General features: G+C 49.9%; 1 protein-coding gene across 1 annotated transcript; it reads left to right on the forward strand.

The window, feature by feature from the left end:
• Positions 1 to 69998: 69998 nt before the first annotated feature.
• On the forward strand, positions 69999 to 182113 carry rspo4 (R-spondin 4). Its single transcript, XM_086004300.1, has 4 exons — positions 69999 to 70083; positions 166788 to 166979; positions 174448 to 174591; positions 181640 to 182113. Exons 1-4 carry the CDS (start codon positions 69999 to 70001, stop codon positions 181897 to 181899), a joined length of 681 nt encoding a protein of 226 aa, XP_085860426.1. The 3' UTR covers positions 181900 to 182113.
• Positions 182114 to 204425: the final 22312 nt, after the last annotated feature.

A 204425-nucleotide genomic window follows, 5' to 3' on the forward strand; every position in this document is an offset into this window, starting at 1 on the left:
AAAAGTGGGGGGGGGATACCAAAACAAAGGTGTGGATAAAAAATAAGTAAAAATGTAATGGGGGCCGAGGTTATGATCTGAAATTGTTGAACTCGATACTGAGTCCGGAAGGCTGTAAAGTGTCTCATCGGACGGTGAGGTCTGAGTGGGAATGGAACGGTGAGTTGAAATGACAGGTGACCGGAAGCTCGGGGTCACCCTTACGGTTCCGAGGGACTGCCTAAGAAGAAGAAGAACAATATCGTAAAAAAAAACATGTTGTAACAAGAGGATATCAATCTTCCAGGCAGCTGAAAATGATTGTGGTGCTCTTCCCTGTAGGTGGAGTAGAATCAGAAACAGCAGAGAACTTACAAGTGCGCCTATTGTGATGTTTCTGTAACCGCGGAGATTTGCATTAAGCAGATAATGTGTCTGCAATGCTTCTGCTACTGTTTTTCCTCCCACATATCCCTCCAGGCCAGTGCAGTCCATGTGGCTGATTCATTTGTTGGTCCCATGCTGTCTCTGCCCTCCCCTACTGTACATCCAGCCTTCCCCTTACCAGCTCACTTTCATCTTCTGTTGTTTCCATTTTATTCACTGTGAGCAGACTAGCACATGGAGTGGGAGTGGATGAGTAACAGAGAGGGGGCAGAGGGAGGGAGGAGGGAACAACCAATACACAAGATTAGAGGGAACAAAACAGTCAGAGAGCAAAGTTAAAGCAGAAAGATCAGATGTAAGGAGAAGGGAAGTACATTGGATGATGGGACGATTTCACTTCCACGCTGCAATATTCCTTTCCTCTTTATAAACTGGGCAATGCTACGCTTTACCTGAGAGAAAAGAAAAAGAAAGACTTTCATAGAAACATAGAAACATAGAAGATAGGAGCAGGAGTAGGCCATTCGGTCCCTCGAGCCTGCTCCGCCATTCAATGAGATCATGGCTGATCATCCAAATTCATGAACCTGTCCCTGCCTTCTCCCCATATCCCTTGATCCCTTTAGCCTCAGGAAATATATCCAATTCTTTCTTGAATATATTTAATGAACTGGCCTCCACCGCCCTCTGTGGCAGAGAATTCCACAGGTTCACCACTCTCTGGGTGAAGAAATTCCTCCTCATTTCAGTCCTAAATGGCTTACCCCTTATTCTTAGACTATGACCCCTGGTTCTGGACTCCCCGGCCATCAGAAACATCCTTCCTGCATCTAGTCCGTCCAGACCTGACAGAATTTTATAGGTTTCGATGAGATCCCCTCTCAATCTTCTAAACTCCAGTGAGTATAAGCCCAATCGACCCAATCACTCCTCATACGTCATTCCTGCCATCCCAGGTATCAGCCTGGTGAATCTTCGCTGCACTCCCTCCATGGCAAGAACGTCCTTCCTCAGGTAAGGTGACCAAAACAGCACACAATTTTCTATAGCGCCTTTCATGACCACCGGATGTCCCCAAGCGCTTTACAGCCAATGAAGTACTTTTTGAAGTGGAGTCACTGTTGTAATGAAGGAAACGCGGCAGCCAATTTGCGCACAGCAAGCTCCCACAAACAGCAATGTGATAATGACCAGATCATCTGTTTTAGTGATGTTGATTGAGGAATAAATATTGGCCCCAGGACACCGGGGAGAACTCCCCCTGCTCTTCTTCAAAATAGTGCCACGGGATCTTTTACGTCCACCTGAGAGGTTGGTTTAACATCTCATCCGAAAGACGGCACCTCTGACAGAGCAGCACTCCCCCTGACGTGTTAGCCTAGATTTTTAATCTCAAGTCTCCTGGAGTGGGACTTGAATCCATGACCTTCTGACTCGGGCAATGGTGCTACCCACTGAGCCAGAGCTGGCAATAAGGAATTCTGAGAATGGGCAATCAATACTTGAGCATCTCAAGGCCTTAACTTCAGAACTGATTTTATCAGGTTCTCACACTTCTCTAAGAGTGTGATGACTGTAGTACTGTAACCTCCTCCATCCCTACAACTCTCCCAGATCTCTGCGCTCCTCCAATTCATGCCTTTTGCGCATCCCTGATTTTAATTACTCCAACATTGGTGGCCGTGCCTTCAGCTGCCTAGCCCCATAGCTCTGGAATTCCCTCCCTCAACCTCTCCGCCTCTCTCTCCTCCTTAAAGATGCTCTCTAAAACCTACCTCTTTGATCAAGTTTTTGTGTTTAACTAACTTGATCGAGTCTTTTGATGAGGTAACAGAGAGTTGATGAGGGCAATGCGGTTGACGTGGTGTACATGGACTTCCAAAATGTGTTTGATAAAGTGCCACATAATAGGCTTGCCAGCAAAGTTGAAGCCCATGGAATAAAAGGGACAGTGGCAGCATGGACACAGGCTAAGTGACAGGAAACAGAGAGTAGTGGTGAACGGTTGTTTTTCGGACTGGAGGAAGGTATACAGTGGTGTTCCCCAGGGGTCGGTACTAGGACCACTGCTTTTCTTGATATATATTAATGACTTGGACTTGGATGTACAGGGCACAATTTCAAAATTTTCAGATGACACAAAACTTGGAAGTATAGTGAACAGTGAGGAGGAGAGTGATAGACTTCAAGAGGACATAGACAGGCTGGTTAAATGGGCGGACACGTGGCAGATGCAATTTAACACAGAAAAGTGCGAAGTGATACATTTTGGTAGAAAGAATGAAGAGAGGAAATATAAACTAAAGGGTACAATCCTAAAGCGGGTGCATGAACAGAGAGACCTGGGGCTATATGTACACAAATCGTTGAAGGTGGCAGGGCAGGTTGAGAAAGTGGTTAAAAAAGCATACAGGATACTGGGCTTCATAAATTGAGGCAAAAATACAGTGCAAAAGCAAGGAAGTTATGATGAGCCTTTATAAAACACTGGTTTGGCCTCAACTGGAGTATTGTGTCCAATTCTGGGCACCGCACTTTAGGAAGGATGTGAAGGCCTTAGAGAGGGTGCAGAAAAGATTTTCAAGAATGATTCCAAGGATGAGGGACTTCAGTTACGTGGATAGACTGGAGAAGCTTGGATTGTTCTCCTTAGAGCAGTGAAGATTGAGAGGAGATTTGATGGAGGTGTTCAAAATCATGAGGGGTCTAGACAGAATAGATAGAGAGAAACTGTTCCCATTGGCGGAAGGGTCGAGAACCAGGGGACAGATTTAAGGTGATTGGCAGAAGAACCAAAGGCGACATGAGGAAAAACTTTGTTACGCAGCGAGTGGTTAGGATCTGGAATGCACTGCCTGAGAGGGTGGTGGAGGCAGATTCAATCGTGGCTTTCAAAAAGGAATTGGATAAGTATCTGAAGGAAAAAAATTTGCAGGGCTACAGGGAAAGGGCGGGGGAGTGGGACTAGCTGAAGTGCTCTTGCAGAGAGCCGGCACGGGCTCGACGGGCTGAATGGCCTCCTTCTGTGCTGTAACCATTCTATGATTCTATGATTTTGGTCACCTGCCGTAATATCTCCTTATGTGGCTCGGTGTCAAAGTTTGTTTGATAATCGCTCCTGTGAAGCACCTTGGGATGTTTTACTACGTTAAAGGCGCTGTATAAATGCAAGTTGTTGTTGTTGAATAACGTAAAACATTGCCCATTTTGGGTTTTTTTTAAGCCACAAGTCCTGAAAATAAAACAGACCCAGCGACCTTTGTTTAACTCTTTCCTATCTCAATAAAATTAAAAGTATTAAATAAAGACAGAGACTATCTGTCGTGTGTGCCATGTTGCTGAATATAGCAACGTATCTTATTTTTCTGAATATTTTATTAATGATAATAAATAATAAATTAATAAATGCTGATTGTTGTCAGATGTGACTCCAGCCTTTCCCCACAAATGCCCTCAGACCCATTCCTCCCCAACATTGCTGCAACCCCTCCATAGAATTCCTATTCAGAATATACAGCTGGAAGCACCACGATATCCATGATATATAACATGTACCCCGCAAACATATAGACACAATCACACAATCACACACTCACACACTTATACAAACACTAACACTCACAATCTTGCACACTCTCACACACACACTCACTCACACATACACAAACACTGACACTCACAATCTCTCACACACACACATACTTGCACACTCTCGCACACATACACAAACACTGACACTCACAATCTCTCACACACACACATACTTACACACACACTCACACCCATTCACAATATTGCACACACATACTCACACAGATACACAAACACTGACACGCACAATCTCGCACGCACGCACACTCACACACACATACTCACACATACACAAACACTGACAATCACAATCTCTCACACACACACACACATACTTACACACTAACTCACACATACACAAACACTGGCATATACAATCTCACACACACACATACTTACACACACACTCACACCCATTCACAATATTGCACACACATACTCACACAGATACACAAACACTGACACTCACAATCTCGCACGCACGCACACTCACACACACATACTCACACACATACTTATACATACACATTTACGTACACAGTCACTCACACACTTACACATACTCCCAAACATGCACACTTAAATACAGTCACACTCAGACATACATACATGCACATTCACACACACAAACACATTAACACAAACACACGCACGCACATACAGTTGTGCACACACGCTCACTCACACACACACGCACTCACAATGTAGCTGGAGGCTCTGGCCACTAGGTGGTCCTGTGGCGCTATTTTACTGAAGTCTCCCAACCCTGGCGTCATCTTGGATATAAAATAACTTCTGTTTAACAACTGACCATGGGTCATACCACTGGCAATTTATTTGTCCTAATCTGCGTAAAAGACATTCCATCCAACCACTCTGTTTGTGCATCTAGAATTAGTCCATTGTTTATCACCCCTTGTTCCCAATTCACCAACCTTCACTATTTGACTTCTCAAACTCTTTCGTAATTTTCAAAACTAGACGCTCCTGCCATGGACTGTTTCAACGCACAAAAAGATTTTTATTGTTTCTAATGTTTTATTGCAGGAATGCATGGCTTGGCAGAATTGAGACAAGTTTGTGTCTGTGCCCCTGCCCTGGGTGAAAATCACACCATTTCCAGCTTGTGCGCTGAAGTCCTTTTGAAGGGGGAAGGAGTCACCCTGATTGGTTGAAGTGTTTAAAAAGTTTCAACAGACAGCTGCCATTAATGGGGATGGTGAGACCGCGGGGCATGGGGGATAGTGTTCACTGTTTGTACCAGCGTTGTCCATTTCACATCCTATCTGTCACTTGCTGTGTATTTGAAATAAAAGCAGAAAATGCTGGGAACACTCAGCGGGTCAGGCGGCATCTGCGGAGAGAGAAACAGAGTTAACGTTTCAGCTCGACGGGCCTTTCGTCAGCACTGGAAAACGTTAGAGCTAGTGTTTGTGCTGTGTATTTGAGCTGTAGTTTTGATTGACAGCTTTACTTGATTGTATAAGTATTCTTTTGATGTGTCTTTGTCTCAGTCGAGATTCCAAAGCAGAGATAGTGTAGAACTCTTGGCTGTCTGGAGGCATTTGAGTGAATTTCTGCTTTGCCAGGCAGTTAAAAAACTTGCGTCAATAGAACACTCTGTGAAGTATCAGATTCCCTGTAAAAATTAGATTCGCAACAGGAGTCTAAAATAAGAGAGTGAGAATTTCAAGATGTTTTATTGTCTGCAAGCAAGGACTGTAAGTATAACATAAAGATTTTGCAGTACGGTTCATAGATGCAATGTCATTTTGATTCACAATATTCCCATTATTGTAATGACTATCTCTGAATAAATTTATCTGTTATGTGGCAGACTGAAATTAATTTTGAAGTGAAATGGGGCCACCTGGCAAGTCCTATATAGAAATCCAGAAACAAATGGGTCTATTGACGTTTAGGCACGCTATCCCTGCATCAGTGTATCTGTCCCACTAGATCAGTGTATCTGGCCCCCAAGATCAGACTATCTATCTCCCTGGATCAGTGTGTCTATCTCCCTGGATCAGTGTATCTGTCTCCCTGGATCAGCGTATCTGTCCCACTAGATCAGTGTATCTGTCCCCTAGATCAGTGTATCTGTCCCCCTAGATCAGAGTATCTGTCCCACTAGATCAGTGTATCTGTCCCCCTAGATCAGAGTATCTGTCCCACTAGATCAGTGTATCTGTCCCTCAGATCAGTGTATCTGTCCCCTAGATCAGTGTATCTGTCCCACTAGATCAGTGTGTCTGTCCCCTAGATCAGTGTGTCTGTCCCCTAGATCAGTGTATCTGTCCCACTAGATCAGACTATCTGTCCCCTAGATCAGTGTATCTGTCCCCCTAGATCAGTGTATCTGTCCCCTAGATCAGTGTATCTGTCTCCCTGGATCAGTGTATCTGCCCCCTAGATCAGTGTATCTGTCCCCCTAGATCAGTGTATCTGTCTCCCTGGATCAGCGTATCTGTCTCCCTGGATCAGTGTATCTGTCCCCCTAGATCAGTGTATCTGTCCCCTAGATCAGTGTATCTGTCCCCCTAGATCAGTGTATCTGTCCCCTAGATCAGTGTATCTGTCCCCCTAGATCAGTGTATCTGTCCCCTAGATCAGTGTATCTGTCCCCCTAGATCAGTGTATCTGTCCCCTAGATCAGTGTATCTGTCTCCCTGGATCAGTGTATCTGCCCCCTAGATCAGTGTATCTGTCCCCCTAGATCAGTGTATCTCTCCCTGGATCAGTGTATCTGTCTCCCTGGATCAGTGTATCTGTCCCCCTAGATCAGTGTATCTGTCCCCTAGATCAGTGTATCTGTCCCCCTAGATCAGTGTATCTGTCCCCTAGATCAGTGTATCTGTCCCCCTAGATCAGTGTATCTGTCCCCGAGATCAGTGTATCTGTCGCCTAGATCAGTGTATCTGTCCCCTAGATCAGTGTATCTGTCCCCCTAGATCAGTGTATCTATCCCCTAGATCAGTGTATCTCTCCCCCTAGATCAGTGTATCTGTCCCCTAGATCAGTGTATCTGTCCCCCTAGATCAGTGTATCTGTCCCCCTAGATCAGTGTATCTGTCCCCTAGATCAGGTGTGGAGATGCCGGAGTTGGACTGGGGTGGACAAATGTAAGAAGTCACACAACACCAGGTTATAGTCCAACAGCTTTATTTGAAATCACAAGCTTTCGGAGCTCTGCTCCTTCGTCAGGTGAAGTGGAGAAATGCATAAAGACACAGCTTATATAGTCAGAGAATCATGTCAGATGTTTACAGGTAACCTTTCCAACTGCCATTTATCACACCTCGGCAGAGAGATAATCACAGCAGTCAAAGGTGTGAATGGTGTCCAAACAGGTCAGTCAGGGAAACATTACATCAAAGAACAATGTGGTGGGGTCACAAGGGGTCAAATATTGCAGATGCTGGGGTCTGTATGAAAAACAAAAAAACAGGCAAAAAACATTTTTTTTGGCTGGAAATCACAGCAGGTCCGGCCGCATCTGTGTAGAGAGAACAAGCCAATGTCGACTCGAGTCTGGATGACCCTGCATCAGGTGGGGTTACATGTAGCATGACATGAACCCAAGATCTCGGTTGAGGCCATCCTCATGGGTGCGGAACTTGGCTATCAGTTTCTGCTCGACGATTTTGCGTTGTCGTGTGTCTCGAAGGCCACCTTGGATCAGTGTATCTGTCTCCCTGGATCAGTGTATCTGACCCCCTAGATCAGTGTATCTGTCCCCTAGATCAGTGTATCTGTCCCCCTAGATCAGTGTATCTGTCCACTAGATCAGTGTATCTGTCCCCTAGATCAGTGTATCTGTCTCCCTGGATCAGTGTATCTGTCCAGTAGATCAGTGTATCTGTCCCCTAGATCAGTGCATCTGTCCCCCTAGATCAGTGTATCTGTCCCCTAGATCAGTGTATCTGTCTCCCTGGATCAGTGTATCTGTCCAGTAGATCAGTGTATCTGTCCCCCTAGATCAGTGTATCTGTCCCCCTAAATCAGTGTATCTGTCCAGTAGATCAGTGTATCTGTCCCCTAGATCAGTGTACCTGTCTCCCTAGATCAGTGTATCTGTCCCCCTAGATCAGCGTATCTGTCCCCCGAGATCAGTGTATCTGTCCCCCTAGATCAGTGCATCAGTCTCCTAAATCAGTGTATCTGTCCCCCTCGATCAGTGTATCTGTCCCCTAGATCAGTGTATCTGTCCCCCTAGATCAGTGTATCTGTCCCCCTAGATCAGTGTATCTATCCCCTAGATCAGTGTATCTATCCCCTAGATCAGTGTATCTGTCCCCTTGATCAGTGTATCTGTCTCTCTGGATCAGTGTCTCTGTCTCCCTTGATCAGTGTATCTGTCCCCTAGATCAGTGTATCTGTCCCCTAGATCAGTGTATCTGTCTCCCTAGATCAGTGTATCTGTCTCCCTAGATCAGTGTATCTGTCCCCTAGATCAGTGAATCTGTCTCTCTGGATCAGTGTCTCTGTCTCCCTTGATCAGTGTATCTGTCTCCCTGGATCAGTGTATCTGTCCAGTAGATCAGTGTATCTGTCTCCCTGGATCAGTGTATCTGTCCAGTAGATCAGTGTATCTGTCTCCCTGGATCAGTGTATCTGTCCAGTAGATCAGTGTATCTGTCTCCCTGGATCAGTGTATCTGTCCAGTAGATCAGTGTATCTGTCTCCCTAGATCAGTGTATCTGTCCAGTAGATCAGTGTATCTGTCTCCCTGGATCAGTGTATCTGTCCAGTAGATCAGTGTATCTGTCCAGTAGATCAGTGTATCTGTCCAGTAGATCAGTGTATCTGTCTCCCTAGATCAGTGAATCTGTCTCTCTGGATCAGTGTCTCTGTCTCCCTTGATCAGTGTATCTGTCCCCTAGATCAGTGTATCTGTCCCCTAGATCAGTGTATCTGTCCCCTAGATCAGTGAATCTGTCTCTCTGGATCAGTGTCTCTGTCTCCCTTGATCAGTGTATCTGTCCCCTAGATCAGTGTATCTGTCCCCTAGATCAGTGTATCTGTCCCCTAGATCAGTGTATCTGTCCCCTAGATCAGTGTATCTGTCCAGTAGATCAGTGTATCTGTCCAGTAGATCAGTGTATCTGTCTCCCTGGATCAGTGTATCTGTCCAGTAGATCAGTGTATCTGTCTCCCTGGATCAGTGTATCTGTCCAGTAGATCAGTGTATCTGTCCAGTAGATCAGTGTATCTGTCCAGTAGATCAGTGTATCTGTCCAGTAGATCAGTGTATCTGTCCAGTAGATCAGTGTATCTGTCCCCTAGAATAATGCCAGATGATTACAGGTAATCTTTCTAATGGCCATTCATCACACCTGTGCTGAGTTTCTGTAAGAAGTCTGTAGTGTCACGACCGAAGCTGGGGGTTTCCTGTACGATGGGTTTCACGATGCCCTCGACACGGGACACAACCAACCAACAGAGTACCCTTCGTCGTCCAGTACTTTCCCGGAGCGGAGAAACTACGCCATGTTCTTCGCAGCCTTCAACATGTCATCGATGACGATGAACACCTCGCGAAGGCCATCCCCACGCCTCCACTACTCGCCTTCAAACAGCAGCCTAACCTCAAACAGACCATCGTTCGCAGCAAATTACCCAGCTTTCAGGAGAACAGCGACCACGACACCACACAACCCTGCCACGGCAACCTCTTCAAGACATGCCAGATCATCAACACAGATACCATCATCACACGTGAAGACACCACCCACCAGGTACATGGTACATACTCATGTGACTCAGCCAACGTTGTCTACCTCATACGTTGCAGGAAAGGATGCCCCGGAGCATGGTACATCAGCGAGACCATGCAGACACTGCGACAACGGATGAATGGACACCGCGCAACAATTGCCAGGCATGAGTGTTCCCTCCCAGTCGGGGAACACTTCAGCAGTCAAGGACATTCAGCCTCCGATCTTCGGGTAAGCATTCTCCAAGGCAGCCTTCGAGACACACGACAACGCAAAATCGTAGAGCAGAAACTGATAGCCAAGTTCCGCACTCATGAGGACGGCCTCAACTGGGATCTTGGGGTCATGTCACGCTACATGTAACCCCACCTGACATAGGGTCATCCAGACTCGAGTCGTCGTTGGCTTGTTCTCTCTACACAGATGCGGCCGGACCTGCTGTGATTTCCAGCAAAAAAAAATGTTTTTTTGTCTGTTTTTTGTTTTTCATACAGACCCCAGCATCTGCAACATTTGACCCCTTGTGACCCCACCTCATTATTCTTTGATGTAATGTTTTCCTGACTGACCTGTTTGGACACCATTCACACCTTTGATTGCTGAGATTATCTCTCTGCTGAGGTGTGATAAATGGCAGTTAGAAAGATTACCTGTAAACATCTGGCATTATTCTCTGACTATATAAGCTGTGTCTTTATGCATCTCTCCACTTCACCTGACGAAGGAGCAGAGCTCCGAAAGCTTGTGATTTCAAATAAAACTGTTGGACTATAACCTGGTGTTGTGTGACTTCTTACATTTGTCCACCCCAGTCCAACACCGGCATCTCCACACCATCCCTAGATCAGGGTATCTGTCCCCTAGATCAGACTATCTGTCCCCCTAGATCAGTGTATCTGTCTCCCTAGATCAGTGTATCTGTGTCCCTAGATCAGTGTATCTGTCTCCCTGGATCAGTGTATCTGTCCACCTAGATCAGTGTATCTGTCCCCCTCGATCAGTGTATCTGTCCCCCTAGATTAGTGTATCTGTCTCCCTAGATCAGTGTATCTGTCCCCCTAGATCAGTGTATCTGTCCCCCTAGATCAGTGTATCTGTCCCCTAGGTACGTGTATCTGACGCTCTAGATCAGTGTATCTGTCCCCTTGGTCAGTGTATCTGACACTCTAGATCAGTGTATCTGTCCCCTAGATCAGTGTATCTCTCCTCTAGATCAGTGTATCTCTCCCCTAGATCAGAGTGTCTGCCCCCTAGATCAGTGTATCTGCCCCCTAGATCGGTGTATCTGTCCCCTAGATCAGTGTATCTGTCCCCCTAGATCAGAGTATCTCTCCCCTAGATCAGAGTATCTGTCCCCTAGATCAGTGTATCTGCCCCCTAGATCAGTGTATCTGTCCCACTAGATCAGTGTATCTGTCCCCTAGATCAGTACATCTGTGTAATGATATCAGCAAATAGAGATGGTATTTGCCTGTTCGATTATGATGCCTTAATAGCATGATTGCAGGTATTGATTGCTTGTGCCTGACCAGCAGAGGGCATGTGACCGAGAGAAGCAAGGCAGTTTGTTTTAGTTTCAGTTTCGTTCTAGATGCTTCACAAGCATCGTGTCTCCTGTAAATGCTGTTATAAAGAGTTGAACAGACTTTAGATTAAAAGTCATTCTCTTTCATAAATGTCTCGTCATTGAACCCACAAAGAAATCAATACATGGTGTCAGAAGTGATTGAAAGAGATGAAGAGAAAAAATCTGAAGTTAAATCAGCTCTCCACAGATTAGCAAGCCAAAAGAGAACATCGTTACTTACCATTAGAGAATAGCTAACGAAGTGAAAAATGGAAGGTTTACTCCCACCGGCGACGCTTCAGTTGACAGGTAATGTGGCTGAAAATTGGAGAAGGTTCAAACAACGTGTGGGGTTGTATTTATCAGCAATCGGAGCTGACGAGAAAAGTAATAAAAGGAAATCGTCACTGTTCTTACATGTCGTGGGTGATGAAGCGCTGGAGGTGTATAATAACTTCACATTCGCTGCTGATGGAGACAAAATGAAGCTAGATAAAATAATGGAACAGTTTGAGGCCTACTGCATACCTAAATGTAACGTGACGTTTGAGAGGCACAGATTTTTCACGTTTACAGAAAACGGGTGAGACTATTGATCAGTATGTGACTGAACTGAGAAACCGAAGCAAAACATGTGAATTTGGGGGACTGACAGACTCGCTGATAAAAGACAGACTGGTGTGTGGTATTCCAGATAATGGTCTAAGGGAAAGACTGCTAAGAGAGCAAGATCTAGACCTGGGAAAAGCCATAGCACTGTGTAGGGCTACAGAGACTGTGAAGCTGCAGGCAAAGGAGCTGTTCAGTGACAATAGCTGCAACGTGGATGCTGTGAGAAAGAACGGACCCCAGTTTTACAATGCAAGTTTCCGACACTTTGCCAAAGAGTGGGACTTTGTCCACACAACGTCAAGTCCTCACTTTCCACAGTCCAATGGTCTAGTGGAAAAATTGGTCCAGACAGTGAAAAGACTGATGTACAAGGCAAAAGACAGTGGAACTGACTTCTACCAGAGCATGCTTGCATACCGCACAACGTTGCTCGAGTGTGGTATGTCACCAGCCCAACTCCTGATGGGACGTCGGCTAAGGTCAAACCTACCCATCCCGGAGAACCTCCTGAAAACAAAAGAGGGGGAGAAAGTGAGGAAGTTCAAAGAGCAACAGAAAGAAAAGCAAAAGTACTACTATGACAGAGGAACACAAAACCTACCTGAACTCCACACTGGTGACCAAGTAAAGTTCAAAGACAAAACAAACACATGGACTCAGAAGGGAACTGTCCTGAGTGAAGTTCAACCAAGATCATACACCATTCAGACAGATGAGGGTGCTGTTCTGAGAAGAAATCGTCGAGATCTTCTCATGGGACCAGCCAGAGCAGGTCAAGAGACTGATACTGTTGAACAACCTGATCACACAGCTGAGAACCAATCATCTGAGGCAACAACTCAGATTCAAGGACAATCAATCAGAAAATCCTCAAGACATGTGAAGCCTCCTGAGAGACTCATTGAGCAAATTTAAGGACTATTGTTATAGAAGGAAGTAATGTTATCTTATTCTTCCTTCAAGTTCTAGTGTATTGACATATTTCATGTGAACACACAAAGCAAGGTTAAAAAACCTTGATCATGATAATGATAATGTAAGTTCATTAAGTGTTACAGTTAAAATGCAGATTAATACAAAGAAAACATGTTGTTAGTTAAAAGTAAAATACTTTTGTTTTAAGAAAAGGAGATGTAATGATATCAGCAAATAGAGATGGTATTTGCCTGTTCGATTATGATGCCTTAATAGCATGATTGCAGGTATTGATTGCTTGTGCCTGACCAGCAGAGGGCATGTGACCGAGAGAAGCAAGGCAGTTTCTTTTAGTTTCAGTTTCGTTCTAGATGCTTCACAAGCATCGTGTCTCCTGTAAATGCTGTTATAAAGAGTTGAACATACTTTAGATTAAAAGACATTCTCTTCATAAATGTCTCGTCATTGAACTCACAAAGAAATCAATACAATCTGACCCCTAGATCAATGTATCTGTCCCTCTGGATCAGAGTACCTGTTCCCTAGATCAATGTACCTGGCTCCCTAGATCAGTGTATCTGCCCACTAGATCAGAGTATCTGTCCCCCTAGATCAGTGTATATGTCCCCTAGGTCAGTGTATCTGACCCTCTAGATCAGTGTATCTGTCCCCTTGGATCTGAGTATCTGTCCCCCAGATCAGTGTATCTGTCCCCTAGATCGGTGTATCTGTCCCACTAGATCAGTGTCTCTGTCCCCTAGATCAGTACATCTGTCCCCTAGATCAATGTATCTGGTTCCCGAGATCAGTGTATCTCTCCTCTAGATCAGTGTATCTGCTCCCCAGATCAGAGTATCTGTCCCATAGATCAGGGTATCTGTCCCCTAGATCAGAGTATCTGTCTACCTAGATAAGAGTATCTGTCCCCTAGATCAGTGTATCTCTCCTCTAGATCAGTGTATCTGCCCCCTAGATCAGAGTATCAGTCCCTTAGATCAGTGTATCTCTCCCCTAGATCAGTGTAGCTGTCCCTCTAGATCAGAGTATCCGTCCCCTAGATCAGTGTACCTGTCCCTCTAGATCAGTGTACCTGTTCCCTAGATCAGTGTACCTGTCCCTCTCGATCAGTGTATCTGTCCCCTAGATCAGTGTCTCTGTCCCCTAGATCAGTGTATCTGTCTATCTAGATCGGTGTATCTGTCTCCTAGATCAGCGTATCTGTCGCCTAGATCAGAGTATCTATCCCCCTAGATCAGAGTATCTGTCCCTCTAGATCAGAGTATCTGTCACCTAGGTCAGTGTATATGACCCCCTAGATCAGAGTATCTGTCCCCTAGATCAGTGTATCTGTCCCTTAGATCAGTGTATCTGTCCCCTACATCAGACTATCTGACCCTTAGATCAGAGTATCTGTGACCTACATCAGTGTATCTGTCCCCTAGATCAGTGTCTCTGTCCCCTAGATCAGTACATCTGTCCCATAGATCAATGTATCTGGCTCCCTAGATCAGTGTATCTCTCCTCTAGAACAGTGTATCTCTCCTCTAGATCAGTGTATCTGCACCCTAGATCAGAGTATCTGTCCCCTAGATCAGAGTATCTGTCCTCTAGATCAGTGTATCTGTCCCCTTGGATCTGAGTATCTGTCCCCTAGATCAGTGTATCTCTCCCCTGGATCAGTGCATCTGTCCCTCTTGATCAGTGTATCTGTTCCCTAGATCAGTGTATCTGTCCCCTAGATCAGTGCATCTCTCCCCTAGATCAGTGTATATGACCCCCTAGATCATAGTATCTGTCCGCTAGATCAGTGTATCTGACACCTAGATCAGTGCATGTAACCCCCTAGATCAGTGTATCTGTCCCCTCTAGATCAGTGTATCTGTCCCTTAGATCAGTGTATCTGTCCCCTAGATCAGACTATCTGACCCTTAGATCAGAGTATCTGTGCCCTAGATTAGTGTATCTGTCCCCTAGATCAGTGTATCTGTCCACTAGATCAGTGTATCTGTCCCCTTGGATCTGAGAATCTGTCCCCTAGATCGGTGTATCTGTCCCACTAGATCAGTGTCTCTGTCCCCTGGATCAGTACATCTGTCCCCTAGATCAATGTATCTGGTTCCCTAGATCAGTGTATCTCTCCTCTAGATCAGTGTATCTGCCCCCTAGATCAGAGTATCTGTCCCCTAGATCAGGGTATCTGTCCCCTAGATCAGAGTATCTGTCTACCTAGATCAGTGTATCTGTCCCCTAGATCAGTGTATCTCTCCTCTAGATCAGTGTATCTGCCCCCTAGATCAGAGTATCAGTCCCTTAGATCAGTGTATCTCTCCCCTAGATCAGTGTAGCTGTCCCTCTAGATCAGAGTATCCGTCCCCTAGATCAGTGTACCTGTCCCTCTCGATCAGTGTACCTGTTCCCTAGATCAGTGTACCTGTCCCTCTAGATCAGTGTATCTGTCCCCTAGATCAGTGTCTCTGTCCCCTAGATCAGTGTATCTGTCCCCTAGATCAGTGTAAATGACCCCCTAGATCAGAGTATCTGTCCCCTAGATCAGTGTATCTGAAACCTAGATCAGTGTATGTAACCCCCTAGATGAGTGTATCTGTCCCCCTAGATCAGAGTCTCTCTCCCCTAGATCTGTGTATCTGTCCCCTAGATCAGAGTATCTGTCCCTTAGATCAGAGTATCTGTCCCCTAGATCAGAGTATCTGTCCCTTAGATCAGAGTATCTGTCCCCTAGATCAGAGTATCTGTCCCCTAGATCAGTGTATCTCTCCCTAGATCAGAATATCTCTCCCCTAGATCAGAGTATCTGTCTCCTAGATCAATGTATCTGTCGCCTAGATCAGAGTATCTATCCCCCTAGATCAGAGTATCTGTCCCTCTACATCAGAGTATCTGTTCCCTAGATCAGTGTATCTGTCCCCTAGATCAGTGTATCTGTCCCCCCAGGTCAGTGTATCACACCTCTAGATCAGTGTATCTGCCCCCTAGATCAGAGTATCTGCCCCCCTAGATCAGTGTATCTCTCCTCTAGTTCAGTGTATCTGCCCCCTAGATCAGAGCATCTGTCCCGCGACATCAGTGTATCTGTCACCCTAGATCAGTGTATCTGTCCCCTAGGTCAGTTTATCTGACCCTCTAGACCAGTGTATCTGTCCCCTTGGATCTGAATATCTGTCCCCTAGATCAGAGCATCTGTCCCCCTAGATCAGTGTATCTGTCACCTAGATCTGAGTACCTGTTCCCTAGATCAGTGTACCTGTCCACTAGATCAGTGTATCTGTCCCCTTGGATCTGAGTATCTGTCCCCTAGATCGGTGTATCTGTCCTACTAGATCAGTGTCTCTGTCCCCTAGATCAGTACATCTGTCCCCTAGATCAATGTATCTGGCTCCCTAGATCAGTGTATCTCTCCTCTAGATCAGTGTATCTGCCCCCTAGATCAGAGTATCTGTCCCCTAGATCAGGGTATCTGTCCCCTAGATCAGAGTATCTGTCCCCCTATATCAGAGTATCTGTCCCCTTGGATCAGAGTATCTGTCCCCTAGATCAGTGTATCTCTCCCCTAGATCAGTGTATCTGTCCCTCTAGATAAGTGTATCTGTTCCCTAGATCAGTGTATCTGTCCCCTAGATCAGTGTACCTGTCCCTCTAGATCAATGTATCTGGTCCCTAGATCAGTGTACCTGTCCCTCTAGATCAGTGTATCTGTCCCCTAGATCAGTGTATCTGTCCCCGAGATCAGTGTATCTCTCCACTAGGTCAGTGTATATGGCCCACTAGATCAGAGTACCTGTCCCCTAGATAGTGTATCTGACACCGAGATCAGTGTATGTAACCCCCTAGATCAGTGTATCTGTCCCCCTAGATCAGAGTATCTGTCACCTAGATCAGTGTATATGACCCCCTAGATCAGAGTATCTGCCCCCTAGATCAGTGTATCTGTCCCTTAGATCAGTGTATCTGTCCCCTAGATCAGACTATCTGACCCTTAGATCAAAGTATCTGTGACCTACATCAGTGTATCTGTCCCCTAGATCAGTGTCTCTGTCCCCTAGATCAGTACATCTGTCCCATAGATCAATGTATCTGGCTCCCTAGATCAGTGTATCTCTCCTCTAGAACAGTGTATCTCTCCTCTAGATCAGTGTATCTGCACCCTAGATCAGAGTATCTGTCCACTAGATCAGAGTATCTGTCCCCTAGATTAGTGTATCTGTCCCCTTGGATCTGAGTATCTGTCCCCTAGATCAGTGTATCTCTCCCCTGGATCAGTGTATCTGTCCCTCTAGATCAGTGTATCTGTTCCCTAGATCAGTGTATCTGTCCCCTAGATCAGTGCATCTCTCCCCTAGATCAGTGTATATGACCCCCTAGATCAGAGTATCTGTCCCCTAGATCAGTGTATCTGACACCTAGATCAGTGCATGTAACCCCCTAGATCAGTGTATCTGTCCCCTCTAGATCAGTGTATCTGTCCCTTAGATCAGTGTATCTGTCCCCTAGATCAGACTATCTGACCCTTAGATCAGAGTATCTGTGCCCTAGATCAGTGTATCTGCCCTCTAGATCAGTGTATCTGTCCCTTAGATCAGTGTATCTGTCCCCTTGGATCTGAGAATCTGTCCCCTAGATCGGTGTATCTGTCCCACTAGATCAGTGTCTCTGTCCCCTAGATCAGTACATCTGTCCCCTAGATCAATGTATCTGGTTCCCTAGATCAGTGTATCTCTCCTCTAGATCAGTGTATCTGCCCCCTAGATCAGTGTATCTGTCCCCTAGATCAGGGTATCTGTCCCCTAGATCAGAGTATCTGTCGACCGAGATCAGAGTATCTGTCCCCTAGATCAGTGTATCTCTCCTCTAGATCAGTGTATCTGCCCCCTAGATCAGAGTATCAGTCCCTTAGATCACTGTATCTCTCCCCTAGATCAGTGTAGCTGTCCCTCTAGATCAGAGTATCCGTCCCTTAGATCAGTGTACCTGTCCCTCTAGATCAGTGTACCTGTTCCCTAGATCAGTGTATCTGTCCCTCTAGATCAGTGTATCTGTCCCCTAGATCAGTGTCTCTGTCCCCTAGATCAGTGTATCTGCCCCCTAGATCAGAGTATCAGTCCCTTAGATCAGTGTATCTCTCTCCTAGATCAGTGTAGCTGTCCCTCTAGATCAGAGTATATGTCCCCTAGATCAGTGTACCTGTCCCTCCAGATCAGTGTACCTGTTCCCTAGATCAGTGTACCTGTCCCTCTAGATCAGTGTATCTGTCCCCTAGATCAGTGTCTCTGTCCCCTAGATCAGTGTATCTGTCCCCTAGATCAGTGTAAATGACCCCTAGATCAGAGTATCTGTCCCCTAGATCAGTGTATCTGACACCTAGATCAGTGTATGTAACCCCCTAGATGAGTGTATCTGTCCCCCTAGATCAGAGTATCTCTCCCCTAGATCTGTGTATCTGTCCCCTAGATCAGAGTATCTGTCCCTTAGATCAGAGTATCTGTCCCCTAGATCAGAGTATCTGTCCCTTAGATCAGAGTATCTGTCCCCTAGATCAGTGTATCTCTCCCGAGATCAGAATATCTCTCCGCTAGATCAGTATATCTGTCTATCTAGATCGGTGTATCTGTCTCCTAGATCAGCGTATCTGTCGCCTAGATCAGAGTATCTATCCCCCTAGATCAGAGTATCTGTCCCTCTAGATCAGAGTATCTGTTCCCTAGGTCAGTGTATCTGTCCCCTAGATCAGTGTATCTGTCCCCCCAGATCATTGTATCACTCCTCTAGATCAGTGTATCTGCCCCCTAGATCAGAGTATCTGCCCCCCTAGATCAGTGTATCTCTCCTCTAGTTCAGTGTATCTGCCCCCTAGATCAGAGCATCTGTCCCGCGACATCAGTGTATCTGCCCCCTAGATCTTTGTATCTCTCCCTAGATCAGAATATCTCTCCCCTAGATCAGTGTATCTGTCTATCTAGATCGGTGTATCTGTCTCCTAGATCAGCGTATCTGTCGCCTAGATCAGAGTATCTATCCCCCTAGATCAGAGTATCTGTCCCTCTAGATCAGAGTATCTGTTCCCTAGATCAGTGTATCTGTCCCCTAGATCAGTGTATCTGTCCCCCCAGATCAGTGTATCACTCCTCTAGATCAGTGTATCTGCCCCCTAGATCAGAGTATCTGCCCCCCTAGATCAGTGTATCTCTCCTCTAGTTCAGTGTATCTGCCCCCTAGATCAGAGCATCTGTCCCGCGACATCAGCGTATCTGTCCCCCTAGATCAGTGTATCTGTCCCCTAGGTCAGTTTATCTGACCCTCTAGACCAGTGTATCTGTCCCCTTGGATCTGTGTATCTGTCCCCTAGATCAGAGCATCTGTCACCCTAGATCAGTGTATCTGTCTCCTAGATCTGAGTACATGTTCCCTAGATCAGTGTATCTGTCCCCTAGATCAGTGTATCTGTCCCCTTGGATCTGAGTATCTGTCCCCTAGATCGGTGTATCTGTCCTACTAGATCAGTGTCTCTGTCCCCTAGATCAGTACATCTGTCCCCTAGATCAATGTATCTGGCTCCCTAGATCAGTGTATCTCTCCTCTAGATCAGTATATCTGCCTCCTAGATCTGAGTATCTGTCCCCTAGATCAGGGTATCTGTCCCCTAGATCAGAGTATCTGTCCCCCTATATCAGAGTATCTGTCCCCTTGGATCAGAGTATCTGTCCCCTAGATCAGTGTATCTCTCCCCTAGATCAGTGTATCTGTCCCTCTAGATAAGTGTATCTGTTCCCTAGATCAGTGTATCTGTCCCCTAGATCAGTGTACCTGTCCCTCTAGATCAGTGTATCTGTCCCCTAGATCAGTGTATCTGTCCCCTAGATCAGTGTATCTCTCCACTAGGTCAGTGTATATGGCCCCCTAGATCAGAGTACCTGTCCCCTAGGTCAGTGTATCTGATACCTAGATCAGTGTATGTAACCCCCTAGATCAGTGTATCTGTCCCCCTAGATCAGAGTATCTGTCACCTAGAGCAGTGTATATGGCCTCCTAGATCAGAGTATCTGTCCCCTAGATCAGTGTATCTGTCCCTTAGATCAGTGTATCTGTCCCCTAGATCAGACTATCTGACCCTTAGATCAGAGTATCTGTGCCCTACATCAGTGTATCTGTCCCCTAGATCAGTGTCTCTGTCCCCTAGATCAGTACATCTGTCCCCTAGATCAAAGTATCTGGCTCCTAGATCAGTGTATCTCTCCTCTAGAACAGTGTATCTCTCCTCTAGATCAGTGTATCTGCACCCTAGATCAGAGTATCTGTCCCCTAGATCAGAGTATCTGTCCCCTAGATCAGTGTATCTGTCCCCTTGGATCTGAGTATCTGTCCCCTAGTTCAGTGTATCTCTCCCCTGGATCAATGTATCTGTCCCTCTAGATCAGTGTATCTGTTCCCTAGATCAGTGTATCTGTCCCCTAGATCAGTGTATCTGTCCCCCCAGATCAGTGTATCACTCCTCTAGATCAGTGTATCTGCCCCCTAGATCAGAGTATCTGCCCCCCTAGATCAGTGTATCTCTCCTCTAGTTCAGTGTATCTGCCCCCTAGATCAGAGCATCTGTCCCGCGACATCAGCGTATCTGTCCCCCTAGATCAGTGTATCTGTCCCCTAGGTCAGTTTATCTGACCCTCTAGACCAGTGTATCTGTCCCCTTGGATCTGTGTATCTGTCCCCTAGATCAGAGCATCTGTCACCCTAGATCAGTGTATCTGTCTCCTAGATCTGAGTACCTGTTCCCTAGATCAGTGTATCTGTCCCCTAGATCAGTGTATCTGTCCCCTTGGATCTGAGTATCTGTCCCCTAGATCGGTGTATCTGTCCTACTACATCAGTGTCTCTGTCCCCTAGATCAGTACATCTGTCCCCTAGATCAATGTATCTGGCTCCCTAGATCAGTGTATCTCTCCTCTAGATCAGTATATCTGCCTCCTAGATCTGAGTATCTGTCCCCAAGATCAGGGTATCTGTCCCCTAGATCAGAGTATCTGTCCCCCTATATCAGAGTATCTGTCCACTTGGATCAGAGTATCTGTCCCCTAGATCAGTGTATCTCTCCCCTAGATCAGTGTATCTGTCCCTCTAGATAAGTGTATCTGTTCCCTAGATCAGTGTATCTGTCCCCTAGATCAGTGTACCTGTCCCTCTAGATCAGTGTATCTGTCCCCTAGATCAGTGTATCTGTCCCCTAGATCAGTGTATCTCTCCACTAGGTCAGTGTATATGGCCCCCTAGATCAGAGTACCTGTCCCCTAGGTCAGTGTATCTGATACCTAGATCAGTGTATGTATCCCCCTAGATCAGTGTATCTGTCCCCCTAGATCAGAGTATCTGTCACCTAGAGCAGTGTATATGGCCTCCTAGATCAGAGTATCTGTCCCCTAGATCAGTGTATCTGTCCCTTAGATCAGTGTATCTGTCCCCTAGATCAGACTATCTGACCCTTAGATCAGAGTATCTGTGCCCTACATCAGTGTATCTGTCCCCTAGATCAGTGTCTCTGTCCCCTAGATCAGTACATCTGTCCCCTAGATCAAAGTATCTGGCTCCTAGATCAGTGTATCTCTCCTCTAGAACAGTGTATCTCTCCTCTAGATCAGTGTATCTGCACCCTAGATCAGGGTATCTGTCCCCTAGATCAGAGTATCTGTCCCCTAGATCAGTGTATCTGTCCCCTTGGATCTGAGTATCTGTCCCCTAGTTCAGTGTATCTCTCCCCTGGATCAGTGTATCTGTCCCTCTAGATCAGTGTATCTGTTCCCTAGATCAGTGTATCTGTCCCCTAGATCAGTGTATCTGTCCCCTCTAGATCAGTGAATCTGTCCCTTAGATCAGTGTATCTGTCCCCTAGATCAGACTATCTGACCCTTAGATCAGAGTATCTGTGCCCTAGATCAGTGTATCTGTCCCCTAGATCAGTGTATCTGTCCCTTAGATCAGTGTATCTGTCCCCTAGATCAGATTATCTGACCCTTAGATCAGAGTATCTGTGCCCTAGATCAGTGCATCTGTCCCCTAGATCAGTGTCTCTGTCCCCTAGATCAGTACATCTGTCCCCTAGATCAATGTATCTGGCTCCCTAGATCAGTGTATCTCTCCTCTAGAACAGTGTATCTCTCCTCTAGATCAGTGTAGCTGCCCCCTAGATCAGAGTATATGTCCCCTAGATCAGAGTATCTGTCCCCTAGATCAGTGTATCTGTCCCCTTGGATCTGAGTATCTGACCCCTAGATCAGTGTATCTCTCCCCTAGATCAGTGTACCTGTCCCTCCACAGCAGTGTATCTGTTCCCTAGATCAGTGTATCTGTCCCCTAGATCAGTGTATCTCTCCACTAGATCAGTGTATATGACCCCCTAGATCAGAGTGTCTGTCCCCTAGATCAGTGTATCTGACACCTAGATCAGTGCATGTAACCCCCTAGACCAGTGTATCTGTCCCCTCTAGATCAGTGTATCTGTCCCTTAGATCCGTGTATCTGCCCCCTAGATAAGAGTATCTGTCCCCTAGGTCAGTGTATCTGTCCCCTCTAGATCAGTGTATCTGTCCCCTAGATCAGTGTATCTGTCCCTTAGATCAGAGTATCTTTCCCCAAGATCAGTGTATCTCTCCTCTAGATCTGTGTATCTGCCCCCTAGATAAGAGTATCTGTCCCCTAGGTCAGTGTATCTGACCCTCTAGATCAGTGTATCTGTGCCCTTGGTCAGTGTATCTGACCCTCTAGATCAGAGCATCTCTCCCCTAGATCAGTGTATCTGTCACCTTGGATCTGAGCATCTGTCCGCTAGATCGGTGTATCTCTCCTCTAGATCAGTGTATCTCTCCCCTAGATCAGAGTATCTGTGCCCTAGATCAGTGTATCTGTCCCCTAGATCAGTGTATCTGTCCCTTAGATCAGTGTATCTGTCCCCTAGATCAGACTATCTGACCCTTAAATCAGAGTATCTGTGCCCTAGATCAGTGTATCTGTCCCCTAGATCAGTGTCTCTGTCCCCTAGATCTGTACATCTGTCCCCTAGATCAATGTATCTGGCTCCCTAGATCAGTGTATCTCTCCTCTAGAACAGTGTATCTCTCCTCTAGATCAGTGTATCTGCCCCCTAGATCAGAGTATCTGTCCCCTAGATCAGAGTATCTGTCCCCTAGATCAGTGTATCTGTCCCCTTGGATCTGAGTATCTGACCCCTAGATCAGTGTATCTCTCCCCTAGATCAGTGTGTCTGTCCCCTAGATCAGTGTATCTGTCTCTTAGATCAGAGTATCTTTCCCCAAGATCAGTGTATCTCTCCTCTAGATCCGTGTATCTGCCCCCTAGATAAGAGTATCTGTCCCCTAGGTCAGTGTATGTGACCCTCTAGGTCAGTGTATCTGTGCCCTTGGTCAGTGTATCTGACCCTCTAGATCAGAGCATCTCTCCCCTAGATCAGTGTATCTGTCACCTTGGATCTGAATATCTGTCCGCTAATATCGGTGTATCTCTCCTCTAAATCAGTGTATCTCTCCCCTAGATCAGAGTATCTGTCCCCTAGATCAGTGTATCTGCCCCATAGATCGGTGTATCTGTCCCCTAGATCAGTGTATCTGTCCCCCTAGAACAGAAGAACATAAGAACATAAGAAATAGGAGCAGGAGTAGGCCAATTGGCCCCTCGAGCCTGCTCCGCCATTCAATAAGATCATGGCTGATCTGATCCTAACCGCCAATCCACTATCACAGAACCATCCCCTGAATCTAACAGAATTAGACACATGAAGTAGGAGCAGGATCAGGCTACACGGCCCCTGGGCCCGCTCCGCTACCCACAGGGCCATGACCGATCCGAACCTAGACTCATGTCCAAATTCCTGCCCGCTCCCCATAACCCTTAATTCCCTTTACTTCTAGGAAACTGTCTATTTCTGTTCTAAATTTATGTAATGATGTAGCTTCTACAGCTTTTTGGGGCAGCATATTCCATGGACCTACCACCCTCTGAGTGAAGTAGTTCCTCCTCATCTCAGTTTTGAAAGAGCAGCCCCTTATTCTAAGACTATGCCCCCTAGTTCTAGTTTCACCCATCATCGGGAACATCCTCCCCGCATCCACCCGATCCAACCCCTTCACAATCTTATATGTTTCAATAAGATCGCCTCTCATTCTTCTGAACTCCAACGAGTAGAGTCCCAATCTACTCAACCTCTCTTCATATGTCCATCCCCTCATCCCCGGGATTAACCGAGTGAACCTTCTTTGTACTGACTCGAGAGCAAGTATGTCCTTTCTTAAGTATGGACACCAAAACTGTACGCAGTATTCCAGGTGCGGTCTCACCAATACCTTGCACAACTGAAGCAATACCTCCCTATTTTTATATTCTATCCCCCTAGCAATGAAAGCCAACATTCCATTGGCCTTCTTAATCACTTGCTGCACCTGCATACTAACCTTTTGAGTTTCGTGCACCAGGACCCCCAGATCCCTTTGTACTTCAGTACTTTCCAGTTTCTTGCCATTAAGATAATAACTTGCTCTACGATTTTTCCTGCCAAAGTGCATAACCTCACACTTTCCAGTATTGTATTCCATCTGCCAAATCTCTGCCCACTTACTTAGCCTGCCTATGTCCCCTTGCAGGTTTTTTATGTCCTCCTCACTCACTACTTTCCCTCCCATCTTAGTATCATCTGCAAACTTTGATATGTTACACTCGGTCCCCTCCTCCAAATCGTTAATATAGATTGTAAAGAGTTGGGGACCCAGCACTGACCCCTGCGGAACACCACTAGTTACTGATTGCCAGTCTGAGAATGAACCATTTATCCCAACTCTCTGCCTTCTGTTAGATAACCAATCCTCTATCCATGCCAGAGTATTACCCCCAATCCCGTGATTTTTTATCTTAAGCAATAATCTTTTGTGTGGCACCTTGTCAAATGCCTTTTGGAAGTCTAAATACACTATGCCACTGGTTCCCCTTTATCCACCCTATACGTTACTTCCTCAAAGAACTCCAACAAATTTGTCAAACATGACTTCCCCTTCATAAAACCATGCTGACTTTGTCCTATTAAATTATGATTATCCAAATGTCCTGTTACTGTCTCCTTAATAATGGACTCCAAAATTTTACCTACCACAGATGTTAGGCTAACCGGTCTATAGTTTCCAGCCTTCTGTCTACTGCCCTTTTTAAATAAGAGTGTTACATTAGCAGTTTTCCAGTCTGCCGGGACCTTTGCCGAGTCCAGGGAGTTTTGGAAAATTATTACCAATGCATCCACAATCCCTACCGTCACTTCCCTCAAGACCCTAGGATGTAACCCATCAGGTCCAGGTGATTTATCCGCCTTGAGTCCCATTATTTTACCGAGTACCACTTCCTTAGTGATTTTGATCATGTTTAGCTCCTCCCCCCCTTTAGCCCCCTGTTTGTCCAGTGTTGGGATATTCTTAGTGTCTTCTATTGTAAAGACTGATACAAAATATTCATTCAGTGTTTTTGCCATCTCCATATTTCCCACCATTAATTTCCCGGCCTCATCCTCTAAGGGACCAACATTTACTTTAGCCACCCTTTTTCTTTTTATATAACTATAAAAACTCTTGCTATCTGTTTTTATATTTTTTGCTAATTTACTTTCATAATCTATCTTCCCTTTCTTAATCAATCTTTTTGTTATTTTTTGCTGTCTTTTAAAGTTTTCCCAATCCTCTATCCTCCCACTAGATTTGGCTACCTTATATGCCCTTGTTTTTAGTCGAATACTATCCTTAATTTCTTTACTTAGCCACGGATGGCTGTCTTTTCTTTTACACCCTTTTCTTCTCAGTGGAATATATTTTTTTTGGAAGTTGTAAAATAACTCCTTAAATGTACACCACTGATCATGTATCGTCTTACACTTTAATCTATTTTCCCAAACCACTCTACTCAATTCCACTCTCATACCTTCATAGTCTCCTTTATTCAAGCTTAGCACGCTTGTTTGAGATCCAACCTTCTCACCCTTGAATTGAATATGGAATTCAACCATGTTATGGTCACTCATTCCAAGGGGATCCTTTACTAGGACATTTTTAATTAATCCTGTCTCGTTACACAGGACCAGATCTAAAGTTGCTTGCCCCCTGGTCGGTTCAGTTACATACTGCTCAAGAAACCCATCCCTAATACACTCAATGAACTCATACTCAAGGCAGCCCTGCCCAATTTGATTTGTCCAATTAATATGATAGTTAAAATCCCCCATAATTATAGATGTTCCCTTATTACAAGCCTCAACTATTTCCTGATTGATACTCCGTCCAACAGAGTTGCCACTGTTCGGAGGCCTATAGACTATGCCCACTAGTGTTTTTTTCCCCTTATTATTCCTTACCTCCACCCAAACTGTTTCATTATCCTGATCTTTTGACCCAATATCATTTCTCTGTATTACAGTGATTCCTTCCTTTATTAACATAGCCACCCCACCACCCCTTCCTTCCTGCCTGTCCTTCCTGATCGTTAAATAACCTGGTATGTTTAATTCCCAGACATTGTCACCCTGCAGCCATGTTTCTGTAATGGCCACAAGATCATACCCATATGTAGTTATTTGTGGCATTAACTTGTCTATTTTGTTACGAATGCTACGTGCATTCAGATAGAGAACTTTCAAAGATGTTTTGTGACACTTAGTTCCTGCTTTTGCCCTTTTTAATACTTTACCTTTTACTCCATACCTTCTGCCCCTTCCTGACACGCTCTGGTTTTCAATTTCCTCACTGCTACCTAAGTCTATGACCTTCTCTGTTGTCATTTTTATTATTTGCTCTCTAGGAACCTCCCCCCCACTAGTTAGTTTAAAGCCCTCTCTACAGCCCTAGTTATATGATCCACCAGGACTCTAGTCCCAGCACTGGCCAAGTGAAGCCCGTCCCAACGGAACAGCTCCCTCCTGCCCGAGTACTGGTGCCAGTGTCCCAGGAAGCAAAACCCATTTCTCTCACACCAGTCTTTGAGCCAGTGTATCGCTCCCCTAGATCAGAGTATCTGTCCCCTAGATCAGTGTATCTGCCCCCTAGATCAGTGTATCTGTCCCACTAGATCAGTGTATCTGTCCCCTAGATCAGTACATCTGTCCCCTAGATCAATGTATCTGTCCCTCTGGATCAGAGTACCTGTTCCCTAGATCAATGTATCTGGCTCCCTAGCTCAGCGTATCTCTCCTCTAGATCAGTGTATCTGCCCACTAGATCAGAGTATCTGTCCTCTAGATCAGTGTATCTGCCCCCTAGATCAGAGTATCTGTCCCGCTAGATCAGCGTATCTGTCTCCTAGGTCAGTGTATCTGACCCTCTAGATTAGTGTATCTGTCCCCTTGGATCTGAGTATCTGTTCCCCAGATCAGAGTATCTGTCCCCCTAGATCATTATATCTGTCCCCTAGATCTGAGTATCAGTCCCCTAGATCAGTGTATCTGTCCCCTAGGTCAGTGTACCTGCCCCTTGGATCTGAGTATCTGTCCCCTAGATCGGTGTATCTGTCCCACTACATCAGTGTCTCTGTCCCCTAGATCAGTACATCTGTCCCCTAGATCAATGTATCTGGTTCCCTAGATCAGTGTATCTCTCCTCTAGATCAGTGTATCTGCCCCCTAGATCAGAGGATCTCTCCCCTAGATCAGGGTATCTGTCCCCTAGATCAGAGTATCTGTCTACCTAGATCAGAGTATCTGCCCACTAGATCAGTGTATCTCTCCTCTAGATCAGGGTATCTGTCCCCTAGATCAGAGTATCTGTCCCCCTAGATCAGAGTAGCTGTCCCCAAGATCAGTGCATCTCTCCTCTAGATCAGTGTATCTGCCCCCTAGATTAGAGTATCTGTCCCCTAGACCAGGGTACCTGTCCCCTAGATCAGTGTATCTGTCCCCAGAGATCAGTATATCTGTCCCCTAGATCAGTGTATCTCTCCCCTAGATCAGTGTATCTGTCCCTCTAGATCAGTGTATCTATTCCCCAGATCAGTGTATCTGTCCCCTAGATCAGTGTACCTGCCCCTCTAGATCAGTGTACCTGTTCCCTAGATCAGTGTACCTGTCCCTCTAGATCAGCGTATCTGTCCCCTAGATCAGTGTATCTGTCCCCTAGATCAGTGTATCTCTCCCCTAGATCAGTGTATATGACCCCCTAGATCAGTGTATCTGTCCCCTAGATCAGTATATCTGACACCTAGATCAATGTATGTAACCCCCTAGATCAGTGTATCTGTCCCCCTAGATCAGAGTATCTGTCCCCTAGATTAGTGTATCTGTCCCTAGATCAGAGTATGTCTCCCCTAGATCAGTGTATCTGTCCCCTACATCAGAGTATCTGTCCCTTAGATCAGAGTATCTGTCCCCTAGATCAGAGTATCTGTCCCTTATATCAGAGTATCTGTCCCCTAGATCAGAGTATCTGTCCCCTAGATCAGTGTATCCCTCCATAGATCAGAGCATCTCTCCCCTAGATCAGTGTATCTGTCTATCTAGATCAGTGTATCTATCCCCTAGATCAGAGTATCTTTCGCCTTGATCAGAGTATCTATTCCCCTAGATCAGAGTATCTGTCCCCCTAGATCAGAGTATCTTTACCCTAGATCAGTCTATCAGTCTCCCTAGATCAGTGTATCTGTCCCCTAGATCAGTGTATCTGTCCCCCTAGATCAGTGTATCAGTCCCTTAGATCAGAGTATTTTTTCCCTAGATCAGTGTATCTGTCCCCCTAGATCAGTGTATCTGTCCCCCTAGATCAGAGTATCTTTTCCCTAGATCAGTCTATCAGTCTCTCTAGATTAGTGTATCTGTCCCCTAGATCAGTGTATCTGTCCCCCTAGAGCATTGTATCAGTCCCTTAGATCAGTGTATCTGTCCCCCTAGATCAGTGTATCTGTCTCCCTAGATCAGAGTATCTGGTCCCCTGGATCAGTGTATCTGTCCCCCTAGATCAGTGTACCTGTCTCCCTAGAACAGAGTATCTGTCCCCTGGATCAATGTATCTGTCCCCCTATATCAATGTATCTGTCCCCTAGATCAGTGTATCTGTCCGTTAGATCAGAGTATCTCTCCCCTAGATCAGTGTATCTGTCCCCTAGACCAGAGTATCTGTCCCCCTAGATCAATGTATCTGTCCCCTAGATCAGAGTATCTATCCCCCCAGATCAGAGTATCTGTCCCTCTAGATCAGCATATCTGTCCCCTAGATCAGAGTATCTGTCCCTCTAGATCAGTGTATCTGTCCCCCTAGATCAGTGTATCTGTCCCCTAGATCAGTGTATCTGTCCCCTAGATCAGTGTATCTGGCTCATGATCAGTGTATCTGTCCCTCTAGATCAGAGTATCTGGTCCCCTAGATCAGTGTATCTGTCCCCTAGATCAGTGTATCTGGCTCATGATCAGTGTATCTGTCCCTCTAGGTCAGAGTATCTGGTCCCCTAGATCAGTGTATCTGTCGCTAGATCAGTGTACCAGTCCCTTAGATCATAGTATCTTTTCCCAAATCAGTGTATCTGTCCCTCTAGATCAGTCTATCTGGCCCCCTAGATCAGTGTATCTGTCCCCCAGATCAGTTTATCTGTCCCCCTAGATCAGTGTATCTGTCTCCCTAGATCAGAGTATCTGTCCCCTGGATCAGTCTATCTGTCCCCTAGATCAGAGAATCTGTCCATTAGATCAGAGTATCTCTCCCCTAGATCAGTGTATCTGTCCCCTAGATCAGAGTATCTGTCCCCTAGATCAGTGTATCTGTCTCCCTAGATCAGAGTATCTGTCCCCTGGATCAGTCTATCTGTCCCCTAGATCAGAGAATCTGTCCATTAGATCAGAGTATCTCTCCCCTAGATCAGTGTATCTGTCCCCTGGATCAGTCTATCTGTCCCCTAGATCAGTGTATCTGTCCATTAGATCAGAGTATCTCTCCCCTAGATCAGTGTATCTGTCCCCTAGATCAGAGTATCTGTCCCCTCGATCAGTGTATGTAACCCCCTAGATCAGGGTATCTATCCTCCTAGATCAGAGTGTCTGTCCCTCTAGATCAGAGTATCTGTTCCTTAGATCAGTGTATCTGTCTTCCAGATCAGTGTACCTGGCTCATGATCAGTGTACCTATCCCTCTAGATCAGAGTATCTTTTCCCTCGATCAGTCTATCAGTCTCCCTAGATCAGTGTATCTGACACCCTAGATCAGAGTATCTATCCCCTAGATCAGAGTATATGTTCCCCTGGATCAGAGTATCTGTTCCTCTAGATCAGAGTATCTGTCTCCTAGATCAGTGAATCTGTTTCCCTAGATCAGTGTATCTGTCCCCTAGATCAGAGTATCTATCCCCTAGATCAGAGTATCTGTTCCCTTAGATCAGTGCATCTGTCCCCTAGATCAGAGTATCTATCTGTTGTATCCATGTGTTAATGGAGACACGGAATGCAGGAGTTGGTTTAACAGGTGTTTACTGAACAAAGTCTGGAGGTGAACTAAAAGATACAAGACACTATACAGGCTTATATAGCCCGAGTGGCCACTACCGGCATTACAGTACACAGGGGCTCTTAAAGGCACATACACCACAACTCCTCCCCTTTTAGACAACCAGTACATAACATTTTAAGTAATCATTAATTAACATGTTTACAAGAACAATAATCTACACATTTGCTGCAGTTAATCAATTATAAGTCAGTCTCTCTGGAGGCTTCCTGACTCGGTCCGGATAACGCCTCGGTGGTGTAGTAGTTTTCAGTGGTGTAGTAGGTTCTTTTGGCAAGGTCAATTCGGCTTGAATGCCAGTGTCGGGTTCATCTGGTTCCAGTATCACCGGATCGGAGGTAGATACTATGGGTATCTCTGCTTCATCATTAGGCGTATAGAGTTGTGGTGCAGGTTGTCCCTTTTCGGATGACTCTATGATCTGGTCAGCATGGCGCCTTATTATGCTTTCTCCAATGTCCACGGTATACATCAGCGGTCCTAGTCGTGTGCAAATAGTTCCAGGCTGCCATTTCTCGGTACGGTAGTCCCGGGCCAAAACTTGTTGACCTATCTGGAAGGTTCTAGTTGGCCTTTCATTCATTCCTTGAAATTGTCGGTTCTCTACGTCCCTTCTGATGTTTGGCTTGATCAAATCCAGCTGGCATCTTAGTCTTCTATTGAAAAACATCATGGCGGGAGTTTGGTTTGTAACCACATGTGTTGCATTCCTGTATGCAAACAAGAAGTTATCTACCTTATGCTGTAGATTTATGACTTCATTACCCATGGCCTTTATGGCCTTCTTGAAGGTCTGGACAAACCTTTCAGCCAATCCATTGGTGGCGGGATGGTATGGGGCGGACGTGTAGTGCTTAACCCCATTGTTTTTTAAGAACTTCCTGAATTCTTTGGACACAAATTGCGGTCCATTATCAGAACAGATCTGTTCAGGCAGCCCATTCCTGGCAAATATGGTCCTTAATACTGTGATGGTTTTTTCCGTGGTGGTGGAGGACATCTTTATTACCTCCGGCCACTTGGAGTGTGCATCAACCGCGCTTAAGAACATTGAGTCCATAAATGGACCAGCAAAGTCGATGTGTACCCTTTGCCATGGAGATGAGGGCCACTCCCATGGATGTAGAGGGGCTTGTGGTGGGGCGTTTTGGACCTTCTGGCATCCTAGACAGCCCTTGGTCATTTCTTCGATGTTTCCATCGATACCTGGCCACCACACAAATGCTCTGGCTAGGTTCTTCATTTTCACTCCACCCAGATGCCCCTCGTGAAGCTTCTTTAGCACTTTATCCTGGAGTTTGGGTGGAATCACCACTCTGGATCCACACATCAAGGTTCCTCGGCACACTGACAGCTGTTCTCTTCTTTGCGAGAATGCTGGCAACAGTGGTTCGCCATGTGCTGGCCATCCCTTCACCGTTAAATCGTAGACTCGTGAGAGAGTCAGGTCATTTCTCGTTTCCTTTTCAATGGTAGAATTTGTTACTAGTAGACATTCCACTATGGTTGAGTGGAACATCTCCACTGGGTCCACTGTAGGTGCCTCTTCTACCATTGACAACGGTAGACGCGATAAACCGTCAGCATTTCCATGCTGTTTTGATCCTTTGTATTCTATATCATATTGGTGTGCCCCTAGGAAAAGGGACCACCTCTGTAGCCTTTGCGCTGTCATAATGGGAACGCCCTTTTTAGGGTTGAATATGGAGACGAGGGGTTGATGGTCAGTCAACAAGGTAAATTTTTGTCCGTGTAGGTAATGGTTGAATTTCTTCACTCCCCATACCAGGCTGAGTGCTTCCCTGTCGATCTGGGCATAGTTACGCTCAGCTGAGTTCAATGAGCGTGACGCAAAAGCTATCGGCCGCTCCGAGCCATCAGGGAATCTATGCGATAATACCGCTCCTACGCCGTAAGGGGATGCATCGCACGCCAGTCTGATTGGCAGTGATGGGTTGTAATGAGCCAAAACTTCCTTGGACGTGATCAAGCCTTTGCATTTATGGAAGGCACGTTTACAGTCTTCGCTCCATTTCCAATTTACTCCCGTTTGTAGCAGTTCGTTAAGAGGGTGCAGAACAGTTGACAAGTTCGGTAAAAATTTATGATAGTAATTTATCAATCCCAGGAACGACCTTAATTGTGAGACATTTTCAGGTGCTGGGGCTTTTATGACCGCTTCAATTTTTTCAGGTGACTTATGCAACCCTTCTTCGTTAGGCCCCGTTCTCTCAGCCTAGTGAGCACCTGCTCCAAATTGGCAAGGTGCTCATTGTCGTTTTCTCCTGTTACAAGGATGTCGTCCAGGTAGCATTGAGTCCCCGGAATCCCTTTGCAGGACTTGTTCCATAGCTCTTTGCCAGATAGCTGGAGCTGATGCTACTCCGAAAACCAGTCGATTGTACTGGTACAGGCCTTTGTGTGTGTTTATCGTGAGATACTTTTTAGAGGCCTCCTCAACCTCCATCTGTAGATATGCCTGTGCCAAGTCAATTTTGGTGAAACATTTCCCTCCGGATAGTGAGGCGAAAATATCTTCTATCCTCGGAAGAGGATACTGTACCGTGTGAAGGACTGGGTTTACAGTCACCTTGAAGTCCCCACAGATGCGAATTTTTCTCTGTTCTTCAGCTTTATCATTATTCAACGTTTTCTTCATGACCGGGACGATGGGTGTTGCCCACTTGCTCCAATCTATCTTGGATAACACGCCTGCCTTTTCCAAATTCTCCAGCTCTGCCTCGACTGCTGGACGAATTGCGTATGGCACCGGCCTTGCCTTAAAAAACTTGGGAATTGCCGCATCTTCCACTTTTATTGAGGCGGTGGTGCCTTTCAGGTTTCCTAGTTCCTGTTGAAACACTTCTTTGGCGTTAGCCAAGATTTCTTTTAATCGTCCAGCATGACGTCATCATTGTTTTTTTTCTTACAGGTCACCGTCAGTGCCTGAATGGAGTGCCAGTCTAAACATATCTTTCTGATCCATTCACGTCCCAACAACGGTGGACCACCATCTTGCAGAACGTATAAATACAACTTCTGTATTTCCTTGCCGTTGTATACAACAGGCACCCTTATTTTCCCTCTGGGGTATACTTTCTGTCCCGTATATGTTTTCAAGATAATGGATGTGTCTTTCAAAGGTATATGCGGAAATAGCCGCTCGTAATCCTGTCGACTTATGACGGTCAGAGCTGATCCTGTATCTAGCTCCATTTTAACTGGGGACCCCGCTATCGTGAGGGTAACCCAAATGGTCTGGTAATCTTCTTTGGCAATTACATTATGTAATTTGAGACAGCTTAGTCTCTTGTTTCCAGAGTCGCTATCGCTCTTCTGGTCTTTGGAGCTACTGTCCGTCATCATTTGTACTTTTCTGTACTTTTCCTTATTGATTTTTTTTCTGTCAGTGGATTTTTTGTTTCCAGATCGGCATACACGTGCAATGTGTCCCATCTTTCTGCATTGCCTGCATGCTTTGTCCTTGAACCAGCAGTCTGTCTGGTCATGGGTGGATCTGCCGCAGCGATAACATCTCTCGAAACCCTGTGTCATTCCATGGGTGCCGAAGTCCTGTGGCTTTTGCTGTATCTCTGCAGCTCCTCTTGCTGCTGCTTCGTATGATACAGCCACACTGAAAGCCTTGTCCAGTGTTAAATCTTTCTCAGAAAATAGCCTTTTCTGTGTTCCTTCACTTAGGAGACCGCAGGCGAATTTGTCTTGAAGAGAATCTGCCAGTCCTGCCCCGAATTGGCAGTGCTTTGACAGCTTTCTTAATTCGGTGAGGTAATCAGCGTTACTTTCATTCTTGTGCTGATTCCTCCTGAAGAATTTGAATTGTTCCGCTATCAACAGCGGTGTTGGGTTTAAGTGCTCCTGTAGGGTATCAACAATCTCTTTAAAATTCTTGTCCATCGGTTTGGCTGGAGTGATTAAATTTCGTAACAGCCTGTGGCCTAGAAATTCAGTTGGCGCCGCGCCAGGGCTTTAGCGCCGGAAATTTAGCGCCGGCGCTAAGTCCCCCTGTGCGCGCCAAAAATTCAGTAGCGCCGCGCCCAAACGGCTGCCGGCGCTACAGGAGGGTGTCAGCGCCTCGAAATGGGCGCTGACTGCCGCATTGCGGCGCAATTCCGGCGCTGCGGCACCCGATGCGGTGCGGCAGGCTGGGGAAGTGCAGGCCTCCTCCTTCAGTTAAGGAGGAGCTGCCTGCACCCGCCCGCTGGCCGTTGAAATCTTGAAAAAAATGAGCCCGGCACCTCGGAGAAGTGCCGGGCTCGCAGGCCAGACGCATCTGTTCCGCGGGGGGTGGTGGAGGAGTCCGGGGAGGGAGGTGTGGGCAGGCGGCCGGAGGGAAAGCGGCCGGCCGCCGCGCGACCTTAATGCGCCGGCGCTAACTCGCGTAGGACTCTGCTGAAACATCGTTAGTTGCGGCTGCCACGGGCGAGGCGGCCGCAACTCAATTTCGGCGTTGGGGCCCGTCACCACGGCAACCGGGACGCTGCGCACACCGATGACGTCATCGGTGCCGGCGCAGCGCAACCGGTCTAACGCCGATGGCAGGGCCCCACTGAATTTACAAACCGGCCATAACTCCGGCGCTAGGCCCTCTAGCGCCTCAAATGGGGCGCTAACCCTACTGAATTTTCAGCCCTGTATGTCCTTGCGCCCATTAGATTTAGAAGTACCGATGCCTTTTTATCATCCTCTATTTCATTCGCTGTGCAATATACCTCCACTCTTTCCACATATGAGGTCCAATCCTCTACATCACTATCGAAAGCAGTAATATTGCCAGTCTTAGGCATCCTGAAAAAAAAATGGCGCCTCCCGCGCTTTCCTTTCTTCCCTGCCGAGAAAAAATGGCGCCTCCCGCGCTTTCCCGCCGCTGCCGGTGCTGACAATGCTGTTCTCCGTGGTTTTTATTTATACAGATATTTTTAATTGTTGGAGACTCGTTCCCGCTGGACTCTCTGGGACTTTTCCCTCCCTCTGCTTGGTCCGAACGCCGACCTGCTTTGCAGCGCTGGCCGTCTCCCGAGTGCTCCACCCTCCGTTTCTGTTTGCCTCCGCCTTCGCTGCTTGGCCCCGCTGCAGAGCCAGCCGATCGAGCCCCAGCCCGCCGCCCAGGAAGGATTATTGCAGTACCTGCCACCCGCCCGGCTAGCTGGTGAAACCACAGTTTTTTCTTTTTTTTTTCTTCGACCTTCGTCTGAGGAATCGAACTCCTTGAGGTGCTGCCGAATTGCAGGTAAGTCCGTTTCCAATTCATCGCCACTGTTGTATCCGTGTGTTAAAGGAGACACGGAATGCAGGAGTTGGTTTAACAGGTGTTTACTGAACAAAGTCTGGAGGTGAACTAAAAGATAAAAGACACTATACAGGCTTATATAGCCCGAGTGGCCACTACCGGCATTACAGTACACAGGGGCTCTTAAAGGCACATACACCACACTATCCCCTAGATCAGAGTATCTGTTCCCGTAGATCAGTGTGTCAGTCCTCCTAGGTCTGTGTATCTGTCCCCCTAGATCAGTGTATCTGTCCCCCTAGATCAGAGTATCGTTTCCCTAGATCAGTCTATCAGTCTCTCTAGATCAGTGTATCTGCCCCCTAGATCAGTGTATCTGTCCCCTAGATCAGTGTATCTGTCCCCCTAGATCAGTGTATCTGTCTCCCTAGATCAGTGTATCTGTCCCCTAGATCCGTGTATCTGTCCCTCTAGTTCAGTGTATCTGTCCCCTAGATCAGTGTATCTGTCCCCCTAGATCAAAGTATTTGTCCTGTAGATCACAGTGTTTGTCCTGTAGATCAGTGTATCTGTCACCCTAGATCAGTGTATCTAGCTCCCTAGATCAGTGTATCTGTCACCCTGGTTCAGTGTATCTGTCTCCCTGGATCAGTGTATCTGTCCTTTTAGATCAGTGTATCTGTCCCCTAGATCAGTGTATCTGTCCCTCTAGATCAGTGTATCTGTCCCTTAGATCAGTGTATCTGTCCCCTAGATCAGTGTATCTCTCCCCCTAGATCAGTGTATCTGTCCCCCTAGATCAGTGTATCTGTCTCCCTAGATCAGTGTATCTGTCGCCTAGATCAGTGTATCTGTCCCCCCAATCAGTGTATCTGACCTCCTAGATCAGAGTATCTGTCCCCCTAGACCAGAGTATCTGTCTCCTACATCAGTGTGTCTGTCCCCTAGATCAATGCATCTGTCACCCTAGATCAGAGTATCTGTCCCCCTAGATCAGAGTATCTGGCTCCCTAGATCAGTGTATCTGTCCCCTAGATCAGTGTATCTGTCCCCCTAGATCAGTGTATGTGTCCTCCTACATCACTGTATCTGTCCCCCTAGATCAGAGTATCTGGCTCTCTAGATCAGTGTATCTCTCTCCCTAGATCAGAGTATCTGTCCCCCTAGTTCAGAGTATCTGTCTCCCTAGATCAGAGTATTTGCCCCCAAGATCAGAGTATCTGCCCCTCGAGATCAGAATATCTGTTCCCTAGATCAGTGTATCTGTCCCCCTCGATCAGAGCATCTGTCACCCTAGATCAGAGTATCTGTCCCAGTAGATCAGTGTATCTGTCCCCCTAGATCAGTGTATCTGTCCCCCTAGGTCAGTGTATCTGTCCCCCTACATCAGTGTATCTGTCTCCCTAGATCAGTGTATCTGTCCCCTAGATCCGTGTATCTGTCCCTCTAGTTCAGTGTATCTGTCCCCTAGATCAGTGTATCTGTCCCCCTAGATCAAAGTATTTGTCCTGTAGATCACAGTATTTGTCCTGTAGATCAGTGTATCTGTCACCCTAGATCAGTGTATCTAGCTCCCTAGATCAGTGTATCTGTCACCCTGGTTCAGTGTATCTGTCTCCCTGGATCAGTGTATCTGTCCTTTTAGATCAGTGTATCTGTCCCCTAGATCAGTGTATCTGTCCCTCTAGATCAGTGTATCTGTCCCTTAGATCAGTGTACCTGTCCCCCAGATCAGTGTATCTGTCCCCCTAGATCAGTGTATCTGTCCCTCTAGATCAGTGTATCTGTCTCCCTAGATCAGTGTATCTGTCCCATAGATCAGTGTATCTGTCCCTGCAATCAGTGTCTCTGACCCCCTAGATCAGAGTATCTGTCCCCCTAGACCAGAGTATCTGTCTCCAACATCAGTGTATCTGTCCCCTAGATCAATGCATCTGTCACCCTAGATCAGAGTATCTGTACCCCTAGATCAGAGTATCTGGCTCCCTAGATCAGTGTATCTGTCCCCTAGATCAGTGTATCTGTCCCCCTAGATCAGTGTATCTGTCCTCCTAGATCACTGTATCTGTCCCCTAGATCAGAGTATCTGTCCCCCTAGATCAGAGTATCTGGTTCTCTAGATCAGTGTATCTCTCCCCCTAGATCAGAGTAGAATCCGGGTATAAAAGGGGAGGGGCTAGTGCAGTGCACGGAGTGCTTTGTGCATTGAGTGCTGTTGGAGTTTTGCTAAGTGGGAGAGTTCGGATAAGTGGGAGGTGAGGGTGTGTTTTTTGCTCTGTTTTATTCCCCACTCCCAGGCTTAGACAGCACTGTGGAGGCGGAGCAGCGAGACGAGTCAACCAAACAGGCTCCACAGACAGTATTCAAGGAGGAGGTTGGTGATCAGCTGGTTGGTTGGTTTTCTTCCTTCTCTTCTCTTTCATACCTTTAAGTTGGTAAGTCCTATTGAATAGTGGTGTGATATTATCATATATATCCGGGCAGGGTCTTCATAACTAATAATAAGAAATTTAATTAATTATATAGAATGGAGCAGGTGATGTGTTACTGTTGCGAGATGTGGGAGCCGGTGAACCCCATTGAGGCTAATGGTGATTACATCTGCGACAAGTGTTTGCTGCTAGAGGAACTCAAGTTCCATGTTATGGAGCTTGAGACCGAGCTTCGGACACTGCGACACATCAGGGAGGGGGAGAAGTTCCTGGACTCTATGTTTCAGGAGATGGTCACACCTATGAAGTTAATTACTGCAGATGTAGTCCGTGGTCAGGGACAGGACGGTGTGACTACGAGTGAGGAAGGTACAGGGATCCAGGATGTAGTGTTGAAGGAGACGCAGCCCTTGTTCTTGTCCAGCAGGATCGAGGTTCTTACTCCCTGTGAGGGCGGGAGCGGGGACTGCAGGGAGGATGAGCAACCTGGCCACAGCACCGTGGTACAGGGGGCCATTCAAGTGGAGGGAGTAAAAAGAAATGTTGTAGTGGTAGGGGATAATATCATTAGGGGGATAGATAGGGTTCTCTGCAGTCAAGAGCGGGAGTCCCGAAGGCTGTGTTGCCTGCCTGGTGCCAGGGTTAAGGACATCTCTTCTGGGCTGGAAAGAAACTTGGAGTGGGAGGGGGAGGATCCAGTTGTCGTGGTCCATGTTGGTACAAACGACGTAGGTAGGACAAGGAAGACGGTTCTGTTAAAGGAGTATGAGCAGCTAGGGGTCAAATTAAAAAACAGAACCTCAAGGGTAATAATCTCTGGGTTATTACCTGAGCCACGAGCGAATTTGGCTAGGATAAATAAAATTAAAGAGTTAAATGCGTGGCTCAAAGACTGGTGTGGGAGAAATGGGTTTTGCTTCTTGGGACACTGGCACCAGTACTGGGACAGGAGGGAGCTGTTCTGTTGGGACGGACTCCACTTGGCCAGTGCTGGGACTAGAGTCCTGGCGAATCATATAACTAGGGCTGTGGAGAGGGCTTTAAACTAATTAGTGGGGGGGAGGGTTTCTCGAGAGCAAATAATAGAAATGACAACAGAGAAGGTCATAGACTTAGGTAGCAGTGGGGGAATTAAAAAACAGAATGTGTCAGGAAGGGACAGAAGGTATGGAGTAAAAAGTAAAGTACTAAAAAGGGAAAAAACAGGAACTAAGTGTTACAAAACATATTTGAAAGTTCTTTATCTGAATGCACGTAGCATTCGTAACAAAATGAATGAGTTAACGGCACAAATAATGACATATGGGTATGATCTTGTGGCCATTACAGAAACATGGCTGCAGGGTGACCATGACTGGGAATTAAACATACCAGGTTATTTAACAATCAGGAAGGACAGGCAGGAAGGGAGAGGAGGTGGGGTGGCTATGTTAATAAAGGAAGGAATCACTATAATACTGAGAAATGATATTGGGTCAAAGGAGCAGGATAGTGAAACAGTTTGGGTGGAGGTAAGGAATAATAAGGGGAAAAAAACACTAGTGGGTGTAGTCTATAGGCCTCCGAACAGTTGCAACTCTGTTGGACGGAGTATTAATCAGGAAATAGTTGAGGCTTGTAATAAGGGAACAGCTATAATTATGGGGGATTTTAATTATCATATTAACTGGACAAATCAAATTGGGCAGAGCAGCCTTGAGGAAGAGTTCATTGAATGTATTAGGGATGGGTTTCTTGAGCAGTATGTAACTGAACCGACCAGGGGGCAAGCAACCTTAGATTTGGTCCTGTGTAATGAGACAGGATTAATTAAAAATGTCCTAGTAAAGGATCCCCTTGGAATGAGTGACCATAACATGGTTGAGTTCCATATTCAATTAGAGGGTGAGAAGGTTGGATCTCAAACAAGCGTGCTGAGCTTGAATAAAGGAGACTATGAAGGTATGAGAGCGGAATTAATTAGAGTGGACTGGGAAAATAGATTAAAGGGTAAGACGGTATATGACCAGTGGTGTACATTTAAGGAGTTATTTTACAACTTCCAAAAAAAATATATTCCACTGAGGAAAAAAGGGTGTAAAAGAAAAGATAGCCATCCGTGGCTAAGTAAAGTAATTAAGGATAGTATCCGACTAAAAACAAGGGCATATAAGGTAGCCAAATCTAGTGGGAGGATGGAAGATTGGGAAGTCTTTAAAAGACAGCAAAAAATAACAAAAAGATTGATTAAGAAAGGGAAGATAGATTATGAAAGTAAATTAGCAAAAAATATAAAAACAGACAGTAAAAGTTTCTATAGTTATATAAAAAGAAAAAGGGTGGCTAAAGTAAATGTTGGTCCCTTAGAGGATGAGACCGGGAAATTAATGGTGGGAAACATGGAGATGGCAAAAACACTGAACAATTATTTTGTATCAGTCTTTACAGTAGAGGACACTAAGAATATCCCAACACTGGACAAACAGGGGGCTCTAGGGGGGGAGGAACTAAATACAATTAAAATCACTAAGGAAGTGGTACTTGGTAAAATAATGGGACTCAAGGCGGATAAATCCCCTGGACCTGATGGCTTGCATCCTAGGGTCTTGAGGGAAGTAGCGGTAGGGATTGTGGATGCATTGGTAATAATTTTCCAAAACTCACTGGACTCAGCAAAGGTGCCGGCAGATTGGAAAACTGCTAATGTAACACCCTTATTTTAAAAGGGTAGTAGGCAGAAGGCTGGAAACTATAGACCTGTTAGCCTAAAATCTGTGGTTGGTAAAATGTTAGAGTCCATTATTAAGGAGACAGTAACGGGACATTTGGATAAACATAATTTAATAGGGCAAACTCAGCATGGTTTCATGAAGGGGAAGTCATGTTTAACAAATTGCTTGAGTTTTTTGAGGAAGTAACATACAGGGTGGATAAAGGGAAACCAGTGGACGTAGTGTATTTAGACTTCCAAAAGGCATTTGACAAGGTGCCACACAAAAGATTATTGCTCAAGATAAAAAATCACGGGATTGGGGGTAATATTCTGGCGTGGGTGGAGGATTGGCTCTCTAACAGAAAGCAGAGAGTTGGGATAAATGGTTCGTTCTCAGATTGGCAACCAGTAACTAGTGGTGTTCCGCAGGGGTCAGTGCTGGGTCCCCAACTCTTTACAATCTATATTAACGATTTGGAGGAGGGGACCGAGTGTAACATATCAAAGTTTGCAGATGATACAAAGATGGGACGGAAAGTAGTGAGTGAGGAGGACATAAAAAACCTGCAAAGGGACATAGACAGGCTAAGTAAGTGGGCAGAGATTTGGCAGATGGAATACAATACTGGAAAGTGTGAGGTTATGCACTTTGGCAGGAAAAATCATAGAGCAAGTTATTATCTTAATGGCAAGAAACTGGAAAGTACTGTAGTACAAAGGGATCTGGGGGTCCTGGTGCACGAAACTCAAAAAGTTAGTATGCAGGTGCAGCAAGTGATTAAGAAGGCCAATGGAATGTTGGCTTTTATTGCTAGGGGGTTGGAATATAAAAACAGGGAGGTATTGCTGCAGTTGTACAAGGTATTGGTGAGGCCGCACCTGGAATACTGCATACAGTTTTGGTGTCCATACTTAAGAAAAGACATACTTGCTCTCGAGTCAGTACAAAGAAGGTTCACTCGGTTAATCCCGGGGATGAGGGGGTGGTCATATGAGGAGAGGTTGAGTAGATTGGGACTCTACTCATTGGAGTTCAGAAGAATGAGAGGCGATCTTATTGAAACATTTAAGATTGTGAAGAGGCTTGATCGGGTGGATGCGGTGAGGATGTTCCCAATGATGGGTGAAACTAGAACTAGGGGGCATAATCTTAAAATAAGGGGCTGCTCATTCAAAACTGAGATGAGGAGAAACTTCTTCACTCAGAGGGTGGTAGGTTTGTGGAATTTGCTGCCCCAGAAAGCTGTGGAAGCTACATCATTAAATAAATTTAAAACAGAAATAGATAGTTTCCTAGAAGTAAAGGGGAGCGGGCAGGAAATTGGACATGAGTCTGGGTTCGGATTGGTCATGGCCCTGTGGGTAGTGGAGTGGGCCCAGGGGCCGTGTAGCCTTGTTCTGCTCCTACTGTGTTCTAATTCTGTTAGATTTCAGGAGATGGTTTTATTCCTGTTCCTGGCTGGGGTGGAGATCGCCTTTACAGAAGGTAAGTACTGTAGAAAATATAGGGACAGAGTGATCTCCTGGAAGAATTTCGATCGCCTAGATGGGTCGGAGAGGAATTTCCCAGATTTTTTTCTCCCAAATTGGCCATTGGGTCTTTATCTGGTTTTTCGCCTCTCCCGGGAGATCACATGGGTTCGGGTGGATGCAGAGTGATAGAAGATTTGAGGTTAGGATCAGATCAGCCATGATCTTATTGAATGGTGGAGCAGGCTCGAGGGGCCGATTGGCCTACTCCTGCTCCTATTTCTTATGTTCTTATGTTCTTAGTATCTGTCCCCCTCGATCAGAGTATCTGTCTCCCTGGATCAGAGTATCTGTCCCCCAAGATCAGAGTATCTGCCCCTCAAGATCAGAATATCTGTTCCCTAGATCAGTGTATCTGTCCCCCTAGATCAGAGCATCTGCCACCCTAGATCAGAGTATCTGTCCCAGTAGATCAGTGTATCTGTCCCCCTAGATCAGTGTATCTGTCCCCCTAGGTCAGTGTATCTGTCCTCCTAGCTCAGTGTATCTGCCCCCTAGATCAGAGTATCTGTCCCCCTAGATCAGTGTATCTATCCCCCTGGATCAGTGTATCTGTCCCCTAGATCAGTGTATCTGACCCCCTATATCAATGTATCTATCCCCTAGATCAGAGTATCTGTTCCCCACGATCAGAGCACCTGTTCCTCTAGATCAGTGTCTCTGTCCCCTAGATCAGAGTATCTGTTTCCCTAGATCAGTGTATCTGTCTGCTAGATCAGAGTATCTATCCCCTAGATCAGAGTATCTATCCCCTAGATCAGAGTATCTGTTCCCCTAGATCAGTGTACCTGTCCCCTAGATCAGTGTATCTCTCCCCTAGGTCAGAGTATCTATCCCCTAGATCAGAGTATCTTTTCCCTAGATCTGTCTATCAGTCTGCCTAGATCAGTGTATCTGTCCCCTAGATCAGTGTATCTGTACCCTAGATCAGTGTGTCTGTCCCCTTAGATCAGTGTATCTGTCTCCCTAGATCAGTGTGTCTGTCCCCTAGATCCATGTATCTGTCCCTCTAGATCAGTGTATCTGTCTCCCTAGATCAGTGTGTCTGTCCCCTAGATCCATGTATCTGTACCTCTAGATCAGAGTATCTGTTCCCCTTGATCAATGTATCCGTCCCCCCAATCAGTGTATCTGACCCCCTAGATCAGAGTATCTGTCCCCCTAGAACAGAGTATCTGTCTCCTACATCAGTGTGTCTGTCTCCCAGATCAATGCATCTATCACCCTAGATCAGAGTATCTGTCCCCCTAGATCAGAGTACCTGGCTCCCTAGATCAGTGTATCTGTCCCCTAGATCAGTGTATCTGTCTCCCTTGATCAGTGAATCTGTCCCCTAGATCCGTGTATCTATCCCTCTAGATCAGTGTATCTGTCCCCTAGATCAGTGTATCTGTCCCCCCAATCAGTGTATCTGACCCCCTAGATCAGAGTATCTGTCCCCCTAGGACAGAGTATCTGTCTCCTACATCAGTGAGTCTGTCCCCTAGATCAATGCATCTGTCACCCTAGATCAGAGTATCTGTCCCCCTAGATCAGAGTATCTGGCTCCCTAGATCAGTGTATTTGTCCCCTAGATCAGTGTATCTGTCCCCCTAGATCAGTGTATCTCTCCCCCTAGATCAGAGTATCTGTCCCCCTAGATCAGAGTATCTGTCTCCCTAGATCAGAGTATCTGTCCCTCAAGATCAGAGTATCTGTCGCTCGAGAACAGAATATCTGTTCCCGAGATCAGTGTACCTGTCCCCCTAGATCAGAGCATCTGTCACACTAGATCAGAGTATCTGTCCCCCTAGATCAGTGTATCTGTCCCCCTAGGTCAGTGTATCTGTCCCCCTAGGTCAGTGTATCTGCCCCGTAGATCAGAGTATCTGTCCCCCTAGATCAGTGTTTCTATCCCCCTGGATCAGTGTATCTGTCCCCCTAGATCGGAGTATCTGTCTCCTAGATCAGTGTATCTGTCCCCTAGATCAGAGTATTTGTTCCCCTAGATCAGAGCACCTGTTCCTCTAGATCAGTGTCTCTGTCCCCTAGATCAGAGTATCTGTTTCCCTCGATAAGTGTATCTGTCTGCTAGATCAGAGTATCTATCCCCTAGATCAGAGTATCTATCCCCTAGATCAGAGTATCTGCTCCCCGAGATCCGTGTATCTGTCCCCTAGATCAGTGTATCTGTACCCTAGATCAGTGTATCTGTCCCCTTAGATCAGTGTATCTGTCTCCCTAGATCAGTGTGTCTGTCCCCTAGATCCATGTATCTGTCCCTCTAGATCAGTGTATCTGTCTCCCTAGATCAGTGTGTCTCTCCCCTAGATCCATGTATCTGTACCTCTAGATCAGAGTATCTGTTCCCCTTGATCAATGTATCTGTCCCCCCAATCAGTGTATCTGACCCCCTAGATCAGAGTATCTGTCCCCCTAGAACAGAGTATCTGTCTCCTACATCAGTGTGTCTGTCTCCCAGATCAATGCATCTATCACCCTATATCAGAGTATCTGTCCCCCTAGATCAGAGTACCTGGCTCCCTAGATCAGTGTATCTGTCCCCTAGATCAGTGTATCTGTCTCCCTTGATCAGTGAATCTGTCCCCTAGATCCATGTATCTATCCCTCTAGATCAGTGTATCTGTCCCCTAGATCAGTGTATCTGTCCCCCCAATCAGTGTATCTGACCCCCTAGATCAGAGTATCTGTCCCCCTAGAACAGAGTATCTGTCTCCTACATCAGTGAGTCTGTCCCCTAGATCAATGCATCTGTCACCCTAGATCAGAGTATCTGTCCCCCTAGATCAGAGTATCTGGCTCCCTAGATCAGTGTATTTGTCCCCCAGATCAGTGTAGCTGTCCCCCTAGATCAGTGTATCTCTCCCCCTAGATCAGAGTATCTGTCCCCCTAGATCAGAGTATCTGTCTCCCTAGATCAGAGTATCTGTCCCTCAAGATCAGAGTATCTGTCGCTCGAGATCAGAATATCTGTTCCCTAGATCAGTGTACCTGTCCCCCTAGATCAGAGCATCTGTCACACTAGATCAGAGTATCTGTCCCCCTAGATCAGTGTATCTGTCCCCCTAGGTCAGTGTATCTGTCCCCCTAGGTCAGTGTATCTGCCCCGTAGATCAGAGTATCTGTCCCCCTAGATCAGTGTTTCTATCCCCCTGGATCAGTGTATCTGTCTGCTAGATCAGAGTAACTATACCTTAGATCAGGGTATCTATCCCTTAGATCAGAGTATCTGTTCCCCTAGATCCGTGTATCTGTCCCCTAGATCAGTGTATCTGTCCCCTAGATCAGAGTATCTATCCCCTAGATCAGAGTATCTATCCCCTAGATCAGAGTATCTGTTCCCCTAGATCAGTGTGTCTGTCCCCCTAGATCAGAGTATCTTTTCCCTAGATCTGTCTATCAGTCTGTCTAGATCAGTGTATCTGTCCCCTAGATCATTGTATCTGCCCCCTACATCAGTGTAGCTGTCCCCTAGATCAGTATATCTGTCCCTCTAGATCAGTGTATCTGTCCCTCTAGATCAGTGTATCTGTCCCCCTAGATCAGTGTATCTGTCCCCCTAGATGAAAGTATTTGTCCTGTAGATCAGTGTATCTGTCACCCTAGAACAGTGTATCTAGCTCCCTAGATCAGTGTATCTGTCCTTTTTGATCAGTGTATCTGTCCCCTAGATCAGTGCTTCCATCCCACTAGATCAGTGTATCTGTCGCCTAGATCAGAGTATCTGTCCCCTAGATCAGTGTATCTGTCCCCCTAGCACAGAGTATCTGTCCCCCTAGATCAGTGTATCTGTCCCCCAATCAGTGTATCTGACCCCCTAGATCAGTGTATCTGTTCCCCTAGAACAGAGTATCTGACCCACTAGATCAGAGTATCTGGCTCCCTAGATCAGTGTATCCGTCCCCTAAATCAGAGTACCTGTCCCCCTAGATCAGAGTATCTGTCCCCCTAGAACAGAGTATCTGACCTCCTAGGTCAGAGTATTTGGCTCTCTAGATCAGTGTATCTCTCCCAGTAGATCAGAGTATCTGTCCCCCTAGAACAGAGTATCTGTCCCCCTAGATCAGAGAATCTGGCTCCCTAGATCAGTCTGTCTGTCCCCTAAATCAATGCATCTGTCACCCTAGATCAGAGTATCTGTCCCCCTAGATCAGAATATATGGCTCCCTAGATCAGTGTATCTGTCCCCTAGATCAGAGTGTCTGTTCCCCTAGATCAGAGTATCTGGCTCTCTAGATCAATGTATCTCTCCCCCTAGATCAGAGTATCTGTCCCAGTCGATCAGTGTATCTGTCCCCCAAGATCAGAGTATCTGTCTCCCTAGATCAGTGTATCTGTCCCCCTAGATCAGAGTATCTGTCTCCCTAGATCAGTGTATCTGTCCGCTAGATCAGAGTATCTATGCCTTAGATCAGTGTATCTGTCCCCCTAGATCAGTGTAATTGTCCCCTTAGATCAGTGTATCTGCCCCCTAGATCAGTGTATCTGTCCCCTAGATCAGTGTATCTGACCCCCTAGATCAGTGTATCTGTTCCCCTAGATCAGAGCACCTGTTCCTCTAGATCAGTGTCTCTGTCCCCAGATCAGAGTATCTGTTTCCCTAGATCAGAGTATCTGTCTCCCTAGATCAGAATATCTGTCTCCCTGGATCAGTGTATCTGTCCGCTAGATCAGAGTATCTATCCCCTAGATCAGTGTATCTGTCCCCCTAGATCAGTGTAATTGTCCCCTTAGATCAGTGTATCTGTCCCCTAGATCAGTGTATCTATCCCCTAGATCAGTGTATCTGTCCCCCTAGGTCAGTGTATCTGTCCCCTAGATCATTGTATCTGTCCCCCTAGATCAGTGTATCTCTCCCCTAGATCAGTGTATCTGTCCCCTGAGATCAGTGTATCTGTCCCCCTAGATCAGAATATCTCTCCACTCGATCAGTTTATCATTCCCCCTAGATCAGTATATCTGTCCCCCTAGATCAGTGTATCTGTCCCCCCAGATCAGTGTATCTGTCCCCCTAGATCAGAGTATCTGTCCGCTAGATCAGAGTATCCGACCCCCTAGAACAGTGTATCAGTCCCCTAGAACAGAGTATCTGTCCCCCTAGATCAGAGTATCTGGCTCCCTAGATCATTGTATCTGTCCCCTAGATCAAAGTACCTGTCCCCCTAGATCAGAGTATCTGTCCCCCTAGAACAGAGTATCTGACCCCCTAGGTCAGAGTATTTGGCTCTCTAGATCAGTGTATCTCTCCCCCTAGATCAGAGTATCTCTCCCCCTAGAACAGAGTATCTGTCCCCCTAGATCAGAGAATCTGGCTCCCTAGGTCAGTGTGTCTGTCCCCTAAATCAATGCATCTGTCACCCTAGATCAGAGTATCTGTTCCCCTAGATGAGAGTATATGGCTCCCTAGATCAGTGTATCTGTCCCCTAGATCAGAATGTCTGTCCCCCTAGATCAGAGTAACTGGCTCTCTAGATCAATGTATCTCTCCCCCTAGATCAGAGTATCTGTCCCAGTCGATCAGTGTATCTGTCCCCCTAGATCAGAGTATCTGTCTCCCTAGATCAGTGTATTTGACCCCCTAGATCAGTGTATCTGTCTCCCTAGATCAGTGTATCTGTCCCCCTAGATCAGAGTATCTGTCCGCTAGATCAGTGTAACTATCCCCTAGATCAGTGTATGTCTCCCCCGAGATCAGAGTATCTGTCTCCCTAGATCAGTGTATCTGTCTGCTAGATCAGAGTATCTATCCACTAGATCAGTGCAATTGCCCCCCTAGATCAGTGTAATTGTCCTCTTAGATCAGTGTATCTGCCCCCTCGATCAGAGTATCTGTATCCCTAGATCAGTGTATCTGTCCCCCTAGATCAGAGTATCCGTCTCCCTAGATCAGTGTATCTGTCCACTAGATCAGAGTATCTATGCCCTAGATCAGTGTATCTGTACCCCTAGATCAGTTTAATTGTCCCCTTAGATCAGTGTATCTGCCCCCTAGGTCATTGTATCTGTCCCCTAGATCAGTGTAACTGACCCCCTAGATCAGTGTATCTGTTCCCCTAGATCAGAGCACCTGTTCCTCTAGATCAGTGTCTCTGTCCCCAGATCAGAGTATCTGTTTCCCTACATCAGAGTGTCTGTCTCCCTAGATCAGGATATCTTTTTCCCAAATCAGTGTATCTGTCCGCTAGATCAGAGTATCTATCCCCTAGATCAGTGTATCTGTCCCCCTAGATCAGAGTAATTGTCCCCTTAGATCAGTGCATCTGTCCCATAGATCAGCGTATCTATCCCCTAGATCAGTGTATCTGTCCCCTTAGATCAGTGTATCTGTCCCCTAGATCTTTGTATCTGTCCCCCTAGATCTTTGTACCTGTCCCCCGAGATCAGTGTATGTCTCCCCTAGATCAGTGTATCTGTCCCCTAAGATCAGTGTATCTGTCCCCCTAGATCAGAATATCTCTCCCCTCGATCAGTTTATCATTCCCCCTAGATCAGTATATCTGTCCCCCTAGATCAGTGTATCTGTCCCCCTAGATCAGAGTATCTGTCCGCTAGATCAGAGTATCCGACCCCCTAGATCAGTGTATCTGTTCCCCTAGAACAGAGTATCTGACCCACTAGATCAGAGTATCTGGCTCTCTAGATCAGTGTATCTCTCCCCCTAGATCAGAGTATCTGTCCCCTAGAACAGAGTATATGCCCCCCTAGATCAGAGTATCTGGCTCCCTAGATCAGTGTATCTGTCCCCTAGATCAGAGTACCTGTCCCCCTAGATCAGAGTATCTGTCCCCCTAGAACAGAGTATCTGACCCTCTAGGTCAGAGTATTTGGCTCTCTAGACCAGTGTATCTCTCCCCCTAGATCAGAGTATCTGTCCCCCTAGAACAGAGTATCTGTCCCCCTAGATCAGAGTATATGGCTCCCTAGATCAGTGTATCTGTCCCCTAGATCAGAATGTCTGTCCCCCTAGATCAGAGTATCTGGCTCTCTAGATCAATGTATCTCTCCCCCTAGATCAGAGTATCTGTCCCAGTCGATCAGTGTATCTGTCCCCCTAGATCAGAGTATCTGTCTCCCTAGATCAGTGTAATTGACCCCCTAGATCAGTGTATCTGTCTCCCTAGATCAGTGTATCTGTCCCCCAGATCAGAGTATCTGTCCGCTAGATCAGTGTAACTATCCCCTAGATCAGTGTATCTGTCCCCCTAGATCAGAGTAATTGTCCCCTTAGATCAGTGTATCTGTCCCATAGATCAGTGTATCTACCCCCTAGATCAGTGTATCTGTCCCCCTAGATCAGTGTATCTGGCCCCTAGATCTTTGTATCTGTCCCCCTAGATCAGTGTATCTCTGCCCTAGATCAGTGTATCTGTCCCCTGAGATCAGTGTATCTGTCCCCCTAGATCAGAATATCTCTCCCCTCGATCAGTTTATCATTCCCCCTAGATCAGTATATCTGTCCCCCTAGATCAGTGTATCTGTCCCCCTAGATCAGAGTATCTGTCCGCTAGATCAGAGTATCTGACCCCCTAGGTCAGTGCATCTGTTCCCCTAGAACAGAGTATCTGACCCACTAGATCAGAGTATCTGGCTCTCTAGATCAGTGTATCTCTCCCCCTAGATCAGAGTATCTGCCCCCTAGATCAGAGTATCTGTCCCCCTAGAACAGAGTATCTGTCCCCCTAGATCAGAGTATCTGGCTCCTTAGATCAGTGTATCTGTCCCCTAGATCAGAGTACCTGTCCCCCTAGATCAGAGTATCTGTCCCCCTAGAACAGAGTATCTGACCCCCTAGGTCAGAGTATTTGGCTCTCCAGATCAGTGTATCTCTCCCCATAGATCAGAGTATCTGTCCCAGTCGATCAGTGTATCTGTCCCCCTAGATCAGAGTATCTGTCTCCCTAGATCAGTGTATTTGACCCCCTAGTTCAGTGTATCTCTCTCCCTAGATCAGTGTATCTGTCCCCCTAGATCAGAGTATCTGTCCGCTAGATCAGTGTATCTATCCCCTAGATCAGTGTATCTGTCCCCCTAGATCAGAGTATCTGTCTCACTAGATCAGTGTATCTGTCCGCTAGATCAGAGTATCTATCCCCTAGATCAGTGTAATTGCCCCCCTAGATCAGTGTAATTGTCCCCTTAGATCAGTGTATCTGCCCCCTCGATCAGAGTATCTGTATCCCTAGATCAGTGTATCTGTCCCCCTAGATCAGAGTATCTGTCTCCCTAGATCAGTGTATCTGTCCACTACAATACAATACAATACAAATCGCTTTATTGGCATGATAAGGTACATCTTATGTTGCCAAAGCATCAAAATACATTTATGGTTGAACACATAAACGCGGTTCCATTCATACAGTGTATAAACAGGTATATCCCTGAGTTTATAAATATATTTTCACCTTGTTTATATATACTCTTGTCTTCGTTTACTGGTTGTCCCTCTGTTCATGGCAAGCTGTAACATAGTGTGCCGCCAGTGTTACACAGCTTCTCTCCTCCCCCACTAGATCAGAGTATCTATGCCCTAGATCAGTGTATCTGCCCCCTAGATCATTGTATCTGTCCCCTAGGTCAGTGTATCTGACCCCCTAGATCAGTGTATCTGTTCCCCTAGATCAGAGCACCTGTTCCTCTAGAGCAGTGTCTCTGTCCCCTAGATCAGAGTATCTATTTCCCTAAATCAGTGTATCTGTCTGCTAGATCAGAGTATCTATCCCCTAGATCAGACTATCTATCCCCTAGATCAGAGTATCTATTCCCCGAGACCAGTGCATCTGTCCCTTAGATCAGTGTATCTGTCCCCTAGATCAGAGTATCTATTCACTAGAACAGAGTATCTGTTACTCTAGATCAGTGTGTCTGTCCCCCTAGATCAGTGTATCTTTTCCCTAGATCTGTCTATCAGTCTGCCTAGATCAGTGTATCTGTCCTCTAGATCCGTGTATCTGTCCCCTAGATCAGTGTATCAGTCCCCCTAGATCAGTGTATCTGTCTCCCTAGATCAGTGTGTCTGTCATCTAGATCCGTGTATCTGTCCCTCTAGATCAGTGTATCTGTCCCCTTGATCAGTGTATCTGTCCCCCCAATCAGTGTATCTGACCCCCTAGATCAGAGTATCTGTCCCCCTAGAACAGAGTATCTGTCTCCTACATCAGTGTGTCTGTCCCCTAGATCAATGCATCTGTTACCCTAGATCAGAGTATCTGTCCCCCTAGATCAGAGTACCTGGCTCGCTAGATCAGTGTATCTGTCCCCTAGATCAGTGTATCTGTCTCCCTAGATCAGTGTATCTGTCCCCTATATCCGTGTATCTGTCCCTCTAGATCAGTGTATCTGTCACCTAGATCAGTGTATCTGTCCCCCCAATCAATGTATCTGACCCCCTAGATCAGAGTATCTGTCCCCCTACAACAGAGTATCTGTCTCCTACATCATTGTGTCTGTCCCCTAGATCAATGCATCTGTCACCCTAGATCAGAGTATCTGTCCCCCTAGATCAGAGTACCTGGCTCCCTAGATCAGTGTATTTGTCCCCTAGATCAGTGTATCTGTCCCCCTAGAGCAGTGTATCTGTCCACCTAGATCAGTGTATCTGTCCCCTATATCAGAGTATCTGTCCCCCTTGACCAGAGTATCTGGCTCTCTAGATCAGTGTATCTCTCCCCCTAGATCAGAGTATCTGTCCCCCTAGATCAGAGTATCTGTCTCCCTAGATCAGAGTATCTGTCCCTCAAGATCAGAGTATCTGCCACTCGAGATCAGAATATCTGTTCCCTAGATCAGTGCACCTGTCCCCCTAGATCAGAGCATCTGTCACCCTAGATCAGAGTATCTGTCCCAGTAGATCAGTGTATCTGTCCCCTTAGATCAGAGTATCTGTCTCCCTAGATCAGTGTATCTGTCCCGCTAGATCAGTGTATCTGCCCCGTAGATCAGAGTATCTGTCCCCCTAGATCAGTGTATCTATCCCCCTGGATCAGTGTATCTGCCCCCTAGATCAGAGTATCTGTCTCCTAGATCAGTGTATCTGTCCCCTAGATCAGTGTATCTATCTGCTAGATCAGTGTATCTGTCCCCCTAGATCAGAGTACCTGGCTCCCTAGATCAGTGTATCTGTCCCCCAGATCAGTGTATCTGTCTCCCTAGATCAGTGTATCTGTTCCCCCAATCAGTGTATCTGACCCCCTAGATCAGAGTATCTGTCCCCCTAGATCAGGGTATCGGTCTCCCTAGATCAGAGTATCTGTCCCTCAAGATCAGAGTATCTGCCACTCGAGATCAGAATATCTGTTCCCTAGATCAGTGCACCTGTCCCCCTAGATCAGAGCATCTGTCACCTTAGATCAGAGTATCTGTCCCAGTAGATCAGTGTATCTGTCCCCTTAGATCAGAGTATCTGTCTCCCTAGATCAGTGTATCTGTCCCCCTAGATCAGTGTATCTGTCCCCTAGATCTTTGTATCTGTCCCCCTAGATCAGTGTATCTGTCCCCCAGATCAGTGTGTCTGTCCCCTGAGAAAAGTGTATCTGTCCCCCTAGATCAGAATATCTCTCCCCTTGATCAGTTTATCATTCCCCCTAGATCAGTATATCTGTCCCCCTAGATCAGTGTATCTGTCCCCCTAGATCAGAGTATCTGTCCGCTAGATCAGAGTATCTGTCCCCTATATCCGTGTATCTGTCCCTCTAGATCAGTGTATCTGTCCCCTAGATCAGTGTTTCTGTCCCCCCAATCAGTGTATCTGACCCCCTAGATCAGAGTATCTGTCCCCCTACAACAGAGTATCTGTCTCCTGCATCATTGTGTCTGTCCCCTAGATCAATGCATCTGTCACCCTAGATCAGAGTATCTGTCCCCCTAGATCAGAGTATCTGGCTCCCTAGATCAGTGTATTTGTCCCCTAGATCAGTGTATCTGTCCCCCTAGATCAGTGTATCTGTCCACCTAGATCAGTGTATCTGCCCCCTATATCAGAGTATCTGTCCCCCTTGATCAGAGTATCTGGCTCTCTAGATCAGTGTATCTCTCCCCCTAGATCAGAGTATCTGTCCCCCTAGATCAGAGTCTCTGTCTCACTAGATCAGAGTATCTGTCCCTCAAGATCAGAGTATCTGCCACTCGAGATCAGAATATCTGTTCCCTAGATCAGTGCACCTGTCCCCCTAGATCAGAGCATCTGTCACCCTAGATCAGAGTATCTGTCCCAGTAGATCAGTGTATCTGTCCCCTTAGATCAGAGTATCTGTCTCCCTAGATCAGTGTATCTGTCCCCCTAGATCAGTGCATCTATCCCCCTGGATCAGTGTATCTGTCCCCCTAGATCAGAGTATCTGTCTCCTAGATCAGTGTATCTGTCCCCTAGATCAGTGTATCTGACGCCCTAGATCAGTCTATCTATCCCCTAGATCAGAGTATCTGTTCCCCTAGATCAGAGCACCTGTTCCTCTAGATCAGTGTCTCTGTCCCCTAGATCAGAGTATCTGTTTCCCTAGATAAGTGTATCTGTCTGCTAGGTCAGAGTATCTATCCCCTAGATCAGAGTATCTATCCCCTAGATCTGAGTATCTGTTCCCCTAGATGAGTGTATCTGTCCCCTAGATCAGTGTATCTGTCCCCTAGATCAGAGTATCTATCCCCTAGATCAGAGTATCTGTTCCCCTAGATCAGTGTATCTGTCCCCTAGATCAGAGTATCTATCCCCTAATTCAGAGTATCTGTTCCCCTCGATCAGTGTGTCTGTCCCCCTAGATCAGAGTATCTATCCCCTACATCAGAGTATCTATCCCCTAGATCAGAGTAACTGTTCCCGTAGATCGGTGTATCTGTCCCCTAGATCAGTGTAATTGTCCCCTTAGATCAGTGTATCTGCCCCCTAGATCAGAGCACCTGTTCCTCTAGATCAGTGTCTCTGTCCCCTAGATCAGAGTATCTGTTTCCCTAGATCAGGGTATCTGTCTCCCTAGATCAGAGTATCTGTCTCCCTAGATCAGAATATCTATCCCCTAGATCAGTGTATCTGTCCTCATAGATCAGTGTAATTGTCCCCTTAGATCAGTGTATCTGCCCCCTAGATCAGAGTATCTGTCCCCTAGATCAGTGTATCTGTCCCCCTACATCAGTGTATCTGCCCCCTAGATCAGAGTATCTGTCTCCCTAGATCAGTGTATCTGTCTGCTAGATCAGTGTAATTGTCCCCTTAGATCAGTGTATCTGTCCCCTAGATCAGTGTATCTATCCCCTAGATCAGTGTATCTGTCCCCCTAGATCAGTGTATCTGTCCCCTAGATCTTTGTATCTGTCCCCCTAGATCAGTGCATCTGTCCCCTCGATCAGTGTATCTGTCCCCTGAGATCAGTGTATCTGTCGCCCTAGATCAGTATATCTCTCCCCTCAACCAGTTTATCATTCCCCCTAGGTCAGTATATCTGTCCCCCTAGATCAGTGTATCTGTCCCCCTAGATCAGAGTATCTGTCCGCTAGATCAGAGTATCTGTCCCCTAGATCAGAGTATCTGTCCCCCAAGATCAGAGTGCCTGCCCCTCGAGATCAGAATATCTGTTCCCTAGGTCAGTGTATCTGTCCCCCTAGATCAGAGTATCTGTCCCCCTAGATCAGAGTATCTGTCTCCCTAGATCAGTGTATCTGTCCCCCCAGATCAGTGTATCTGTCCCCTAGGTCAGTGTATCTGTCCCCTAGGTCAGTGTATCTGTCCCCTAGATCAGTGTATCTGTCCCCCTAGATCAGAATATCTCTCCCCTCGATCAGTTTATCATTCCCCCTAGATCAGTATATCTGTCCCCCTAGGTCAGTGTATCTGTCCCCCTAGATCAGAGTATCTGTCCCCAAGATCAGAGTATCTGTCCCCTAGATCAGTGTATCAATCTCCCTAGATCAGAGTATCTGTCCCCCACGATCAGAACACCTGCCCCTCGAGATCAGAATATCTGTTTCCCAGATCAGTATATCTGTCCCCCTAGATCAGAATATCTGTCTCCCTAGTTCAGTGTATCTGTCCCCCTGGATCAGTGTATCTGTCCCCCAAGATCAGAGTATCTGTCCCCTAGATCAGTGCATCTGTCCCCTAGATCAGTGTATCTGACCCCCTAGATCAGTGTATCTATCCCCTAGATAAGAGTATCTGTTCCCCTAGATTAGAGCACCTGTTCCTCTAGATCAGTGTCTCTGTCCCCTAGATCAGAGTATCTGTTTCCCTAGATCAGTGTATCTGTCCGCTAGATCAGAGTATCTATCCCCTAGATCAGGGTATCTATCCCCGAGATCAGAGTAACTGTTCCCCTAGATCGGTGTATCTGTCCCCTAGATCAGTGTATCTGTCCCCTAGATCAGAGTATCTGTCCCCCTAGAAAAGAGTATCTGTCTCCTACATCAGTGTGTCTGTCCCCTGGATCAATGCATCTGTGACCCTAGATCAGAGTATCTGTCCCCCTAGATCAGTGTATCTGTCCCCTAGATCCGTGTATCTGACCCCCTAGATCAGAGTATTTGGCTCTCTAGATCAGTGTATCTCTCCCCCTAGATCAGAGTAGCTGTCCCCCTAGAACAGAGTATCTGGCTCTCTAGATCAGTGTATCTCTCCCCCTAGATCAGAGTATCTGTCCCCCTAGATCAGAGTGTCTGTCTCTCTAGATCAGAGTATCTGTCCCCCAAGATCAGAGTATCTGCCCCTCGAGATCAGAATATCTGTTCCCTAGATCAGTGTATCTGTCACCCTAGATCAGAGCATCTGTCACCCTAGATCAGAGTATCTGTCTCCCTAGTTCAGTGTATCTGTCCCCCTGGATCAGTGTATCTGTCCCCCAAGATCAGAGTATCTGTCCCCTAGATCAGTGCATCTGTCCCCTAGATCAGTGTATCTGACCCCCTAGATCAGTGTATCTATCCCCTAGATAAGAGTATCTGTTCCCCTAGATTAGAGCACCTGTTCCTCTAGATCAGTGTCTCTGTCCCCTAGATCAGAGTGTCTGTCTCTCTAGATCAGAGTATCTGTCCCCCAAGATCAGAGTATCTGCCCCTCGAGATCAGAATATCTGTTCCCTAGATCAGTGTATCTGTCCCCCTAGATCAGAGCATCTGTCACCCTAGATCAGAGTATCTGTCCCAGTAGATCAGTGTATCTGTCCCCCTAGATCAGAATATCTGTCTCCCTAGATCAGTGTATCTGTCCCCCTAGATCAGCGTATCTGTCCCCCTAGATCAGAGTATCTGTCCCCCTAGATCAGTGTATCTATCCCCCTGGATCAGTGTATCTGTCCCTCTAGATCAGATTATCTGTCCCCTAGATCAGTGTATATGTCCCCTATATCAGTGTATCTGACCCCCTAGATCAGTGTCTCTGTCCCCTAGATCAGTGTATCTGTCTGCTAGATCAGAGTATCTATCCCCTAGATCAGAGTATCTATCCCCAAGATCAGAGTATCTGTTCCCCTAGATCAGTGTATCTGTCCCCCTAGGTCAGTGTATCTATCTCCCTAGATCAGTGTATCTGTCTCCTTAGATCAGAGTAGCTGTCCCCGTAGATCAGAGTATGTGTCTCCCTAGATCAGAGTATCTGTCCCCCAAGATCAGAGTACCTGCCCCTCGAGATCAGAATATCTGTTCCCTAGATCAGTGTATCTATCCCCCTAGATCAGGGTATCTGTCTCCCTAGTTCAGTGTATCTGTCCCCCTAGATCAGTGTATCTGTCCCCCTAGGTCAGTGTATCTGTCCCCCTAGATCAGTGTATCTGCCCCCCAGATCAGGGTATCTGTCCCCCTAGATCAGTGTATCTATCCCCCTGGATCAGTGTATCTGTCCCCCAAGATCAGAGTATCTGTCCCCTAGATCAGTGTATCTATCCCCTAGATAAGAGTATCTGTTCCCCTAGATTAGAGCACCTGTTCCTCTAGATCAGTGTCTCTGTCCCCTAGATCAGAGTGTCTGTCTCTCTAGATCAGAGTATCTGTCCCCCAAGATCAGAGTATCTGCCCCTCGAGATCAGAATATCTGTTCCCTAGATCAGTGTATCTGTCCCCCTAGATCAGAGCATCTGTCACCCTAGATCAGAGTATCTGTCCCAGTAGATCAGTGTATCTGTCCCCCTAGATCAGAATATCTGTCTCCCTAGATCAGTGTATCTGTCCCCCTAGATCAGCGTATCTGTCCCCCTAGATCAGAGTATCTGTCCCCCTAGATCAGTGTATCTATCCCCCTGGATCAGTGTATCTGTCCCTCTAGATCAGATTATCTGTCCCCTAGATCAGTGTATATGTCCCCTATATCAGTGTATCTGACCCCCTAGATCAGTGTCTCTGTCCCCTAGATCAGTGTATCTGTCTGCTAGATCAGAGTATCTATCCCCTAGATCAGAGTATCTATCCCCAAGATCAGAGTATCTGTTCCCCTAGATCAGTGTATCTGTCCCCCTAGGTCAGTGTATCTATCTCCCTAGATCAGTGTATCTGTCTCCTTAGATCAGAGTAGCTGTCCCCGTAGATCAGAGTATGTGTCTCCCTAGATCAGAGTATCTGTCCCCCAAGATCAGAGTACCTGCCCCTCGAGATCAGAATATCTGTTCCCTAGATCAGTGTATCTATCCCCCTAGATCAGGGTATCTGTCTCCCTAGTTCAGTGTATCTGTCCCCCTAGATCAGTGTATCTGTCCCCCTAGGTCAGTGTATCTGTCCCCCTAGATCAGTGTATCTGCCCCCCAGATCAGGGTATCTGTCCCCCTAGATCAGTGTATCTATCCCCCTGGATCAGTGTATCTGTCCCCCAAGATCAGAGTATCTGTCCCCTAGATCAGTGTATCTGTCCCCTAGATCAGTGTATCTGACCCCCTAGATCAGTGTATCTATCCCCTAGATAAGAGTATCTTTTCCCCTAGATTAGAGCACCTGTTCCTCTAGATCAGTGTCTCTGTCCCCTAGATCAGAGTATCTGTTTCCCTAGATCAGTGTATCTGTCTGCTAGATCAGAGTATCTATCCCCTAGATCAAAGTATCTATCCCCTAGATCAGAGTAACTGTTCCCCTAGATCGATGTATCTGTCCCCTAGATCAGTGTATCTGTCCCTTAGATCACAGTATCTATCCCCTAGATCAGAGTATCTGTTCCCCTAGATCAGTGTGTCTGTCCCCCTAGGTCAGTGTATCTGTCCCCTAGATCAGAGTATCTGTCCCCCTAGAACAGAGTATCTGTCTCCTACATCAGTGTGTCTGTCCCCTGGATCAATGCATCTGTCACCCTAGATCATAGTATCTGTCCCCCTAGATCAGTGTATCTGTCCCCTAGATCCGTGTATCTGACCCCCGAGATCAGAGTATCTGGCTCTCTAGATCAGTGTATCTCTCCCCCTAGATCAGAGTAGCTGTCCCCCTAGAACAGAGTATCTGGCTCCCAAATCAGTGTATCTGTCCCCCTAGACCAGTGTATCTCTCCCCCTAGATCAGAGTATCTGTCCCCCAGGATCAGAGTATCTGCCCCTCGACATCAGAATATCTGTTCCCTAGATGTGTACCAGTCCTCTAGACCAGAATATCTGTCCCCCTAGATCAGAGTACCTGTCCCCTAGGTCAGTGTATCTGCCCCCTAGATCAGAGTGTCTGTCTTCCTAGATCAGAGTATCTGTCCCAGTAGATCAGTGTATCTGTCCCCCTCGATCAGTGTATTTGTCCCCCTCGATCAGTGTATTTGTCCCCCTAGATCAGTGTATCTGTCCCCCAGATCAGAGTATCTGTCTCCCTCGATCAGTGTATCTGTCCACTAGATCAGTGTATCTGTCTCCCTAGATCAGTGTATCTGTCCCCTAGATCAGTGTATCTATCCCCTAGATCAGTGTATCTGACCCCCTAGATCAGTGTATCTGTCCCCTAGATCATGGTATCTGTCCCCCTAGATCAGTGCATCTGTCCCCTAGATCAGTGTATCTGTCCCCTGAGATCAGTGTATCTGTCCCTCTAGATCAGAATATCTCTCCCCTCGATCAGTTTATCATTCCCCCTAGGTCAGTATATCTGTCCCCCTAGATCAGTGTATCTGTCCCCTAGTTGAGAGTATCTGTCCCCCTAGAACAGAGTGCCTGCTCCTCGAGATCAGAATATCTGTTCCCTAGATCAGTGTATCTGTCCCTCTAGATCAGAGCATCTGTCACCCTAGATCAGAGTATCTGTCCCAGTAGATCAGTGTATCTCTCCCCCTAGATCAGAGTATCTGTCTCCTTAGATCAGAGTATCTGTCCCCCTAGATCAGTGTATCTGTCCCCCTAGGTCAGTGTATCTGTCCCCCTAGATCAGTGTATCTGCCCCCTAGATTAGAGTATCTGTCCCCTAGATCAGTGTATCTATCCCCCTGGATCAGTGTATCTGTCCCCCAAGATCGGAGTATCTGTCCCCTAGATCAGTGTATCTGTCCCCTAGATCAGTGTATCTGACCCCCTAGATCAGTGTATCTGTCCCCTAGATCAGAGTATCTGTTCCCCTAGATCAGAGCACCTGTTCCTTTAGATCAGTGTCTCTGTCCCCTAGATCAGAGTATCTGTTTCCCTAGATCAGTGTATCTGTCCGCTAGATCAAAGTATATAACCCCTAGATCAGAGTATCTATCCCCTAGATCAGAGTATCTGTTCCCCTAGATGAGCGTATCTGTCCCCTAGATCAGTGTATCTATCCCCTAGATCAGAGTATCTATCCCCTAGATCGGAGTATCTGTTCCCCTAGATCAGTGTGTCTGTCCCCATAGGTCAATGTATCTGTCCACCTAGATCAGTGCATCTGTCCCCCTAGATCAGAGTATCTTTTCCCTAGATTAGTCTATCAGTCTCTCGAGATCAGTGTATCTGTCCCCTAGATCAGTGTATCTGTCCCCCTGGATCAGTGTATCTGTCCCCTAAATCAGTTTGTCTGTCCCCCTAGAACAGAGTATCTGGCCCCCTAGATCAGAATACCTGTCCCCCTAGAACAGTGTATCTGTCCCCTAGATCCGTGTATCTGACCCCCTAGATCAATCTGGCTCTCTAGATCAGTGTATCTCTCCCCCTAGATCAGATTATCTGTCCCCATAGAACAGAGTATCTGGCTCCCTAGATCAGTGTATCTGTCCCTGAGATCAGAGTATCTGTCCCCCTAGATCAGAGTATCTGCCTCTCTAGATCAGTGTATCTCTCCCCCTAGATCAGAGTATCTGTCCCCCAGGATCAGAGTATCTGCCCCTCGAGATCAGAATATCTGTTCCCTAGATCAGTGTATCTGTCCCCCTAGATCAGAGCATCTGTCACCCTAGATCAGTGAACTTGTCCCCCTAGATCAGATTATCTGTCCCCTAGATCAGTGTATCTGCCCCCTCGATCAGAGTATCTGTCCTCCTAGATCAGAGTATCTGCCCCAGTATATCAGTGTATCTGTCCCCCTAGATCAGAATATCTGTCTCCCTAGGTCAGTGTATCTGCCGCCCTAGATCAGTGTATCTGTCCCCCTAGATCAGAGTATCTGTCTCCCTAGTTCAGTGTATCTGTCCCCCTGGATCAGTGTATCTGTCCCCCAAGATCAGAGTATCTGTCCCCTAGATCAGTGCATCTGTCCCCTAGATCAGTGTATCTGACCCCCTAGATCAGTGTATCTATCCCCTAGATAAGAGTATCTGTTCCCCTAGATTAGAGCACCTGTTCCTCTAGATCAGTGTCTCTGTCCCCTAGATCAGAGTATCTGTTTCCCTAGATCAGTGTATCTGTCCGCTAGATCAGAGTATCTATCCCCTAGATCAGGGTATCTATCCCCGAGATCAGAGTAACTGTTCCCCTAGATCGGTGTATCTGTCCCCTAGATCAGTGTATCTGTCCCCTAGATCAGAGTATCTGTCCCCCTAGAAAAGAGTATCTGTCTCCTACATCAGTGTGTCTGTCCCCTGGATCAATGCATCTGTGACCCTAGATCAGAGTATCTGTCCCCCTAGATCAGTGTATCTGTCCCCTAGATCCGTGTATCTGACCCCCTAGATCAGAGTATCTGGCTCTCTAGATCAGTGTATCTCTCCCCCTAGATCAGAGTAGCTGTCCCCCTAGAACAGAGTATCTGGCTCTCTAGATCAGTGTATCTCTCCCCCTAGATCAGAGTATATGTCCCCCTAGATCAGAGTGTCTGTCTCTCTAGATCAGAGTATCTGTCCCCCAAGATCAGAGTATCTGCCCCTCGAGATCAGAATATCTGTTCCCTAGATCAGTGTATCTGTCCCCCTAGATCAGAGCATCTGTCACCCTAGATCAGAGTATCTGTCCCAGTAGATCAGTGTATCTGTCCCCCTAGATCAGAATATCTGTCTCCCTAGATCAGTGTATCTGTCCCCCTAGATCAGCGTATCTGTCCCCCTAGATCAGAGTATCTGTCCCCCTAGATCAGTGTATCTATCCCCCTGGATCAGTGTATCTGTCCCTCTAGATCAGATTATCTGTCCCCTAGATCAGTGTATATGTCCCCTATATCAGTGTATCTGACCCCCTAGATCAGTGTCTCTGTCCCCTAGATCAGTGTATCTGTCTGCTAGATCAGAGTATCTATCCCCTAGATCAGAGTATCTATCCCCAAGATCAGAGTATCTGTTCCCCTAGATCAGTGTATCTGTCCCCCTAGGTCAGTGTATCTATCTCCCTAGATCAGTGTATCTGTCTCCTTAGATCAGAGTAGCTGTCCCCGTAGATCAGAGTATGTGTCTCCCTAGATCAGAGTATCTGTCCCCCAAGATCAGAGTACCTGCCCCTCGAGATCAGAATATCTGTTCCCTAGATCAGTGTATCTATCCCCCTAGATCAGGGTATCTGTCTCCCTAGTTCAGTGTATCTGTCCCCCTAGATCAGTGTATCTGTCCCCCTAGGTCAGTGTATCTGTCCCCCTAGATCAGTGTATCTGCCCCCCAGATCAGGGTATCTGTCCCCCTAGATCAGTGTATCTATCCCCCTGGATCAGTGTATCTGTCCCCCAAGATCAGAGTATCTGTCCCCTAGATCAGTGTATCTGTCCCCTAGATCAGTGTATCTGACCCCCTAGATCAGTGTATCTATCCCCTAGATAAGAGTATCTTTTCCCCTAGATTAGAGCACCTGTTCCTCTAGATCAGTGTCTCTGTCCCCTAGATCAGAGTATCTGTTTCCCTAGATCAGTGTATCTGTCTGCTAGATCAGAGTATCTATCCCCTAGATCAAAGTATCTATCCCCTAGATCAGAGTAACTGTTCCCCTAGATCGATGTATCTGTCCCCTAGATCAGTGTATCTGTCCCTTAGATCACAGTATCTATCCCCTAGATCAGAGTATCTGTTCCCCTAGATCAGTGTGTCTGTCCCCCTAGGTCAGTGTATCTGTCCCCTAGATCAGAGTATCTGTCCCCCTAGAACAGAGTATCTGTCTCCTACATCAGTGTGTCTGTCCCCTGGATCAATGCATCTGTCACCCTAGATCATAGTATCTGTCCCCCTAGATCAGTGTATCTGTCCCCTAGATCCGTGTATCTGACCCCCGAGATCAGAGTATCTGGCTCTCTAGATCAGTGTATCTCTCCCCCTAGATCAGAGTAGCTGTCCCCCTAGAACAGAGTATCTGGCTCCCAAATCAGTGTATCTGTCCCCCTAGACCAGTGTATCTCTCCCCCTAGATCAGAGTATCTGTCCCCCAGGATCAGAGTATCTGCCCCTCGACATCAGAATATCTGTTCCCTAGATGTGTACCAGTCCTCTAGACCAGAATATCTGTCCCCCTAGATCAGAGTACCTGTCCCCTAGGTCAGTGTATCTGCCCCCTAGATCAGAGTGTCTGTCTTCCTAGATCAGAGTATCTGTCCCAGTAGATCAGTGTATCTGTCCCCCTCGATCAGTGTATTTGTCCCCCTCGATCAGTGTATTTGTCCCCCTAGATCAGTGTATCTGTCCCCCAGATCAGAGTATCTGTCTCCCTCGATCAGTGTATCTGTCCACTAGATCAGTGTATCTGTCTCCCTAGATCAGTGTATCTGTCCCCTAGATCAGTGTATCTATCCCCTAGATCAGTGTATCTGACCCCCTAGATCAGTGTATCTGTCCCCTAGATCATGGTATCTGTCCCCCTAGATCAGTGCATCTGTCCCCTAGATCAGTGTATCTGTCCCCTGAGATCAGTGTATCTGTCCCTCTAGATCAGAATATCTCTCCCCTCGATCAGTTTATCATTCCCCCTAGGTCAGTATATCTGTCCCCCTAGATCAGTGTATCTGTCCCCTAGTTGAGAGTATCTGTCCCCCTAGAACAGAGTGCCTGCTCCTCGAGATCAGAATATCTGTTCCCTAGATCAGTGTATCTGTCCCTCTAGATCAGAGCATCTGTCACCCTAGATCAGAGTATCTGTCCCAGTAGATCAGTGTATCTCTCCCCCTAGATCAGAGTATCTGTCTCCTTAGATCAGAGTATCTGTCCCCCTAGATCAGTGTATCTGTCCCCCTAGGTCAGTGTATCTGTCCCCCTAGATCAGTGTATCTGCCCCCTAGATTAGAGTATCTGTCCCCTAGATCAGTGTATCTATCCCCCTGGATCAGTGTATCTGTCCCCCAAGATCGGAGTATCTGTCCCCTAGATCAGTGTATCTGTCCCCTAGATCAGTGTATCTGACCCCCTAGATCAGTGTATCTGTCCCCTAGATCAGAGTATCTGTTCCCCTAGATCAGAGCACCTGTTCCTTTAGATCAGTGTCTCTGTCCCCTAGATCAGAGTATCTGTTTCCCTAGATCAGTGTATCTGTCCGCTAGATCAAAGTATATAACCCCTAGATCAGAGTATCTATCCCCTAGATCAGAGTATCTGTTCCCCTAGATGAGCGTATCTGTCCCCTAGATCAGTGTATCTATCCCCTAGATCAGAGTATCTATCCCCTAGATCGGAGTATCTGTTCCCCTAGATCAGTGTGTCTGTCCCCATAGGTCAATGTATCTGTCCACCTAGATCAGTGCATCTGTCCCCCTAGATCAGAGTATCTTTTCCCTAGATTAGTCTATCAGTCTCTCGAGATCAGTGTATCTGTCCCCTAGATCAGTGTATCTGTCCCCCTGGATCAGTGTATCTGTCCCCTAAATCAGTTTGTCTGTCCCCCTAGAACAGAGTATCTGGCCCCCTAGATCAGAATACCTGTCCCCCTAGAACAGTGTATCTGTCCCCTAGATCCGTGTATCTGACCCCCTAGATCAATCTGGCTCTCTAGATCAGTGTATCTCTCCCCCTAGATCAGATTATCTGTCCCCATAGAACAGAGTATCTGGCTCCCTAGATCAGTGTATCTGTCCCTGAGATCAGAGTATCTGTCCCCCTAGATCAGAGTATCTGCCTCTCTAGATCAGTGTATCTCTCCCCCTAGATCAGAGTATCTGTCCCCCAGGATCAGAGTATCTGCCCCTCGAGATCAGAATATCTGTTCCCTAGATCAGTGTATCTGTCCCCCTAGATCAGAGCATCTGTCACCCTAGATCAGTGAACTTGTCCCCCTAGATCAGATTATCTGTCCCCTAGATCAGTGTATCTGCCCCCTCGATCAGAGTATCTGTCCTCCTAGATCAGAGTATCTGCCCCAGTATATCAGTGTATCTGTCCCCCTAGATCAGAATATCTGTCTCCCTAGGTCAGTGTATCTGCCGCCCTAGATCAGTGTATCTGTCCCCCTAGATCAGTGTATCTGCCCCCTAGATCAGAGTATCTGTCTCCCTAGATCAGTGTATCTGTCCGCTAGGTCAGTGTACTTGTCCCCTTAGATCAGTGTATCGGTCTCCTAGATCAGTGTATCTGCCCCCTAGATCAGAGTATCTGTCCTCCTAGATCAGAGTATCTGCCCCAGTAGGTCAGTGTATCTGTCCCCATAGATCAGAGTATCTGTCTCCCTAGATCAGTGTATCTGCCCCCCTAGATCAGTGTATCTGTCCCCCTAGATCAGTGTATCTGCCCCCTAGATCAGAGTATCTGTCTCCCTAGATCAGTGTATCTGTCTGCTAGATCAGTGTAATTGTCCCCTTAGATCAGTGTATCTGTCCCCTAGATCAGTATATCTGTCCTCTAGATGAGTGTATCTATCCCCGAGATCACTGTATCTGTCCCCCTAGATCAGTGTATCTGTCCCCTAGATCATTTTATCTGCCCCCCTGGAACAGTTTATCTATTCCCGAGATCAGTGTATCTGTCCCCTGAGATCAGTGTATTTGTCCCCCAAGATCAGAATATCTCTCCTCTCGATCAGTTTATCATTCCCCCTAGATCAGTATATCTGTCCCCCTAGATCAGTGTATCTGTCCCCTAGATCAGTGTATCTGTCCCCCTAGAACAGAGTATCTGTCTCCTACATCAGTATGTCTGTCCCCAAGATCAATGCATCTGTCACCCTAGATCAGAGTATCTGTCCCCCTAGATCAGTGTGTCTGTCCCCTGGATCCGTATATCTGACCCCCTGGATCAGAGTATCTGGCTCTCTAGATCAGTGTATCTCTCCCCCTAGATCAGAGTATCTGTCCCCCTAGAACAGAGTATCTGTCTCCTACATCAGTGTGTCTGTCCCCTAGATCAATGCATCTGTCACCCTAGATCAGAGTATCTGTCCCCCTAGATCAGAGTATCTGGCTCCCTAGATCATTGTATCTGTCCCCTAGATCAGAGTATCTGTCCCCCTAGATCAGAGTATCTGGCTCCCTAGATCAGTGTATCTCTCCCCCTAGATCAGAGTATCTGTCCCCGAAAATCAGTGTATCTGCCCCTCCAGATCAGAATATCTGTTCCCTAGATCAGTGTATCTGTTCCCCTAGATCAGAGCATCTGTCACCCTAGATCAGTGTACCTGTCCCCCTGGATCAGACTATCTGTCACCCTCGATCAGTGTACCAGTCCTCCAGACCAGAGTATCTGTCCCCCTAGATCAGAGTATCTGTCCCCTAGATCAGTGTATCTGCCCCCTAGATCAGAGTATCTGTCTTCCTAGATCAGAGGATCTGTCCCAGTAGATCAGTGTATATGTCCCCCTAGATCAGAGTATCTGTCTCCCTAGATCAGTGTATCTGTCCCCCTAGATCAGTGTACCTGTCCCCCTAGATCAGTGTATCTGCCCCCTAGATCAGAGTATCTGTCTCCCTAGATCAGTGTATCTGTCCACTAGATCAGAGTATCTATCCCCTAGATCAGTGTATCGGTCCCCTAGATCAGTGTAATTGTCCCCTTAGATCAGTGTATCTGTCCCCTAGATCAGTGTAATTGTCCCCTTAGATCAGTGTATCTATCCCCTAGATCATTGTATCTGTCCCCCTAGATCAGTGTGTCTGTCCTCTGAGATCAGTGTATCTGTCCCCCTAGATCAGTATATCTGTCCCCCTAGATCAGTGTATCTGTCCCCCTAGATCAGAGTATCTGTCCCCTAGATCAGTGTATCTGTCCCCTAGATCAGAGTATCTGTCCCCAGATCAGAGTATCTGTCCCCTAGATCAGTGAATCTGTGTCCCTAGATCAGAGTATCTGTCCCTTAGATCAGTGTATCTGTCCCCTAGATCAGTGTATCTATCCCCTAGATCAGTGTATCTGTCCCCTAGATCAGTGTATCTGTGTCCCTAGATCAGTGTATCTGTCCCCTAGATCAGTGTATCTGTCCCCTGAGATCAGTGTATCTGTCCCCTAGATCAGTGTATCTGTCCCCCTAGACCAGTGTATCTGTCCCCTAGATCAGTGTATCTGTCCCCCTAGATCAGTGTATCTGTCCCCTAGATCAGTGCATCTGTCCCTTAGATCAGTGTATCTGTCCCCCTAGATCAGTGTATCTGTCACCTAGATCAGTGTATCTGTCCCCTGAGATCAGTGTATCTGTCCCCTAGATCAGTGTATCTGTCCCCTTGATCAGTGTATCTGTCCCCTAGATCAGTGTATCTGTCCCCCTAGATCAGTGTATCTGTCCCCTAGATCAGTGTATCTGTCCCCTGAGATCAGTGTATCTGTCCCCTAGATCAGTGTATCTGTCCCCCTAGATCAGTGTATCTGTCCCCTAGATCAGTGTATCTGTCCCCCTAGATCAGTGTATCTGTCCCCCTAGATCAGTGTATCTGTCCCCTAGATCAGTGTATCTATCCCCTAGATCAGAGTATCTGCCCCCTAGATCAGTGTATCTGTCCCCCTAGATCAGTGTATCTGTCCCAGAGATCAGTGTATCTGTCCCCCTAGATCAGTGTATCTGTCCCCTAGATCAGTGTATCTGTCCCCTGAGATCAGTGTATCTGTCTCACTGGGTCAGTGTATCTCTCCCCTAGATCAGTGTATCTGTCCCCTGAGATCAGTGTATCTGTCCCCTAGATCAGTGTATCTGTCCCACTAGATCAGTGTATCTGTCCCCTAGATCAGTGTATCTATCCCCCTTGATCAGTGTATCTGTCCCCTAGATCAGTGTATCTGTCCCCTAGATCAGTGTATCTGTCCCCTAGATCAGTGTATCTGTCCCCCTAGATCAGTGTATCTGTCCCCTAGATCAGTGTATCTGTCCCCCTAGATCAGTGTATCTGTCCCCTAGTTCAGTGTATCTGTCCCCTGAGATCAGTGTATCTGTCCCCTAGATCAGTGTATCTGTCCCCCTTGATCAGTGTATCTGTCCCCTAGATCAGTGTATCTGTCCCCCTAGATCAGTGTATCTGTCCCCTAGATCAGTGTATCTGTCCCCCTAGATCAGTGTATCTGTCCCCTAGATCAGTGTATCTGTCCCCTGAGATCAGTGTATCTGTCCCCTAGATCAGTGTATCTGTCCCCCTTGATCAGTGTATCTGTCCCCTAGATCAGTGTATCTGTCCCCTGAGATCAGTGTATCTGTCCCCTAGATCAGTGTATCTGTCCCACTAGATCAGTGTTTCTGTCCCCTAGATCAGTGTATCTGTCCCCCTAGATCAGTGTATCTGTCCCCTAGATCAGTGTATCTATCCCCTAGATCAGAGTATCTGCCCCCTAGATCAGTGTATCTGTCCCCCTAGATCAGTGTATCTGTCCCCTAGATCAGTGTATCTGTCCCCTAGATCATTGTATCTGTCTCTCTGAGATCAGTGTATCTGTCTCACTGGGTCAGTGTATCTGTCCCCTAGATCAGTGTATCTATCCCCTAGATCAGTGTATCTATCCCCTAGATCAGTGTATCTGTCCCCTGAGATCAGTGTATCTGTCCCCTAGATCAGTGTATCTGTCCCCCTAGATCAGTGTATCTGTCCCCTAGATCAGTGTATCTGTCCCCCTTGATCAGTGTATCTGTCCCCTAGATCAGTGTATCTGTCCCCTAGATCAGTGTATCTGTCCCCTAGATCAGTGTATCTGTCCCCCTAGATCAGTGTATCTGTCCCCCTAGATCAGTGTATCTGTCCCCTAGATCAGTGTATCTGTCCCCTGAGATCAGTGTATCTGTCCCCTAGATCAGTGTATCTGTCCCCTGAGATCAGTGTATCTGTCCCCTAGATCAGTGTATCTGTCCCCCTAGATCAGTGTATCTGTCCCCTAGATCAGTGTATCTGTCCCCTGAGATCAGTGTATCTGTCCCCCTAGATCAGTGTATCTGTCCCCTAGATCAGTGTATCTATCCCCTAGATCCGAGTATCTGCCCCCTAGATCAGTGTATCTGTCCCCCTAGATCAGTGTATCTGTCCCCTAGATCAGTGTATCTGTCCCCTAGATCAGTGTATCTGTCTCCCTGGGTCAGTGTATCTGTCCCCTAGATCAGTGTATCTGTCCCCTAGATCAGTGTATCTGTCCCCTGAGATCAGTGTATCTGTCTCACTGGGTCAGTGTATCTGTCCCCTAGATCAGTGTATCTATCCCCTAGATCAGTGTATCTGTCCCCTAGATCAGTGTATCTGTCCCCTAGATCAGAGTATCTGCCCCCTAGATCAGTGTATCTGCCCCCTAGATCAGTGTCTGTCCCCTAGATCAGTGTAGGATTGAACCCGTACCGTGTTGGACTACAATTTGCACTGAGCTAGACCTTACATTTATCTGTACTCGCATCACTCTGATTGTGCTGGTGGCACTTTGAACTGATCCTATTTCTAACTGAGTTGAACCCAATGCGAACTGAGCGAGACCCGTTCTGGGACCGAGTATCACGTGATGCAGCTGAAGAGATAGCTCCAGGTCAGAAGATGCCGAATCCAATGCCTCAAATAACGCGACCGTCCAGAAGGCGTGAGGAGCCGGTGTCGGCAGCAGTTTCGGGGTGTCCTAGGTGCTTGCGTTGGTGGCGGGTTGGGTTTGTGGGGGGCGGGGTGGAGTACGGAGGGGTCGTCAGTCGGCGTGGGTAGATCCCTGGGATCTTTCCTCCCTGACAATCCATCCAATAAAGTGAGCAGGGACATTTCTGTAAGGGCAAAGCTCCCAGAAGCTCAAAGAGTTCGCACCATCCTTGGGCAGGAGGCTAGACCCTGGCTGGACCCAGGGTGGTGCCAGAACCCGAGGGAGGGGGAGTGGGGAGGTGTGTGTGTGGGGGGGCGTTTATGGACCAAGTCTTCCCGGGTCCCAAAGGGTTAACCCAACCCCGTGACGCTCCTGGAAAGGTCTGGAGGAGAGTTTGGGGAATGTGCTTGTGTAGATGGGATGGGGCACTTCATGTGAGGCGCTGACTGCAAGAGGTTCAGCTCCAGACTGGTAGGACCTGCAAAACGTTAAGTTTGTCCAGCAGTCAAGCGGCCACCAGCTCATCTCCCCCCGCTCCCCGAGTCCAGGTTGTCTCGGGTCACCCATACCCTGAGTGGCAGTGGCTTCAACAGGAAGATTTAGCTCAGAGCTCGCCTTGGATTGTCCAGCTACACAGATGCATCTGAGGGCGCTGACGGTGGGACTCTTCATCCTGTACTGCTGGGACCGGTCGAGTGGGAAACACATCGCAGAGCAGAAAGGTAAATAAGTACCAGTGGGTGAGGGAACAGGACATCCCGGTCCGGCCCGAGGGCTGGGTTATGCGTTTACAGCACCAAAAGGACATGTAACTGACCAGAGGGTGAATATTCGGCTCCAATCTCACCCTGCCTTTCAAACTGGCTCTCTGTAGCGAGCTGGCCGGTGTATTCATTCGGGCTGATTTAAATCGGGATAGTTTTATGTTGCTTTGCGCTGCCTCTGGCGTCAGTTGTGTCTGGATTAATTTGGGATGTGCTGGGTGAGTTTGGAAGATGTATATATTGTATAGAATACACAAAGTGTTGGGAATAGGTACCAGCCATCGAATGGAAAAGCCTTACAGTAGCCACACACACACCAGGTCTCCCAGCATCTGTAAAGAGAAAAGTTAGGTGGGGATTGCTGGTGTAACCCGGAGCCTGAAACTACAACCCATCCAGTTCTCCTCACAGAGCTTGTGAATTCCCAACACTTGCTGTTACTGGTGTGGGACTCGGGTAGTTGCTGTTTCCAGGTATTTGTACTGAAGCTCGGTTTCGCCGCGTGTGAACCTTCACCCCCCGGGAGGTCAGTGTGGAGCTGACCCAGGCTCCCGGGAGAGGCTCGGGGACCGTGTGCAGGAATCGGTCCAACGGCTCTCCCACTGGGTGCTGACATCGACCCTACAGACCGCGACTCAGGACCTCAACACTGGGACTCACTGATGGACTGGCCAGAACACCATTCTGTGCAATTCGGTAAGATCCGCTCTCACATCTACCTATCTATCTACTGTCTGTCTGTCTGTCTGTCTATCTATCTATCTATCTACCTGTCTATCTACCTGTCTGTCTATCTGTCTACCTACCTGTCTGTCTGTCTACCTGTCTGTCTGTCTACCTATCTACCTACTTGTCTGTCTATCCGTCTATCTCTCTATCTATCTACTTACCTGTCTGTCTTTCTATCTTTCTATCTATCTGTCTGTCTGTCTGTCTGTCTATCTATGTCTACCGTTCATCGATGTCTACATCTATTTATCTGTCTATCCATCATCTATCTCTATCTCTTTATCTAAATATGTAATCAAGCGCTTAGCTATCAATCTGTTTCTCTCTGCGTATCTATAACTCTCTCTCTCTTACTCTGTCACCATCTTTCTGTTTCAATTTCTCTATCTATCTCTCTAGCTACCTCTCTCTCTCTATCTTTATCTGCAACGGTCGATTCCTCTACAGCTACCTATCAAAATATCTATGTTCTCTCTCGCTTTCTGTCTATCTCTCTCTCCATCCATTCATCCCTCCCTCCCTCCACATGGCACAGTTGCTGCCAGCCCCGTGAGACAGGGCCGAGGTGAGGAGAGGAAGGTGCCCTCGGTCTCTGGCCGGTTCGAGTGAGCGCGGAGCCGCCTCTCCGGGGGTTTGACCTGCCCGGTTCTGGAGGCTGTTCTCGGGGGGTCTGTCCTGGGGGAGCGGGGCCGGGCCACATCGCCAGTGCTGGGAGGGTTCGGGTCCTCAATCGGGAGCAGGTCTGGGATTAAAACAGGACTGTAGCCGAGAAGGGGATGGGAATCAGCTTAAAACAGGACAGGAAATCGGGAAGGGGACAGAGTTCGAGTCGGGAATGGGACTGGGATTGCATTAACACAGGACTGGAGTTGGGAATGGCTGGGATCAGGACGGGAGTCCGGAGTGGGACCGGGATCAGTGAAAACAACAGATAGACATTCCCGAACCGTAAACCGGCCCGGTCCGGTAACCGGGGTGTGAGCGGCTCCTGTGGAAATGGTATCAGTGATAACCGGCTACCCCCACCCCGTGCCCCTGTCTATGGGTGCCCCTGTCTGTGGTGCCCCTGTCTATGGGTGCCCCTGTCTATGGGTGCCCCTGTCTGTGGTGCCCCTGTCTATGGGTGCCCCTGTCTGTGGTGCCCCGTCTATGGGTGCCCCTGTCTGTGGTGCCCCTTTCTATGAGTGCCCCTGTGTGTGGGTGCCCCTGTGTGTGGGTGCCCCTGTGTGTGGGTGCCCCTGTCTATGGGTGCCCCTGTTTGTGGGTGCCCCTGTGTGTGGGTGCCCCTGTCTGTGGATGCCTCTTTCTATGGGTGTCCCTCTGTGGGTGCCCCTCTCTGTGGGTGCCCCTGTCTGTGGGTGCCTCTTTCTATGGGTGCCCCTCTGTGGGTGCCCCTCTCTGTAGGTGCCCCTGTCTATGTGTGCCCCTCTCTGTGGGTGCCCCTCTCTGTGGGTGCCCCTCTATATGGGTGCCCCTGTCTATGGGTGCCCCTCTCTGTGGGTGCTCCTGTCTGTGGGTGCCCCTCTCTGTGGGTGCCCCTCACTGTGGGTGCCCCTCACTGTGGGTGGCTCTGTCTATGGGTGCCCCTCTCTGTGGGTGCTCTTTGTGCTGGAACTGTCCTTGTGGCAATTTTCTTTCACCAGCTTTTGCCAGAGTCGAACCAGTTTTCAACACAAATTTTCAGAACCTCTCTGGCCACAGGGGATGTGCCAGAGGACTGGAGAACAGCTAACGTAGTACCATTATTCAAGAAGGGTAGTAGGGATAAACCAGGGAATTACAGACCAGTGAGCCTAACATCAGTGGTAGGGAAATTATTGGAAAAAATTCTGAGGGACAGAATTAGTCTCCACTTGGAGAGGCAAGGATTAATCAGGGATAGTCAGCATGGCTTTGTCAAGGGAAGATCATGTCTGACCAATTTGATTGAATTTTTCGAGGGGGTGACTAGGTGTGTGGATGAGGGTAGTGCAGTGGATGTCGTATACATGGATTTCAGTAAGGCTTTCGATAAAGTCCTGCATAGGAGACTGGTCAAGAAGGTAAGAGCCCATGGGATCCAGGTGCCTTGGCACATTGGATACAAAACTGGCTTAGTGGCAGAAGGCAGAGGGTGATGGTTGAAGGTTGTTTTTGTGACTGGAAGCCTGTGTCCAGTGGGGTACCGCAGGGATCGGTGCTGGGTCCCTTGCTGTTTGTGGTCTACATTAATGATTTGGATGTGAATGTAAAAGGTATGATCAGTAAGTTCGCAGATGACAGGAAAATTGGTGGGGTGGTAAATAGCGCGGAGGGTAGCCTCAGTCAGCAGGACGATATAGATGGGTTGGTCAGATGGGCGGAACAGTGGCTAATGGAATTTAACCCTGAAAAGTGTGAGGTGATGCATTTTGGAGGGACTAACAAGGCAAGGGAATACACAATGAATGGTAGGACCCTAGGAAAGACAGAGGATCAGAGGGACCTTGGTGTGCATGTACATAGATCCCTGAAGGCAGCAGAACAGGTGGATAAGGTGGTTAAAAAGGCATATGGGATACTTGCCTTCATTAGCCGAGGTATAGAATATAAGAGCAGGGAGGTTATGATGGAGCTGTACAAAACGCTGGTAAGGCCACAGCTGGAGTACTGTGTGCAGTTCTGGTCGCCACACTATAGGAAGGATGTGATTGCTTTGGAGAGGGTGCAGAGGAGATTCACCAGGATGTTACCTGGGCTGGAGCGCTTCAGCTATGAAGAAAGACTGGACAGGCTGGGGTTGTTTTCCTTGGAGCAGAGAAGGCTGAGGGGGGACCTGATTGAGGTGTACAAAATTATGAGGGGCATAGATAGGGTAGATAGAAAGGAACTTTTTCCCTTAGTAGAGGGGTCAATAACAAGGGGGCATAGATTCAAGGTAAGGGGCAGGAGGTTTAGAGGGGATTTGAGGAAAAACTTTTTCACCCAGAGGGTGGTTGGAATCTGGAACTCACTGCCTGAAAGGGTGGTAGAGGCAGGAACCCTCACAACATTCAAGAAGCATTTAGATGAGCGCTTGAAATGCCATAGCATACAAGGCTACGGACCAAATGCTGGAAAATGGGATTAGATTAGACAGGGCCTGATGGCTGGCGTGGACGCGATGGACTGAAGGGCCTCTTTCTGTGCTGTATAACTCTATGACTCTATGACTCTATGAGTTCTGACGCGTGGAGATCAGGTTTATCCCAGAATCGGAACGTTTAAATCAATTATACCAAAACTCTGGTTCAATCAGTCACAGTGCCTGAGATAAACTGATTGCCTTTGGTGCAGAATGGACCTGGCCCAGACACATAGTGACCTCACTTTGTGATAAAGTATGAACATATTAAAAAAGTAACTTTTATATTGTGTGGCGAGGGATGGTCTATTTTATACAATTAACTTTGGCTCCAGCTTTTATGTTCATTGCTGTCTGCAAATCCCAGCATGGACATAACAGTGTGTGTCAGCTCGTGAACCCTTAATACCATCGCATGACATTGTCAGCCATGACTCAGCGGGCAGTGCTCTCGCCTCTGAGTCAAAGTCCCACTCCAGAGACAGGAGCACAAGTTCTAGGCCGACACTCCAGTGCAGTGCTGAGGGAGCGCCGCACTGTCGGAGGGGCAGTACTGAGGGAGCGCCGTACTGTCGGAGGGGGCAGTACTGAGGGAGTGCCGCACTGTCGGAGGGGCAGTACTGAGGGAGAGCTGCACTGTCGGAGGGGCAGTACTGAGGGAGGGCCGCACTGTTGGAGGGGCAGTACTGAGGGAGCGCCGAACTGTCGGAAGGTCAGCACTGAGGGAGCGCCGCACTGTCGGAGGGGCAGTACTGAGGGATCGCTGCACTGTCGGAGGGGCAGTACTGAGGGAGCGCTGCACTGTCGGAGGGGCAGTACTGAGGAAGCACTGCACTGTCGGAGGGGCAGTACTGAGGGAGCGCTGCACTGTCGGAGGGGCAGTACTGAGGGAGGGCCGCACTGTTGGAAGGGCAGTACTGAGGGAGGGCCGCACTGTTGGAGGGGCAGTACTGAGGGAGCGCTGCACTGTCGGAAGGTCAGCACTGAGGGAGCGCCGCACTGTCGGAGGGGCAGTACTGAGGGATCGCCGCACTGTCGGAAGGTCAGTACTGAAGGAGCGCCGCACTGTCGGAGGGGCAGTACTGAGGGAGCGCCGCACTGTTGAAGGGGCAGCACTGAGGGAGCGCCGCACTGTCGGAGGGGCAGTGCTGAGGGAGTGCTGCACTGTCGGAGGGGCAGTACTGAGGGAGCACCGCACTGTTGAAGGGGCAGCACTGAGGGAGCGCCGCACTGTCGGAGGGGCAGTACTGAGGGAGCGCCGCACTGTCGGAGGGGCAGTACTAAGGGAACGCTGCACTGTCGGAGGGGCAGTACTGAGGGAGTGCCGCACTGTCGGAGGGGCAGTACTGAGGGAGCGCCGCACTGTCAGTGGGGCGGTACTGAGGAAGTGCTGCACTGTCGGAGGTACTGTCATTCAGATGTGACATTAAACCGAGTGCCCATCGGCCCTCTCAGGTAAATGTAAAAGAGCCCACAGCTACTATTTCGAAGAAGAGCAGTGGAGTTTCCCTCGGTGTCCTGGGGCCAATATTTATCCCTCAACCAGATCACTAAAACAGATTGTCTGGTCATTATCACATTGCTGTTTGTGGGAACTTGCTGTGCCCATATTGGATGCAGTGTTTCCTACATTACAACAGTGACCACACTTCAAGCAGTGCTTCACTGGCTGTAAAGCACTTTGGGATGTTGTGAAAGGCGCGATAGAAATGCAAGCTCTTTTTTTACTTTTATTATGCTGCCTGTTATTTAATGCAGATGTTCACTCGCTCACTTGAAATGTTTGATCACTAATATCATCAACGGGAATTTCTAGGCTAAAATGAAATGGGAAACTGTGTGTGCTAAAAATGCACAGCAGGTCACACAGCATCTGTAAAAAAACAAGGCAGGTTATGACATTTCGAGTATGTACGTTTCACAAACACTCTCATGAGCAGTACGTGTCTGAAACATCTGTCTTTTCTCTTTAGATGTTCAAAATTATGAGGGGTTTTAATAGAGTAAATAGAGAGAAAGTGTTTCCAGTGGCAGGAGGGTTGGTAACCAGAGGACACAGATTTAAGGTGATTGGCAAAAGAACCAGAGACGACAGGAGGGAAATGTTGGTACACGGCGAGTTGTTGTGATCTGGAACGCGCTGCCTGAAAGGGCGGTGGAAGCAGATTCAATAGTAACTTTCAAAAGGGGAAATACTTGAATGGGAGAACATTGTAATGTTATGGGGAATGTGAGGGGGAGTGGGACTATTGGAGAGCTCTTTCAAAGAGCCGGCACAGGCACGATGGGCCAAATGGCCTCCTTCTGTGCGGTATCTTTCTCTAATGTCTGACCTGCTGCGTATTTCCAGCGTTCTCTCTTTGCCCTCATTGTGAGAGATTCAATCATTTTCCCCAAATTTCACCTTATTTGTTAAATCCACGTATAAATGTTTCATTCCGCTGCACTTTCTAACTCAGTGCCAGTGTCTGCAAACAGCGGTCATGCCAACAGCAGGGCTCTGCCAGGAGCTCGAAGGCCCTGTTTCCTCTAAAACATGACTGTTGACGCAAAGTGAAAACTTGACTTGACTCCCACTGGAGGAGGACGTCTCAGCTGCTTCCACTTGACACGCAGGCGCTGAATTTCCTCAGAGTGGGTTGAGTGTCTCAGTCCCGCCTCTGAGTCAGGAGTTCGTGGGTTCGAGTCCAACTCCAGAGACGTCAGCACGTCATAAGAATTAGGAGCAGGAGTAGGCCATTCGGCCCTTCGATCCTGCTCTGTCATTCAATGGGATCATGGGTGATCTTCTACCTCAACTCACTCTCGCACCCTATCCCCATACCGCTTGATTCCCTCAGTGTTCAAAAATCTATCGATCTCACTCTTAAACTGAGGGAGCGCCGCACTGTCGGAGGGGCAGTAATGAGGGAGCGCTACACTGTCGGAGGGGCAGTAATGAGGGAGCGCTGCACTGTCGAAGGGGCAGTACTGAGGGAGCGCGCATTGTCGGAGGGGCAGTACTGAGGGAGCGCAGCACTGTCGGAGGGTCAGTACTGAGGGAGAGCTGAACAGTCAGAGGGGCAGTACTGAGGGAGCGCTGCACTGTCGGAGGGGCAGTACTGAGGGAGTGCTGCACTGTCAGAGGGTCAGTACTGAGGGAGAGCTGAACCGTCAGAGGGGCAGTACTGAGGGAGCGCTGCACTGTCCGAGGGTCAGTACTGAGGGAGAGTGGCACTGTCGGAAGTGCAGTTCTGAGGGAATGCTGCACATTCGGAGGGGCATTACTGAGGCAGCACCGCACTGTCAGAGGGGCAGTACTGAGGGAGTACTGCACAGTCGGAGGGGCAGTACTGAGGGAGCGCTGCACTGTCGGAGGGGCAGTATTGAGGGAGCGCTGCAATGTCGGAGGGGCATTACTGAGGGAGCACCGCACTGTCGAAGTGGCTGTACTGAGGGAGTGCTGCAGTGTCGGAGGGTCAGTACTGAGGGAGAGCTGAACTGTCAGAGGGGCAGTACTGAGGGAGTGCTGCACTGTCCGAGGGTCAGTATTGAGCGAGTGCTGCACTGTCGGAAGGGCAGTACTGAGGGAATGCTGCACATTCGGAGGGGCATTACTGAGGCAGCACCGCACTGTCGGAGGGGCAGTACTGAGGGAGCGCTGCACTGTCGGAGAAGCAGTAGTGAGGGAGCACTGCACTGTCGGAGAGGCAGTACTGAAGGAGCGCTGCACTGTCGGAGGGGCAGTACTGAGGGAGTGCTGCACTGTCGGAGGCTCAGTACTGAGGGAGCGCCGCACTGTTGGAGGGTCAGTACTGAGGGAGTGCCGCACTGTCGGAGGGGCATTACTGAGGGAATACCACACTGTCGGAGGGGCAGTACTGAGGGAGCGCGCATTGTTGGAGGGGCAGTACTGATGGAGCGCTGCACTGTCGGAGGGGTTGCACTGAGGGAGTGCTGCACTGTCGGAGGGGCAGTACTGAGGGAGTGCTGCAGTGTCGGTGGGTCAGTACTGAGGGAGTGCTGCACTGTCGGAGGGGCAGTACTGAGGGAGCGCTGCACGGTCAGAGTGGTAGTACTGAGGGAGCGCTGCACTGTCCGAGGGTCAGTACTGAGGGAGTGCTGCACTGTCGGAGAGGCAGTACTGAGGGAGCGCTGCACTATCGGAGAAGCAGTACTGAGGGAGCACCGCACTGTCGGAGAGGCAGTACTGAGGGAGTGCTGCACTGTCGGAGGGGCAGTACTGAGGAAGCGCTGCACTGTCGGAAGGGCAGTACTGAGGGAGTGCTGCACTGTCAGAGGGGCAGTACTGAGGGAGTGCCGCACAGTCGGAGGTGTAGTACTGAGTGAGCGCTGCACTGTCGGAGGGGCAGTACTGACGGAGCGCGCATTGTCGGAGGGGCAATACTGAGGGAGCGCTGCACTGTCGGAGGGGCAGTACTGAGGGAGCGCGCATAGTCGGAGGGGCAGTACTGAGGGAGCGCTGCACTGTTGGAGGGGTAGCACTGAGGCAGTGCTGCACTGTGGGAGGGGCAGAACTGAGGGAGCGCCGCACTGTCAGAGAGGCAGTACTGAGGAATCGTTGCACTGTCAGAGGGGCAGTTCTGAGGGAGTGCTGCAGTGCCGGAGGGTCAGTACTGAGGCAGTGCTGCACTGTCGGAGGGGCAGTACTGAGGGAGCGCTTCACTGTCGGAGGGGCATTACTGAGGGAACACCGCACTGTCGGAGTGGCAGTACTGAGGGAGTGCTGCACTGTCGGAGGGTCAGTACTGAGGGAGAGCTGAACTGTCAGAGGGGCAGTACTGAGGGAGTGCTGCACTGTCTGAGGGTCAGTACTGAGGGAGAGCGGCACTGTCGGAAGTGCAGTACTGAGGGAATGCTGCACATTCGGAGGGGCATTACTGAGGCAGCACCGCACTGTCAGAGGGGCAGTGCTGAGGGAGTGCTGCACAGTCGGAGGGGCAGTACTGAGGGAGCGCTGCACTGTCGGAGGGGTAGCACTGAGGGAGTGCTGCACTGTCGGAGGGGCAGTACTGAGGGAGCGCCGCACTGTCAGAGAGGCAGTACTGAGGAAGCGCAGCACTGTTGGAGGGGCAGTACTGAGCGAGTGCTGCAAGTCGGAGGGTCAGTACTGAGGGAGTGCTGCACTGTCGGAGGGGCAGTACTGAGGGAGCGCTGCACTGTCGGAGGGGCATTACTGAGGGAGCACCACACTGTCGGAGTGGCAGTACTGAGGGAGTGCTGCAGTGTCGGAGGGTCAGTACTGAGGGAGTGCCGCACTGTCGGAGGGGCATTACTGAGGGAATACCACACTGTCGGAGGGGCAGTACTGAGGGAGCACGCACTGTTGGAGTGTCAGTACTGAGGGAGTGCCGCACTGTCGGAGGGGCATTACTGAGGGAATACCACACTGCCGGAGCGGCAGTGCTGAGGGAGCGCGCATTGTCGGAGGGGCAGTACTGACGGAGCGCTGCACTGTCGGAGGGGTAGCACTGAGGAAGCGCTGCACTGTCGGAGGGGCAGTACTGAGGGAGTGCTGCAGTGTCGGTGGGTCAGTACTGAGGGAGTGCTGCACTGCCAGAGGGGCAGTACTGAGGGAGCACTGCACTGTCAGAGGGGTAGTACTGAGGGAGCGCTGCACTGTCCGAGGGTCAGTACTGAGGGAATGCTGCACTGTCGGAGAGGCAGTACTGAGGGAGTGCTGCACTGTCGGAGAAGCAGTACTGAGGGAGCACTGCACTGTCGGAGAGGCAGTACTGAGAGAGTGCTGCACTGTCGGAGTGGCAGTACTGAGGGAGCGCTGCACTGTCGGAGAGGCAGCACTGAGGGAGCACCACGCTGTTGGAGATGCAGTGCCGAGGGAGCGCCGCGCTGTCAGAGATGCAGTACTGAGGGAGCGCCGCGCTGTCGGAGAGGCAGTACTGAGGGAGCGCTGCACTGTCGGAGGGGCAGTACTGAGGGAGCGCCGCACTGTCAGAGGGGCAGTACTGAGGGAGTGCTGCACTGTTGGAGGGGCAGTACTGAGGAAGCGCTGCACTGTCGGACGGGCAGTACTGAGGGAGCACCGCACTGTCGGAGGGGCAGTACTGAGGGAGTGCTGCACTGTCAGAGGGGCAGTACTGAGGGAGTGCCGCACTGTCAGAGGTGTAGTACTGAATGAGCGCTGCACTGTCGGAGGGGCAGTACTGACGGAGCGTGCATTGTCGGAGGGGCAGCACTGAGGGAGCGCTGCACTGTCGGAGGGGCAGTACTGAGGGAGCACGCATAGTCGGAGGGGCAGTACTGAGGGAGCGCTGCACTGTTGGAGGGGTAGCACTGAGGCAGTGCTGCACTGTGGGAGGGGCAGAACTGAGGGAGCGCCGCACTGTCAGAGAGGCAGTACTGAGGAATCGCTGCACTGTCGGAGGGGCAGTTCTGAGGGAGTGCTGCACTGTCGGAGTGGCAGTACTGAGGGAGCGCCGCACTGTCGGAGGGGCAGTACTGAGGGAGCGCTGCACTGTCGGAGAGGCAGTACTGAGGGAGCACCATGCTGTCGGAGATGCAGTACCGAGGGAGCGCCGCGCTGTCAGTGATGCAATTCTGAGGGAGCGCCGCGCTGTCGGAGAGGCAGTACTGAGGGAGTGCTGCACTGTTGGAGGGGCAGTACTGAGGAAGCGCTGCACTGTCGGAAGGGCAGTACTGAGGGAGCACCGCACTGTCGGAGGGGCAGTACTGAGGGAGTACTGCACTGTCAGAGGGGCAGTACTGAGGGAGTGCCGCACTGTCGGAGGTGTAGTACTGAGTGAGCGCTGCACTTTCGGAGGGGCAGTACTGAGGGAGCGCGCATTGTCGGAGGGGCAGTACTGAGGGAGCACTGCACTGTCGGAGGGGTAGCACTGAGGGAGTGCTGCACTGTCGGAGGGGCAGTACTGAGGGAGCGCGCATTGTCGGAGGGGCAGTACTGAGGGAGCGCTGCACTGTCGGAGGGGCAGTACTGAGGGAGCGCGCATTGTCGGAGGGGCAGTACTAAGGGAGCACTGCACTATTGGAGGGGTAGCACTGAGGCAGTGCTGCACTGTCGGAGGGGCAGTACTGAGGGAGCGCCACACTGTCAGAGAGGCAGTACTGAGGAATCGCTGCACTGTCGGAGGGGCAGTTCTGAGGGAGTGCTGCAGTGTCGGCGGGTCAGTACTGAGGCAGTGCTGCACTGTCGGAGTGGCAGTACTGAGGGAGAGCTGAACCGTCAGAGGGGCAGTACTGAGGGAGCGCTGCAGTGTCCGAGGGTCAGTACTGAGGGAGAGCGGCACTGTCGGAAGTGCAGTACTGAGGGAATGCTGCACATTCAGAGGGGCATTACTGAGGCAGCACCGCACTGTCAGAGGGGCAGTACTGAGGGAGTACTGCACAGTCAGAGGGGCAGTACTGAGGGAGCGCTGCACTGTCGGAGGGGTAGCACTGAGGGAGTGCTGCACTGTCAGAGGGGCAGTACTGAGGGAGCGCCGCACTGTCAGAGAGGCAGTACTAAGGAAGCGCTGCACTGTTGGAGGGGCAGTACTGAGCGAGTGCTGCAAGTCGGAGGGTCAGTACTGAGGGAGTGCTGCACTGTCGGAGGGGCAGTACTGAGGGAGCGCTGCACTGTCGGAGGGGCATTACTGAGGGAGCACCACACTGTCGGAGTGGCAGTACTGAGGGAGTGCTGCAGTGTCGGATGGTCAGTACTGAGGGAGCGCTGCACTGTCGGAGGGTCACTACTGAGGCAGTGCTGCACTGTCGGAGGGGCAGTACTGAGGGAGCGCTTCACTGTCGGAGGGTCAGTACTGAGGGAGAGCGGCACTGTCGGAGTGGCAGTACTGAGGGAGTGCAGCACTGTCGGAGGGTCAGTACTGAGGGAGAGCTGAACCGTCAGAGGGGCAGTACTGAGGGAGCGCTGCACTGTCGGAGGGTCAGTACTGAGGGAGAGCGGCACTGTCGGAGTGGCAGTACTCAGGGAATGCTGCACATTCGGAGGGGCATTACTGAGGCAGCACCGCACTGTCAGAGGGGCAGTACTGAGGGAGTACTGCACAGTCGGAGGGGCAGTACTGAGGGAGTGCTGCACTGTCGGAGGGGTAGCACTGAGGGAGTGCTGCACTGTCGGAGGGGCAGTACTGAGGGAGCGCCACACTGTCAGAGAGGCAGTACTGAGGAATCGCTGCACTGTCGGAGGGGCAGTTCTGAGGGAGTGCTGCAGTGTCGGCGGGTCAGTACTGAGGCAGTGCTGCTCTGTCGGAGTGGCAGTACTGAGGGAGAGCTGAACCGTCAGAGGGGCAGTACTGAGGGAGCGCTGCACTGTCTGAGGGTCAGTACTGAGGGAGAGCGGCACTGTCGGAGTGGCAGTACTGAGGGAGCGCTGCACTGTCGGAGGGGCATTACTGAGGGAGCACCACACTGTCGGAGTGGCAGTACTGAGGGAGTGCTGCAGTGTCGGAGGGTCAGTACTGAGGGAGTGCTGTACTGTCAGAGGGGTAGTACTGAGGGAGCGCTGCACTGTCTGAGGGTCAGTACTGAGGGAGTGCTGCACTGTCAGAAGGGCAGTACTGAGGGAACGCTGCACATTCGGAGGGGCATTACTGAGGGAGCACCGCACTGTCGGAGGGGCAGTACTGAGGGATTGCTGCACTGTCAGAGGGGCAGTACTGAGGGAGCGCTGCACTGTCGGAGAAGCAGTACTGAGGGAGCACCGCACTGTCGGAGAGGCAGTACTGAGGGAGCGCAGCACTGTCGGAGTGGCAGTACTGAGGGAGCGCCGTGCTGTCGGAGATGCAGTACTGAGGGAGCGCCGCGCTGTCGGAGAGGCAGTACTGAGGGAGCGCTGCACTGTCGGAGGGGCAGTACTGAGGGAGTGCCGCACTGTCGAAGATGCCATCTTCCAGATGAGATGTTAAGCTGAGGCCCCGTCTGCCCTGTAGTCTCACACCTGATATTTATCAAATAGAAATCGTTGCACTCTGGAACCATCGCAAAGTCAGCTTTAGTAAAGGCGATGGAGAGGTCACAAAAGAGATGTCCAAGGATGATACCAGAACTGCGAGGTTATACCCATCAGGAAAGGATGAACAGGCTGAGTCTCTTTTCTCTTGAAAGGAGAAGGCTGAGGGGTGACCTAATAGAGGTCTTTAAAATTATGAAAGGTTTTGATAGAGTGGATACAGAGAGAATGTTTCCACTTGTGGGGAGGAGCAAAACTAAAGGCCATCAATATAAGATAGTCACCGAGAAATCAAATAGGGAATTCAGGAGAAACCTCTTTAGCCAGAGAGTGGTGAGAATGTGGAACTCGCTACCACAGGGAGTGGTTGAGGCGAATAGTATCGATGCATATGAGGGAGAAGGGAATAGAGAGTTATGCTGATAGATTTAGATGAGGAAAGACAGGAGGAGGCTCGAGTGGAGCATAAACGCCGGCATGGACTGGTTGGGCCGAATGGCCTGTTTCTGTGCCGTATATACGATGTAAGTCTGATGTTATTAAAAAGATTAGGAAACTCCGATAGATTGCAAACTCATTTAAATGGAGCTAATTTCAAATAATCACGCACACAAACTCCCCTTTCCTCCCACACCAAAAACTGGCTGAGCTAAACACACTGACCGGGAAGGTGCAATCGTAGATTAACACAGGGTTGTACGCAGCAAATTAAAAATCATTCACCCTCCTTTCAAAATGTTAGCCCCTGTGCCCAGTGAGCACATTTCTACAGTGGTCCCAGAAATTTTAGAACACTATTAAACTTCACAGATTTGTTTTACTTCACCAGATTTATAATTTCAAAAACACTGTTATGTGAGGTTGGCCATTTCAGAAGTTTGAATCAGACATTCAGGGTTAGAATGGGAAAGGAGGCTTTTCATTACCGGCAGGGACATAACCACCCTTGTCACAGTCATTTAAATGCAAATGTGACTGGTTACGTTGAATATATCGACTGTATAACTTGCTGTAAACTTATTCATATAACCATTGCTTGTGTCTTGATGTGCCTCAATAATTCCGAGACTCGAAGGTAGCAGAACAAAACAAGGCTTTTATTAACTTAGAACGAAACACGTAAGCGAGAGAGATGTCGTCCTTCTGGAGATTGGGGCTAGACTGAAGCTAGCTTACAAACGGGGCCAGGTATGGGCGGAGCCCTACACACAGCACATTCCAGCACATTCCAGTATACAATACAGCACATTCCAGTACACAATACAATGAGGTCTGGGGGAAGGAAAATGACACTGAAACCGATCTCAGTCGCAGGCAGTGATGAATGGAAATATTTCATCACATTCACCCCTTCTATAGATTTAGTCTGTTCGGGGGTTTGATAGTCCTCTGCGACCGACGTGGCTGTTGCGGTGCCGCGGGTGTCGGCTGGGTGTCCCCGGTAGCCTCCTGGGTCTCTGCCGGGGGTGCCGCCAGGGTTGTTGAAGGGGTAGTTGGTGGGGGTGCCGTTGGTCGGTGTTCTTCCGGGGGTGATGAAAGAGTAGTGGGTGGGTAAGAGTTGCTGTGATCGTCGTTGCCGCTATTGCCGTGGTTGTTGTCGATGCCGGCTGGGGCGACGTCTTTTATGGACACGGTGTCCTCCCTTCCGTCGACGTGCCGGACATATGCGTATTGGGGGTTGGCGTGGAGTAGGTGTACTGGCTCCACGAGAGGGTCCGTCTTGTGGCCCCTCACATGCCTTCGCACGAGTACCGGACCTGGGGTGGAGAGCCATGATGGCATGGATACGCCTGAGGTGGATTTCCGGGGAAAGACAAACATTCGTTCATGAGGCGTGGTATTAGTGGCCGTACACAATAGCGACCGTATCGAATGGAGCACATCCGAGAGGACTTCCTGCCAGCGGGAGATAGGGAGGCCCTTGGTCCTTAGAGCTAGAGTGACTGCTTTCCATACTGTCCTGTTCTCTCGCTCCACTTGGCCGTTACCCCGGGGGTTGTAGCTGGTGGTACGGCTCGTGGCGATCCCCCTGGACAGCATGTACTGGCGTAGCTCTTCACTCATGAAGGACACCCCCCTATCCGTATGGATGTAGCTCGGCATACCGAACAGGCAGAACAGGCTGTTGAGGCATTTAATGACCGTGGCGCTGGTCATGTCTGGACAGGGGAAGGCGAATGGGAACCGGGAGTATTCGTCCACAATGTTCAGGAAGTAAACATTGCGGTCGACGGACGGGAGGGGGCCCTTGAAATCTAAGCTGAGCCGCTCAAAGGGCCGTGTAGCTTTGATTAAGTGGGCTCTATCTGGGCGGTAGAACCGAGGCTTGCACTCAGCGCAAGTGCGGCAGTTCCTGGTCAGGGACCGAACTTCCTCAATCGAGTAGGGTAAGTTACGGGACTTTATGAAGTGGAACAGCCGCGTGACCCCTGGGTGGCAGAGGTCGTTGTGGAGGGTCTGTAGCCGATCCCCGGTGGCGCTGGCACACATCCCTCGTGAGAGGGCGTCAGGGGATTCGTTAAGGGCCCCTGGCCGGTAAATGGTGTCGTACTCGAAGGTGGAGAGCTCGATCCGCCACCTAAGAATCTTATCATTTTTAATCTTCCCCCTCTGTTTATTATTGAACATAAACGCTACCGACCGCTGGTCGGTAAGTAGGGTGAAGCGTTTGCCGGCTAGGTAGTGGCGCCAGTGGCGCACTGCCTCCACGATGGCTTGGGCCTCCTTTTCCACGGAGGAGTGTCTGATCTCGGGCCCTTGGAGGGTCCTCGAGAAGAAAGCTACGGGCCGCCCCGCCTGGTTGAGGGTGGCCGCCAAGGCGAAGTCAGACGCATCACTTTCCACTTGAAATGGAGTGTTCTCATCCACTGCCTGTAGCGTGGCCCGCTCAATATCCTGCTTAATGCTTTTGAAGGCGGCGTGGGCCTCAGCAGAGAGCGGGAAAGAGGATGCTTTCAAGAGGGGGCGGGCTTTGTCGGAGTAGTTGGGGACCCATTGGGAATAATAAGAAAATAACCCCAGGCACCTTTTCAGGGCTTTGGGAGTGTTGGGCAGGGGCAGCTCCCGTAGGGGGCGCAATCGGTCGGGGTCTGGTCCGATTTCCCCATTCTCCACCACGCTGCCTAGTATGCAGAGGCGCGTGGTGTTGTAAACGCACTTGTCCTCGTTGTAGGTGAGGTTGAGTTTTTGTGCGGTTTTCAGGAACCTCTCGAGGTTCGAGTCGTGATCCTGCTGGTTGTGACCGCAGATGGTGACGTTGTCGAGGTAGGGGAAGGTTGCCTGCAAGTGGTGGTCATCGACCATGCGGTCCATCTCCCTCTGGAAGACCGAGACCCCATTCGTCACCCCAAAGGGGACTCTGAGGAATTGGTAGAGGCGTCCGTTCGCCTCAAAGGCGGTGTACGGGCGGTCCTCTGGTCTGATAGGGAGCTGGTGGTACGCTGACTTGAGGTCGATGGTGGAGAACACCCGGTATTGGGCGATTTGGTTCACCATTTCTGATATGCGGGGTAGCGGGTAGGCGTCTAGTAGGGTGTACCTGTTGATCGTTTGACTACAGTCGATCACCATCCGTTTCTTCTCGCTACCCCTTACCACTACCACTTGGGGGCGCCACGGGCTGTTGCTGCGTTCAATAATGCGCTCTTTCAGGAGCCTGTCTACCTCGGTCATGATAAACCGCCTGTCCTCCCAGCTGTACCTCCTGCTTTTGGTCGCTATTGGCCGGCAGTTAGGGGTAAGGTTCGCGAATAGCGAAGGCGGCTTTACCTTCAGGGTAGCCAGACCGCACATTGTGAGGGGCGGCTGGGACCCACCGTACTTGAGCGTGATGCTTTGGTGGTTGCACTGGAAATCCAGGCCCAAGATCACGCTCGCACATAGGTTCTTCATGATTAATACTTTAAAATTATCATATACAGTTCCGTTAACGCACAATTGTACCGTGCAGTAACCCAGAATGGTCGATGTCTGGGTTTTGTCAGCCATAGAGATGGTACCCTGAGTAGGGACCACCTTTAGGGAGAGTTGTGCCAGTTCTGGGTGGATAAAGCTCTCCGTGCTTCCACTGTCAATTAAGCATTTAACCCGGCACCCGTTTACCTCGATGTCCACCATTGATCTGGATAGCGGGTGCGGCCTGGTCTGGTCCACTGTGACCGATGCCACTGTAGGGCCCTGATCGATACAAGATGGCGTCCACGCTGTCTGCTCACAAGATGGCGGACCCCACGAGGTCGGGCAAGATGGCGTCCAAGATGGCCGCTCCCACGGCGCACACGCGGCGGTGGCGGGTTTTCCGGCGGTTGGTTTTCCGGCGGGGCTCCCTCTGCACACCTTCCCGAAGTGCCCCTTCTTACCGCACTTAAAGCAGGTGGTGCCTTTCGCCGGGCACAGGTTTCTGGTGTGCTTTGGCTGCCCGCAGAAGTAGCAGTTGGGTCCCTGACGCGTCGCGGCTGTCGTAGGGCTTCTGGGGGGAGAGCGGGGCCCAGCCGGTGTCGGGCTGTCGGGCGGGGAAGATGCCTTCCAAGATGGCTGCGCCCTTGGTGCACACGTGGCGGTGTGGACGGCGCGGGCTGAAGAGTAGGCGTCCGAGTTTCTCTGGGCCACATCCAGGGATCGCGCGGTGTCCGCAGCCTGTTTCAGGTCCAACCCCGTTTTTTCCAGCAGTCTTTGCTGGATGTAAGTGGAGCTGAGGCCTGTGATGAAGGCATCGCGAACAAGCTCGTCAGTGTACACTGCGGCTTTTACATCTCGGCACTTGCAGTCTTTGCCAAGCATTTTCAGGGTGCTTAGGAACTCCTCCACCGATTCCCCAGGTCGCTGTGCGCGGGTGGCGAGCAGGTGCCTAGCATACACCTCATTCGTAGTCTGCTGGTAATGCGCCTTTAAGATGTCGCAGGCGGCCAGGTACGTCTCGGCGTCTTGGATGAGGGGGTAAACCCGGTGGCTTACCCAATTCCGCAGAATTCCGAGTCTCATCCTTGCAGCGTCCGTAGCGTCTTTGACGGCTGCGGAATTGTCCAGGAAGAATTCCATACACTCAAACCAGTGTCCGAAGCGTGCTGATGCGTCCGGAGCATGTTGATCCAAATCCAAACGTTCGGGTTTCAGGAGTTGATCCATAGTGTTGAAAAAATAAGTTAATAAAATTGATGTGCCTCAATAATTCCGAGACTCGAAGGTAGCAGAACAAAACAAGGCTTTTATTAACTTAGAACGAAACACGTAAGCGAGAGAGATGCCTTCCTTCTGGAGATTGGGGCTAGACTGAAGCTAGCTTACAAACGGGGCCAGGTATGGGCGGAGCCCTACACACAGCACATTCCAGCACATTCCAGTATACATTCCAGCACATTCCAGTACACAATACAATGAGGTCTGGGGGAAGGGAAATGACACTGAAACCGATCTCAGTCACAGGCAGTGATGAATGGAAATATTTCATCACATGTCTACAAAAGCTTGGTTTAACAGCGACATTTATTCTAGATGTCAGTTGTGGCTTAGTGGGTGGCACTTTTGCCTCTGAGTCAGAAGTTTGTGGGTTCAAGCCCCACTCCAGAGACTTGAGCACAAAACTTAGGCTGAGACTTCCAGTGCAGTACTGAGGGAGTGCTGCACTGTTGGGGCAGCACTGAGGGAGCGCCGCACTGTCGGAGGGGCAGTACTGAGGGAGTGCCGCACTGTCGGGGCAGTACTGAGGGAGCGCCGCACTGTCGGAGGGGCAGTACTGAGGGAGCGCCGCACTGTCGGAGGGGCGGTACTGAGGGAGCGCCGCACTGTCGGAGGGGCAGTACTGAGGGAGTGCTGCACTGTCGGGGCAGTACTGAGGGAGCGCCGCACTGTTGGAGGGGCAGTACTGAGGGAGTGCCGCACTGTCGGGGCAGTACTGAGGGAGCGCCGCACTGTCGGAGGGGCAGTACTGAGGGAGCGCCGCACTGTCGGAGGGGCGGTACTGAGGGAGCGCCGCACTGTCGGAGGGGCAGTACTGAGGGAGCGCTGCACTGTCGGAGGGGCAGTACTGAGGGAGCGCTGCACTGTCGGAGGGGCAGTACTGAGGGAGCGCCGCACTGTCGGAGGGGCAGTACTGAGGGAGCGCTGCACTGTCGGAGGGGCAGTACTGAGGGAGCGCTGCACTGTCGGAGGGGCAGTACTGAGGGAGCGCCGCACTGTCAGAGGGGCAGTACTGAGGGAGCGCCGCACTGTCGGAGGGGCAGTACTGAGGGAGCGCTGCACTGTCGGAGGGGCAGTACTGAGGGAGCGCCGCACTGTCGGAGGAGCAGTACTGAGGGAGCGCCGCACTGTCATAGGGGCAGTACTGAGGGAGCGCCGCACTGTCGGAGGGGCAGTACTGAGGGAGCGCTGCACTGTCGGAGGGTCAGTACTGAGGGAGCGCCGCACTGTCGGAGGGTCAGTACTGAGGGAGCGCCGCACTGTCGGAGGGGCAGTACTGAGGGAGCGCCGCACTGTCGGAGGGGCAGTACTGAGGGAGCACTGCACTGTCGGAGGGGCAGTACTGAGGGAGTGCCGCACTGTCGGGGCAGTACTGAGGGAGCGCCGCACTGTCGGAGGGGCAGTACTGAGGGAGTGCCGCACTGTCGGGGCAGTACTGAGGGAGCGCCGCACTGTCGGAGGGGCAGTACTGAGGGAGCGCCGCACTGTCGGAGGGGCGGTACTGAGGGAGCGCCGCACTGTCGGAGGGGCAGTACTGAGGGAGCGCTGCACTGTCGGAGGGGCAGTACTGAGGGAACGCTGCACTGTCGGAGGGGCAGTAGTGAGGGAGCGCCGCACTGTCGGAGGGGCAGTACTGAGGGAGCGCTGCACTGTCGGAGGGGCAGTACTGAGGGAGCGCCGCACTGTCGGAGGGGCAGTACTGAGGTAGCGCCGCACTGTCAGAGGGGCAGTACTGAGGGAGCGCCGCACTGTCGGAGGGGCAGTACTGAGGGAGCACTGCACTGTCGGAGGGGCAGTACTGAGGGAGCGCCGCACTGTCGGAGGAGCAGTACTGAGGGAGCGCCGCACTGTCATAGGGGCAGTACTGAGGGAGCGCCGCACTGTCGGAGGGGCAGTACTGAGGGAGCGCTGCACTGTCGGAGGGTCAGTACTGAGGGAGCGCTGCACTGTCGGAGGGTCAGTACTGAGGGAGCGCCGCACTGTCGGAGGGACAGTATTGAGGGAGCGCCGCACTGTCGGAGGGGCAGTACTGAGGGAGCACTGCACTGTCGGAGGGGCAGTACTGAGGGAGCGCCGCACTGTCGGAGGGGCAGTACTGAGGGAGCGCCGCACTGTCAGAGGGGCAGTACTGAGGGAGCGCCGCACTGTCGGAGGGGCAGTACTGAGGGAGCGCTGCACTGTCGGAGGGTCAGTACTGAGGGAGCGCTGCACTGTCGGAGGGTCAGTACTGAGGGAGCGCCGCACTGTCTGAGGGGCAGTACTGAGGGAGTGCTGCACTGTCTGAGGGGCAGTACTGAGGGAGTGCTGCACTGTCGGGTGGGCAGTACTGAGGGAGCGCCGCACTGTCGGAGGGGCAGTACTGAGGGAGTGCTGCACTGTCGGAGGGGCAGTACTGAGGGAGTGCTGCACTGTCTGAGGGGCAGTACTGAGGGAGCGCCGCACTGTCGGAGGGGCGGTACTGAGGGAGTGCTGCACTGTCGGAGGGGCAGTACTGAGGGAGCACTGCACTGTCGGAGGGTCAGTACTGAGGGAGCACTGCACTGTTGGAGGGGCAGTACTGAGGGAGTGCTGCACTGTCTGAGGGGCAGTACTGAGGGAGCGCCGCACTGTCGGAGGGGCGGTACTGAGGGAGCGCCGCACTGTCGGAGGGTCAGTACTGAGGGAGTGCCGCACTGTCGGAGGGACGGTACTGAGGGAGCGCCGCACTGTCTGAGGGGCAGTACTGAGGGAGCGCCGCACTGTCGGAGGGTCAGTACTGAGGGAGTGCCGCACTGTCGGAGGGTCAGTACTGAGGGAGCGCTGCACTGTCGGAGGGGCAGTACTGAGGGAGCGCCGCACTGTCGGAGGGGCAGTACTGAGGGAGTGCTGCACTGTCGGAGGGTCAGTACTGAGGGAGTGCTGCACTGTCGGAGGGGCAGTACTGAGGGAGTGCTGCACTGTCGGAGGGGCAGTACTGAGGGAGCGCCGCACTGTCGGAGGGGCAGTACTGAGGGAGCGCCGCACTGTCATAGGGGCAGTACTGAGGGAGCGCCGCACTGTCGGAGGGGCAGTACTGAGGGAGCGCCGCACTGTCGGAGGGGCAGTACTGAGGGAGCGCCGCACTGTCGGAGGGGCAGTACTGAGGGAGCGCCGCACTGTCGGAGGGGCAGTACTGAGGGAGCGCCGCACTGTCGGAGGGGCAGTACTGAGGGAGCGCCGCACTGTCGGAGGGGCGGTACTGAGGGAGCGCCGCACTGTCGGAGGGGCAGTACTGAGGGAGCGCTGCACTGTCGGAGGGGCAGTACTGAGGGAGCGCCGCACTGTCAGAGGGGCAGTACTGAGGGAGCGCCGCACTGTCGGAGGGGCAGTACTGAGGGAGCACTGCACTGTCGGAGGGGCAGTACTGAGGGAGCGCCGCACTGTCGGAGGAGCAGTACTGAGGGAGCGCCGCACTGTCATAGGGGCAGTACTGAGGGAGCGCCGCACTGTCGGAGGGGCAGTACTGAGGGAGCGCTGCACTGTCGGAGGGTCAGTACTGAGGGAGCGCTGCACTGTCGGAGGGTCAGTACTGAGGGAGCGCCGCACTGTCGGAGGGGCAGTACTGAGGGAGCGCCGCACTGTCGGAGGGGCAGTACTGAGGGAGCACTGCACTGTCGGAGGGGCAGTACTGAGGGAGTGCCGCACTGTCGGGGCAGTACTGAGGGAGCGCCGCACTGTCGGAGGGGCAGTACTGAGGGAGTGCCGCACTGTCGGGGCAGTACTGAGGGAGCGCCGCACTGTCGGAGGGGCAGTACTGAGGGAGCGCCGCACTGTCGGAGGGGCGGTACTGAGGGAGCGCCGCACTGTCGGAGGGGCAGTACTGAGGGAGCGCTGCACTGTCGGAGGGGCAGTACTGAGGGAGCGCTGCACTGTCGGAGGGGCAGTAGTGAGGGAGCGCCGCACTGTCTGAGGGGCAGTACTGAGGGAGCGCTGCACTGTCGGAGGGGCAGTACTGAGGGAGCGCCGCACTGTCGGAGGGGCAGTACTGAGGTAGCGCCGCACTGTCAGAGGGACAGTACTGAGGGAGCGCCGCACTGTCGGAGGGGCAGTACTGAGGGAGCACTGCACTGTCGGAGGGGCAGTACTGAGGGAGCGCCGCACTGTCGGAGGAGCAGTACTGAGGGAGCGCCGCACTGTCATAGGGGCAGTACTGAGGGAGCGCCGCACTGTCGGAGGGGCAGTACTGAGGGAGCGCTGCACTGTCGGAGGGTCAGTACTGAGGGAGCGCTGCACTGTCGGAGGGTCAGTACTGAGGGAGCGCCGCACTGTCGGAGGGGCAGTATAGAGGGAGCGCCGCACTGTCGGAGGGGCAGTACTGAGGGAGCACTGCACTGTCGGAGGGGCAGTACTGAGGGAGCGCCGCACTGTCGGAGGGGCAGTACTGAGGGAGCGCCGCACTGTCAGAGGGGCAGTACTGAGGGAGCGCCGCACTGTCGGAGGGGCAGTACTGAGGGAGCGCTGCACTGTCGGAGGGTCAGTACTGAGGGAGCGCTGCACTGTCGGAGGGTCAGTACTGAGGGAGCGCCGCACTGTCTGAGGGGCAGTACTGAGGGAGTGCTGCACTGTCTGAGGGGCAGTACTGAGGGAGTGCTGCACTGTCGGGTGGGCAGTACTGAGGGAGCGCCGCACTGTCGGAGGGGCAGTACTGAGGGAGTGCTGCACTGTCGGAGGGGCAGTACTGAGGGAGTGCTGCACTGTCTGAGGGGCAGTACTGAGGGAGCGCCGCACTGTCGGAGGGGCGGTACTGAGGGAGTGCTGCACTGTCGGAGGGGCAGTACTGAGGGAGCACTGCACTGTCGGAGGGTCAGTACTGAGGGAGCACTGCACTGTTGGAGGGGCAGTACTGAGGGAGTGCTGCACTGTCTGAGGGGCAGTACTGAGGGAGCGCCGCACTGTCGGAGGGGCGGTACTGAGGGAGCGCCGCACTGTCGGAGGGTCAGTACTGAGGGAGTGCCGCACTGTCGGAGGGGCGGTACTGAGGGAGCGCCGCACTGTCTGAGGGGCAGTACTGAGGGAGCGCCGCACTGTCGGAGGGTCAGTACTGAGGGAGTGCCGCACTGTCGGAGGGTCAGTACTGAGGGAGCGCTGCACTGTCGGAGGGGCAGTACTGAGGGAGCGCCGCACTGTCGGAGGGGCAGTACTGAGGGAGTGCTGCACTGTCGGAGGGTCAGTACTGAGGGAGTGCTGCACTGTCGGAGGGGCAGTACTGAGGGAGTGCTGCACTGTCGGAGGGGCAGTACTGAGGGAGCGCCGCACTGTCGGAGGGGCAGTACTGAGGGAGCGCCGCACTGTCATAGGGGCAGTACTGAGGGAGCGCCGCACTGTCGGAGGGGCAGTACTGAGGGAGCGCCGCACTGTCGGAGGGGCAGTACTGAGGGAGCGCCGCACTGTCGGAGGGGCAGTACTGAGGGAGCGCCGCACTGTCGGAGGGGCAGTACTGAGGGAGCGCCGCACTGTCGGAGGGGCAGTACTGAGGGAGCGCCGCACTGTCGGAGGGGCGGTACTGAGGGAGCGCCGCACTGTCGGAGGGGCAGTACTGAGGGAGTGCTGCACTGTCGGGTGGGCAGTACTGAGGGAGCGCCGCAGTGTCGGAGGGGCAGTACTGAGGGAGTGCTGCACTGTCGGAGGGGCAGTACTGAGGGAGTGCTGCACTGTCTGAGGGGCAGTACTGAGGGAGCGCCGCACTGTCGGAGGGGCGGTACTGAGGGAGTGCTGCACTGTCGGAGGGGCAGTACTGAGGGAGCACTGCACTGTCGGAGGGTCAGTACTGAGGGAGCACTGCACTGTTGGAGGGGCAGTACTGAGGGAGTGCTGCACTGTCTGAGGGGCAGTACTGAGGGAGCGCCGCACTGTCGGAGGGGCGGTACTGAGGGAGCGCCGCACTGTCGGAGGGTCAGTACTGAGGGAGTGCCGCACTGTCGGAGGGGCGGTACTGAGGGAGCGCCGCACTGTCTGAGGGGCAGTACTGAGGGAGCGCCGCACTGTCGGAGGGTCAGTACTGAGGGAGTGCCGCACTGTCGGAGGGTCATTACTGAGGGAGCGCTGCACTGTCGGAGGGGCAGTACTGAGGGAGCGCCGCACTGTCGGAGGGGCAGTACTGAGGGAGTGCTGCACTGTCGGAGGGTCAGTACTGAGGGAGTGCTGCACTGTCGGAGGGGCAGTACTGAGGGAGTGCTGCACTGTCGGAGGGTCAGTACTGAGGGAGCGCCGCACTGTCGGAGGGGCAGTACTGAGGGAGCGCAGCATTGTCGGAGGGGCAGTACTGAGGGAGGGCTGCACTGTCGGGGCAGTACTGAGGGAGTGCCGCACTGTCTGAGGGGCAGTACTGAGGGAGTGCTGCACTGTCGGAGGGGCAGTACTGAGGGAGCGCCGCACTGTCGGAGGGGCAGTACTGAGGGAGCGCCGCACTGTCGGAGGGGCAGTACTGAGGGAGCGCCGCACTGTCGGAGGGGCAGTACTGAGGGAGTGCTGTACTGTCAGCGGGGCAGTACTGAGGGAGCGCCGCACTGTTGGAGGGGCAGTACTGAGGGAGCGCTGCACTGTCGGAGGGGCAGTACTGAGGGGAGCGCTGCACTGTCGGAGGGGCAGTACTGAGGGAGCGCCGCACTGTCGGAGGGGCAGTACTGAGGGGAGCGCTGCACTGTCGGAGGGGCAGTACTGAGGGAGCGCCGCACTGTCGGAGGGGCAGTACTGAGGGAGCGCCGCACTGTCGGAGGGGCAGTACTGAGGGAGCACCGCACTGTCGGAGGGGCAGTACTGAGGGAGCGCTGCACTGTCGGGTGGGCAGTACTGAGGGAGTGCTGCACTGTCGGAGGGGCAGTACTGAGGGAGTGCTGCACTCTCGGAGGGTCAGTACTGAGGGAGCGCTGCACTGTCGGAGGGGCAGTACTGAGGGAGCACTGCACTGTCGGAGGAGCAGTACTGAGGGAGCGCCGCACTGTCGGAGGGGCAGAACTGAGGGAGCGCTGCACTGTCGGAGGGGCAGTACTGAGGGAGCGCCGCACTGTCGGGTGGGCAGTACTGAGGGAGCGCCGCACTGTAAAAGGGGCAGTACTGAGGGAGTGCCGCACTGTCGGAGGGTCAGTACCGAGGGAGTGCTGCACTGTCGGAGGGGCAGTACTGAGGGAGTGCTGCACTGTTGGAGGGTCAGTACTGAGGGAGCGCTGCACTGTCGGAGGGTCAGTAATGAGGGAGCGCTGCAGTGTCGGAGGGTCAGTACTGAGGGAGTGCTGCACTACCGGAGGTGGCATCTATTGGATGAGACATTAAACCGAGGCCCCATCTGCCCTCTCAGGTGGACGTAAATGATTCCATGGCACTATTTGAAGCAGGGGGAGTTCTCCCCGGCGTCCTGGTCAATATTTATCCCTCAACCAACATCACTAAAATACAGATTATCTGGTCATTATCACATTGCTGCTTGTGGGAGTTTGCAGTGCGCAACTTGGCTGCCTCGTTTCCTGCATTAGAACAGTGACTACACTTCAAAAAGCATTTAATTGGCTGTAAAGCGCTTTGGGATATCCTGAGGTCAAGAAAGTTGCTACAGAAATGCAAGTCTTTTGCTGCTCTCCTGTTGTAACTTCAGTGGCCATTTTTATCTGTTTCCACCATTTCTCCCGGGTTCCCACCAAACACCTGTTCGGGACCCCACCCCGGCCCCACTGCCCCGCAAACCCCTATGGAATCTCCTGGCAATGGAGTGTATATCCAGTGTTGTATAAAATGCCGAGGGTGCCCCTTGAGCCTGATGGCCTTTTCTTACACCCGCTGCAGTTAGTGTAATTGTTTACACAGTGCGGACACTTGGTCTCGCTACCAGCACATCTCCAGCAATGGCTGCTCCTCCTAGCCTTGCATGGCGGCCTCTGGGGCAGACCAAGGTTCCATCGTTGATCCCTTCCTTTGCCTCAGTTGCCTCTCTGAGATTTTATTCGCAGGCGGCGGCGGAATCTCCTGACGCCCAGCTTCGCCATGGATTCCACAACCGTCTTAGTTTTGCCAGATTGCTTATCTGACCGTCAAGTCAAGCTTCCTACAACCCTCCGAGATCTCAGCGCTCCTCCAATTCTGGCCTCTTGGACATCCCAGATTTTGTGTATGCAAGAAAGAAAGAAAGGGAAACAACAAATTGCATTTATATAGCGCCTTTAATGTAATAAAAATGTCCCAAGGCGCTTCACAGGAGCGATTAACAGACAAAATTTGACACCGAGCCACATACAGAGGTATTAGGGCAGGTCATGTTGGTTTTAAGGAGCCTCTTAAAGGAGGAGAGAGAGGCGGAGAGGTTTAGGGAGGGAATTCCAGAGTTTAGGGCCTTGGCAGCTGAAGGCACGGCTGCCAATGGTGGAGCGATTAAAATCGGGGATGCTCAAGAGGCCAGAATTGGAGGAGCACAGAGATCTCGGGGGGGGTTGTGGGGCTGGAGGCGGTTACAGAGATAGGGAGGGGGCAAAGCCGTGGAGGGATTTGAGAACGAGGACGAGAATTTTAAGACCAAGGCGTTGTTGGACCGGGAGTCAATGTAGGTCAGCGAGCACAGGGGGTGATGGGTGAACGGGACACGGTGCGAGTTAGGACACGGGGCAGCAGAGTTTTTGGTGAGTTCCAGTTTATGAAGGGTGGAAGATGGGACGATGGCCAGGAACGCGTTGGAATAGTCGAGTCTAGAGGCAACAAAGACATGGATGAGGAAAGGAAAGAAAGACTTGCATTTATATAGCGCCTTTCACAACCTCAGGCCCTCCCGAAGCACTTCACAGCCAACGACAACAGTGACTACACTTCAAAAGTAATGAATTGACTTGGAAGCACCATGGAATGTCCTGAGGATGTGAAAGGCGCTATATTAATGCAAGTTCTTTCTTTAACATTGAAGTTACGGTCATCAGAATGTTGAGTGAAGAATTATTCTGGTCCTTATTTTAAGTGAAATCGTAAACTCTTTCAGATTGCGTCCACCATGTCACGAGAACAGAGGAAATATTTACAAATAGATTCATGATGTCGCTGCACACAGTGACCAGCTCCATCCTTACCCCATCTTGTGGTGCTGCTTGCTCCAACATCAGGCCTGGACACGACCAGATGACCTGGGATGCCTGCAGGGAAAAGTAATTAATGCACATTGAATGTCCGATTGCACCTACTATCTCACATGAATCTTGTCAGTCATGTGGAAATGACTTATGAAATAATACTGGGTGGCCTACTGGTGGCGCTGTCCAGGGAGAGTATAAATACTCGGGCATGGGCCCAGCTTGCTCAGGACATTCTTTAACAGGAACGAGTGAAGGACACAACTAGACCTCCATGTTGGAAAACAGTTGATTAAAGCCTTGTTTAATACTCAGACTAAGTGCCTAATAATTTTCTTCCATCACTATTCAGTCCCTGACAGGCTTGAAATAAATATTTGTATTTCTTATTGAAAGAAAGTTGGTTCTGTAATATTTATGTATTATCCCTGAGAGAACATGGCCAGGTGAGAAATTTGCTGCGATATGCAAAGAAGCTGAGGATTTCTGTGATATTTCTGTGCTAAAAACATGCCACAACTTTAACATGGTTAAAAAGTTACAAGGGGAAACAGAGGCTGAAAAGCCACGGCTGATGAGTACGGGGCGGTTGTAACAATCAGAAAACCCATAAGGCTTGTAAGGAATATTCATCAAAGGCCACCAGACAATTCCTTAATGCTTTCATCTCAACTCTTAATCAAACAGCTGTCTGGAGATTTACTGTCCTTATCCAGATTCTGTTAGATGCCCAAAATTTGGCTCGATTAAAACCAATTAACCGGCCCAAATTAACCTGGGATGAGAGGTCTGTCCTTTGAGGAGCGATTGAATAGAATGGGCCGATACTCTCTGGAGTTTAGAAGAGTGAGAGGTGATTTCATTGAAACATATAAAAGGGTAGAGGCTGTTTCCACTGGCTGGAGAGTCTAGAACTCGGAGGCATAGTCTCAGGATAAGGGGTCGGTCATTTAGGACTGAGATGAGGAGGAATTTCTTCACTCAGAGGGTTGCGAATCTTTGGAATTCTCTGCTCCAGAGGGCTGTGGAGGCTCAGTCATTGAGTATTTATGGAGGGAATTCCAGAGCTTAGGGCCCAGGCAGCTGAAGGCACGGCCGCCAATGGTGGAGCGATTAAAATCGGGGATGCTCAAGAGGCCAGAATTGGAGGAGCGCAGAGATCTCGGGGGGTTGTGGGGCTGGAGGCGGTGACAGAGATAGGGAGGGAGCGAAGCCGTGGAGGGATTTGAAAACGAGATCGATAGAGTTTTGGGCACCAAGGGAATCGGGCGGGAAAGTGGAGTTGAGGCAGAAGATCAGCCATGATCTTACTGAATGGCGGAGCAGGCTCGAGGGGCCGAATGGCCGACTCCTGCTCCTATTTCTTATGTTCTTATAAATTACGTCAACAGTTACACAAACCAGCCCCTTATTTAGGGAACACAGACGGTGTGAATGGGTTAACCTGCTCTTGCCAAAGACATCAAAGAAGGAACAGGCAAATAAAACCACGCCTGTAGACCACTGATTAACCACAAATAGATAGTAAGCATTTAACGAGTAGATGGGGTACTTTGCTATTAACTAGCAGAATTAGTCGTCCTGCCGGCCCAAAGGCAGTTTAAGTGTAACACCACCAGTGGACGCAGCAGAAAATAAGCTCAATGTTCAAGTCTGGCATAAAGTTGGCAACGCTAGTCCCTGGCGGGCTGACAGGCTAATAGCTTTGAGTAATGAGTACGTCCAAAAGGGTTTTAGTCTATTTCAGTGTATTGCTCATAAGCTACTTGTTTTAACAATAATAATACTTGATCTCATACAACTCATATGTCCTTCTGAGTCACTGAGTCCTGGAATTGATGAGCCTGCCTCCCTCTGGAATGCTCGTTTTACCTCCAGCTCATCAGTGTGTTGGCTCTTTGCCTGTAGCCCAGGTCCTTCTTCCTTTATTCCAACTGTCTGCTTCTCCTCCCCGGTAGACCTAACCTTCCCATTTAATTCTCTGGAAGTTAACTCTTACAGACAAGCCATCCACTTAAAACTTATTCTCCTACATGCAACTGGACTTCTCAAACACTTCGGGCAGGAATTTAACTCAGGAGTCGGGACTACAACTTTCGGGGTTGTAGTCCCGCCTCCATCGAGATGCGGCCAATCCACACGGTTTTAACTTGATTGACCTTGTTGAGCCGGCCCAGCGGGCTCAGCAGGCCAATTAAGGGCCACCCGGCAACAGGTGACGTCTCAGACTGAAATTTCATCTGTCAAGACGTTTTGACAGATGAAATATCAGCGTTTCACAGCTGTTTGAAGCTGTCAAACACTGACAGTCTTAGTTCTAACTATTATGTCCGTGTATAATTGAGACACGGACTGCAGGAGTTGATTATAACAAGTCTTTACTGAATGGAGACAACCTGGAAACTGAAACTACAGAAGCCTGCTAGGGCCTTTTATACAAGGGTGGTCACTGCCGGTACTGCAGTCTGAGACCAGTTATTCCCTTAAATGTACATACACAACAATTCCTCCCCTTTTAGATAAACAGTACATAACATTCATTTAACAACTAAATAATAACTAATTACAATTACAATTACGGTTGCTAGATACATTGGTTGAAGTTAAGCAATTATAAGTTCAGTCTTTGAGGAGGCTTCCTGATTCTGTCTGGATAACGCCTCTTTGGGGTATCAGGTTCTTCTGATGAGGTTGAGTCGGGATCAATGTCATTGTTTGGTTCGTCTGCTTCCAATATCACCGATTCTGCGGTAGATGCAATTGGTACTTCGGTTTCATCGCCAGGTGTATCAGATCGTGGTGTGGAGTTGACGTTTTCCAGTGACTCTAGAATCTGGTCAGCATGGCGTCTTACAATGCTCTCTCCAACGTCCACGGTATACATTAGAGGTCCTTGCCGTGTACAGATCGTTCCTGGCTGCCATTTCTCTGTGCGGTAGTCCCGGGCCAAAACTGGTTGACCTATCTTAAAACTGCCTGTTCTCCACATCTCTTCCAACGTTTGGCTTAACCAAATCCAAGCGGCATCGTAGTCTTCGATTGAAGAACATCATGGCTGGAGTTTGGTTGGTAACCGCATGTGTCGCATTCCGGTAGGCAAACAAGAAGTTATCCACCTTGTGTTGTAGGGGTATATCTTCATTACACATTGCCTTGATAGCCTTCTTGAATGTTTGAACAAACCTCTTGGCCAATCCATTAGTGGCTGGATGATATGGGGCAGATGTGTAATGCTTAACACCATTGTTCTTTAAGAACCTCCGGAACTCTTCAGACACAAACTGTGGTCCATTGTCAGAGCAAATCTCTTCAGGCAGCCCATTCCTGGCGAATATGGTTCGTAAGACTGTGATAGTTTTTTCTGTGGTGGTTGAGGACATTTTTATTACCTCTGGCCACTTTGAATGTGCATCTACCGCAATTAAAAACATCGAGTCCATAAAGGGACCAGCAAAATCAATGTGCACCCTTTGCCATGGAGATGAGGGCCACTCCCATGGATGTAGAGGGGCTTGTGGTGGGGCGTTTTGGACCTTCTGGCATCCTGTACAGCTCTTGGTGATCTCTTCGATTTCTCTATCGATTCCCGGCCACCACACAAACGCTCTGGCTAAGTTCTTCATTTTTACCCCTCCCAGATGACTCTCATGAAGCTCGTTGAGCACTCTGTCCTTCAATTTGGGTGGAATTACTACTCTGGATCCACACATCAAGGTTCCTCTGCACACTGACAGCTGTTCCCTTCTCGGCGAGAATGCTGGCAGCAGTGGTTCGCCATGTGCTGGCCATCCCTTCACCATTAAATCATAGGCCCAGGAGAGTGTCGGGTCATTTCGTGTTTCCTTTTCTATGTTTGCATTCGTCACAGGGAGACATTCGACTATAGTCGAGTGGAATAACTCCACTGGATCCACTGCCAGTTCTTCTTCCACCGTCGGCAACGGTAGGCGCGACAATCCATTAGCATTCCCATGCTGTTTAGTTCCTTTGTACTCGATGTCATATTGGTGTGCCCCTAGGAAAAGGGACCACCTCTGTAGCCGTTGTGCCGTCATTATCGGTACGTCCTTCTGAAGGTTGAAAATGGAGACGAGAGGTTGATGATCAGTTAGTAGAGTAAATTTCTGACCGTGCAGGTAGTGATTGAACTTCTTCACCCCCCACACCAGGCTGAGGGCCTCTCTGTCAATCTGGGCGAAGTTACGCTCGGCTGAAGTTAACGAGCGTGACGCAAAAGCTATCGGCCTCTCTGAACCATCAAGGAATTTATGTGACAGTACCGCCCCAACACCGTAGGGAGACGCATCACACGCCAGTCTTATCGGTAGTGATGGGTTGTAGTGAGCCAATACTTCTCTTGAAGTGATTAGGTCCTTACTCTTCTGAAAGGCCCGCTTACATTCATCGCTCCATTTCCATGCTACTCCCGTTCGTAGTAGGGCGTTCAGTGGATGCAGAATTGTCGACAAATTCGGCAAAAACTTATGGTAGTAATTCACCAATCCGAGGAATGACCTCAGTTGCGACACATTTTCAGGCGCTGGAGCCTTAACTACCGCTTCAATTTTGTCAGGGGACTTATGCAACCCCTCTTCATCAATCACGTGGCCACAATACGATATCTGTTTCTTAAAAAACTCGCACTTAGGGCGATTGGCTCGTAGCCCATGTTCACGTAGTCTAGTGAGCACCTGCTCTAGGTTGGCAAGGTGTTCACTGTCATCTTCACCTGTCACTAGGATGTCGTCCAAGTAACACTGAGTCCCCGGAATCCCTTGCAGGACTTGTTCCATCGCTCTTTGCCATACCGCCGGAGCTAATGCTACTCCGAATACCAGTCAATTATACTGGTAAAGACCTTTGTGAGTGTTTATCGTGAGATACTTCCTAGAGGATTCTTCAACCTCCATCTGCAAATATGCTTGTGCTAGGTCAATTTTTGTAAAACGCTTCCCTCCAGATAGTGAGGCGAAGATATCTTCTATCCTTGGAAGAGAATATTGTACTGTGTGAAGGACTGGGTTCACCGTCACCTTGAAGTCCCCACAGATGCGAACCTTCCTTGGCTCCTCAGACTTATTGTTTAACGTTTTCTTAATGACAGGAACGATGGGTGTCGCCCACTCGCTCCAGTCTACCTTAGATAACACGCCTGCCTTCTCCAGATTCTCCAGCTCTGCCTCGACGGCTGGGCGAATTGCATATGGTACCGGTCTTGCTTTGAAAAACTTGGGAATTGCATTCTCCTCTATTTTTATCGAGGCGGTTACGACTTTAAGAGTGCCCAGTTCTTGTTGAAATACCTCTTTGGCGTCAGCTAAGATTGTTGACAATCGTCATCCTTTTTACCAGCCACCGTCAGTGCCTGAATGGAGTGCCAGTCTAAACTTATCTTTCTGATCCATTCACGTCCCAATAACGGTGGTCCACCATCTTGCAGAATGTAGAGATACAATTTCCGTATTTTCTTGCCGTTGTATTCGACAGGCACCCTTATTTTTCCTCTGGGGTATACTTTTTGCCCCGTATACGTCCTCAAGACAATGGATGTCTCTCTCAAGGGTATGTGTGAGAATAGCCGCTCGTAGTCTCGTCGATTCATGACGGTTAGAGCTGATCCTGTATCCAATTCCATTTTGACTTGGGACCCTGCTATCGTGAGGGTGACCCAAATGGTTCGGTGATCCTCTTTTGCAATTACGTTGTGAAGTTTGAGACAGCTTAGTCTCTTGTTCCCGGATTCACTATCGCTCATCTGGTCTTCGGAACTACTGTCCGTCATCTTTTGTACTTTCCTGTACGGTTCCTTAGTAGCCTTTTTGTTGCCATTGGTCTTCTTCCCAAACCTGCAAACTCGTGCAATGTGTCCCATCTTTCCGCATTGCCTGCATATTTTGTCCTTGGACCAGCAGTCCTTCTGGTCATGGTTTGTTCTGCCACAGCGATAACATTTTGCAAATCCCCGTGTCATTTCGTGGCTGCCGTATTCCTGTGGCTTTTGTTGTATTTCCGCAGCTCCCCTTGCTGCTGCTTCGTACGATACTGCCACGCTGAAAGCCTTATCTAGCGTCAGCTCTTTCTCTGAGAGTAACCTCTTCTGAGTTCCTTCACTCTGGAGTCCACAGACAAATTTGTCCCGTAAAGTATCTGCCAGTCCTGCTCCGAACTGGCAGTGCTTTGATAGCTTGCGTAGTTCCGTAAGGTAATCAGCATTGCTCTCATTTTTATGCTGATTTCTCCTGTGGAATTTAAATTTTTCTGCTATCAGCAGCGGTGTAGGATTTAGGTGTTCCTGTAGGATAGCAACAATTTCGTTAAAACTCTTCGCCTTCGGTTTGGCTGGAGTAATCAGGTCCCGCAATAGGCCGTACGTTCTTGCGCCCATTAAATTTAGCAATACCGATGCCTTTTTCTCATCGGCTATTTTGTTTGCCTCGCAATATACCTCGACTCTTTCCACATACGTGGTCCAGTCTTCTATTGCATTATCGAAGGCAGTGATATCGCCAGTTTTAGGCATCTTGAAAATCTAAGATGGCGCCTCCCGCGCTTTGCCTTCGTCCCCGATGGATCAAAATGGCACCTCCCGCGCTTTTCCTTCTTCCCCGCCAAGTTAAGATGGCGCCTCCCGCGCTTTCCCGCCGCTGCCGCTGCTGCCAACACTGTTACTGGCGATTATATTTATTTTACTATCCTGTAATGGCGACGCCCTATGGTCTTCGCGCCTCCCCGATCGCTGCTGCCAATGCCGCTCTCCGCGGTATTTTTATTTTTCTATCGCGCTTCAATATTTGCTCCGTTAATTGAAGAACGTTCCCGTCGTGGAGCGGACCCTTTGGGACACTTCCCTCCCTCTTCTTAGGTCCGAACGCTGCCCGGCTGCGAAGCATCGGCCGCGCCCTGTATGCTCCACCCTCACTCTCTTTGCTTCCCGACTCGCTGCCCGGCCCAGTTGCAGAGCCACCCGATCGAGCTGTAGCCCGCCGCAGCCCAGGAAGGATCAGTGCACTACCTGCCACCAGCCCGATTAGCTGGGAAACCACAGACTGGAGACCAAGCCTGGCTCTCGACAGTCTCTCCTGCACTTTTCAATTCGATGATTTGGAGGGCGGTTGCCCACGGTCGACGCCCATTTCTCGAGTTTCTTTGGATTATTATTTTTTTTCTTTCTTCTGGCTTCGACCTTCAATAACATCATCTGAGGTGCTGCCGAGTTGCTGGTAAGTTTGTTTCTTACTCGTCGCCAGTATTATGTCCGTGTATAATTGAGACACGGACTGCAGGAGTTGATTATAACAAGTCTTTACTGAATGGAGACAACCTGGAAACTGAAACTACAGAAGCCTGCTAGGGCCTTTTATACAGGGGTGGTTGTTGTGTATGTACCTTTAAGAGAATAACTGGTCTCAGACTGCAGTACCGGCAGTGACCACCCCTGTATAAAAGGCGCTAGAGAGGCTCTGTTGTTTAGTTTCGTTTATGCCTTTCACCAGTAAAGATCTGTTTGTTTTCTCTCCTGCTAGTCCGTGTCTCAATCATTCACGGACTTAACACTGGCAACGAGTTAGAAACAAACTTACCTGCAACTCAGCAGCAGCTCCGACAACATTGTTGAAGGTCAGAGCCAGAAGAAAAAAGAAAAAAAAGAAAAAAAATAGGCCATTGAAACTCGAGAAACGGGCGTCGACCGTCAATCATCGATTTCAAAACTTGCAGGAGAGACTGTCCAGAGCCAGGCTGGGTTCCTCGGTCCGTGGTTTCCCAGCTAATCGGGCTGGTGGCAGGTAGTGCTCTGATCCTTCCTGGGCTGTGGCGGGCTGAAGCTCGATCGGGTGGCTTTTCAACGGGGCCGGGCAGCGAGTCGGGAAGCAAGGAGAGAGAGGGTGGAGCATACAGGGCGCGGCCGGTGTTTCGAAGCTGGGCAGCGTTCGGACCTCAGAAGAGGAAGGGAAGTGTCCCAGAGTGTCCGCTCCACGACGGGAAAATAATAAAAGAAAAAGAATACGCGCAAGAAACCGTGGAAAGCAGTGCTAACAACAGCGGGGAAGAAGGAAAAGTGCGGGAGGCGCCATTTTGTTAAATCGGAGAAGAAGGCAAAGCGCGGGAGGCGCCATTTTAGATTTGCGAGATGCCGAAGACTGGCTGTATCACTGCTTTTGATAATACATTAGAGGACTGGACCACGTATGTGGAAAGAGTCGAGGTATATTTCGAGGCAAATGAAATAGCGGAGGGGAAAAAGGCATCGATATTGTTAAACTTAATGGGCGCTAGAACGTACGGCCTATTGCGGGACCTGATTACTCCAGCCAAACCGAAGGCGAAGAGTTTTAACGAAATTGTTGCTGTTCTACAGGAGCACTTAAACCCTGCACCGCTGTTGATAGCAGAAAGATTTAAATTCCACAGGAGAACTCAGCACAAAGATGAGAGCAATGCTGAGTATCTTACGGAACTACGCAAGCTATCAAAGCACTGCCAGTTCGGAGCAGGACTGGCAGATACCCTAAAAATTTGTCTGTGGACTCCTGAGTGAAGGAACACAGAAGAAGTTACTCGCAGAAAAAGAGCTGATGCTAGATAAGGCTTTCAGCGTGGCAGTATCGTATGAAGCAGCAGCCAGGGGAGCTGCAGAAATTCAACAAAAACCACAGGAATACGGCACCCACGAAATGACACGGGGATTTGCAAAATGTTATCGCTGCGGCAGAACTAACCATGACCAGAAGGACTGCTGGTCCAAAGACAAAATATGCAGACAATGCGGGAAGATTGGACACATTGCACGAGTTTGTAGGTCTGGGAAGAAGACCAGCGACAACAAAAAGGCTACTAAGGAACCGTACAAGAAAGCACAAAAGATGATGGACAGTAGTTCCGAAGACCAGATGAGCGATAGTGAATCCGGAAACAGGAGACTAAGCTGTCTCAAACTTCACAATGTAATCGCGAAAGAGGATCACCGAACCATTTGGGTCACTCTCACGATAGCAGGGTCCCAAGTTAAAATGGAATTGGATACAGGATCAGCGCTAACCGTCATGAATCGACGAGACTACGAGCGGCTATTTTCACACATACCCTTGAGAGAGACATCCATCGTCTTGACGACGTATACGGGGCAAAAAGTATACCCCAGAGGAAAAATAAGGGTGCCTGTCGAATACAATGGCAAGAAAATACGGAAATTGTATCTCTACATACTGCCAAATGGTGGACCACCGTTATTGGGACGGGAATGGATCAGGGAGATAAACTTAGATTGGCATTCCATTCATGCAATGACGGTGGACGGTAAAAAAGATGAAGACGTCACTCCTGGACGATTGTCAACAATCTTAGCTAACGCCAAAGAGGTATTTCAACAAGAACTGGGCACGCTTAAAGGCGTAACCGCCTCGATAAAAATAGAAGAGAATGCAGTTCCCAAGTTTTTCAAAGCGAGACCGGTACCATATGCAATTCGCCCAGCCGTCGAGGCAGAGCTGGAGAATCTGGAGAAGGCGGGCGTGTTGTCTAAGGTCGACTGGAGCGAGTGGGTGACACCCATCGCTCCTGTCATGAAGAAAACGTTAAGCAATAAGTCCGGAGAGCCAAGGAAGATTCGCATCTGTGGGGATTTCAAGGTGACGGTGAACCCTGTCCTTCGCACAGTACAATATCCTCTTCCAAGGATAGAAGACATCTTCGCCTCGCTGTCTGGAGGGAAGCGTTTTACAAAAATTGACCTAGCACAAGCATATTTGCAGATGGAGGTTGAAGAGTCCTCTAGGAAGTATCTCATGATAAACACTTACAAAGGCCTTTACCAGTATCATCGATTGGTATTCGGAGTAGCATCGGCTCCGGCGATATGGCAAAGAGCAATGGAACAAGTCCTGCAAGGGATTCCCGGGACTCAGTGTTACTTGGACGACATCCTTGTAACAGGTGAAGATGACAGTGAACACCTTAACAACCTAGAACAGGTGCTCACTAGACTACGGGAACATGGGCTGCGAGCCAACCGCCCCAAGTGCAAATTTGATGAACGTGATTGATGAAGAGGGGTTACATAAGTCCCCTGACAAAATTGAAGCGGTTGTTAAGGCCCCAGCGCCTGAAAATGTGTCGCAGCTGAGGTCATTCCTCGGGTTGGTGAATTACTATCATAAGTTTTTGCCGAATTTGTCGACAATTCTGCACCCACTGAACGCCCTGCTACGAATGGGGGTAGCATGGAAATGGAGCGATGATTGTAAGCGTGCTTTTCAGAAGAGTAAGGACTTAATCACTTCAAAGGAAGTATTGGCTCACTACAACCCAGCACTGCCAATCAGGCTGGCGTGTGATGCGTCTCCCTACGGCATTGGGGCGGTACTGTCACATAAATTCCTTGATGGTTCGGAGAGGCCGATAGCTTTTGCGTCACGCTCGTTAACTTCTGCCGAGCGTAACTACGCCCAGATTGACAGAGAGGCCCTCAGCCTAGTGTGGGGGGTGAAGAAGTTCAATCACTATCTGCACGGTCAAAAATTTACTCTACTAACCGATCATCAACCTCTTGTCTCCATTTTCAACCCTCAGAAGGGCGTACCGATAATGACAGCACAATGGCTGCAGAGATGGTCCCTTTTCCTAGGGGCACACCAATATGATATCGAGTACAAAGGAACTAAACAGCATGGAAATGCTGATGGATTGTCACGTCTACCGTTGCCGACGGTGGAAGAAGAAGACCTTGCAGTGGATCCAATGGAGTTATTCCACTCGACCATAGTCGAATGTCTCCCTGTGACGAATGCAAACATAGAAAAGGAAACACGGAATGACCCGACACTATCACGGGTCTATGATTTAATGGTGAAGGGATGGCCAGCACATGGCGAACCACTGCTGCCCGCATTCTCGCCGAGAAGAGAACAGCTGTCAGTGTGCAGAGGAACCTTGATGTGTGGATCCAGAGTAGTAATTCCACCTAAGTTGACGGATAGAGTGCTCAATGAGCTTCATGAGGGTCATCTGGGTGGGGTAAAAATGAAGAGCTTAGCCAGAGCGTTTGTGTGGTGGCCGGGAATCGATAGAGAAATCGAAGAGATGACCAAGAGCTGTGCAGGATGCCAGAAGGTCCAAAACGCCCCACCGCAAGCTCCTCTGCATCCATGGGAGTGGCCCTCATCTCCATGGCAAAGGGTGCACATTGATTTTGCTGGTCCCTTCATGGACTCGATGTTTTTAATTGCGGTGGATGCACATTCAAAGTGGCCAGAGGTAATAAAAATGTCCTCAACCACCACGGAAAAAACTATCACAGTTTTACGAACTATATTCGCCAGGAATGGGCTGCCTGAACAGATTTGCTCTGACAAGGGACCACAGTTTGTGTCTGAAGAGTTCCGGAGGTTCTTAAAGAACAATGGTGTTAAGCATTACACATCTGCCCCATATCATCCAGCCACTAATGGATTGGCCGAGAGGTTTGTCCAAACATTCAAGAAGGCTATCAAGGCAATGTGTAATGAAGATATACCTCTACAACACAAGGTGGACAACTTCTTGTTTGCCTATCGGAATGCGACACATGCGGTTACCAACCAAACTCCAGCCATGATGTTCTTCAATCGAAGACTACGATGCCGCTTGGATTTGGTTAAGCCAAACGTCCGAAGAGATGTGGAGAACAGGCAGTTTCAGAATATGAATGAAAGGCCGACCAGGAGTTTTAAGATAGGTCAACCAGTTTTGGCCCGGGACTACCGCACTGAGAAATGGCAGCCAGGAACGATTTGTACACGACAAGGACCTCTCATGTATACCGTGGACGTTGGGGAGAGCATTGTAAGACACCATGCTGACCAGATTCTAGAGTCACTGGAAAACGTCAACTCCACACCACGATCTGATACACCTGGTAATGAAATCGACGTTCCAATTGCAGCTACCGCAGACCCGGTAATATTGGAAGCAGATGAACCAAACAACGACATTGATTCCGACTCAACATTGCCAGAAGAACCTGATACCCCAAAGAGGCGTTATCCAGACAGAATCAGGAAGCCTCCTCAAAGACTGAACTTATAATTGCTTAAACTTAACCAATGTATCTAGCAACAGTAATTGTGATTGTAATTCATTATCATTAGTTGTTAAATGAATGTTATGTACTGTTTATCTAAAAGGGGAGGAATTGTTGTGTATGTACCTTTAAGAGAATAACTGGTCTCAGACTGCAGTACCGGCAGTGACCACCCCTGTATAAAAGGCGCTAGAGAGGCTCTGTTTAGTTTCGTTTATGCCTTTCACCAGTAAAGATCTGTTTGTTTTCTCTCCTGCTAGTCCGTGTCTCAATCATTCACGGACTTAACAGTGGTCACTGCCGGTACTGCAGTCTGAGACCAGTTATTCCCTTAAAGGTACATACACAACACTAACCTGAGTCCTTCTCCACACACTCAGTTAGAAATCTCTCCTGCACAGAAAGCTACGGGCTGTCACTTTTGACAGTTCGCAGCCATTCTGCTTTCTATGCCGGTGAGATGAGGGGCTCCCGAGACCTAAAGGAAGGAAGGCTGAAAAGTTAAGAAAAGGTAATTTAAACTTCTTTAAACACTTTAGACACACCAAACACACTTACCTTTGCACTCATGCACACATCACTCACCTGAACACCGACATCTCGACCCCTCCAAGTCCTTCAACCCAACGGCCCGACGACTCTAACCTGGTGTGGTTTGGAGCCGTCGGGAATCCCACACTTCAACATTAAAAATAAGGATTAGGCTAAAAACTGCCTGTTAACAGGCAGTTAATTGGCACGAATCCCTTCCCGCCTCAGGTAGGCGGCTCCCAGCGCGGGGCGGGTACCCGCCTCCTTTGAAACTTACATGGAGGCAGGTTTGAGTGCGGGATGGGGTCGGGACCCCTGATTTCTGATTTTAACCCCCGCACGCCTCCAATCCCGACTCCACGGCCCAATGAAAATCCTGCCCCTGAAGTCTCTCAACACTTCCTCAGTTTAGAAGCCGTGCTTCATAAGTTATTTCTTTCTTTAACCTTCTGAGCTCTTTATCCAAGCCTCTCTGAAGCTTCCTTCACTGTCAAAACCTGCATCAAAACACCATCTTTTATACATTTCATTCTGCAAAGCAAGATCCCGTTTACCCACCCATTCTGATGCCTCACCGATTAAGGTGGCTCATTTTATTCCAAGGATCCCATTTTTTGATGTAAGGCATAGACATAGAGACATAGAAGGTAGGAGCAGGAGTCGGCCATTCAGCCCCTCGAGCCTGCTCCGCCATTCAATGCGATCATGGCTGATCATCCAAATTCAGTACCCTGTCCCTGCTTTCTCCCCATATCCCTTGATCCCTTTAGCCTTAAGAAATATATCCAACTCCTTCTTGAATATATTTAATGAATTGGCCTCTACTGCCTTCTGTGGTAGAGAATTCCACAGGTTCACCACTCTCTGGGTGAAGAAATTCCTCCTCATTTCTGTCCTAAATGGCTTACCCCTTATCCTTAGACTGTGACCCCTGGTTCTGGACTCCCCGACCATCGGGAACATCCTTCCTGCATCTAGTCTGTCCAGTCCTGTCAGAATTTTATAAGTTTCAATGAGATCCCCTCTCATTCTTCTAAACTCCAGTGAGTATAAGCCCAATCGACCCAATCTCTCCTCATACGTCATTCCTGCCATCCCAGGTATCAGCCTGGTGAATCTTCGCTGAACTTCTTCCATGGCAAGAACATCCTTCCTCAGATAAGGCGACCAAAGCTGTACACAATACTCCAGATGTGGCCTCACCAAGGCCCTGTACAACTGCAGCAAGACATCCTTGTTCCTATACTCAAACCCTCTCGCTACGAAGGCCAACATACCATTTGCCTTCTTAACCGCCTGCTGCACCTGCATGCTTACCTTCAGCGACTGGTGCACAAGGACACCCAGGTCTCGTTGCACTTCCCCTTCTCCCAATCTATTGCCATTCAGATAATAATCTGCCTTCCTGTTTTTGACACCAAAGTGGATAACCTTGCATTTATCCACGTTATATTGTATCTGCCATGCATCTGCCCAATCACCCAACCTGTCCAAATCATCCTGGAGTTTCTCAGCATCCTCCTCACAGCACACACGCCCACCCAGCTTTGTGTCGTCTGCAAACTTGGAGATATTACATCTAGTTCCCTTGTCTAGGTCATTAATATATATTGTGAATAGCTGGGGTCCAAGGACCGATCCCTGCGGTACCCCACCAGTCACTGCCTGCCACTTTGAATAAGACTCGTTCATTCCAACTCTTTGCTTCCTGTCTGCCAACCAGTTCTCTATCCAAGTCAATACCTTGCCCCCAATCCCATGTGCCTTAACTTTACACGCTAATCTCTTATGTGGGACCTTATCGAAAGCCTTTTGAATGTCAATCCCTTAAGCAGACATGTATCAAGATCTTATAATGAGCAACTTTTTAATTAGTCGATGGAGACCCACCTTGCTTGTTAGTTATTAAATTGAATTTGCTCTCTGTGGTTTTAATTAACTGCAGTAAGACTGTACAAGTTAAGATGCATCTCCTTTAGGTTATCCCAGGTACTTTTTATCAAGGTCAGACAGCATAACCTTCCATTAAACATATTAGCATCGAGAGGGAGGAGGTACTAGCGGTTTCAGCAGGCCAAAAAGTGGATAAATCCCCAGGCCCGGACGAGATGTATCCCAGGCTGCTGTGTGAGGCAAAGGAGGAGATTGCAGGGGCTCTGACACAAATTTTCAGAACCTCTCTGGCCACAGGGGATGTACCAGAGGACTGGAGAACAGCTAACGTAGTACCATTATTCAAGAAGGGTAACAGGGATAAACCAGGGAATTACAGGCCAGTGAGCCTAACATCTGTGGTAGGGAAATTATTGGAAAAAATTCTGAGGGACAAAATTAGTCTCCACTTGGAGAGGCAAGGATTAATCGGGGATAGTCAGCATGGCTTTGTCAAGGGTAAATCATGTCTGACCAATCTGATTGAATTTTTCGAGGGGATGACAAGGTGTGTGGATGAGGGAAATGCTGTGGATGTGGTATACATGGACTTCAGTAAGGCTTTTGACAAAGTCCCGCATAGGAGACTGGTCAAGAAGGTAAGAGCCCATGGGATCCAGGGTGCCTTGGCACATTGGATCCTAAACTGGCTGAGTGGCAGGAGGCAGAGGGTGATGGTCGAAGGTTGCTTTTGTGACTGGAAGCCTGTGTCCAGTGGGGTACCTCAGGGATCGGTGCTGGATCCCTTGCTGTTTGTGATCTACATAAATGATTTGGAGGAGAATGTAAAAGGTATGATCAGTAAGTTCGCAGATGACACGAAAATTGGTGGGGTGGTAAATTGCAAGGAGGAAAGCCTCAGGCTACAGGACGATATAAACGGGTTGGTCAGATGGGCGGAAAAGTGGCAAATGGAATTTAACCCTGAAAAGTGCGAGGTGATGCATTTTGGACAGCCAAATAAGGCAAGGGAATACACAATGAGTGGTAGGGCCCTAGGAAGCACAGAGGGTCAGAGGGACCTTGGTGTACATGTACATAGATCTCTGAAGGCAGCGGAACAGGTAGATAAGGTGGTTAAAAAGGCATATGGGATACTTGCCTTCATTAGCCGAGGCATAGAATATAAGAGCAGGGAGGTTATGATGGAGCTGTACAAAACGCTGGTAAGGCCACAGCTGGAGTACTGTGTGCAGTTCTGGTCGCCTCACTATAGGAAGGATGTGATTGCTTTGGAGAGGGTGCAGAGAAGATTCACCAGGATGTTACCTGGGATGGAGCGCCTCAGCTATGAAGAAAGACTAAACAGGCTGGGGTTGTTTTCCTTGGAGCAAAGAAGGCTGAGGGGGGACCTGATTGAGGTGTACAAAATGATGAGGGGCATAGATAGGGTAGATAAAGAGGAACTTTTCCCCTTAGTAGGGGGGTCAATAACAAGGGGGCATAGATTCAAGGTAAGGGGCAGGAGGTTTAGAGGAGATTTGAGGAGGAACTTTTTCACCCAGAGGGTGGTTGGAGTCTGGAACTCACTGCCTGAAAGGGTGGTAGAGGCAGGAACCCTCACAACATTCAAGAAGCATTTGGATGAGCACTTGAAATGCCATTGCATACAAGGCTATGGACCAAATGCTGGAAAATGGGATTAGATTGGACAGGGCTTGATGGACGGTGCAGACACGATGGGCCGAAGGGCCTCTTTCTGTGCTGTATAACTCTATGACTCTATGGCCTAGAAATTGAGTTTTGGCTTAGCCAGGGCTTTAGCGCCGGAAGTTAGTGCGCGCGCCAAAAATTCAGCAGGGCCGCGCCCAAACGGCTGCCAGCGCTACTGAAGGGTCTTTGCGGCGGTAAATCGGCGCTAACTGCCGTTTCGCGCCGCAATTCCGGCGCTGCGGCACCCGATGCGGTGCGGCAGGCTCGGGAAGTGCAGGCCTCCTCCTTCCCTTAAGGAGGAGCTGCCTGCACCCGGCCGCGGCCCGCGAAAATCTTTTTAAAAATGAGCCCGGCACCTCGGACAAGTGCCGGGCTTGCTTCTGTTCCGGGGGGGGGGGGTGGGGAAGTCCGGGGAGGGAGCTGCGGCCAGGCGGCCGGCGGGAAAGCGGCCGGCCGCCGCGGGGCCTTTAATGCGCCGGCGCAAAGACTTGTAAGACTCTGTTGCCAGAGTCTTAGTTGCGGCTGCCACGGGCGAGGCGGCCGCAACTGAATTTCGGCGCTGGGGCCCGTCGGCATGGCAACCGGGACGCTGCGCACACCGATGACGTCATCGGTGCCGGCGCAGCGCTACCGGTCTACCGCGGCGGAAGGGCCCCAGGCAATTTCGGCGCCGCCGCCAATTGCAGCGCTAGGCCCTCTAGCGCCGCAAAATCGGCGCTAAGGGCACTCAATTTCTAGGCCTATGACTCTATAAACCTTGATGAGCCAGAGTTTACCTAGCCCTGGTCACTATTGGAAACATTTAATGACTGTGAAAGGTCCTTTGTTTTCAGATTGCTATCTGAAGTACCAATGGTTCTTCGTATTAACATCTCCTGTTTTCCCAGAATTTAACAGCTGTGATGAAAAAGCCCACATTTTGGCCATTTCTCCCTCGAGATTAACCAAAGCTTGGTCAGGGAGCTTGGCCTTGAGGGGTCTTTTGAAGGCGGAGAGAGGTAGGCGAGGCGAAGGAGGGGGGGTTAGGGAGAGAGTTCCAGGGCAATGTTCAAGTCTGACAGCTTTTGGTTGTTGCTGGATGGATAGATACAGCCTTAACTTGAAATAAACAAACCTCGCTGAATAGCTGTCGGGGGCTGAAAGTCTTGCCTTTGTTAAAGTTAATGCAACAGCAGATTTGAGCAACAAGTGATGAAATATCACAAATTGTTCCTGCCTGCATTTGGTTTTTTGCTCTCATGAGAAAAGGAAGGCGTGATGGTGCCAAGAGCTCCTAGTTCCTGTAAATTGATTAAACTTCTGAAAAGTTGTTGCTAATCCCAGAGAAGTTTCATCAGATGTCCTGTCCTGGGATTTGGCAAAAATCCGACTCACGCTGATTATTCATAACTCTCTCACTGGAGAGGGAATCCGAGCCTGAATTGCTTGATTCGGGGATTCAATCCCAATCCCAGCCTACTTGGGCACTCCATTCTTCGAGTGCTCTTGGCACAGCAAGATCCAAAACTCCTGTTGGTGACATAGAATTACATAGAATTTACAACACAGAAACAGGTCACTCGGCCCAACTGGTCCATGCCAGTGTTTCCACCCATTCCCTGTCTGCCTGTGCACTCTTTACCTGCGGTGTGACCACCTCGTTAAATGTGCTATCCACGAAGATCTCAGCTTCGCCGATGCTCCACAATGACTCCCCTGCTCTCTCAGGTAGATGTAAAAGATCCCATGGCACTATTTCGAAGAAGAGCAGGGGAGTTCTCCCCGGTGTCCTGGCCAATATTTATCCCTCAATCAACATCACTAAAACAGATGATCTGGTCATTATCACATTGCTGTTTGTGGGAGCTTGCTGTGCGCAAATTGGCTGCCGCGTTTCCTACATTACAACAGTGACTACACTTCAAAAAGTACTTCATTGGCTGTAAAGTGCTTTAGGACGTCCTGAGGTGGTGAAAGACGCTGCATAAATATAAATTATTTATTTTTTTGAACTTAACCAAGCCGAAGTTGAACGAGATCAAGAGGTGTCAGTCGACTGGTTGCTCACGCTGCTTAAACATTGTCAGGTGGCAATAAACTAACCAAGTTCGATGCCAGGTTATATTGACATATCAGTTGAGCTCAAGTTCCTAAATATCATGCTGAAACTGGGCAGTTGGGTTGCTAAACCTATAGGAATGTCCTGGAGTCTCCAGAAATTAAAGATTAATCTCTCGCTTACTGTCCACATGCAGAGCGGGCAAATCGCGTTAACACCATCGCCTGCTGTAAGTAGTGAGGACTGTACTGTCTCTGGTAGATCATCTTTTGGATTCTTTGCTGCCCACAATACATACATGAGTGTGGTTTAAACTGAGTGCTGTGAGTTGGGAATTGGTTCTTGCTTTACACCAAGGAAAGAGTCCGAGAGCGGGAGCAGTCAAACAACAACTGCGAAACCGCTAAAGTGACATCACAACCAGGGAAGGAGCTGATTGGTAAGTAGGACCTGGTGAGTATTTCTACAGTCTAGTCGATAAAGTAAAAGTAAGGTCTCTAGTTTAGAGTAAGTAGTGTTTAAAGGGAAGTAAGGTCCCGAGTGTATTAAATATTCCATAATTTAAAGGAAGTAAATGGAGTAAATTAAGGGTAGGACATGGCAGGGCAGCTTGGCAGTGTGGAGTGTTCCTCCTGTGCTATGTGGGAAGTCAGGGACACTTTAGGTGTCCAGGGCGAACACATGTGTAGGAAGTGTCTCCAGCTGCAGCTACTCGAAATCCGGGGTTCGGAGCTGGAGCTGCGGCTGGAGTCACTGGAGCATCCGCGAAGCTGAGATCTTCATGGATAGCACGTTTAACGAGGTGGTCACACCGCAGGTAAAGAGTGCACAGGCAGACAGGAAATAGGTGACCGCCCGACAGAGCAAAAGAACTAGGAAGATAGTGCAGGAGTCCCCTGGGTCCATCTCCCTCTCCAACAGATTTTCCATTTTGGATACTGATGGGGGAGATAGTTTCTCAGGGGAATGCAGCAAGAGCCAAGTCCGTGGCACTACGAGTGGCTCAGCTGCACAGGAGGGGAGGAAAAAGAGTGGGAGAGCAATAGTGATAGGGGATTCTATCGTAAGGGGAACAGATAGACGTTTCTGTGGCCGCAGACGTGACTCCAGGATGGTATGTTGCCTCCCTGGTGCCAGGGTCAAGGATGTCACTGAACGGCTGCAGGGCATTCTGAAGAGGGAGGGTGAACAGTCAGAGATCGTGGTTCATATTGGTACCAACGACATGGGTAGAAAGAGGGATGAGGTCCTGCAACAAGAATTTAGGAAGCTAGGTAGCAGATTAAAAAGCAGGACCTCAAAGGTTGTAATCTTTGGATTACTCCCGGTGCCACGTGCTAGTGAGTATAGGAATAGAAGGATAGAGCAGATGAATGCGTGGCTAAAGAGTTGGTGCAGGAGGGAGGGCTTTAGTTTCCTGGATCACTGAGTCTGCTTCTGCGGAAGGTGGGACCTGTACAAGTCGGACGGGTTGCACCTGAACCGGAACAGAACCAACATCCTTGCGGGGAGGTTTGCTAGTGCTGTTGGGGGGGGGGGTTTAAACTAACTTGGCAGGGGGATGGGATACGGAGTGGAGCTATAGTAGGGGGTGATGCACAGCCAAATATAGAGGAAAAAACAAGTCAGCCTGGAAGGCAGAGCAAATATGTAACGGCACAAGGGAGTATGGCAAGGCTGGATGGCATTTATTTTAATGCAAGGAGTCTTGCGAGTAAGGCAGATGAATTGAAGGTGTGATTGAACACATGGGAGGATGATATTGTTGCTATCGCAGAGACATGGTTGAGGGAGGGGCAGGACTGGCAGCTTAATATTCTGGGGTATAGAACCTTCAGGCGAGACAGAGGGGGTGTAAAAGAGGAGGGGCTGTCGCAATATTAATCAAGGAGTCAATTACTGCTGTAAGGAGGGATGATATCTTAGCAGGTTCCTCTAATGAGGCCATATGGGTAGAACTTAAATACATAAAGGGAGAAAGCACTATGCTGGGAGTGTAGTATAGGTCCCCAAACAGTCAGGAGGAGATAGAGGAACAGATATGTAGGCAAATCTCAGAGAAGTGTAGAAATAATAGGGTAATAATAGTATGGGATTTCAACTTCCCCAATATTAACTGGGATAGTCAGAGTGTGAAAGGCTTGGAGGGTGCAGAATTCTTAAAGTGCATCCAGGAGAGCTTTTTGAGCCAGCATGTAGAAAGTCCTACAAGAGAGGGGGTGGTACTGGACCTAATTCTAGGGAATGTAGCCGGGCAAGTGGTAGAAATGTCAATAGGAGAGCATTTTGGTGACTGTGACCATAATTCAGTGAGATTTAAGGTAGTCATGGAAAAGGACAAAGATGGATCGGAAATAAAGGTTCTAAATTGGGGGAAGGCCAATTATAATATGATAAGGCAGGATCTGGCCAAAGTGGACTGGGATCAGCTACTTGTAGGAAAATCCACATCAGAGCAGTGGCAGTCTTTCAGAAAGGAAATAGAGAGAGTACAACACCAACATGTTCCCAAAGAAGTCAAGGGTGGGACCAACAAACCCAGGGAACCCTGGATGTCAAGGGATATACAAGAATGGATTAGGAAAAAAAGGGAGGCTTTTGGCAGATACAAAGGACTAAAAATAGTGGAAGACCTAGAGGAGTATAGAAAGTGCAGGGGGGTATTTAAAAAAGAAATTAGGAGAGCGAAGAGGGGGCATGAAAAAACACTGGCGGGCAAAATAAAGGAAAATCCCAAGGTGTTTTATTATGTATATTAAGGGCAAGAGGATAACCAGGGAAAGAGTAGGGCCCATTAGGGACCAAAGTGGCAATCTGTGTGTAGAGCCGGAAGATGTAGGTGAGGTTTTAAATGAATATTTTGCATCTGTGTTCACTGTGGAGAAGGACGATGTAGGTATAGAAATCAGGCAGGGGGATTGAGATATACTTGAACAAATTAGTATTGAGAGGGAGGAGGTACTAGTGATTTTAGCAGGCTTAAAAGTGAATAAATCCCCAGGCCCTGATGAGATGTATCCCAGGCTGTTGTATGAGTAAAGGGAGGAGATTGCAGGGGCTCTGACACAAGTTTTCAGAACCTCTCTGGCCACAGGGGAGGTGCCAGAGGACTGGACAACAGCTAACGTAGTACCAATATTCAAGAAGGGTAGTAGGGATAAACCAGGGTATTACAGGTCAGTGAGCCTAACATCAGTGGTAGGGAAATTATTGGAAAAAGATCTAGCGGGACAGATGCACTAAACTAGGGGACAGATACACTGATCTAGGGGGGCAGATACACTGATCTAGGGAGACAGATACACTGATCTAGGGACAGGTACACTGATCTAGGGGACAAATACACTGATCTAGGGGACAGATACACTGATCTAGGGGGACAGATACACTGATCTAGAGGGACAGATACACTGATCTAGAGGGACAGATACACTGATCTAGAGGGACAGATACACTGATCTAGAGGGACAGCTACACTGATCTAGAGGGACAGATACACTGATCTAGAGGGACAGATACACTGATCTAGAGAGACAGCTACACTGATCTAGGGGACAGATACACTGATCTCGGGGGACAGATACACTGATCTAGGGGGACAGATGCACTGATCTAGGGGACAGATACACTGAACTAGGGGACAGATACACTGGCACAGGGGAAGTGCCAGAGGACTGGAGGACAGCTAACATAGTACCATTATTCAAGAAGGGCAGTAGGGATAAACCAGGGAATTACAGGCCAGTGAGCCTAACATCAGTGGTAGGGAAATTATTGGAAAAAATTCTGAGGGACAGAATTAGTCTCCACTTGGAGAGGCAAGGATTAATCAAGGATAGACAGCATGGCTTTGTCAGGGGAAGACCATGTCTGACAACTTTGATTGAATTTTTCGAGGGGGTGACTAGGTGTGTGGATGATGGTAGTGCAGTTGATGTACTCTACATGGACTTCAGTAAGGCTTTTGACAAAGTCCCACATGGAAGACTGGTCAAGAAGGTAAGAGCCCATGAGATCCAGGGCAATTTGGCACATTGGATCCAAAATTGGCTTAGTGGCAGGAGGCAGAGGGTGATGGTCGAAGGTTGTTTTTGTGACTGGAAGCCTGTGTCCAGTGGTGTACCGCAGGGATCGGTGTTGGGTCCCTTGCTGTTTGCAGTGTACATTAATGATTTAGATATGAATGTAGGAGGTATGATCAGTAAGTTCGCAGATGACATGAAAATTGGTGGAGTGGTAAATAGCGAGGAGGGAAACCTCAGGTTACAGGACGATATAGACGGGTTGGTTAGATGGGCAGAACAGTGGCAAATGGAATTTAACCCTGAAAAGTGTGAGGTGATGCATTTTGGGAGGACAAACAAGGCAAGGCAATACACAATGAATGGCAGGCCCCTAGGAAAGACAGAGGATCAGAGGGACCTTGGTGTGCATGTACATAGATCCCTGAAGGCAGCAGGACAGGTAGATAAGGTGGTTAAAGAGGCATATGGGATACTTGTCTTCATTAGCCGAGGCATAGAATATAAGAGCAGGGAGGTTATGATGGAGCTGTGAAAAATGCTAGTTAGGCCACAGCTGGAATACTGTGTGCAGTTCTGGTCGCCATGCTATCGGAAGGATGTAATTGCATTGGAGAGGGTGCAGAGGAGATTCACCAGGATGTTACCTGGGCTGGAGCGTTTCAGCTATGAAGAGAGACTGGACTTCCAAAAGGCATTTGACAAGGTGCCACACAAAAGATTACTGCACAAGATAAAAAATCACGGGATTGGGGGTAATATACTGGCATGGGTGGAAGATTGGCTATCTAACAGAAAACAGAGAGTTGGGATAAATGGTTCATTCTCGGGTTGGCAATCAGTAACTAGTGGTGTTCCGCAGGGGTCAGTGCTGGGACCCCAACTCTTTACAATCTATATTAACAATTTGGAGGAGGGGACCAGGTGCAACATATCCAAGTTTGCCGACGATACAAAGATGGGAGGGAAAGCAGTGAGTGAGGAGGACATAAAAAACCTGCAAAAGGACATAGACAGGCTAAGTGAGTGGGCAGAAATTTGGCAGATGGAATATAATGTTGGAAAGTGTGAGGTTATGCACTTTGGCAGAAAAAATCAAAGAGCGAGTTATCTAAATGGAGAGAAACTGCAAAGTGCTACAGTACAAAGGGATCTGGGGGTCCTGGTACATGAAACACAGAAGGTTGGTATGCAGGTACAGCAGGTGATCAGGAAGGCCAATGGAATCTTGGCTTTTATTGCAAGGGGGATGGAGTATAAAAGCTGGGAAGTCTTGCTTCAGTTATACAGGGTACTGGTGAGGCCACACCTGGAATATTGCGTACAGTTTTGGTTTCCATATTTAAGAAAAGAAATACTTGCTCTCGAGGCAGTTCAGAGAAGGTTCACTCGGTTGATTCCGGAGATGAGGGGGTTGACTTATGAGGAAAGGTTGAGTAGGTTGGGCCTCTACTCATTGGAATTCAGAAGAATGAGAGGCGATCTTATCGAAACATATAAGATTGTGAGGGGGCTTGATCGGGTGGATGCGGGGAGGATGTTTCCACTGATGGGTGAGACTAGAACTAGAGGGCATAATCTTAGAATAAGGGGCTGCTGTTTCAAAACTGAGATGAGGAGAAACTTCTTCACTCAGAGGGTAGTAAATCTATGGAATTTGCTACCTCAGAGAGCTGTGGAAGCTGCGACATTAAATAAATTTATAAAGGAGATAGACAGTTTCCTAGCTGATAAGGGAATTAGGGGTTATGGGGAGCGGGCAGGGAAGTGGACGTGAGTCTAGGTTCGGATCAGCCATGATCCTATTGAATGGCGGAGCAGGTCCGAGGGGCCGTATGGCCTACTCCTGCTCCTACTTCTTATGTTCTTATATGTTCTTCTGACAGGCTGTGGTTGTTTTCCTTAGAGCAGAGAAGGCTGAGGGGGGACCTGATTGAGGTGTACAAAATTATGAGGGGCATAGATAGGGTAGATAGAAAGGAACTTCTCCCCTTAGTAGAGGGGTCACTAACCAGGGGGCATAGTTTCAAGGTAAGGGGCAGAAGGTTTAGAGGGGATTTGAGGAAAAACTTTTTCACCCAGAGGGTGGTTGGAATCTGGAACTCACTGCCTGAAAGGGTGGTAGAGGCAGGAACCCTCACAACACTGAAGAAGCATTTAGATGAGCACTTGAAATGCCATAGCATACAAGGCTACGGACCAAGTGCTGGAAAATGGGATTAGATTAGACAGGGCTTGATGGCTGGCGCGGACACAATGGGCTGAAGGGCCTCTTGCTGTGCTGTATAACTATGACTCTTTGGCACTATGACATGATTTTCATTTGGTCTGTGAGGAGATGTGTCAAGCTGGATTGAATTTACACTACAGTCTGGGTAATATTCACACCTCAGGGCAAATCAAAGACATCTGTAGTTCTGAGAATCCTTGATGTGCATAGTAAGATTGCTGGCATCACTCTTCGTGAGGGACCCATCTGGCAGGTAATTCAAAGAGTTTCATCTCATTCACTTCTGAACATCCAGATGCCTTGAGACAGTGGTTTTGATTGTCAGTTACCTCTGTGATGGAGGAACTGATTAAAACGGCGGAGCCAATCATCTCCTAAGTAATCCCTTTGATGGACAGGTCTCAAGAGAATAGCTTCCAATTGTGGGCTGCTGCTTTGCTCACCAGTCAGTCAATGTGAATCCAGAAGGAAGCCTGAGCTGCTCCATTGGCTTTCTATTGAATGCTATTCATTTACCAGCTTAATGTTACATAAATTTGTTATTTATTTGCAGAATAGCTTGCCTGTAGCTTTCCTCTATCTTTCTTGTGGCTTCAGAAGACAGCTGTCTTTCTTATAGATTTCATTAAATCTAAACTTGTCCTTCAAAAGTACGGCAAATCTTTAAGACAGCAGTTAGCAGCAAAACGTTCTCTCTTCAACAGCCTGAAGCAATAATAATAGGCATGATACCTTTCAAATTTCGTCAACTTTAAAAATAGCCCAGTACCGTCTGATTCTGGTCAGCTTCAACAGTTCTGTGTTTCAAATTTTGCTCTTTTGCCAATTAATCCAGAGTTGCTAGTCCATCCCTTTAGTCTTCCTTAACAGTTGGTATTAAAAGCTCATTTTGAAAAGACATTCACTAATCACTGCGCACCTGTTACTGTGCCCCTGTTACTGTGCCCCTGTTACTGTGCCCCTGTTACTGTGCCCCTGTTACTGTGCCTCTGTTACTGTGCCCCTGTTACTGAGCCCCCGTTACTGTGCCCCTGTTACTGTGCCCCTGTTACTGTGCCCCTGTACTGTGCCTCTGTTACTGTGCCCCCATTACTGTGCCCCTGTTACTGTGCCCCCATTACTGTGCCCCTGTTACTGTGCCCCTGTTACTGTGCCCCTGTACTGTGCCTCTGTTACTGTGCCCCTGTTACTGTGCCCCTGTTACTGTGCCCGTTACTGTGCCCCTGTTACTGTGCCCCTGTACTGTGCAACTGTTACTGTGCCCCTGTTACTGTGCCCCGTTACTGTGCCCCTGTTACTGTGCCCCTGTTACTGTGCCCCTGTTACTGTGCCCCTGTACTGTGCCCCTGTACTGTGCAACTGTTACTGTGCCCCTGTACTGTGCCCCTGTTACTGTGCCCCTGTTACTGTGCCCCTGTTACTGTGCCCCTGTACTGTGCAACTGTTACTGTGCCCCTGTTACTGTGCCCTGTTACTGTGCCCCTGTTACTGTGCCCCTGTTACTGTGCCCCTGTTACTGTGCCCCGTTACTGTGCCCCTGTTACTGTGCCCCTGTTATGGTGCCCCTGTTACTGTGCCCCTGTTACTGTGCCCCTGTTACTGTGCCCCTGTTACTGTGCCCCTGTTACTGTGCCCCTGTACTGTGCCCCTGTACTGTGAAACTGTTAATGTGCCCGTTACTGTGCCCCTGTTACTGTGCCCGTTACTGTGCCCCTGTTAATGTGCCCCTGTTACTGTGCCCCTGTTACTGTGCCCCTCTTAGTGTGCCCCTGTTACTGTGCCCCTGTACTGTGCCCCTGTACTGTGCAACTGTTACTGTGCCCCTGTTACTGTGCCCCTGTTACTGTGCCATTGTTACTGTGCCATTGTTACTGTGCACCTGTTACTGTGCTGCCGTTACTGTGCCCCTGTTACTGTGCCCCTGTTACTGTGCCCCTGTTACCGTGCCCCTGTTACCGTGACCCTGTTACCGTGCCCCTGTTACCGTGCCCCTGTTACTGTGCCCTGTTACTGTGCCCTGTTACTGTGCCCTGTTACTGTGCCCTGTTACTGTGCCCCTGTTACTGTGCCCCTGTTACTGTGCCCATTACTGTGCCCCTGTTACTGTGCCCCCATTACTGTGCCCCCGTTACTGTGCCCCCGTTACTGTGCCCCTGTCACTGTGCCCCTGTCACTGTGCCCCTGTCACTGTGCCCCTGTTACTGTGCCCCTGTTACTGTGCCCCCGTTATTGTTCCCCCGTTACTGTGCACCTGTTGCTGTGCCCCTGTTCCTGTGCCCCTGTTCCTGTGCCTTGTTCACTGTGCCCCTGTTGCTGTGCCCCTGTTCCTGTGCCCCTGTTCCTGTGCCTTGTTCACTGTGCCCCTGTTACTGTGCCCCTGTTCCTGTGCCCCTGTTCCTGTGCCCCTGTTACTGTGCCCCTGTTACTGTGCCCCTTTTACTGTGCCCCTTTTACTGTGCACCTGTTACTGTGCCCCCGTTACTGTGCCCCTGTTACTGTGCCCCTGTTACTGTGCCCCTGTTACTGTGCCCCTTTTACTGTGCACCTGTTACTGTGCCCCCGTTACTGTGCCCCTGTTACTGTGCCCCTGTTACTGTGCCCCTGTTACTGTGCCCCTTTTACTGTGCACCTGTTACTGTGTCCCCGTTACTGTGTCCCCGTTACTGTGCCCCCGTTACTGTGCCCCCGTTACTGTGCCCCTGTTACTGTGCCCCCGTTACTGTGCCCCTGTTACTTTGCACCTGTTACTGTGGATCTGTTACTGTGGATCTGTTACTGTGCCCCTGTTACTGTGCCCCTGTTACTGTGCACCTGTTACTGTGCCCCTGTCACCGTGCACCTGTTTACTGTGCCCCTGTTTACTGTGCCCCCGTTACTGTGCCCCTGTTTACTGTGTCCCTGTTTACTGTGCCCCTGTTTACTGTGTCCCTGTTACTGTGCCCCTGTTTACTGTGTCCCTGTTACTGTGCCCCTGTTACTGTGCCCCTGTTTACTGTGCCCCCGTTACTGTGCCCCTGTTTACTGTGTCCCTGTTTACCGTGCACCTGTTTACTGTGTCCCTGTTACTGTGCCCCTGTTTACTGTGTCCCTGTTACTGTGCCCCTGTTACTGTGCCCCTGTTACTGTGCCCCTGTTACTGTGCCCCTGTTTACTGTGTCCCTGTTACCGTGCCCCTGTTTACTGTGTCCCTGTTACTGTGCCCCTGTTACTGTGCCCCTGTTTACTGTGTCCCTGTTACTGTGCCCCTGTTACTGTGCCCCTGTTTACTGTGTCCCTGTTACTGTGCCCCTGTTACTGTGCCCCTGTTTACTGTGCCTCTGTTACTGTGCCCCTGTTACTGTGCCCCTGTTACTGTGCACCTGTTACTGTGCCCCTGTTACTGTGCCCCTGTTACTGTGCCCCTGTTTACTGTGTCCCTGTTACCGTGCACCTGTTTACTGTGTCCCTGTTACTGTGCCCCTGTTACTGTGCACCTGTTTACTGTGCCCCTGTTACTGTGCCCCTGTTACTGTGCCCCTGTTACTGTGCACCTGTTTACTGTGCCCCTGTTACCGTGCACCTGTTTACTGTGCCCCTGTTTACTGTGCCCCTGTTACCGTGCACCTGTTTACTGTGCCCCTGTTACTGTGCCCCTGTTACTGTGTCCCTGTCACCGTGCCCCTGTTACTGTGCCCCTGTTTACTGTGCCCCTGTCACCGTGCCCCTGTTTACTGTGCCCCTGTCACCGTGCACCTGTTTACTGTGCCCCTGTCACCGTGCACCTGTTTACTGTGCCCCTGTTACTGTGCCCCTGTTACTGTGCCCCTGTCACCGTGCCCCTGTTTACTGTGCCCCTGTTTACTGTGCCCCTGTTACTGTGCCCCTGTCACCGTGCCCGTTACTGTGCCCCTGTCACCGTGCCCCTGTTTACTGTGCCCCTGTCACCGTGCCCCTGTTTACTGTGCCCCTGTTACTGTGCCCCTGTCACCGTGCACCTGTTTACTGTGCCCCTGTTTACTGTGCACCTGTTTACTGTGCCCCTGTTACTGTGCCCCTGTCACCGTGTCCCTGTTACTGTGCCCCTGTCACCGTGCACCTGTTTACTGTGCCCCTGTTTACTGTGCCCCTGTTACTGTGCCCCTGTCACCGTGCCCCTGTTTACTGTGCCCCTGTTTACTGTGCCCCTGTCACCGTGCCCCTGTTTACTGTGCCCCGTTACTGTGCCCCCGTTACTGTGCCCCTGTTTACTGTGCCCCTGTCACCGTGCCCCTGTTTACTGTGCCCCTGTCACCGTGCCCCTGTTTACTGTGCCCCTGTTTACTGTGCCCCTGTCACCGTGCACCTGTTACTGTGCCCCTGTTTACTGTGCACCTGTTACTGTGCCCCTGTTACTGTGCCCCTGTTTACTGTGCCCCTGTCACCGTGCCCCTGTCACCGTGCCCCTGTTTACTGTGCCCCTGTTTACTGTGCCCCTGTTACCGTGCACCTGTTTACTGTGTCCCTGTCACCGTGCCCCTGTCACCGTGCCCCTGTTTACTGTGCCCCTGTTTACTGTGCCCCTGTTACCATGCACCTGTTTACTGTGCACCTGTTTACTGTGCCCCTGTCACCGTGCCCGTTTACTGTGCCCCTGTTTACTGTGCCCCTGTCACCGTGCCCCTGTTTACTGTGCACCTGTTTACTGTGCCCCTGTTACTGTGCCCCTGTCACCGTGCACCTGTTTACTGTGCCCCTGTTACTGTGCACCTGTCACTGTGCACCTGTTTACTGTGCCCCTGTCACCGTGCCCCTGTTTACTGTGCCCCTGTTTACTGTGCCCCTGTCACCGTGCCCCTGTTTACTGTGCACCTGTCACTGTGCCCCTGTTATTGTGCCCCTGTTTACTGTGCACCTGTTTACTGTGCCCCTGTCACCGTGCCCCTGTTTACTGTGCACCTGTTTACTGTGCCCCTGTCACCGTGCCCCTGTTTACTGTGCCCCTGTCACCGTGCCCCTGTTTACTGTGCCCGTCACCGTGCCCGTTTACTGTGCCCCTGTTACCGTGCCCCTGTTACTGTGCACCTGTTACTGTGCCCCTGTTACTGTGCCCCTGTCACCGTGCCCCTGTTACTGTGCCCCTGTTTACTGTGCACCTGTTACTGTGCCCCTGTTACTGTGCCCCTGTCACCGTGCCCCTGTTTACTGTGCCCCTGTTACCGTGCACCTGTTTACTGTGTCCCTGTTACTGTGCCCCTGTTTACTGTGCCCCTGTTACTGTGCCCCTGTCACTGTGCCCCTGTCACTGTGCCCCTGTTACTGTGCCCCTGTTTACTGTGCCCCTGTTTACTGTGCCCCTGTTACTGTGCCCCTGTTACTGTGCCCCTGTCACTGTGCCCCTGTCACCGTGCACCTGTTTACTGTGTCCCTGTCACTGTGCCCCTGTCACCGTGCACCTGTTTACTGTGCCCCTGTCACCGTGCACCTGTTTACTGTGCCCCTGTTACTGTGCCCCTGTTTACTGTGCCCCTGTCACTGTGCCCCTGTCACCGTGCACCTGTTTACTGTGCCCCTGTTACTGTGCCCCTGTTACTGTGCCCCTGTTACTGTGCCCCTGTTACTGTGCCCCTGTTACTGTGCCCCTGTTTACTGTGCCCCTGTTACTGTGCCCCTGTTTACTGTGCCCCTGTCACCGTGCACCTGTTTACTGTGCCCCTGTTACCGTGCACCTGTTTACTGTGTCCCTGTTACTGTGCCCCTGTTACTGTGCCCCTGTTACTGTGCCCCTATTACTGTGCCCCTGTTACTGTGCCCCTGTCACCGTGCACCTGTTTACTGTGTCCCTGTTACTGTGCCCCTGTTACTGTGCCCCTGTTACTGTGCCCCTGTTACTGTGCCCGTTTACTGTGCCCCTGTTACTGTGCCCCTGTTTACTGTGCCCCTGTTTACTGTGCCCCTGTTTACTGTGCCCGTCACTGTGCCCCTGTTACTGTGCCCCTGTTACTGTGCCCCTGTTACTGTGCACCTGTTTACTGTGTCCCTGTTACTGTGCCCCTGTTACTGTGCCCCTGTTACTGTGCCCCTATTACTGTGCCCCTGTTACTGTGCCCCTGTCACCGTGCACCTGTTTACTGTGTCCCTGTTACTGTGCCCCTGTTACTGTGCCCCTGTTACTGTGCCCCTGTCACCGTGCACCTGTTTACTGTGCCCCTGTTACTGTGCCCCTGTTACTGTGCCCCTGTCACCGTGCACCTGTTTACTGTGTCCCTGTTACTGTGCCCGTTACTGTGCCCCTGTTACCGTGCACCTGTTTACTGTGTCCCTGTTACTGCGCCCCTGTTACTGTGCCCCTGTTACTGTGCCCCTGTCACCGTGCACCTGTTTACTGTGCCCCTGTTACTGTGCCCCTGTTACTGTGCCCCTGTTACTGTGCCCCTGTTACCGTGCACCTGTTTACTGTGTCCCTGTTACTGTGCCCCTGTTACTGTGCCCCTGTTACTGTGCCCCTGTTACTGTGCCCCTGTCACCGTGCACCTGTTTACTGTGCCCCTGTTTACTGTGCCCCTGTTTACTGTGCCCCTGTTTACTGTGCCCCTGTTTACTGTGCACCTGTTACTGTGCCCCTGTCACTGTGCCCCTGTCACCGTGCACCTGTTTACTGTGCCCCTGTTTACTGTGCCCCTGTTTACTGTGCCCCTGTCACTGTGCCCCTGTTACTGTGCCCCTGTTTACTGTGCCCCTGTTACTGTGCCCCTGTTTACTGTGTCCCTGTTTACTGTGCCCCTGTTTACTGTGCACCTGTTTACTGTGCCCCTGTTTACTGTGCCCCTGTCACTGTGCCCCTGTTACTGTGCCCCTGTTTACTGTGCCCCTGTCACCGTGCACCTGTTTACTGTGCCCCTGTTTACTGTGCCCCTGTTTACTGTGCACCTGTTTACTGTGCCCCTGTCACTGTGCCCCTGTTACTGTGCCCCTGTTTACTGTGCCCCTGTTTACTGTGCCCCTGTTTACTGTGCACCTGTTACTGTGCCCCTGTCACTGTGCCCCTGTCACCGTGCACCTGTTTACTGTGCCCCTGTTTACTGTGCCCCTGTTTACTGTGCCCCTGTCACTGTGCCCCTGTTACTGTGCCCCTGTTACTGTGCCCCTGTTCCTGTGCCCCTGTTACTGTGCCCCTGTCACCGTGCACCTGTTACTGTGCCCCTGTTACTGTGCCCCTGTCACCGTGCACCTGTTTACTGTGTCCCTGTTACTGTGCCCCTGTTACTGTGCCCCTGTTTACTGTGCCCCTGTTTACTGTGCCCGTCACCGTGCACCTGTTTACTGTGCCCCTGTCACCGTGCACCTGTTACTGTGCCCCTGTTACTGTGCCCCTGTTACTGTGCCCCTGTCACCGTGCACCTGTTACTGTGCCCCTGTTACTGTGCCCCTGTCACCGTGCACCTGTTTGCTGTGTCCCTGTTACTGTGCCCCTGTTACTGTGCCCCTGTTACTGTGCCCCTGTCACCGTGCACCTGTTTACTGTGTCCCTGTTACTGTGCCCCTGTTACTGTGCCCCTGTTTACTGTGCCCCTGTTTACTGTGCCCCTGTCACCGTGCACCTGTTACTGTGCCCCTGTTACTGTGCCCCTGTTACTGTGCCCCTGTCACCGTGCACCTGTTACTGTGCCCCCGTTACTGTGCCCCTGTTTACTGTGCCCCTGTCACCGTGCACCTGTTTACTGTGTCCCTGTTACTGTGCCCCTGTTACTGTGCCCCTGTTTACTGTGCCCCTGTTACTGTGCCCCTGTCACCGTGCACCTGTTTACTGTGTCCCTGTTACTGTGCCCCTGTTACTGTGCCCCTGTTTACTGTGCCCCTGTTTACTGTGCCCCTGTTACTGTGCCACTGTTTACTGTGCCCCTGTCACCGTGCACCTGTTTACTGTGCCCCTGTCACCGTGCACCTGTTACTGTGCCCCTGTTACTGAGCCCCTGTTACTGTGCCCCTGTTACTGTGCCCCTGTTACTGTGCCCCTGTCACCGTGCACCTGTTACTGTGCCCCTGTTACTGTGCCCCTGTCACCGTGCACCTGTTTACTGTGCCCCTGTTTACTGTGCCCCTGTTTACTGTGCCCCTGTTTACTGTGCCCCTGTTTACTGTGCACCTGTTTACTGTGCCCCTGTCACTGTGCCCCTGTTACTGTGCCCCTGTTTACTGTGCCCCTGTCACTGTGCCCCTGTTACTGTGCCCCTGTCACCGTGCACCTGTTTACTGTGCCCCTGTTACTGTGCCCCTGTTACTGTGCCCCTGTCACCGTGCACCTGTTTACTGTGTCCCTGTTACTGTGCCCGTTACTGTGCCCCTGTTACCGTGCACCTGTTTACTGTGTCCCTGTTACTGCGCCCCTGTTACTGTGCCCCTGTTACTGTGCCCCTGTCACCGTGCACCTGTTTACTGTGCCCCTGTTACTGTGCCCCTGTTACTGTGCCCCTGTTACTGTGCCCCTGTTACCGTGCACCTGTTTACTGTGTCCCTGTTACTGTGCCCCTGTTACTGTGCCCCTGTTACTGTGCCCCTGTTACTGTGCCCCTGTCACTGTGCCCCTGTCACCGTCCACCTGTTTACTGTGCCCCTGTTTACTGTGCCCCTGTTTACTGTGCCCCTGTTTACTGTGCCCCTGTTTACTGTGCACCTGTTACTGTGCCCCTGTCACTGTGCCCCTGTCACCGTGCACCTGTTTACTGTGCCCCTGTTTACTGTGCCCCTGTTTACTGTGCCCCTGTCACTGTGCCCCTGTTACTGTGCCCCTGTTTACTGTGCCCCTGTTACTGTGCCCCTGTTTACTGTGTCCCTGTTTACTGTGCCCCTGTTTACTGTGCACCTGTTTACTGTGCCCCTGTTTACTGTGCCCCTGTCACTGTGCCCCTGTTACTGTGCCCCTGTTTACTGTGCCCCTGTCACCGTGCACCTGTTTACTGTGCCCCTGTTTACTGTGCCCCTGTTTACTGTGCACCTGTTTACTGTGCCCCTGTCACTGTGCCCCTGTTACTGTGCCCCTGTTTACTGTGCCCCTGTTTACTGTGCCCCTGTTTACTGTGCACCTGTTACTGTGCCCCTGTCACTGTGCCCCTGTCACCGTGCACCTGTTTACTGTGCCCCTGTTTACTGTGCCCCTGTTTACTGTGCCCCTGTCACTGTGCCCCTGTTACTGTGCCCCTGTTACTGTGCCCCTGTTACTGTGCCCCTGTTACTGTGCCCCTGTCACCGTGCACCTGTTACTGTGCCCCTGTTACTGTGCCCCTGTCACCGTGCACCTGTTTACTGTGTCCCTGTTACTGTGCCCCTGTTACTGTGCCCCTGTTTACTGTGCCCCTGTTTACTGTGCCCGTCACCGTGCACCTGTTTACTGTGCCCCTGTCACCGTGCACCTGTTACTGTGCCCCTGTTACTGTGCCCCTGTTACTGTGCCCCTGTCACCGTGCACCTGTTACTGTGCCCCTGTTACTGTGCCCCTGTCACCGTGCACCTGTTTACTGTGTCCCTGTTACTGTGCCCCTGTTACTGTGCCCCTGTTACTGTGCCCCTGTCACCGTGCACCTGTTTACTGTGTCCCTGTTACTGTGCCCCTGTTACTGTGCCCCTGTTTACTGTGCCCCTGTTTACTGTGCCCCTGTCACCGTGCACCTGTTACTGTGCCCCTGTTACTGTGCCCCTGTTACTGTGCCCCTGTCACCGTGCACCTGTTACTGTGCCCCCGTTACTGTGCCCCTGTTTACTGTGCCCCTGTCACCGTGCACCTGTTTACTGTGTCCCTGTTACTGTGCCCCTGTTACTGTGCCCCTGTTTACTGTGCCCCTGTTACTGTGCCCCTGTCACCGTGCACCTGTTTACTGTGTCCCTGTTACTGTGCCCCTGTTACTGTGCCCCTGTTTACTGTGCCCCTGTTTACTGTGCCCCTGTTACTGTGCCACTGTTTACTGTGCCCCTGTCACCGTGCACCTGTTTACTGTGCCCCTGTCACCGTGCACCTGTTACTGTGCCCCTGTTACTGAGCCCCTGTTACTGTGCCCCTGTTACTGTGCCCCTGTTACTGTGCCCCTGTCACCGTGCACCTGTTACTGTGCCCCTGTTACTGTGCCCCTGTCACCGTGCACCTGTTTACTGTGCCCCTGTTTACTGTGCCCCTGTTTACTGTGCCCCTGTTTACTGTGCCCCTGTTACTGTGCCCCTGTTTACTGTGCCCCTGTTACTGTGCCCCTGTCACCGTGCACCTGTTACTGTGCCCCTGTTACTGTGCCCCTGTTTACTGTGCCCCTGTCACTGTGCCCCTGTTACTGTGCCCCTGTTTACTGTGCCCCTGTCACTGTGCCCCTGTTACTGTGCCCCTGTTTACTGTGCCCCTGTTTACTGTGCACCTGTTACTGTGCCCCTGTCACCGTGCACCTGTTTACTGTGCCCCTGTCACTGTGCCCGTTTACTGTGCCCCTGTCACCGTGCACCTGTTTACTGTGCCCCCGTTACTGTGCCCCTGTTTACTGTGCACCTGTTACTGTGCCCCTGTCACTGTGCCCCTGTCACCGTGCACCTGTTTACTGTGCCCCTGTTTACTGTGCACCTGTTTACTGTGCCCCTGTCACTGTGCCCCTGTTACTGTGCCCCTGTTTACTGTGCCCCTGTCACCGTGCACCTGTTTACTGTGCCCCTGTCACTGTGCCCCTGTTTACTGTGCCCCTGTCACCGTGCACCTGTTTACTGTGCCCCCGTTACTGTGCCCCTGTTACTGTGCCCCTGTTTACTGTGCACCTGTTTACTGTGCCCCTGTTACTGTGCCCCTGTTACCGTGCACCTGTTTACTGTGCCCCTGTTTACTGTGCACCTGTTTACTGTGCCCCTGTCACTGTGCCCCTGTTACTGTGCACCTGTTTACTGTGCCCCCGTTACTGTGCCCCTGTTACTGTGCCCCTGTTTACTGTGCACCTGTTTACTGTGCCCCTGTCACTGTGCCCCTGTCACCGTGCACCTGTTTACTGTGCCCCTGTTTACTGTGCCCCTGTTACCGTGCACCTGTTTACTGTGCCCCTGTTACTGTGCCCCTGTTACTGTGCCCCTGTTACTGTGTCCCTGTTACTGTGCCACTGTTACTGTGCCCCTGTTTACTGTGCCCCTGTTACTGTGCCCCTGTTACTGTGCCCCTGTTACTGTGCCCCTGTTACTGTGTCCCTGTTACTGTGCCCCTGTTACTGTGCCCCTGTTACTGTGCCCCTGTTTACTGTGCCCCTGTTACTGTGCACCTGTTACTGTGCCCCCGTTACTGTGCCCCTGTTACTGTGCCCCTGTTTACTGTGCACCTGTTTACTGTGCCCCCGTTACTGTGCCCCTGTTACTGTGCCCCTGTTTACTGTGCACCTGTTTACTGTGCCCCTGTTACTGTGCCCCTGTTACTGTGCACCTGTTTACTGTGCCCCTGTTACTGTGCCCCTGTTACTGTGCCCCTGTTTACTGTGCACCTGTTTACTGTGCCCCTGTTACTGTGCCCCTGTTACTGTGCCCGTTACTGTGCCCCTGTTACTGTGCCCCTGTCACCGTGCACCTGTTTACTGTGCCCCTGTTACTGTGCCCCTGTTTACTGTGCCCCTGTTACTGTGCACCTGTTACTGTGCCCCCGTTACTGTGCCCCTGTTACTGTGCCCCTGTTTACTGTGCACCTGTTTACTGTGCCCCTATCACCGTGCACCTGTTTACTGTGCCCCTGTTACTGTGCCCGTTTACTGTGCCCCTGTTTACTGTGCCCCTGTTTACTGTGCCCCTGTTACTGTGCACCTGTTACTGTGCCCCCGTTACTGTGCCCCTGTTACTGTGCCCCTGTTTACTGTGCACCTGTTTACTGTGCCCCTGTTACTGTGCCCCTGTTTACTGTGCCCGTTACTGTGCCCCTGTTACTGTGCCCCTGTTTACTGTGCACCTGTTTACTGTGCCCCTGTTACTGTGCACCTGTTTACTGTGCCCCTGTTACTGTGTCCCTGTTACTGTGCCCCTGTTACTGTGCCCCTGTTTACTGTGCCCCTGTTTACTGTGCCCCTGTTACTGTGCACCTGTTACTGTGCCCCTGTTACCGTGCACCTGTTTACTGTGCCCCTGTTACTGTGCCCCTGTTACTGTGCCCCTGTTACTGTGCCCCTGTTTACTGTGCCCCTGTTACTGTGCCCCTGTTACTGTGCCCCTGTTTACTGTGCACCTGTTTACTGTGCCCCTGTTACTGTGCCCCTGTTACTGTGCCCCTGTTACTGTGCCCCTGTCACCGTGCACCTGTTACTGTGCCCCTGTTACTGTGCCCCTGTTACTGTGCCCCTGTTACTGTGCCCCTGTCACCGTGCCCCTGTCACTGTGCCCCTGTTACTGTGCCCCTGTCACTGTGCCCCTGTTACTGTGCCCCTGTTACTGTGCCCCTGTTACTGTGCCCCTGTTACCGTGCACCTGTTTACTGTGCCCCTGTTACTGTGCCCCTGTTACTGTGCCCCTGTTTACTGTGCCCCTGTTACTGCGCCCCTGTTTACTGTGCCCCCGTTACTGTGTCCCCGTTACTGTGCCCCTGTTTACTGTGCCCCTGTTACTGTGCCCCTGTTTACTGTGCACCTGTTTACTGTGCCCCTGTTACTGTGCCCCTGTTACTGTGCCCCTGTTTACTGTGCCCCTGTTACTGTGCCCCTGTTACCGTGCACCTGTTACTGTGCCCCTGTTTACTGTGCCCCTGTTACTGTGCCCCTGTTACTGTGCCCCTGTTTACTGTGCCCCTGTTACTGTGCCCCTGTTTACTGTGCACCTGTTTACTGTGCCCCTGTTACTGTGCCCCTGTTACTGTGCCCCTGTTTACTGTGCCCCTGTTTACTGTGCCCTGTTACTGTGCACCTGTTACTGTGCACCTGTTTACTGTGCCCCTGTTTACTGTGCCCCTGTTACTGTGCACCTGTTTACTGTGCCCCTGTTACTGTGCCCCTGTTACCGTGCACCTGTTTACTGTGCCCCTGTTTACTGTGCACCTGTTTAGTGTTCCCGTTGAACAGTGACTCAGCACACTACCTGTGTACCTGTGAGAATCAACACTGTTGTTGTTGTATATTCATACTCGCGAAGGTGAAGCACAGACGATTCTGCATTAGCATTAAAAGTAAAATGCCTCAACAATTCTGTTTAGGTGTCACAAATTCACCTTAAACTTGTTCGCTTGAATATTGAACATTGTGTCCTTCCATGATCCCTAAAACTGGCTTTGGGGTCCCATTTTCATCATCAAAAATGGAATATATGGGGTAGAACAAATGAAGGACAGAGACAAGAGTTGCTAGTCCATGTGCTTGTTTTACTAGGCCAGTGCGAACTGAGCATGCTCATACTAAACCATGTGACAAACCATCTGATAATACATTACAGCGCTCATCCAGGCTAGTGTAGAGTATTCTATCACACTCCTGACTTGTGCATTGTAGGTGGTGGAAAGGCTTTGGAGAGTCAGAAGATGAGTCATTCACCGCAGATTACCCAGCGTCTGACCTGCACTTGTAGCCACAGTAATTATGTAGCTGGTATGGTTAGGTTACTGGCCAATGATGACCCCCCAGGATGTTGATGGTGGGGGATTCGATGCTGGTAATGCCAATGAATGTCAAGGGGAGGTGGTTAGATTCTCACTTGTTGGAGATAGTCATTGCCTGGCACCTGTGTGAAGTGAATGTTACCTGTCACTCATCAGCCTGAGCCTGGATGTCATCCAGGTCTTGCTGCATGCGGGCATGGACTGCTTCAGTATCTGAGGAGTTGCGCATGGAACTGAACACTGCAATCAGGGCAAATTTTCCACTTTGACGGGTAGATACCAGTGTTGTAGCTGTACTGGAACAGCTTGGCTAGAGGCGCGGCTAGTTCTGGAGCACAAGTCTTCAGCACTACAATGAGCAGGTGGAGGAGGAAGAGGAGGAGGAGGAGGAAGAGGAAGTGGAGGAAGAGGCCCATAGGCTTTGCCGTATTCAATATGCTCAGCTGCCACTTGGTATCAAGTGGATGTTTATAGTGCACGTTTACTTTGCAGCTGATTACTGTACACTTCATCGATTTACATTGAATAAACAGCACAGAAACAGGCCATTCGGCCTAACCAGTCCATGCCGGCGTTTATGCTCCACTCGAGCCTCCTCCCGTCTTTCCTCATCTAAATCTATCAGCATAACCCTCTATCCCCTTCTCCCTCATACGCTTGTCCAGCTTCCCCTCAAATGCATCTATACTATTCGCTTCAACCACTCCCTGTGGTAGCGAGTTCCACATTCTCACCACTCTCTGGGTAAAGAAGTTTCTTCTGAATTCCCTATTGGATTTCTTGGTGACTATCTTATATTGATGGACCCTAGTGTTGCTCTTCCCCACAAGTGGAAACACTCTCTCTGTATCCACTCTCTCAAAACCTTTCATAATTTTAAAGACCTCTATTAGGTCACCCCTCAGCCTTCTCCTTTCAAGAGAAAAGAGACTCAGCCTGTTCATCCTTTCCTGATTGGCTCCAGCCCTGCGAGGTTATACCTATGTCCTAGGCGGAGTGTTTGCTAGTGCTCTGGGGGAGGGTTTAAACTAAAATGGCAGGGGGTTGGGAACCTGAGCAGGGAGACAGAGGAAAGGGAAACAAGGATAAAAGCAAAAGATAGGAAGGAGAAAAACAAAAGTGGCAGTCAGAGAAACCAACGGTTTAAATCAAACGTGGCCACAGTAAATAATAATTCTAATAGGTCTAAGAGCGTTAAAAGAACAAGCCTGAAGGCTTTGTGTCTTAATGCGAGGAGCATTCATAATAAGGTGGATGAATTGGCTGCGCAAATAGAAGTAAACGAATATGATTTGGTTGGGATTACGGAAACATGGCTCAAGGATGGCCAAGGCTGGGAACTCAACACCCAGGGGTATTCGATATTCAGGAAAGATAGGCAAAAAGGAAAGGGAGGTGGGGTAGCATTTCTGGTTAAAGAAGGGATTAACACAATTGTAAGGAAGGATAATAGCTCTGATGATGTGGAATCTGTATGAGTAGAATTGAGAAATACTAAGGGGCAGAAAACGTTAATGTGAGTGGCATATAGACCTCCAAACAGTAAGGCGGAGGTTGGGGATGGCATTAAAAGGGAAATTAAAGAAGCGTGCAATAAGGGCACAGCAGTCATCATGGGTGACTTTAATCTACATGTAGATTGGGCTAACCAAATTAGTAACAATACTGTGGAGGAGGAATTCCTGGAGTGTTTGCGGGATGGTTTCCTGGACCAATATGTCGAGGAACCAACCAGAGATCAGGCCATCTTAGACTGGGTATTATGTAACGAGAAAGGATTAATTAGCAATCTTGTTGTATGAGGCCCTTGGGTCGGAGTGATCATAATATGATCGAATTCTTCATTAAGATGGAGAATGAAGTAGTTGACTCAGAGACTAGGGTCCTAAATTTAAATAAAGGAAACTACGATGGTCCGAGGAGCGAGTTGGGTAGGATTGATTGGGGAATGTCACTCAAAGGGTTGACGGTGGATAGGCAATGGCAAACATTCAAAGACCGAATGGATGAACTACAGAATTTGTTCATCCCAGTTTGGCATAAAAATAAAACAAAAAAGGTGACTCAACCGTGGCTAATATGTAGGCCCTTAAATGAGTGCTGCCTCAGAGTTGTGGGTTGACACCTGCAACCTCTGCACCGTTTGAGTTCCCAATCTCTGCTCGTGACCAAGAAGAGCCAGGGAGTCCAAATGGGGTGGAAAAATTGGATTCATTCCTGGGCCACGTTTGTGCACCTTCTAGTAGCTGTTTCAGATTTCATACCTGGGTGTAGATTGCCCTGTTTTGCTGTGACAAATGGGGAGAAAAATAGATTGAATCTATTGAAGCTAAGTCAGGAAAAAGTAGAGGGAGCTGTTTCCCCTCAACTTGGCTTATGCTGTAACTGATCTCGAGGTGCTTAATGCCAGATGTCAATAGTAGAAAATGTTCCATTCCCAGCTCTGATAACCTTTATAACAGTATAAATAAGAACATACTCCATTGTAGCTCCTTCGTAGCGAGAGGGTTTGAGTACAGGAACAAGGATGTCTTGCTGCAGTTGTACAGGGCCTTGGTGAGACCACACCTTGAGTATTGTGTGCAGTTTTGGTCGCCTTATCTGAGGAAGGATGTTCTTGCCATGGAGAGACTGCAGCGAAGATTCACCAGGCTGATACCTGGGATGGCAGGGATGACGTATGAGGAGAGATTGTGTCGATTGGGCTTATACTCACTGGAGTTTAGAAGATTGAGAGGGGATCTCATCGAAACCTATAAAATTCTGTCAGGCCTGGACAGACTAGATGCAGGAAGGATGTTTCCGATGGCGGGGGAGTCCAGAACCAGGGGTCATAGTCTCAGGATAAGGGGTAAGCCATTTAGGACTGAAATGAGGAGGAATTTCTTCACCCAGAGAGTGGTGAACCTGTGGAATTCTCTGCCACAGAGGGTGGTGGAGGCCAGTTCATTAAATATATTCAAGAAGGAGTTGAATATATTTCTTAAGGCTAAAGGGATCAACGGATATGGGGAGAAGGCAGAGACAGGGTAATGAATTTGGATGACCAGCCATGATCTCATTGAATGGCGGAGCAGGCTCGAAGGGCCGAATGGCCTACTCCTGCTCCTATCTTCTATGATTCTATGTTTCTATGTTTCTATCATTCTTGTAAATCTCTTTTGCGCCCTCTCCAGCGCCTTTACTAAAGCTGACTTTGCGATGGTTCCAGAGTGCAACGATTTCTATTTGACAATGTTCAGGTGTGATACTACGGGGCAGATGGGACTCAGTTTACCGTCTCATCTGGAAGACGGCACCTCCGACAGTGCGGCGCTCCCTCAGTAATGCCCCTCCGACAGTGCGGCACTCCCACAGTAATGCCCCTCCGACAGTGCAGCGCTCCCTCAGTACTGCCCCTCTGACAGTGCGGCGCTCCCTCAGCACTGCCCCTCCGACAGTGCGGCGCTCCCTCAGCACTGCCCCGCCGACAGTGCAGCGCTCCCTCAGTACTGCCCCTCTAACAGTGCAGCGCTCCCTCAGTACTGCCCCTCCGACAGTGCAGCGCTCCCTCAGTACTGCCCCTCCGACAGTGCAGCGCTCCCTCAGTGCTGCCCCTCCGACAGTGCGGCATTCCCTCAGTATTGACCCTCCGACAGTGCGGCGCTCCCTCATTACTGCCCCTCCGACAGTGCGGCGCTCCCTCAGTACTGCCCCTCCAACAGTGCGGCGCTCCCTCGGTACTGCCCCTCCGACAGCGCAGCTCTCCCTCAGTACTGCCCCTCCGACAGCGCGGCACTCCCTCAGTACTGTCCCTCCGACAGTGCAGCTCTCCTTCAGTACTGCCCCTCCGACAGTGAGGTGCTCCCTCAGTACTGACCCTCCCACCGTGCAGCGCTCCCTCAGTACTGCCCCTCTGACAGTGCAGCGCTCCCTCAGTACTACCCTTCTGACAGTGCAGCGCTCCCTCAGTACTGCCCCTCCAATAGTGCAGCGCTCCCTCAGCACTGCCCCTCCAACAGTGCGGCACTCCATCGGTACTGACCCTCCGACAGTGCAGAGTTCCCTCAGTACTGCCCCTCCGACAGTGTGGCACTCCCTTAGTACTGCCCCTCCGACAGTGTGGCACTCCCTCAGTACTGCCCCTCCGACAGTGCAGCGTTCCTTCAGTACCACCCCTCCGACAGTGCAGTGCTCATTCAGTACTGCCACTCCCACAGTGCGACGCTCCCTCAGTACTGCACCTCCGACAGTGCAGCTCTCCCTCAGTACTGCCCCTCCGACAGTGCAGCGCACCCTCAGTACTATCCTCCTGTTACTATGCAGCTGTTTACTGCGCTACTGTTACTGTTGATCTGTTACTGTGGCCCTGTTACTGTGCAACTGTTACTGTGCACCTGTTACTGTGCCCCTGTTACTGTGCACATGTTACTTTTGATCTGTTACTATGGATCTGTTATTGTGCACCTGTTACTGAGGATCAGTTACTGCGAATCTGTTACTGTGGATCTGTTACTGTGCACCTGTTACTGTGGATCTGTTACTCTGCTCCTCTTTACAGTGCACCTGGTACTGTGCGCCTGTTACTGTTGATTTGTTACTGTGGAACTGTAACTTTGCACCTGTTACTGTGGATCTGTTACTGTGGATCTGTTACTGTGTATCTGTTACAATGCACCTGTTACTGTGCCCCTGTTACTGTGGATCTGTTACTGTGCACCTGTTACTGTGGATCTGTTACTGTGCACCTTTTACTGTGGATCTGTTACTGAGAATCTGTTGCTGTGGATCTGTTACTGTGCACCTGTTACTGTGGATCTGTTACTCTGCTCCTCTTTACAGTGCACCTAGTACTGTGCGCCTGTTACTGTTGATTTGTTACTGTGGAGCTGTAACTTTGCACCTGTTACTCTGCACCTGTTACTGCGGAGCTGTTACTGTGCACCTGTTACTATGCTCCTGTTACTATGTATCTGTTACTGTGGATCTGTTACTGTGCACCTGTTACTGTGCACCTGTTACTATGGATCTGTTAATGTGCACCTGTTACTGTGCATCTTTATACTGTGCACCTATTTACTGTGCACATATTACTGTTGATCTGTTACTGTGGATCTGTAACTGTGGATCTGTTAATGTGGGTCTTTTACTTTGCACCTGTTATTGTGCACCTGTTACTGTGCTCCTCTATACTGTGGATCTGTTACTGTGCACCTGTTCACTGTGCACCTGTCACTGTGGAGCTGTTACTGTGCACTTGTTCACTGTGCACCTGTCACTGTGGAGCTGTTACTGTGCACCTGTTACTATGCTCCTGTTACAGTGCATCTGTTACTTTGGATCTGTTACTGTGCCCCTGTTACTGTGCACCTGTTTACTGTGCACATATTACTGTTGATCTGTTACTTTGGATCTGTTACCCCTGTTACTGTGCACCTATTTACTGTGCACATATTACTATTGATCTGTTATTGTGGATCTGTTACTGTGTATCCGTAACTGTGCACCTGTTAATAAACACCTGTAACTGCACACCTGTTACAGTGCACCTGTAACTGTGGATCTGTTACTGTGGCACTGTTACTATGCACTGGTTACTGTTCACCTGTTACTGTGCACCTGTTTCCTGTGCACCTGTTACTGTGGAACTGTAACCGTGCCCCTGTTTGCTGTGTTCATGTTACTGTGCACCTGTCACTGTGCACATGTTACTTTTGATCTGTTACTATGGATCTGTTATTGTGCACCTGTTACTGAGGATCAGTTACTGAGAATCTATTACTGTGAATCTGTTACTGTGCACCTGTTACTGAGGATTAGTTACTGAGAATCTGTTACTGTGCAGCTGTTACTGTGCATCTGTTACTGTGCCCCTGTTACTGTGCCCCTGTTACTGTGCAGCTGTTACTGTGCATCTGTTACTGTGGCCCTGTTACTGTGGATCTGTTACTGTACACTTGTTACTGTGGATCTGTTACTGCGGAACTGTAACTGTGCCCCTGTTTACTGTGTTCCTGTTACTGTGCACGTTACTTTTGATCTGTTACTATGGATCTGTTATTGTGCACCTGTTACTGAGGATCAGTTACTGAGAATCTGTTATTGTGTATCTGTAACTGTGCACCTGTTAATAAACACCTGTTACTGTGTACCTGTAGCTGTGGATCTGTTACTGTGGAACTGTTACTATGCACTGGTTACTGTTCGACTGTTACTGTGCACCTGTTTCCTGTGCAGCTGTTACTGTGGAACTGTAACCGTGCCCCTGTTTGCTGTGTTCATGTTACTGTGCACCTGTTACTGTGCACATGTTACTTTTGATCTGTTACTATGGATCTGTTATTGTGCACCTATTACTGAGGACCAGTTACTGAGAATCTATTACTGCAAATCTGTTACTGTGCACCTGTTACTGTGGATCAGTTACTGAGATTCTGTTACTGTGGATCTGTTACTGTGGATCAGTTACTGTGAATCTGTTACTGTGGAGCTGTTACTGTGCACCTGATACTCTGCACCTGTCACGGTGGATCTGTAACTGTGCTCCTGTTACTATGCTCCTGTTAGTGTGCACCTGTTACTGTGCATCTGTTACTATGCTCCTGTTATTGTGCACCTGTTACTGTGCACCTGTTTAATTGGCCCCTGTTACTATGCCCCTGTTACTGTGCACCTGTTACAATGCACCTGTTACTGTGCACCTGTTACTGTGCACCTATTACTGTGGATCTGTTACTGTGGATCTATTACTGTTGATCTGTTACTGTGCACCTGTTACTGAGGATCTGTTACTGTGGATATGTTACTTTAGATCTGTTACTGTGGCCCTGTTGCTGAGGATCTGTTACTGTGGATCTGTTACTATGCACCTGTTACTGTGGATATGTTACTGTGCACCTGTTACTGTGCACCTGTTACTGTGGATCTGTAACTGTGCACCTGCTCCTGTGCCCCTGTTACTCTGCACCTGTTACTATGCAGCTGTTACTGTGCACCTGTTACTGTGCCCGTTACTCTGCACCTGTTACTATGCAGCTGTTACTGTGCACCTGTTACTGTGCCCCTGTTACTGTGGATCTGTTACTGTGTATCTGTTACTGTGCACCTGTTACTGTGCATCTTTATACTGTGCACCTATTACTGTGAACCTGTTACTCTTGATCTGTAACTGTGCACCTGTTACTGTGCACCTGTTACTGTGGATCTGTAACTGTGCACCTGTTACTGTGGATCTGTTACTGTGGCACTGTTACAGTGGATCATTTACTGTGCATCTGTTTACTGTGCACCTGTTATGCACCTGTTACTATACACCTGTTACTGTGCAGCTGTTACTGTGGAGCTGTTACTGTGCACCTGTTACTATGCTCCTGTTACTGTGCAGCTGTTACTGTGCCCTTGTTACTGTGCACCTGTTACTGTGCATCTGTTACTGTGGCCCTGTTACTGTGCCCTTGTTACCGTGCACCTGTTTCCTGTGCATCTTTTACTGTGGAACTGTAACTGTGCCCCTGTTTACTGTGTTCCTGTTACTGTGCACATGTTACATTTGATCTGTTACTATGGATCTGTTATTGTGCACCTATTACTGTGGATCTGTTACTGTGGATCTGTTACTGTGGATCTGTTACTCTGGATCTGTTACTGTGGATCTGTTACTGTGGATCTGTTACTGTGGATCTGTTACTGTGGATCTGTTACTAGGCACCTGTTATTGTGCGCCTGTTACTGTGCCCCTTTTACTGTGCCCCTGTTACTGTGCCCAGTTGCTGTGCACCTGTTACTGTGCCCCTGTTACTGTGCCCCTGTTACTGTGCCCCTGTTACTGTGGAACTGTTACTGTGCCCCTGTTACTGTGCCTCTCTTACTGTGGATCTGTTACTGTGCCCCTGTTACTGTGCCCCTGTTACTGTGCCCCTTTTACTGTGCCCCTGTTACTGTGCCCCTGTTCCTGTGGATCTGTTACTGTGGATCTGTTACTGTGCACCTGTTACTGTGGATCTGTTACTGTGGATCTGTAACTGTGCAGCTGTTATTATGCACCTGTTACTGTGTACCTGTTTACTCTGCACCTGTTACTGTGGATCTGTTACTGTGCATCTGTTACTGTGGATCTGTTACTGTGGATCTGTTACTGTGGCTCTGTTACTGTACACCTGTTACTGTTGATCTGTTACTTTGCACCTGTTTACTGTGCCTCTGTTACTATGCACGTGTTACTTTGCATCTGTTACTTTGCACCTGCTAGTGTGGATCTGTTATTATGGATCTTTTACTTTGCACCTGTTTACTGTGCCTCTGTTACTGTGCACGTTATACTGTGCACCTGTTACTGAGGATCTGTTACAGTGGACCTGTTACTGTGCACCTGTTACTGTGGATCTGTTAATGTGGATCTGTTACTATGCACCTGTTACTGTAGATCTGTTACTGTGGACCTGTTTCTGTGCATCTGTTACTGTGGATCTTTTACTGGGCACCTGTTCTTGTGCTCCCTATACTGTGCACCTCTTTTCTGTTCACATGTTACTGTGCACCTGTTACTGAGGATCTCTTACTGACTATCTGTTCCTGTGCACCTGTTACTGTGGATCTGTTACTGTGGATATGTTACTGTGGATCTGTTACTGTGCACCTTGACGTAATAAAGCTCACTACGCACTTGGTTTGAGTATAAAGCAAGGCTTTAATCAACTTGTTTCAGAACATGGAGGTCTAGTTGTATCCACTAGCTCCTTGTCTTTACAAAATGTCCCTGGCAAGCTGGGGCCGACGCCCGAGTATTTATACTCCTTGGACGGCGCCACCAGCTGGCCGTCCAGTGTTATTTCATAGGTAGTTTCTCGATAATGAAATTTATGACATTCTTCCTGCCTAAAAGATTTGGAAGTCCGACGACTTCCTCTTCACGGATTAGGCGGACCACGAATAGCCGCAGTCTTTTAGATTTTTGTTTATGGCCAGAATGCACGTCTCCCTGGACCGTGTCTTGGTCCCTGCGCCACGTGATCTGTGCCAGTGGATCGACAGGGCCCGTGTTGCTCTGATCGACCCAAGGGAGGCTGGGGAGATCGTGACTCCGGGTGTGGGTCCCCACAGGCGCAGAACTGGCTTCGTCCCATTGGTTAGCCGGGGATTGACCAGCGTCCTGGCCTCGGGTGACCATCCCACGGGGAGCGCTCGGCTCCCTGAGCGGATCCGGCGGGGCAGCCGGCAGATCCCTCGATGTCCCAGGTAGGGTGTCATCCTTGGGGGAGCGCAGAGTGTTGGCCTCATCCCTGCGGGTCCCTTCATCAGTTGGGTCTGCGGAACCGGCCGGACAGGGAGCCAGGTCCAGGAGCGAAACGGTGGACTCCCGGCCATCCGGGTACCGCACGTGTGCATACGTGGGGTTGACGTCTGTAAGTTCTACCTCATCGACTAGAGGATCGGTTTTTGACGATCGGACGAATCTTCGGAGCAGCACAGGGCCAGGAGATGCCAACCATGATGGTAGAGACGTCCCATGGGTGGAGCGACGCTGGAAGCTGAAGAACCGCTCGTGAGGTGTGACATTGGTAGAAGTAGAAAGGAGAGACCTGATGGAATGCAATGCGTCAGGGAGCATAGTTTCCCACTGCTGGTCTGGTAGATTGCGCGACCTCAGCGCATGACGAACAGCATTCCAAATGAGAGCGTTATATCTCTCAACCTGTCCATTACCGATGGGATGGTACGGTGTCGTTTTACTTGTGGCGATTCCCCGTTGGGAGAGAGAACTTTTGAGTTCGCTTGACATGAAGGAGTGACCCCGATCAGAGTGGATGAAATTGGCCGTACCGCAAAGGGAAAAGACTTGATCAAGGCATTTGATCACTGTGGAAGTAAGCATATTGGGACAGGGGAAAGCAAAGGGAAAGCGTGAATATTTGTCCACCATAGTCAGTAAGTAGGTGTTCCGCATTGAGGAAGGCAATGGCCCTTTAAAGTCAATGCTGAGTCACTGCATAGTCTGCATAGCGTGTATGAGCGAGCCATCCGATGGACGGAAGAATTGTGGTTTTAATTCCGCACAAATTCTACAGGAGGAGCATGTTCTTTTCACATCTTCCGTAGAAAATGGGAGATTTTTAGATTGCACAAAGTGCAACATACGGGTAACGCCAGGATGGCATAAGTCAGTATGAAGATCCACAAGAGTCGAAGTTGACATAGAAGAGCAGAATGCCCGCGTGAGGGTATCCGGGGCCACATTCTCTTTGCCGGGTCGATAATGTATGGTGTATCCAAAGGCGGCCAATTCCATCCTCCAGAGTTGTATTTTGTTATTCTTGATCTTAGTGCGTTTCCGGTTATCCAGCATAAAGGCCATGGAGCACTGATTGGTTATAAGTGTGAAATGGCGACGAGCGAGAAAATGACTCCATTTACGCACCGCTTTGATGATGGCTGTAGCCTCCTTCTCGACAGGGGGATAATGGAGCTCGCTACCCTGCAAAGTTCTGGACAGAAATGCAACGGGTCGACCACCTTGATTCAAGGTAGCAGAGATTGCCACATCCGATGCATCGCACTCGACCACGAAAGGAAGATTTTCATCAATGGAGCGAAGCGTGGCTTTTTCCAGTTGTCGCCTGAGGAGGTTGAAAGCTGAAATAGCCGTTGCCTCCAACGGAAATGACTTTGCATGAAGCAGGGGCTGGATCTTGTCGGAGAAGTGGGGTATCCATTTCGCATAATAGGCGAACATGCCGAGTGCCCGACGAAGAGAGCCGAGATTCGTAGGGGGAGGGAGCTCCTGAAGCGGACGAAGTCGCTCTGGATCCGGTTTGATGACACCGTTGCCCACCCAGTAGCCAAGAATGCTGACTGATGGTACTGATTTCACAGATTTGGACTCATTTAAGGTTAAGTTGCGACGACGGAGAATGTCAAAAAATTTCTGGAGGTTGGCATCATGCTCCTTCTGGTCATGACCAGCAATGGTGATTTTATCCAGATATGGAAAAGTGTCCGTTAAGTTCTCCTGTTTGACTAGGCTATCCATTGCCCATTGAAAGACGGCCACCCCATTGGTGACCCCAAATGGAAGGCGACAAAACTGGTAAAGCCGACCATTGGCCTCAAAGGCTGTCTACTTTTTGTCAGAGTCCTTTGACAGTACTTGATGATATGCGCTCTTTAAATCAAAAGTTGAAAATACCTTGTAGTTGGCAAGGTTATTGACCATCATCAATGCGTGGTAGTGGGTAGGCATCCAGGTCAGTATACTGGTTAATAGTTTGCGAGTAATCGATGCAAAGACGTTTCTTGTGTTGCTTCAGAGGATTTTTAACAATGACGACTTGAGCCCGCCAGGAAGATGAACATGGCTCAATGATACCGTCAGCTAGAAGGCGAGAGATTTCTGCCTCGATAAAGGATCGATCATCTTGGCTGAAACGTTGTGATTTAGTGACTATGGGCTTACATCGGGGGGAAAGATTGGCAAACAAGGAGGGCTCGTCGAGCGAAGCCGCCGAAAGCGCACAAAACGGTACTTTGGAAATAGTAAGCTCCGGCTTTGACCCTCCAAACTCAAAAGTGAGTCTTTTGTGTTGTTTCTGGAAATCCTGTCCCAGGAGCACATCACTGCATAGGTTCTTGAGCACCCCGAGCCGGGTGGAGAAATAAGTGCAGCCATTGAGAATAAGGTCGACAAGACAAAAGCCGGAAGGATTGGTGGTCAGTGTCGTCAGAGCCATTGCAATTTCCCTGTCCGAGGGGTAAATACGCAGTTTTAACTTACTGACAGCCTGCTCACCGATGAAGCTGTCAGAGCTGCATGAGTCGATTAGTGCACTCAAAATGTGTCCATTTACCGAAACCTTCGTGGCTGCATGGGACAAACTTTGGGGAAAAACAGCTGTGATGGGAGGAGGGGCAGTTTTACCCTTGACAGCTGTAACCTTAGTAGTGGTTCTTGGGGGAGGAGCAGTTTTATAGATTGCAGCTGTAACCTTAGTAGTGACTCTTGGGGGAGGAGCAGTTTTATAGATAATAGCTGCAAAACTAACAGGAGCTCTCGACCGGTATACCTTAGAAAAGTGGCCTTTCTTACTAACAGTGGCTCTTGACTGGCATACCTTAGAAAAGTGACCTTTCTTGCTGCAATGATTGCAGGTCGCGTTACGAGCAGGACAAAATTTCCTATAATGGAATGCACCTCCACAGAAGAAACACTTCCTTCCAGATTGCCAAGATACTGCTAGGGCGGGGTCGTCATCAGTGTAGGTTTCTAGGGTAGGGCTGTCGTCAGCCGGGTTGGAGTCGTCATCCGTGAGGGCTTCCACCCGAGGCCTATCGAAGGAGTCACTAAAAGTGATAGCAGCAGCCCGTGCACGTGGTGAAAGATAGGTGTCTGCATTCCTCTTTGCTAAGTCCAGAGAACATGCCTGGTCATAGGCAGCCTGTAACTTGAGGGTTTTATTCTCCAACAGACGCTGACGTATGAAGGGAGATGCAATCCCATTAATAAAGGAATCGCGAATTAACTCCTCCTGGTACTGCTCAGCTGTAACAGCTTTAAGGTTACAATCCTTGCTGAGCCTGCGAAGTTTCTGAAGGAATTTGTCAAGTGATTCCCTGGGTTGTTGTCGAGTTGTGGCCAGTAGATGCCAAGAAAAAATTTCATTTGGGGACTTGACATATAGCTGCTGTAGTATTTGGATAGTGGCGTCATAGTCTACACAGTCTTTGATATAATCAAACACATGAGGGGATACGTAATTAGCAAGTATTTCTAATTTATCAGGAACATTTTCACCACACACCCTGAGGAAGTTGCTGAAAGTACGATACCAGTGTTTCCATACATTAGCAGCTGTAAGTGAATTCGGGTCCAGGTCAAGACGGGTGAGGCTGAGTAGTTTCTCCATGATGGATCGATTACTTGTCTGAGTTCCCTTCTACGGTTCGAGTCGTAGCTGGCTGTTCCCGAAATCACCCAAAGCGTGGAGTCGATATCAAGTTGATTAAATTGATGTAATAAAACTCACTACACACTTGGTTTGAGTGTAAAGCAAGGCTTTAATCAACTTGTTTCAGAACATGGAGGTCTAGTTGTATCCACTAGCTCCTTGTCTTACAAAATGTCCCTGGAAATCTGGGGGTAACGCCCGAGTATTTATACTCCTTGGACGGCGCCACCAGCTGGCCGCCCAGTGTTATTTCATAGGTAGTTTCTCAATGATGAGATTTATGACACAACTTTTACTGTGCACCTGTTACCGTGGATCTGTTACCGTGGATCTGTTACTGTGGATCTGTTACTGTGCACTTGTTACTATGCACTTGTTACTGTGGATCTGTTACTGTGCACCTGTTACTGTGGATCTGTTACTGTGCACCTGTTACTGTGCACCTGTTACTATGCAGCTGTTACTGTGGATATCTTGGTTTGGATCAGTTACTGTGGCCCTGTCACTGTGGATCTGTTACTGTGGATCTGTTACTGTGCCCCTGTTAATGTGGATCTGTTACTGTGCACCTGTTACTGTGGATCTGTTACTGAGGATCTGTTACTATGCTCCTGTTACTGTGCACCTGTTACTGTGGATCTTTTACAGTGCATTGGTTTCCTCTGCCCCTGTTCCTGTGCATCTTTATTCTGTGCACCTGTTACTGTGCACCTGTTACTGTTGATCTGTTACTGTGCCCCTGTTACTGGGGATCTGTTACTGTGGATCTGTTACTGTGAATCTGTTACGGAGGATCTGTTACTGTGCCCCTGTTACTGAGTGTTGTGTATTTTGAATGTGTATTAGAATTGTCCCACATGGGATACTGTAGTGGTGATTTGCAATGCACTATGGGAAATGTAGTGCATTGAGTGAAGAAGCACATTGTAACTAAAATGGCCATTAACTAAACTCTCCACCCCGGAGTCCTTCTTAATTGTTATATAGGTAAGGGTATAAAACCCCTTGAGACACAACAAAACTGGCGATGAGGACGACGGACTTGTGCATCACTTTGCACTGGAATCGGCGATGTTTAAAGTAAGAAGTTCCTGTCTTTTCTTAATGGCGTGCCCGCAGTTTAGTGCTGATGCAATCGCCTCATAAAGGTGGCGGTTCATGTGTTACACAAATAAGAAGGGGGAGAGTAACGATACAGTGAAACGATGTGGAGGAAAAGGACTGTAAAAAAAATGTTTAAATGTGGAGGAAAAGGACAGTAAAGAAAAAAAAAGATAACAAAATGGCTATGCTAACCGGAGCGTTTGGACCATTTGATGAACTGGCGGAGCAATGGAGTGCTTATACAGAGCGTTTCAGATTTTTCGTGACTGCAAATGGCATTAAAGATGACGTGAAAGTGGCGACGTTCCTCAGTGTGATCGGAGCAAAAACATTTAGCTTGTTACGGAGTTTGATGCACCCGGATAAGCCCGGCGCGAAGACATATGATCAGATTGTGGAAGTTTTGGAAACACATTTCGCACCCAAGCCACTGCTGATTGCCGAGAGGTTCAGGTTTCACAAACGAAACCAAGGGGAGGGTGAGTCCATAGCCGAATATGTTGCAGTGCTAAAGAAGCTAACTGAGCATTTTGAGTTTGGTGAAACTCTAAATGACACTGTCCGTGATAGGTTTGTGTGTGGATTAAGATGTGAAGCAATACAGAAGCGCTTGCTCACGACTGACAAACTGACGCTTAAATCAGCAGTGGAGCTCGCTGTGTCTATGGAGTTAACAGCTAAAGATGCACAGCTGTTGGGGGCTGCAACAAGAGTGCACATGGTAGCAGCTACACCGGATAAGCATGCAAGGGGCGCCAGAGAATGTTACAGATGTGGAAGGTCAGGTCATCAGCCATCTGACTGCTGATGTAAAGACCTGACCTGTCGGAAATGTGAAACGAAAGGACACATTGAACGTGTGTGTAAAGGGCAAAGCAAACAATCCTACACAGAGACACACAAAAACAAACAAGGAAACACATCCAACTGGCGTTCTAAAAAGAAAAACCTACACATGGTGAAACAAGAACAGGAAGACAGTGACACAGACTCTGATGGGGAGCTGAATCTCCATGTGTTAACGTTGAATGGAGGCTCATCAGGCTATGGAGTCACTCCACTACTAGAGGGAATACCGGTCAAAATGGAGCTGGATACGGGGGCCGCTGTCTCCTTGATTTCAGAGAAGCTATTCAAAGAAAAACTAAACCACCTATCACTGACGCCGGCCAAGCTCATCTTAAAGACCTACACTGGGGAAACAGTCCCAATGCTGGGTAAGACAGAGGTCAAGGTGGAGCTTAATGGACAAACCGTGATGCTGCCAGCTTACATGGTCAAGGGTGACTATCCATCCCTGATGGGCAGGCCATGGTTGGAGAAAATTCATCTGGATTGGAAAAAAGTGAATGCGGTGTCAGTCGAAGAGGCGGGGCTAATGGCAGTGTTGACAAAGCATGCGGCTGTCTTTGACGGAGAATTGGGGAGTATGAAGGTGATTACGGTCAAACTCAAGGTGAAGCCTGACAGCCAGCCACGATTCCTGAAGGCCAGGAACGTTCCCTAAGCCCTCAGACCAAAGGTGGAGGCTGACCTGGAGCGTCTGGTCAAGATAGGGGTCCTGGTGCCGGTTTCGCACAGTGAGTGGGCCATGCCCATGGTACCAGTGATGAAGAGTGACGGCGCGGTTCGCTTATGTGGAGATTTCAAAGTAACAGTGAATCCTGTGCTCTCAGCTGAACAGTACCCCCTCCCCATCATTGAAGATCTTTTCGCGGGTCTAGCAGGCGGTCAGAAGTTTAGCAAGATTGATCTATGCCAAGCCTACTTGCAGATGCATGTAGAAGAGGACTCACAGAAGTACCTCACCATCACCACCCACAAGGGTCTCTACAGGTACTGCCGCCTACCCTTTGGTATAACGTCAGCACCAGCATTGTTTCAGTGGGCTATGGACCAGATCTTAAGCGGCATTCCAGGGGTACAATGATATCTCGACGATATCCTTGTCACAGGAAAGGACGACAACGAGCATCTGCAGAACCTGACGAAGACACTGGGAAGGCTTGAAGAATATGGCTTACGCGTTCGCAAGGACAAATGCAAATTTTTCAAGCCGTCAGCGGAGTACCTAGGCCATGTCATCGACGCGGACGCCCAACACAAAGCACCGTCTAAAGTGAAAGCCATTGCCGACGCTCCTGCACCTACAAATGTCGGCCAGCTGCGGTCATTCTCAGGTCTCCTGAGCTATTACGGAAAGTTTATTCCACAGCTGGCATCACTGTTGAAGCCATCACATGAGTGGCTGTGTCAGGGCAAGGCCTGGGTGTGGACGAAGGTGTGCGAAGCTGCATTCAAGAAAGCCAAAGCAGCTTTGACTGACCCCAGAGTGTTGACGCACTTTGACCCGTCGTTGCAGATTCAGCTGGCCTGTGACGCGTCGCCTTATGGCGTCGGCGCGGTCGTGTCCTACATCTTTCCCTCAGGTGAAGAGAAGCCGATTGCATTCGCGTCAAGGTCCCTGAGCAAGGCGGAGGTGAAATACCCGCAGATCGAAAAAGAGGCATTGGGCATCATCTTTGGAATCAAAAAGTTCCATCACTACTTGTTCGGAAGGAAATTCACCTTGCTGACGGATCATCGTCCTCTGACATCGACCTTTGGTCCACACACAGGAATACCCTCCCTGGCAGCGTGCAGGATGCAGCGCTGGGCGCTGATGTTAAGCGCTCACAAATAAAACATCAAATACCGGAGGTCAGCAGCACATGGCAATGCGGACGGATTGTCAAGACCTCCGCTGCCTGTGCCCTCTGAAGGCTGTGAGCAGAAGATTTTCTACTTTGACATGGTGAGCAATGCCCCTGTCACGGCCCGGCAGGTCAAGAAAGAGACCAGAGTGGACCCTATGCTATCCAAGGTGCTGGATCGGGTGATGCAAGGAGACAGATCATGGGTGTCAGACACACCACCTGAGCTCCTACCTTACCTGTCAAGAGGGAAGGAGTTGTCTGTCACGTCAGGATGCCTCCTTTGGGGCATGCGAGTGATCATACCACCAAAGCTGCGGAAACATGTCCTGAATGAGCTGCACTCAGGACATTGTGGTATTGTCCGGATGAAGGAGCTGGCACGAAGCTACTTCTGGTGGCCCAGTCTGGATCATGAAATTGAAGTTGAAGCGAAATTATGCCCATCATGCGAGACAACCAGGGATACGCCAAGAGCAGCGCCACTGCATCCATGGGAATGGCCGGCGACACCGTGGCAATGGATCCATCTGGACTTCGCGAGACCAGTGGAAGGAGCGATGTTCCTGGTCGCGGTGGACTCCCATTCCAAATGGCCGGAGGTTGCAGTAATGTCCACTACCACTACGGAGAAAACCATCGAGACTCTGAGAGAGATGTTCGGGCGATTTGGTCTGCCGGAGCAGATCGTAACCGACAATGGAACACAGTTCACATCCCAGGAGATGGAGGAGTTCCTCAAGAGCAATGGAATCCAGCACATGTTCTCCGCGCCTTATCATCCATCCATGAATGGATTGGCGGAGAGATTTGTCAGAACGCTGAAACGCGCGTTGAAAGCGGCAAGAAGTGATGCTCCTCTAAAGCAGCGCCTGAATGCTTTCTTGCTGAAATACCGAAACACGCCTCATGCTACGACTGGAGCATCTCCTGCTTACCTACTCATGGGAAGGCAGCTACGGACACGCCTTGACCTGCTGAGGCCAACGTCCACAGAAGCAGTGGTGCACGCCAATCAGCAGGATCAAGTCAGCAGACGAGCTCAGAGGTCCAAAGAATGACACTTTGTAATGGGGGGCAAAGTTCTCGCGCGTAACTACACCACCCCGGAGCGGTGGGTCCCGGCTACAGTCATTCAAAAGACGGGCCCCGTTTCATACCGAGTCCGCACCGGAGACGACCGAACATGGAGATGGCATGTAGACCAGTTACTGCCAAGACGGTCGCCACAGGTAACCCAAGAAACAGAGGATCAAGGACCTGCTGGGGGCTCCAGCAGGGACTGGTCGTCCGACCCTGAGACGGTGGCACCATCCACTCTTGTGCCATCGAGGGAGGAAGCCACGCCTGCAGGGTCACGGGAGAGCCAGCCAGAGCCTGCTCCTGAGACTAGGCGTTACCCCCAAAGAGAAAGGCAGCCTCCAGAGCACCTTAGTTACAGTTAGTGCTAACCTGTGTGCATGGGGCAGAATAATCCCCAGGGTTAGCGGAATGTAGAGGCAGTCTACCCTCTCTTCTAAAGTTATAGTCATTTTCAGTTATTCTGTTTTGTGGACACTCTATTTTAAGGGGGAGGAAATATGTTGTGCATTTTGAATGTGTATTAGAATTGTCCCACATGGGATACCGTAGTGGTGATTTGCAATGCACTATGGGAAATGTAGTGCATTGAGTGAAGAAGCACATTGTAAATAAAATGGCCGTTAACTAAACTCTCCACCCCGGAGTCCTTCTTAATTGTTATATAGGTAAGGGTATAAAACCCCTTGAGACACAACACTGAGGATCTGTTACTGTGGATCCATTACTCTGGAACTATTACTGAGGATCTGTTACTGAGGATCTGTTACCTTGGATCTGTTCCTGAGAATCTGTTACTGGGAATCTGTTACTGTGGATCTGTTATTGTGGATCTGTTACTATGCACCTGTTAATGTGCACCTGTTACTGTGGATCTGTTACTGAGGATCTGTTACTGTGGATCTGTTACTGTGGATCAGTTACTGTGCACCTGTTACTGAGGATCTGTTACTGAGGATCTGTTACTGTGGATCTATTACTATGGATCAGTTACTGTGCACCTGTTACTGAGGATATGTTACTGTGGACCTGTTACTGAGGATCTGTTACTGTGCACCTGTTCCTGTGGATCTGTTACTGTGGATCTGTTACTGTGTACCTGTTACTGTGGATCTGTTACCAAGGATCTGTTACTGTGCCCCTGTTACGGTGGCCCTGTTACTGTGGATCTGTTACTCTGCACCGGTTACTGTGGAATTGTTACTGTGGAACTGTTACTGTGCACCTGTTACTGTGGATCTGTTATGAGGATCTGTTACTGTTGATCTGTTACTGTGCAACTGTTACTGAGCCCTTGTTACTGTGCATCAGTTTACTGAGCTACTGCTACCGTGCACGTTACTTTTGATCTGTTACTGTGCACCTGTTACTGTGGATCTGTTATGAGGATCTGTTACTGTGCACATGTTACTGAGGATCTGTTACTGTGCATCTGCTCCTTTGGATCTGTTACTGCTGATCGGTTACTGTGGATCTGTTACTGAGGATTTGTTACTGAGGATCTGTTACTGTGTACATGAAAGGTGACAAGTCTGATTGCGGTAATTACAGAGGAGTTTCCCTGCTGTCTGCCACAGGGAAAGTCATCACAAGAATCCTCCTCAATCGGCTTCTCCCAGTGGCCGAAGAGCTCCTCCCAGAGTCGCAATGCGGATTCCGCCCACTAAGGGGCACAATGGACATGATCTTCACCGCACGTCAATTACAAGAGAAATGCAGGGAACAGCACCAACCGTTGTACATGGCCTTCTTTGTTTTCACAAAGGCCTTCGACACTGTCAACTGTGAGGGATTATGGAGTGTCCTCCTCAAATTCGGCTGCCCTCAAAAGTTTGTCACTATCCTCCGCCTGCTTCACGACGACATGCAAGCCGTGATCCTGACCAACGGTTCCACCACAGACCCAATTCACGTACGAACCGGGGTCAAGCAAAGCTGTGTCATCGCACCAACGCTCTTCTCAATCTTCCTTGCTGCAATTCTCCATCTCACCCTCAGTAAGCGCCCCACTGGAGTGGAGCTAATTTACAGAACAAATGGGAAACTGTTCAACCTCCGTCGCCTCCAGTCCCGATCCAAGGTCGTCCCATCCTCTGTCATCGAATTACAGTATGCAGACGATGCTTGCATCTGCACTAACTCGGAGGTCGAACTCCAAACCATCATAAACACCTTCACCGAAGCATACGAGAGCATGGGCCTTACACTAAACATCCGTAAGACAAAGGTCCTCTACTAACCTGCCCCTGCCACACAGTGCTGCCCCCCGATTATCAAAATCCACGACAAGGCCTTGGACAACATGGACCACTTTCCATACCTCGGGAGCCTACTGTCAACAAGGGCAGACGTCGACGACGAAGTCCAACACCGCCTTCAGTGTGCCAGTGCAGCCTTCGGTCGCCTGAGGAAGAGAGTGTTTGAAGACCAGGACCTCAAACCCGGCACTAAGCTCATGGTCTACAGGGCAGCAGTGATACCTGCCCTGCTGTATGCCTCAGAGACATGGACCATGTACAGCAGGCACCTCAAAGCACTGGAGAGGTACCACCAATGCTGCCTCCGCAAGATCCTGCAAATCCATTGGAAGGATAGGCGTACCAACGTCAGTGTTCTTGCTCAAGCCAACATCCCCAGCATCGAAGCTCTGACCATGCTCAATCAGCTCCGATGGACGGGTCACATTGTCCGCATGCCCGATATGAGATTCCCAAAACAAGCGCTCTACTCGGAGCTCCGGCACGGCAAGAGAGCCCCAGGTGGGCAGAGGAAACGCTTCAAGGACACCCTCAAAGCCTCCTTGAAAAAGTGCAACATCCCCACCGACACCTGGGAATCCCTGGCCCAAGACCGCACAAAGTGGAGGAGAAGCATCCGGGAAGGTGCCGAACACCTCGAGTCTCTTCACCGGGAGGAAGTGGAAGCCAAGCGCAAGCAGTGCAAGGAGCGCACGTCAACCCAAGCACCCCACCCACCCGCCCCTTCAACCACCGTCTGCCCCACCTGTGACAGAGACTGTAGGTCCCGCATTGGACTCATCAGTCACCTGCGAGCTCATGTTTAATGTGGAAGCAAGTCATCCTCGGTTCCGAGGGACTGCCTAAGAAGAAGACTGAGGATCTGTTATTGTGGATCTGCTACTGTGCACCTGTTACTGTGGATCTGTTACTGTGGATCTGTTACTGAGGATCTGTTACTGTGCACCTGTTACTGAGGTTCTGTTACTGAGGATCTGTTACTGTGGATCTGTTACGGTGGATCAGTTACTGTGCACCTGTTACTGTGGATCTGTTACTGTGTACCTGTTACTGTGGATCTGTTACTGAGGATCTGTTACTGTGGCACTGTTTCTGAGGATCTTTTACTGTGCACCTGTTACTGAGGATCTGTTACTGTGCACCTGTTACTGAGGGTTTGTTACTGTGGATCTGTTACTGTGCACCTGTTACTGAGGATCTGTTACTGTGGATCTGTTACTGAGGATCTGTTACTGTGCACCTGTTACGGAGGATCTGTTACTGTGGCTCTGTTACTGAGGATCTGTTACTGTGCACCTGTTACTGAGGATCTGTTACTGTAGATCTGTTACTGAGGATCTGTTACTGTGCACCCATTACTATGCAAATCATACTGTGCACCTGTTAATATGGATCTGTTACTGTTGATCTGTCACTGTGCCCCTGTTACTGTGGATCTGTTACTGTTGATCTGTCACTGTGCCCCTGTTACTGTGGATCTGTAACTGTTGATCTGTTACTGTGCTCCTGTTACTGTGCCCCTGTTACTGTGCACCTGTTACATTGCCCCTGTTACTGTGGATCTGTTACTGTGCCCCTGTTACTGTCGATCTGTTACTGTCGATCTGTTACTGTACACCTGTTACTGTGCACCTGTTTACTCTGCACCTGTTACTGTGAATCTGTTACTGTTGATCTGTTACTGTGGATCTGTTACTGTGCCGCTGTTACTGTGTATCTGTTACTGTGGCCCTGTTACTGTGGATCTGTTACTGTGCACCTGTTAATGTGGATTAGTTACTGTTGTTCTGATACTGTGGATCTGTTACTGTGCACCTGTTACTGTGGATCAGTTACTGTTGTTCTGTTACTGTGCACCTGTTACTTTGCTCCTGTTACTGTGCACCTGTTACTCTGCTCCTGTTACTGTGCGTGCACCTGTTTCCTGTGCCCCTGTTTACAGTGCTCCTGTTACTGTGCTCCTGGTTCCTGTGCATCTGTTACTGTGCACCTGTTACTGTGCACCGGTTACTTTGCACCTATTACTTTGGATCTGTTACTGTGCACCTGTTACTGTAGATCTGTTACTGTGCACCTGTTACTTTGCACCTATTACTGTGGATCTGTTACTGTGCACCTGTTACTTTGCTCCTGTTACTGTGCACCTGTTACTCTGCTCCTGTTACTGTGCGTGCACCTGTTTCCTGTGCCCCTGTTTACAGTGCTCCTGTTACTGTGCTCCTGGTTCCTGTGCATCTGTTACTGTGCACCTGTTACTGTGCACCTGTTACTGTGCACCTGTTACTTTGCACCTATTACTGTGGATCTGTTACTGTGCACCTGTTACTGTAGATCTGTTACTGAGCCCCTGTTACTGTGGATTTGTTACTGTGCACCTGTTTAATGTGGATCTCTTACTGTGCACCTGTTACTGTGCCCCTGTTACTGTGCATGGGTTCACTGTGCACCTGTTTCTTTGCACCTGTTACTGTGGACCTGTTAATGTGGATCTGTTACTGTGCACCTGTTACTGTGCACCTGTTACTGTGGATCTGTTACTTGGAACTGTAACTGTGTATCTGTTACTGTGGACCTGTTACTGTGGATCTGTTACTCTGCACCTGTTACTGCGCCCCTGTTACTGTGGATCTGTTACTGTGCACCTGTTTCCTGTGCCCCTGTTTACAGTGCTCCTGTTACTGTGCACCTGGTTCCTGTGCATCTGTTACTGTGCACCTATTACTGTGGATCTGTTGCTGTGGATCTGTTGCTGTGGATCTGTTACTGTGGATCTGTTACTGTAGATCTGTTACTGTGGATCTGTTATTGTGGACCTGTTACTGTGCACCTGTTACTTTGCTCCTGTTACTGTGCCCCTGTTTACAGTGCTCCTGTTACTGTGCACCTGGTTCCTGTGCATCTGTTACTGTGCACCTATTACTGTGCCCCTGTTACTGTGGATCTGTTGCTGTGGATCTGTTACTGTGGATCTGTTACTGTAGATCTGTTACTGTGGATCTGTTATTGTGGACCTGTTACTGTGCACCTGTTACTTTGCTCCTGTTACTGTGCCCCTGTTTACAGTGCTCCTGTTACTGTGCACCTGGTTCCTGTGCATCTGTTACTGTGCACCTATTATTGTGCACCTGTTACGTTGCCCCTGTTACTGTGGATCTGTTACTGTGCCCCTGTTGCTGTGGATCTGTTACTGTGGATCTGTTACTGTGGATGTGTTACTGTGCACCTGTTACTCTGGATCTATTACTGAGTATCTGTTACTCTGGATCTATTACTGAGTATCTGTTACTGTGCACCTGTTACTTTTGATCTGTTACTGAGGATCTATTACTCTGGATCTGGTATTGTAGATCTGTTACTATGCACCTGTTACTGTGGTTCTGTTACTGTTGATTTGTTACTGAGCCCCTGTTAGTGTGGATTTGTTACTGTCGAGCGGTAACTCTGCACCTGTTACTGTGCACCTGTTACTGTGGATCTGTTACTGTGCACCTCTAACTGTGCACCTGTTTACTCTGCACCTGTTACTGTGGATCTGTTACTGTGGATCTGTTACTGTGCCCCTGTTAATGTGCACCTGTTACTGTGCACCTGTTACTGTGCATGGGTTCACTGTGCACCTGTTTCTTTGCACCTGATACTGTGGACCTGCTACTGTGCACCTGTTACTGTTGATCTGTTACTGTGGATCTGTTACTGTGCCCCTGTTAATGTGCACCTGTTACTGTGTACCTGTTACTGTGCATGGGTTCACTGTGCACCTGTTTCTTTGCACCTGATACTGTGGACCTGCTACTGTGCACCTGTTACTGTGGATCTGTTACTGTGCATCTATTACTGTGCACTTGTTACTGTGCTCCTGTTACTGTACATCTGTTTCCTGTGCCCCTGTTTACAGTGCTCCTGTTACTGTGCACCTGGTTCCTGTGCATCTGTTACTGTGCACCTATTACTGTGGATCTGTTACTGTTGATTTGTTACTGAGCCCCGTTACTGTGGATTTGTTACTGTGCACCTGTTTAATGTGGATCTCTTACTGTGCACCTGTTATTGTGCCCCTGTAACTGTGGATCTGTTACTGTCGAGCGGTAACTCTGCACCTGTTACTCTGCACCTGTTACTGTGGATCTGTTACTGTTGATCTGTTACTGTGCCCCTGTTAATGTGCACCTGTTACTGTGGATCTGTTATCTGTTAGTTGGAACTGTAACTGTGTATCTGTTACTGTGGACCTGTTACTGTGCACCTGTTACTGTGTATCTGCTGTGGATCTGTTACTGATGGTCTGTTACTGTGGATCTGTTACTGTGCACCTGTTACTGTTGTTCTGTTACTGTGGATCTGTTACTGTGCACCTGTTATGTTGCCCCTGTTACTGTGGATCTGTTACTGTGCCCCTGTTGCTGTGGATCTGTTACTGTGGATCTGTTACTGTGGATCTGTTACTGTGCACCTGTTACTCTGGATCTATTACTGAGTATCTGTTACTGTGCACCTGTTACTTTTGATCTGTTACTATGCACCTGTTACTGTGCACAGGTTCACTGTGTACCTGTTTCTTTGCATCTGTTACTGTGGACCTGTTACTGTGCCCCTGTTACTGTGCACCTGTTACTGTGGATCTGTTACTATGCACCTGTTACTGTGGATCTGTTACTATGCACCTGTTACTGTGGATCTGTTACTCTGCACTTGTTACTGTGCCCCTGTTACTGTGGATCTGTTACTATGTACCTGTTACTGTGGATCTGTTACTGTGCACCTGTTACTGTGCTCCTGTTACTGTGCACCTGTTTCCTGTGCCCCTGTTTACAGTGCTCCTGTTACTGTGCACCTGGTTCCTGTGCATCTGTTACTGTGCACCTATTACTGTGGATCTGTTACTGTGCACCTGTTACATTGCCCCTGTTACTGCGGATCTGTTACTGTGCCCCTGTTACTGTGGATCTGTTACTATGCACTTGTTAATGTGCATCTGTTACTGTTGATTTGTTACTGAGCCCCTGTTACTGTGGATTTGTTACTGTGCACCTGTTTAATGTGGATCTCTTACTATGCACCTGTTACTGTGGATCAGTTACTGTTGTTCTGTTACTATGCACCTGTTACTGTGCACCTGTTACTATGTGACATGAATCTTGTCATTCATGTGGAAATGACTTATGAAATTATACTGGGCGGCCTGCTGGTGGCGCTGTCCAGGGAGAGTATAAATACTCAGGAATGGGCCCAGCTTGCTCAGGACATTCTTTAACAGGAACTAGTGAAGGACACAACTAGATCTCCATGTTGCAAAACAGTTGATTAAAGCCTTGTTTAATACTCAGGCCAAGTGCCTAGTAGTTTTCTTACGTCACTATGCACCACTTTCTGTGCATCTGTTTCTGTGGATCTGTTACTGTTGTTCTGTTACTGTGGATCTGTTACTGTGCACCTGTTAATGTGGATCTGTTACTATGCACCTGTTACTGTGGATCTGTTACTGTGCACCTGTTACTGTTGTTCTGTTACTGTGGATTTGTTACTATGTACCTGTTACTGTGCACCTGTTACTGTGCTCCCGTTACTGTGCACCTGTTTCCTGTGCCCCTGTTTACAGTGCTCCTGTTACTGTGGATTTGTTACTGTGGACCTGTTACTGTGCTCCTGTTATTGTGCGCCTGTTACTGTGCGCCTGTTACTGTGCACCTGTTTACTCTGCACCTGTTACTGTGCACCTGTTAATGTGGATCTGTTACTGTGCACCTGTTACTGTGCTCCTGTTACTGTGCCCCTGTTACTGTGCACCTGTTACTGTGCTCCTGTTACTGTGCCCCTGTTACTGTGCTCCTGTTACTGTGCACCTGTTACTGTGCACCTGTTACTTTGCTCCTGTTACTGTGCCCCTGTTACTGTGCTCCTGTTACTGTGCTCCTGTTACTGTGCCCCTGTTACTGTGCTCCTGTTACTGTGCCCCTGTTACTGTGCACCTGTTACTGTGCTCCTGTTACTGTGCCCCTGTTACTGTGCACCTGTTACTGTGCTCCTGTTTACTCTGCACCTGTTACTCTGCACCTGTTACTGTGCCCCTGTTTACAGTTCTCCTGTTACTGTGCCCCTGTTTACAGTGCTCCTGTTACTGTGCGCCTGTTACTGTGGATCTGTTAACACCAATTAGGACATGGCTTATCAGAGGTGAAAACAGATCTTTCAGCAGCTTGCTGGAGGATGCAATCCTGGTATTTACATTGGAACCTCTGCCACTGACCTTGGTAGAGTATGTAAGGTCCTTGCGAGGTCATCCTATTTCCATGGAGCCAGAAGACGCACACTCAGGCACCCGCCCTCCCTCTAAAGCCACGAGGTGTACCAAAAATGTGTCAACTGTGGGGTGGAGCAGTGGGGTGGGGCGGTTGTGGTGTTTGGGGTGGGTTGCAAATAGAGCTCCCCCTATAGAGGAATCTTGCTCTTCAACCTCCTTCTCTTAGAGACCCCTCCTTAAAAAAATGTCAACATTGCACTCCTTACTTCCTCCTTGAGGCTGCAGGCTTTGAGCCCTTCATCGGGCCAGTGGGCCTCTTCTCATGCACTGTCCAAACTTACACCTTGGGGCTGTAATTCCTCCTCAAACGCGTGAGTATGGAAGGGGTACTCACGCATCTGGCCGGAGGAAATGCCGGTTTTCAGCATGCACAGCGCATGCGCTGAAAACCGGCATTTCCTCTCCTCTAACCCAAGAGTTGAAGAGGCTAGCGCGTGCGCTGTAGGGGGCAGCGCGTACGTCTTGGATTTCCTCTGTTTTGGGGGATTTGCGCATGTGTAAAGGCCTCCGGTCTTTACGCTTGTAAAAAGCACACGTAAGTATTTATTTTTACAGGTAAGTGGTGTTTTATTGCAGTTTACAATTTTTTTTTCCCACAGGTTTATTATTTTAAAGAATCTACAATAAGGTAAGTTTAGTTTTAGACCCTTTTTATTAAAAATTAATTTTTTCAACAAAAAAAATTGTTTAAATTTTTTTTAAAACTTATTTATACTTAATTTAATGATTGGGGTGTTTTTTAAATTTTTATTTAAAGTTTAAATAGTGTTTTGGGCCCCCGTAGTTTTCATGAGTTTGACAGTTCTTACTCTCAAACTCATGAATGAACCTTCCCCTCCCCTGATTGGCTGCACAGTGCTCACCTGATCCCAGCCGACACATCGCACTAACTACGTCGCTGGATCAGGTAAGCACTGCACGCTGACATCTGAACCGGGCCAGGGACAGGAAATACAAGCAGGCCCGGGCTTCAGATGTCAGCGCGCAGGGTGAGTGCAGATCGGGGGCTTGCACGCGCGGCAAGCCCCCGACACCAAGTTCTGGGCCCTTATTTCTGTGAGGCCGAGGACTTCACCTCTTCCAGCATGCAGAGTCCCTCACCTTCCACATCAGTATCCTTGTTCAGGGCAAGAGGAGGTCCCGTCCCAAATCAAGGCCATAGGAAACTCCAGGGCAAGACCTGGACACAGGAGACATAAATTCAACAGCTTTGCCCCCCATCTGACGGGCACAACAATGACAAATTTAGCAGAGCGATGGCTACTAAAATCGTCAGGTCCTTTTATTTTTAGTGTTCCGTGCTTATTTCTGGGAAAAGCAAGGCCTTATGATGAACCTTTGTAAAACACTGGTTTGGCCTCAACTGGAGTATTGTGTCCAATTCTGGGCCCCGCACTTTAGGAAGGATGTGAAGGCCTTAGCGAGGGTGCAGAAAAGATTTACGAGAATGATTCCAGGGATGAGGGACATTCAGTTACGTGGATAGACTGGAGAAGCTGGGGTTGTTCTCCTTAGAGCAGAGAAGGCTGAGAGGAGATTTGATAGAGGTGTTCAAAATCATGAGGGGTCTGGACAGAATAGAGAGAAACTGTTCCCATTGGCGGAAGGGTCGAGAACCAGAGGACGTGGATTTAAGGTGATTGGCAGAAGAACCAAAGGCGACATGAGGAAAAACTTTTTTACGCAGCGAGTGGTTAGGATCTGGAATACACTGCCTGAAAGGGTGGTGGAGGCAGATTCAATTGTGGCTTTCAAAAGGGAGTTGGATAAGTACCTGAAGGAGTAAAATGTGCAGGGCTCCGGGGAAAGGGCGGGGGAGTGGGACTAGCTGAAGTGCTCTTGCAGAGAGCCGGCACCGGCTCGATGGACAGCTTCCTTCGAAGTCAACAGCGAGCGCCGTCACTTCATCGCTGACCGCAAATTCCGGGCCATTCTCTCGATATTTCTTTTTTCTCTATCTTTTACTCACTGATGTAAAATAAACCCTATTGTTTAAAAGTGACTCCATTTATCTGTATTTTTTCATCCCCCTCATCCTCATCCCACTCTTGCTGCTCTCTCGATAACAGAAAAATCATGGACAAGAGATACATTCCTCTTTTGATGTTATGGCTGTTTCTACTTTAGTATTTACTGCGTGAGGTTGACTAAAAACCATTTGAACGGGGTTCTACTTTACTCCATGTCAACAAGGAATATGATCACATGTTGTTCCTGTCTGAAGTTCCGCAACATTCTTACAAGTGAACACAACTAATTGGTTCGCTAAAATGTTAACCAGCTCCATTCGTTTATTCTATTGCAAACACCGTGCAAGGTTCTGCATCTAGTTTAGAAAAGAGAAAGCCTGGTTATAATTAAACTGGCTCTAGGGGATTTGGCTGCTATTTTTAAATTCCCAGGTGCACTGGCTCCAATGTGAGGGCAGTCTAGGGAGGTGCAGCTGTTTACTGCTGCTCCGTTGACAGGCGGGAATGAATGGTGGGCTGAGGCACGGGCGATGGTGAAGGACAGCGGGCTGGGTTGGAGTGAGGGTGGGAATCTGACAGAGTGAATTGTAGAACCCGCCCGATATTCATCCCCCCCCGCCGACAGGAGACGGTTGGGCAAGAAATGCGCTGGCGTAAAGCAGGCAGTATCGCAGCGGCCGCCTGTTCCACGCCCCACCCGATATTCATTTCCATCGAAGTCACGGCAGAGCATTTTGCGCTTACGCCCGGGATGAATTTCTACCCCGCCGCCCGCCCCCCCCCCCTCACGCGTATCTTTGTGAACTGGGGTGAGTTGGAGAGAGAAAGTGGGGTTGATTTTGACCTCCTGTGCCTGGTATTACCGGGGCGGTAAGTGGGCGGTCAGTCGCCTCGCCACCCCATTAACACCAGTGGTCCAGTCGGCTCCACTTTGAAAGGGGCCTCTCGTCGGGTGTCCAAAGCGTCCGCCTGTTTGGGGCAACAGGCCCCCTTTAATATGAACATGGGGGGGGGGGTGGGGTTCCTGTGGCTTAAGTAGAACCCTGATTGATATTAATAGTCAGAGCCTGAGCCGTGCTCACTCCGACATGCCCCACAGGAATACTCTGTGTGGGATTGGGAATATTTAGTGTTGATTTGGGATTCACTGTGTGGGATTGGGAATATCTAGTGTTGACTTGGGATTCTCTGTGTGGGATTGGGAATATCTAGTGTTGATTTGGGAATCTCTGTGTGGGATTGGGAATATCTAGTGTTGATTTGGGGTTCACTGTGTGGGATTGGGAGTATTTTGTGTTGATTTGGGATTGACTGTGTGGGATTGGGAATATCTAGTGTTGATTTGGGATTCTCTGTGTGGGATTGGGATTATTTTATGTTGATTTGGGATTCTCTGTGTGGGATTGGGAATATCTAGTGTTAATTTGGGATTCTCTGTGTGGGATTGGGATTATTTTGTGTTGATTTGGGATTCACTGTGTGGGATTGGGATTATTTTGTGTTGATTTGGGATTCGCTGTGTGGGATTGGGAATATTTTGTGTTGATTTGTGATTCTTTGTGTGGGGTTGGGATTATATTGTGTTGATTTGGGATTGACTGTGTGGGATTGAGAATGCCTTGTTTATAGGGAACTAGCTGGGGAGCCCCGCGTTGCGAGGGCAATTTTGGGGCGCTTGGTCTCCCTGCCCCTGTGTGTCCCCCCTCTCACTGTCATGTCCTCTCCCTGTCCTATCCCTCCCTCCCCTCCCCTCCTCTCCCTCCCCTCCCGTCTCCCTCCCTCCCTTCCCCTGTCTCCCTCCCTCCCTTCCCCTGTCTCCCTCCCCTCGCCCACCCCCTCCCCTCCCCCACTCCCCTCTGTCCCTCTCTCCGGCCCCTCCCCCTGCCTAGCGCCTGAGGTCCGGAGCTAAGGTCCCCCGCGTATCGTGCGGCTGATGGATGGCCGCTGCGGGCGGGCGGCGCATGCGCGGTCAGCGCGAGCCCCCCCGCGATTTCCCGAGGCTCGCCCCCCCCGCGATTTCCCGAGGCTCTCCCCCCGCGATTTCCCGAGGCTCTCCCCCCCGCGATTTCCCGAGGCTCGCCCCCCCCCCCCGCGATTTCCCGAGGCTCTCCCCCCCCCCCCACGATTTCCCGAGGCTCTCCCCCCCCCCACCCGCGATTTCCCGAGGCTCTCCCCCCCGCAATTTCCCGAGGCTCTCCCCCCCGCAATTTCCCGAGGCTCTCCCCCCCGCAATTTCCCGAGGCTCTCCCCCCCCCCACGATTTCCCGAGGCTCTCCCCCCCCCCCGCGATTTCCCGAGGCTCTCCCCCCCCCCGCGATTTCCCGAAGCTCTCCCCACCCCGCGATTTCCCGAGGCTCTCACCCCCCCCGCGATTTCCCAAGGCTCTCTCCCCCCCCCCCCGTGATTTCCCGAGGCTCTCCCCCTCCCGCGATTTCCTGAGGCTCTCCCCCCCCCCCCGCGATTTCCCGAGGCTCTCCCCCCCCCCGCGATTTCCCGAGGCTCTCCCCCCCCCCCGCGATTTCCCGAGGCTCTCCCCCCCCCCGCGATTTCCCGAGGCTCTCCCCCCCCCCTATTAAATTGTTATTTCATCATTAAAATATTTACCTTAGTTCCCTAACACACAGAAAGTGTGGGGGAAAAAATTGTGAAAAATCAAGATGGCGGCCACTCACCTCAGTTCAGAAGGAGAAGGCCCGCCCACACACACACCGATTGGTCGACCGGTCAGGTCACCGAAGCGTCGGATTGGTCAATCGTCGAGTCACTCGACACTCAACTGTAGGAAGGAACCCGCCGTCCGATTGGTGGACCTCGACGTCACACGGTCGCTAATGAGATGCTAATGAGCGGAACGCTGAACGTTTTTGGGATACCGCGGGCGGGATTTTTGTCTGGCCGAAATGTAAATACGCCTATGACCGGTCCGGAATCGCAAGCTTTCTTTTGAGGCGATGCGCGCGTCGGTACGCTCTGTAACTTTCAAACGTATAGAGAATGGACAGACAGACATCGGGACAGACAGAAGAGCCGCTTTATATATATAGATGCCATTGTCCTTCCTCACTGAGGAGCAAATGACTTTCCTGTGACCTCCAGGGACACATCTCGGGTACGTGCCTTCCCCCGAGGCCACATTGTGCGGGGTGAAGCATGCCGACCGAGGGAAGGCGGTGAGGGGTGTTGGGCCTCCTCCTCCAGAAGGAACGAGACTTGCTCCCTGAGCCTCCCCTCTCTTAGTGGGACTTTAGCCAAATATTTTGAATTGGGAAACTGCCAAATGTCCGGGACCGCTGCCTCACAGCCCAGCTCTTGACTCTGAAGATCTCACTGAAGTTGAGACTCTTCCTGACATAACCCATGCTCTGTGGACCTTTCCCTACAGGTAACCCATTGGGCTCGCTCCAGAACTGCAGAAGTTGCCAGGACTGCTCGGCTGACAATGGCTGCCTGACCTGCCAACAGCGATTCTTCCTCTTAATTAAGAGAGAGGGGATCCGACAGAAAGGAGAATGTGTGCACGCCTGTCCTGTGGGGTACTACAGCCTGCGTGGCCAAGACGTAAACCGATGCCTGAGTAAGTTCGTGCGAAGTGGCAATCTTACGCAAAATAAAAACTTTCCAACATTGGCTCCCGGTCCGGCTACTCCTCGAATTTAAAATTCTCATCCCTGTGTGCGAAATCCCTCCATGGCCTCTCCCCTTCCCATCCCTGTAATCTCCTCCAGCCCCACAACCAACGTTCCTTCTAAGCTGCACGGTCCCTCGCAGCCCTGCTTTTCAAATGTGAAATTTTGTGCATGTGTGAAACTTTGAATGGGCTGCACACCCAAAGAAATATTAGGAGGAACATTGGCTACAACTCTCCGTTTCCTGCGTACCTCCAATTCCGGCCTCTTGTCCATCCCCCATTTCCATCGCTCCACCAGTGGCAGCCGTGCATTCAGATGTCTAGCCCCTAAGCTCTGGAATTCCCTCCTTTCTGCCTCCCCGCCTCCCCTCCTTTAAGACACTCCTTAAAACCCACCTCTTTGACCAAGCTTTTGGCCACCTGTCCTAATATCTCTTTATGTGGCTCGTTGTCAAGAGTTTGTCTGATAATCGCTCCTGCGAAGCACCTTGGGACATTTTACTACGTTAAAGGTGCTATATAAATGCGACCTATCAGGAAAGAAGGCGCTATATAAATGCGACCTCTGAGGAAAGATTGAACAGGCGAGGGCTCTTTTCTCTAGCAAAGAAAAGACTGAGGGGGTGGCCTGATCGATGCCTTTAAGATTATGAAAGGGTTTGATAGGGCAGATGTAGAGAAGATGTGGGGGAGACCAGAACTAGGGGTAATCAATATAAGATAGTCACTAATAAATCCAACAGGGAATTGAGGAGCAATGTCTTTACCCAGAGAGTGGTGAGAATGTGGAACTCGCTGCCACAGGGAGTGGTTGAGGCGAATAGTATAGATACATTTAAGGGGAAGCTGGATAAACACAGGAGGGAGAAAGGAATAGGAGGATATGGTGATGGGGTGAGATGAAGAGGGGTAGGAGGAGGCTGGTGTGGAGCATAAACACCGGCATGGAGCAGTTGGGCCGAATGGCCTGTTTCCGTGCTGTAAATACGATGTAAGGTTTTGCAAGCACTTGGTATCAGTTAATGGACATCACCTTCCCTCAATACTTGGATTGGTGATTGGTCATTAGCTTGCAAGCTCCAAACCCTTGACTCATTTCCTCCCTAACAACACAGACAGGAAACACCAGAACCATATCGATGGTTGAAGATGAGATCAATCATTGAAGTGATCCTTAATCTACTACTCAATAATTAGAAGATGTTTCAGCCCAGCTTTAGACCTATTTACATAAGAACATAAGAAATAGGAGCAGGAATAGGCCACTTGGCCCCTCGAGCCTGCTCCGCCATTCAATAAGGTCATGGCTGATCTTGGGCTCAAAGCCACTTCCCCGCCTGCTTCCCATAACCCTTCACTCCCTCATCGTGTAAAAATCTGTCCATCTCCGCCTTAAATGTATTTAATGACCCAGCCTCCACGGCTCTCTGGGGCAGAGAATTCCACAGATTTACGACCCTCTGAGAGAAGAAATTCCTCCTCATCTCAGTTCTAAAAGGGCGACCCATTATTCTGAAACTATGCCCCCGAGTTCTAGATTTCCCCACGAGGGGAAACATCCTCTCTGCATCTACCCTGTCGAGCCCCCTCAGAATCTTATATGTTTCAATAAGATCACCTCTCATTCTTCTAAACTCCGATGGGTATAGGCCCAACCTGCTCAACCTTTCCTCATAAGACAACCCCTTCATCACCGGAATCAATGAGTGAATTTACACTGTCATTGTTTGTTAAATATCCGTACTTGCGATCCGGCACCAGCCTAAACTGCTTGATACATTCAGAGGTCCCCAAGGGTAACAAGTGGCCGGGGATCTGATATTAATGTCCTGTAGTTGGGCAGAGGGGGATAGAGATTCTGCTTTGGGCACGATCGGAAAAATGCGCCCGAATTGCGCTGGAAATTGCGCTGGTTCAGTTACTCATCAAGTTTCTACTAAAATCATTTGCATAATCACAGACGTAAAATCCTCCATGAACCGGCGCTATCAGGCAGCGTAATAGAACGTAATCGTTTCTCCTTCTTTCTTTCCATAAAAAAGTATTCCCTGATGTGTTGAGGAGCGGTGACCTGGAGCAGTTTTATTAATCCGGCTGAAATGGGTTGCCCCAGAGAGTAACCTGATTTAAAATCACTGAAAATCAATTCAGAAGAATTAGACTGAACCAGCCTCAGCCGTGGCTCAGTGGGCAGCGCTCTCGCCTCTGAGTTAGAAGGTCGTGGGTTCACAGTCCCACTCCAGGGACTTGAGCTCAAAAATCTAGGTTCAATTCGCCCGGATCAGGCCCCGCCCACAAATCTGGCCCCGCCTCCAGGTCAAAATTGCGAGATTTCCGCTATAGTGCTACACTGTCGGAGGGGTAGCACTGAGGGAGTGCTGCACTGTCGGAGGTGCCGTCTTTCGGATGAGATGTCGAACTGGGGCCCCCTCTGCTCTCTCAGGTGGATGTAAAATAACCCTAACGTAAGAAAACTACTAGGCACTTGGTCTAAGCGTTAAACAAAGCTTTAATCAACTGTTTTACAACATGGAGGTCGAGTTGTGTCCTTCACTAGTTCTTGTTAAGAATGTCCTGCGCAAGCTGGGCCCGTGCCCGAGTATTTATACTCCCCCTGGACAGCGCCACCCGCAGGCCGCTCAGTATTATTTCATAAGTCTTTCTTTCATGAATGACTGATTCATGTCAAATCCCATACCACTATTTTTTGAAGAAGAGCATGGGGGGGGGGGGTTTGCCCCGGTGTCCTGGGGCCAATATTTATCCCTCAACCAACATCACAAACAGATTATCTGGTCATTTATCTCATTGCTGTTTGTGGGATCTTGCTGTGTGCAAATTGGCTGCTGCGTTTCCTACATTACAACAGTGACTGCACTTCAAAAGGACTTCATTGGCTGTAAAGCGCTTTGGGACGTCGTAAGGTCATGAAAGGCGCTATAGAAATGCAAGTCTGTCTTTCTTTCATTTAATAGTTTCATTGGTGAACACTAGTCAGTTTCTTAGTAAATTAAATATATTGATATGAAAAAACTTTAAAATCGTGCCGACTAGTGCCCGTGCGCCTCAGAAAATGAGCGCAATTTGAAGCGCCTCCCCGAATCAGTGCAATCAGCGGAAATCTCGCAATTTTGACCTGGAGGAGGGGCCAGATTTATGGGCAGGGCCTGATCCGGGTGAATTGAACCTTGAACCAGCGGAAAATGTCGCAGAAAACACGAATGTCAGTGGACTTGGGCGCAACTCACTTGCGTTTAAAATTGCCCGATCTTTTCCGCTGTTTCAGCCGATTCCTCCCAGATTACTGACGGAAAAAGCGGAAACTCGAGCCCCAAGATGTTTACTGATAAGTAATTGGACTTTTTTTGCGCTGTTGGACTCATTGAGCGTAACTACTGCCTGGGACTTATCCTTACTTGGAGTCAAAACTGTGGGGCAGTGATTTTGTTGCATCAGAAACACTGGTTGCCCACCACTGTAGTAATTAAAAGGAGGGACAGAAAGTGATTCAGATTCTGGCTTTCTAAACAGGATGGTCTTTCCCTCCGCCATGGCTGGGACCTACATAGTTGCGACCATGCTCCAGTCTGCGGTCTTGAGCTGACCACACAATAAGCAATCTGAGGGCATAGGAAGAAAGCCAAAGGAATGTTCGCATGGTTGGGAGATAAAAGTGGGGAATTCAAGCTCTCCGGGAGTCTCCCGGTGTTTGCTGGTGTAATGATCAGTAGGGTAACTCACTTCAGCAAGTGGTTTGGAGCGGTTCTGAGGGAGTGGGTTTTGGGTGCATTGTTTAAAAAATTGGATTACATCTAAATTGCAGCCAGAAATTAAGGCTGATTTTTATTATTTTTAAGGAACTATTTCAACTCTTTTATTTTTCTTCCATCAAGAAGAGCACAGTGAAAGGTTAAGGATACGACAAGAACAAAGAGACGATGAGGTGAATCAGGGAGCAATGGTTAGATGGTGGCAAGCTTAGATTTACAAACTGCTGACTGTAAGAGGAAGGTTAAAGTGAGGGAGGAGAGGGGTTCTACAGTTTTGAGAAAAAATTATTGGAATAAAAGACAGTGATAGAATCATATGATGGTTACAGCACAGAAGGAGGCCATTTGGCCTGTCGAGCCCGTGCCAGCTTTCTGCAAGAGTGCTCCAGCTAGTCCCACTCAACTGCCCTTTCCCCGTAGCCCTGCAAATTCTTTTCCTTCAGGTACTTATCCAACTCCCTTTTGAAAGCCACGATTGAATCTGCCATATCACCCTTTTAAGCAGTGCATTCCAGATCATAACCACTTGCTGCGTAAAAAAGTTTGTCCTCATGTTGCCTTTGGTTCTTTTGCCAATCACCTTAAATCTGTGTCCTCTGGTTCTCGACCCTTCCGCCAATGGGAACACTTTCTCTCTATCTACTCTGTCCAGACTCTTCATGATATTGAACACCTCTATCAAATCTCCTCTCAACCTTCTCTGCTCCAAGGAGAACAACCCCAGCTTCTCCAGTCTATCCACGTAACTGCAGTCCCTCATTCCTGGAATCATTCTTGTAAATCTTTTCTGCACCCTCTCTAAGGCCTTCACATCCTTCCTAAAGTGCGGTGCCCAGAATTGGACACCATACTCCAGTGGAGGCTGAACCAGTGTATTGTAAAGGTTCATCATAACTTCCTGGCTTTTGTACTATTTTGTACTGTGATGAGTCTTGAATTAGCACATAGGATGGTGTAAACCTAAGCACATCCAAATCTCTGCTTCCTGTATCCTAACTCGCATCAATGCCTCCATTTTAAAATTCTCATCCTTGTTTTCAAATCCCTCCAGGGCCGCGCCTCTCCCTGTCTCTGTAACCTCCTCCAGCCCTTAATTTGACATTTTAAATTCGAGGCGCTGCAGGACAGAGAGCCGATGTGAATCAGCAAGCGCGGGATCTATGGGTGAGCGGGACCTGGTGCGAGTTAGGACACGGGGAAGCCGAGTTTTAGACGAGCTCAAGTTTACGGAAGGTGGGAGGTGGGAGGAGAGCTTTGGAATAGTCGCGTCCAGAGGTAACGAAGGTATGACAGTAAATAGGTTTTCAGGCCTCTTTGGGTCTCAACCTCAAGGCTGGATATGCTTCATATAATTTAAAGAAGACCTTCTTGAGGGCAATTAGGGATGGACAATAAATGCTGGCCTTGCCAGCGACGCCCACATCTAATAAACAAATTACAAAGAAGAAGACCTAGATCATGAAAATTCTAATTCAACAACAACTAACGACAACTTGTATTTATATAGCACCTTTAGTGTAGAAAAACACCCCAAAGCGTTCACAGGTGTATTGTAAAACAAAATTTGACACCGAGCCACATAAGGAGAAATTAGGGTAGATGCTTGGTCATAGAGGTAAGGTTTTAAGGAGCATCTTAAAGGAGGAAAGAGAGGTAGAGAGGTGAAGAGGTTTAGGGAGGGAATTCCAGAGCTTAGGGCCTCGGCAGCTGAAGGCACGGCCGCTAATGGTGCAGCGATTATAATCAGGGATGCTCAAGAGGCCAGAATTAGAGGAGCGCAGATATCTCGGGGGTGTTGTGGGGCTGGAGGAGGTTACAGAGATAGGGAGGGACGAGGAGGCCATGGAGGGATTTGAAAACAAGGCTGAGAATTTTGAAATCAAGGCGTTGCTTAACCGGGAGCCAATGTAGGTCAGTGAGCAGAGGGGGTGATGGGCGAACGGGACTTGGTGCGAGCTAGGACATGGGCAGCTGAGTTTTGGATGACCTCCAGTTTGCATAGGGTGGAATGTGGGAGGCCAGCCAGGAGTGCGTTGGAATAGTCAAGTCTAGAGGTAACAAAGGCATGGATGAGGGTTTCAGCAGCGGATGAGCTGAGGCGGGGGCGGAGACGGGCGATGTTACAAGAATAATTAATATTTAGTCATTAATATTTAATCCCCACTGAGAAAACACCTCAACATGAACTCAGCCAGTTTAACTGAAGATCTCAAAAAAATGTTGCAAAAACCCAATAGGCTTCGGAATTTGCTTCAGAATCTCCATCGCAATATCTTGGCTCCCAAGCAAAGTATGTCAGCATTATTCTACTTACAAACTATTTGACCGATTTGTTTTTTTTAAACCTTGTCTTGCATCTCAAGTATTTTATTTGGCAACGAGATTCGCCTTCACATTGGGAACTAATTTTCTGTTATACTGGGATCAAAAGGACACTTCACTCCAGGACACTCCTGTAGCTTCCAAGCCAACCCCAAGACATTTCTCAAATTTCCATTGGTAACTCAATCCTCCTGGCTAGGACATAACATCAAACTCAATGATAGATTTTATTTTTCTTCTCTTTGAATGGGCCATCAATATAAGAGAGTCACTAATAATTCCAAAAGGGAATTCAGGAGAAACTTCTTTACCCAGAGAGTGGTGAGAATGTGGAACTCGCTACCACAGGGAGTGGTTGAGGCGAATAGCAGAGATACATTTAAGGGGAAGCTGGATAAACACATGAGGGAGAAAGGAATCGAAGGATATGCTGATAGGGTGAGGTGAAGAGGGGGTGGGAGGAGGCTCGTGTGGAGCATAAACACCGGCACGGACCAGTGGGGCCGAATGGCCTGTTCCTGTGCTGTACATTCTGTGTAATTCTATGAATGCCTTTATGGTGATATTTTGACTTAGGCAAGTGATTATGTTTCCTGGGGCATTGCAGCAAGCACTTATCCTAACAAACAAACCATTACAAAAGTGGGATCATTCCCAAACAATAAATTATGGCCTCCCAGCTGATGCTGGCCTCCCATCCGGGACTTTCATCCGGGGCGAGCGACAGTTCAACTCTGCTCAGTCTTCACTGACTTTTGTAGAAACCAATTGTGAAAATGAATTACGTTGAGTTACATCAAGCCTACAGCACAGAAACAGGCCCAGCAGGTCCATACTCTGCACGAGCCTCCTCCCACCCCTCTTCATCTCACCCCATCAACACATCCTATTCCTTTCTCCCTCATGTGTTTATCGAGCTTCCCCTTAAATGTATCTACACTATTCACCTCAACCACTCCCTGTGGGAGCGAGTTCCACATTCTCACCACTCTCTGGGTAAAGAAGTTTCTCCCAAATTTCCTATTGGGTTTATTAGTGACTGTCCACAAGTGGAAACATCTTCTCTACGTCTACCCTATCGAACCCCTTCATAATTTTAAAGACCTCAATCGGGTCACCCCCTTAGCTTTCTCTTTTCGAGAGGAAAGAGCCCCAGCCTGTTCGGTCCTCCCTGATAAGTATAGAAACTCTCAGCTCTGGTTTCATCCTTGTGAATCTATTTTTGCACCTTCCCCAGTGCCTCGATATCCTTTTCATTATCTGGAGACCAGAGCGGCAGTCTGAAACGAAGGAGTAATTCTCTGTTTTTCTCGTTGGACCAGGATGCAAGTCCGCAGATTGCGAAAGCTGCTTCAGCCGGGAGTTCTGCATCGAATGTAAATCTGGGCACTTCCTGCTGAAGGGGAAGTGCTACGACACCTGTCCGAAAGGCTCCGCTCCACACGCCAGACTGATGGAATGTGTGGGTATGTCATTCACCTTTCATCTTTTTTAAAGCTGCTTTAGTGTAATCGTGACGTTAAAACTTATTGGGCTGGAATTTGCGTCCCTGGGATCCTGGGCCTGGGGGCATAGGCCTGCGTAAAGGCCCCGCAGATCCCAGGCACGCAGGCGGTTCGGAAGCGTCCCTGGGATCACGTGGGCCAGGTCCCCCTCTTGGGCTGATAAGTGGCAGGTAACATTCGCGCCACACAAGTGCCAGGCAATGACTATCTCCAACAAGAGAGAGTCTAACCACCACCCCTTGACATTCAACGGCATTACCATCGCCCAATCCCCTCACCATCAACATCCTGGGGGTCACCATTGACCAGAAACTTAACTGGACCAGCCATATAAATACCGTGGCAACAAGAGCTGGTCAGCGGCTGGGTATTCTGCGGCGAGTGTCTCACCTCCTGACTCCCCAAAGCCTTTCCACCATCTGTAAGGCACAAGTAAGGAGTGTGATGGAATACTCTCCACTTGCCTGGATGAGTGCAGCTCAACAACACTCAAGAAGCTCAACACCATCCAGGACAAAGCAGCCCATTTGATTGGCACCCCATCTACCACCTTAAACATTCACTCCCTCCACCAACGGCGTACCGTGGCTGCAGTGTGTACCATCTACAAGATGCACTGCAGCAACTCACCAAGGCTCCTTCGGCAGCACCTCCCAAACCCGCGACCTCTTCCACCTAGAAGGACAAGGGCAGCAGGCGCATGGGAACACCACCACCTCCAAGCTCCCCTCCAAGTCACATCATCCTGACTTAGAAGTATATCACCGATCCTTCATCGTCGCTGGGTCAGAATCCTGGAACTCCCTCCGTAAGCACTGTGGGAGCACCTTCACCACACGGACTGCAGCGGTTCAAGGCGGCGGCTCACCACCACCTTCTCAAGGGCAACTAGGGATGGGCAATAAATGCTGGCCTTACCAGCGACGCCTACATCCCAGGAACGAATAATAAAAAAAGAAAGGAGGATTCCTCATTATGCTTTTGGGGATTCCATTTACGAACGGAATCCCCATTAGAATGAACCCAATCCCCAAATAATTAAATAAGTTACAGAAGTGGAATAAGAATAAGGTTCCCATTTCCAAATTTAAATAAAAGTCGCTTTCCTGAAGCATTTACAATAAATATTAAATTTTTTGATAAATTATTTTATACATTTTAATCCCTGCCAAAACATGCATAAACTAATGTTAAATGTTTGTGGGTGATTTTTTATTTCTTTATTTTTAATTAAACACTTATATTAACCCTTACGCTGGTGAAAGCAAGCCCTTTACCTGCTTTTACCAGGCGTAAGGGTTTTATGGGCATTTGCTGGGCAATAGTTGGGCAAATAGCCCAGCCCTACGCCAGCGAACGTGATTTTTGGGTCGGTTCATATGATCTTTCAAGGCAAACCTTGACAGATCGCAAGTTCCGGGTTTTCGCACATGCGCAGCGCACGTGGAAACCTGGAACTTGCGGGTCCTTTTACAAGGCTGGCGACAGTGTACGCTCTGCTGTGCATGCGACGGTATCGGCTCCGCAAAATCCGGGCCAATCTCTCACAGTCTGAAAGGTCAAACTCCAAGTTGCAAAGTTATTGTGAAAATGCAAGGGAGGAAAATAAGGCCTAGAAATTCAGTATAGCCACTGTTGGGGCGGTAAAGTCGGGCGGCTGCTAAAGTTTGCGCCTGGCGCAAAGTCGAGCCCCCTTCGCCGATATTCAGTTGCATCGCCCTAAGAGGTTGCTGCTGCGCTAAAACAGGCGATGCACGACTATCATTAGGCGCTAAGCCGGCAACCCGGGGCGCTAACACCGGAAGTTGGGTGCAGGGCAGGTGCGGCGAGCAGCTGATTGCCGGCAGACTCCTCCTCCTCCTCCTCCTCCTCCCTCCCTCCTCCTCCTCCCTCCTCCTCCTTGTCTTCCCTTCCCCTCCCCCCGCCCCCCCCAAAGAAGGAGTGTTGCAAAACGGCTGCCTTTTCTACTGCAGGAGTGCCCTTTAATTTGCGCTCCCCGCGGCCCACATCGGCTGAGCACCGTTCGACTCAACAGTCGCTAGGGCCGCCAGGCGCACAATGGGGCGGCGCGAGTGAAGTTCCGGGCGCACAAAGGGCGTTGCACGACGAAATGACGTCATGATCTGCGCACGCAATGACTTTGCGCCGGCGCTAAATGTCTACTGAAGTTGGGGCGAGGCGCAGATCGCGCTGCGCCTGGGCGCTAAGCACCTAGCGCTCGAGATCTACTCCTCCTAAGGCGCTAACGGCTGGCGGAGCCAACTGAATTTCTAGGCCTAAGTTTCTCTTTAGAAATTGTGACCATTCTACTGCATTAGGTGAGGTGTTTAAAGTAGTTGGGGAATGCAATGATTTCCATTGGTACCACATGCCTTAGGTACAGAGTAAAGCTCCCTCTACACTGTCCCATCAAACACTCCCAGGGCAGGTACAGCACGGGTTAGATACAGAGTAAAGCTCCCTCTACACTGTCCCATCAAACACTCCCAGGGCAGGTACAGCATTGGGTTAGATACAGAGTAAAACTCCCTCTACACTGTCCCATCAAACACTCCCAGGGCAGGTACAGCACGGGTTAGATACAGAGTAAAGCTCTATCTACACTGTCCCATCAAACACTCCCAGGGCAGGTACAGCACGGGTTAGATACAGAGTAAAGCTCCCTCTACACTGTCCCATCAAACACTCCCAGGGCAGGTATAGCACGGGTTAGATACAGTGTAAAGCTCCCTCTACACTGTCCCATCAAACACTCTCAGGGCAGGTACAGCATGGGTTAGATACAGAGTAAAGCTCCCTCTACACTGTCCCATCAAACACTCCCAGGGCAGGTACAGCACGGGTTAGATACAGAGTAAAGCTCCCTCTACACTGTCCCATCAAACACTCCCAGGGCAGGTACAGCACGGGGTTAGATACAGAGTAAAGCTTCCTCTACACAGTCCCCATCAAACACTCCCAGGGCAGGTACAGCACGGCTTCGATACAGAGTAAAGCTCCCTCTACACTGTCCCATCAAACACTCCCAGGGCAGGTACAGCACGGGTTAGATACAGAGTAAAGCTCCCTCTATACTGCCCCATCAAACACTCCCAGGGCAGGTACAGCACGGGGTTAGATACAGAGTAAAGCTTCCTCTACACAGTCCCCATCAAACACTCCCAGGGCAGGTACAGCACGGCTTCGATACAGAGTAAAGCTCCCTCTACACTGTCCCATCAAACACTCCCAGGGCAGGTACAGCACGGCTTCGATACAGAGTAAAGCTCCCTCTACACTGTCCCATCAAACACTCCCAGGGCAGGTACAGCATAAGTTAGATACAGAGTAAAGCTCCCTCTACACTGTCCCATCAAACACTTCCAGGGCAGGTACAGCATGAGTTAGATACAGAGTAAAGCTCCCTCTACACTGTCCCATCAAACACTCCCAGGGCAGGTACAGAACGGCTTAGATACAGAGTACGTATCCCTCTACACTGCCCCATCAAACACTCCAAGGGCAGGTACAGCATAAGTTAGATACAGAGTAAAGCTCCCTCTACACTGTCCCCATCAAACACTCCCAGGGCAGGTACAGCATGAGTTACATACAGAGTAAAGCTCCCTCTACTCTGTCCCATCAAACATTCTCAGGAAAGGTACAGCACGGGTTAGATACAGAGTAAAGCTCCCTCTACACTGTCCCATCAAACACTCCCAGGGCAGATACAGCACGGGGTTAGATACAGAGTAAAGCTCCCTCTACACTGTCCCATCACACACTCCCAGGGCAGGTACAGCACAGGTTAGATACAGAGTAAAGCTCCCTCTACACTGTCGCATCAAACACTCCCAGGGCAGGTACAGCACGGGTTAGATACAAAGTAAAGCTCCCTCCACACTGCCCCATCAAACACTCCCTAGGCAGGTACAGCACGGGTTAGATACAGAGTAAAGCTCCCTCTACACTGTCCCATCAAACACTCCCAGGGCAGGTACAGCACGGGTTAGATACATAAGAACATAAGAAATAGGAGCAGGAGTAGGCCAATTGGCCCCTCGAGCCTGCTCCGCCATTTAATAAGATCATGGCTGATCTGATCCTAACCGCCGATCTACTATCACAGAACCATCTCCTGAAACTAACAGAATTAGACACACGAAATAGGAGCAGGATCAGGCTACACGGCCCCTGGGCCCGCTCCGCTACCCACAGGGCCATGTCCGATCCGAACCTAGACTCATGTCCAAATTCCTGCCCGCTCCCCGTAACCCTTAATTCCCTTTACTTCTAGGAAACTGTCTATTTCTGTTTTAAATTTATGTAATGATGTAGCTTCCACAGCTTTTTGGGGCAGCATATTCCATGGACCTACCACCCTCTGAGTGAAGTAGTTCCTCCTCATCTCAGTTTTGAAAGAGCAGCCCCTTATTCTAAGACTATGCCCCCTAGTTCTAGTTTCACCCATCATCGGGAACATCCTCCCCGCATCCACCCGATCCAACCCCTTCACAATCTTATATGTTTCAATAAGATCGCCTCTCATTCTTCTGAACTCCAATGAGTAGAGTCCCAATCTACTCAACCTCTCCTCATATGTCCATCCCCTCATCCCCGGGATTAACCGAGTGAACCTTCTTTGTACTGACTCGAGAGCAAGTATGTCTTTTCTTAAGTATGGACACCAAAACTGTATGCAGTATTCCAGGTGCGGTCTCACCAATACCTTGTACAACTGAAGCAATACCTCCCTATTTTTATATTCTATCCCCCTAGCAATGAAAGCCAACATTTCATTGGCCTTCTTAATCACTTGCTGCACCTGCATACTAACCTTTTGAGTTTCGTGCACCAGGACCCCCAGATCCCTTTGTACTTCAGTACTTTCCAGTTCCTTACCATTAAGATAATAACTTGCTCTACGATTTTTGCTGCCAAAGTGCATAACCTCACACTTTCCAGCATTGTATTCCATCTGCCAAATCTCTGCCCACTTACTTAGCCTGTCTATGTCCCCTTGCAGGTTTTTTATGTCCTCCTCACTCACTACTTTCCCTCCCATCTTAGTATCATCTGCAAACTTTGATATGTTACACTCGGTCCCCTCCTCCAAATCGTTAATATAGATTGTAAAGAGTTGGGGACCCAGCACTGACCCCTGCGGAACACCACTAGTTACTGATTGCCATTCTGAGAATGAACCATTTATCCCAACTCTCTGCCTTCTGTTAGATAGCCAATCCTCTATCCATGCCAGAATATTACCCCCAATCCCGTGATTTTTTATCTTAAGCAATAATCTTTTGTGTGGCACCTTGTCAAATGCCTTTTGGAAGTCTAAATACACTACGTCCACTGGTTCCCCTTTATCCACCCTATATGTTACTTCTTCAAAGAATTCCAGCAAATTTGTCAAACATGACTTCCCCTTCCAGGGCAGGTACAGCATGGGGTTAGATACAGAGTAAAGCTCCCTCTACACTGTCCCATCAAACACTCCCAGGCCAGGTACAGCATCGGGTTAGATACAGAGTAAAACTCCCTCTACACTGTCCCATCAAACACTCCCAGGGCAGGTACAGCACGGCTTAGATACAGAGTAAAGCTCCATCTACACTGTCCCATCAAACACTCCCAGGGCAGGTACAGCACGGGTTAGATACAGAGTAAAGCTCCCTCTACACTGTCCCATCAAACACTCCCAGGGCAGGTACAGCACAGGTTAGATACAGAGTAAAGCTGCCTCTACACTGTCGCATCAAACACTCCCAGGGCAGGTACAGCACGGGTTAGATACAGAGTAAAGCTCCCTCTACACTGTCCCATCAAACACTCCCAGGGCAGGTACAGCACGGGGTTAGATACAGAGTAAAGCTCCCTCTACACTGTCCCATCAAACACTCCCAGGGCAGGTACAACACGGGGTTAGATACAGAGTAAAACTTCCTCTACACTGTCCCCATCAAACACTCCCAGGACAGGTACAGCACGGCTTAAATACAGGGTAAAGCTCCCTCTACACTGTCCCATCAAACACTCCAAGGGCAGGTACAGCATAAGTTAGATACAGAGTAAAGCTCCCTCTACACTGTCCCATCAAACACTCCCAGGGCAGGTACAGCATGAGTTAGATACAGAGTAAAGCTCCCTCTACACTGTCCCATCAGACACTCCCAGGGGAGGTACAGAACGGGTTAGATACAGAGTAAAGCTCCCTCTACACTGTCCCATCAAACACTCCAAGGGCAGGTACAGCATAAGTTAGATACAGAGTAAAGCTCCCTCTACACTGTCCCATCAAACACTCCCAGGGCAGGTACAGCATGAGTTAGATACAGAGTAAAGCTCCCTCTACTCTCTCCCATCAAACATTCTCAGGAAAGGTACAGCACGGGTTAGATAGAGAGTAAAGCTCCCTCTACACTGTCCCATCACACACTCCCAGGGCAGGTACAGCACAGGTTAGATACAGAGTATAGCTCCCTCTACACTGTCCCATCAAACACTCTCAGGGCAGGTACAGCACGGGTTAGATACAGAGTAAAGCTCCCTCTACAGTGTCCCATCAAACACACCCATTGCAGGTACAGCGCGGGTTAGATACAGCGTAAAGCTCTCTGTACACTGTCCCATCAAACACTCCCAGGGCAGTTATAGCACGGGTTAGATACAGAGTAAAGCTCCCTCTACACTGTCCCATCAATCACTCCCAGGGCAGGAAAAGCGCAGGTTAGATACAGAGTAACGGTCCCTCTACACTATCCCAATGTTACACTTTAAACCCAACTTCAGAAGAGGATTTATTTTCCCTCATCAGTTACTCCCCTGATCAGTACAATGTCGGCCTGTGTTGGGATTGGGCAATGTTTCACCCTGTGGATTATCGGCAGCTGGTTAATGAGTAGAAAGTGAGTTGTAAACCCTGCACTGGCACCACCCCAGCTGAATCCTCATGAGACGGTGAATAACCTCGCCGACAAACGTTGAAGTCAATGGTGCTCTTGACGGCTTTCTGTCTCTTGCGCAGATGGGTGCGAGGTTGGCCCGTGGGGCGAGTGGAGCCCCTGCTTGAAGAACCAGCAGACCTGCGGCTTCAAGTGGGGGTCGGAGACCAGGACGCGGCAAGTCCTTACACCTTCGCCAAAGGACTCTAAGCCGTGCGTCGCGCTGTCGCTGTCGAGGAAGTGCAGAATGAAGGAACGGCGCTGCTCCGGAGGTAAGGTGCTGAGACAGGCCTGGGATTCCCTCATGGGCGATCGAGAGCGATGTGACCGGGGAGCTTCCTAAGGAAAAATCACCAGTCACAAGATAATTACAGATGGGAAAGGCCATTCGGCTCATCTTAGTTCGTCCAACCAGGCAGACTCAGTGAAGAACCTTGACGTCTTGGAAATGCGGGAGAAATTTCCAAATAGCAGCAGAAAGACGATTTAAAAAAAAAATCCTTTTAATGAGCAGGCACCAGATTTAAACTGTGTGCAATCTAATGTCCCCTCACCATTGTAACATCCAACTGTTTCTTAAATGATTTCAAAGTTTTTCTCGCCCCTGGTCTATCTGGAAGTTAATGCCACACACATCTCACTCTATTCGTAAAGAAGAAATTCATGCATCAGTCCTAAGGTTACCTTTTCGTAGTTTGAACCTGTGTCCCTTAGTTCCATTTGACTATTCCAGGCTAACTTTTTCTACAGTGTCAGCCATGGCTCAGTGGATAACGTGCTCACATCTGACTCCAAAAGATCGTGGGTTCATGCCCCACTCCAGATAGTTGATCATAAAAATCAAGGCTGAGACTTCCAATGCAGTACTGAGGGAGCGCCGCACTGTCGGAGGGGCAGTACTGAGGGAGTGCCGCACTGTCGGAGGGGCAGTACTGAGGGAGTGCCACACTGTCGGAGGGGCAGTACTGAGGGAGCGCCACACTGTCAGAGGGGCAGTACTGAGGGAGCGCCACACTGTCTGAGGGGCAGTACTGAGGGAGTGCCACACTGTCTGAGGGGCAGTACTGAGGGAGTGCCACACTGTCAGAGGGGCAGTACTGAGGGAGTGCCACACTGTCGGAGGGGCAGTACTGAGGGAGCGCCGCACTGTCGGAGGGGCAGTACTGAGGGAGCGCCACACTGTCGGAGGGTCAGTACTGAGGGAGCGCCACACTGTCGGAGGGGCAGTACTGAGGGAGCGCCGCACTGTCGGAGGGGCAGTACTGAGGGAGCGCCGCACTGTCGGAGGGGCAGTACTGAGGGAGCGCCACACTGTCGGAGGGGCAGTACTGAGGGAGCGCTGCACTGTCGGAGGGGCAGTACTGAGGGAGTGCCACACTGTCGGAGGGGCAGTACTGAGGGAGTGCCACACTGTCGGAGGGGCAGTACTGAGGGAGCGCCACACTGTCGGAGGGGCAGTACTGAGGGAGCGCCACACTGTCGGAGGGTCAGTACTGAGGGAGCGCCACACTGTCGGAGGGGCAGTACTGAGGGAGCGCCGCACTGTCGGAGGGGCAGTACTGAGGGAGCGCCGCACTGTCGGAGGGGCAGTACTGAGGGAGCGCCACACTGTCGGAGGGGCAGTACTGAGGGAGTGCCGCACTGTCGGAGGGGCAGTACTGAGGGAGTGCCACACTGTCGGAGGGGCAGTACTGAGGGAGTGCCACACTGTCGGAGGGGCAGTATTGAGGGAGTGCCACACTGTCAGAGGGGCAGTACTGAGGGAACGCTGCACTGTCGGAGGGGCAGTACTGAGAGAGCGCTGCACTGTCGTAGGGGCAGTGCTGAGGGAGCGTCGCACTGTCGTAGGGGCAGTGCTGAGGGAGCGTCGCACTGTCGGAGGGGCAGTACTGAGGGAGCTCTGCACTGTCGGAGAGGCAGTACTGAGGGAGCTCTGCACTGTCGGAGGGGCAGTACTGAGGGAGTGCCGCACTGTCGGAGGGGCAGTACTGAGGGAGTGCCGCACTGTCGGAGGGGCAGTACTGAGGGAGTGCCGCACTGTCGGAGATGCAGTCTTTCGGATGAGATGTTAAACTGAAGCCCCGTCTGCTCTCTCAGGTGAACGTAAAAGATCCCTCCGCACTCTTTCGCAGAAGAGCAGGGGCCGTTCTCCCCAGTGTCCTGGGGCCAATATTTGCCCCTCAACCATCAGCACTAAAACAGATTATCTGGGGGCAAATTGCCTGTTTCGTTTACTACATTGCAACAGTGAGTACACTTCAAAAAGTTGGTTGTAAAGCACTTTGGGACGTGGTGTGGTGTGTTCAGGAACTGGGCAATGGCAGGTAGCCTTGAGAAGCCTGTACCAAAAGGCCCAGCGAAGAACCTTGCAAACTCGGGAGAAATTTCAAAATAGTCCCTCTTGTAGCAGAAAGATGATTTTTTTTAAATCCATTTAATGAGCAGTCACCAGATTTAAACTGTGTGTAATTTAATGTTAGATACAGACCAGGCCTTGGCTACTTTTAATGGGCAGTTTATCCAAGTGGTTCACTGGGAAAATTCCTTGGATGTTTTAATTGTGATAAACTCACTGTCGCTGGCCTGCATTTGGAAATTATTGCAGGTTAGAAGAGTACTGTGGTCAATTGCTGATCATTTTTGGAATTACTGTTTTGCTTGTTTACCCGGCTGCATTAGAGGATCTTTCTCAGAGGCCTGAAGCTATAAATAACCCCTCTCTGAATACAACAAGACTTCACTTGATCCAGTCCATATTCCTGCTGGATTCTGTCCAAGCGCTTCATTTGTGTTGTCCGCCTGTAACACCACATCTGTCTTTCTTTTCCTCTGATTTTTGACACTCCTCTCCTGACCTTTACTGGGGTACGAGCTCCACAGGCCTGTACTCAAGGGGCCATTCGCCTGTGGTGAGCTTCACACTCAATGTTATTAGAGCTCGGTGACCCATCCACCACCTTAAACATTCACTCCCTCCACCACCGGCGTACCGTGGCTGCAGTGTGTACCATCTACAAGATGCACTGCAGCAACTCGCCAAGGCTTCTTCGGTAGCACCTCCCAAACCCATGACCTCTTGCACCTAGAAGGACAAGGGCAGCAGGCACATGGGAACACCACCACCTCCAAGTTCCCCTCCAAGTCACACACCATCCAGACTTGGAAATATATCGGCCGTTCCTTCATCGCCGGGTCAAAATCCTGGAACTCCCTCCTTAACAGCGCTGTGGGAGTATCTTCACCACACGGACTGCAGTGGTTCAAGAAGGTGGCTCACCACCACTGTTGGAAAGGATGGGCAATAAATGCCAGCCCTTGCCAGCTGCACCTGCATCCTAAGAATGAATAAAAATATATAGCTATTCGGATGTGGGAGGAATCGTGGCCGGCCACGATCCCACCCACACATTCCAGCACCTGGCGTCAGTCAGGAGTATAAGCCCTGGCTGATTTCCCCCTTCTGACGCCAGAGGCACTGAGAACAACTGTAGCACCCCTACTGTGGCTGAGCTCAGAGCAACAAGCTCACCTCAGACCGGGAATCGACCCCGGCGCTTCAGAGCTGGGAACGTGGCCAAGCGAGCGGCAGCAGGCAGGCTCGGCCCAGTTTTAACGGCCTTGCCTCGATTTTAGGCCACTTGCCCACCAAAACAGCCGGGAAATCGGCAGGAAGCAGCTGCCCGGACGTTAAAATCAGAGGCGACTACCAGGAACCAGAGGGAACAAACCCCAGCATTAGGGTAAGTGGATAGGCAGCGGAGGTGGTGGGAGGGGGCGAATCCCAGCATTAGGGTAAGTGGATAGGCAGCGGAGGTGGTGGGAGGGGGCGAATCCCAGCATTAGGGTAAGTGGATAGGCAGCGGAGGTGGTGGGAGGGGGCGAATCCCAGCATTAGGGTAAGTGGATAGGCAGCTGAGGTGGTGGGAGGGGGCGAATCCCAGCATTAGGGTAAGTGGATAGGCAGCGGAGGTGGTGGGAGGGGGCGAATCCCAGCATTAGGGTAAGTGGATAGGCAGCGGAGGTGGTGGGAGGGGGCAAATCCCAGCATTAGGGTAAGTGGATAGGCAGCGGAGGTGGTGGGAGGGGGCGAATCCCAGCATTAGGGTAAGTGGATAGGCAGCGGAGGTGGTGGGAGGGGGCGAATCCCAGTTGGGGGGGTACTCTTGGAGCAAGGGAGGACCTAGGTTTCCTTGTGCAGGACTTTGGGTAGTCCACATTTGTTATTATCATCCTGTGATGCGGGCGTCGTTGAAAAGGCCGGCATTTATTGCCCATCCCTAGTCGCCCTCGAGAAAGTGGAGGTAGTCCTTCCCCTTGAACCACGGCAGTCCTTGTGGTGAAGGTGCTCCCACGATGTTGTCAAATAGTGAATTCCAGAATATGATGACCCAGCAACGATCAAGGAACAGCGACAGACGCCCAATTCGGGATGGTGTGTGACTTGGAGACAAGGTTGTTCCCACATCATTGCTGCTTTTGCCCACATCTCATTAGTGGCCTTATTTTTGTGATTAGCCAGGTCCTGTTTATGTGACTGTTTGACTTTCAAACACAAACCAGAGCCAGACAGAAGTAGCAAGCATCTGCTTTTGATCAAATCCTTAAGGAGTTTTGGAATCCAATTCTTACAGAATTTTTGTTCAGTTCTCTCAAACCTTGGCGCAGGAGATGCAAGAAGATCAATTGCAAACATAGAAACATAGAAACATCGGGGCAGGAGTCGGCCATTCAGCCCTTCAAGCCTGCTCCGCCATTCAATATGATCATGGCTGATCCTCTATCTCAATACCATATTCCCGCTCTCTTCCCCATACCCCTTGATGCCTTTTGTGTCTAGAAATCTATCTATCTATCTCCTTCTTAAATATATTCAGTGACTTGGCCTCCACAGCCTTCTGTGGTAGAGAATTCCACAGGTTCACCACCCTCTGAGTGAAGAAATTTCTCCTCATCTCAGTCCTAAATGTCCTACCCCGTATCCTGAGACTGTGACCCCTCGTTCTAGACCCCCCCCCCAGCCAGGGGAAACATCCTCCCTGCATTCAGTCTGTCTAGCCCTGTCAGAATTTTATACATTTCAATGAGATCCCCTCTCATTCTTCTAAACCCTAGTGAATACAGGCCTAGTCGACCCAATCTCTCCTCATACGACAGTCCTGCCATCCCAGGAATCAGTCTGGTGAACCTTCGCTGCACTCCCTCTATAGCAAGTATATCCTTTCTTAGGTAAGGAGACCAAAACTGCACACAGTACTCCAGGTGTGGTCTCACCAAGGCCCTGTATAACTGTAGTAAGACATCCTTGCTCCTGTACTCAAATCCTCTTGCAATGAAGGCCAACATACCATTTGCCTTCCTAACTGTTGCCACACCTGCAGGTTTGCTTTCAGTGACTGGTGTACAAGGACACCCAGGTCCCTTTGTACATCAACATTTCCCAATCTATCACCATTTAAATAATACTCTGCCTTTCTGTTTTTTCTACCGAAGTGGATAACTTCACATTTATCCACGTTATACTGCATCTGCCATGTATTTGCCCACTCACTCAACTTGTCTAAATCGCCTTGAAGCCACTTTGCATCCTCCTCACAACTCACAATCCCACCTAGTTTCGTGTCATCAGCAAACTTGGAAATATTACAGTTGGTTCCCTCATCCAAATCATTGATATGTATTGTGAATAGCTGGGGCTCAACCACTGATCCCTGCGGTACCCCACTAGTCACCGCCTGCCACCCCGAAAAAGACCCATTTATTCCTACTCTCTGTTTCCTGTCTGTTAACCAATTTTCAATCCATGCCAGTATATTACCCCCAACCCCATTGTAGGGGGTGGCCTGTGGGGTCCAGTCAGTTATGCCTCTGACTGTTTATGAGCGGTTCGAATCGCTCCCACGCCCCTGGGTTCTAGACACCGGACTTAGGTACAAGGTGGCGGTACAGAGAAGCCTCGAGTAGACATGTGGTTGGATGTAAACAAAAAACCAAGATTTGATTGAAGAGGAAAAATGGATACAATCTTATGGAAAATTACCAGTGTACACTTCTACAGGCAAAAAAATACAAAAGAATAACTCTACTTATACAGGGAATGGGGAACACACGGCATATCAAGGGAAAACAACTATCTTAACGATCCCCTTATCCTTATCCCACCCCCTATACCTAACTAGATTAAGCTATGAGGGGTCAGAACTTCATGCTCACCAATCAAAAGGGGTCTGCTGGACACAAAACAGCGGTTGGGTTCGCTCTTGGTGCTCTCTGGAGCCTGCCATTGTCACGTGGTCTCCGGGCGCTGCAAGGGCGTTGTCCAGGTTCGAGTACCCCAAAGTTAAAGTCTCTGTCTGGGTACTTTACCTTGCAGGGATGATTCTTCGTCGCCAGCCGACAGTTTGAGTTGGTGTGCAGATATTCGCAGGTCGGCTGAAGGCCCGATGATTCGAAGCCTACCCTCAGCCCGTCTCCTCAGTTTGTCTCCTCAGTTGGTCTTCCTCAGGTGGTCTTCCCTCCTCCCCTCGTCGCGTCCCGCCTCACCTGGCCTGAATTGTCCGTGTCCGCCCGATACGGTGCCGGGGCGATTCCAGATGGAGTAGGGAAAGGCACGGGCAAAGGCCAGGGGGTAAGCGCGGGACGGGGAAAAGAGCGGCAGCCATGAGGGCGAGGGGCTGAAGAGCGGAGAAAGAAGAGAAGAGAGAGCGATTGCTACCCGGGGGCCTTCAATTATACTCTTTTCGAAAACCCTTATCTGTGCGCCAAATCAGGTTAGTTCTTTGTCTTAATCTTGGCGGGCTATTTTAAATAATGGTAGCGATCCATACTAACTGTTTTTAGATGGCCGGTAATCGCATCTACCGGCCCGATAATCGACTTGTATTGTCATGAATGTTCCTTGATGGGCCTGTCCAGCCTCGATGGTTCTCTTGATCTGTTTGCGATTATATATGTAGACTGCTTGATGGCCTTAACTATAGGCCTAAACTGAATTTAGATTTGTCTCCAATTCGGTCTAATGCATAATTCAGAGTCCTGTCTGGTTTCAAAATACAAAGGGCCCGATTTTCGGGCAGCCGTCGGGCGGCTTTTCATGCGGCTGTGGTCCGAAAATCGCAGAAAAGGCGGGTCGGGACCCCCCCGCCCGATTCCCCGCCCCGTCCGACTTTCGGACTGCCGTTTTCACGCGCCCCGCTTCAGTCCCGCCCGCCGCTGGTGGGAATGGTCGTCGGAGCACTAACAAGCAATTATCTGCTTGTTGAAGTGGATTTTCCCACGCCATTGCGACTTTGGGGCTTTCCCCACCTGAAACCCGCCTGCAGAGAACCCCGCCGATGAGAGCTGGCGTGAACACAGCTGGCTTGCTTGCTTGCAGCAGCAGGTCGCTGAGGGCTGAAGATATTTAAAGAGGCAGCATTTGCAGGCTGCAGGACCTTGTTGATCAAGGCTTGGGGGAACTTTTTGAAGCCTTAGGAGCAGCTGTAGAAAGTTGGAGCCTCACACACTTCTTCAGTGTGAGCTCCTGGGAAGCCCCTCTCACCACCCTAACTCAGGACCTCCTCAACCGAGGCATCTGCTAGAAGCATGGGAGACCTTTGGCACCTTCCCTTCCTGGCATTAGAGGATCTCCAACAGCAGAGGTGGCAGCAGCAGAACCAGGAACAGCAGGATGATTACCAGGAGCACCAGGCTGCTGCTCACTCACCTGAAGCTGCACAAGCCAGAAGGGGCCAGCGCTTGGAAGTGGCTTGAGAGCACCTTGCTGCGCTTTAGGGGGCCAGTGGAACCCGTTTCTGCACTGGCAGTCCTACTCAGAAGGACTTCCATGAAGATCTGGTTTCTCTGTTCAACAGATGGCCAACGCTCCTCAAGAGATGTCATTCTCTTATGAGCACTCACCATGTTTTCCGTATGCTGGCGAGTTATCTCCTCCATGGAGGTTGCCAACCTTTCCATGGTGCTGCGTTCATGCACGAATGACTCCACAAAGGCTCTGCTCATGGTTGCTATGGACTCCTCCATTCGCTCCACACTCGCAGCGAACCTGGAGACAAAACCTGCCAGAGACTCCTGCATCTGTGCATGGAGATCCATCACCTCTTCTCTTGCGGATGGACCCAGAGGCAGAGGGTTGAGGTGCAGCGCAGCTGAGCTGAGCTGGCAGAGCCCTGCGCCCTCCGACGAGGACTCTCCACTGCTGTCCCTGTCTCCAGAATCTGCTGAGGCTCACTTGTGAGCTGTGAAACACCAGGTGACAACACTACTCTATGTCCCAAAGGTCCCCCCAAGGTGTGAGTGTCTGCGCTGGTGCTGTGCCCTCAGAGGTTGGAGCTTCCTCTGAGGAGTCTGGCTGCACAGCCTCTTCCTCCTCCACAGTGAGGACAGGGGCTCTGGATGGTACTGTGGGGGAGTAAAGGAAGGAGATAGAGATGTAATGCCAAGGTTCTTCTGGTGACTCCCAGCGAGTTGGCATCTGCTGACACCTGCATCCATGCAGCCTTGGTCTCAGTGGGAGGCCTCTTCCTGCCTGACCTAGGGAAGAGGACCTCCCTGTGGGCCCTAACCCCATCCAATAATGCCTGCAGTGAAGCTTCGTCGAATTTGAAGGCAGCTCGGGGTCTGGCACTGGCCACAGCTACTGTAGGCTCCTCTGCCATCCTGTATGGTTCGTTTGGAAGCCTTCAGAGGATGCAGTGCTTGCTATGGACCTTGAAAGCACCACGAATGATGACATCATACTGTGGGGATTTCTGACTCGATTTAGACAATTAGCAAGGTTTCCCACATGCTGGGAATTAATTGGCCAATTGAGGGAAAATTGCGTGGGGCTGGCTGACACTTTTTTATGTGTGTCAGAAACCCCACATTCGGGGAAATCCGACCATTTCCCACACAAGCCGAAAATCGGGCCCAAAGTCTCTCTTCACAGACACTGCAGCTTGGGTTTCGATCCACAAGCTGTCTGCGTTGCAGAGTCCATTTTAAAATCTCACAGGCTTTCTGCCACGAGACACGGATGCCATCTTGGGTACCCTTTTAGATTTAAAATGTCCACGCAGGGTCCCGTTTATTAATAACAACCTTCGGGGAAATGTAGAAATTTTGCAAATCTTACACCATGTGCTTTAATTTTGCACACTAACATCTTATGTGGGACCTTATCAAAAGCCTTCTGAAAATCCAAATACACCACATCCACTGGTTCTCCCTTATCTATTCTACCAATTACATCCTCAAAAAACTCCAGTAGGTTTGTCAAACACGATTTCCCTTTCATAAATCCGTGTTGACTTTGTCTAATCCTGTTGATATTTTCTAAGTGTCCTGTTATCACATCCTTTATAATGGACTCTAGCATTTTCCTTACTGCTGATGTTAGGCTATCCGGTCTGTAGTTCCCTGTTTTCTCTCTCCCTCCTTTTTTAAATAATGGGGTTACTAATAAAATAATGAAGAGAGAGAAGATGAATTATGAGAGTAAACTGGCAAGAAATATTAAAACAGATAGTAAGAGCATCTACAGATATATAAAAAGGAAGAGAATAGCTAAAGTAAATGTTGGTCCCTTAGAGGATGAGACTGGGGAATTAATAATGCGGAATGGGGAAATGGCAGAGACTCTGAGATATTTTGTATCTGTCTTCACGGTAGAAGACACTAACAACATCCCAATAATGGATAATCAAGGGGCCACAGGGGGGAGCTAAAGACAATCACTATCACTAAGGAAATCGTACTTGGTAAAATAATGGGACTAAAAGACGACAAGACCCCTGGACCAGATGGCCTGCATCCCAGGGTCTTAAAAGAAGTGGCTGCAGAGATAGTGGATGCATTGGTTGCAATCTACCAAAATTCCCTGGACTCTGGAGAGGTCCCAGCGGATTGGAAAACCGCAAATGTAACACCCCTATTTAAGAAAGGAGGGAGACAGGAAGCAGAAAGCTATAGACCAGTTAGCCTAACTTCTGTCGTTGGGAAAATGCTGGTGTCCTTCATTAAGGAAGCAGTGGCAGGGCATTTGGAAAATCATAATGCAGTCAAGCAGAGTCAGCATGGTTTTATGAAAGGGAAATCATGTTTAACAAATTTGCTGGAGTTCTTTGAGGATGTAAGGAGCAGGGAGGACAAAGGTGAGCCAGTGGATGAGGTGTATTTGGATTTCCAAAAGGCATTCTATAAGGTGCCACATAAAAGGTTACTGCATAAGATAAGAGCTCACGGAGTTGGGGGTAATATATTAGCATGGATAGAGAATTGGCTAACTAACAGAAAGCAGGGAGTCGGGATAAATGGGTCATTTTCCGGTTGGCAAACGGTAACGAGTGGGGTGCCAGAAGGATCGGTGCTGGGGCCTCAACTATTTACAATCTACATTAATGACTTGGATGAAGGGACCGAGTATACTGTAGCCAAGTTTGCTGATGATACAAAGATGGGTGGGAAAGAAAGTTGTGCAGAGGACTCAAAGAATCTGCAAAGGGATATAGACAGGCTAGGTGAGTGGGCAAACATTTGGCAGATGGAGTATAATGTGGGAAAGTGCGAGGTTATCCACTTTGGCAGGAAAAATAAAAAAGCAAATTATTATTTAAATGGGGAGAGATTACAAAATGCTGCCGTTCAGAGGGACCTGGGGGTCCTTGTGCATGAAACACAAAAATTTAGCATTCAGGTACAGCAAGTAATCAAAAAGGCAAATGGAATGTTGTCCTTTATTTCAAGGGGGTTGGAGTATGAAAGCAGGGAAGTCCTGCTACAACTGCACAGGGTATTGGTGAGACCGCACCTTGAGTACTGCATACAGTTTTGGTCTCCTTATTTAAGGAAGGATATACTTGCATTGGAGGCAGTTCAGAGACGATTCACTAGGTTAATTCCAGAGATGAGGGGGTTGTCTTATGAGGAAAGGTTGAGCAGGTTGGGCCTATACTCATTGGAATTTAGAACAGTGAGAGGTGATCATAATGAAACATATAAGATACTGAGAGGGCTCGACAGGGTAGATGCAGAGAGGATGTTTCCCCTCCTGGGGAAATCTAGAACGAATAAAGGGTCGCCCTTTTAGAACTGAGATGAGGAGGAATTTCTTCTCTCAGAGGGTCGTAAATCTGTGGAATTCTCTGCCGCAGAGAGCTGTGGAGGCTGGGTCATTAAATACATTTAAGGTGGAGATAGACAGATTTTTGCAAGATAAGGGAGTGAAGGGTTATGGGGAGCGGGCTGGTAAGTGGCTTTGAGCCCAAGATCAGCCATGATCTTATTGAATGGCAGAGCAGGCTTGAGGGGCCAAGTGGCCTATTCCTGCTCCTATTTCTTATGTTCTTATGTACATTTGCCACCCTCCAATCTGCAGGAACTATTCCATAATTTATAGAATTTTGGAAGATGGCAACCAATGCATCCACTATTTCCATGGCTACCTCTTTTAGTACTCTGGGATGCAGATTATCAGGCCCTGGGGATTTATCGGCTTTCAGTCCCATTAATTTCTCCAGCACTATTTTTTTACTAATATTAATTTCCTTTAATTCCTCCTTCTCACTAGACCCTCGGTTCCCTAGCATTTCTGGGAAGTTATTGGTGTCCTCTTCCGTGAAGACAGAACCAAAGTATTTGTTTAGTTGCTCTGCCATTTCCTTGTTCCCCATTATAAATTTTCCCGTTTCTGACTGTAAGGGACCTACATTTGCCTTCACTAATCTTTTTCTTCTTACATACTTGTAGAAGCTTTTACAGTCCGCTTTTATGTTCCTTGCAAGTTTACTCTCATACTCTATTTTTCCCCTCTTAATCAATCTCTTGGTGCTTTTTTGCTGAATTCTAAACTGCTCCCAATCCTCAGGCTTGCTACTTTTTCTGGCAACTTTATATGACTCTTCGTTGGATCTAATACTATCCTTAATTTCTTTTGTTAGCCATGGTTGGGCCGCTTTTCCTTTTGTGTTTTTAGGCCAGAAAGGAATGTATAACTGATGCAATTCATGCATTCGTTCCTTAAATGTTAGCCATTGCCTATCCACCTTCATGCCTTTTTATGAAGCTCCCCAATCTATCATAGCCAACTCACTCCTCATACCTTCATAGTTTCCTTTGTTTAGATTTAGGACCCTAGTTTCGGATTTGACTACTTCAATTTCCCTCTTAATGAAGAATTCTATCATGTTATGGTCACTCTTCCCTAAAGGACCCCGCACAGCACGATTATTAATTAACCCCTTCTCATTGCACAATACCCAATCTAGGATAGCCTGTTCGCTAGTTGGCTCCTCAATGTACTGGTTTAAAAAACCATCTCGTATTCACTCCAGGAATTCATCCTCCACAATATTAGTGCTAATTTGGTTTGGCCAGTCTATATGTAGATTAAAGTCACCCATGATTACTGTAGTACCCTTGTTACATGCATCTCTAATTTCCTGTTTGATGCCATCCCCTACATTACCACTACTGTTTGGAGGCCTATAGACAACTCCCACCAATGTTTTCTGCCCCTTGGTGCTTCTTAGCTCCACCCAGACTGATTCTACATCTTGATTTTCTGAGCCAATATCCTCTCTCACTATTGCTCTGATTTCATCCGTTACTGACAACGACACCCCACCACCTCCTTTTCTTTTTTGCCTGTCCTTCCTAAATATTGAACATCGTTGGACATTCAGCCCCCAGCCTTGGTCACCCTGCAGCCATGTCTCCGTAATTGCAATTATATCGTATCCGTTTACAGCTATTTGCGCTGTTAATTCATCTACCTTATTACGAATGCTTTGTGCATTCAGATACAGTGCCTTTAGATTTGTCTTTTTAACATTTTTAGACATCTTAGCATTTTTTTGAACTATGGCTCTATTTGTCTTATTACCATTTTTTATTACCGGGACCCTATTTGTTAGTGCACTCCTTTGTTTGTACGCTCTGTCCCTTCCTGACACCATCTGGTTATCCTTACCCCAATCACTCTCCTGCACTGCTTCCTTGTCTTTTCTCTTTAGCATTCTCGATTTCTCTCCACCGGGACCCTCCCCCCCCTTATTTAGTTTAAAGCCCTATCTACCTCCCTAGTTACTCGATTCGCTAGAACTCTGGTCCCAGCATGGTTCAGGTGTAGTCCGTCCCAACGGAACAGCGCTCTCTTTCCCCAGTACTGGTGCCAATGCCTCACGAATCGAAACCCACTTCTCCCACACCAATCTTTGAGCCACGCATTCATCTCCCTGATCCTATTGACCCTATGCCAATTTGCTCGTGGCTCCGGTAATAATCCAGAGATTATTACCTTTGTGGTTCTGCTTTTTAATTTAGTCCCTAGCTGCTCATACTCCCTCAGCAGAACCTCCTTCTTAGTCCTAGCTATGTCGTTGGTACCTACATGGACCACAATAACTGGATCCTCCCCTTCCCACTCTAAGCTCTTCTCCAGCCCAGAGGAGATATCTTTACCCTGGCACCGGGTAGGCAACACAGCCTTCGGGACTCACGCTCCTGGCTGCAGAGAACAGTGTCTATCCCCCTAACTATGCTGTCCCCTACCACTACCACATTTCTTTTTGCTCCCCCTTCTTGAATGGCTCCCTTTACCATGGTGCTGTTGTCAGTTTGCTCATACTCACTGCAGTCCCTGCTCTTGCCCACACAGAGGTTAAGAACCTCGTAACTGTTGGACAAGAGCAAGGGCTGAGGCTCCTCCACCACTACCTCCTGGCTCCCCATACCTGCCTCGCTCGTAGTCACACCCACCTGTCTCTGACCACAGACCAAATTTGAATTAATTTATCTAAGGGGTGTGACTGCCTCCTGGAACACAGCGTCCAGGTAACACTCCCCCTCCCTGATGTGTCGCAGTGTTTGAAGCTCGGACTCCAGCTCATCAACACGGAGCCGAAGTTCCTCGAGCAACCAACACTTACTGCAAATGTGGTCGCCGTGGACCTCAATGTGTCCACCAGCTCCCACATGTTACAGCAGTAACACGTCGCCTGCCCTGCCATCTCGAATGTATTTAATTAATTGTTTAAGTTTTCAACATTTAGTTTTTAATCCCGGCCCTTAATTTAAACCAATGCCCAAAAAAAAAGAGAAAAATACTGACCAACCAATCACTTCCCTGCTTTCCTTTGACGTCACTCCTTGTTTTTTGTTGTCAGGTCTGCTGCCTCCGCTCTCGGGCCTCGCTCTGCCGCGCTCTTTATATCCTCAGGCTCCGCTCTCGCTCCCTCTCGGGTCCGCTGCCTCCGCTCTCGGGCCTCGCTCTGCCGCGCTCTTTATATCCTCAGGCTCCGCTCTCGCTCCCTCTCAGGTCCGCTGCCTCCGCTCTCGGGCCTCGCTCTGCCGCGCTCTTTATACCCTCAGGCTCCGCTCTCGCTCCCTCTCAGGTCCGCTGTCTCCGCTCTCGGGCCTCGCTCTCCCGCGCTCTTTATATCCTCAGGCTCCGCTCTCGCTCCCTCTCGGGTCCGCTGCCTCCGCTCTCGGGCCTCGCTCTGCCGCGCTCTTTATATCCTCAGCCTCCGCTCTCGCTCCCTCTCAGGTCCGCTGCCTCCGCTCTCGGGCCTCACTCTGCCGCGCTCTTTATATCCTCAGGCTCCGCTCTCGCTCCCTCTCAGGTCCGCTGCCTCCGCTCTCGGGCCTCGCTCTGCCGCGCTCTTTATATCCTCAGGCTCTGCTCTCGCTCCCTCTCAGGTCCGCTGCCTCCGCTCTCGGGCCTCGCTCTGCCGCGCTCTTTATACCCTCAGGCTCCGCTCTCGCTCCCTCTCAGGTCCGCTGCCTCCGCTCTCGGGCCTCACTCTGCCGCGCTCTTTATATCCTCAGTCTCCGCTCTCGCTCCCTCTCGGGTCCACTGCCTCCGCTCTCAGGCCTCGCTCTGCCGCGCTCTTTATATCCTCAGGCTCCGCTCTCGCTCCCTCTCGGGTCCACTGCCTCCGCTCTCGGGCCTCACTCTGCCGCGCTCTTTATATCCTCAGGCTCCGCTCTCGCTCCCTCTCGGGTCCGCTGCCTCCGCTCTCGGGCCTCGCTCTGCCGCGCTCTTTATATCCTCAGCCTCCGCTCTCGCTCCCTCTCAGGGCCGCTGCCTCCGCTCTCGGGCCTCACTCTGCCGCGCTCTTTATATCCTCAGGCTCCACTCTCGCTCCCTCTCAGGTCCACTGCCTCCGCTCTCTGGCCTCGCTCTGCCGCGCTCTTTATATCCTCAGCCTCCGCCCTCGCACCCTCTCAGGTCCGCTGCCTGAATCACAACAGCCTCTTGCACCAGGCCCGGGTGACATTCAGAGAGAACTTGCATTGATGTTCTTAGAAGATTGCGTAGAATTCGAAAGCCAATGAGCTCATAGGAACAGGAGGAGGCCATTCAGCCCCTCGAGCCTGATACACCATTCAATTAGATCATGGTCAATCTGTACCTCAACTCCATTCACCTAACTTTGCTCACTATCCCTCGATACCCTTTCCCAACAAAAATAGATCGATCAATTGAAAAGCTCCAATTGACCCGCAGCATCCACAGCTTTTTGGGGGCGAGAGTTCCAGATTTCCACCAACCTTTGTGTGAAGAAGTGCTTCCTGACATCACCCCTGAACGGCCTGGCTCTAATTTTAAGGTTATGCCCCCTTATTCTGGACTCCACCCACCAGAGGAAATAGTTTCTCTGTATCTACCCTATCAACTCCTTTAATCATTTTAAACACTTTGATTAGGTCCCCCCTCAACCTTCTGCCCGCGAGGGAATACAAGCCACTTTTAATCAACCTGTTCTCGTGATTTAACCCTGATAAAGTGCGGGCCCTCCTCTGTTGGCAAACAGCGGCAGCCAGTTTGTGCACACAGGCAGCGAACGAGGTGAAGAACGAGATATCTTGTCCCCGAGTTTCCGCATGATTTGTGCCTGGATAACATCGGAATCTGGGCGGAATGAGAAGAAATAGGGCAAAAGATGGCGGAACCTTAAGTGTTCGGTGATTGCGCCCGTGACCACTTCACGCTGGAGATTCCCCGATCTTTTACAACAGTGACCACACTTCCAAAAGTACTTCATTGGCTGTAAAGCGCTTTGAGACGTCCGGTGGTTGTGAAAGGCGCTGTAGAAATGGTAAGTCTTTCTTTTACACCGGTTCAAGCGTCCGCCACTTGAAGCAGTCCCCGCCCACAAGGCTGGCCACGCACCCAGGTCGCCGTGGTGAGTTTCCACCAATTGAGCCCGCTCAAGAAGGAGTTGGATATATTTCTTAAGGCTAAAGGGATCAAGGGATATGGAGAGAAGGCAGGGACAGGTTACTGAGTTTGGATGATCAGCCATGATCTCATTGAATGGCGGAGCAGGCTCGAGGGGCCGAATGGCCTACTCCTGCTCCTATCTTCTATGTTTCTATTGTGTGTATAAGTGTGTGTGAGTGTATAAGTGTGTGTGTTTAAGTGTGTGTGTGTATAAGTGTGTGTGAGTGTATAAGTGTGTGAGTGTATAAGTGTGTGCACGCACGCGAGAAAGAGAAATTTGAATGGTCCACATTGCCCTCCTGTGGAGGAGAATCCACCCTGTAGCTTTCTACTCCTGTTCCTATCTTCTATGTTTCTGTGTTCGAGGGGGGCGTTGATCACATTGAGCCCAGGATTTGGGGAGCACAGGCGCCCCGTGGTTGCATGAACCCATCGCTGGTGACCTGCAGCTCTGGCAACCGACAGCCAACTGAAGCCTCGCTCGGGTCGGTTTCTCACACCGATGCCGCAATTTCTTTAAACTCAGTTTAAATGAGTCCTAATTCAAGCACTGGATCTGCCGTCGGGGCAGGAGCGCTGTGTCTAACAGTCAATTGAAACCACTAACTGCGCCTGTTTTTCAGCTGCTGCTGTTACTTTACAGTTTAAACTAGTTTAAATCCCCGGTCAGTCGTGCTCCAGCCAATGATCGGTTTCAACCGACTATGCTGCGAGGTTACACTGATTAGAAGCATGGAATCCTACAGCATAGTAGGAGGCCATTCAGCCCATCGTGCCTTTGCTGGCTCTTCGAAAGAGCCATCTTATTTAGTCCCACCTCCCCCCACCCCCCACCAGCTTTTTCCCTACAACTCTGCAAATTAGCCCTCTTCAAGTAACGCGGTTCATGGGAGATTTTACGTTCGGGTTTATGCTAATGACTTTGAGCAGAAATGGGAGGGGGGGCGTAACTTCGCCTCAGCAAGGACGGCGCACTCTGGGCGCACTTTACTGAATGCGGCCCCGGGGCTGACGCCAGGCCTCGGTTTTTGGCCTTGGTTGAAGGGTAAATGTTGGCCAGGGCACTGGAGGGGAGGGGTGAGGGCAACGTTGCTGCTGTGGTGCGCGGCGCGCAGGCCGCACGTCGATCGGGAAGGCCCCGCGCAGGCCGCACATCGATCAGGAAGGCCCCGTGCAGGCCGCACATCGATCGGGAAGGCCCCGCGCAGGCCGCACGTCGATCGGGAAGGCCCCGCGCAGGCCGCACGTCGATCGGGAAGGCCCCGCGCAGGCCTCACGTCGATCGGGAAGGCCCCGCGCAGGCCGCACGTTGATCGGGAAGGTCCCACGCAGATCGCACATCGATCGGGAAGGCCCCGCGCAGGCCTCACGTCGATCGGGAAGGCCCCGCGCAGGCCGCACGTTGATCGGGAAGGTCCCACGCAGATCGCACATCGATCGGGAAGGCCCCGCGCAGGCCTCACGTCGATCGGGAAGGCCCCGTGCAGGCCTCACGTCGATCAGGAAGGCCCCGCGCAGGCCTCACGTCGATCGGGAAGGCCCCACGCAGGCCGCACGTCGATCGGAAAGGCCCCGCGCAGACCGCCCACTAGCTGTTGCCGCGGCGCCAAATTTAAAGGGACCGCGCACCAAAAAAATAAAATTAGGGGGATCATTGGGTGAGGGGGCCAGGGTAAACTTCCGCGCTCGGAATTCCCGTTCATCCACCGCGACTCTGGTGGAGGAGCCACGGTGCTTTCCTGGGAATTGCACTACTGTTCTGAAAGTAGCGGGAGAGTCCCTCGTAAATTCACGCCCAGGATAGAAAGGGAGGGCCTGAGTTTACCATCTCATCCAAAAGGCAGCCTCCCTCAGTGCTGTACTGGAGTGTCAACCTGGATTATGTGCTCAAGTCCTAGAGCGGGGCTTGAACCCACAACACTGCTGTCAACTTTGCTCAGTGGGTAAGACGCTCACTTCTGAGTCAGTGGGTTGTGGGCAATGTTCCCTTTAAGCTGCCTGCCCAGGTGACAGCCCAGCTCCCTGGGCCTCCCGCGCAGCTCCCCGGACCTCCCGCGCAGCTCCCCGGACCTCCCGCGCAGCTCCCCGGACCTCCCGCGCAGCTCCCCGGACCTCCCGCGCAGCTCCCCGGACCTCCCGCGCAGCTCCCCGGACCTCCCGCGCAGCTCCCCGGACCTCCCGCGCAGCTCCCCGGGCCTCCGGCGCAGCTCTGTGGGCCTCCGGTGCAGCTCTGTGGACCTCCGGTGCAGCTCTCTGGACCTCCGGTGCAGCTCTCTGGACCTCCGGTGCAGCTCTCTGGACCTCCGGTGCAGCTCTCTGGACCTCCCGCGTAGCCGGCTTTTCAATGAGAGTAAATGCGCTGGCGCTGTATTTTGAACGGGCTGCATAGCCCCTTAAAGGGGTCGCACACCCAAATTTAAAATTAAACAGGAACATTGGCTGTGGGGTCAAGTCCCACTGTGAAGACTTGAGAATGTAATCCAGGCTGACACTCCCAGTGCAGTACTGAGGGAGTGCTGCTCTGTTGAGGTCCCATCTGATCTCTCAGGTGGACGCAAAAAGTCCCATGGCACTATTTTGAAGAAGAGCGGGGCAGTTCTCCCAGGTGTCCTGGCCAATAGTTATTCCTCAACCGACAGGTGATCTGGTCATTTATCACATTGCTCAGCGATGAGAGTGTAACTGGCGCAGCCACAAAACTTACCCAAAAAATGAAAAAAACACAGAAAATGCTGGAAGTATGAGGGGAGTGAGGGGAGTGAGAGGGGGACTGAGAGGAGTGTGAGGGGACTGAGAGGAGTGAGGGGAGTATGAGGGTGAGTGTGAGGGGAATGAGGGCGAGTGTGAGGGGAGTGTGAGGGGAGTGTGAGGGGAGTGTGAGGGGAGTGTGAGGGGAGTGTGAGGGGAGTGTGAGGGAGTGTGAGGGAGTGTGAGGGCGAATGTGCGGGGAGTGTGAGGGCGAGGGGAATGAGGAATGAGGGCGAGTGTGAGGGGAATGAGCATAAGAAAATAAGAAATAAGAGCAGTAGTAGGCCATACGGCCCCTCGAGCCTGCTCCACCATTCAATAAGATCACGGTTGATCTTCGACCCATCTCCATATTCTTTGATTCCCCTAGAGTCCAAAAACCTATCGATCTCAGCCTTGAATATACTCAACGACTCAGCATCCACAGCCCTCTGGGGTAGAGAATTCCAAAGATTCACCACCCTCTGAGTGAAGAAATTCCTCCTCATCTCAGTCTTAAATGGCCGGCCCCTTATCCTGAGACTGTGACCCCCCCCGGTTCTAGACTCTCCAGCCAGGGGGAAACAACCTCTCAGCATCTACCCTGTCAATCCCCCTCAGAATCTTGTATGTTTCAATGAGATCACCTCTCATTCTTCTAAACTCCAGAGAGTATCAGCCCATTCTACACAATCTCTCATCATAGGACAGTCCTCTCATCCCAGGAATCAATCTAGTGAACCTTCGTTGCACCGCCTCCAAGGCAAGTATATCCTTCCTTAGATAAGGAGACCAAAACTGTGCCCAGTACTCCAGGTGTGGTCCCACCAAGGCCCTGTACAATTGGAGCAAGACTTCCTCACTCTTATACTCCAACCCCCTTGCAATAAAGGCCAACAGTGAAAGAGAGTCAGGGGGAGTGAGGGGGAGTGAGTGAGGGGGAGTGAGTGAGGGGGTGATGGAGATTGAGGGGGAGTGAGGGAGAGTGAGGGAGAGTGAGGGAGAGTGAGGGAGAGTGAGGGAGAGTGAGGGAGAGTGAGGGAGAGTGAGGGGGAGTGAGGGGGAGTGAGGGGGAGTGAGGGGGAGTGAGGGAGAGTGAGGGTGAGTGAGGGGGAGTGAGGGGGTGTGAGGGGGAGTGAGGGGGAGTGAGGGGGAGTGAGGGGGAGTGAGGGGGAGTGAGGGGGAGTGAGGGGGAGTGAGGGGGAGTGAGTGAGGGGGAGTGAGGGGGAGTGAGGGGGAGTGAGGGGGAGTGAGGGGGAGTGAGGGGGAGTGAGGGGGAGTGAGGAGGAGTGAGGAGGAGTGAGTGAGGGGGAGTGAGTGAGGGGGAGTGAGTGAGGGGGAGTGAGTGAGGGGGAGTGAGTGAGGGAGAGTGAGTGAGGGAGAGTGAGGGGGAGTGAGTGAGGGGGAGTGAGTGAGGGAGAGTGAGGGGGAGTGAGGGGGAGTGAGGGGAGTGATGGAGGAGTGAGAGAGAGTGAGGGGGAGTGAGTGAGGGGGTGATGGAGATTGAGGGGGAGTGAGGGAGAGTGAGGGGGAGTGAGTGAGGGGGTGTGAGGGGGAGTGAGGGGGAGTGAGGGGGAGTGAGGGGGAGTGAGTGAGGGAGAGTGAGGGGGAGTGAGGGGGAGTGAGGGGGAGTGAGGGGGAGTGAGGGGGAGTGAGGGGGAGTGAGAGTGAGAGGGGGCGTGAGGGGAGTGATGGAGGAGTGAGAGAGAGTGACGGGGAGTGAGGGGGAGAGAGTGGGAGTGAGTGAGGGGGAGTGAGAGAGTGTGAGGGGGAGTGAGGGGAGTGATGGAGGAGTGAATGGGGGAGTGAGGGAGAGTGTGAGGGGCAGAGTGAGGGAGATTGAGGGGCAGAGTGAGGGAGATTGAGGGGCGGAGTGAGGGAGATTGAGGGGGAGTGTGGGTGAGTGAGGGGGAGTGAGTGAGGGGGAGTGAGTGAGGGGGTGATGGAGATTGAGGGGGAGTGAGTGAGGGAGGAGTGAGGGAGGAGTGAGGGAGGAGTGAGGGAGGAGTGAGGGAGGAGTGAGGGAGGAGTGAGGGAGGAGTGAGGGAGGAGTGAGGGAGGAGTGAGGGAGGAGTGAGGGAGGAGTGAGGGGGAGTGAGGGGGAGTGAGTGGGGGGAGTGAGGGGAGTGAGGGGAGTGAGGGGAGTGATGGAGGAGTGAATGGGGGAGTGTGAGGGGCAGTGAGGGAGATTGAGGGGCAGAGTGAGGGAGATTGAGGGGCAGAGTGAGGGAGATTGAGGGGCAGAGTGAGGGAGATTGAGGGGGAGAGTGAGGGAGATTGAGGGGGAGAGTGAGGGAGAGTGAGGTGGAGTGAGTGAGGGGGAGTGTGGGGGAGGAGGGGGAGTGAGGTGGGAGTGAGGGAGATTGAGGGGGATTGTGGGGGAGTGAGGGGGAGTGTGGGGGGGAGAGGGAGGGGGAGAGTGAGGGAGATTGAGGGGGAGTGTGGGGGAGAGAGGGGGAGTGAGTGAGGGGGTGTGAGAGAGAGTGAGGTGGAGTGAGGGTGAGTGTGGGGGAGTGAGTGAGAGAGAGTGAGGGGGAGTGTGGGGGAGTGAATGAGGGGGTGTGAGGAAGAGTGAGGGAGAGTGAGAGAGAGTGAGGGGAGTGATGGGGAGTGAGGGGGGAGTGAGGGGGAGTGAGGGGGAGTGAAGGAGAGTGAGGGGGAGTGAGGGGGAGTGAGGGGGAGTGAGGGGGAGTGAGGGGGTGTGAGGGGAAGTGAGGGGAAGTGAGGGGAAGTGAGGGGAAGTGAGGGGAAGTGAGGGGAAGTGAGGGGAAGTGAGTGAGAGAGTGAGGGGGAGTGAGTGAGAGAGTGAGGGGGAGTGAGTGAGGGAGGGGGAGGGAGGGGGAGTGAGGGAGAGTGTGGGGGTGTGTGGGGGTGTGTGGGGAGTGAGCGAGAGTGTGGGGGGAGTGAGAGAAAGTGAGGGGGAGTGAGGGGGGTGAGGGGGAGTGAGTGAGGGGGGAGTGAGTGAAAGAGAATGAGGGGGAGTGAGTGAAGAGAGTGAGGGGGAGTGAGTGAGAGAGAGTGAGTGGGAGTGAGTGTGGGGGAGTGAGGGAGAGTGTGGGGGAGTGAGGGGGAGTGAGTGAGGGGGTGATGGAGATTGAGGGGGAGTGAGAGAGAGTGAAGGAGAGTGAGGTGGAGTGAAGGGGAGTGAGGTGGAGTGAGGTGGAGTGAGGTGGAGTGAGAGAGAGTGAGAGAGAGTGAGAGAGAGTGAGAGAGAGTGAGAGAGAGTGAGAGAGAGTGAGAGAGAGTGAGAGAGAGTGAGAGGAGTGAGAGAGAGTGAGAGAGAGTGAGAGAGTGGGGGAGTGAGGGGGAGTGAGGGGGAGTGAGGGGGAGTGAGGGGGTGTGAGGGGGTGTGAGGGGGAGTGAGGGGGAGTGAGAGAGTGTGAGGGGAAGTGATGGGTGTGAGGGGAGTGAGGGGGAGTGAAGGGCGAGTGAAGGGCGAGTGAAGGGCGAGTGATGGAGAGTGAGGGTGAGAGATGGAGAGTGAGGGGAGAGTGAGGGGGAGTGAGAGAGTGAGAGAGTGAGGAGAAGTGAGGAACAGTGAGGGGCATTGAGGGAGAGTGAAGGGCGAGTGAGGGCGAGTGAAGGAGAGTGTGAGGGGGAGTGAGGGGGAGTGAGGGCGAGTGAGGGCGAGTGATGGAGAGTGAGGGTGAGTGATGGGTGTGAGGGGAGTGAAGGGCGAGTGAGGGTGAGTGAAGGAGAGTGTGAGGGGGAGTGAGAGCGAGTGCTGGAGAGTGAGGGGGAGTGAGGGAGAGTGAGGGGAGTGAGGGCGAGTGATGGAGAGTGATGGGAAGTGAGGGGGAATGAGGGAGAGTGAGGGAGAGTGAGGGAGAGTGAGGGGAGTGAGGGGGAGTGAGGGGGAGCGAGGGGGTGCGAGGGGGTGCGAGGGGGTGCGAGGGGGTGCGAGGGGGTGCGAGGGGGTGCGAGGGGGTGCGAGGGGAGTG

Source organism: Somniosus microcephalus, chromosome 13 (assembly GCF_052327205.1).
Source record: "Somniosus microcephalus isolate GS21.2 chromosome 13, FLI_Smic_1.0, whole genome shotgun sequence".
Taxonomy (NCBI): domain Eukaryota; kingdom Metazoa; phylum Chordata; class Chondrichthyes; order Squaliformes; family Somniosidae; genus Somniosus; species Somniosus microcephalus.

Coding starts and splice junctions, on each gene's coding strand:
- rspo4 (XM_086004300.1), top strand. CDS start 69,999: ATGCATCTGAGGGCGCTGACGGTGGGACTCTTCATCCTGTACTGCTGG. Junction 166,980..174,447: donor AGACGTAAACCGATGCCTGA/GTAAGTTCGTGC, acceptor TCGTTGGACCAG/GATGCAAGTCCGCAGATTGC. Junction 174,592..181,639: donor CAGACTGATGGAATGTGTGG/GTATGTCATTCA, acceptor TCTCTTGCGCAG/ATGGGTGCGAGGTTGGCCCG.